Genomic DNA, 288,358 nt, shown 5'->3' on the forward strand with positions numbered 1-288,358 from the left:
ACTTTACTATTGGTCCTGAGGAACCGCGTTAGGGTACCTCCCTTTTCAGGGAGTCCCCGTAGCCGTCGCGGGCCGCGCCCACGTCGGGGTCGGAAGATCGTGGTCCTCCGCCCTGTAGCAGGCCCTCTGGACAGTCCGTAGTTGCTCTGAGAGGTCGCCGCTCTTAAGGGCTGCCTCCCAGTCGGTTAGAGTGGTCAGCGATGAGCCGTGTAACGCAGAGCATTGCCAGAGCATATGTGATAAGGAGCAGTACGCCTCCCCATAGTCTGGACAGTGGGGTTCTACATTAGGCGCGAAGTGACTGAATCGGCCCCTGGAGGGGAATGAAACCGTTTGGAGCATGCGAAAGGCCAACGATTGTGGTCTAGCCAGTTTAGGATGTGGTAGCAGAACGGCCCGCCGAGCAAGTTGATAATGTGCCAACTGAAGTCTTATAGGGCCGAGCCACGCTTAATGCGTGCGGCCTTCCGCACGCGCGTGGATGTGCGGAAAACTCAGCACATTTCGCACGTGCAGGTGCACAAATTTCTCTTCGCACTTGGGCAGCACGAGCAGTTTAAGCCGAAAGTTGTACACGTTAAACGCCGATATGTGCGAAATGCGGAGCATTCCGCACGCGTGCGGGAGGATCCGCAGGTTTGAGCGCAAGTCTGCCCGTCCTCGGGAGTTGGCGATCCTGCAATGGCACATACGGGGTGTCCCACGTAACTTGAGCCATTAATTTAAAAAGGAAAGACGCGTCGCAAGCGAATCGAACCGAACGCATACTATTCGCAATGGCCTATAGTAACTCAGATTTGTTTCCCCCGATAACTCACTAATTAAGTTTCGTTGCACCACTTTTTAATTGTTGGCGGAGGACTCCAAGTATGATACGCAGATTTGTAGAGCACCTTCAGAAACTACCGATCGTGTTGTTTCCTTTGCGATACGTCTCCCGTAGTCCTTTTTTCCGGGTTGCAAAGAAAACCCGCGAAATATGAAAAAAAAAAGAGCCACGTGACGGAGCGCTTCCGAAGTGGTATCGTGCTGCTCTCTAGCGTGCGTTCGGTGAAGAACGTCGGCTCCCGTCGGATGACGGCGAAAATGCGCGCTGCTGACCGAGCGCTGCCGATGAGATAAAGAACGCCCTGCCGCTTCCTCGTCGCCAGTCACAATACAGCCGACCTTGATCTAAATTAATCGGTGAGGCGGCCATTACTTCTACGAGAAATCAAGATGTTCAATTGAAAAATTAACCTAATTACGCTAATTATTTTTTAAGATAATTACCTTACGCTGCATATTCGAATCCAGGAATTATAAGCCGCTGAGTTCCCATAGCGTATCCACTTGGAAGGAATTTCGTGGACAGCACCAGTTCTGAGATATCAGTTTTCAAAGTGTCCGTCGAAATTCACTGGCTTTCCAGTTACTTTTGTGCTTCAGTGCATAAAACAGCTATTGCTTAAAGGGGTGGAGACATCAAAAGTTTCGTTCATGCGTTTGTTGATTTCAACGCTGCGTCATGCTTCAGGGAGCACGATACACACAGCGGGATTCATATATATCCGATAAATAATTTAATAATAGCATTATTATACCGAGCGATTTCGGTTTCGGTTTCTGGGCTCCGGGGGATGCTAAGACGTCACAGAGGAGGAAACGCAACATGGCTTAGTCACGTGGGCCACAAAAAATAGTGACGTAAGCTATGCTGCGTCGTCTGCTCGCGCATACGCGTGCTCTGCCAGCAGAGGTCAACAACTGGCGATTCGAAGTGCATGTCGCGATTTTTATAATGATTGCGAAGAGCAGCAACAACAGTAAGAAAATATTGCGGCTTGTGAGAGTCGGTGATTCATTCCGAAGCGCCGTAAGCTTTAGCTTTGAAGTGAACCGGAAAAGGCCTAGCGACGATATCGGCGGCGCCGAACGATCATAGGCGGTGAAGCTGCCGTCGGTGCCAGAGTGACCCCTCCTCGGTCGCTGATTGTCCGCTTCGCCGTACGGGTGCCGCACAAATGGGTCCCGGGCCCGTCCTCTCTACGGCAAGGAAATTTATTTATTTATTTTATTTATTTCATACATACTGCTAGCCTCCATTTTGAGGCTGTTGCAGGACATGGGAAAATACATTGCATCAAAATAAGAATGACAAACTTATACACTTGTTAGTATTGTAGTTTACAAGTAGACGTAGTGGAGTAATACAACAAAGGGTGTGACCTTCCTGAGTCAGGCCTTAAAGGTTAATGAACAGAAATACAGAAGCATAAGATAAACAACAAAAAAGTACATCAAAACCAATTAGAGACAAAATGCGGGATCTGCAGGCGATACTGGTAAATCAAGATGCGCATTCATAGACATATTTTTCCAGCATAGGAAGGAAATCGTCAGGTGAGCAAATTATGATATCACTAGGCAATGAATTCCAGTCTCTGATTGTCTGGGGAAAGAAAGAATACCTGAATGTGTCTGTGTGGAACCTGTATTCAATTAAATGTTTATGATGTTTAGTTCTAGTGTTTCGCTGTTCAGTGAAAGATACATATGCACCACTGTTTAATTTGTAGACCCCGTTAAGGAGGTGGAACAGAAACTTGAGGCGTAAGTATTTCGCACGCTTGTAAATAGTCGGGAGACAAGCTTTATCAAGGAGTTCTGTCGGAGAATCATTACGGTTGTACCTATTATAAATGAATCTGATGGCTTTTCTCTGTATTGTTTCTAGGCGTTTTATGCACTGTTTGGTATGTGGAGACCAGCAGGTAATACCATATTCTAGTATAGGACGAACGAATGAGGTGTAGGCTAGCATCTTAGTGTCTGGTGAGGCAGATTTTAAAGAGCGTTTAAGCGAACAAAGTGTTGTAAATGCCTTAGAAGATATGTGTGACACATGCTTGTCCCATTTCATATCAGATGATAGGACAATGCCCAAATATTTATAATCATCGACTATCTTTAATTTTTGCTGTTCGATCGTGTAGGTGAATTCTAGTGGGGTTCTTTTTCGGCTTACTCTCATAAAAACAGTCTTGTCTAAATTAATCTTCATTTGCCATGCCTGACACCAATTTGCTACTTGCGCAAGCTCGTGATTTAGTATTACTTGATCATTATGGTTCCTAATCTCCCTATATATAATGCAATCATCTGCAAACATGCGCATCTCGCCGTTCGCGAGCAAAACCGCCGTCGCAAGGGGGGCCCGCGAACGGCAAACGGCGTGCGGCGAGTTTCCGTGCCGAACGTGGACGGGCCCTCACATTGAGAAAGGCCAAGCGAACGAGAGACCGCTCCGAGCTGCCGAACTATGCGACTATGCGAGGAGAGAAGCGGACAACACGAACGCCGCATATCCTGGTCCCTTTCGGAGTCGGCCGGCTAAGGCCCGTCCGCACGGCAACTCGCCGCACGCAGTTTGCCATTCGCGGGGCCGCCGTGCGGCGTTCGTGTTGTCCACTTCTCTCCTCTTGTGTCCGTGTCCGCACGCCTTACCCTTCTTTGCATTAAGAAAGGATTTCTATATGCCTGTAGCTCGGTCATAGTGGAGGCTATGCTCGGTCGCTCGGCTCAGCATTTCACCGCTGCTCATCATACGTCACGTTTTTGTGCTAGTGTGCTATGACGTCGGTATTTTCGTTCCTCCTCTGTGACGTAGTAGCTGCCGCGCTAGCGATGGGTCTCGACTACGAGAAGGAGCTTTTAATTACCTTTTGGAACTGAATAAAATTATTTTGAAATGTTTGCAGCGCCCAATACCTCGTTCTGGTTGTCCTTGCATACGGAAGCAGCCTACAACATGCTTTTTATAGCCTCAAAATTTGGTGTCCCAACCCTTTAAAATAGACATCCACTTTTTCTTGCTCAATTTTTTCTTTGCAGTAATGGAACACTGTACAATGCAGCGAAATGAATTCGTATCTGGACCTTCGGGTGCCCTCAGGTTTTCTTTTCTTCATTTCTCCTTATAAGTGAAACCTCGTTTAACGAAGTTGAAGGCGGAGCCAAAATTACTTCGTGTACATCCATTACTTCCTTACATCTATCATTGCATGTGCAGCAATATCAGCTTCGTGGCGATTTTGCGAGGGGAATTTCACTTACTTCCTTGCATTCGTTATTTCGTCATATCTAGTTTCGTTATTTGCCAGCGAATCTCGCATGTATCCTTTGAGGTTGATAACGAGAGTTAGCCCCCTCTGCACTGCAATATCACCCCTACGGATAAGCAACAATGATTTCACTCCTTCGAGGAAGCTCGCGTAGAAGCACTCCCTCCAGACGCATTAGGTAAGCAAGTTGCATTGGTGAAGCGATCTTTCACAAATCTATTTTCATACATATGGTGAGAAAAGGTGAATTACTAGCAGAAAAGAAATTGAAGCAGAATTTTTCTTTTAAATTTCGCGCGGGAATTTCACGGCCGATATGTCATTTCGACGCCAATGTCTCGTATTTTGCAGTTTGCAGTCGTTTCTCGTATTTCGGTCGCTTTCTCCCACGAAAACTCGTCAAAGCTGTCTGTTTATTATAAATGGTTCTCTTACAATGCAATGAAGCGGATTTTTATGGATAGTCATCATCCTCCGCCTATGTTAATGCCCCGGCCCTGCGGGACATAAAAATCGAATAACAGATCGCCTCTTCCAGTGGTCTCCAATCACCCCCGTCTCGTGCCTGTGGAACCCGTCTTACGCCTGCAAATTTTGTAATTTCCTGCACTTTCCTTCTCCAGGTATACATTTTGTAACTCTAATAACTCACCGGTTATCTGCCTTGCGCCTTGTAAGGCCTGCTGAATTCCATTTCTTCCACCTAATGTCAACTCCGCTATCAGCTACGTACCCCCGCTTGCTCTTGAAACTTCTCGAAACTTGCCAAGCTTGATTTGTAGCCGATATTTACCGACAAAAAAAAATTAACTAGGCCCACGCACACATTGGCAATGACTCATGACGTCATGGAATCGTGACGGTGCGCAAGCTTCACAGCGGCGTCGCTACGCGCATTTAATTGTTGCCCGTCTTCTCGTGCACCGATTCCTCTCTCGCGATAACAACGGTTTGTTTCTTTTTCATTGCCGAAGGATAACTGACTAGTACGGCTAAGACAACCTATTTCAATGTCTCTTCTTAATGTCGCTAATCCACGCCGGAAGGCGTGCGCCAGTGTCAACGCGCCCTATGCGTCCTCCATTTGCATGCGTGACTCGTCCTGTGCGCTGCAGGATACGCGGACGCGCTCGCCGACCTGGTCGCCGAGGCGGCCCTGGAGCTGGGCAGCCCTCGCCGCCTGCTGGCCGACGAGCTGAGCGATGACGACTCGCTCGACGACGACGACATGAAGGTATGCCACACGCCGCGGTCGATGCACTTCCCGAGCAACTATTTTCGAGAAGTGCGATGAGACGAGCACGAGAAGGCAACCACGACAGGAATATAACGCTGACTGTCGACTGCATTGGAAGAAGCGCCGGGCATACAGTTTAGTTGGCAGTCGGCGCTATATGGTCCTGTTGTACTCGTTATATTTCGTCCCAGCGCGCTGCTTCAACAGACCTTCAAGCTGAACCAACTCGGAAAAAAAAGATCAAGTTGCTCCTGAACAGGGGCTTCACTTCGCGATTCGTGTCACTGGTGGTACCGCACCTGTCGGCACCGTTTGCAGCCGTTCCGTACAGAGCAGAAAAACGTAAGGAGCGTTTCACGGCGCTTGCGGGAGTACAGGAGAGCGAGTAATGGAGCTAACAGGGCAAAGGGTAGAATTCGTGTTTCTCGCTTCGCGCTAGTCGCAACCTTGTTGGTCTGTGACAGTATATATAACTGATATGCTGCGAGTTTACCTTGCCATACGGATCTCAGTCAAATCCTTGATGCAGTCAATACAAACAAGTAAGCACAGCGCTTACTGCCAGCTGACTCGATCTTTTTCGGTAACAAGGGATTCTTTTTCTTTTTTTTTCAGTATAACGTACAAGAACACGACACACAATATTACTGATAGTGTTTGTATTTGTTATCCTTTTTTAACTTATTGTTGTACTTTGCCCCCTTTGCAGGAAAGTGCATAATGCGTAATACTCATTTATACCCATCTTATGCCGTAAATTGGCTGGATATAATAAAATAGTGGTACCGCTCTATACCGATTTCATCCCTGCGATCATCTATACCACACTTTTAATAAGCTATATGGATTGCCTTTCTTTCTTTCCTTTTGCGCTTTTTTAACAGTTGTCACTAACAGCAATAATTCGTTTTTTTTTTCCTGATTGCTAGTGCTCTGTTGCAACGATGTCGTCTTCAGGCTAAATCTTCTTGGACAGAGCAGCAAACTTAAATGGCCGGAAATTCTAGTGCTTTCTCTTCTTTTGCTTAAGTCCCACATATATAACGTTAAATGTATTGTAGCAGCTTCTGTTTATGTAGGTTAATTATAAAATTGTAAAAAAGCGCAGATTTGCCAATTCCATGCAATTAGGGCTATCTGTGCCGCCAAGCCATGCAGTTTACATTGCATGAAGTAAATGAAGGAGGTCATTGCTCCACCTAGGGAGAAGCTGTGGCCCTTCTGCTCGAGCCACCTCACAACTCTCTCGAGAGCATTTATGATCGCAATAGTTCAAGTGAGGATGAAGTTCCAGCGGAGATGCTATAGCCGCGAGTGAACGTTTGTGAAGCTTCAAGCAGAACTAAAAAAAATAAGTAATGTCGGATGGTCGTTTTCTGAAGTTTGAACTCGTGTTTAGCGCGATTTTCATGAAAGCCTTTTACCTCGTTGTCGCCGTTTTGCTAGATTCGAGCTTCGGTTCCGGATTGCGCACACTCTTCGGATGCCTGAGGTTGTGATCAAACCACAGTCTATCACACACCTTGTAGGTGTGGCCACAATTGGGGTCGAGGAATTCTCTCTTGAACCGTCCATCGGAACCCTCCGTGGGAGGAATTGCTCTGCGTCGACGTCTCTGCTCGGCTTCCTACTCTCGGAGTGGGGGGTTAGCTTCCCTCCGCTGGCGCTTTGCTTGCACTTCTCGCTCTCGAAGCTCGGGATTTACGCGACGTCGGCGCTGCCGCTCGCGCCGAACGGAATCCGTGGGGAGAAAGGGCGCGCGCCGGTGAAACACCTGCTCCTATAGCCCTCTCCTCCCCTTCCCCCGGCGCACGCTGTGCCCCCCTGCGTGACACCAGACGCCGGACGGCGAAGGCTCGACTTAGGACAGCTCCGCTGTTAAAAGGCAAGTCATGTGAAAGAAAGCTCTCGTAGAGGAGCAGCCCAACTTTAAGAGATCATCCCAGCGAGGAGAGAAGATTATTCATCCGAGCATGGTGACGCACTTGCACGTACGCTTTATTGAATAATCGTAAATGAGGGGTTTACAATAATATGACAGATGCACAGCAGCCGCCGCAACGAAAGAAGGGAAAACTGCTAGGGGCCAGCAGTCGGTTGGAGTACCGACAGATGCGCTATTTGTTCGTAACGAGTACCATTCCCAGCACGAATATGCATGCAGCGTTTGTTGGTGACATGTTTTTTTGCATCCAGGGGCCCGCGGGAACAGGCGGAACAAACGGAGCGGGATGCGAACGGTTCGCTTTACTAACCTTTATAAGATCCCTCCCCCACCCCACTTTATTCTTGTCGCGTGCTTGACGCCAGTGTTCATTTCTGTGATTTTACGTGCCAAAATCACGATCTGTTTATGAGGCACATTAATTTTTACCGTCTGGGGTCCTTTAACATGCAATATAAATACATGAGCGTCTTTCAGCCAGTATAGTCATGCGCCTCGTCACAAACCGCAGCCTCTCCGCGGGCCATGCCGACAGATGGTGACGGAATCGACATAAGCGCTTGCTCTAAACGCAATTAAACGCACTAAACGATTGCAGTATATAGCAGGCGATGCAAGTGGGCGCACTATGCTTTCTCAGACTACAGCGGTCGCTAATAAGTGGAAGAAATGCTTGCTTTTATTTATTTATTTTTTGTCCGTTAGGTGAATGGTAGGAATTGGTACCTCATCTGACGTTCGATTGAGCAGACGGTGTATTGGCCTCGAGGACATACCGTGGTGTCATGTGCCGGAATCTCTCCGTGACGTAGAAAGTGACATCGCGTGATGCCGGCTGCGAAGTGTTCGGCATTTCCAGCGGCTCAGCCGCACTCAATTCTGAGTATTTACCAATTGCGTGTGTCTTGGCCGCAAAGCGACCCAGCGCGTACATCGCTGTCATGTAGGGCAGCAAATACCTTTAGCGAGCGAGCAGCCTGATGCTTTTATATTGCTCATTCAGTTCGCATGATCTTTCATAAAAGTAGTTTTTTTAAGTAAGTAAAAGTACGCACTTTTGTCGCAATAGCAATATTGTTCACAGCGTTCGTCTCGGGCATGCAGTGAGGCTTGCCACTTTTGTCAGAATTATTGCGGGACGAAGATTTATCGCCTGTCTATTATGGTGCGTTGAACTCCAAGCGCTTACACCTTTATCTCCATAAGCCGCACTTCTCCGGTGTGAGCGCGTGAAAGTCGTATGCGTCTCTGCGCAGGATACATTCACTGATGTTACATCATGGTATGCACGCTACAAGCACGTTGTGCGTCGCTTGCTCGACCCTTACGATCACGATATTTCGTTTTCAGTGGCTTTATCAGCCAAGAATCTCGCTGCCGCTACGTTTTGCAGCACGCGGGAAGACTCCCATCGGGCTCGATCGAATACACGAGTCACTGAGCGGTAAACCACGGATGCTAAAAGAGTGGGCAACTCAATTTCTGCCTCGGGGATGACACACATTGTCCACAGCCGCACAATCGAGGCTTAGCTCGCCCAGCCAGGGAGCTGCGTTGGCTGCGGTAAGGGCGCGAACGCGAGTCACGCGATGTCACTTCCTACGTCAGAGCGATAGCAGCGCCGGTCTCTCCAGTGGTGGACCTCGAGCGCAATACGCACTTGTGCAGCACTGTTTTCTTAGTGAACACGCAACAAAAAGCGCTGAAAGGTACACCAATCGGTTTCTTAAGGTATTTAATACGCGCTTTTAATAACGGCGAGTTCAATTATTATAATAAAAAATTGGCGCGGCATTCATCTCTTGGAGATGACTTGGAGACGTTGAGTGCCATTTCCAATGTATGATTTTATGTGTGTGCAAATGGGGATTACATGCATATGTTATGATGATTATTATGAAGAGCGGCACATACCGAGTGACCCAGTTGTCGTGAAATGTAAATGGTTATTGATCTGGACATATCCTAGGCATCCCAAGAAGGCTTATCAAATTGAAGAGGTTTATGTTAAGGACGCTTCTGTTCTGAAAATCAATGAGCCACGTGGAAATCAGCGCCGTGTTTTTCTTTCCCCCTTCTTTTTTGCAAGGTCTATGCCCGAGATGTGTAATCGTGTTTATCCAACATGTAGCCCAAATCTGCACCTTGCTTATGAAGGATATGCTGCACACTCGTTTAGCAATAGTAATGGTGGACTTTCACGAATATTTTAGTTCGTAGCATTTGCCAAAAGAAGGCCGGAGTGGTCATATGGGAACCGAAAACGAGCACGCTCGGTGTAAAATGCAGTGCTGGATCAGCATTGGATGCTACAGTGTACAGTACACCAAGTAGCTGTTCGACTGACTAAAATACGTAACACTGGTTACATGCTGGCAGCAATATTGGTCATGCGTTGTTCCAGCATTGGCTGCAACGATGGGCCACACTTTAGTCAAATACCCCCGTCGGGGCTCACGTCGATGCCAGCTTTTTCTTTTTAATATAGTTCTAAGCTTGACTCAAATAGTCTTACAGGAAAAGGAGGAGGAAAGAAATAGCGAAGGCAGTGATGTTAACCAGAAATGCGTCTGGTTGGCTACCCTACACTGGGGAACGGGAAAGAGGGAACAGAAAGGTGAGATAGAGAGAGGAGGGGGGAGGAAAGACGGCGGTGTCTTAGAGTTGGCAAAGTATTGAGGAGGCACGCAGAGAGCATTATTTTTTCAGCTTGCCGCTGCATACTGTGCCTGCGGGATGAGATAGTGTCTCGAGATTTATCATCAAATCGTCACGTTCGTTTTGCGCCGCAGCGCTCGGTGACCCTCAGTTCGCGTTACCTGCGCTAACTAAAACGGGACACGAAGAGGAACCAGGAACCACCGCGGTCACCAGGAACGCCGGTACGGCGTTCAGTGCGTATCGCGGTGTCTCCTCCCTGTGTCGTGTCCCGTTTCGTGCAGGTGGCACGGATCGAGCGATCGACCGACCAAGCCCGCTGCACGTATAACAGCACTTTAACTTCGTTGTCGTCCCGCATCTCTGCTCTCTGCGTGACGCGTCAACAACGCGCGCTTCCTGCAGATCGACGAGGAGCCGCCTCACGTCGACGCCGAGGGGGCCATCCGGCGCATCGAGGAGCTGGTGCAGGAGGGCGAGATGATGCTGGCGGACCTGCAGGCCACCATGATGGAGACGCTGGCTGTCGCTCGCCGGCCGCGGCTGTCGGCGCACCGTCGCTTCAGGTCCCGCCCGTCACAGTAGCGACGGCGGCTGCACCGGCGGCGTGGCGCTGCTGACTCGCAGGAAACGTCTCTGCTCGTCTCTTGTTTTCCCCAATAAAACAACCGTGTTGGTCTTCCGAAGGACTCTTTGCGAGCCTCGCCGGGTTTCGATTGACACCCGCTGCTGCGGCCTGGCTGTTCTCTTCCGGACAGGGAGGAGTATACGCGCGCCACGTACCCAGGATTTTCTTTTTTTCGGGGTGAATAATGCCTACCGTCTTCCATAAAGACGCGTAAACCCGCAAAAAACAAATGAAATAAGGTGCATGTCACAGGTACGCACGCCTGTGAGATGCGCCTCTACGCTACTTGACAACCGCATCAAATGGACTCGTGCAGGAAAGAAACGCAGGAAGAACACTGCCAACAACTAGCAAGCGAGCCTAAAAGATTTCTAGTGGTGTTTTTTTTTAATTAGATCTGAAAGCATTATAGAGAAATATATATTTCCGGCACAATCACACTTCTTTTGAATCCCTCGTTTACGGCTCTACCAAGTGCGAAAACCGACTCGTATTATTTGGGAAGGTGCCTAACGATGCGTGGCCGCCGGTTCCGTACAGCGACGTAGAGCGCCGGACGCTATACGGTTCTAGACGTGCTGCGCCCACCGCAGGATGTTAGAAAAAGAAGCACAGCACAGAAGTGGCTACGTCGGTTAGTTCGACTGATAACTGTAGAAGCGTCATTCAAAACACGGAGTCTTTCTCCACTTCCGACGGCGTATTCTATACTTCCTTTTCAAATAAAAAGATGTTGATTCATAAATATTTTCAGAAACAACGGTTAAATTTGTTAATTTTTGCCTTTCTTTCCTGATTGGCTGTTGCCTCGGCTCTCTCCCTTAGTATATTGCGTAATTTATGAATTCCTTGCGACTCTTGTTTCCGGTTGTCAATTTGCACGAAAAGTGCTGTACAATTATGGAAAAACCAGACAAGGTAACGGGTGACATTCATATTGCTTATGGGTTTAACGGTTATCGCGGGGTTTGACGACGGACGCTGTTTGGCATTATTTTCCACCTTTCTAACCCATATCATGGGTATATGGTTCCGAGGATCTGCCAGAGCCACGGCGAGCCGTCACTCGAAGAAATAATGAAGCGAAAAGAAAAGCTAAATGCAATTGGCGTTTTCTCCCGCTGCAACTTGTTCCACGAGCATACAGAGCAGGTGACTACGAACCGAATCTTTTTCCTGGTCCCTGGATGAGTCTACAGAAAGAGCGTTGAGCTAACGAAGGAACAGCGAGGCGCGTGACCGTTGAGTGAGTGAGTGAAGAAACTTTATTGCAGGTCCGGCGATGACGCGAACTCGTCGCGCTCCCGGCTAGTCCCACGTCGGGACCGGCAGCTCTAGCCCACTGGCCCGGTCGCGGGCACGCCGGACAGTCAGGAGTTGCTTTTCTAGAGCGCAGGAGCGAGTCCCACTTCTCTTTGGTGTACTTGGGGTATGTCGACCCGCACTCCCAGAGCATGTGCGCTAGAGTGGAAGTCTGCCCGCAGGAGGGCAGGCGTCATCGCGATACACGTCCGGATAAGCCTCGTGGAGAACGGACAGACACGGATACGTGCTGGTCAGCAGAAGCCTAAACGAAACGGCTTGCGCCCTATTCAACTTGGGGTGAGGGGGTGGAAAGACCCTTCTAGACATGTAGAAGAATTTAATAATCTCGTTGTGAGTAGCGGGAGCGTCCCTGTGGCCGTAGGGAGGAGGGGAGTCGGTGCTTCTTGCAGAGGAAGCGCGGTCGGTGAGGTCACGCGCAGCCTCGTGAGCAGACTCATTGAGGTTCGGGGGAGCACCCTCGACCGACCCTTCGTGAGCGAGAAACCAGTGGGTTGAATGATGCGTGAGAGCATATCAACTCGAAATGCTAAGAAGACGAGCAGCTTGCTTGGCGATGTAACCCTTCTGAAAAGCCCTAACTGCCGTTTTGCAATCGCTATATATCTCGGACCCACGACCGTCCTGCAGGGCGACGGCGGCTTGCTCGGCGACTCCGAGGTCTGAAGTGCGAATGGAGGCGCTATTGGAAATATTGCCTCTGGAGTCGACCACAACGATGGCAAAGGTCTTCCCATAACTGTACCCCGCGGCGTCGACGAAGCTTGCTCTAATGTCTCGTTGCTTGATCTGTTTGAGGATGGCTCCTGCTCTGGCCTTGCGTCTGCCCTCGTTATGGACGGGATGGACGTTTCGGGCACAGGGGCCACTTCGAACTTGTCTCAAATGCACCTAGGGATCGCGGTACTGACCATCGGGAATCCCACAGGGTGGTAACCCAGCTCTTCGAGGATGTGTTTACCTGCCGCTGTGGTGCTCAGGCGAGTGAGTTGCGCGCGTTCTTGGGCTTCGGCAATCTCCTCGGCAGTGTTATGCACCCCCAGCTTGAGGAGATCCTCGGTATGGGTCCTGATGGGTAGCCCGAGAGCCCTCTTGACCACTTTGCGGACGAGAGCGTTGAGCTTGTCTCGCTCCCTTCTGAGCCAGTTGTGCATAGAAATTGTGTACGTAAATTGACATAGTACGAAGGCATTGATAAGCCTGAGGAGATTGTTTTCCTTCATTCCTCGGTGCCGGTTTGCTATTCTGCGAACGAGGTGTAAAGCGTTGTCCGTCTTTGCGATGATCTTGTGGAGAGCCGTTCCGTTTCCGCCGTTGAATTCGACAAACATGCCCAGGACCCGAATAACGTCGACCCTGGATATCACCCCCGCGTCACAAGTGCGAAGACTGATGCTGCTTTCGGAGACTGGCTTCCAATCTTTGGGTCTGCCTCCCTTTTCTTTTGTGTAAAGCAGAAGCTCCGACTTGGCGGGGGAGCATCGAAGTCCGGTGCGGCGGAGATACTCCTCGATCACGTCGATCGCCTCCTGCATGGATTCTTCGACTCTGCCCTCGCAGCCGCCGGAGCGCGATAAGGTGATGTCGTCGGCGTATATGGTGTGCTTGACGCCCTCTATGCGTGCCAACCTCTCGGAAAGACCAATCATACAGATGTTAAACAGTGTGGGTGAGATGACGGCGCCCTGTGGAGTGCCCCGCCCTCCGAGGGGCACATCGTCGGAGCGGAAGTCCCCAATGAGAAGCTTGGCCTTCCTGTCCGTTAGGAAAGAGCTGACGTAGCTATGGAATCTGGAACTGAGACCCAGGTCTCAAATGGTCTTTACGATGAAGCTGTGGAGCACGTTGTCGAAAGCTTTCTCGAGTTCCCGACCGAGCAAAGCCTTGACGTCTCTGGAACGGTCACCCACAATCTGATGCTTCATTAGCTTCATTTCATCCTGCGTCGAGAGTCCGGCGCGGAAGCCGATCATGTTGTATGGGTAAACCTCGTTGTCTTCGAGGTACCCGTTCACCCCTATTGAGGACGACGCGCTCCATGACCTTACCGACGCAGGAGGTTAGAGAAATCGGCCTGAGATTCTCGATGTTCGGGGCATTGGCGGGCTTGGGAATGAGCACCGTGCAGGCCATGTTCCATTCTGCAAGAACAACGCCGCTATTCCAGGACTCGTTGCTTTTGTCGGCCAGAAAGACGATCGACGTGCCCTCGAGGTTTTTCATTCTGTTGGTGACTCCGTCTGGGCCTGGCGCAGACTTGCGGTTGAGCGCGAAGATGGCCTGTCTGACCTCGGCAACGGAGAATATCGGGGCGTGGAGGGCCTCGGTAGCCCGGGAGTTGGGTCGCCGGATCTCCGTCGCGACGGACGGGTAAGTACTTCTGTACGAGTTTTGAGACGAGCTCATTGACCGTGTGAGGTGTGAGACCTGGTGGCTTCGTGAAGGGCCCGGGCCAAAGTATGCCTCTGATTTGACTTCGAGCCGCTTTCGTCGAGAAGGTGCTTCGGTATACCCCAGGATTCGCCGTTGCGCATCTGTCCGACGATAGATTCGCGGAGCTCGTCCCACTGCTGCTGGCATAGTGTCTTGCAGTGGTCATCTATGACCTTGTTGAGCTCCGAGATCTTTTTTCGGAGTCTGCGATTGAGCCTTTGACCCTTCCATCGGCAGAGCAGGGCGTTTTTGGCCTCGATCCGGTGGGCAAGTCTGCAGTCCATCCGCTCGACGTCGAGATCGGTTTCCACTTCCTTGGTAGCCGCGGAAGCGTCGTTCCGGAAGCCTTCGCTTCATTCTTCGAGAGTGGCGGGTGCCGTGGCTCTGCCTCGTTCTTCGCCAATCTTGCGGAAGTGGTCCCAATCGATGAACCTGAATTCCTTGATCTTACTCCGAGACACCTTGAAGTTGGTCTCGAGAATGTAGTGGTCGCTGCCGAACTCCATGGCGGTGTTCTCCCAGACCACGTCCTCAACGTTCCTGATGAACGCGAAGTCGGGTGTCGAGTCCCGGGTGACGGAGTTGCCGATGCGCGTAGGAAATTCCTTGTCAGTGATCAGAGTGAGGTCCATCTCGTTGGCGTCTTGCCACAGGTTGCCCCCCTTGGTAGTGTCGTAGACGTAACCCCAGATGTTGTACGGTGCGTTGAAGTCACCGATGACGACCAAGGGTCGGGGGCCGACCAAGTCGGTCGCTTTCTTGAGGATGGTCTTGAACTGCTGGCGCGAGTCCCTGGGGTTGCTGTAGATATTCAGGACGAACACGCTGTTTCTGCGCTGATTCCGCTGTGGTAGGTCGAGCAGGATCTCAACCATGACATATTCAGTTCTACCACTCGCCAGCTTGAAGTCGTGGGTAAGATGAGTCAGCCTTTTATCAATCAAGGTGCAAATCCATAGCCCCCCGGGCAGGCCCGACACGGCCATTTAGCCCTGGAGCGAGCCGGCGGAGACTAATGTTTCCTGGAGAGCAATGACTTGAGGTTTGACAGCGAAAGACCTGAAAAACTGCTGCACAGGGGCTTTTTGTTAGAATACACCCTGCAGTTCCATTGCCAAATGCGAAAACTTTCTTTGGACCTATCCATTACGGCGGACCGGATGGACTACCACCTAACGGGGCGGTTAGGGCTGCGCAAAGACTGGGACCTCCTGTCGCCGCCCTGGTGGGATACTGAATCTAGCTTCCTTTAGTATGGCGGGAACGGTGAGCGGTTGTACGACGGAGGCGGATGAAGCCATTCGCGCCTCAATGGCGTCGATGCGATCAGCGAGAGCTCCGAGGCCCCTGTTGGGGTCTCCGAGTGCAACCTGAATTTGACGAACGTTATCGGTGAGATAACTGACGCTAGCGGTGACCTGTTTGAGGCCATCTGCCAGCCCAATGAGAGTTTGCTTATTCTCGCTGACTTCTGCGGACAACGCTCCCGATTCACCTGTTTGTTTTACTACTGCTCTGCGTTTGGAGGCGATGCTTGCCGGGCTTGATTCGCGCCTTCCATGGGCGGCGTTGAGGGCGCGGGAGCATTCCCCCCGTCTGCGCCTGACGAGATATGGCGTCTGAAATCGTCGCTTGAGCACCTTGGCGGCGGTAAGGTGGTCGCCTCCGCACAGCTTGCATTTGGGATCGCACCTATGCTGAGCGTCGGGGTTTGCTTCGCATCCTCTGCAGATGGCGTCGTTGGGCGAAGGGCAGACGTTGGAGCGGTGCCCGAGTCTGCCGCAGCTGTAACACACGTCCATTTGCTTGCGAAATAAAGTGCACCTGACGATAGTGCCGCCGTAGGAGACGAAATTTGGCACCCGGTACCCCTCGAACAGGACCACCACGGTGCCGGTGTTCTTGATTCTTTTTGCGCCCAGCGCCGTGGGATTTCTAGGGTTGACGAGTTTTTTGTCGATCGCCGCGGGCCCGTCGGTAAGGCAGACGCCTCGTATGACGCCCTTGCACGTGTAGTGGGGGGCGGCCTCGTAAGCGCTCACCTCAAAACGTTGACCGGCGACGGAGATGCCCTCGATGCCGACGTAGCGTGCAGCGCTGTCCCTGTTTGATGTGCTGATCAGCATTATGCTTTGTTGAAAGTTGGGACACATCGTGTCGGTGTCTCGCGACGCCGAATCGAGCCCGGCAGCCTGCCATATGGCGTCGGCGCCTGCGGTGGGTCCACACTTGCTGATACACAGGCCTCCCCTGGGCCGCACGACGATCTTTGCCTCTTCCTTGGGCATCGGAGGCATCCTGGCCCCTCGAATGATCTTGCTTTTAATGCCCGCGCGGTCGGCGCGACGCCGAGCGTTGGAACCGGCGTTATGCTGAACGTCGGACGCACTGGCATTGGCCGTGTTTCTCTTGCTCATTGAACAACGTCTGGCGGCAACGAGCTGCCATCCAGAGTCTTTAGTGAAGTCCTTGGGGGATAAAACCTCCCCTTCTACCTCACACTCCATCCCAAAGCCCGTGGAAAAGCCTCCGACGAGAAGAGGTGGGCGAGCGATGCCTCGCCTTGCGAACCCTAGGTTAGGCTCAGCACACAGTCACGTCGTAGTCGAAAGAAAAATGGCAAGAAATGTCACAAAAGTCCACCCACCCACAAAAGTCGGGTATCGGCGTGTTCCTCTTCACGGATCCGAAACTGTTGAACGTTCAGGGGTATACACTCGAAAAACATCCGAAAATGTTGGCAAAAAGCGGGAGCCAAGCGAACCATGTCAGATGTGGCTCAAACCCATTCGTAAACGTTGCAATAGATGGTGACAGCTGAATGCATCTCGAGTTAATTGTGCGGGCACCGACTGATGAGAAAACTGGCCTTCACCGCCCAGGAGATGCTGATAACTACCGCCATCCAAAAGGAGTGAAAGAGGCAGCAAAATGTTGACCGCCGAATAGCTCTCAAGTCTCAAGCTTGATTTGGAGGCGCTGTAGGGATGTGTGTGAGGAGTGGTGGAGTGGACGGGGGGGGAGAGGGGGGTGGAGGTATCCCACTTAATTTCGGGGAGGGGGGCGCCCCCCCCCTTGGGTACGTCCCTGACTACCACCAGATGGCGCTCGCCTTCGCGCAACCGCGGCTGCACAGTAATGAGGAAGTAAACGCTTCTTGCGGATAAAGCGGATTCGAATTGCGCTACGCGCGAAGGAGGGCCTTGGTGCGAAGGGACTTTTGACGCTTTGTCACACATTAATTTCCCTTTTCGTCAGTCACCCTGATAATCATGTATTCGTTGTATTAATAAACTTGCATTAAAACCACGATGCGTTCAGGGCGTCCATCGTGCTCGCTAGTAGTCTGCAACTGCGCTTAACAAAGCGCTCGGCATAATTTCTCGGCGCCCACGCTTGTGCGCATGCGTGCGTGTGCTAGTGTTTCGACACTCTGTGTACTTACGCAAAGCTTCGTTGTATTTAGATTCTGAATCGTTGAATTTGCTGGATTTTTTTTTGAAATGAAGAAATGAATTTATATGCCTGCGGCTTTATACACAAAATCAAATTGAAGCTGAAGACAATTCGGCCGTATGTGGCTTCACCACGAAGAATGCAGAAACTGAGCGGCAGAAAAGAAAGTATAACAAAATAAATTCAGCCAGCATTGCTGTGACATGTATACCAAGTAGAAATGTGAAATGCAACAATGAATATATTAATATAAGCGGAAGGAAATGTAACTGCACACCCACGTGTGGGTTACAAAACATTTTTCGCGATGCCTTTCCGCTAGATGCATCTGCGAAACGAAAGTAACGAAAGCCCGCTTTAAAGCCAAATAGAGCCAGAGCCTGTGCATTCACTTCATACATGATAGGATACATAATTTTACAAGAATCGCAGACGTATGGCGATAGACAAGCGATAATTTACAGCAACCTTCTATGAACCCAATCATAAAGAGATTATTGATGTGGTGTTTCAATTTCATTATTGAACGGCAAAAGTTCTTTCTTGTGGGTGTTTTCCCCACAAGCATGCCGTATATGGTTAGCGCTCCGTCCTTGTGGCAGGTGCCTGCATTCGTTGTCTGCGCAGTGGGTAATTATGCATACGTTGAAGTACCGATGAATTATGAAGCTTGTTTTTACAGCGAAGCTGTATATGCCTAGGCGAAACGCTCGCGGTCCGATCTCAGAAACCCCATTGAGCTCACATCCCTTCATCAATGGCTCATACCCTGGTAAATGAATAACGACGACAGGACTGACATTCTACGCTGGAATGATGAGCGGCAGCGGAGCCAGCTGGGGAAGACGGCGACGCACGAGCCATTGCTGATGATATTTTTTTGCGCAACCAAGGCAGCTGTGGAAGACGACGACGAACGTGCGCCATAGCGCGTCTGCGCGGTTGGCGCCGAGAATGTTTAAGCCCAGATCCAGAGATACGGAATAAAAGAAGAAGACACTCTCAAGCTAGTCAACAGCCTAATTGTCAGCCGAATCACGTACTCCCTGCCGTACCACGTGACGACCAAGGCAGAAAGAGAGCAAGCAGACACCATCCTCAGGAAGGCGTACAAGACGGCTCTGCGTCTACCCTTAAACACGTCGAACCAAAAGTTGCTCCAGCTGGGCATCAGCAACACCTTCAGCGAGCTCGCCGAGGCTCTGCTGGGTACGCAAACCGCGAGACTCAGAGGCACCCCTACGGGACGAGCGATCCTGAGGAGGTTGGGTCGGGATACGAGTGGACTGACAGACAGATACGCGGACGTAACGGACCACCTCAGGAAAACCATTAATGTGGGACCACTGCCAAAAAATTGGAGGACGCTTAAGCTTCGCCTTCAAGAGTGGAACGCGACAGCGTTCCCGTCGACCCGCCAAGGGGCGTAAGACAATGGGCTACGGCGCAGCGACTACGCGCCCCGCATCGGACGCGGTGAGCGTCGAGCAACGCAGCGTTCGGCGCGACAACGAAATGTGCGCCTGAGCAAGCGACGCACGCCTGAGTCTTAGAAACAGCTCGTTTCTAAGGCAACACCGCGTTCACTAGAGGCGCTTTTGTACCGCTTTGAAGCATCGAACTGCGCTGGAAAGCAAAGCGCCAGGTCTTTTTAAAGAAGACCTACTTAGGATAAAACAACAGCTGGAACAATTCGAGGAGAACCGCTATCGCGGGGCGCTCGTTCGAGCCAGAGCACAATCATGGGCCGTGGGTGAAACGCCCACGAAACGGGCGCTAGGTATCGAGAAGACGCATGCGCGGCGAAACGAAATAGAAGTGATTGAAGAGAATGGCCAACAACTGAATGACCGGGAGAGCATCGCAGGTGCTTTTCATCGGCATTACGAGCGGCTCTTTGCATACCAGCCAGTCGATATCGAGGCATACAGAGCAAACTATCTTTCCCGTATGCCTCAACTATCAGCGGAAACGAAGTCACTTCTAGAAGCACCCATTATGCATGCTGAAGTAGAAAGTGCTATAGATAACCTCAGCCCTAATAAGTCGCCAGGCCCGGATGGTCTAGGCGCGGCCTTTTATAAAGCGTTCAAGAACGAGTTGGTGCCTTTGTTGAAAGCGTTGTTTGACGAAGTTTTTACTACCAACAGATTACCACCGTCTTTCTCTGAAGCCCATACCGTCCTTATTCCTAAGACGAACCAAAAAGCAATGCTGAGGCTAGTCACAGCATACAGACCCATTTTATTGACCAACACGGATTACAAAGTTTTAATGAAAGTTATTGCAAGCCGATTACAGTCAATAATTAAGGATCTTGTAGGACCACACCAGACTTGTGGTATAAAGGGACGCACTATTGCGACAAATGTACACACGATGAGAGGCGTCTTGGAATGCTGTGACGATTTTCAATATGCCGTTGCCATCCTGCAGATAGATTTAGAAAAAGCCTTTGATTTTGTCCCACATGAAATTTTGTTATTAGTTCTTGAGTACGTGAATGTAGGATCAATCATCGCTGATGGGGTAGCTCTGGCGTACCGGAACTGCTCAACACGGCTGATTATTAACAAGACACTGGGGGCCCCCATTAAGATAGAGCGTTCCGTGCGCCAGGGGTGTCCTCTCAGCCCGCTTTTGTTTGCCATCTATCTAGAAAGCTTATGTTTGGCAATTATTCAAAACAGTAGCATAAAGGGCTTCAAACTCATGGAAGCCGAAGTGAAACTCCTGGCATATGCAGACGATGTAGCGGTGTGCTGTATAACTAAAGAAAGCATTACAGAGGTAACAACCATTGTTAAACATTTCGGAAACACAACAGGGAGCTTTGCAAATTGGAATAAGTGTCTCGGTTTTTGGCATGGTGAATGGCAGTCAACACCGGAAATGTTCGCCAACATTAGATGGATTAAAGCGCCAGCTAAATACTTGGGCGTTCCGCTCGAACATTACCGGCGGAATGAGGACTATTGGCTAGAAGAGGCCAAACGACTCAAGGAAAAAACAACAGATTGGAAAGGTGCTCATCTCTCGATGTTTGCGAGAGCTACTGTATGTAACTTGTTTTTAATAAGCAAAATATGGTACGTTATGCAAGTTTTCTGTTGCTCTCGTTTAAATGTGCAAAGGTTCCACAGAGTTTTTGCTGTGTTCATTTGGGCATCAGAATGGGAGAGGTGCAGCCGCACGAACTTGTTTAGGAGAGTCAAGGACGGGGGCTTAGGCCTGTCACATCTTTTTGCGAAGCAGCTAGTAAACCGGTTTTCTTTCTTTCGAGACGTGCATGACCCCTTTCTGCGCACAATGTGCCAGTTACGACTGAGCAAGCATCTGCCGATGTACGTGGTCTGCAATTTAAGTATGCCTGGTGCTCTTCGAGGGTACCTAAGGGAAGTCGTTGACAGTGTCCGTTTTCTGTCCGTACGTTTTTCTAATGATTATCTCTTTTCGGTGTCGCGGAAGAAATTGTACAGGGATGTAGTTGACATGATTATGCCGGTTCCGATGTACAGAGCCATAAACAATGGAGGACAGGGAAACGACGTGTTAAAGCGTGTTACGAAAATGCAGGTGCAGCCAAGCACTAAATCCTTTTTCTTTAAGTTGCATACCGGAACTTTGCCGGTACGGGCCTTTTTACAAGAGAAGGGTTTTTATTTACCATGGGGAGCAAACTGCCTTATATGTAAACAATTAGAAACAATTGACCATGTCTTTTTGCATTGTTGGGCAGGGGTTTTCTTTTGGGACGTTCTTCAAAGAACAGCACAGAAAGAATTGCCTTTCAGCCCATTAGGTATTAGATTTTTGACGGTAGAAAATGAGGATGGCATGCCATTGGACTTAATTATGCTAATGGGCCTCCACTGTTTATGGAGGGCTCGAATGGCCGGTTTCTTTTGTGAGCCTGACAGCCGGCCTGCGCGGCTGCTCTTCCGGGAAGCTATTTCCAAGTTCATTGATGTAATTAAAGAACAAGAATGTCCTCCGGATTGGCTGGCGAGGATTGAGCCCCTCGCCACATTAAAGGAATTTTAAACTTGACATGGCCAGCCACAATGTCACTGACCGCACAATATGCATGCGCACAAAGTTGAATGTGTGTGAGTGTATATTTATGTATCGCTTACCTTATTTCAAGAAATGATGCCCTTTTTGTTAGCTTGGTGAAACTTCCGGCAATAAAAAAAAAAACTCGTGGCTCAGTGGCAACGTCTCCGTCTCACACTCCGGAGACCCTGGTTCGATTCCCACCCAGCCCATCTTGGAAGTTGCTTTTTATTTATGAATTGCCTGCCGTGATTTATCGCTCACGGCCAACGCCGCGGACGCCGACACCGACGACACCGGCTTTTCTGCGACACGAGCTCCTTAACGCTATCGCGTTAAAAATATGGATCCCAACCTACACGAAAACAGGCGAAAAGCTAGGGCCGAATACGTTGAGAGAACGCTAGCCCAGCTGGACAATACAGTATACACGGACGCCGCCGTATATCCACACGGAAGAGAACGCGTGGCCGCGACGGTAGTGGCTAACAAGGAAGGAAACCCGATCACGTATGCCACGGCAAAGGTCGCTGGCACAGCGGAGGCCGAGGAGATTGCCGTAGCTGGTGGCAGCGGAAGGTTATAGAACAGGCCGATTTCTCAACATACTGACGGACTCAAAAGAGGCGTGCAGGAACTACACGAGGGGCAGAATCAGCAAAACTGCCCTCAGAATACTCAGCGGAGCCACCTCCGCCGAGAAGGAAAAGCCCAGGCACAAACTAATCTGGATCGCGGGTCACGTAGGCATAGGAGGGAACGAAAGGGCAGACAGCCTAGCTCGAGGCGAAGCGTTCCGAGCAGGACGGTCTAATGCCCCGGAGACCCACCTACAGGCTTGCGAGGGGGGATACGCAGAGACCCTGAACTTATATAGAGGAACTAGAATTAGATATCCGCCACCACACAAAGCCCTCAGAAAGGAGGAAGCGACCAGCTGGCGCAAACTACAAACAAACTCCTTCCCCGACTTACACGTGCTCAATAAGATGTTTCCGACACAATACAGGGCCACCTGCCCTTGGTGCGGTGCCACACCTACACTCTACCACATCACCTGGGAGTGCGAACGCAACAAAGCATTCCACAAACACGAACACACGAGTGCGGAGCAATGGGAGAGTCGGTTCACCAGCAGCGAGCTCACGGCCCAAAGGGCCCTAGTGCAGCACGCGAGCGATGCAGCACGACTCAGTGGAGCCTTGGAATAGGGGCCCACCCTTGCTGAAGAGAAGTCTCAAGTCGCCAGCGCCAAGAAGATGAAGACGACGGAGACCTCGTAACCGCGACACTCTTAAAAGACTCAATAAAAGTTTTCACTCACTCACTCACTTAAGCCCAGACCGCACGCACGGTTGCGAAGGCGCGCAACCTTGCGCCTGCAGCGTCTCGCGAGGAACGGTGGTTTGCATCCACACGTATACGCGCGACGGCGCGCGCTCACTGGTCTCATTCACAGACGCCTTGGAAGACACCGCTTCGTACTTTTGTTACTGACAGCGTTTCAAAAAGCTTCGATATCTACAAAAATAACTGTTATATTTTCAGAGCTGTTAGATTCGCACCGAAAGGAAAGGTTAAGCACTTTGTTGCATGATATAAATCTCCTTCGCTGAGAGTTGAATGTATCGCGCCGCAGCTGCGTAGCCAGGCGCGCTAATTTTATTATTTAATTTAATAAGTTAAGGTAATTAGCCACTGTTAACTGAGATAAAGTTACTTAAAGGCACTGAACGCTCGACCTTTGGTAGGAGACGAACCCATGATAGTTGCTGTTAATTACGATGAATAAGGATTAATTAATTAATCAAATATGGGACGTCACGGCGACGCTGACGGCAGAAATGCGCCAAGGTACGCCAACTTTTGCTCCAAAGTTATGCGGGGAAGACATGCCCCGTACGTGCAGGAGTCGCGCTTTATTTCTCGACAGTGCCAGCAGCACTTTCCTTCTGTCACTTTATTGTTATGCTTTAATTTATTGCGAGTAAATGTGGGCCGCTCAGTTTATGATTACAAGCCTGGATATTACGATTGCGTGCCTTATATTTAACGATTACCGAAAATGCAGCGTGCGACGAACACATACACCGGCGCATGGTGGCAACATCTGTGAGCCTTTGCAATTTTCATGCGAAGCGCCAACTATAATGCTCAGCTTTCATAAATCGGCCATAATTATCATTAGGCATGCATGTGATCCTGGCTCGCGGAGCGTAAAAGACGTGGATGTGCGTATCGAGAAACAGCGCTGTCGCGTCCAACATTCCTTTTCTGTAAAGTATGAAAGCTAAAACGATCGAGGTGAACGACGCGTAAATTGCATGCACTCATATACACTGTTTGCATTAACAACCCTTGTAGCATCGTGTCGATCCTAATTATTTCAGATCTTTTCACCGTTTTACAAGTCACGCGTACAAGTTTACCAGTGTTATGGGCGTCATATGTAGCAGACACAGGTGCTGACTAAAGATGCATGCGTACGGGTTTCTTGAACTAGTAAAGTCCTCGCAGGTATATTGATTCGTTTAACTTCAGCAGCACCCTGCTTATATATTAAACAAAATAAAGCACTTGTTTTTCACACCCCGTTCTACTGTAAGAGCTGTCATTGCGTCGTGTGACATTGATCACGCAATTTAAGCGAAAAACAACATGCGAACACACAATTTTCGGTCAGCAGCATTGACAAACAGGCACGAATAATAACAATGCCGCTGTCAGTTGTGTTTTTCGGCGAGTTCGTGAGGAGTGTTGGCTTCTCCGCAATGCACTGGAGTCAGTTTTGACCACGTGGTGGGGCTCGGCGAATAGCGCGCTGGAATCGCTGGAATGCGGTGCAGACGGCGCGCAAAAACCAGCTGCGCAACTCTGGCTCCGTATAGGGAGCTTGTACAGTAATCTCTAACGTTGAGGTGGTGGTGGTGGTAAACTTTATTGAAAGGAGGAAGGCGAAATGGGAGGTGGCTGTGGGATCGGGCTCAAGTAAGGCCCTGGGCCTGCTTGAACTTCTCCGCCCAGTCCACAAGTTCATGCTGTCGGTCGACGTCCCCGGACCTGAGCCAGGCTGTCCAGTCAGCCTCGCTGCTGACCGGGGGATGAGAAAACGGGAGCGCGGTGCATTCCCACATTATGTGTGTGAGTGTCCCCGCTTGTGAACAGGATTCAAACCCTATTCGCCGCGCTCGCGGTGCAGAGCAACCGGTGGTTGGTCCACGTCCACGGAGCCAGTGTTACGTTTCGCCTACGACGCGCGGTATAGCCGGCGCGGATGCAACGGACGCCGGGGCTTCGTTCAAAGCGGCGGACATTTTGGCCCGTTCAGCGCCGCCGATACGCCTCCCCGCCAAGCGCGTCCAGGCATGTTTCAATGCCACGTGTCTTCGTGTGCGTGTGTGTGTGTGTGTGTGCATGTTGGTGCCCACGCTTGTCAAAGCGCGGCAGCCGGGGAGAGGAGCTCCCCCAACTGTGAAGCGAGGAGGTCTGACCGGCGGCGCCGGCCCGGCGGATGCGTCACCTACTCGTCTCAACGTGCCCGAGCGGCGCATCACGTGCGCCTCTGACGAGGCGTTCCTTCTTGCCCTCAACTGCGAGAGTATAAAAGCAGCTGCCCCCGGACGCCAAGAGAGAGGCTCCGATTTCTTCTGTTGAGTAACTTGCTCTCCCGTCTCTCCACTTCGGTCGACCTGACCGGCCGCTCTTTTGCGATGCTAGAATAAACAAGTTGTTCTGTTAGCAGTCGACTCATCCTTTGTCAGGACCTTCGGATGCTTCCAGTTGTGCCCCAGGCCGCCAGGCCAACGGTACCCTTGGGGCTTGCGACCCAGGTGCAACAAAGGGTGTCAGCGCTGAGATTCCAACAACTGTCTGCCAGCGGTGAGATCGCGACAACGGAGACCAGCAGCGAAGATATGCGGTTGACTGTATGCTGAGCAGCAAAACGACCATCCGGGAGCAGTGCAACGAGCCCTGTGTGATGACTGGTTGCCTGCAGCGGAACGACTGCGCTGAATTCTTGGCTGCGAAGTTTGGTGAGTGCGGGACTTTCTTCTTCTGAGTTTTGCCAGGCTTTTGTTAGTGTCAGAAACAGAGCTGGTAATTGTGGTTGTCGTTGCTGCCAGGTTAGTTTGCGGCAAGACAATAGTAGGCAGTAGAGAAAGCAGCATTCAGAGTAGCCATGGATTGGAAGTTGTTGCGCAAACCGAAATTGCTGGAGCTTGCAAGAAAGTTGGGTCTGGATGTCTCAGACAAACTCAGAAAACCAGAACTGCTAAGGGCTATTCTTGAGTTAGAAGCTGAGGATGACGAGCTGTCGGAATGCCTTGAGACCATTGAGGAGAGGGAGACGGCAAAAAGACAGGAGCGCGAACTTAAAGAACAGAAAGAGCGAGAGCAACAAGAGAAAGAAAAAGAGCGCGACCGTCAACACGCTTTGGAAATGAAGCGTCTCGAAATAGAGATGGAACGCGCTCGTAATGGAAGTCAGGCACACGGTGCAGGAGAACGAGTATTGTTCAAAATGACTGACCTGATGCGGCCGTTTAAGCTTGGAGAGGACATTGGTTTGTTCCTGGTTAACTTCGAGCGAACGTGCGAGAAGCAGGGGTTCTCTCGGGAAACGTGGCCACAGCGCTTGCTCACTTTGTTACCCGGCGAGGCGGCCGACGTAGTCGCTCGCTTGAAGAGAGAGGAGGCAGAGGATTTCGACAAAGTGAAATCGAGTCTGCTAAAGAAGTACAGGCTGTCAGCGGAGGCGTTTCGTCGGAAGTTTCGGGAAAATGAGAAAGGCAAAAGTGAGTCATATACAGAGTTTGCCTACAAGCTTATGTCAAACATGCAGGAGTGGCTCAAAGAAGAGAAAGCGTTTGGTGACCACGAGAAAGTTCTGCAGTGTTTCGGGCTGGAACAGTTTTATAGTCGGTTACCTGAGAACGTGCGGTACTGGGTCTTGGATAGGCCAGACGTTTGTACGGTGGCTAAAGCCGCCGAGCTAGCCGAGGAGTTTCTGACGCGTCGGGCTCGCGGAGCTAAGGACGGTCAAAAGGGTGAATTTGGCTCCAAGTTTGAGAGGCCGAAGTTCACACCCATGAGAGCAAGGAGGGACACACGTAGTGCGGATGCGAGTGAAAGTCCGACCGAACGTAAGGAGACGGCGGCAGCCGAAGCCGAACGCAGAAAGCGGTTCGAGACGAGGCAAGCGCGCGTTTGTTATACGTGCCAGAAGCCGGGTCACTTTTCGGCGCAGTGTCCGGAAACAAAAACAAAAGTCGTGTTTTTGTCATTATGCAGCACTGACGAGAACATGAAGCTTCTCGAGCCTTACATGCGAGACCTCCTCGTGAACGGGAAAGAGTGCCGAGTGCTTCGCGATTCCGCAGCTACGATGGATGTAGTTCACCCCTCTTACGTAGAACCCGATATGTTCACGGGCGAGTGCGCATGGATCAAGCAAGCTGTAGAAGCTCATAGCGTGTGTCTGCCCGTAGCAAAAGTGCTTATTGAAGGACCTTTCGGAGCGCTTGAGACGGAGGCCGCAGTGTCATCTATGCTGCCCCCCCAGTACCCGTACCTATTTTCGAACAGGTCCTATCACCTCCTGCGCGAGAAGGGGCTTTTGTTTGGTGAGGCTAGCGTTCAGGCCTTAACCAGATCGAAGGTTCGGGAGCTCGCTGCAAAGGCGGTAGTTGCGGGGCCGACGATGTCGAACAATGAGAAAGGGTCAGAGGCGCAGCAAGCTGATATTCAGAGCACGTCCGAACTGAATAAAATTGAGCCTGTAGCGTTGAAGGCACCAGATACTGGAGAGGAAATGCCCGACACGGAAAAGTTAGAAGAGCTATCTGCAGATCTGCTCATCGCGCCTACGTCAGACGGACTTAATAGGTTGCTAAAAGTCAGCCGGTCGGCTTTGATAGCCGAGCAAAAAAAGGATGGCAGCCTAGAAAACATACGCTGCATTGTCAAGGAAGGTATCGCCAAGAAAAATGCTCGTTTTGTGGAAAGAGGTGGGGTCCTGTACCGGAAGTATCTAGACCGCAGGGGAGTGGAGTTCGATCAGCTGATCGTTCCTCAGTGCTACCGTCAGGATCTGTTGCGCTTGTCGCGCGGGGGTTCGTGGTCCGGACACCTAGGAGTTAAGAAAACTAAGGACCGTCTCTTGCAAGAGTACTATTGGCCAGGGTGTTTTCGGGACGCAGACCACTTCGTGAGGACATGTGACACCTGTCAGCGGGTGGGCAAACCAGGGGACAAATCGAGGGCGCCGTTGAAATTGGTACCTATCATTACGGAGCCTTTTAGACGGCTCGTTATTGATACAGTGGGACCTCTGCCGGTGACAACCACGGGGTACAGACACATTTTGACTGTGATCTGCCCAGCGACAAAGTTCCCTGAAGCAGTGCCGCTTAAAGAACTCAGCTCAGTTGAGATAGTCAATGCACTACTGTCCATATTTGCGCGGGTTGGTTTTCCTGCGGAAATCCAATCAGATCAGGGCACAGTGTTTACTAGCGCTTTGACGACGACTTTTCTCGAAAGGTGTGGGGTAAAGCTGTTACACAGCTCAGTGTACCACCCACAGTCGAATTCCGTTGAGAAGCTCCACTCCGTCATGAAGCGCGTGTTGAGAGCATTGTGTTTTGAACAACAAACGGACTGGGAGCTGTGTCTGCCTGGGGTGATGTTTGCATTGAGGACCGCGCCGCATGCGGCTACGGGGTTTTCGCCAGCTGAGCTAGTGTACGGTCGCTCGCTGCGATCTCCGCTTCGCATGCTTCGAGACGGATAACTGCCCTCTCCAATGGCTGCAGACCATCTCTTCCACAAATGGCCGCCTCCTGCGCTGGAGCCTCGCTTTGCAACAATATTCCTTTGAGGTGCGTTACAAAAAGGGGAGTCTCAACGGTAACGCCGATGGCTTAAGTCGAAGCCCCTAACGTAGGAATCAGCCTCAGAGTTGTTTGTTACTGATGTTTTTCTTCCTGAGGCAGGATTTTTAACATATTGCTTTTGTTTAGTGTTTCAAAGTGATGACGTGCTTTCTAGTGCAATTTTCCAATTTGTGGACGCGTTCTGAGTGCTGCTAGACTACTGTAAGGAACTAGGCAGTGGTATAAAAGGGGAAAGAGCCTGGCAGGACTTGGTGAGGGTTGTTTCGTGCTTGCTGACTGAGCGGTTGAGTTTCGGCGTAGTTCTAACGCTTGCCGGGAACGAGAACAAAAATGTCAACTCTCCCGAAGTCACTTTGCAGTGTCCTGCGTGAACCTGAACGAGAGAACGAGGCCTTCTCTGTGCGCTGCGCTCAAGAAACGCCGAAGGACGCCCGACTTCAGTTATGAGCATCATCGAGCGACATCCCTCCGGACAGCGGATGCAGTCCCCTGACCATCGGGATCTCCTTCCCCCGGCGGGGAGGTCTGTTACGTTTCGCCTACGACGCGCGGTATAGCCGGCGCGGATGCAACGGACGCCGGGGCTTCGTTCAAAGCGGCGGACATTTTGGCCCGTTCAGCGCCGCCGATACGCCTCCCCGCCAAGCGCGTCCAGGCATGTTTCAATGCCACGTGTCTTCGTGTGCGTGTGTGTGTGTGTGTGCATGTTGGTGCCCACGCTTGTCAAAGCGCGGCAGCCGGGGAGAGGAGCTCCCCCAACTGTGAAGCGAGGAGGTCTGACCGGCGGCGCCGGCCCGGCGGATGCGTCACCTACTCGTCTCAACGTGCCCGAGCGGCGCATCACGTGCGCCTCTGACGAGGCGTTCCTTCTTGCCCTCAACTGCGAGAGTATAAAAGCAGCTGCCCCCGGACGCCAAGAGAGAGGCTCCGATTTCTTCTGTTGAGTAACTTGCTCTCCCGTCTCTCCACTTCGGTCGACCTGACCGGCCGCTCTTTTGCGATGCTAGAATAAACAAGTTGTTCTGTTAGCAGTCGACTCATGCTTTGCTCGGACCTTCGGATGCTTCCAGTTGTGCCCCAGGCCGCCAGGCCAACGCTACCCTTGGGGCTTGCGACCCAGGTGCAACAAAGGATGTCAGCGCTGAGATTCCAACACCAGATAAGGAGCGCGCCGCCGAACGTCGTCCGCTCACCGAGTCAGTTGTTCGGGCGCAGCTGTGCATCGATACCACGTAGCTATTTTGTGCCTTGTTCGCGAGCGCTGCGCTTTGCACGTGCTTTTAACGTGCACGTGACTGACGAAACTGACGCGCGAGCGCGATACCCCGTGCCCACAAGATCGTGCCGACCCACCATGTAATCTCGGGGCCCTGACTGGAGTTGGCGATGTGTTTGACTGCCTGGTACAGATGTGCCCGTCAGGCACGCCAGTTCGCTGGGCGTGGCGTAATCGTGACATTATCTGACTGCGGGGGATGGGATAGTTTCCCCTCTTGAGTTATCGTGCTCCGGGATAGCGGCCAACTTGAAGAAACGGATCACTATGCAGCGCATACGCGTTGGTTGAGCCTACACATAAATGACTTGGATTGCATATGGCTAACTAACTGGCGCGTGTTGGCAATTACGATTTGGCTGTGCTGCACGACGCGGGGATTTTTCGTTACATTTTTTTTGCTCGTGGTAGGGATCTTTTTTGGGATATTTATGGCCGTGTCCCAACAATCGGGATGATTAGTTGGAATTCAACATTCTCCCGCGGACAAATTGGGAGAGCTGGCAGATATGAAAGGGCTTAAATATATTTTTAAGAAATGCTTTCTGCCCGCTGGTGGCCAGTAAAGTACCGCAACAATGACTTTCTTAATTTTGACTTTGGGCACTTTATGCTTGATGAAGTTATTGTATGATAACTAATTATTTCATGATTGATTTGACCTATGATGTTATGGTGATGCTATCACAGCGGCCAGAGGAGCCGTTATACGTGTAGCCCTCAAAGCTTATCAGGAGATTATTTGCCGTTAACTAGGTTTCGGAGAAACTTAGCACCTCAAACTTTAGCGCAAAGGAATCTAGAAACATGACAAGGTTGTATTCTTTTTTTCATATTGCTCTTGATATTCCGAACGTATAAGTGGAAGACATTAAGCAGTTTTAGATTTTGCGTACGCGAACGGTTTTGGATACCCACAGAGACCGTTCATGAGTACCCAAGCGCCAAGCCCAACTTGCCTTCTTTTGTACTCCTTTGGGGTTCGTTTGCATACTTTTCTGCGTTCTTTTGTAAGTCCGGCGCTTTGCGTCCGCTAACTTTGCGTGCGCAAAATCTAAAACTTCCGATTAAAAGTATGTACACTTTGCATAAGTATGCCTGCTGATGTTGTACTAGCAATTGGCATTCATTATCAGGTGAAATCAGTCCTAGTTTCCCAGACAACGTGACACGCACGCACGCACGAACGCACGCACGCACGAACGCACGCACGCACGCACGCACGCACGCACGCACGCAGTCATCGCTTTTCTTCGCCCAACTATGCAATTCACATTGTTGTGCCCGTTTCTGGTAGTGTGGCGCGGACTACGTGGTGTTCCAACACATCCCAACTTTTTCAGTTTTGAAATCGAACTTTGCAGTGCTTCACGGCAACGGAACCTGCAGGATTTTAAAGCAAGTAACTTCCTTTGCCTACCGGGACAGATTTTCCGTATCTAACCGAGTCCCGTAGCACCAAGAAGCGAGGGGCGCGCAGACAGACAGACAGACAGACAGACAGACAGACAGACAGACAGACAGACAGACAGACAACGAACTTTATTTAAGGGGCGCGCAGAGGTGACCAGGATTTTGAGGGAGGTGGAGCCGGCTGAGCAAATGTAGGTCACCAGTGGAGGAGGGCTGGGCTCCATTGAGATGAGCCTGCGGTGTGTCGTCGATGTACCCCGTCGAGCAATATGAAAGGGAACAAAGAATACGCTTTCAAAACGACGTAACGTAGTTCCTCAACACGCATTGCCAGCACGAAAGTGCTTAGTGACACTAAGCATTAGAGGGAGAGCTACCTGGTGCGTGTTAAATTATCAAATTTGAATTCACACATCACGAGTAATTGTTTCTTGAAAGGAAATTCGGCGTTGCCGCTCATATTGCTCCCGACTGCGATCGCGGCTACTTGCCATAGCTCGGACGCTAAAAATGCCGCCGAGAAGCATCCTCGGTGATCGTGCGTGCATACTACGTGCTCGGCAACGTCTGTGCCCCCACTAGAGGCGCGGATCGAACGGCAGCTGCGAGTAGACCCGATGAGACCTGATGTGCTCTCGGCGCCGTGAAGCCAAACGTGCAGGAACCATCTTCGAGTGCTGCGGCCGCCAACAAGTACTTCGAGAACTGTGGTCCTTACAGTCGGTCATCGTTGCGATAGCACTGAAAGATCCCTGACTGCTTCTTACGCTTCCCGGCAGCTGAAGCTTATGTAACCGTAATGTTTTCCTTTAAACGCTGGCGATGAACGCTATTTTCGAAGGCACGCTTTCTGATTCTTTCTTTTTGTTTCCCCCCACGGCGGGCGCCGCCGTTGCCGCGGATGCGCGGAGGCTAACGTCATCAGGATGGTGTTGCAGTGAAGCGAGCGGGGCGCGCCGCTCCTAGCAGCGGCTGGAAAAGGGGCTTGCGTTTGATTTTCCGCGTAACCGAATTTCCGACGCCATCATGTCTGGAGGTTGTGTCGTACATTACAAATTTTATGGCGCATATTACTTTAAGAAATTCAATTATTTCAGTAACGCCTATGCGCCACGCGGAGGGCCTGCGGGGAAGGGGATGAGCGGTTCGGGACGATCTTTCTCGCAGGGACAACGTCGCCACCGCCGGCGCCAGCACCGACGGCGGATCTTCTGCGACATGGGGCCCTTAGCGCTGTCGCATTAAATTACCAGGCGTCTGCAATCAGCGAGTCGCTCAGTGAAAACGTGGTTTCGTATACTGTTCTTGGGAATTACAGGAATCCTCTGGTCAAGAGAGAAGTGCCTAAATGCTCGCGGAGCAATTGTTTACCCTGCACTCCCGATGCATTTTCACGTGTGCTAACACCCCCTCCCCCTCTCCCCCATCCATACCTTGTAGCTGCAGGCGAGCAGTGCCGCACCACCCACTTGTCAAGTGACCATTGCACTCGCCATGCAATACGGTCGGGGAGACAGGGTGTATAGCGATTTGAAAGCGGCCGTCAGGGCATTCCAGACAGGTCGGGTACACCGGCAGGTAGTTCAAATTCTGAAAGGTGCCAAACCCGGAGACAGCTCCATACACTAGGTCCTTTGGTTCTCTGCCCACGTCGGGGCGATTTAGGGGTTCCTCTGAACCTCAACGAGTCTCATAACGAGTCTGCCCACCGACCGCGCTACCCTCGAATCGGGCGACTCTCTTCCCGCACACAGAGACGCTCCTATCATGCACAATGAAATTACTAAATTCTTGTACTTAGAGAGAAGGGTTTTCCTGCCGCCTCATTCCAAGCTAAGCAGGCCGCAGTCGGTCACGCTCAGACTCTTGCAAACTAACTCCTACCGAAATCCGGTGTCCCTTAACAGCATATCTCCTGAGATTTACCCGAATTGTTCTTACGTGGCCTGTGGGGAGGCTGCTACTTTGTCTCAGATGCTCTGGGCATGCGGGTCGTTGGGCCCGAAGTTCGCCAAGGAAGAGTGGGACGCGCTCCAGCGGAGTCCCGTCTTTGAAGAGCAAATCCTGGCCGTCCAGCGCGTCCGCGATCAGGCCGGCAGGCTAGATCTGTCGGTCCCATCGCGGAATTAGCCGTGTGCGCGTCTTATCGCGTTTCGCTGGACCAAACAAAAGTTTATTCACTCACTCACTCACTCACTCACTCACTCACTCACTCACTCACTCACTCACTCACTCACTCACTCACTCACTCACTCACTCACTCACTCACTCACTCACTCACTCACTCACTCACTCACTCACTCACTCACTCACTCACTTTTCAAGCGACGCCGTTGTTGTTGCCTCAAAACCTGGCTCGCACCCACCGGGGGGGATTGGCCACACTGGATTTTTTGAAAGATGCATCTCATAAAATATCCAAAGGGGCAAAAGCACACATTCAAAAGGAAGCATTAGGCAACTAAATGCTAATAGAAATTCATAGAAGGCCTATACATAAATTTAACATAAAGTGAAAATAAAGTAAAGCGTCCCACAGTCGTACTCCTACTCTCTCTTTCTTCCTCTGTGGGGAACGCAACATTTCGCAGGAAAGTTGCATTGTTTTGGGTCGAAAGAAAATTTTGGGTTCTTCAATTTAGTGGCACATAGACAAGAAATAATGAGAGAAACACGGAAGGCATAACAGGTTTGTTTCTTATCCCCGTTTCGTTTCTCACTTCTTTTCTTACCGTTCAGTATTTCTCTATTTACTTACTTAGTAATTTTACATTCTCTCATGCGCCTGGACATTAAGGAGAGTGAGGGAGATGCGTGCGTTTAAAATTAACAATATTACATATTATAAGCTTATAAAATACTAGCGATATTTGCACTCGACATATTTGCCAAAACAACAAAATTGACAAAGTAGAAAAGAGACGAGTGAAAAAGAAAAGAGACAAATTAATTTTACCCCGCAGTCAGTAAGGTTTCCAGCCTTGTGGTATATTGAATTCTGGGGCTTTACGTGCCAAAACCACGATTTCATCACGCGGCAAATTTTGACCACCGGGTATACTTAACGTGCCTCTAATGCACGGGACACGGGCGTATTTGCATTTCGCCCCCATCAAAATGCCGAAGCCAGGACTCGATTCCGCGGCCTCGTGCTCAGCAGCGCAACGCCATAGCCGGTAAGCCACCGCGGCAGGTTGTCTCGTGGTCTTAGAGCGCAGCCCTCCGTGCCGCTGCTACCGCGTTCGTCGTCGACTTCTTCCACAGCTTCTTCCACATCACGTACTGCCCCCTCCCTCCGCGAAGGCACTGACGGTACTGGCCCACTACCAGTCGGTGCGATATTATATATATATATATATATATACATATATATATATATATATATATATATATATATGTGTGTGTGTGTGTGTGTGTGTGTGTGTGTGTGTGTGTGTGTGTGATGCGAAGTGGAGTCCAGTGAGTGAGTGAGTGAGTGAATAAACTTTTATTCGGTCCAGCAAAGCGCGATAAAACGCGCACCCGGCTAATCCCACGACGGGACTGACAGATCTAGTCTGCCGGCCCGATCGCGGGCGCGCTGGACGGCCAGGATTTGATCCTCAAAGACAGGACTTCGCAGGAGCGCGTCCCACTCTTCCTTGGTGAACTTCGGGCCCAGCGACCCGCACTCCCAGAGCATATGAGGCACCGTAGCTACCTCACCACAGGCCACGCAAGAACAATTTGGATAAATCTCTGGATATATGCTATTAAGGGACGCCGGATTTGGGTACGAGTTCGTTTGCAGAAGTCTTAGTGTGACCGCCTGCGGCCTGCTTAGCTTGGAGTGAGGCGGGGGGAAAACCCTTCTCTCTAAGTAAAAGAATTTCGTGATTTCGTTGTGTGTGAGAGGAGCGTCTCTGTGTCCGGGGAGAGAGTCGCCCGATCCGAGGGCAGCGCGGTCGGTAAAGCCACGCGCAGCCTCGTGGGCAGACTCGTTGAGGTTCAGAGGAACCCCCTCAATCGCCCCGACGTGTGCAGGGAACCAAAGGATCGAGTGCATGGAGGTGTTGCCCTGTTTGGCGCCTTTCAGAATTTGAACTACCTGCCGAGCTACCCGGCCTTTCTGGAATGCCCTGATGGCGGCTTTCGAATCGCTATACACCCTGTCTCTCCGACCGTCTTGCATGGCGAGTGCAATGGCCACTTGCTCGGCCACCTCTGGGTTCGTCGTCCGGACGGAAGCACAGTTGATGACTTTGCCCAGCGTGTCAATGACGGAAACCGCAAAAGCCTTGCCGTCTCGGTATGCAGCTGCGTCCACGAAGCTTGCTGCGATATTGTCTTTGTTTATTTGCCTTAGTATATTAAATGCTCTTGCCTTGCGACGACCTGCGTTGTGAACGGGATGAACGTTGCGGGGCAAAGGGGCGACCACGATCTTCTCCCCTATTTCTCTGGGGATTTGGGTGTCTTCAGCCAAGTTCTTGGTTGGTGCGTGTCCGATCTCCTCGAGGATACGCCTGCCGGCTGGCGTGGTGGACAGCCGAGTTAGCTGGGCCCGTTCCTGAGCCTCGGCCATCTCCTCCATGGTGTTGTGTATGCCGAGCCGAAGGAGGTCCTCTGTATGCGTTCTGACAGGCAGCCCGAGGGCTCTCTTGAAGAATTTTCTAATGAGGGCATTAAGCTTTTCCCGCTCGGCTCTGAGCCAGTTGTGCATGGCCACCGTGTAGGTGAAGTGACACAGCACAAAGGCGTTGATGAGCCGAAGCAGGTTGTCCTCCTTGAGGCCACGATGTCTGTTCGTGACCCTTCGGACGAGGCGAAAAGCATTGTCGGTTTTCGCAATTATCTTGCGTAGCGCAGTGCCGTTGCCGCCGCGTGATTCTATGAACATACCCAGGACTCTGATGGTGTCGACCCTGGGTATCGGGCCACCGCTCCGAGTGAACAGGTGAATGTCACTTTCCGAGACCGGTTTCCAGCCCTTGGGTCTGCGGCCTTTTTCTTTTCTATAAAGGAGAAGCTCAGATTTGGTCGGGGAACATCTGAGTCCGGTGGGTAGCAGGTACTGCTCCGTGACGTCTACCGCCTCTTGCATGGCGCTTTCCACTCGCCCTTCGCTACCGCCGGTGCACCAGATGGTGATGTCGTCTGCGTAGATGGTGTGTTTGATTCCTTCAACTTGGGCCAGATTCCTCGAGAGACCGATCATGCAGATGTTGAAGAGAGCAGGCGAAATGACCGAGCCTTGCGGCGTGCCCCGTGCGCCCAGGAGCACCTCGTCGGAGACGAAGTCGCCGATCCGCAGCCTCGCTTTCCTCCCCGTCAGGAACGAACGGACGTAGTTATATAGTCTGGGGCCCAGCTTGAGGTCTGCCACGGAGGCCAGAATGTATTCGTGGAGAACGTTGTCAAACGCTTTCTCCAGGTCGAGTCCGAGCAGGGCCCTGGTGTCTCTGGTACTGCCATCGATGATGTGATGTTTGATCATCTTCATGGCGTCCTGCGACGAGAGGCCGGCACGAAAGCCAATCATGTTGTGAGTATAGATGTTGTTCTCTTCGAGATATCTGTTTAGTCTGTTGAGGACGACGTGCTCCGCCACTTTCCCAACGCAGGAGGTGAGAGAGATTGGTCGGAGGTTGTCCACGTTCGGAGCCTTGCCGGGTTTGGGGATCAGGACGACGTTGGCGCTCTTCCATTGCTCTGGGACGCTGCCGTTTTTCCACGTCTCATTGATCTTCTCGGTGAGGTATGCGATCGAACCGTCGTCAAGGTTCCGCAGCATCTTGTTGGTGATTCTGTCGGCACCTGGCGCACACTTCCCCTTGAGCGCGAAAATGGCTTGCCTAATTTCCCCCACGGTGAAGTCTTCGTCCAATTCCGGACGGGCTGGTCCGATGTAGTCGGGAAACCGGTCTTCCTCGTCGCCATGCTTTATGGGAAGGTATTTCTCCATGAGCTTGGCAACCAGCTCGTCCACGGAACAGGATATGGTAGCTTCGTGAAGGGCTCTGGCGAGCGTGTGTCTCTGACTGGATCTGGTGCTGCCCTCGTCGAGGAGATGTTTAAGCATTCCCCAGGACTTGCCGTTACGCATCTGCCCGTCGATCGAGTCACAGACCTCGTCCCATTGCTGCTTGCCGAGGGTCCGACAGTGATCTTCGATGGCCTTGTTAAGCTCGGAGATCTTTTTCCTCAATCTTCGGTTAAACCTTTGTCCTTTCCATCTCAGAAGCAGCGCCTGCTTGGCCTCGATCAGATGGGCCAGCCTACTGTCCATCTTTTCTACCTCCAGGTCGCTGACGATCTTCTTAGTGGATGACTCGGCGTCACTCTTGATTCGCTCGCACCAATCTTCCAGGTCTTTTGGGACGGGTGCGCTGTCGTTGCCGCGGAGCTTGCGAAAAAGGTCCCAGTCCGTGACAGTGAATTGTCTGGATTTACTTCGGGTGACTTCGAAGCGGGTCTCGAGCACATAATGGTCGCTACCAAAATTTATTGCGGTGTTGCTCCACTCGGCTCCCTCGACGTTCTTCACGAACGCCAGATCGGGGGTGGTGTCCCGGCTAACCGAGTTGCCGATTCGGGTGGGGAACGCCTTGTCCGTGATGAGCGTGAGGTCCATTTCGTTGGCGTTCTGCCACAGACCCCGACCCTTGCTCGTGTCGTAGACGTACCCCCACACGCCGTAGGTGTTGAAATCTCCGACGACGACCAAGGGATGGGTGCCGGCCAGGTCGACGGACTTCTTGAGTATCGTTTTGAACTGCTGTTGCGAGTCCCTAGGATTGCTGTAGATGTTGAGTATGAACACGCTGTTTCTCCGCTGGTTGCGTTGTCTCGTATTGAGCAGAACCTCCGCCACGACGTATTCGACCTTGCAACTCGCCAGCTTCAGGTCGTGAGACAAGTGTGTAAGCCTCCTGTCAACTAACGTGCACACTCCCCGACCTTCGGCCTGCACGGAGACGGCACGATAACCAGAGAGGGATGCGGCAGAGACGAGGGTTTCCTGTAATGCTATTACTTGTGGTTTGTTACGTAGCGACCTTAAATATTGCTGCAAAGGAGCCCTCTTATTGGAGTACCCCCTGCAGTTCCACTGCCAAATTTTGAACTCCTCTTTGGCACTATCCATGATTAGATAAATTGTCCGGGGTACCCGCTGTAAGCACAGGTGCACGCAAGAAGTTCCCCCCACTCTGACGTGCCGATGTGCTCGTAGCCCTGATTTGAGTCCCCGACGCGTTCGGAACAACGACCTGCATAGGAGTTACGGACGTATTATTCGGAATCACCAGACGCTCGAGGGCGTCCATGCGATCGGCCAGCGCGCCTAGGCCTCTCCTCGGGTCTCCTAGGGCGACTTGCACCTGTGCTAAGCCTTGTTGTAACTGCTGCACGCTCTTAGTGAGCGTGGCCAGCATGCCTTTGATCTCATAAGTTTGTGAATCTGAATCGTCCTTACTGGAAACTGCCCTACGCTTGGCGGCGCCGGCCGAGTCGCAGGCCGGAACTGGTGCTTCTGTGGCGGTCGGCGCCGACGCGTTGGATGTAACACTCTGACTGATTACTAATTTCTTAATCTCTATCATTTCGTTAGCCATCTTTCTGATCATTTCTTTTAAGTCCGCGTTTTCCTTCATAAGGCGCGCTACCTCTGCCTCCCTGGATTGCTCTGGAAGCGGGTCGCGTGGGCCCCGGGTGGATCTCGCATGGGCGCCGCCAGCAACCATATCTGCCCACGATAGCGTCGACTTTCTCTTCCTCTGCTGGCCGGCACTGGACCCATCCGGGCCCTTGAGACAGAGCGGCTCCTGGAGTGGCTTCCGGATCTGCCCCTGGACATAGATCTGCCCCTGGACCGGGATCTGCCCCTGGACCTGGAACGGCGTCCGGAAGGTGGAGAGGGGCTCCTGGATCTAGAGCACCCGCGAGCCGCGGAGCGACCGGCGGCGGCCGGGAGTCCAGTGAGTCATCTTCTAGTTCGGTGCCCGCGACCGGGCCGGTGGGCTAGACCTGCCGGTCCCGACGTGGGACTAGCCGGGTGCGCGACGAGTTCGCGTCCTCGCCGGACCTGCAATAAGGTTTATTCGCTCACTCACTCATCTTCTAGTTCAAACTTGAAAGGAAAGCATACTGGGGCGATGTCAGATATACTTCTTGTTTTCCAACAGTTTCGGAAGTGAAACTTCCTTCATCAGGGCCATTTTGGCGGATATTGTTGTTATGGCCGGAACAAAAAAAGTGGCCTGAAGAAGCACTGCGCAGAAAATGAGAGGAAGATGAAGTGGCAGAAGCTCGAAGATGACGACTAGCTTTGTATTGAAATGTATATTTAAGTCAGCATGGCGCTTCAGTTGCAGACATTTTCCTCGCTCTGCCCCAAGCGAATTTTTTTTTCTCTTTCATTTCCCTATGGAAGTGAAAGACGACCACGAGGGAGCCCGCCGCGTGAGATGAGAAGATCACGCGCATCGTTTCAGGACGTTCGTTGCTTGCTCCACCAGCCCGCTTGAGCTGAGGACAACCGCTGCACAAAGGCGCAGAACAAGGAAGGACAAATGGTGAGCGGGAATCTCGACGCACTTACACGGCTACATGGAGTCCTGATCACATCTAACATTGTTGCGCAGAGAGAATGCAGTGCGCGGATGTGTAGCTGCAAGCCCGGCCTTGCTCTTTGTAGTCTGCCTTTCCTCAGTTGATTTCTCTGGTTTCGTAACGAGCTCTTAAAGGACAAGCTCGCTGTAATTTTTTATTGGTAGGCTACTTTTTTATTAGTATATACTGCTTTATCTCACTTTGTCTGTTATGACATAGCTTTTAATGTAGTTTGTCGCGTTTTATGTCATCTCAACCTCTGCCACCGTGTTTAGCGGAGTTCTAGCGTGGTAGCGCTGAGGGCCCCGTGTCGCAGAAAATCCTACGTCAGCGTCCCACGTCGACCGTCGTCTCGGCAGGAATCATTCCCAGCCACGCATACCCAACCACGCAGGCCCTCTGTGTAGCGCAATGAAGTTGCTGAATAATTGAATTTCTCAAAGTAAAATATGTCAGAAAAATCGTAAACTTCAACTTAAACAAAACCTGCAGACCTGATAGCGTCAGATTGTAATTTGAATATACGATAAAACATCATTCTGTTACGCGGAAACTCAAACACAGATCCCTTTTGCAGTGTTTCTACCATTCATAGACCTGCCACGGCGCCCGAGACTTGCACGCACCAGCGCACGGAAATCTCGGAGGCCACGGTACGGCGCGCCCGGTTACTTGCAACACTTCCAGATGGCACTCGCCTCTGCCGCTTCGCGGCCCACGCAAGAGGCCGCGTTTCTACTAGAAAGCTCGCCTTCGTGCATAGCGTTCGCCGGCAGCGTTTCCCGGTAAACATTACGGTTACATAAGCTGCCGTTGCCGGGAAGCGTGAGTGGTAGTCAGGAATGTATGAATGCTATAGCGTTCCACTCTTAAAGGCGAAGCTTAACCGTCCTCCAAATTTTCTTTCTTTTCAACGGTGAACATGCAAGTTGATGTAGCCGCTGTGCCTCATTGGGCTCTCAGGCACTTTCAAGGGCTCTATGACCGCTTTTCGTCTGTGGGACCCTCAAGGTCTGTAGTTGGAACATAGACTTGACTCATATTTTTGCCGTGGCCGAAATATCTGTCTTACGTTCTTTAGTGGGGGAATGGGAACCCCATACGCGTGTGGTATATGCCAACTGCTGCAGCGCTGTTACTGACAGAAATGCAGGCCTTCATTTAATCAAGCGCAATGTCAGGCTCAAATTACTGAATATCGCATCTTCCACGTCATTGAGAGAGTTTGTATTTGTTATCAAAAGTGGTCGCGTATCGTAAAAGGCGCTGGTATAAACTTCTTGTTCACAATTTTAATTGTCTTTTTATTCTTTACTTTCTGAAACCACGTAGGTTAGCTTGTTATCGTAGTGCCTGAAAACATTTATGGTCAGGTATGAAACGCAGGTAGTCGGAACGTTTGCAATACTAATTGATATAAATGTCTGTTGGGCTGCAATCTCCAAATAAACCGTTTATCAATTGCATGCGAATATTTTCGCGAGTTACACGGGCACCGTTTGTCTTTTTTCCCTTTCTAGGTGACATATCCGCGGCAAGCAGTCACGCCAACTTGCGAGCAAAGTGGCGCTGTAGGGTTGGCTTCCCCCAACCATGGACGACCAGTCGAAGCAGTCCGACCGCCCGCGCCGAAGCTCCTCGGAAGCTGGAATATCAGGTGACAAAGGGGCCAAAACAGCTCCACTTCCTTCGGCACCGGCAAAGTCTCTCGCTCTTTCTGCAACAACCGAGAAGCACAGGGCGGGACCCCCATTGCTCCCGGACAGCAGCGGGCCTCCGCCTACAGCCAATGGAATCCCTGCTGCAAGTCAGGTTCCGATAGTAGAGCCTCCCGATCCAGCAGGCGTACGCCAGTCGGCGGCTGGTCCTAAAGATGGAGCCAAACAGCACGCAGACGCTGGTACCCAAGTTTCGGCCACGACAGCGCAAGGTCGAGCACGAGGACGCCGCCGAAAGAAGCGCTCTTCGCGTAAGTCGAGAAAGGTTACGGAAGCACAACCCGATCCAACTTCGCGCCGAGAGAAGAAGCGTCGCTCTAAAAGGCGCAAATCAAAGGCGGCCGCCGCCGAAGCTAGCGCTGTAGCCGCTAACGAAAAGCGACAGCCTGGCGCAGTTGCAACACTCACCGCCGCAGACGCTCAAGGCAATACGGGTGAGCAACCGGCAGCAGCGCAAACCGCCGAAGACTCACAAACTGCTCACGTTGGCGGTGACAACGAAGATCAGCAGAAGGAAGGAAGCGAAAGTTCCTATTCGAGGCTGAACGACCGGTCTCGCGAGTCAGCAAGCCACGCAGATAGCCCGTGCGATGCCGCCAAACCAGGCACTGTCGGGGCCGAACAAATGACTGTAGAAGCGTCCGAAGGCCAAATAGAAAGCGTAGCTTGCGGTAGAACGGGGGGCAACAAGACAAGCAAATCTCGCGGCACAGTGACGGTGTGTTCGCCTACCTTAACAGCACAGCCACCTTACGTCAAGTGGAGACATGGCAGTGGAGCAGCAAAAGCGTCTGGTGCCAACGAGGGAACTGCCTTCGAACGCCACGGCAAGAGAAAGTTGTCTACGCTCTCTTACACTACGCTCCAGGAGCTGGTAAGTGGAATGCCATCACAATATTACTGATTCAAGGGCACTGCGTTTTGCGGGGGAATGTAGGCAAGCCGTACACAGTGAAAATGAAAACACGTGCGTCCCGTGATTAGATTACATCCCAGCTGAGTATCAATCTGACCACACAAGGTCTAAATAACAGTTTTTTTTCTTTTGATTATTGTCATCACCATGACGGTCTAAATAACGTGTTTATTTTCGGGATTATTCCCATCACCATGACAAACCTTTGAAAACACACGCACAGAAGTTCACAGGAGTTCACAGAAAGACGGAGGCTTGTGATCAACAGTGGTTGAGCATGGAACGTCGCTTCAGTCTGCAGCTAACGCTTCAGCCAGGGGACTTGTATTAACCACGTGTTGTCGAAACGTTTTCTACAGCGACACTTTTTGTTCAACCATTGTTTTAACAGACGCGCGCACATAAACGTACGCACCAATGTGCGGCAGACCTGCTTCGAAGCAGAACCATTAGCACTATTCTCATAGTCGCTTCACGCCCACGACAAAAGCTGAAACTCGGCAAAAGCGCGATAGGGCGTACAGCTCTGTCGCTCGCTTTCTCGACCTCTCGCAGGCGACTTCGCTGAAGACCTACACGACGCCGGCGCGATTTGTCACGGTCAGCCAGCGGTCCAATTTGGACTTTCTCGATAACGAGCTAAAGTACCTGCCGTTCCTGCTCCTGTTCGCGGCCGTGTTCGTGTCCATCGTGGCGCTCCTCTTGTGGTTCATGGGCGGCACGTTCCAGCACGCCGCGCAGGGCGTCTGCGTGTCTTCCGCGTGCGCCGAACTGGCGGCGGCGTTCGACGGCGTGCTCAACTACAGCGTAGACCCATGCGACGACTTGGACGCGTTCGTCTGTTCCAAGGGTCTGCGCCGTGGATACGGAGCCAGAGGCGGAGGCCGCGGTGCGCAGAGCGTCGTCGAGCAGGTCATCCGGGACTACGAGCTGCAGATGGTCAAGCTGTTCGTTGACGGGGGCACCGCTTTCGCGGCGTCCAGGTAAGTTGGTCGGTCGCGACAAGAGTCTACGTCTAAAGGCCGTGTCATGTGCAGTGCCACGCGCGGAACGGACGAAATCATTGATTTTAAAGCGGAAGCTTTACTAACCGCGTCGAGCCGAGTTTCGCCGTCGCCAGCAATTTGACCTGCATTTGACCGCAGCTGTGGTAGCCTTGATACCGCATCACGTGACTCGCCGCGCCGAGCTCCGCCGCCGGCTTGGCGCATGCGCTTTCCGCAGCTGGGTCGCCGCCTGACCGCGTGACTCGCCGCGCGTCTGGCTAAGAGGAGCGCCGCGCTCGCCTAGTCAGTGCGAACCACGGAAGACATATAGGAGGTGAAACTCCCGTCAGCGCGAGCGAGCGCGGGCGACCAGATAGTCACAATTGTTGTATGCGCCGACGGGGTCATATACAGTGGCGGTGCCATGCGGCGCGTCGTAAGCCGGAGCGAAAAAAAAAATGCAGCGCCCGGGCAGGCGGCTCCGGCCACTCCGGCGCGCTCTCAACGGCGGTAATTTCTTTCCAGGCCGCCAGCACGATAACGGCTCCGCGGGCTTGTGACCTTTTCTGGTCGCCGTAAACAGCAGAGTTTCCACTCCTAAATATTTCTTGCTCCGTGGTGCGAGCTTGGCCATGAGTGAGAGCGAGGCCGGACCGTCTTCTCTGAGCGTTGCGGGGGAGCGGGGCTGGCTTTGAGCCGCCGTCGTCAAGTGGCGTCTGACCACCCCGCGGATATCTCCCAGCGAGCTGCTTCACTGGAGATGGTCCGGAATGCAACAAGGCGTCACACCGTAGAGATCAATGTAGCGACCGCGTTCGCACCCTGTCCATTCGTGCTTCGACGTTGCGCATGTTCACGGTGTCTCTTTGCATGTCAGCACTTGCGCTTTCCCTGTGGCACAACAGGCGTCGCACTGTCGAAAGATGCGTGTGTATACCCAAGTCTAATCACAGTCACGTCTAGCCAACGACCTAGGCATAGCCGTTATACCTGGCTTAACGATGATTGTATACCGAAGCATAATAATTACAGCTAAATCAAAGGTTAACCAAGTTAAACCAAGACTACAGGTTCAACCAAGCTTTCGCTTTGCATATCCAGGGTTAGCTGAGCTAAGCCGCAGCCAGTTTTTTCTTGCAAATGGGGGTCCTGAATGGAGATCCGGATATCAGCAAGCACCGGCTCACAATTGCATTCAGCCAGTGCTTGGCGATATTAGGATCCTTGCATTAGTCGCAATAAGTTGGCACGTGAGGTACTGGAGGCCTTTCTTATTGGTAAAAAAGGGGAAGCGTATTGCAGTGACTCGTCGGTTGCCCTACGAAGAAAGGAAATTGAATTCATGACATCTTTCTGTAACCGTAAGGACCTAATAGGAAACCGCTAGGTGTGACATGGTGTTCAGTTCTGCTTGGTGTGTTTGGTCATTTGGTTTTATTAGGCACTATCAGTGTTCCTGGGTGTTTTGCAGCTTTCTAGTACTATTGGTTTTGTTTAGTTGTTTTATTGGTTTTGACTCTGCTTTGCTATGAACATGTGACTCTGCTTTGCTACGATTATCTAACATCGGTATTGCTAACATTTTCGTCACTAGGCTTAGGCAAAGATAGGTGTAAGATCCCTTGGAATATAGAAGGTGCATGCGGCCTTTGGAATTTATTGCTGTTTTCTTGATGGTTGGTTGCGATAAGCCGATTGTGCGATGGTCATATGATAGAGTGCCCTTTATAAATTAGAGCCCCGTCCTGCCGAATAAACAGTTGGTAGTCCAGCCTCTTTCCTGTCTTGTTGATTCTTGTGTGCACCTTTTTTTGCTGTTTCTTTTTCTTAAAATCAGCTGATCGCGAGAGGAAGCGCGTCGGTTCACAGTTGCTGCCGCCGCGGCTGCCGCCGCAGACAAACCTCCGCTCATGCAGCGCTTTGTTTCTATATCTGTGGAGCGAGCTACTTGGCGCCATCTTGTAGCCATCGTCGCCGCAGAGCCCGTCTTGCGCGGCACTACGCTTTTCTTCCCACGCTTTCGCCATACCGTCCGCCTTCGCTTTCCGCCTCATTGTACCGATGCGCCCTCCTCCTCCGCTTTCCTTCTCGCGCTCTCTCGCTATCGCCGTCTTTCATCTCCCGCTGCACTCCGCGTTCGCTCTTTTATTCTTCGCTGTGCTCGTTCGCCCGGTTACGAGGGACGCCGAGGCACGCCGACGTTCAATGCAGGAAGTGGCGCCTAAGTGCTGCGCTCTAAAATTTCAGAATTGTGGGCCTTGTATATATGATGGTGAGCGCAGGTTTGAGTTTGATGATTTATACCTACTATGGCCGGTTTTATAAGAAAACAGGAACTATCAACATAATCGCTTCGGGTTCTGTGAAAAAAAAAAGAAAAAAACAGGAGACCAGGTCAAGGAAATTGAGTTGTATCAATCCGTGTTCGGTTAGTTGCATAGAACTAAAAACTGGAAGCGAAGAGCACGAATATATTTACCATCAAAATAGACGAAGCCCCGTTCACACTGCCACGCCATACATGCTGACTCTATTGGACATGCTGAGGTGTGAGTGAAGGCGTCTTCTAGTATATCAGTCTTCCTGCCCAGGTGCCGGAAGACAAAGCATTTGCAAAGAGTGCATTTCAATTTTTTTTTTTTTGCGCAAGAAATGCACGCCTCTTCCAATAGACCAGGTCACGGACTAGAATTACGCTAGCTGCCACAGTCAATTATTTTGTTAATTTTTTGAAAGTGTTCGCTGAAACACTCGGTATAGCGCATCTTATGCACGTGTTCGCGGGGCGATTATTTTTTAGGTTTTATGAAATTTAAAAAAAATCCCCTGCTGCAAATAACGTGATCCTGGTCCTTGAGGTAGACGGACATTACTCGCTCGAAACATCGAAATGCGCATTCAACTAATCGAGAAAAAAGATACTAATTAACTGTTTAATTAGGGTTTTTCCGGCGCATATAGCAATTTACGAATTGTAGACGGTGAGATTGTCAGGAATATCCGCTTAGAAAGAATTTCCTGAATGACACCAGTTTGGAGATATGCGCCATCCGACTGGTCGTAAAGAATGCGCTATTGTTCCACTTACTTTTCAACAAAACGCTCTTTTATGTGTTGAAGCCCCTCCCCCGCATAAAAAAAAAAAGGGGGGGGGGGTTTAAGGAATAAAACTGAACTGAACTGAAGGCCAAAAACAACTGGAGCGCTCATGTATTTCGTCGCACACTTTGGGAAATATCTTGAAACTGGTATCATCGCGGAAATTCATTTCAAGCGAATGCGTCTTGCAAGCTCACCGGCTACAATTCGTAAATTGCAATAAGCATGCCGTAAGGTAACTGATCAAGAAAGCAATTGGTAATTTTTTTGTTAGTTAATTGTACGTGTGTCTCGATTTCTCGTGCTTGAAATCTCCCGCCTGCTCGAATACTCCACCTAAACGTCAAGAATTATATGCCATAATGTTCTATAATGTGCTATATGTCGCCTGCTGAACAGGCGACATTTAAAAAAAAAATTCGTAAAACTTAAAACCGATCACCCCGTACATAGTTCGGGAAGGTGCCACCGTACAAGCGAGCAGCGGGCTTACGCGGCCCCTAAGATGTGCGATATAATAATTGCGCCACAAGGATGTCATTAGTTCTGTGTTAGAGCAGTATATGTCATTACCATCGCTAATGTTATTTCACGTTGCACATCTAATAAATGGCTGCTCTCTCTCCACGTAGAATGGTGGCAGAGTTCTTGCGGGAGTGCAGCAATGGCCGCTACGAGACTCCGCCGTCCATCGAAAGCTTCCGCGAGTTCTTCGAGTACGTGTCGGTGCCGTGGCCTTTCGACCCGCCAGGGGGCGGCGGCAGCAACAACGGCAGCGCGGAAGAGGTGCATCCCTTGGAGGCCGTCCTGGAACTCACCCTCAAGTGGGGCGTCGACACCTGGTTCCGCGCCTACGTCCACGTGGTGGGCCGCGCTCGACTGTCCTCCAACTTCAGCCACTTGCCGGCACTGTTCATCGAGGCGAGTGGATCGAGCTCGGAAACGCCTTTAATAGAATGCTAAAGTGCGGTTTGAGGTGACGATGTATCCCGTGGTGGAACCGATACGTTGTCATAATAATGCGCGCTTCGTTAAATCCATTTCAAAATTAAGTGTCAGAACGCAAAATACTCGTCGGAAAAAAAAATCGGGGAGGGCGCGCACGCGTAAGGGTATATGGAAGTGGTATCGTCGTATTCTCGTCGTCAGCCATCGCGAAAATTGACACCGAATTGATCTACACCGTTGCGTCGTCACAGACGACAAAACGCACTACTGAGGTGCGTTGCGTATACCGCGGATTGAAATTAAAAAAAGAAAGCACTACGCACCATCAAGCTGTCAATCAACACGCTGTGGTACACCTTCTTTAAGCCAAGAAGAAAGAAAAATTGGCTCAGGTCGAGCTCTTGTAAACCTAGTCATCACGAGCGAAAGATATGTTTGGCTTGGTTTTGCAAAGACTATGCACACAGTGTCTCTGTAAAGTTACGCCACAGTCTTTCACGCACGCTGCACATGCTGCCGAATGGGTTGTCCGTGAAGTCGCGGTAAAACCTGGCCGGCGCAGTCGAGCTTGCCGCCAGCCGAAGGGCGTGGTTCGTCAAACGTTCGTCTCCTCCTCCTTGTTGTTCGTGTTGCTGCACGACGGCGGTGGATGCAGTATGTTCGATCTTGGCGCGCTTCCGCGCTTGGAAAGCTTCTCTATAACGTGCTAATCTGGCCTCCCTTTACTCCGGTGTTTCAGCAGGCAACTTTGCCTTTGCTTGAGATTTCGCAGCCTGCCGTTAACGATATCTACTGGCTGATTGGATTCAGCCTATCGCTTGCGCTGAACCGCACGCACTGACGGCTAAAGCCCCTTAAAGGGCCCCTCACCAGGCCCCATAGCAAATTTTGGTTATACACTGGAAGTTGTTACGTATCCCCTCTAGGAGCGTTCTACCGCAAAGAATTTTCAAATCGGCTCCTTAATAGGCGAGATAGAAATATTTCAGTGCCGCGGGCCCATGATTTCAGCACTGCCAAGCAAGACGCTCTCTCCACTCGCCCCATCTAGCCTACGCAAGCGAAATTCCTTCCCTGCGTTCTCCCATACCGGACCTCGAGGATCGCGTGACGCATACGTCACAGGCACCGCCTTCATGTTTTTTTTTTTTTTTGCTCCGCTTTTTTTTTGGGGGGGGGGGGGGGAAGCGCTACGCACTACCGCCAACGGCGTCGCGCGCGAGCTGTTGTTTCGTTCGCGCAGCTCACGATTTTGCGCGCTGTGCACAAGGAAACATGATTAGCGGTATAATTCAGTGCTACACGAATACTGAGGCAGAACAAGTATATCGGAGAGCAGGATCACGCACTGGAACACGGTAGAAAATGGCATAGTTTCGGTACCTGCGCACGTGACCGCACGACCGCGGGAGCAAGCAGACGAAGTGGAAATACGCGTCTTGCTTCGCTGCGAAGTAAAACAAAAAACACGCAGACATTCCGTTCGTGTGTTTTATTATTTCTCTAAACTTCAATTCGTCAATTCAAGCAACAGATCGCACAGATAACAGATGTTGTCTTGAATAATTCTCGAAGTCACGTGTCACCACGAGCGACGTCACACTGCGTATGAGATTACGTAGCGCAGGGGCACGATTACGTCTCCGTTCGGCTTGGAGCGCGGCGGCCGCGAGAAGGAGAAACGGCGTTCGGTTTGAAATTTCGGATGTTTCCGCGGCGCATAGCGATGTAATACTTTGTAGACACGATCATTATCGCGCAATGTATGCTCTGCGCTTGTCAGCTCAAAAGGGCCAGACTTGGTGAGGGGCCCTTTTAACATCGTAAAAAAGTAGCGCCACGCTTTGAAGAATGCCGCCCCTCGTTGCGCGCTTTGGTCGAGGCCGACGCCGCGTTGCCATTGGCCTAATGGCAACACGTGGGCCCTCGCCCCGGCTTCGTTTATTTACAGTCGCGCTTCAGCGCAATTTTCGCTTGAGAAGCGTCTACGCAGCGGCGAGGAGCACATGTTGGCGCCGTTGGTCTTCTGTGTTGTTATGGTTTGCGAACGCCTTGAACTGTTGTGGCAAGTGCGACGTCGCTTCACGGCACTTTCTATCACCATAACCTGCTGCGCCTTCGTATGTCAAAATAGTTTCAGCAGAGAAGCTCTTCTCGATACCATCCAGTAAGCGCTAGGGGTTAGGAAGGAGGACCGATTCATCGAATTGGGAGGGACAACTTCAGACCAACATTCTCCACACGACTTTACAGGGTAGTTGCGAGGCTCTGATAGTATAGTCCTACGTGACGGGTACTTCGTTTATACAAAGAAGCAGTACGGTCGTATTTGGCGCGATTAATCATATTGTGCACCAACAGGCTTGAATTCGCCGGCACGCGAGGCTGCGCGCGAAAACGTCATCACGAAACCTTTAGGATTCAGCGCATTCCTTTGACAAAATATGACGCTCGAGCGTGAAAACTCATCTTAGGAAAGCAACTCTCTGCATTTTGTGGTTACCATCTAGCCTTCTTTGGAGCGAATAGCTTTGTTTGTCTCTTTTGTTCGTGTTCGTCATTGTCGGTCGCCCGGTGGATTTGCAATACAAAGGAAAAGTGTTCCTACTCTCCCGAAACCGCGTTCGTCGCCGAACGACAGCATAATTAGTCTTTGAGACGTACGTGCTGATTCGTGTGAGCTTTAAAGTGTGTGTAGGTTAACATGCGGCGGTGGAGCACTCGCGAAGAAAACGTGCGGTCGCCCGCTCGTTCACTGTCGTCGTTCGCTCGTTCGTTTAGTCATTCGCTTACTCGTTCGTTGAACTATTAGCTCGTTCGACCACTATGTCTCTGAGACACACGTAATGAGACAACAAGTGGGGCCTAAATATGAACGATTGCATCATTTCACTTACCGCAATTTCGGCCGCTTCATAGCGCGGCAATTCTTTGCGCGGTCAATACTTCACTAAAGTCATGTCTCGCGAATGTTATTTCGGAGTGAGCGCAACCGTCCTCAGTGCACGCACCTTTGTGCAACTCGGTTCGCGACGAGGAAGTCACTTCGTGAACGGACGAGCTAACGCGCGATGAAATGTTATTCGTGATGAATCTCTAAAAGGAAAAAAATAATGCACTTGTTCGATCCTGTTACCGCATTACCGATTCGCGAACGAATATAAAAAAAAACTGATTTCATTTTCTAAACTGTTACGGGAACGAAGGATTAAGAACGAGAGACTATTTACAAGGTATATTTACAAACGATAACTGCAGAGCTGGCCAGTTCAGCCGACAGCTCGAGAGCCAGCGAGCGTTTGTCGTCTTCGTCGGGGCGCCCGCGTGCATCGTGCGCAAGAAACACGCAATATAAGTATCATTACCCCCGGCGGCAGAAGCACCATCCCGGGGCGTCTAAATATCGGTGATAACAGGAGAGTAATGCGGTTTGAGGCGTGTGACATGCGCAGCGTCGGTGGAATTCGGGGCAAGTGAGGCACTGGTACCGACTGGGGGGATTTCGTATACGTCACTGGAGTCACGGCCCGCTGCACTCTATGTGGGCCTGCGTACCGAGTTTTTCTGACAGGCCAACGGGACGAGTCGGGGACCACAGGAGCACCAGAGATCCAGGCGAAATGTGGACGTCTCTGTGTTGGACATCGTACAGACCCCGTTGCTTCTCTTGGGAGGTCAGGAGTCGAGCACGGGCTATTTCGCGTGCTTGGGCTGCCCTGGTGATGGCATCAAGTGCATACTCGCTGGTCTCTGCTGCGGCGGATGGAAGAGATGCGTCCAGTGGCAACGTTGGTTCTCGGCCGAACAACAGAAAGAACGGGAAATAACCGGCAGTGTCGTGACGCGAAGAATAATAAGCAAAAATGACATGGGGTAGGGCAAGGTTCCAATCACTATGGTCGGACGAGACGTACTTTGCAAGAATGTCTCTTAGGGTACGATTCAGACGCTTTGTTAGACCACTAGTCTGTGGATGGTCAAGACATGTCTGCTTCTGCTTGGTTAAGCAGGACTGCAGGATGTCGTCGATGACTTGAGAAAAAAATGTCCGATCACGGTCTGTGAGCAGTTGGCGTGGAGCACCATGCTCCACGCCAACTGCGACAAAAAAGTCGGCGACATCTATGGCGCAGCTCTGGTGATGACGTAGCGAGTAGCGTAATCTGTCGCCACAGCGATCCATTTGTTGCCAGACGTGAATAGAGGGAAAGGGCCAAGTAAGCCCAAGCCAATGCGAAAGAACGGTTCCGAAGGAATGTCGAGCGGTTGAAGGCACCCGGCCGGCAGCGTCGATGGTGTTTTTCGGCGCTGGCATTTCTCACTCGCCGCAACATATTTCCAGACGAAGCGGGCAAAGCCTGGCCAAAAGAAGCGTCGGTGAATACGGTCGTAGGTGCGGGAGACGCCAAGACAATCTGCCGTTGGTAAATCGTGAAGTTCTTGGAGAACAGCTGACCGGAAGCGCTTAGGAATGACGACGAGTAGGGCAGGACCGTCGGGGCGTACATTGTGGCGGTATAATACACCATCCCGGAGAACAAACAGGTGAAGGGACGGATCAGAAGGCGAAGATTCCAAGCCATCAATGATGTCGCGCAAGGCGGCATCACGACGTTGCTCGTCGGCAACGGTCGGGCGTCAGGTCGGGAGATGGAGCAGGCAGCAGGAAAACCTAGGTTTGCAAATTCTTGCCGCACAACTACCTGAATGAGAGAGATTGCTGGTGCTGGTTGGTCAATGGTGGGGTCAAGTGGGCGTGGATGGAACGGCGCTGGACGTCACTCCCTGCTTCGTAAGCTACAACTGCCGCTTCCCGGCAACTGCAGCTTGTGCAACCGTAACCATTACCGGGAAACGCATGCGGCGAACGCTGTACGCGAAGGCGAAGTTCCTCGTTCTTTTTTTCTCTATCCCCCCGCACGGCCGGCGCCGCCGCGGCTGTTGGGCTTTATGGATGGATGGATGGATGTTATGAGCGTCCCCTTTGGAACGGGGCGGTGGGTTGCGCCACCAAGCTCTTGCTACTATGCTGCCTAATATCCACCTAGGTTAACCAATGAAAAAAGAAATAAAAAGCACTATGAACTACCAAGTCCAAATTTTCTGATCCCCTATTGCGAACTGTGCTTTTGTACTTCTCCGTCTTTTGTCGTTTCCCTACTACTTTTCTTCCACCAATCCTCCAATCACCTCTTACTAATGTATATTGCGGACCTGTTTGCTTTACCACTGCTCGCGCTGAACCCAAGGGCTTCAAAGAGGCCAGTGATGCCTAAATCGACCGTATGGGTAGACGTCTTCACATTCTAATAAAATATGCTCCGTCGTTTCTCTAGCTTTAATGCAGCAAGCACATGCTTCTTCTTCCTTCTTATATCTCGCTTTATAGGTGCGTGTTCTAAGGCATCCCGATCTCGCTTCGAAAAGTAATGAGCTTCCCTTTGAGTTATCATAAATGGTTTCATTCCTGATTTCGTTTTTTCCTCTTAAGTAGTTACTCATGACAGGTTTCTTTTCCATTGCCGCCACCCATGAGATTAATTCAGCCTCTCTGACTTTCCGCTTGACCTTCTTTGTTGCTGTGTTGCCCACCCCACAGGCCGCATACTTGCTGGTAAGCTTCCTAGTTTTTTTCCTCCACTGTGAATCAAGGTTTTGCCTGTACAGATACCTGAACACTCTCCCAGCCCATTTCCTTTCTTCCATATTCCTCAGCCATTCTTCATACTCAATTTTACTGCGAGCTTCCCTCACTTCAAAACTAGTCCAGCCCATATCCCCTTGCACAGCTTAATTTGTAGTCTTCCCGTGAGCGCCCAATGCGAGGCGACCCACTGACCTTTGGTTCCCGTCGAGTCCTGATTGTACCCCTGATTTAAAGCAAACAACCGCATTTCCAAAAGTAAGTCCTGGAACCATTACCCCTTTCCACATACCTCGGAGGACCTCGTACCTATTGTATCCCCATAGCGCTCTGTGCTTCATTATGGCTGCATTTCTCTTCCCCTTGACTGTTATGGTTTTTTCCTGTGTTTCCATATATCCATTGCCTTCGTTTATCCATATAGCAAGGTATTTATATTCTGTTACCCGAGGTATTCCTTCGCCCTGTATCTCCACTGTCTGTTCACTGTTTTCATTGAATACCATAACACCTGATTTTCTAACACTAAGTTTCAAACCTAAATTGTTGCCTTCCTGTCCACAGATATTAGCCAGACGTTGCAAATCACTTTGCTTGTTAGCGAGCAACACAATGTCGTCCTCATAAAATAAACCTGGGAGTTGCTGCTCTATTACTGTACCTGCCTGTTTGTATGAGAGATTAAACCCGATATTACTTCCTTCTAGCGCCCTCTCCATCCTCACCATGTACATCATAAACAGCAGCGGGGATAAAGGGCACCCCTGCCTCAGTCCCTTGTTGATACGAACTTTCTCCGCGCTCCTCATCCCTTCCCATTCAACGCAAACGGTATATTCTAGGTAAATCTCTCTCAAAAGCTGTAGACATCGTTACCTAAGCCTTCCCCTTCCAGAATATCCCACAAAATTTTGCGGTCTACGTTGTCGTATGCTCCTGTAATGTCCAAAAAGGCCACATACAACGGTCTGCTTTCTGCTTTTGATATTTCAATACACTGAGTAAGAACAAACAAGTTATCATCCAAACGCCTACCTATGCTAAAGCCATTTTGAAGCTCTCCCAAAATGCCATTATTCCCTTCCCATGCTTGAAGCTTTAATTTGATTGCCTGCATTGCTAGCCTGTATATTACCGATGTAATGGTCAACGGTCTATACGAGTGAATTCTGTCTTTCTCCACCTTACCTTTATAAATCAAATTCATTCTTTGTCGCCAACTGTCTGGTATTCGTCTATCTTTTAAAGTTTTTTCCACTGCTTTCACCAGAGCTTCCTTACTTTTTGGTCCCAGTTCATTTATCAGCCTAACGGGAACCTCGTCTAGCCCTGTGGCTGTGCGCTTAGGAATTTTCTCTTCCGCTTTCTTCCAGTCTAAATTTGTCAGTACCAGCTCCTTTTCCACTTCGGTCTCTTTCATGCTCTTTTTTTCTTCAAATACAACCTCGTCCTTGCCTCGGAAAGATTCGGCTGTTACTTTTTGGATGTAATTTATTACCGCTTCTCCTGCCAGTCTGTTTTCATCTTCGTCTAGGATATGTTGTTGTATTGTTGTTGACTTCCTGCCTAATAATTTTATGTGATTCCAAAATATTCTAGGTGCGGCCTTCTTTTTCTCACGTATTTCTGACAACCAACGCTCACTTTTACCTTTTGATTTTGCTTGCACCAGTATTTGAACCATAGACTTTTTCTCCCGGTATATTTCCCATTTACTGGTTACTTCATCCTGTGGCAACTGCGCCTCCTTTGCCTGCCTGTGCTCTCGAGATGATTTCTGTCGTTCGGCGATCGCTTCTCGTATCTCCTTGTTCCACCAGCTTTTCGGTTTCTTTTTTCCTTTCCAACGAACATGTTGTTTCTCTTTCCGTATTTCTGTCGTTATTACGCTTAGAAGCTCACCATATTCCCACTCCTTACTTGGCCACTTCCCAAGTTCTTCTTCAACTCTAGTGACTATATTTGCTATTTGTTCAGCGTTCAAATTTGGACTGGCCATTGTGCTTTCCTTGCTCTCTTTCCCAACTACATATCCCATTTTCAATATGATGCGTTTATGGTCACTCCCTATGCTGCTAAACCCTTCCTCATCGATGACCATTTCTCTCAACTTATCATGAATTCCTTCTGTCATCAGACAGTAATCAATGGTCGATTGCCGGTTTCCCACATCCCACGTGATCTGTCCTTCACACTTAGGCCCTGTATTCACGATCACGAGGTTATGTTGCTCGCAAAGGTCTAGCATTGACTTCCCGTTATTGTCGGTATAGCCATCTAAATCCTGTATGTGGGCATTCATCTCACCTAATAGGACAATCTCAGCATCATTCCCGAAACCCTTAATATCAGCGCTTATGCATTCCGCTAATTCTATTCTCTGTGCAATTTTTTCCGGTCCACAAATACGTAACTCCCAGCCAAGTTTCTTTCCCACTCATTGTACCTGATACCCAAAGATGCTCTTGACATTGTGAATTTACTCTTTTCCATTTGGCTCCCTGATGGATGAGCATTCCGACTCCCCCTCCCTTTCTTTCCGAGTTCTGTTGCACCCCTTACCATACATAATTCTCAATAACTGGCGGCTCTTCTGAGTCTCTAAGGTGCGTTTCTGTAACCGCATACACCCCTATTTGTTCTCTATGTAACTACTCCTCAATTTCTGCCCACTTTTCCTTTCTACTGCCGCCCTGCATGTTTATGTAGCCTATTGCATGGCGAGCTCTTGTTCTTGCTTTCCTCCTTTTTCTGTTATCGACGGCGATGCTCTTCTGATGTTCCCCTAGGGGACCTTCTTCATTACTATCACTCTGACCTCCTGAGCGCCCGCGGGCCCCCCAAAAAAGCAACAGCGCGACCCCCAAGTCCCCAGCCCACTTCTCGTGCTAGCCTGTAATTGAAGTGGATCCCATCTCGTTTAAAACCACCACAACTTCTCACTTCCCTGTTTACATCGACAACCTCGAACCCCTTCTCTCGGCTCATTTTCCATATTGCCTCATTGGCAGCCATTACTGCTCTTTGTACGTGACTGTCACGCACAGACACCTCCGGCACCGTGCACACCACGATCTGCACTTGAGGAGATAGCTCGCGCAAGTCGTCCACCCCCTTCGCCAAGCGCTGGGCTAGTCCTGGCCCTTTCCTGTTTAGAACGTCATTAGGCCACCTGCTACTACGACAAGGTTGCGCACGTGGGCATTTTCCGTGACCTTTTCTTTTGCTCGCTCCATGACAGAACTCAGTGCCCGCCCTGGAAATGTCCCTACCGCCACTCTTTTGTCACGTTTCACCCTCTCCACAATTGCTTTTGAGCACCCAGCCATGTTTGAGTCGCCAGCGATAATCACCCTTTCACTCTCTCCTACCTCTCCCTGCTTCCCTGTGTCCTTTCCCGCGTGATTCGGACTCGACAGAGGGCAATGTCCCCTGGGCTCCTGCTTTTTCCGCGTGGCGGACTCAAGGTAGGTGCCGCTCTTTCCAGCTTCCTGTGGCTGCAGCGTCGCCTCACTCGGGGCGTGTTGCGCTGCTTCACTATAGCGACGCCGCTTCACCGGCGGCGAGCTGGCGACCGCTTGCCTTGGCTCCCTGCCTCCCACTTCGCCTGTAGGGTCTACCCTTCTTTCTGAGTCTTTGCCAGCACTTTGTTGTCCTGACCCGACATTCTCCGCTGCCCGCGTCTCAAGCGCGTCGAGCCGCTTTTTCAGTTCGGCGCTCCTTTCTTTCTCTTCCTCAAGCTCGGCCACAGTCCTTACTAACTGCGCGGCCGGGGCCGCTTCCACCTTGACGAAATTTTCAACTTTCGCCTGCAGTGCTACCTGCTTCTCCTGCTCCTCCCTCAGGTTTGCCTTAAGCTCTTCGAACTTAGCCGCCCAATTCCCTTCCAGTTTTTGGACGACTTCCCTGCCCTCGCACGACCTGCACGTGAAGCTAGACCCCTCCGCGTCTGCTAAATTCTGGAATTTAGCCTCGTCGAGGAAGCACCATTGCAGGCACTCGTCGCACTGCACTTGCTCTCCGTCCCCCGCGGCCTTCACGTTCTTCGATTTCATCGCTAGGCCTGCGTCCCTAGGCCCAACGAGCAAGTTCGCCAAATCACTCACGCAAAGCCGACCTCGACCGCTATCCCAAACAAAAATAAACAATTATCACTCCCTACTCCATGTAAGAATCCGAAGAGCTAGCTGAAATAATTAAATAAGCCTATCAAATAGGTCCCTCCTACCACCTAGGCCTAACGGGGGAGCCGCCAGACCTAGACAAAGCCGGTACGTTTACTACTCGTACCAAGAATTCAAAATTTGCGCCCCTACTCCATGCAAAAGAAAACACTTCAAAACACCAGCTAATAAAGATAAAAGAGTACTTAGCTACGAACGAAGTCGCTGAAGCTTCGTGCACAGGAGCGTCCGCGAGCCACGACCAACCAAGACGGTGCTACGGATGCGGGCGCCATCTGCTAGTGCTGCAAGGAACCTAGCGGCGCGCGCCTCCCCTGTTTTGCCTACGGACACGACAGACCCATTGGGAGTTAGAGCTACGTAGCTTACGCTGTAAAAGTAATTCAAGGCGAGCGATGTTCACACCACCAAGTGCGACCCGCCAGTCGCCGCACCAGAATGTCTCGCGATCGACTGATCCCGTTTTCGTCTGCTCGCAATGTCGTCGCCACGTAAAATAATCGTCAGCGTGAACAGACATGTTGTTCCTGCGCATCTGGTTGGTTCAGAAACTTCGCGTCTGCGTTCGCATGACTGAGAAAATCGAGCAGAACCAAAATTGTCGCTTTTCGACCATATATCGACCATTCGCGACTATTTGCGCCCTGTGCGAGTCCCGGGTGGGGATGAGCTTGCGAGTGGTGCCTCTGACCCGCGTGTTTTATCTACACAGACGGGTGCGCAGGCTTCGTCGTGGCTCAACTTCGTGCGGACTCTCGATTCCAGCGACAGCCGCGAGAAGTACTACAGGTTGTTTTACTCACAGTACAATGCCACCACGCCGGAGCCCAAAAGCATTGCGAGAGAGCTGGCCGTCGAGAAAGACGTGCTCATCGCACTGGACGCCGCGCGATCGCCCGGAACCGCACCCAGGGCCGTCGTCGCCTCCATCGCCACTATCGCGGACGCCGTTGCCAACACCACCTTGGAGAACTGGCTCAAACCGGTCGTCGACGCGCCCGGGGGCCGTTCAGCGGACGCCAGTACGATGGCAGCCGTGCAAGACGTGCGCGTCCTGCGTGCCGTCCAGCACCTGACGAGCTCTTACACCGCGGCGGTTCTGATGAAGCACCTGTCCTGGTGGTTGGTGCAGATTCTCACCGTGATCGGCTGGCCCCAGGGGTACGTCGCGATTGCTGGAAGTCAAGAGGTGAGTTGGCTACTGGCTTCTACCCTTTAACAGCAAAGTTTGAGCACGGCTTTTATTGCGTTAGCATTCTGAGGGTATTTGATGCACTTTCCATGTGCTAGCTATTTTTGTATGTATGTATGTATGTATGTATGTATGTATGTATGTATGTATGTATGTATGTATGTATGTATGTATGTATGTATGTATGTATGTGTGTGTGTGTGTGTGTGTGTGTGTGTGTGTGTGTGTGTGTGTGTGTGTGTGTGTGTGTGTGTGTGTGTGTGTGTGTATGTATTTATGTATGTATGTATGTAACCGTTTTCTCGCCTAAGCTGGGTCACTCGGTAGTCCCTGGTTGAACGGGTAGTGCTAGGCTGCTGTGCTGACGAAACAGCGTTCGAGGCCAACTGTCGTACCAACTTGGGTCACTGAGTATGCGGGAATCTGTACGCACGTGCCAGCAGGTATATGCCGCTTTTCAATGAACGTCTTTGACGCCAACTTGGGTAGCTAGGCATGTGCTACTGGAAATGTGCCGCTCAACAATGACGAATAAGACCCCTTAAATTTCTCCGATGCTCAGCGGAACGTCACAAGGGTTCCTCAAGGAGAGCAACGCGACGAGGCTGCGCCACAAATGCGCCATGTGCCGCTTCTCAATGAACGCCTTTAGCGAGATGCGCCTTAAATGCACTGAGTGTGCGCCGCTCTCCAATTAACCGCTCGCGAACTTAGGTCGCTGAGTACGTGCCACCCGGTGTGCGGAAAGTGAGGAATCAATTTTCAGCGTTCGCAGGCACCGGCTCGCCATTCGTTTCGGAGGCCGCGTGCAGGCTTCGCGGCGGCGGCGCTAGATGGCGCCGAGTATTCTTAGGGAAGCGCAATAGAGGAGTCCCGCTGTAGTACACCCCTCGTACATAACTCGCCTCGACATTGGCAATACATTAGACAGTTTTAGTATAGCGTAAAGCAGCAAACGCAAGGCGTTACGTTAGCGTTGCGTGCACCACACTGTGCATGCGCTGTACGCAAACGCTGCTGGAGCTGTTATGCACGTACGCTATTTTCGGGATTTAGCGGTGAACGCTAACGCACGCAAGGGGAGCCTTACGTACGGCAAAATGGCGGCGCCATTCGAAGTGGAGTTGCCCGCTTCAGATCTATCGAGTCGTCGGCACGCTCTGTTCGGCTCATTCGTTCCCCACTAACAGTGGCGTAGCAACAGGGGGGGCCGGGGGGCCGTGGGCCCCGGGTGCACGGGGCCAGTAGGGGGGGGGGGGTGTCATATACGTCTGAAAACACCCGAAAATTGTCGATATCCTCGCCTTCCTCGACTACACCCGGGGGGGAGGGGGTGACAGAAGAGCTAAGGGCCCCGGGTGCCAGACGACCTAGCTACGCCACTGCCCACTAATGCTCGTATTCGCTTTAGTTTTCTTCGGCAGTGGCGTACAGGTGACAAATGGACGTTATTTGCGATATACGTTCTCCATTAGCGGGACAGTAGGCTTAACGAGACGGTTTGCTCATGTTTGCTGTATCCGCCTCGAGTTGGCGCCCAAGTGTATTTCGCTTGTTCGCTTGGTGTAAAGCCGCATGTCCAGACGATGCATGCCACGTTTTCCGTGGCAAAACAAGGTAATGTGGTCGGTGCTGTAGTCACGATGCTTGTGCGCTTTACCAACGACGACATGAACCTCCTGAAGGAGGTTCTATGTCATCCAACGTCTATGTCATCCCAACTTAAAAAGGACAGGTAATATGGGTCCCACAGAACACTCGATCGCGGCATGCTAAGAATAATCGGTGTGTTTCGCGACTCTTGATAAAACAACACTGAAACCAAATACCTACATGCGTAAATAACGCAGTGACTGTGGCTTTGGATAAGCTCTACTTAGGGACACACTTGCGGATTCGGCATTAGATCAGCTCGACATTTTGAGTGGATTTGGCTTTCCAGTACTTTGTGTTTTTACATCATAGATGGCGCCGTATATGTTTGCGTTAGCGTTAGCGTTTTGCTCTGTTTCGCTATTCTAAAACACTACCTTGTGCCGTGCAGTGCAGCCTTTCTTTGCGTTAGCGTTGCGTCGCACGCTAACGCTAACGCAAGCGTTTCACGCTATACTAAAACTGTCTATTGTGTCGCTATTGGGGGCAAGGACTTACGGAGTCGCCATTTGTCGGAAGCGCCTCCCTTGCGTAGTATAAGGGACAACGCGACGCGCTCCTCGTAGGTTTGATTTACGGCGCTCAATAAGAACACCACGCGGCAGCCCTCCTGGAGATATCTCTAAGTACTCTCAAAACAAGGGAAGATTTTGATTGTCAAAATAATAAATTTGGGAACTCGAGGCATAGAATCGTTTACAGACACTATCTGTTTGCCGAATATGTATACAATTAATGCAACAGCGCGCGGTCGCCGCGATGGACTCTTCCGAACCGACTTCTTGCGTGAAAGGTATAGGCAAACGCTGAGAGCCAACTATGTATGCGAAATATGTTCCTCTAGTGGGTTCTCTATATAACCGAATGGAGCATAACAGAATGAAGCCTCAAATGAGCGGTCGGGCGGATTCGCAGCGACCTACTGCGCGTCTGCATGCATGTCCGCGCACGATGTTTAGCTTTCGCTGCGAGCGCGTTTTCGCACCGAACCGTGAGCTTTAGGGCGCAGAATATGAGCATTTGACGGTACACTAGCAACCATTGTTGCGTGGGCGCTATCAGAACTATTCAAAAATAATTTCGTTATAGAGACTTCGACGCCTACCGCTATACTGTGATGTGCCGTCGCGACAATTCTTTTTTTCTAAATTCTTGGACGTTTCAATATTATTCCTCAAGTTGCGTCGCCCTGTGTGTTTATCGGTCTTCCCAGCGTGTATTTTCCCGCTGCTTCTTTTTCGTAATCCAGTACATTAATTTATAACACAAACATGACCATGTGCCACGCCTTTTGTGTTATGTGCTTCTTACCGCTCCCTTTCCATTCCAGTGAACTTGCCATAACCTTGCATCAACAAGTTCATAGACAAAAAGCGTCATGACATTAGCCGGGCCGCGGGCGCGGGCGAGCGTCTCAGTGGGCGTTCTCTGCTACTCGCCGAACATCGCGCAGTCCCGGCGCCACAGCAGAAATCTTTCTCGCGTCTGTACTTGCTGCATGCCCGAGCTGTAGCCGATGCCTGTTTGCCGGTACTAAGTTTCGCCAGCCAAGCTTCACGCACCTCCTTGCCCTGCGGCCGCGTGTGAATAAGGCGGACACAGGGCTCCATTGCGTACGTCCGGCACTGCGGCACCGAGCAGTAGCCTACCATGCTGCACGCCTCCGAAAGCTGCCACCACCTATTATAGTACTTTCAAATGCTGTCAAGAAGATACCCAAGGCGCGAAAACCTCACCACTCAATTAGAACCGCAGCACAGGTGGGACTTTAAACTTTCGTTTTCAGTTCGCTTCGTCGCTTCCGAAGCAGCCGACGCGGCCACTGTGTCCACGTGATCCCTCATGCCACGTCACGCCGATGGTGGCGCCAGCTTTTCCAGTGGTGGAGCTCGCCCCCCCCCCCCCCCCCAATATTGATCTAATGATAAACACATTATCGTCGGCAGTCACCGTGAGATGGGTTCTGCCGAATTTTTTTTTTTAGAAGCATGTTATTCGTATACCCGTTATGTCTCAATGCGAGTTTTACTGATATTAGCATTCTTTGGGAACTTAGCCGGTTTATGGTGTGTGTCTGTGTATCTATGCCCCCGCCTGTCCGCTTAGGTAGTCTATACGGTAAAATGGGTGGAGCACAGGGCTGCTGTGCTGCTGAACCGGGACAAAACCAACCGCGCAGTATAGACAAGGTCCCTAAATACTTTTTATCTGGTCATTAAACTTCCCCGGAAGTTTCTTAAAGGGACAGAAGGTGACACCACAGGCGCTGGCGTGAGTAGAAGGTGAACAACCTGCCGAGCCAGTTGGCCGGGCTACACGATCATGCAAATTTTCCACGAATAAAAGCGCCTTTCCCACACTTATTTTAACATGTTCGTAGAGTGAACATGCAACGGGAATCTTGGCAACATTATTTATTGTGCGATGCGTTTGTGTTTAAATACTACACGGCACCGCTTTATGATTGACGTCGCCCCCCTCCTCCTATACTAGCCTTCCCTGCACAAACAGTTTCGTTCGGCTGTCTCTATTTGCACTTTGTCTAGATAGTTGGATAAGTTAGTTATATTTGGTTAGCTAATTCAGTGTGTTAGCTATTAGTGTATTAGTTAACAACTTATTAGCGAATAAATTTGTTATTTCGGTTAGATAACTTAATTGGTAGGTTAGCTTTGTTAGTTTGATTAGTTAAGTAGTTTTGGTAACTACCCTATCTATTTAGTTAGTTGGTGTATTATTTATTATATAATTATATTATTGGTTCAGTTGGTTTTGTTACTGTAGTTTGTTACGTTAGTTATTATGGAGTTCAGTTATTTAATGTGGTTCTTAAATTTGCCAGCAAGTTAGGTTAGTTATTAGTTTGATAATTAGTTTACCAATTATTCGTTCGGTTAGTTAATCAGTTGGTTAGCTTCGTTAGCTAAGTAATTAGTTCAGTAATTAGTAATACGCTTAGTAACTTGACAGTTTAGTAACCAGTCGGTTAGCGTTGTTAGTTTGAAACGCGGGTTTGTTTACGCTCGAGACATAAAAATTCAACGTGAACTTGCTCTGTAGTCGGTTTTTGACGACGTATTAGTCCAAGAGTACAATTAGGATTATGAATTAAGCCGCTCTTGCGAACGCTGTTGAACCTGGAAATGAAACAAGGCGTCGTAGTTGTTTCCGAATTGTTCGAGCTGAAGCTTCTGAACACTGTACAGAAAGAGGGCGGCGATGTGCACGCTGTGTCGACAATGTTCGCGGGCCGTTACAGGCGGTCGATCCCTCGCGCAAATGCGAGCGTACGCACAGAATGCCGTCTGTTCGGCGTCTGCTCCAGCCCAACCTTCTGCTTGCGCCAGCGCCGCGGTGCGCCCGCTGCGGGCGCTGTATACGAAGTTCTCCCATAGCGTTACGCGGACATTTCGTGACCAGGTGGAAAGGACCCACGTATAAACTTGGGTCACTGGGTAGGTGCCATTGAGTGTGAGCCGCTCTGCTATGGACCTCTTTCACGCCGGCTTGGACCTCTGGGTGTGCGTAATAACTCTGGATGCGCGCTGCTCTCCAGAAACACTCTTGCACGCAGACTTGGAGCACTGGCTATGCGCCAATGGGCATGTTGCGCTCTTTGATGAACCGTGGCTAGTTGTGACGTCAACTTTGGTAACATTGTATTTGCCACTTGACATGCATGTGCCATTCTTCAGTCAGCGTCTTTGATGCCGCTCGGTGCGTGCCGTCTTTCATTAGTAAAACGTGCGTCACGAACAATTACCCACGAACCATCAGATAGATTAGTAATAGCATTAAAGTCGCTAGTCATCTCTAAAAGATGTATGCGCCGCCAATTGTTTAAGCTTGAGATTTGCTTGCGTCTTCCCCTGCTGCTTTGCGAGTGCTGTCTTGCCGAGTAGACAAATACTTAGGTCATTGGGCTATGTGCCTCTGGGTACGTTGTGGCGTCGACAACATGCGTGGCCACCCGCCGTGGTTGCTTAGTGGCTATGGTGCTGGGCTGCTAGGCGCGAGGGTGCGGGATCGAATCCCAGCAACGCCGGCCGCATTTCGATGGGGGCGAAGGGCGAAAACAGCCGTGTACTTAGATTTAGGTGCACCTTAGAGAACCCCAGGTCGTCAAAATTCCCGGACTCCCCCACTACGGCGTGACTCATAATCGGATCGTGGTTTTGGCACGTAAAACCGCATAATTTACCATGGGTAGCCGGGTATATGCAAATGGGCATGTGTCGCTGTAAGACGAAGTGTGTAGGATTTCTTAAACGTATTTGCATATGCTTCGCAATTCTCTGTGCATACAACTTTAAATCACCATTCTTAGTCATCGTGACGCAGAGATCCAACATGGACGAGGCCGTGCTCGTGCCATCCGTTACTGATGCTGCTACCTAGATAAATTCGCGTCATTTAAATACCAACATTGTCTTACATAATCGGAGGTCAATGCGATTACCATATTCTTAGCGTATACTTAAGAGGAAGCTTTAGCTCGGGCCCAACTCCAACACGGCCTATTCAAATACATCTAAAACGCAAGAACGTTTTTGTGAGCCAGCCCCTGGACCGATATTGATGAAATTTGTTGCATTTGAGAGAAACGTTTAAATTCTAGTGACTGTTGGAAGTGGAATTTCGGTTTAGGGCCTGAAATCTTTTGAAAAGGTTTTCAAAAATATAAAAGTTTGAAAAAATAGAAGCATGAAGTTTACAGCTTAATAAGTCTGCATCAAGAACAGATATCGCGGTTGTGTAAACGGCATTCATTAGATCATCCAAAGCGGACAAATTCGATATGCCAGTTTGTGTCTTACGTGAATTTGTTAAGTTGGTTACAAGGGTTCCGCAAAAGCTGTATTTCCATATTACTGAATTTTGTTACATTCACGTGTAAAAAGCAATTTTGTCCGCTTTTGATGTACTATCATATGCAATTCACAGAATTGTGATATCATTTTTACTTGCTGAGTTAGTGTTGTAAAGTTGATAGTATCGTTTTCTGAAAATTTCGCCAATTTTTAATAAAATATTGACGGCCCAGATCAAAAATTCGAAACCAAAAGTCACTAGATTTTAAGTTTTTCTTTTAAATGCAACAAACCTCGCCAAATTCGGTGCAGTGGTTGCTGAGAAAAACGAATTCTCCTTTTACGTGTATTTAGATAGGAGCACCCGAGCTAAAGCTTCCTGTTATCGCACTTTCCCGTCCGTCCGTCCGTCCGTCCGTCTGTCTGTCTGTCTGTCTGTGTGTATCTCTGTCTGTCTATCTGTCTGTGTGTCTGCCTGTCTGTCTGTGTGTCTCTCTGTGTGTCTGTGTGTATGTGTGTCCGTCCGTCCGTCTGTCTGTCTGCCTGTCTGTCTGTGTGTCTCTCTGTGTGTCCGTGTGTCTGTCTGTCTGTCTGTCTGTCTGTCTGTCTGTCTGTCTGTCTGTCTGTCTGTCTGTCTGTGTGTCTGTGTGTATGTGTGTCCGTCTGTCTGTCTGTCTGTCTGTCTGTCTGTCTGTCTGTCTGTCTGTCTGTCTGTCTGTCTGTCTGTCTCTCTGTGTGTCCGTGTGTCTGTCTGTCTGTCTGTCTGTCTGTCTGTCTGTCCGTCTGTGTCTGTCTGTGTGTCTCTCTGTGTGTCTGTGTGTATGTGTGTCTGTCTGTCTGTCTGTGTGTCTGTGTGTATGTGTGTCTGTCTGTCTGCCTGTGTCTGTCTGTGTGTATCTCTGTCTGTCTATCTGTCTGTGTGTCTGCGTGTCTGTCTGTGTGTCTCTCTGTGTGTATGTGTGTCCGTCCGTCTGTCTGTCTGTCTGTGTGTCTCTCTGTGTGTGCGTGTGTCTGTCTGTCTGTCTGTCTGTGTGTCTGTGTGTATGTGTGTCCGTCCGTCTGTCTGTCTGTCTGTCTGTCTGTCTGTCTGTCTGTCTGTGTGTCCGTGTGTCTGTCTGTCTGTCTGTCTCTCTGTGTGTCCGTGTGTCTGTATGTCTGTCTGTCTGCCTGTCTGTCTGTCTGTCCGTCTGTGTCTGTCTGTGTGTATCTCTGTCTGTCTATCTGTCTGTGTGTCTGCCTGTCTGTCTGTGTGTCTCTCTGTGTGTCTGTGTGTATGTGTGTCTGTCTGTCTGTCTGTCTGTCTGTCTGTCTGTCTGTCTGTCTGTGTCTCTCTGTGTGTCTGCCTGTCTGTCTGTGTGTCTCTCTGTGTGTCTGTGTGTATGTGTGTCTGTCTGTCTGTCTGTCTGTGTCTCTCTGTGTGTCCGTGTGTCTGTCTGTCTGTCTGTCTGTCTGTCTGTCTGTCTGTCTGTCTGTCCGTCTGTCTGTCTGTCTGCCTGTGTCTGTCTGTGTGTATCTCTGTCTGTCTATCTGTCTGTGTGTCTGCCTGTCTGTCTGTGTGTCTCTCTGTGTGTCTGTGTGTATGTGTGTCCGTCCGTCCGTCCGTCCGTCTGTCTGTCTGTCTGTCTGTGTGTCTCTCTGTGTGTCCGTGTGTCTGTCTGTCTGTCTGTCTGTCTGTCTGTCTGTCTGTCTGTCCGTGTGTGTGTGTGTGTGTGTGTGTGTGTGTGTGTCTGTCTGTCTGTCTGTCTGTAAAATCATTTAAAAATCATCCGGCGCCGGATAATTGCCAGAACGTCTGAATGTACGTTTGCACAAGCGCCACCCACGCCCTTGCTTTTATCAGCGCCGCTGAATGATGCAGCGTGCCCGGAGGGAAGGGCGAGAGAGCAGCCCCCGCTGCATACACACACGCCTCATACATGAGGCGTCTCTACGGTGGCAATACAGCGTGCCGCTGCATTACTTCTCTGCTAATCGCATTTCCATCGACATTCATCGTGAGATGGACTCAGCCGCAACTGTTTTGCTTGTGCATACTCTATGTACCTTATCCGCGGACAGTAATTCGTTAATGAAGCCAGTAACCCAACAGAACGGGCAGACAGTTTGTAAACCCGCGGCACAGTAAGTATCATGAGTCACCCTATAGACCCTGTGGGCAGTCTATATATGTCGTGCATATGTCGGGTCGACAGGAGCATAGCTGTAAATCCATATAAAACAAAAGCAATTAGAAATGAGCACCCGCCGTCTGATGAGTGTTCTTGGTTCGAACATTATCGCGAGTACATTATCAAAGAAATGTCGAGCTAGATAGTTTTTGTTTCTTCCTTTCTTTCTTTCTTTCTTTCTTTCTTTCTTTCTTTCTTTCTTTCTTTCTTTCTTTCTTTCTTTGTTGTGGTAGAGACGTCGCATAATGAACTAGGCAAAGTTCGAGTCGCTAACTGTAGCTACAACATACTTGCATTCGGTTTTATACGTGGCAGTTAATTTTTTCTACGGATTCGAGCTGTGCCACCGATTCTATTCCGAGGGATCTGCGCAGATGCGAGAAATAGGTTTGCGAGTTAGGTTTTCGTGTTCAGGCTATTTATTCCAGAAATTTGTCAGCTATCAGTGCCACTTCTGCGTCAATTTAAGGATTCACACGGACTGGCTTTCTCTATGGTGCACGTAAATTCGACCTCCTCTACTGATATAAATAAAACAGATATGATGCATGTCTATTTTTTTTTTACCTGAATGTTTTCAGCACTCCGCCGTTTCCGGAGGGGCTGCCGTAGAGCCCTTCCATTGTTATGCTGGAGACAATTTTCGACCCATTACAAACAGCTTCGCGCTTGGTCCAAAGCGAGCGCGGCGCAAGGTGGCTCTCGCGAGGTCCAGCCTCTGCTGGCGTAAGAACATTTCGAGATGCGAATTTCAAAAAAAAACAAAAAAAAACACGCACGCACACGCCCACGGCCCAAACACGAACGCGCACATGCGCGAACTTATTTCGAGATATTCAAAACAATATTTCATTTAAATGTCTTATCAGACAAAGTGATCGGTTTTTCTACTCGTACCATTTGCAGGCCGCTCGGAGCGAGGTGAAGCTGGAGTGCTATCGAATAATGGCCGACCGGTTTGGCCTGCTGATGGCCGCGGAGAGTGCCGTCAAGCTCTTCGACCGCAATTCGCGGCAAGAGGTGACGCACTTCTTCACGGACATCATCAGCCTCCTCGCAAGCGCTGCCGCTAAGGCGCCATGGATGAGCGAGGAAGCCAAATACGGAGCCTCGAGGCTTCTGCAGGACCTCGAGGTACGCACAGCCAAGCGGATAGTGATTAGCGAATGATGATAAGGGAGCAAAAGACAGTCCGCACGTTATAAAGTTCCGTAGGTAAAGATGCTTCACCTCGTGCCAAGTATCGCGGCGTTGTCACAGCTTGGCTAAGCTGACGCTTTCTTATACATGATACGTGCGCTCGCCAGCCGGTATGAACGTGCATTTCGGGGTAGGACTTCTGGACCTGTTAAAGTCGAACGCCTTTATCACGAAGCGCTTGGGACCACCGAAATTATTCGGTATAAAAGGGCACTAAAACGTAAAGCTATTCCTAACTTTCCTATTCCAATTCTGCAATCAGCCCTCCCTCCGCGATTGGTCAAAAACTTTTTTGGACCACCCCCACATCACCTGACTGTCATGCGGCATCACAAAAACCGCGATAGCTCCCAATCTGACATGAGGTGTGGACACTGATTATGCATGATTAGACCGAACGAAAGAAAAAGTTTTTTTTCTGATTCGACGCCTTTCCGCCATTAACCCTCTGCTATTGGTCAAAAGGTTTCAGGCAGCACCCACTTCACCTGCCTTTTACTCGATGTCACAAAACCGGGAACACTCATGGCGTCAAAATGACATGTACGCGTTAAAGATGCATTATTATGCCGGACGAAATCGGATTTTTTTTTTCTGAATAGCCGGAGACTGCCCCGTTTCGAAATTAGTACAAGATGGCTACCGCCGATCGCTCGGGCACTAGTTATTCGCGCGTGCCGGAGAACGTGGGTTTATTTGTGTATAACTTAACTTCTTGCGTTGCCGAATAACGTCATCGAGCCCTTTGAGCACACATACGAACTCGCTCTGCCAACGCTTCCTTGCCGAGGATCCCTTTTAGCAGCACCTTTAACTGTCCGTTGGACGCCGCCGCAATTTTAGACAAGCCACCGTAAGACAAGTAAGGGAAAGCGGACCAATTGCAGAAGCCGCCACCTCCCTCTTCATCCGGTTATCTATTTTCAGTACGCTGGCTCGGCCCCATCGAAATCCTCTCCACCTGAGCGTGCTCCTCGCCTCTTGTCAGCCAATTAGATAAGAAAACCCGCCATATGTAGGCAATGTTATTCGTTTTGAAAGCAAACAAGTGACCTATAAACGAGGAGAACATTTGGTTGGCCTGTTCAGACAACGCTGCTGGTCACTGTCCGATGCTTGCGCTGGCGGTTACGTAAATTTGACGTAAGGAGATTGGAATAAAAACAGTGGAATACTTTTACGTTGCAGGGCCCCAGGTCACATTGTCGCAAAGATTGCGCATCGTACCGCCCGCAGTACAATAGAATAACCACCTTCAGCAAAGAAATCGTTTACGTAACGTGAATGCAATTGACACTTAGTGAAACAAGCCACGTGACGACCGGCAGAGGCGGCGTTTCCGAGCCACGTGCTCGTTGTCTGACAATTTTGCCGGGTCGGCTATTCGTGAAACTCATTTCTTGGGGCTCCGCCTAACGTGTATATTTGCCGCATCGGTCTCCTGCGGCCAAGCTCTGTTACTCAGGATCGCCTGAACGACGGCAGTTCGCTCTGTACGGGAATTAACATAATCACTTCCAACAGCCGCAAAGGGGCCATTCGATCGGGGGCTTGGTCATTAGAACATGAAGCGGCGGGTGTGACGAAGCGGATTCGCGGTGCGATCCATTTTATTGCAATTACGTTTGTGTCGATTGGGTATTGTTTCACTGCGCCCGCACGTGAATGTTTTTTTTTCCTTGATTGCTGCGCCGCAGATTATCACGTGGCCACCTGAAGTGTACGAATCGAATGCTACGCTTTCGGCCTTGTACGCGGGCTTCTGCAGCATGTGCGGCGAAAGTGCCGACTCCAAAGGCAGCACTGCAGCGGAGGCGCCGCCGACCAACTCGACCGTGCGTCCCCAGCTTATGGACTACTGGTGGCAGGTTAGCAGGAAGTTCTGGGACCTGTCCCTCGAACAGCGCGAACGCATGCAGTGGATGTGGCAGGAGCACCAGTTCGAGGTCCTCCGCTACGAGCCGTGGAACAACCGCATGCGCGTGTCCCACGCTGCCCTGAGCAGCCTGCTCTACCACCCGGAGAGCACCGCCCGACGCCCGGCCAACTACGGCGGCCTCGGAGCGGCCTTCGTGCTAAACGCGCTGCGGATGTTCGAGCTACCGGTTAGTGCTGGCACGAGCGCCTTTCTTTACTCCACGAGTGTGCGACATTCGCCCAGGACTGATCTACGATGGCTACCCAAGTATACGCGAACAGCCGAACCGCGTGATGTATGTACGGGGCTGGATGGATGGATGTATGTTAGGAGCGTCCCCCTTGGAACGGGGTGGTGGGTTGCGCCACCAAGCTCTTGTTGTATTGCCTGATGCCTGAAAGAAGAAAAGAAAAAAAAAGCCCACGATCAATTACCATAACCAAACTTCCCGAAACCCTGTTGTTGTTCTTGTACGCCCGCGTTGTTTGTCGTTTCCCTACTTAATTGTCTTACCAAATCTTCCGATCTCATCTTATTAATCTCTATTGGGGACATGTTTACTTTCCCACTGCTCTCGCTGAACCCAAGGGCTTCGAGGAGGCCAGTGATTCCTAAATCGACCACTGGGTAGATATCTTCGCGTTCTAATAAAATATGCTCCGTCGTTTCCCTAGCTTTACCGCAGCAAGCACATGCTGCTTCTTCCTTCTTATATCTCGCTTTATACGTGCGTGTTATAAGGCATCCTGATCTCGCTTCGGAAAGTAGTGAGCTTCCCTTTGAGTTATCATAAATTGTTTCTTTCCTGATTTTGCCTTTTCCTTTTAAGTAGTTACTCATAGCAGGTTTCTTTTCCGTTCCCTCCACCCATGAGAATATATCAGCCTCTCTGACCTTCCGCTTGACGTTCCTTTTTTGACATGTTGCTCAGCATACAGGTCGCATACTTGCTGGTAAGCTTCCTAGTTCTTTTCCTCCACTGTGAATCGATGTTATTCTTGTACAAATACCTGAGCACTCTCCCAGCTCATTTACTTTCTTCCATATTCCTCAGTCGTTCTTCATAATCAATTGTTCTCTGAGCTCCTTTCACTTCAAAGCTTGTCCAGTTCGTATCACCCTATACACAGTTTCATTTCTAATCTCCCTGTGAGCGCCCAATGCGAGACGTCCCAGTGACCTTTGGTTGCCCTCGAGTCCTGATTGTACACCTGATTTCATGCAAACAACCGCATTTCCAAATGTAAGTCCTGGAACCATCACACCTTTCCACATACCCCGGAGAACCTTGTATCTATTGTATCCCCATAGCGCTCTGTGTTCCATTATGGCTGCATCTCTCTTCCCTTTACTGTTATTATTTCTTCCTGTGTTTCCATATGTCTATTGCCTTCGTTTATCCATGCACCAAGGTATTTACATTCTTTCACACGAGGTATTTCCTGGCCCTGTATTGCCAGTGTCTGTACACTGCTTTCACTGAATTCCATAGCACCTGATTTTTTAACGCTAAAATTCGGACCTTAATACCTTCCTGTGCATAGATATTAATTACGAAGACGTTGCATATCACTTTGCTTGCTAGCTAGCAATGCAATGTCGTCTGCATAAAACAAACCTGGAAGCTTCTGCTCTACTACTGTACACGCCTATTTGTCTGAGAGATTAAACCCGGTATTACTTGATTCTGGCGCCCTCGCCATCCTCACCATGTACATCACGAGCAGCAGTGGGGATAAAGGGCACCCCTGCCTCAGTCCCTTGTTGATATAAACTTTTTCCTCGCTCCTCATCCCTTCCCCTTCAACGCAAACGGTATTTTCTAGGTAAATCTCTCTCAAACGCTGTAGACAATCGTCGCCTAAGCCTTCCCCTTCCAGAATATTGCACAAAATTTTGCGGTCTAGGTTGTCATACGCTGCTGTAATGTCTAAAAAGGCCGCATATAGTGGTCTCATTCCTACTCTGGAATATCATCCAGACGCCTACCTATTCTGAAGCCATTCTGAAGTTTTCCCAAAATTCCAATAGTCTCGGCCCGTGCTTGCAGCTTTAATTTAATTGCCTGCATTGCTAACCTGTAAATTACCTATGTAATGGTCAATGGTCTATATGGGTAAATTCTTTCTCCCCCTTACCCTTCATAAATTAAATTCATTCTACTTTGTCGTCGACTGTCTGGTATTCGACTATGTTGAAGTTTTTTCTACTGTTTTCAACAGAGCTTCCTTACTTTTTGGTCCTAGTTCATTAACCAGTCTAACGGGAACCTCGTCTAACCCTCTGGCTGTGCGCCTAGGAATTTTCTCTGTTTTTCTTCCAGTTGAAATTTGTCAGCAAGAACTCCTTTACCGTCTGGTTCTCTTTCATGCTCTTTTTTTTCCTCAAATGCAACCTCCTCATTACCTTGGAAAGATTCGCTTGTTATTTTTCGGATGTAATTTACTGCCGCTTCTCCATCAAGTTTGTTTTCATCATGTCTTCATCTTCGTCTAGAATATGTTGTTGTATTGTGCGAGACTTCCTGCCTAATAAGTGTATATGGTTACAAAATATTCTAGGTGCGGCCTTCTTTCTCTCACATATTTCTCACAAACAACGTTCACTTTCATCTTTTATGTTTGCTTGCACCAGTTTTCGAACCAAACACTTTTTCTCCCGGTATATTTCCCATTTTCTGGCTACTTCATCCAGCGGTAACTGGTCATTTTTTTGCCAGTCTGTGCTCTCGGGATGCTTTCTGTCGTTCGGCGATCGCTTCTGGTATGTCCCTGTTCCACCAGCCTTTCGGTTTCTTTTTTTTTCCTTTCTAAAGAGCATGTTGCTTCTCTTTCCGTATTTCTGACGTTATTACATTCAGAAACTCACTATATTCCCACTCTTTGATTGGCCATTTGCCAAGTTCTTCCTCCACTCTTGTGACTATATTTGGTCTTTGTTCAGTGTTCAAATTTCTACTGGCCGTTTTGCGTTCCTTTCTCTCTTTCCCAGCTTCATATCCCAATTTTAAAATGATGCATTTATGGTCACTCCCCATGCTGCTATACCCTTCCTCGTCAATGATCATTTCTTTCAGATTATCATGAATTTCTTCTGTCATCAGACAGTAATCAATGGTCGATTGCCGGTTTCACACTTCCCAAGTGGTCTACACACTTAGGCCCTGTATTCACGATAACGAGGTTATGTTGCTCACAAAGGTGTAGCATTGACTTCCCGTTGTCGATGTAGCCATCTAGATCCTGTATGTGGGCGTTCATGTCACCTAATGGGAACATTTCGGCGTCATTCCAGAAACTCATTATATCAGCACTTAGGCATTTCACTGACTCTCTATTCTTCCCTCTGCAATTATTTGCAATCCACAAACACCTTACGCCCAGCCAAGTTTTTCCCCCGCTAATTGTACCTGATAACCAAAGATGCTCTTGACAATGGATGAGCGTTCCGACTCCCCCTCCCTTTCTTTCCGACTTAGTTCTGTTGCACCCTTTCCAAACATAATTCTCAATCACTCGCGGCTCTTCCGAGTATCTATGGTGGGTTTCTGTAACCGCATACACCCCCATTTGTTCTCTATTTACCTGCTCCTCAGTCTCTGCCCCCTTTTGCTTTCTTCGGCCGCTCTGCATGTTTATGTAGCCTTTCGCACGGCGAGCGCATACGCAGTGACACAGAATCACGCGAACGGCCCACATATATTTAGGCTGAGGTGCCCTCATTCGGAATCGGCCCACATTGTAATGCGAATAACATTCTTGGCATTGTCAGATCAGTTTTCTCTCCGGCAATCTAGATAGCTAGATAGCTGGTAAGAAAACTGGTCTTGCAATACCAACAATACTGTTGGCATATTTAAATAACGAGTCTTTCGCCCTCTACACAGAGTGTCGGAACGCGTGCCTGAATAAGCACATTCACTTTAAAGAACTTCGTCTGCGGTTTGACCTGTAGAAAACGCTTGTATATTGAGAACAACGCGATCGGAAACCTATAGTTTAGGAATTCGCGTTTTCTGGACAGTCTCGCGCAGTTACGCGCGGCCTCCCCTTTCCCTTCTTTTACACCCTTGCAATCTACTCCAATAACGGTGTATGCCATACAGCTTCCTTTTTATGTCACGTCGGAAGGTATCACACATCTGTACTACTGCACACACGTGAACGTATTATTGAACGCCATTAACATGACGATTATAGCGCGCTTGTTTGTCCCTTCCTTTGATTATATAGCGTCGACATGTCGAGGTGGTCCTGCTTGATAGCAGCTGCCCATCACTTATCTCGGCGTGGACAACTGAGGGTTAGGAGTGCAAGACCAGAAGCCGATATTCGCCATGCCTGTCGTCACAGGCATAATTCTCTTCAGTTGCTATATTTGTTTAGTATTATCAAAATTTTCATAATCTACTCAAAAAGGGTCAAAAAGTTACCATTGGCTACACCCAGTAGTTGCTATGAGCCTTTGTTGCGGCGCTTGGGCTTAAACTCAAGATGAACAGAACACTACTTTTCTGTGCACCGTGAGAGTCGATGTAGCGAGAGTACCATAAAAAGGGACCAATGAGTGGCCCGGTAACAGCCCCCGGTTACGTAGGTGCTCTCAGAGTTTGCACATAATGTCTTGCCTAGCGAGTTACTACCACTTTTCCCTATCTGATACGAGTGCTTCTCGCCTCTTTCGTGCAGGCCTACCACGGAGATTGCGCAGTCTTAAAATGTGGGCTGGTCCCGAAAGTAGGGCAGTAAAAAAAAAAAATCACTCCGACGCTCCTCCTGCTCCTCTCACGTGAGGGGTGACGCAATAGATGAGGGGCAGGGACTCCGCCCATTTCACATCCGCAACCACATCAGGAAGACATAGCCTTTGAACTACGTTAACTATAGAGGTTGAACCACTTTCCAACATTTTTTAAAGGAATTGTACGCAAAAGAGAACATGATGATCAAGATTTGTATACTACAGCCATGCCTTCCCAATTAGGCTTCGCCTGACTGATTAGAGCGAGCAGCTTAGAGTGACTGATCAGAATGAGCACATGACACAAATGAAAGCGGACAACAGCCAGCCGTCGGTTTGTAATGCTGAACATTGTTTGCCTGTTACAGCGACTTTGCTTATTCGGTCTCGTGTGGGGCAAGTGCTTAGTAAAAACGTGCTTAATTCTTGTGTTATGCACATCGACCCATAGAACACTATCCATTAGACGACGGGCGTTTTTTGTAATATTATCGTATTAGGCCAATTAGGCCACCAGAGACATGCGTACTTAATTCCGTCATGCCAGGTGCCGCTTTGAGACAATAGGGCCTACCTGCGTATGTACTAGGATTCCCAACTGTACTGAATTTAGTAAGACAGTTCAGACTTTTGAGTTAACGACCCATGTTCGGATGTCACCCAGTCGGGACGGCTAAATGTCCAGCCTTGCAGTAATCTTAATGCATGTCGAAAATTTAGCGTTAGAAAGAACGAAGACAGAGGAAGGACGCACCACGAGCGCTTACTGACAATAGAAGGTTTATTAAAAAAACATAGAAATGTGTAGTAGGAGTTGCACGTGCGTGCGGAGAAAAAGTGATTACAGCGATAACACAACCAGAAGAAGCATGAACGTCAAGGCAAGGCTATATCACACACTCAACCAAGATACAAAAATGTGGCTGTCATCCCGCTCCAAAATATAAGAGAGCGCTTCCTGATGTAGCGTTCTAGAGGGTTTATTTATTTATTTATTTATTTATTTATTTATTTATTTATTTATTTATTTATTTGTTTATTTATTTAGCTGTACTGTAGGCCTTGACAGGCCCATACAGGGGTGGGTTACAGTGGTATTCACAGTTTCGATCACTATATACAGGACATTTGCACATCAATGTACTGTTCCGCAACACATCATTCTGGCCAAGTTTCAAAAGAGCACATACGACTTCCGCGTTATGGCACAGGATGAAAAAAAAAGATTCTAATTTGGTTACAAAGCTGGACACACAATCGCTGTCAATATCTCGTGGCGAAGAATTCCATAACTCGACGGACGACGTAAAAAAAGACAATTTAAATGTATTGCAACGAGTGACGTATGGTCTGATGTGCTTATCGTGATTTACTCGTTTAGTGTGGCGATGTGATGGCTGCAGGTACTGATCTTTGTTGATATTCACAGGTTCGCTGACACATACAGGTTATCTTTTTTTTTTTTAGCTGCACGAAATACTTAAAAATATGCCTGTATAGCAGGTAGCACAATACTAACCCATAATCTACATTACTCGACGAGGCGGCCATAACTTCTATGATAAATCAAAATACCTAACTGAATAATAAATGCAATTACGCTAATTAACTACCTAATTAATAATTTTACGGCACATTTTAATCAAGCAATGGGAGCTAGTGAGTTCGCAAGGCATATACACTTGCAGCGAATTCTCACGACTGCCCCAGTTTCGAGATATTAATGTTCAAATTGTCCGACCAGTTACTTTTCAGCTTCAATACATAAAGCAGCTTTTTCTTAAAAGAAGTAACTGAAATGCCAATGCATTTCGTCGGACACATCGAAAATTAATATCTCCAGAAATGGGGCAGTCCTGAGAATTCGTTCCAAGTGGATATGCCTCATGAACTCACCAGCTATAATTTGTGGATTAAAAGATGTGCCGTAAGATGATTAATTCCAGCGACAATTAGCGTAATTATGTTAATTATTAGATTGATTTCTAGCAGAAGTAATGGCCTACTTATCGGTTAATTTAGATCGAGGGCTAGAATCGTGCCATCTGCCACAGGCATGTTTTAACTATTTGGTGCAGCTAAAAGAAACACCCTCTTATTCTCGTTCTTCTTTATATTGGAAGCCTCGCTGATTTCCCTCGTCATCTGGTCCAGCTTGTCATCTATATTCGTCTTTTCTAGAGCAAAATTTTTGACACGACTTAAAACCAACTTGTTCAGTTCCCTCTTCTTATTAATCTTTCAATGCGTTAGCACTCTTGGGATACTTCACGCACTTTCAGGGGGCTACGTATGTATGTATGTATGTATGTATGTATGTATGTATGTATGTATGTATGTATGTATGTATGTATGTATGTATGTATGTATGTATGTATGTATGTATGTATGTATGTATGTATGTATGTATGTATGTAACCGTTTTCCCGCCTACCTGTGTATTTCTGAGGACACGCGCATGCATTTCGGAGGACACGCGCAGGCTTCGCGGCCGCGCCGCTAGATGGCGCCGAGTGTTTTGAGGGAAGCCCGAAAGATGACCCCCGCTGCAATACACGCCTCATATATCACTCAATTCGACAGTGGCAATACATTGTGTCGCTATATTGACTGGATGCTAACGCGTTACCGTCGACCTCCATCGTGAGATGGGTTCTGCCGCTTTTTACATCGAAGCTGTATAGGTCTACCTCCCAGTGGGTCTGACGTGCCCGCAGCCAAAAGTTCGGGAGGCGCACGCCGCGTGCGCCGCTGGGTTCCTTGCAGCACCAGCAGATGGCGCTCGCATCCCTGCATCTGCGATGCCGGCCTTGTGGGGGACAGAGCGCGCATAGCGTTCGCCGCAAGCGTTTCCCAGAAAAGATTGCGGTTGCATGAGCTGCACTTGCCGCGAGGCGGCAACTGTAGCGTACGAAGCAGGGAGTAACGTAACGACACTTTCGTGTGTAAAAGAGAAACCCGCCTAGCAAGTGATTTGTGTTGTGACAATGCTATGGGAAGGCCACGTATAGTGAGGATGCTATAGGGCAGCCTGCATACGAGGCGCGGCGAAAATGTGGTTAAGTGAATTTCTCTTTTCACTGATCCACTCTTCGCTGCTGCCAAATAATAACACCTTAGCCTAATAATAAGTAAAGTGCATGTAAATCTCGCCATGTCACGCGAGTCTAGCAGTGTCATTGGAGGAATTAGAGGGTAGTAAATGGGATATAATAGGGCTCAATGAGCTTAGGAGGAAAAAAGAAGCATATACAAGGCTAAAAAGCGGGCACGTACTGTGCTACCGGGGCTTAGCGGAGAGACGAGAACTACGAGTCGGATTCCTGATTAATAAGGAAATAGCTGGTAACATACAGGAATTCTATAGCATTAACGAGAGGGTGGCACGTCTTGTTGTGAAACTTACTAAGAGGTACAAATTGAAGGTAGTACAGGTAATACAGTACGCCCCTACATCCAGTCATGATGACTAGGAAGCTCTTACGAAGACGTGGAATCGGCGATGGGTAAAGTCAAAACAAAATACACTATACTGATGGGCGACTTCAATGCCAGGGTAGGCAAGAAGCAGGCTGGAGGGAAGTCAGTGGGGGAATACGGCATAGGCTCTAGGAATAGCAGGGGAGAGTTATTAGTAGAGTTTGCAGAACAGAATCATATGCGGGTAATGAATACCTTTTTCCGCAAGCGGGATAGCCGAAAGTGGACGTGGAAGAGCCCGAATGGTGAGACTAGAAATGAAATCGACTTCATACTCTGCGCTAACCCTGGCATCATACAAGATGTAGACGTGCTCGGCAAGGTGTGCTGCAGTGACCATAGGATGGTAAGAACTCGAATTAGCCTAGACTTGAGGAGAGAACGGAAGAAACTGGTACATAAGAAGCCAATCAATGAGTTAGCGGTAAGAGGGAAACTAGAGGAATTCGGGGTCAAGCTACAGAACAGGTATTCGGCTTTAACTCAGGAAGAGGACCTTAGTGTTGAAGCAATGAACGACTATCTCATGGGCATCATTAAGGAGTGCGCAATAGAAGTCGGTGGTAACGCCGTTAGACAGGAAACCAGTAAGCTATCACAGGAGACGAAAGATCTGATCAAGAAAAGCCAATGTATGAAAGCATCTAACCCTACAGCTAGAATAGAACTGGCAGAACTTTCGAAGTTAATCAACAAGCGTAAGACAGCTGACATGAGGAACTGTAAAATGTATAGAATTGAAAAGGCTCTCAGGAACGGAAGAAGCACAAAAGCAGTGAAGAAGAAACTAGGAATTGGCAAGAATCAGATGTATGCGTTAAAAGACAAAGCCGGCAATATCATTACTAATATGGAAGAGATAGTTCAAGTGGAGTTCTATAGAGATTTATACAGTACCAGTGGCACCCACGACGATAATGTGAGAGAGAATAGTCTAGAGGAACTTGATATCCCACAAGTAACGCCGGAAGAAGTAAAGAGCGCCTTCGGAGCTATGCAAAGGGGGAAGGCAGCTGGGGAGGATCAGGTAACAGCAGATTTGTTGAAGGATGGTGGGAACATCGTCCTAGAAAGACTGGCCACCCTATATACACTATGCCTCATGACCTTGAACGTACCGGAATCTTGGAAGAACGCTAACATAATCCTAATCCATAAGAAAGGGGACGCCAAAGACTCGAAAAATTATAGACCGATCAGCTTACTCTCCGTTGCCTACAAAGTATTTACTTATCGCAAATAGAATCAGGAACACCTTAGACTTCCGTCAACCAAAGGAGCAGGCAGGATTCCGTAAAGGCTACTCAACAATAGACCATATTCACACTATCAATCAGGTGATAGAGTAATGTGCGGAATATAACCAACCCTTATATATAGCTTTGATTGATTACGAAAAAGCGTTTCATTCAGTCGAAACCTCAGCAGTCCTGGAGGCATTACGGAATCATGGTGTACATGGGCCATATGTAAAAATACTGGAAGATATCGATAGCGGCTCCACAGCCACCGTAGTCCTCCATAAAGAAAGCAACAAAATCCCAATAAAGAAAGGCGTCAGACAGGGAGATACGATCTCTCCAATGCGATATACAGCATGCTTACAGGAGGTATTCAGAGGCCTGGAGTGGGAAGAATTGGGGATAAATGTTGATGGAGAATACCTTAGCAACTTGCCATTCGCTGATGATATTGCCTTGCTTAGTAACTCAGGAGACCAATTGCAATGCATGCTCACTGACCTGGAGAGGGAAAGCAGAAGGGTGGGTCTGAAAATTAATCTGCAGAAAACTAAAGTAATGTTTAACAGTCTCGGAAGAGAACAGCAGTTTACGATAGGTTTACGAGGCACTGGAAGTGATAAGGGAATACATCTACTTAGAGCAGGTGGTGACCACGGATCCGGATCATGAGACTGAAATAACCAGAACAATAAGAATGGGCTGGGGTGCGCTTGGCAGGCATTCTCAAATCATGAACAGCAGGTTGCCACTATCCCTCAAGAGAAAAGTGCATAACAGCTGTGTCTTACCAGTACTCACGTATGGGGCAGATACGTGGAGGCTTACGAAAAGGGTTCTGCTGACATTGAGGACGACGCAACGAGCTATGGAAAGAAGAATGATAGGTGTAACGTTAAGGGATAAGAAAAGAGCAGATTGGGTGAGGGAACAAACGCGCGTAAATGACATCTTAGTTGAAATCACGAAAAAGAAATGGGCATGGGCCGGACATGTAATGAGGAGGGAAGATAACCGATGGTCATTAAGGGTTACGGACTGGATTCCAAGGGAAGGGTAGCGTAGCAGGGGGCGGCAGAAAGTTAGGTGGGCGGATGAGATTAAGAAGTTTGCAGGCATGGTATGGCCACAATTATAGTACATGACCGGGGTAGTTGGAGAAGTATGGGAGAGGCATTTGCCCTGCAGTGGGCGTAACCAGGCTGATGATGATGTCACAATGGGTAATATTCAGTTGCTCTTTACAGCTTCGCTGTTCAACCACCTTCACAGCATGGAGTGTGGACCGATTTATTTTCCTGCTGCATAACAATTAGTAGACCGGATTTCTTCACATATATATATACACACACACACACACACACACACACATATATATATATATATATATATATATATATATATATATATATATATATATATATATATATATATATATATATATATATATATATATATATATATATATAATGCCTGACAGCTCAGTTGGACATTATTCTTCTTGAGGTTTTGTGGAATTATCATAAACATAAAAGCGGTTTCGTTTTGGTCGTGGTTCGAATTATGTTGTAGGGCGTAACCCATCACAGTACCACTATCCGTATTAGTACCGTGTAATTCAGGCAGCTGTACTCCATCTGTCTCGTTATAAATCCCGATACGGTAGGCCTAAAAATGGGCTGAACCCATCTCACGATCCGTGTCGATGGTAATGCCTTTAGCGTTAAATCAGTATAGCAGTATAGGCCTGCGCTCGCCGCCAGCCGCTCCCCCTCCCCCTTGCCGCTCTCTTCCCCAATCCCTTCGTCCCGACTTCGTCCAAACCCACCGCGGTGACTTAGCGGTTTTGGTGTTGCGCTGCTAAACACAAGGTCTCGGGATAAAATCCCGGCTGCGGAGGCCGCATTTTGATGGGAGCGAAATGCATAAAAACGCCAGCGTCCCGCACATTGGGGGCACGTTAAAGATCCCCTGGTGGCCAGAATTAATCGATAGTCCCCCACTACGGCGTGCCTCATAATCAAATCCTGGTTCTGGCACATAACACACCCCAGAATTCAATTCGACTTTGTCCACTCCAGAGTTGGCAACCTTTATACGTGCGAGTTTCACCCATGACTTCAACTTGTTGCTGGTGAGCAGGAGATGCCCTTGCCGTCAAGCCATCGTCGTATAGTAGTCGTCGTCATGCCGTCGTGTTTATACCTTCCTCTTCTCGTTGTCGTATAGCCTACTTTAGCGGCACATAATCTCTATCCTCACATGGACAGGTTGTCCTATGTGGTAAAATTCTGCGTAGCCCAAAACGAGGTTATATAGCCAGATGCATGTCACATACCTCGCAAATCGTGAGCCCATCATTAGGGGATACACACATGCGCGCGCACACACACGTGCAGACATGCACGCATGCACTACCGCGATAAGAAGCGTTGCACAAAGATTGTGTGCAAGCACTGCAATATGCCTCCGGCGTGTACCCGTCAACGCAGGCGGCGGACTTCAACACCGACGCCGTTGCGCAGCACTTCACCGATATTAGCGGCATTTATCAACGGGCCGAATACCTCAACTGCAGCGACGAATTCATGGCGAACACCCGCGACGTCTTCGCCATGGGACTCGCCTGGCAGGCGCTCAAGGCGGAGAAGCGGGCCGACAAGGAGCGCCGCGGGCGAGGTCCGAGACATCGGTCGATGATCGCCATCAAGGACGAGAACCGCGCGGCGCACCTGTACGGCGAAGACCAGCTGTTCTTCTTGACCTACTGTCGGAGCAGGTGCGTGCGCATGCGCCGTTCGCGTCGCATTTGCTGCTCGCAGTTGAGAGAGAGAGAACACGACACTAATTTCTATAGAGACGGCTGTGAACGAAGCGCAGTAGCAAAATATGAATCACGGCAAGGATAAATGTACGAATTTATCCCGTACGAGCCGGTGCTTGGTCAATTCTTGCAAGTCTACCTGTTGCGGACGCGGCTGTTCCGGTGACTGAAATACAATTTGAGCAGATGGAGTGATATTGGCTAAGTTAAGATCAACGATGCTGGTGGGAGATGGGAGAAATGTCGAGGTGGGAGGAATCGCACTTGTTTGGCCGCACGTGGTTCGATCCCGACGACACCATGCAGTATGAGCTAAATCGTCAACGCCGATAAGCGAGGCGTACAGGTTATTTGCGCATTTCACAGCAGGTGCTTGGAAGCAGCAAATGCCCTCTGCGGTGCTTCGAGCCGCCAGCGCCCGCTGAAGACGCCCCCAATGCGGACATGATGGCGCCGTTATCGCATTCCTACACAAATGTTACCAAGGTCGTTGGCCCATGCATTCCACTTGCTGCGTCCACAAAAAAACGGTGTTTCATACAATCAGCATCAAGCCATCGGCTTGTTATTGCTGTTAGAGGTTGATAAACTGTGCTCGTTGCGCATAGCCAGGAGTAGTGGTAGAAAGCGGTAGGCGTGAGTCAACGCCCCTACAGATATAGCAGGCCTCTGCAATCTACTCTAGGATATCATGCTACTCGGACCAAAATTTCCATTGCCAAGGCTGGCGTGACGAAAGCGGTGACGTAAAAATCACCGCGGCTTACTCTGGAGCATACGCACTAGATTCTATGGCAGTGGGGCCAGTAGCATGACGTCAGGGATGGGAGTGAGCAGGCCTTGTGCTATGTAGGAAGTGTTGCTTATACTCGGGAGCATCCCCATTAGATTCTGTGGCGGTCGGGCAAAGTTGCCCGACGTCATGAATCGAAGTGCGCCGGCCTTGTGCTATCTGTAGGCGGCGTTGCCTGAGCGAAGTGTCTCTGGCGTGCTACGCCACGCCGGGAAAAGGGCTCGGGAGAGAAGCACAGGTAGTGTGTGAAGACGAAGGAGGTTGGTACGATGAAGTTGATGATGACAGCTGCGCAGTATCGCGTTTTGTGTGCCACGCGTAGTTTTGCAACGGTAACCGAAACTGTTCACGGAAGGAAAATAAACGCAGTTTTGGGTGCGCTGAAACACCTAGATAGCGCGCTTGCGAAGAATGGCGTTTTTTTTAAATTCAACTTTCAGTAAGAAGCCACAGATATATGAAAACTTTTTTTTTTATGTCCGGCGTAGCGGTACTTTGTAAGCGTCCACATTCTGAATTTCTCTCTTCTTTTTCTCTGCTAAATGCCTATACGGGATGTGGGCGACTCTTGAAGTCGTAATTCACTGCGTTTGCCTAAACATGTTGTTTAAGATCACGCGTCTCAAGAACGTTCCTCCACTCAACGCTCCACCTCGACTCAAGAAAGCGCTTGACAACGCCGCCCTTCGAGAGAAGTGGTCGCTGCGGTTAATTGACCCTCCGCTGCAATTGTGGGAGAGTGTAACGTCTTCATTGGTGCGGCGCTGTGCTCAACTCGGTGGAAGAGCTTTGAGCGAAGGATCGCATTAACAAGCGACGGTGAACAGTGTCTCTTTGGCTTTACTTTCGGAACAGGTGCGTGGCACATCGACACATGGAGCGCGGTCCGGACTGCAACGCTGCGGTTCGAGCCACTCCGGACTTTGGTCGCGCGTTCAAATGCGACGTCGGAACGCCCATGGTTCCCCGCAACGCGTGCCAAGTGTCCGACTTCTTCTGACGTCAAATCCATATGTCAAGGGACAGTTTTCATTCCCTTCGCTTGATATATTGTTACGTTCCTATAGGGTCGTGATTTCTACAATGACGACTTTATTTCTGCGTTATAAGGTTTGGAAACTGCGAAGCTGTTTTTTCCCCGAAGTGTGCTTCCGTACGTTTTCTTTTAAGAGTTCTTTTTTTCTGTTTACCGACTTGTACGTCTAACGGTTGACACCGTGTCACCTGCATCGAAACTCGTATTTCATCGTATTTTCAGGGAGGGCAGGCACGCCTGCTGTAACTGTGCGCTATGCCCGTTACGCGCTGTGCGCTTTTCAAAGCGGTGTCTTCACGACTTGCGTGTTGTTGGGCAGCACGAGGGCGGTCTGTGCAGTGTCGAAGGCCAGTCGTCCCCTGCGTTGTTACCGTCTGATTTAAGGAGGACGCCTTCGGCCGTGTGACGAGTGGCTTGCCCGCCAGAACACACGAATCGCTCGAGTGTTGCAGATGTTTTTTTTTATTGGAATGAAAATAAACGATAGAGATATAGTCGCCCTACAATGGTTACGGCTACTCCTTTTTATAGCATAAATGACTCTATATATATATATATATATATATATATATATATGTAAAGTAGGAAAAAAAATTACCGACGATTACGTTACTTCCTAAAGCGAAATTTGAGCGCAGCAAATAAGCTGTTTCACCTTTTCGATAGATTGAGGCAAAGAAATCGAGCAACACATGTATGCGCTATCACAGAATTTTTTTTTATTTTTCACACGTATTCCTTTAACAAAGACTCCACTAACAGTTCTTGACAGTCATGAAGGAAGCTTTGTGGTCGGAGAAATAGACTGATATATGTTCGACTTGGTACACGAATGCTTGATTCTCAAAGACGAGATCTATACAAGTGCCTCGCGAGGTTGTCACAGCCGTGGGACGCGTTACGAGCGAGAGGAACGGGATGTTCTCCCGCATAAGTGTTAGGAAATTGCTGTTTGTCTTTATGTCAAGCCGCCACCGATCTGGCTCTCTGACTGCCACCGCACAGGGCGAACGGCAGCGGCAATTTCGGCTCGGGCGGTGCACATATACAGATCCGCCGCCACCGATCTGGCTCTCTGATTGCCACCGCACAGGGGTTGCATTGGAGGAGGAGCGAAGAAAGGAATTAAGTTCGAGCCGGAGCTTTGACAACCGGAGACTCGCAGGAAGAGGGGGGAGGGGGGCGGCGTGTACACCCAGCGGCAAACGATGGGGGCAGAAGCGCGCGCAGCAAGCGGACAACACGATAAAGGGAGGAGGGAAGAGATAGCAGCGACTGACTGATGCCGCTGACGCCGATAGTGAGTCAACCCCAGCTGCGGAGTTGGTTTCAGGGACAACGAATAACCGGCGCGTCGGCAACTGAAGAGCACCCTATCCGCCACACAAGAACAGGGGGGGGGGACCCTTTCCTCCTCTTTCTGCATGGCGGCGACGGTGTTTTATGCAGTCACGTTATCTTGACTCTCTAGCGGCGTCAGCGGCATCCAGCGGTATCAGTCGGTCGCTGCTAGCGCTGGGGGGATGAAAGGGGGGCGGAGCTGGTTACGAGGCCGACGACGACGCGAAACCCAGGAACGGAGGCCAAAGAGCTGCGCTCTAAAATGAAAAACAACGGCACGGGGTCAGAAATCCACAGCGCACGGTCCTATACATCCACGAACATATTATAAACGTCAAGGGCAAGTCGCAGCACAATGAGCTTGTCAACAGTCACACAAACGGCCGCGACGTTGACCGGACATGTGAACAGATGAGGAGTTGCAGAGTTAAAATAATACACGCACAGAATATGACAGCCAATAGCGAGTTTCAACACAGAATACAACAGAGTATAACACGTAATATACAAGCGCTAATAATTACAAATAATGAAAGCAAGTTGTAGTTACTGTGTGTGCCTATTCAGCGCGATATCTAGTACTTGTTAAGGATGCCTGTATCTTCGTTAATATGTTCTAGTGTATTCAATGCCGTAGATGTTGTTTCTTAGGCCCGACGAAGAATCGGACCCAGCACTAACAGTGTACGGAGAAATAACAGTTTGTCATCTCTCATTCACGGTGCAGCAATGATAATGATGCTGCTGCTGATGATGATGATCATGGTGATCCGCATTTATGACGCGTACCCATTAACTGGAATAGGCCATGATTCGGGCGGCAGAAGGTAGAAACTGAAAGAAGAGCAAAATAAACAAAGAAAATAGAATAGCGCGCGAGTAAGCAGTCAGACCTGCTGAAACAATATTATGAAAAAGAAATCACAGCGATACTTGACAAATCGCTGCTGCACTACGCCGGACTCGATCTTCGCCATTAGCTTGAAAATCCCTGCTTGTTGTATGTATCCCTGTACCGTATAATTGCAAGTTACTTTCGTACATAAACACTGCTGTGGCGCCGTAGTGTACGCCGGCACGCTGCATCTTGCATGCGCAGACATAAGGTCGGCCTATAACGGTGCTATGGTGTCGTCTGTGAAGTCGCTGCAATTGTACTAGGGGTTGCTTGGTAGTCTTACGTAGTCTTACGTCATAAAGCACGCAAACATGGACGCTGCCTCATAGTACCTTTTTTTGCATCACTAGAAGCTCTTGTTTGAATATTTGGGGTTTTACGTGCCAAAACCACTTTCTGATTATAGAAGCTCTTGTTTGCAGGTGCCTGTATTCTGCTCCTAATTCTGCAGGAATAAAGAACTGTCTACATTTAAGCGTACGTTTGGTGAAAGAATGAATTCCTAACTTATCTACCAGAAACTTCTCTGGGAGTTTTCCAACTATGCTTAAGCATTGTGCCATTTGATCGTCTCCACGTTGCCCGCTGTAATTATCAATGTTATGAAACTTTATCCGACCACTATAAACCCTTATCAACCCTTATCGATCGTTATCAACCTTATCGGTGCTCATGAACCTTGTCAGAATCGCTCCGACCATTATAAGCCCTTGCCGCTCTTTAGCACTTTATCCATCCGCGTCGAACTATTATCAACCGTGGTGAGGCCCGTATAACTCCTGATCACCCCTTATCATACGTGTCAAGTCACTGACTGCTTATCTGTTTGTGTTGCGACGTGAAGAGCATGAGACCTCAGTGCCATTTCGGTCGGTGAAGGAACGCCCCAACGAAAGGCGCGTCCCGCGACCACCGAAACGCATCGTGGATGTGGCGTGTTTGGCTCGAAATTTTCGCGAAATCGGAACTTTCCTGATGTCTAGAATGCTCCACGTCGGATCTACATGTGATCCTAGAGATGGCTTTTATTACACCATCACAAGATCTTCATAATCAACACAGCATTCATAGAAACTGTTATCCTTTGACATTTGTTTTGTGCCGCCGGTAAAACACATTCATATAGTTCCGAAATATTTACCTACTGCTTGTGTGGGTGTTTAGTCCAGTGGGTAAGACACACGGGCTTGAGCTCGAAGCTCGCCATCTCCAATGCTTTCTCTGTCCAATTTAATTTGTTTTATACGATAATTTAAAGCAATACGTTTTACGCAAGAGGCGGACAGGCAAACGGGTTTCCTCGTTGGGTAGCCATAGAAATCTTTGCGCATTTAAAAAGCGAAATCACTAATATTTAAAGCGGCAACCCCACAAAGCTGTAAACGTGGTAGTGAGAGGTACGTGAACGCGTGAGAATAGCTTATTGTACTTCGTACATTTCCGCCAAATTCGTCGTCAAAATTAGGGCATTGCTTTGGAGCACTCATTGATTTTACGTGGAACGAATAACGCACTGTGTGGAAAAACACACTTTTTCGTTTCTCTATATACGGGTGAAGAGATACTGCGCAAATTTGAAGCCACAAAATTAATGCAATAATATTCGTTTCCACAGCCGAAATCCTTGAACGTAGGTGATGTTAGGAGTTGTAAACACCATCAGGACACTGCAAGTCAATTCGAGTGTACCAAGCACATACGGTTTTGGGTGAACATTATCAAGAAGAGCTAAAAACCTTTTATAACGTGGATACTATGGACCTCGTAAGTATTTCTAAAATCTTCCATTTCACGTGCACTAGCCTTTCTTAAAGATTGTGAGGTTTCAAATTTCCCTGTTGTAGCAGAACTAGAGAGAACTAAACTTTTATTTTCCGAAACGGTAAACCGAGTCAGAACCGGTTCACCCTAGGTGGGAGGATTCCTTATTCCAAGAACCCTCTGGCTTGGGCTGCCTCCTTGGCCAAGGCGACGAGACTGCGTTGGTCGTCCAGGTCATCAGAGGAAAGCTTGGCCTCCCACGTTTCAGTTGTATATATATCTGCGGTGAGTGGGGCGCTTTTCTTGTGCTTCTACGGGCCGCTTTCTTTGGAGTCGTCTTGTGGAGCTTGTGAGGTAGGGCCTGCGGACGTGTGACGCAGTGGGCAATCCTGGACCATGTGTTGCAGGGTGTCCGGAACGTCGCAATGGGGGCATGTGTACGAGTACTGCGTAGGTTACAGTCTGTGCATGATTAATCCGTGTACGTAGGTGTTCGTCTGCAGGCGGCGCAGGATGACTTCTTCCTCTTTGCTAAGATTCTTGTGTGGTGAAGCGTACTTTCTTCTGCTGAGTCGGTGGTGTTGCAGAAGCTCCGAGTACTTTAGGGCGATGTCATCAACGTTGGTGGCCGGCCTAGTGTGGGATTGCAGGAAAGCCCGGCTGGTATGCTCGCGGGCAGCGGCGTGTGCCGCCTCATTTCCTGTCATGCCCTGATGGCCTGGAACCCAGTTGATGTGGGTGTCGGGGAGCGTGGCGCGTGCGATGGGATTTCTAAGTATCTTGAGTGCGGTTTCTGATATGCGTCCTTTTTGATAGTTGCGAGCTGCTGCTTGGGAGTCTGTTAATATTACTGCTACTTAAGACAAGTTGTTATTGCCAGAGCGATTGCCGTTTCCTCTACAGTCTCAGGGGCTCTTGCTCGAACGGTGACAGCTGCAAGTTCTTTGCCTTGGTGATCCGTGACGCTTAGGGCAAAGGTGTTTCGTTTAATATACCAGGCAGCATCGGTGTACCTCGTATCAGGGTCTCTCCCGTATTTCTTGCTGAGTGCGCGGATTCTGCTTTTCCGACGCTCCTTATGGTAAGTTGGATGCATATTGCGCGGTATACTTGCAACGCTGATACAGTCCCGGACTCCAGGTGGGATTCTTGCTTTCTGGTCTGTGCCTGCAATGAAGCTTTCACTGTAGTTGAGGTAGCGCAAAACTGCACGTCCGGTGGGTGTGAGCTTGAGGCGCTCTAGTTGGCTGACCTTATGAGCCTCGCCAAGCTCTTCCCACGTATTGTGGACGCCGAGCTTGAGGAGTTTCTCCGTTGATGCCATGGGTGGGAGCGTCAAGGCTACTTTGATTGCCTTTCGAATGACAACATTGAGTTTCTTGATTTCTGCTGGCTTGAGCGTCAAGTAGGGAGTTCCGTAGGTGATACGGATAGTTTGCAGAGCTTGAATTATGCTTAGTGTGTCGTACTCCTTGAGTCCGCTTCTTCGGTTTGTGATCCTCTTGACGAGGTGCGTAACTTGTGACAGTGTGCGTTGGAGACGCGGGAGAGTGGCCGCCCCTGATCCGTCCTTGTGGATATGAAGTCCGAGTACGCGAAGAGAGTCGACTGTGGGGATCTTGGTTCCGTTGAGCGACACGCTAGGATCGGGTTCGATATAGTTAGGTGGTCTTCCTCGTGTCCGTGCTCTCAGGACGAGAAGCTCCGACTTTTCGGATGCGCATTGGAGACCGCAGTCTCGGAGGTACCTTTCGATAGTATCGACGGCTTCTTGCAGATTGCTTTATTGTTGTCCAGTAGTAGATGCTTTGTGTCAGAGCGTGACGTCGTCGGCGTAAAGGGCATGGCATAGGTTTGGCATGGCGTTCAGTTGTTTCGGTAGCTTGATCATTGCCATATTGAAAAGGAGGGGTGAAATAACTGATACTTGTGGAGTTCCTTTGTTGGGTAGGCGAAATTCATCGCTGCGGAGGTTGCAGGCGCCTACTGTTGGTGTTCGGTGTGTCAAAAAGCTGCTGATGTAGTTATAGATCCGGGCTCCGCAGCCTGTATCTTCTACGTTGCGGAGCATGGCTTCGTGGCTCACGTTGTCGAATGCGCCCTTTACGTCGATTGCCAAGATTGATGATTTGCGTCTGTGATCGAGGTAGTCGAGCAAGTCTTCTTTGAGGAGCAGGAGTACGTCCTGCGTAGACAGATGCTGTCGGAATCCGAACATGATGTGCGGCAAGTGTCCGTTGTCCTCGAGGTATCTTGTTAACCGGTCGTGCACCATGTGCTCGAGGAGTTCTCCCACGCAAGATTTGGGGGAAATGGGACGGAGGTTTTCGATGCGAAGGGGTTTGTTGGGTTTGGGGATCATGGTGACCTTCGAATGCTTCCAGGCTACTGGTAGGTCCCCCTTTTCCCAGCAATCGTTGTAGTACTGTAGCAGTGCTGTAGTGGCAGATTGCGGGAGGTTGCGTAGGAGCTTATTAGTTATTCTGTCCTTGCCGGGACTGGTGTTTCTAGTGATTTTGGCTAAGGCTGCGTGGAGCTCTGCCTGGGTGAATAGTCGATCGAGATCTGGGTTTCGTGCACCTCCGTACGTCTTTCTGCTCGCTGATGAAGTGGGCTTGTCGCTGCAAAGTTTTTGCTTAAGCTTACGAAGGAGATCATCCTCCGATCAAGCGTGATTGTGGATCAGTCTGCGCAGATCTTGCCTCTGTTGTGCTTTGGTGCAATCGGTAGCTAAGAGAGCGCGCAGGAGATGCCAGGTTTTCTTGGTGCTGAATGTCCCTTGTATGCTGTCACAAAAGGTGCGCCAATTTTGCCTAAGTTGCTCCGCGTAATCTTGGGCCTGTATGGTGAGAAGGGCGATTCGTTGCTTAAGTTTTCTATTGAGCTTTTGTCTCTTCCACCTTTTCAGGAGGCTTCTTTTGGCCTCTCAGTGATTAAGGAGATGCGGGTCGACTGCGGGGGTGTTGGTGCTTAGCTGGATGCTCTTGGTGTGGTTTTCCGCGGTGATGAGAACGCCCTTGAGCCAATGGTCGATGTCATCGATTCTTGTGTTGCTGCTGAGGTTATCTCTGAAGGACTTCCAGTCTGTTAGTCGAGCAACTCCAGTCTTGGTTGGTTTCCGGTTATGCGCGGTGTCAAGTTGGATAATGTGGTGATCGCTTCCGAGCGTCTCCGAGAGTCGACTCCACTCGGCTCAGTGAACGTTCGCTGTGAACGTAAGGTCCGGGTTTGTGTCCCTAGAGACACTGTTCCCGACTCTCGTGGCCTGCAATGGGTCGTTCAAGAGGGTCAGCCTGCGTTGTTGAGCAGTGTCGTGCACTCGCGCTCCCTTCCTGGTGGTGTTTAGATAAGCCCATGCTGTATGTGGGGCGTTAAAATCTCCCATTACGACAACTTGATGGCCTTTCGTGCGTTTCCTGAGTTCACGGACAAAGCGGTCGAATTCCGGGGGTTGATCACGAGGAGGGCTGTGTATGCTGGCGATAAAAAGGCTTTGCTGGGTTTTTCTGTCTGGTATGATCTCCACTAGGGTGTGCTCGATGGGGATGTCTTCTATTTCGTGTTCCTGCGTTGTGAGAGTTATCTTGGTAAGGATGGCTGTGCGTTGAGTTTGTGTATGAGCGGTGTATCCTTGAAGTCGGACGTAGTGGGTATTGGTTTCCTGTAGGGCAATTACATCAGGGTGGTCCAGTTTGACGAGTTCTTGTAGGTTTGCATAACGGGGACGGAAGGATCGACAGTTCCATTGCCAGATGCGCAGAGTATTTTGCGAGCTCTTTGTTGTGCTTTTAGGTGTCGCCATCATGAGGCTCTTCAGCTTCACAGGCAGCTTCATGGTTGGGTGAGATCGAGCGGGAGGCACTGCGACTGTTCGTGCGAGCCTTCTTTCTACCCTGCTCGGTCGTGTTGAGAAGGCTGTCGAGGTAGGACTTGGTAGGTAGGTAGGACTCTCACAAGCCAGGTTACCGGCCTAACAGCCCAGGTCAACAATTTCATAGCACATGCAAATAACAATTATGTCACCTGTTGTAGCAGAAGATTTTAAAAATGGCACTCACTATGGTGAGGGGGCACGTCGTCATAGCCAATACACTATTATGACGTGCCCGCTCACCATAATGCTGCTAAAGCAAGGGGCCCCCTTTTTATTTCATCGCATGCATGTTATGTGCGCAGAGAGGACTCTGTCGCGTGGAGGCAGCTACAAACGGGCTCGTACCCGAACCTAAACGTACTCAGCAAAATTTATCCCACACAATACAATGACAAATGCCGCTTGTGCCACGAAACACCCACGCTGTATCGCATAACGTGGGCATGCCAGAAGATAGACGTGGTACCCGTTATACCAAACCCGAGTGCGGAGCAATGGGAGGGAGTGCTCTCCAGCGATCGCCAGGTCGAACAAGAAGATCTGATTCGGCGAGCACAACTGGCAGCAGCATCCAGCGGAGCCCTGGACTAAGGGCAACCGACCGTTGTGCTAGAAGATGGACGAAGCCATGTGAAGACCGCAGAAGACCAGCGAACCTAGAGCTGATAAAGTTTTCCACTCACTCACTCTAGTCAGTGGTTGGCCTGCCTCACTACGAAGGCGCTATCATAATGTTAGTCCAAAGAACAATGGCTACTGTATGTATGTATGTATGTATGTATGTATGTATGTATGTATGTATGTATGTATGTATGTATGTATGTATGTATGTATGTATGTATGTATGTATGTATGTATGTACGACACATATCTACGTACATTTTATGCCCCCCCCCTTTCACAGTGGCACGTACCGATTCTGGGGGCGCCCATACGGCCATTATGTATGTGCGTACGTTACGTGGGCGATCGCATCGGTAACACGATGACCGCAAACACAAATAGGTGGTGCGCAACCTCCTGGCAAAAGTGGGCAATAATATGGGGCGACAAAGTGGACGGCTTCAGATGATTCAGATGATTCGGAGACTCCTGCTTGCCTTCAGAAGATTTTGACTAGATATTTCCAATAGTACCATGTTGTCAATTGTGCAGTATGTGCACCTTCGACTGCGTAGTCTAATCATCGGCCTATACATTAGGCTGCAGTGCGATGTTCCACTATGTGCTATGGACAACGTGTAACTTGCTTTTTCAACAAGACAAAAAAAAAATAGGCCACATGTACTGTGCGCGCTTCCCTTAGCGCTACTAGTAATTTGCCTATGCTTGAACTATTTCACTTTGCTAGTTCCTGCCCATCTACAATGTATTCATTTGATTTGGGTACCCGGTCGTAAAGGTTTGGTTTTTAATGACACTGTCGATTCACTGGCAAAGGCATCACTTTGCGGCCGAGTCCTTCTTGTTCTACAGCACACAAAACGGCGGCTAGATTTCAGATGCCATCAATTATGAAAGCCTTATCAAACCCATTGCCGACTGCTTCTGCAGATTAAGAGCGCCTGACACTTGCCTGGCGTGGCGCATCCTGTAACACAAAGATGCTTGAGGTCTCTCTCACAAAAATACGTTGCCGCATTCCCTCCCTGAATTTCTACTTACATATGTAGGGTTTGGCTCACTCCCGTCTCATCTCGTTTAGTAATGTGGAAGAGACAATCCATCACTTCCTCCTATCTTCTCACCGCTTTACAGCGGCAAGAACAAGAATATTGGTAATACATTTTCGAAGCTTTGGCCTGGACTTAACAGAGCCTGTTATTCTTTCATTTCGGGTTTTGGGATTCAGCCTCAGGGATGCCTGCTCCGCTGTCCAAAAATTTTATATAATACAACCGTATGTCCTGCTAAATACTTTCTTTTTCATTTTTGTGTACTTTTAAATTAAGTGTTTTTCATTTTATCTCACTTTACTGATTTTAATTCTACCTTATAAAACGCTAAGTTCATAGATATTAGGAAATTTATGCATGATAAATTGGAATAATCCATACATATTTTGGCCACTGTCCCCACAGTGGGTACGAGCCACATACGTGACGGGAGAGAACCGCTGCATACGATATTATAAGTTTATTTTTCTCGAGTAGCAAATAAATTAAAGCTCAATGTCCAGGTCACACTCGAAGTGCGCGCCTCACGTAAGACGGCGCGCTCACCCTTGGTCGGCAACGCCGACAGCGTCGGTTCCAGTCGTTGCAGCATTGCCGCTGTCTGAGCCCTTGACCATGTTCTGAAGCCGCGAATGCGAGACAGCTGTCTCTATGGCGAATATTTCTTGGCTGGCTACTAGCACGAACGTATCGTTGGCTGTGCGGCCTTCGGAAACGCCGCTTGACGTACGTAGTCCCGTGTCCACCACGTGGTCTCTCTCTGCTGCGGCCAGCACGTTGGCCCCGGCGGTGGCCGAACGCTCGTCGGCCGAGGTGACGCCGTCAGCAGCCGCCTGCTTGCCAGCGCCGAGCTGGTCGCCGGCCGCCTTGGCCCTGGAGGCGATGTAGGCGCGCACTTCGCCGGCGTTCCTCTTCAGCTTGGTGTAGTTGCTGAACGAGTACGTCAGCACGCCCGCGCAGCCCAGTATCGAGACGCCCAGCACGGCGATGATGACGTAGAGGCCCTCGCGGTTGACCAGCACCACGGGAAGGTTGACCCTCGTCTGCAGTTCGGCGTCCATGGTCGACTCAGTCGCGTCGCCGGAGAACCAAGTGCAGCAGTGACACGATGGCACAGAACGAAATTTTAAGCGGGCCTTGCTGTTTGTACGGATTCAACACATAGGTCCACGTATGCATCTATCGTCTTCTTCCTCCCCAGTTCTCGTGGCACGTACCGAGTGCCGGGCATAGCCAGTAGCCATGCATAGGGCACTTCGAACGAAGAAAAAAAGTATTACAAAAATTGCAGCTTTCTTTATTCAGTCCCCTCATTTGAGATTTCGACCTGTTGTGAAAGAAGTTCGGTGGAACCCATCTAGCGATGTCAGTCAACGTTAAAGGGACTCTAAAGGTTACCAGAAAGTCAAGTTAAAGTGATAAAGCAATGCTCTAGAACGTCTAAGGAGTCAATATAATCGCCAACAGAGCTTTAGTAACCGAGAAACTGAGGTAAATGCATGACACCATTTGAGACCCCACAGCGACATTCCGGTACTAGCCTGATGACGAAAGCACTCCTCATCATAATTTATGTCACTAGTACTCAACTACTCGTATTAAAAAGATCATTTCATTAGATTATAAGACGGAAGAAAATGCTACTTGTCTACTTCTATTCGATTCTAAGAAAAAAAATAACATTTTGACGTTACCTTTGAGTAGTATGGGTGATCGAAAGGTTTCGTTTTCGCTCGACTCTGCGCGCTCGACTTTGTGCCGCGAGCGCTTTGAAGTTTCATTTGTTTCTTTATCGCGTCGTGCTGAGGTGGTCCTGCTGGCTCGCGAAACTTGCATTTGGAAAAAGCAGCGAGAATGCCACGTCCATCTGTTGTCGTGGGATGCGCGAACGGTCCGTGGAACTTGGCCAAGGGCACTTGCAGCGGCAAATCCAACCTTACTTATCTCTGGGTGCCAACGAGTGAACCTCTCCGTTCGAAGTGGTTAAGTGCCGTACCTCTGCCACAGCGCGCTGGCAAAGAGCCGAAAAATCACGTAGTGTGCTCGCTGCACTTTCGTCCAGAGAATTACGAGTTCAACACCGACTTACTGAAGTCGCGTGAAGTGCCTTTCAAAGCACGCCGTCGTCGTCGTAGTACGCAACGACGCCGGCAGCGCGAGCCCTCAACAGCAGGTCACGTTCATCGGTGCTTAAACCGCTGAACTCGAGCCCAGCATCGCGAGCTAATGTGTCGGTGTCAGGGTCATCCAGCATCGAAGTTGGCGTCATAAAATAAAGAACCAGCTTATCGTCGTGCGCTTTCCCTTCCGCTATCCACCATAGTTCCGCTTTCGTGCTGTTGTCGGCTCTGTCTTGGCTCTGCTTCTGGCCGCGCGTTTGCGTTTTGTGCAGAAAAGCCGTAGCGCCGTCTGCGGGAGCCGTTTTACTCACCAACGGTGCAACGTCACCATGAGACCATGACGTCAATACTCCTCGATCGGAGGGCGGGCGATTCGAACTGCGCTAGAGGTATGCGGACGCTTCAGAACTCATTTTCTCTTAAAATAAGTCTCTCCTTCGCACGAAACAAGCGTTTCGAGGTTTCTGGGATGGTATTTCAACATTCCACGTTGACTTAATATTAACCTTTAGTGTCCCTTTAATGCGTTTACAATTGAAGCAATCTAGTGACACAACATGTTGCCACCGTCGAAATACATTATGTATGAAGCGTGTGCTGCCCAGCGCGGGACTCGTCTGTCGCACTTCGGTGGTGGCGATGTTTATTGTCATCCCCTTTCACACGGGGCGACGACAAATCATCACCTAGCCTGCTTCATCTAATCAGGTTCTTGCTACATCTATCGCCGTCTAGGACTTTGCCTGTCTGACCTCGATCTTTACTCTTTGTCATCAAAACTTCTATATTTATAGTGTGCCATTACGTTCACTTGCAACGACTCTGATTCTATCTTGCCTCTTCCGTTGCTTCAAAATCTCTTCATTGACTTCAAGCGAAGCCATGTCCTATTAGAGTTACTGCCTTCTTAAGGAGGTGTACCCAAAGGAAACCCATACAGTAACTCTGCACCCTATAAACACTGCGCGCCATCTAGAGACGCCGCCGAGAAGCCCGCCTTCGAAATACCTGGCGCGCCGGTGCGTTCGGTCATGCGGCAGCCGGGCTCCTCTTCCATATGGGAATCAATGTGCACTCTGAGGTTTTTAACGCCAATGATTTGGCCCATGACTATGCGCGAGGTCTTACACACTGCGGCGGTTCCGGTGGACTCACGGGCGGCGACTTGGCACTGTACAGGGATTCGCTTATCACCTTCCACGAAATCTTGGCCCATTATGAACTTGCTCGGCGGGCCTTTCCGCTACCACATCCTAAACTCACTAAACCACAATCATCGGCTTTTCGCATGCTCCAAACGGGGTCGTTCCCCTCCAGGGGACGATTCAGTCACTTCGCGACTAATAAATAACCCCACTGTCCAGACTATGGGGAGGCGTACTGCTCTTTATCGCATATGCTCTGGCAATGCCCTGCGTGACGCAGCTCATCGCTTACCACTCTAACGGACTGGGAGGCAGCCCTTAAGAGTGGCGACCTCTCAGAGCAACTACGGGCTGTCCAGAGGGCCTGCGACAGGGCGGAGGACCACGATATTCGGCGACCCCAACGTTGGTGCGGCCCGCGACGGCTACGGGGACTCCCTGAAAAAAAAAAGGGGGGGGGGTACCCTAACGCGGTTCCTCAGGACCATCAATAAAGTTCTTTTTATGTCTGTCTGTCTCCTCTCCCGCTCATACGTGACTGCGGCTGGCCTCGCGAAAATTTTTCAGCTCCAATTTTAATAACGTTCTCCCCAGAATATACAGTATATAAAGTCAAGTGAACATTAGTTAGGTTTCAATAACGAGGAAGCCCATTACCATCAAATTGAGTGCTAATTTGAATGTAGGGGTGTCGATGACGGCATCTTCGTTTCTTTTCTCAGCTAATCTTGGCCGTAGTGCACATCTCATTACTGTATCGCAGGTTGTCTCTCAAACGCTATGCTAGGTCTAGGGCCATATTTGTGAGGAGTATTTGGCATGGGCTGTTTACAGCGAAGAAGGGAGACACTTTGGGGCAAAAACAAAAATAAAACAAAAAACGGAAAACACAGAGGGCGATTAAGAGGGATTCATGCAACCATGACATGAATTCATGAGAAAGACGATTGGACAATGATGTGCCGGCCGCAATGACGTGGACCTCCCTAGATTTTTTTCTTTCTTGCAAACTGGAGACAATGTACTAAGAACTTGTCTTAATTGGGTGACCTTTATTTCCAAAATTTCACCAGTTATTCTTTCTCTCGAGAGCTTATAGCGTTGTGCTTCAACAAATGAAATGTTTGCGTGACCACCCATGACTCTTTTAGAAACAAAAGGAGATTGCATGGCTAAATACCTAAAATAAGTGCATTGAGTGATTGTTGGTTTTTGTTAATCAACATAATTTTAATAGCGGGAACTTATAAGTACTTACTAAAATTGCATAAGGTTATTTTCTCATTACCACGTTCCCACTATTCATTATGTTACTTGCATGTACTGAAAGTTTCTTTCTTAACTTTTATCTTCTTGTTCTCACTTTGGACTTATATAAAAAGCAACTTCAGTACGCCGTACAGCCGTCATAGACAGAATTTAAACATTCCTGTTCTTTTGAGCTTGAGTGCCTTGACTCTTGGGTTAAATAACGAGAGTTTTCAATCAGCCATTCAATTTTTTCATTCTTTCTTGTTCTTTCCTATTTCTCTATCTTGTTTTTTATATCAATTCCTTTTTTTCACATCACTGGCCTGCCAATGGCTAACCGTTGTGCTTCATTTTTTAAACTTTAATAATCTTTAAATTGTTATATTTACGTTGCCTGATTTCAGAGTGGGCCTGTGCCATTGCTCACAAAAGTGTTCGCTCTAATAAACGTTAACCTACGATCAATTCAAAGTGTCAGTTGTATTGAAGATTGTAATAACTAAGTTTGATTATGTTTTATGCCAAGCACTCCTAAGATATAAATAGCCCACCAGATGCTAGTTGGACTCTTCAATTACTGTCTGGAAGATATCCCTTCGAACCGGCAGTGTCCACGGATGCCTCACAGAAAAAAAAATTAATGATTAAAGAACGAAACATGAAAGAATCACTGTCATCGGAGCTTTGCTATCCACCTTCCTGATTACACAGCCATTTTTAGGCCGGATTCGTGGCCATTTGCATGCCCTTATACAAACTTTCGAACAAAGTGTCGCATATAATCTTGCTCGGCGACTGTCTCGCAGTCCTTAGGTTGCCTACAAGCACGAAATAACTCATTGCTGCGCCAGTCACTACGCCTTTTCATTCCAATTCATGTGAAAGAAATTCGGTTCCTCTGGATTTCTGGACACTGTGCACTTGCGCATAACGAGATTCGGGAGCCCGTAGGTTTTCTCACAGCGAAACTTACCCTGCTGGCAGTGACAAAATTCTGAAGGCAACAACAATTTTTCGTTCGCAGAAATGAGTTCCTCCTAGCTGCTGCAGCCTTCAGACGTTCAGCGTTCCCCCGGAATGCCCGGTCGTGTCCCTCACGGCAATGCAAAGTGTCGTTTACCGCCCTACAGTGTCTAATATCGAAATCAAACCTTTTCATGTAGGTGCGGGATTGCTCCCTCGAACCTTTGTGCGTCATGCGGTGATGCAGAATCGTTTGACCATTTCCTCCTCTTTTGCAAAAGATATAATATCCAAAGAAAGACACAATTACAGCAACCCCTACGGCATACTTACATTAGTCCCTCAGTACTTGATATTTCATATTTTGGTATGGGCACCCTTAGTCGTGCCCGAAAGGAAGTATGTCATATTCTACCTGAACACATTATTGCTACATGGTGGCTGATATGTTAAACAGCTTTTTTTCTTCATCACTAACGTTTGATTTGGATTTCTTTTCGTTCTCAAGCCATATGGCCAAAAATGGTTATGGTAACTTTTCAACATCTCTCTGCATTCATTATTATTGTCTAAATAGAAGTAATACAGAGCATTACAATAGCGGAAAGGAAAGCATAATAATATGCTTGCATTGCGAACCTTGGACAACCCCCCCTCGTGGGCATATGCCATACCGTGAAGGCAACAGCAACATCGCCCTAGGCCCATTTCAAGATCGGTTCTGCGCCATCTTGTCACGATCGATCTCGGCCATCCGGCGACGCGACTGAGTCGACCATGGACGCCGAACTGCAGATAACGGTCAACCTTCCCGTGGTGCTGGTCAACCGCGAGGGCCTCTACGTCATCATCGCCGTGCTGGGCGTCTCGATACTGGGCTGCGCGGCCGTGCTGACGTACTCGTTCAGCAACTACACCAAGCTGAAGAGGAACGCCGACGAAGTGCGCGCCTACATCGCCTCCAGGGCCAAGGCGGCCGGCGACCAGCTCCGCGCTGGCAAGGAGGCGGCTGCTGACGGCGTAAATGGGGGCGCCACCGTCAAGGCCGTGGTGCCAGCGGCAGCAGGGAGTGACCGCGCGGTGGAGACTGTGTTGTCCACGACCGCTGGCGCCTCTGAAAGGAGCCATGTCGACGCCACGTTCGCTGCAGTGGCTAGCGGAGAAATATCAGTCACGGATGTAGAGACTCCGGATTCGCGACCGCTGAACGCAGTTCTCAGCAGTGGGGGCGAAAGCACCGCAGCCGCAACTTCTGGGACCGACGCCAAGGGCGTTGCCAGCCAAGCGTGAGCGCGCCTGCTGTTGCATGCGGCGCGCACGTTGGGTGTGACTTGGACATTGAGCTTTAATTTATTTGCTACTCGAGAAAACTAAATGTATCATAACGTAGTATGGCCTGCGTGCATATTTAGCAGGGAATAGGTTTGGGCATGTTGGTTATTCATGGTAATGCAAGTAACATAGCGCAGTAAGGACGAGGTGCAAGTCGAGACAGGTCAAACGCTAACTTTCAACTAAGATTTTTTTTTTTTGCGAATCCTGAGCATATATATACACCCATCCGAATCTGCAGAGAAGACGAAGGTAGACTGCCGCGTGTAGATTATGTAAAGAATTGAAGCTCTTTCTTTGATAAAGCCACTGATGGCCATGTGACGCAATCAACTCCTGCCCGTGCAATCTCTGTAGCTTCTACAATTTGCTTAGTCAAACTATTGCGATCGCGATACACCAAAACAGGCTGACCAAAGAGAGGACGGCAAGGCGAGGGGCCCCTCACCAGGTCACACAGCAAATTTTGGTTATACTCTGGAAGTTGTTATATGCCCTCTTGGGAACGTTCTAGCGCAAGAATTTTTCAAATCGGTTCGTTAATAGCCGAGACAGCAATATTTAAGTGCCGCGAACCCATGATTTCAGGAGGTGAGCATCGGCGCCAACAAGGACACTCCCTCCACTTGCCCCGTCTAGCCTCTGCTAGCGAAATTCTTACCCTGCGTTCTTCCTCCATGGTTCTCCCATACCGGAGTTGGTGGATCGCGTAACGCATACGTCACGGGCCCCGCCCGTTCTCTCTCTATCTCTGTCTCTTCCATTTTCTTTTTCTTTTTTTCTCGCGCTCGCGAGCTGTTGCGTTCGTCTTGTTTCGTGCAGCGCACAATTTTGTGTGCTGTGCATAAGAGCACTTGACTAACGGTATAAGTCAGTGCTACGAGTACACTGATGCAGACACAAGCGGATCACAGAGCATGATCGCGAGCTGCAACATGGTAGAAAATGACATAATTTCGCTCTCAGCGCGCGCGACTGCACGACGTGGGAGCAAGCAGGCGAAACGGCAGCACATCTCTCTTGCTGTGGTGCGAAGTAAAACAAAAAACATGCAGGCATTCGGTATGTGTATTTTATTATTTTTCTAAACTTTATTTCTTCTATTCACGCAACATATTACACAAATAACAGATGTTGCCTTGAATAATCCTTGGAGTGTCACAGATCACTATAAGCTACATCACTTGCTGACGTACATCATCGTCTTGGAGCATGGCGCCCGTGAGGAGAAGGGCAAACGGCGCTTGGTTTGAAATTTCAGCCCTTTCCGCGGTGTGTAGCGATGTAATACTTTGCAGATACAATCGTTATTGTGCATTCTGTGCTCTGCGCTTGCCAGCTCAAAATGGCCAGGTCTGGTGAGAGGCTCTTTAAGACTTGTGTGCATTGGAACTGGATGAGGAGGACTTGGTCTCACTAAGTGTAAGCTGTGGAGGCCCACACATTTTGCTAAGGAACTGTAGTATAAAACCTTCAGTTGCCAAAAATGATGGATGCCTGCTGTGCTGCAGTGTACAATTTGAATTTTAGAACAAAGTTTGGGTGTTTAGTTTTCTTCCTCTAACACTCCCCATGTAGCCTTAAGACGCGTAAATATGTGTGTGATGCGAGCTTGTGCTTTAAAAGGCCCTACACAGCCTCAGACTGCATGCTGTTGACAGGCGAATGACCCAGCGGGGACCCTGCGAGCCTTCGACCTCGAGCTCCGCAGTGTTTCGAGCCTGCGACCTCGAGCTCCGCAGTGTTCCGAGCCTTGGACCTCGAGCTCCGTAGTGTTTCGAGCCTTCGACCTCGAGCTCCGCACTGTTTCGAGCCTTTGACCTCGAGCTCCGTAGTGTTTCGAGCCTTCGACCTCGAGCTCCGTAGTGTTTCCAGCCTTCGACCTCGAGCTCCGCTGTTTCGAGCCTTCGACCTCGAGCTCCGCGGTGTTTCGAGCCTTCGACCTCGAGCTACGCAGTGTTCGGAGCCTTCGACCTCGAGCTCCGCGGTGTTTCGAGCCTTCGACCTCGAGCTGCGCAGAGTTTGGAGCCTTCGACCTCGAGCTCCGCGGTGTTTCGAGCCTTCGACCTCGAGGTCCGTGGTGTTTCGAGCCTCCGACCTCGAGCTCCGCTGTGTTTCGAGCCTTCGACCTCGAGGTCCGCTGTGTTTCGAGCCTTCGACCTCGAGCTCCGCGGTGTTTCGAGCCTTCGACCTCGAGCTACGCAGTGTTTGGAGCCTTCGACCTCGAGGTCCGCGGTGTTTCGAGCCTTCGACCTCGAGGTCCGCTGTGTTTCGAGCCTTCGACCTCGAGCTCCGCTGTGTTTCGAGCCTTCGACCTCGAGGTCCGCTGTGTTTGGAGCCTTCGACCTCGAGCTCCGCGGTGTTTCGAGCCTTCGACCTCGAGCTACGCTGTGTTTCGAGCCTCCGACCTCGAGCTCCGCAGTGTTTCGAGCCTTCGACCTCGAGGTCCGCTGTGTTTCGAGACTTCGACCTCGAGCTCCGCTGTGTTTCGAACCTTCGACCTCGAGCTCCGCAGTGTTTCGAGCCTTCGACCTCGAGCTCCGCGGTGTTTCGAGCCTTCGACCTCGAGCTCCGCAGTGTTTCGAGCCTCCGACCTCGAGCTCCGCAGTGTTTCGAGCCTTCGACCTCGAGGTCCGCTGTGTTTCGAGCCTTCGACCTCGACGTCCGCGGTGTTTCGAGCCTTCGACCTCGAGCTACGCAGTGTTTGGAGCCTTCGACCTCGAGCTCCGCTGTGTTTCGAGCCTTCGACCTCGAGCTCCGCAGTGTTTCGAGCCTTCGACCTCGAGCTCCGCGGTGTTTCGAGCCTTCGACCTCGAGCTACGCAGTGTTTGGAGCCTTCGACCTCGAGCTCCGCGGTGTTTCGAGCCTTCGACCTCGAGCTACGCAGTGTTTGGAGCCTTGGACCTCGAGCTCCGCGGTGTTTCGAGTCTTCGACCTCGAGCTCCGCTGTGTTTCGAGCCATCGACCTCGAGCTCCGCGGTGTTTCGAGCCTTCGACCTCGAGCTCCGCTGTGTTTCGAGCCTTTGACCTCGAGCTCCGTAGTGTTTCGAGCCTTCGACCTCGAGCTCCGTAGTGTTTCCAGCCTTCGACCTCGAGCTCCGCAGTGTTTCGAGCCTTCGACCTCGAGCTCCGCAGTGTTTCGAGCCGTCGACCTCGAGGTCCGCTGTGTTTCGAACCTTCGACCTCGAGGTCCGCTGTGTTTCGAGCCTTCGACCTCGAGCTCCGCAGTGTTTCGAGCCTCCGACCTCGAGCTCCGCTGTGTTTCGAGCCTTCGACCTCGAGGTCTGCTGTGTTTCGAGCCTTCGACCTCGAGCTCCGCAGTGTTTCGAGCCTTCGACCTCGAGCTACGCAGTGTTTGCAGCCTTGGACCTCGAGATCCGCGGTGTTTCGAGCCTTCGACCTCGATGTCCGCTGTGTTTCGAGCCTTCGACCTCGAGCTCCGCAGTGTTTCGAGCCTTCGACCTCGAGCTCCGCAGTGTTTCGAGCCTTCGACCTCGAGCTCCGCAGTGTTTCGAGCCTTCGACCTCGAGGTCCGCAGTGTTTCGAGCCTTCGGCCTCGAGCTCCGCGGTGTTTCGAGCCTTCGACCTCGAGGTCCGCTGTTTCTAGCCTTCGACCTCGAGCTCCGCGGTGTTTCGAGCCTTCGACCTCGAGCTACGCAGTGTTTGGAGCCTTCGACCTCGAGCTCCGCGGTGTTTCGAGCCTTCGACCTCGAGCTACGCAGAGTTTGGAGCCTTGGACCTCGAGCTCCGCGGTGTTTCGAGTCTTCGACCTCGAGCTCCGTAGTGTTTCCAGCCTTCGACCTCGAGCTCCGCAGTGTATCGAGCCTTCGACCTCGAGCTCCGCTGTGTTTCGAGCCTTCGACCTCGAGGTCTGCTGTGTTTCGAGCCTTCGACCTCGAGCTCCGCAGTGTTTCGAGCCTTCGACCTCGAGCTACGCAGTGTTTGCAGCCTTGGACCTCGAGATCCGCGGTGTTTCGAGCCTTCGACCTCGAGCTCCGCAGTGTTTCGAGCCTTCGACCTCGAGCTACGCAGTGTTTGCAGCCTTGGACCTCGAGATCCGCGGTGTTTCGAGCCTTCGACCTCGATGTCCGCTGTGTTTCGAGCCTTCGACCTCGAGCTCCGCAGTGTTTCGAGCCTTCGACCTCGAGCTCCGCAGTGTTTCGAGCCTTCGACCTCGAGCTCCGCAGTGTTTCGAGCCTTCGACCTCGAGGTCCGCAGTGTTTCGAGCCTTCGGCCTCGAGCTCCGCGGTGTTTCGAGCCTTCGACCTCGAGGTCCGCTGTTTCTAGCCTTCGACCTCGAGCTCCGCGGTGTTTCGAGCCTTCGACCTCGAGCTCCGCGGTGTCTCGAGTCTTCGACCTCGAGCTCCGTAGTGTTTCCAGCCTTCGACCTCGAGCTCCGCAGTGTATCGAGCCTTCGACCTCGAGCTCCGCGGTGTTTCGAGCCTTCGACCTCGAGCTACGCAGTGTTTGGAGCCTTCGACCTCGAGCTCCGCAGTGTTTCGAGCCTTCGACCTCGAGCTACGCAGAGTTTGGAGCCTTGGACCTCGAGCTCCGCGGTGTTTCGAGTCTTCGACCTCGAGCTCCGTAGTGTTTCCAGCCTTCGACCTCGAGCTCCGCAGTGTTTCGAGCCTTCGACCTCGAGGTCCGCTGTGTTTCGAGTCTTCGACCTCGAGGTCCGCTGTGTTTCGAGCCTTCGACCTCGAGCTCCGCAGTGTTTCGAGCCTCCGACCTCGAGCTCCGCTGTGTTTCGAGCCTTCGACCTCGAGGTCCGCTGTGTTTCGAGCCTTCGACCTCGAGCTCCGCGGTGTTTCGAGCCTTCGACCTCGAGCTACGCAGTGTTTGGAGCCTTCGACCTCGAGCTCCGCGGTGTTTCGAGCCTTCTACCTCGAGGTCCGCTGTGTTTCGAGCCTTCGACCTCGAGCTCCGCGGTGTTTCGAGCCTTCGACCTCGAGCTACGCAGTGTTTGGAGCCTTCGACCTCGAGCTCCGCGGTGTTTCGAGCCTTCGACCTCGAGCTACGCTGTGTTTCGAGCCTCCGACCTCGAGCTCCGCAGTGTTTCGAGCCTTCGACCTCGAGCTCCGCAGTGTTTCGAGCCTTCGACCTCGAGCTCCGCTGTGTTTCGAACCTTCGACCTCGAGCTCCGCAGTGTTTCGAGCCTTCGACCTCGAGCTCCGCTGTGTTTCGAGCCTTCGACCTCGAGCTCCGCAGTGTTTCGAGCCTCCGACCTCGAGCTCCGCTGTGTTTCGAGCCTCCGACCTCGAGGCCCGCTGTGTTTCGAGCCTTCGACCTCGACGTCCGCGGTGTTTCGAGCCTTCGACCTCGAGCTACGCAGTGTTTGGAGCCTTGGACCTCGAGCTCCGCGGTGTTTCGAGCCTTCGACCTCGAGGTCCGCTGTGTTTCGAGCCTTCGACCTCGAGCTCCGCGGTGTTTCGAGCCTTCAACCTCGAGCTACGCAGTGTTCGGAGCCTTCGACCTCGAGCTCCGCGGTGTTTCGAGCCTTCGACCTCGAGCTACGCAGTGTTTGGAGCCTTGGACCTCGAGCTCCGCGGTGTTTCGAGTCTTCGACCTCGAGCTCCGCTGTGTTTCGAGCCTTCGACCTCGAGCTCCGCGGTGTTTCGAGCCTTCGACCTCGAGCTCCGCTGTGTTTCGAGCCTTTGACCTCGAGCTCCGTAGTGTTTCGAGCCTTTCACCTCGAGCTCCGTAGTGTTTCGAGCCTTCGACCTCGAGCTCCGTAGTGTTTCCAGCCTTCGACCTCGAGCTCCGCAGTGTATCGAGCCTTCGACCTCGAGCTCCGCAGTGTTTCGAGCCGTCGACCTCGAGGTCCGCTGTGTTTCGAACCTTCGACCTCGAGGTCCGCTGTGTTTCGAGCCTTCGACCTCGAGGTCCGTGGTGTTTCGAGCCTTCGACCTCGAGGTCCGCTGTGTTTCGAGCCTTCGACCTCGAGCTCCGCAGTGTTTCGAGCCGTCGACCTCGAGGTCCGCTGTGTTTCGAACCTTCGACCTCGAGGTCCGCTGTGTTTCGAGCCTTCGACCTCGAGCTCCGCAGTGTTTCGAGCCTTCGACCTCGAGGTCCGCTGTGTTTCGAACCTTCGGCCTCGAGGTCCGCTGTGTTTTGAGCCTTCGACCTCGAGCTCCGCAGTGTTTCGAGCCTTCGACCTCGAGCTCCGCAGTGTTTCGAGCCTTCGACCTCGAGCTCCGCGGTGTTTCGAGCCTTCGACCTCGAGCTCCGCTGTGTTTCGAGCCTTCGACCTCGAGCTCCGCTGTGTTCGAGCCTTCGACCTCGAGCTCCGCAGTGTTTCGAGCTATCGACCTCGAGAGAGAGAGAGAGAGACAACTTTATTTATCCCATCTTAAAGGGAAAGGGGCCGCGGGAAGAAGGCGAGGGAGGTTATGCTACTCGCGGTAGGCCTTCTCTACCTCCTCAGCCCACCTCCGGATAGCTTCCTGAAGTTCGGGGTTTTAGCTGCGCATGGCAGCCTCCCACAGCTCCCTACTACTTAAAACTCTACAAAGGTTAGGGGAAGAGGAGTGGTTCTTGCATTGTCACAGAATATGGTTAATAAAGCCCCTCCATACATGTTCCCGCGGCGGTGGCGCGTGGATTCAGGGGCTTTAATGGTTAAGGTCCGCTCTGCTAGCAGGACAAAACTTGCAGGCTGAAGTAGGGTATATTCCCGGGTGAATTTTGTGACGTAAGGCAGGAGATAGAAAAGTGCGAGTCTGTAGTTTACGCCATAGTACCTCGTGTATGCGTGACGACCGAATCATTAAAGGAGCGAGGGTTAGGCGACCTAGGTGGTAATGCCCGCAATTGTCGTGGTATGTAAGTGATCTGTCTTTGGAGGTGAATGCTGGAGGGAGATTATTGGCGTCTGAACCGTCCCCTAGTCTAGCCTGTGCTCGGTTCGTGAAAGCTCGAGCACTTAGGTGGGCCGCTTCATTGCCGATTAGGCCTGCGTGAGCAGGTGTCCAGATTAAACTCAGAAGTTGGGCTGGCGGATTGTGAGATAGAACGGCTAGGGCTGTCCTGCAAACCCTACCCGCTCCAAAGTTGTGTATGGCAGTTTTGGAGTCACTTACTATGACGGAGTGATTGGGTATTGTTGCGGCGAGTGCCACCGCCGCCTCCTCTGCCTCCTCCGAAGAAGAGGCAATAATGGATGCTCCCATCGCAATACTGCCAGTGGAGTCAACGACTGATATGGCGAAATTGTGTCCACATGAATACTCTATGGCATCGACATAGAGCACGTCTTTGTAGTTAAATAACTTTTTCTGCAGGTCTTTAACTCGTTGTTGCCTTCCATGCTCGTGATGAACAGGGGCATATTCTTAGGGAGAGGAGGGATATGAAAGTTCTCATGTATTGGGTGGGGAATATTGAATTTCTCATTTGCCATGGGTGCTGGGCAATACTTAGGGAGTTTAGGATGTGCCTGCCAGTGTGTGTGTTCGATAAGCGCTGGTATTGAGCGGTCAGGTGGGCTTCTGCGAGCTCAATAAAAGTATTCGAGGTACCTGTAGCCAAAGGTCTTTCAGTACAAGCTCTACTTGGCACTTTAAGGGCAAATTTGTAGCGTCTGCGTATCAGTGAATTAACTTTATCTTTCTCGGCCCTAGTTAGGTGGAGATAGGGAAGGGACAATGTGATTTTACTGACAGAAAACGCCTGTACCAGTCAGCAATTCTGCCTCGTGGAGACCTCCGTGCTTATTGTACACCCTGCCTATTAGCCATGTGGTGTGACCTACGCTGGCAGTAACCGTTTGAAGTGTATACGTATTGAGTCGGTTAGATTGAATGTGCATGCAAAGTACACGGATTTTGTCTACTACGGGAACTTACTTCCCGTTAATGTTAATCTGAATGTTCGGCGTAACGCGTTTATTTGCGGATAGAAGTAACAGCTCAGATTTGGTTGGCGAGCGCTCGAGGTTCATGGACCCGGATCTCGTAGCCACTGCATCTGCAGCCTCTTTTAAGGTATCTTGAATGTAGCCATCCGAGTCACCTTCAATCCATAGGGTAATGTCGTCTGCATATCAAGAATATTGTAGATCCGGTATGTGTGCTAGCTTCCCAGCAGTAGACCTCATAGCTAGGTTAAATAGAAACGGCGAGAGCACAGATCCCTCAGGAGTGCCAAAGCTACCTAGGGTGATTGGGGGAGAAGTTTGATCATTGAGACTTATGGCAGCTGTGCGATTGGTAAGAAATTCGCGGATGTAGTCATGCATTTTTCTACCACATTCAATTCAATTCACGTAAGATAGATCCATGATCTATGTCGTTGAATGCACCGCGAAGGTCGAGTACTAAGACGGCTTGGGTGTCTTTACTAAACGTAGGAGTGAGAAGGTCATGCTTGAGCCTTAGCATGGCACCCTGGCAAGAAAGCGACTGGCGAAAGCCAATCATCTCTGGCGGGAATAACTGATTGTCTTCCGCGTATATATTGAAGCGATCAAGCATGACATGTTCGAGCGTTTTGCACAAGCATGACGTGAGGGAAATAGGTCTAAGATTAGCTATGTCAGAGGGTTTATTGGGTTTGGGAATAAAGATTACTTCAGCAGTTTTCCATGCGCTCGGAAGAGAGCTGTTATCGAAGCAATGATTATAGTATTCTGTGAGGGCAGAGGTAGATTTGTCGTCCAGATTTCGGAGTAATTTATTATTTGCATTATCTATACCCGGAGCAGATGTAGTTTTAAGGGAAGCTAAGGCATGTCGAACTTCTGTCTCCGTTATTGGGGCGTCGAGAAGTTCATTAACCTCGCCTGTACAATCTGAATTCTCATTAGTTGTGGTAGGAAGGAGGTGTAATCTTGCAAGCTTCTGAAGAAGATGGGGAATATTATCCTTGTGTTTGTGCAATAATTGAGTGATGCAGTGACTGTGTTGCGCGCGCGAGGTCGAGGGATCAAGCAGATGTCTCAGCAGTTGCCAAGTCTTTTTACTACTGATATTGCCATGCATGCTCTCACATACTTGGCCCCATTGTTGATTAACTAGTTGGGTCACATACGCTTGTATGTCATCGTCAAGTCTAGCTACACGGAGCCTGCGCTTATGGCGGCGTCTTTTCCAACGCTTTAATAGTAATTCTTTCGCTTGCCACATGTGTAATAGTTTGGCATCAGCTGTTTGAAAAGGAGCATCAGGCGGCATAGTTGTAGCATGATTGTCAACGTCCGTTTGGAGTTGACTAATCCATTGCTGTAGATCCAGTATGGAATTGGGAGCATTATTTGCGCGAGTCTTCCGAAATTGTTTCGAGCCTTCGACCTAGAGCTCCGCAGTGTTTCGAGTCTTCCACCTCGAGCTCTACTGGAGTGCTTCGAGCTCCGCATTTCGATGAGGGCGGAATGCAACGGAGCTCGTGCGCCGTGCACAAAGAAACCCCAAGTGGTCGAAATCAATCAGAACGCATGGCGTGTACGTCTCATAATCAGATCGTGGTTATGGCACGGTAAAGCTCCATAATTTCATAAAGTAATTACGCTTTTTTTTTCTTTTAAATAGGCGAGGACAGAATGTGTAAGCGCTAGAACCTAATTCAGGTTATCCCAAATAGTTAATTTATGCTGGCTTTAAATTAGTAATGTATTATTTCTGTAGATGTTTGCCTTTCTTGGGAAAATAAAAATTTTTGAGTGTCCTTGTGCTATAAGCGCTAACAGTGTGTTAATCAAACAAAGTGTGAATAGGGTGATTATCGATCGCTAAAATTATGCGAAACGTCCCGAGGTAGATAATCGATAAAGAAAAGAAAATAAATGAATAGGGCGGCAAGTTGTTTTTTCATCCACTTTCATTGCCATTAATTTATCATTTCTTTATTTCAATGAGTAAGCACAAGTAATTTCCCCTATGTTTTCCTTGGTGTCTTTGTTTGTTGGCTTCACATGATATATGATCTAAAAAGAAGCGCTTTTAGTGAAAAACACCTCCACTTCGATTTAAAGTAGGCGAACTGTGCTCGCATTGACGGAAATCGTATTTGCTTATCAGACTTAATAAGCATGCAGAAATATTTTCAAGGAATGTCACCCTATTTTATTTTTATCTGCTCCCCATACATTGGCGGACTTACAGCTACTGATGTCCTTACATTTCCATCTATTCAAAATATTACGTCAGAGAAGCGCATTTTTTTTTTAGCCTAAGTCCCAATAATGCACTACATTGCTGCAAACTTAGGAGAAGAGAACGATGTAGGGCTCTTGGTGAGCATGATGCAATCGCGTAGATAGTTGACTGCAGCAACATTATGAAGGTGCGGTTATAGGCATTGAGCTAAATACTCCTTGCTGTATTATAGCACTGCTATAGTTAAACAACCCGCCGTGGTTGCTCAGTGGCTATGGTGTTGGGCTGCTGAGCACGAGGTCGCGGGATCGAATCCCGGCCACGGCGGCCGCATTTCGATGGGGGCGAATGCGAAAACACCCGTGTGCTTAGATTTAGGTGCACGTTAAAGAACCCCAGGTGGTCAAAATTTCCGAATTCCTCCACTACGGCGTGCCTCATAATCAGAAAGTGGTTTTGGCACGTAAAACCCCAAATATTATTATTATAGTTAAACAAAATATAAGTGTCGTAACGCGGAGGAAGATGCGCTGATGATCCGCGAGCAGGGCTGGATTTATAGTGCCGAAGGCCCGGTTAAAAAAAAGAAGGGGGGGCCCCTCCCGCCTTACCCTCTCGTCATTGTTGAGACTTGACGCTTTTTAGAATTCGCTACAAAGAATACATGCGGTATTGTAGGTTTTGCCCTCAGTACTGGCTGGAAAACTTGCCCCAGAGGACACGACGTACATGGCTCGCAGACGCTTGCAATTGGGCTTGTCACATTCGCACAACACGTCGTCCAGGGGAACGCACGACCTGGAGAGCTTCGCGACCTCCCTCAGCTGGCGTTGTCGAGGTGGTGAAACAAGTTATATAAACAACGCAGTCACGGTAAATAAAAAGAAATCGAAGATGCTTAAGCTTCGCCTTTAAGAGTGGAACCCGATGGCATTCAAAAATCCCCGACTGCTTCTCACGCCTCCCAGCAACTGCAGCTTACGTGACCGTAATGTTTACCGGGAAACGCTGGCGGTGAACGCTATGCACGAAGCCGAGCTTCTTGGTTGAAACACGGCCTCGTTCGTGGACCGATCCCGGAGGTAATGGGCAGCCGCGCAAAAAAAATATATATATATATTTTCAGGTTTCTGGTTTCTGGTATTGTTTCGCATTTTTAATATTTAGGTATGAGAAGATTTAACAGGAAAGGCATGCACTGTCGGTGTTTTGTTTCATAATATTTGTTTGTGGGCTGTCATTATTAAAATTCCGAAGAATAACTTTGTCAACAAAGTGAGACAAAGAATGAGCAACTTTGGTGATAGAATGGTGCGCCGATATATAACCCGCATATAACCGCATGTCATATAGCAAGGCGAGGCATATGCATCTACCTAAATATATATGAGACATGTAATGAGGAGGGAAGATAACCGATGGTCATTAAGGGTTACGGACTGGATTCCAAGGGAAGGGAAGCGTAGCAGGGGGCGGCAGAAAGTTAGGTGGGCGGATGAGATTAAGAAGTTTGCAGGGACGACATAGCCACAATTAGTACGTGACCGGGGTTGTTGGAGAAGTATGCGAGAAGCCTTTGCCCTGCAGTGGGCGTAACCAGGCTGATGATGATGATGGAATATATACGGCAGCTTTCGCTCACGGACAACTCCGCCGCCACTGGATTTTCTGTAACACGGGGCCCTTAACGCTGTCGCGCTAAAATGCAATATCCGTCTCCCTCAGGCACTGCAAACGGATCGAAGCGGCAAATACGCCTAAGAAGACGAGTTTAATATCTGCATACTGCGCAAATGATGTCGTAATTAGAGCCAGATTCATATATTTTCACTGCTTATAGTAATAACTACAAGATTACTACATATTACGAGACCAAGGCCCGTAGTCCGAGAGTAGTACGATTGGGGCCTCTTGTGCGCAATAAAAACCAGTGAATACAGTCGCTGACGGGATTTGCATGAACTGTGTTACTTTCTGTCATAGGTCTGCATTAGTTATTGTTTTTTTTTCAGAGCGAAGCTGTATATGAAGGGGCTAGCCGATTAATCCGTCCGTCTGTCGCCTGTACGCCGAAAACTCATCCGGTGCAACGCCATGCGCATGCGCGAAAAAAAAAACAAGAAGAAAGGCGCGTGATTGGCTGCGCCAGTGGTGACGTCGTTGCTCTCCGTCGCAGCCGAGCGCGCACGCAGCAGTTTCTCTCCGGCTCCGAAATAGGCACACTCTTAAAACAGTTTCACCCTGTGGGGTGCATATTTGCCTTGCAACAATAATCGTCATTTCCTCTTAAAGATAGGAAATGCGGGCAAGACAGATGACGACGATTTTTGTGTGGCAAATATACACTCAAGATGGCGCAAACTTTTTTAGGATGTACACTCTTAAACAAATGTGCACCCTTTGGGTCGTATCTTACCACACAACGATAATCGTCATCCGTCTTGTTTGCGTTTCCTTTCTTGAAAACGCTGCGCTGATGGAGCAAACAGCTTTCCATCAGCAACGCCGCGAGCAGGGCTGGATTTATAGTTCCGAGGGCCCGGTAAAAACAAACAAGGGGGGCCCCTCCCGCCTTAACCTCTCGTCATTGTTGAGACTTGACGCTTTTTAGAAGTCGCTACAAAGAATTCGCTGCAAAGAATTCGCTACATGCGGTATTTACTCGAAGAATCTCCAGAGTGTTTATGAACATCGCCTGGGCGTCTACTTTCTCGCAGAGCACGGGGAGAGGTTGCCATCGGAATTGAGCTATACCAGGAGACAAAGAGACATATTTGTCGCGCTAGTTGGTTCATACTGAAAGAAGGCAAGTGTTTTTAATAACCCATAACAATCATACAATCATACATAGTTTGATTTATGCACAGATCGCTCACTTTTAAACAGGCAATAAACTTACATTTTTGCAGGCAATATCCACTTTTATAAAAGAAGGATACACATTCACATTGCAGACGCCTTTTCTGCCATTAAACTGCGGAATAAATTTACCTTTTTACAAAAGTTTTCTACTTCAGCAGTGTAGAAAATAAGTTATACGTTTCGCAGAAATTCAACCTTGAAATGGGGCGCGTATACGTATTAACAGGTTTTCTCTTTTTATTCATCTTTTAAGAAAAGAAAGAAAGGCATGTACGTTTATACAAGTTTTCTTGTATCCTTTGTTGGGACAGTTTGTTGATGAGATCTTCAACGTTGACCCTTCTAAGAATCTCCGTCTCCACGCTAAGCAGCGACAGATCACTGAGGCGGCTGTCAGTAATCGTTGATCGAAGCCTGTTCTTGATCAATTTCAGCTTTCTGAATGATCATTCGCCAGTGCAGTTTGTGACCATCAACCACAAAAAAAAAAATTCTAACAGCAACATGAACATCTGGGAATAAACCTTCAAGCTTTTCACGAATTAGAAGTTTCAGCATGTTTGTCACAGAAGAACAACCTTCGTTGCTCGCAAATGAAATAAACTGTGCAAGCTCTCAGTAATCGGCTGTCAGTAATCGTTGATCGAAGCCTGTTCTTGATCAATTTCGGCTTTCTGAATGATGATTCGCCAGTGCAATTTGTGACCATCAACCACAAAAAAAATCCTAACAGCAACATGAACATCTGGGAATAAACCTTCAAGCTTTTCATGAATTAGAAGTTTCAGCATGTTTGTCACAGAAGAACAACCTTCGTTGCTCGCAAATGAAATAAACTGTGCAAGCTCATCGGGAAATGTGCCAGCCAGATCAGAAGGATACTTCTTCGCGAAGTCCATTGCCTGCAGGCGCCTCTGCGCTGGGGAAAAGTAGTTCTAATCTCTAATAACAGCAAACTGCGAGAAGACTTAGGTGTAGGCGCTGAAGCGAGCTGTGAGAGCGTGCAGGAGAGGGTCAATGGTGACGAAGAAGGTTTCACAGCGGAACTTAGGTGAAGGATATTGTGGCTCTGGTGTCCTCGTGCCGTCAGTGCTGTCGTGTCGTGTCTATTGTTTTCGCTTTCTCTGGGTGCTTGCTTTGTGCGAAGCATTGTCCGACGCTTCCTGCGCAAGCTTTCCAAGTTCATGAAACTCCTCTCTTGAGCCGGATACATAATCACATAACGATTTCACATCAGGCTTACGGCAGCATTCAATGACAGTGTTGGACTCTGAAATACCTTGCTGGTGGCGTTGAAGCGCTGAAGAACCCTATCCCAAAACTCGGCCATCAGTGCGGTTTCCAACGTTGTCATTGCCTTCAGCAAAGAAGTTGCCTCGTGCTTTGTTTCTGCTCGTTCATCATGATCTTCGGATAGTTCCATCAAGGCGGCTTTGATTTCTTTAGAACCTACCACAAGAGCCCTCGCTGCATCCGCTCGCGCTGGCCACTGCATGTCTGAGACTTGCTTTGGGATTACAGCTGTCGCGTTTTGTTTCAAGTGAGCCAGGAGTACAGCCCAGCGATGAGTAGACGCCGCAGAGAAAACGTATATACGCTGTACAAGCCCGAAAAAATCTAACGGCTTTCCCACAAGAATCTATAGCCTGCGCCCCGACCAGGTTAAGAGAGTGAGCAGCGCAATTGATAAAATTTGCTTGCGAATTGATATTTTTTTTTTTCAAATGACCCTGCATGCCGGAGTATTTGCCAGCCATATATTTGCTCGCGCTGTCGTATGACTGGCCATGACAGTCTTGTAAGTTAACTCCCAAGATTTTTCAAGAAGTCGAGCGTTGACATCGCGAGATCTTTCTTTTTGTGACTGATTATGGGTAAAAACCCGGAAAAAATTTCTTCAGGCTCATCGTTAGCGATGTAGCGAATGACCACTTTAAGTTGATCCCTATGACTCGAATTAGGTGTAGAATCAACCGAAAGAGTGAAGTGCTTGGCATTTGCAATCTCGCAAGCGATTTTTTTTCGGACTTTAGTTCCAAGAGCTTTTACAACCTCTTCGACAATGGTTGAGCAGAGGCAGGAAGTGTTTCCACGTCCAGCGTTCCCAAAGCTCTTTATATAAAAGATAGATAAATAGATAAAGATAGATAAAAGACGGACTGCTCGGATCTATCAGCAATCGGCGGCAGCGGCAGCACGAAAGACCATCGCTTGAACACCGCTCTGCGTTTTCGCAGACCCGCCGTGGTTGCTCAGTGGCTATGGTGTTGGGCTGCTGAGCACAAGGTCGCTGGATCGAATCGCGGCTGCGGCGGCCGATGGAGGCGAAAACACCTGTGTACTTAGGTTCAGGTGCACGTTAAAGAACCTCAGGTGGTCAAAATTTCCGGAGTCCTCCACTACGGCGTGCCTCATAGTCAGAAAGTGGTTTTGGCACATAAAACCCCATAATTTTTTTTTCACAAGTTGGTGTCGTTCCTTGTGATTGCTTTTAAGAATATGTGCTGCTTGCTGCCACTGCCGCCGCCTTAGTATTCTGCTATCGTCCTTTATTTGTTGGTGTTGTTTTGCTTGAAACTGCTGTCTGTAACGCACGATGTCGACAGACTTTTGTTCCTTATGCAATAACAAGTTTACAAAAGTAAATCGGAGTCAGCCAAGCAGAAATGGCCATGCCCCACATGCAAAAATGGAAACAGTAAAGGAGACAATCAAGGTGAAAAGCTGGCTGATGACGAGATAGCCGACATTAAAACCCTACTCGTTACTATAAATGGAAAATTAGACGAACTAATGCCGCTTAAAGAAACTGTAGCTAGCATTAATTGAAACAGCTGTAGAGCTAATGTCAGAAAAGTATGACGAAGTGCTGGAAAGGCTAACTACCCAGGAAAAGAGAGACAAAGGATATTCAAAAGAGATTGGAAATTTTGGAGAGAAAGGTCGAAAAAAAAGAAGAAATAGAAGTGTTGCGAAGTGACGTCAATGATCTTGAACGGAGGAGCAGAAAGCTGAACCTTGAATTCCATGGAATTCAGTCCACCGAACCTGAAAATCTGCTAGATAAGGTAAACGCTGTGGCTGACACGATAGGAGTTTTAAGGCTTTCGAGCGCAGACGTCGATGCAATTCACCGGCTACTTGCAAAGCACGATAAGATCCCAGGAATAATAGTTAGATACACCAGGCAAGCTCTCAGAGATAAGTGGCTCGGGAAAAGGAATAAACTGAGGGAAGAAAAAAAGCAACATTGCAATTATGGAAAATATGACTAGTCATAACCGACATCTGTTGCGACTGACGAAGGACTGGGCGAAACGAAATGCATATCAGTATGTCTGGCACAGGAATGGAAAGATCTTCATGCGCGAAACAGATGGTCAGTCGGCAATCGTAGTGCGCAATATGCGTGACCTTCCGTCATAGCATATTCCAATGTGCCCAACAAATGGGTGTAAAATGTGTTGTCGGAGTTTGAAATGGCTAATGACAATTACCTTCTTCCGAAGGATGTAAACGCAGTTGCGACGAACCAGCACAAAAATTCACTAAAATGCCTTCATTTAAACGTTCGCTCACTTTACAACAACGAAGCAGAAATGGATTGTTTTATGTCTAGTTTTTCTTTTTTTGTTCGACGCTGTCATGTTAACTGAAACTTGGTGTAAAGACGACCAGGATAACTTTCGGTTTTCGTGTTATCAATCCTTCTGCTTAAACCGGAGAAATCGTCGTGGTGGTTGAGTCATGCTATTGATGAAGCCAAACGTAATGTGTGAACTGCTTTCTTCTTTTTCTGTGCTGTCTGATGATTTTGAAATATTGTCAGTTCGTGTAAATAAGCATGTGTTTTCTGTTTGTTACCGGCCCCCACATGGACATGTGTCAAGCTTATTTTTATTTTACGAGCAGTTTCTCGATTTTGTTTCTGCAAATGGTTTCTCTGTCACGTGAGCCGGCGACTTTAATATAGATCTGTTAGCAAACACTAACGAACAAAGAAACATGAAAATGCTTATTACATCAAATGGTTGCGATAATGCAATCACATTACCGACCCGAATTACGGAAGACAATAAAGCACTGCTAGACATTTTTGTGACAAATTTTGATAATACAGAAATCACAGCAGGAGCCATATCATGTGGTCTTAGCGGCCATCTTCCGATATTTGTTATGATAAAGAAGCAGAATTTGGAATTTAGAAGGATGCAAAAGCCCACCACCCATTTTTTTCAATCTATTACTCTGTCAAATTTAGACAGCTTCAGGACTGAACTACTGAAGTCAGATTTTACATGAGTAATGGAAATAAAAAATGCCGATGAATAAGGGTACGAAAAATTTACGAACCAGTTCCTGCAGATCTACAAGCGACGTTTTCCAATAAAAACTTTTAAGCTAGGTAAAAAAATCCGCAAAGCTTGGATAACTCCAGAACTGCGCCGAAAAATCAACGAGAAAAATATGTTTTACCATCAATTTATTAAAACAAAAGATCCTGATACTTTAAAGCAATTTAAGGCGTGCCGAAATAAATTAAACAAGGAGATTAAAAAAAGCAGATCTAGTTACATTTACTCTGAATTCCAGAATTGTCTAAAGAAAAGTGACCTGGTATGGAAAAAGTTGAACACTCTTTTTAAACGCACGAAACTTTCACCTTGAATCGAGAGGTTATCAATAAATTACTGTGAAGTGTCTGGCTGCGCCCTTGCAGATTCCTTTAATGAGTATTTGCTTCATTATTCTGATCATGGTATACTTGAAGATTTTTACAATTTTATGCCCGTTAGAAATAATTCATCAGCTTTTCTAAGCCCTGTAACAGAGGATCAAGTTACATCAGTTCTTTCTTCTTTAAATAATGGTTCAAGTTGCGACGCTGAAGGAGTTCAGACACGTCCGGTGAAATATGTGTTGGATGTCTTATGTCCATATTTAACCCATATTTTTAACATTTGCCTAACGAGTGCATGCTTTCCAAAGCGAATGCAAATCGCTAAAGTAACTATGCTCTTCAAAAAGGGTGATCCTAATGATATGAATAATTACCAACCCATCTCTGTCTTACCCATACTTTCAAAAGGCTTGGAGAAGCTTATCCATTATCAGCTTTGCTCGTTCTTTGATTTACACAAACTTATTTCAGATGCTCAACATGGATTTAGGAAGAACAAACCGATCGAATTAGCTTTACTGGAACAGAAAGAATTTATTTTGTCCGAATTTGGAAAAGGGAACTTTGTACTAGGTATTTATGTCGACTTTTCTAAAGCACTTGATTTTATTCATCACTTCACTTTGCTGAAGAAACTTGAAATTTATGGAATCCGAGGGCATTTTCTTGAACTTATGAAATCATATCTCAGTTTTCGACAGCAGTTCGTTCAAATCGAAACGTATCGTTCTGATTTAAAATCCATAGTTAAAGGTGTTCCTCAGGGCAGCATTCTTGGTCCACTTCTTTTTAACATTTACATCAATGATCTCACTAACCTTTCTATTAAACCTAAATATGTTTTGTATGCCGACGACGCTAGTATGTTTCTATCTGTTCCAGATTGCCATATCTTACACAATGACGCCAATTCTCCTTGCCAAGCTTAAAACGTGGTCAATAGTAAACTATCTGAACATAAATGTTAATAAGACGAAAGCTGTAATATTTAGACCTAAATCAAGGCAGCTAAATTCCCATGTAAGCTTAAGTTATGGTGGCGCCACCAATAGAAATCACAAATAATATTAAAATTCTAGGTGTTACATTTTCTCAGAGCATGCTATGGGATGGTCACATTGATGCTGTTCTAAGTTAGCTCGAGCAGTCGGCATTATTTCGCATTACAGATCATATCTCCCATATCGAGTAATGATCCTGCTTTATAATTCCCTGTTTTACTCTCATCTTAATTACTGTTTCTTGGTCTGTGGCACAACCACGTATACAAATTTGCAAAAGACCTTTATACTTCAAAAAAAAAAAAGCTTATCAGAGTACTTTTTAATCTACCATACAACAGTCACTCGCAAGGTCTTTTCTCCAAAGCATACATAATACTAGTATTCAATCCTTACAATTATAAGCTAGCACTTGCATTCCAGCGCTAACTAAAATATCATCTTGAATCTCTGCATGAGTTGTCATTACTGAAAAAGAGCACTGCATTTTACCCTACCCGTCATAAAGAAAAGTGGATTGTACCAATTCCTAGAATCAATTACACAATGCAAACATCCTTCACACTTCCAACTCTATTAAACAACTGTAAAAAATCCGGGACTGACCTACTTAAAATATCCAAACGTGAATTACGACAGCTTCACTGCACACATTCTTAGTAACTCCACCTGTATTCCTATAATGTGTATACTTAATCCTGTGTTTATTGTACAGCTTTATACCCTCTGTACTTATTGGATTGATTGTTGTTCTATTTTCTTTGTTTCTATTTTGATTTCATTTATGAAATGACCCTGTTATTTCTGGCTATGCTAAATTGCGAAGAGATTATATGTATACTTGTGTGTGTCTTTCCCTGCTTTGCTGTTATTGACCTGTAGAAGGAGGCTGTGGGCCTTTGTCAAGCTGCCGTTTACGAGCAGCTTTTACCCACAACCGCCTCCATCATCCCTATGTAGATTATTATTATTATTATTATTATTATTATTATTATTATTATTATTATTATTATTATTATTATTATTATTATTATTATTATTATTATTATTATTATATTCGTAGCAAGGAAAAGATAAAACTTGGCAATCAGTTCAAGACACCCAAGGAAGTTGCCATATTGGGGAGACCCGGCGATTAAATCGTTGGATCCTCTGAGAGAGAGCCCTCGTTCCGACAGCGACTACGCACTGAAGGACACTTCTCCACTAAGTTGCCCGTTCCGAGCGGTGTTCAGGGACCGAATGACTGAGGTTCTAAGAGAACGTCGCTCAGGATAGAACGCCAAATGGAGGCCCTTCAAATAGGGATTACGGAGCAAGTGAAATCATGTATAGAGTGCACTTTCGCACGCACGCAAGTTCCTGTGCTTAGCGGTAACAACGAATGCTTTCCGGCCAAGGCTCTCGGCCGCAACCTTCAAATGTGGGCACCCGGCGCCCGCATCCCTATGAACGACCGCCTGCTTCCTCTCGCGATGATGATGGCGCCGCGTAACGCGGAGCAACTAGTGGTGTGGCAGTGGAATTGTAGGGGATTCCGCCGAAAACTAGGTTCCCTACAGCAGTATATCGCCACATCCACGAACCCTCCCGATGTCATCCTCTTACAGGAAGTCAATTGCACCCCTCCTTTATCCGGCTACAGCACGCTCTCGGGTGTCTCTCCTCTAGTGGGAGCCTTAGTTTCGAAACATGTTACATGTCGCGTGCATACCACTAACATTGACATTCCTCACCAAATATTGGAAATAATTACGCAAGGTAAACGCAGTGAGAGTCTGTTTATACTCAATGCATACAGTTCCCCCCGTTCGCGAACGCACTATTTTCAGCACCTACTAACAGAATTCGGTAGGTTTGGACGGGTTTGTGTGGTTGTCGGCGACTTTAACGCTCCGCATACTGCATGGGGTTACGTTAAATCGCAGGCTAAAGGGACCCGCTTATGGAATGCCATCTGTAACATGAGATACACACTGCTTACCGACCCAGAGCACCCCACTCGGATGGGCAACAGCGTTTCTCGTGACACCTGCCCTGACCTTACCTTCGTGCGCAATACTGGCCCAGTCGTTGCGCACGGGCCTTTAGAGGAGCACCTTGGTAGTGACCACTAAATTGTGGCGACCACGTCATTACGGGGTGCGCGCAGGCCCGAGCGAAATGTGCGTATAACGGATTGGGCGAAATTCAGGGAACGTCGCCAGGACCCACCTGAGCGCCAAGGGTACGAACGCTGGCTTGACTCTCTCGCACAAGATCTAGAGGCCACCACGAGCACAATGCGCACCACAACCGAGACACCAGACATAGACCCGCATTTACTTCACCTTTGGAACGCCCGCAGAGGGTTGACACGACGATGGAAACGACAACGCCTTAACCGCAAACTTAGGAAACGTATAGATCAAATTACACAGGAATCCCAGGAGTATGCAGAGATCCTTACGAGGAATACCTGGCGAGGATATTGCGATCGCCTCTAAGGCACATTGAGCACAGCAAAAACGGGGTCGATTCTTCGCTCACTCACAGATCCCACCACAACAAAGGGAAAAACATTTCAACAGCTGCCCATCCTAATGCACGAGTACAGGGACGATGTCTCTAAGGCACATTGAGCACAGCAAAAACGGGGTCGATTCTTCGCTCACTCACAGATCCCACCACAACAAAGGGAAAAACATTTCAACAGCTGCACATCCTAATGCACGAGTACAGGGACGATGTCTCGACACTCCTCAAAGAGCTATAGAAGCATTTCATACCCACAGGCCTGCCGCCGCAGTACCCTGACTATCCTTATGTAGGCGAGGCGAACGAATTGCTCGATGCAGACATCACATCTGACGAGGTGCGGGTGGTCCTACAAGACCTACGCCGCAACACGGCACCGGAAGCCGACCACATCCGATTCGCTACCCTTCGTAACCTCAGTGACGCGGATATTAACCACCTCACCCATATCTTCAATGATTGTTGGCGCAGGGGCATGATTCCCCAAGCATGGCGACACGCCGACATCACACTGATCCCCAAACCGGGCAAGCCTGTTAAGGTTGAAAACTTACGACCCATCTCCCTAACATCCTGCATTGGTAAGCTCATGGAGCATGTACTCTTGCGGCGTCTGCAGCCCTTCCTCGAAGAAAAATCATTCTTTTCTAACTCTCAATTCGGATATCGGGCTCATTTGTCTGCCAAAGATGTGCTTTTACAATTGCGGGAGGAAGTCATAGGACCTCCGTCGTCCGCCCAAGCGAGAGCACTCATCGCCTTAGACCTAAAAGGGACATTCGATAATGTTGAACATGGCCTCATCCTTCGCAATGTTGCACATTCACACTGTGGAATTCGTATGTACAACTATATCCGCGCATTTCTTCGAGATCGCACAGCCATCGCACAGAATGGGACCGCATCGATCCGGTACGATTCGCCTTGTAGGACGTGGGACACCCCAGGGCTCAGTTCTTTCCCCTACTCTATTCAATATCGCGCTCGCAGGGCTCCCCCGGCTACTCGACCAGATCCCTAATGTCGCCCACGCTATTTATGCGGACGACATTACTATCTGGTCGACAGGGGGTCCCGACGGAGCCATCCAGGACCGACTGCAGCAAGCAGTCGATACAGTTTCCGAGTACGCGAGAAAATGCGGCTTAAGATGTGCTCCGGAAAAGTCGGAGCTCATAATCATTCGCCCCCAGAGCCGTTCCTCTACTCCCCCTATCACTGTGCACGTGGATGGCACACCGATACCACAGGTTAATCGTGCTCGTATCCTCGGCCTACACATCCAAGCGGATGGCAGGTCAAACTACACTGTTTCCCTTCTATCCAGACAGATTGAGCAAATTCTGACCATGATCCGGAGGGTCTTCAACAGGCGCTCGGGCCTTCGAGAAGAGGACCTGCTGCGCTTGGTGGAGGCATGCGTGATCAGCCGCCTTACATACCATCTCCCATTTCAGCCGTTGACCCAAGCGCAACAACTTCGCATAGACGCAATGATTCGCAAAGCGACGAAACTGGCCTATGGCCTCTCGAACTATACTTCCACACGCCGTCTCCTTAGGGACACATAACACACTAGGCGAGCTGCTAGAGGCACATTGGGTCAGCCATCGCCAGCGCCTCCTACTCACTCCTACTGGCCGTCATCTTCTCACACGGCTAGGATACTCTGTCCCACCCCTTGAGTCTGAAACCCGTCTCACGATATTGTCGTCAGCGATACGCCAAGCACTAAGTATTCATCCATTGCCACGTAATATGCACCCCGAGCATGACAAAGGGCGGTGCAAAGCCCGTGTACGATACATCGGCCGCATGCTTGCAAACATCCCGGAAACACATACTTTATACACGTACACATCACGCACTCAAGAGGGCTATACCTCGGTAGTTTTGGATGGCACCGAATCCCTGAGAGACTCTGCTGCAATGCGCGGAACAAATGCCGCTTACGGAGAAATTCTCGGTGTTGCTCTTGCAATTCGATACGCCATCCGTGTTCCTGAGGAAGTGTATATATTGACGGACTCGCAACAGGCATGCCGGGCGTTCCTATCAGGACATGGCATCCCGAGAGCGGCGCACCAAATTCTCAAACAGATCCCGCAAAATACACCAGCCACACCTCCCCGCATCCACTTACTCTGGACCCCTGGTCATACCTCGCTGCCGGGTAACGAACGCGCACATGCGGTTGCCCGAGAAATTTCCCTCCGGGCGACTCGGCGTGGTGAGGCGACTAGTTCAGAGTGGGGGGATCCCTTGCTCCGTTACAAAGACATACTCCGTCATTATACACGCATTCGTCGTACCCACGCCGCACCACCGCTGTCCTTCTCACGGGAGGAAGCAGTGGCATTACGCCAGTTACAAACCGCAACTTTTCCAAATCTTGTCTCTCTCAATAAATTCTACCCACACTATTATGCAGATCGTTGCTCTGGCTGTGGCAGCTCGCCCACAATCTTCCACGTCACGATTGAGTGCACTGCAAACCTCTTTCCTCCCTTGCCAACTCTCCTTTACCCCCTACGCAACAAAGAGCTGTGGCACGATACCCTCCGCGACGGACCTACCGAGGTCCTCCGAGCTGTGATACAACGGGCTCGAAGCATCGCCGGAATCATCTTAGGGACCCTGGACTGAGGGTTCCTCCCACACTGATCTCCCCATTCAAATATTATTTATAAAGATGTTTTGCTGTCTTGCGCAGGTCAAGCACGCATGGTCTATGACACTCACTTTCCTCGTGTGTCTTTAACTTCGCATATGCCTTGTTCCATGAACTGAACCCATCTGGCTCCGAAAATTGGTTCTTTCTTGCCGACATCAGAGTGCAAGAGAGCATCATGTTCACCTATAGGCGGTCAAGCCCTCGGGCCGGCACGTACCCAAAGGGGGGCCCTGGGGGGCTTGGCGCCCCCCCCCCAAATTAAGACGCATACCTCCCTCCCCTCCATTCCCCACCCACGCCATCACTTCTCACACACACTCCTAAAGCGCCGCCGTATCAATGTTGAGACTTGACAGCTATTCGGCGGTCAATATTTTGTTGCCTTTTTCACTCCTTTTGGATGGCGGTAGTGATCGGCGTCTCCTGGGATGTGAAGGCCAGTTTCCTCATCGATTCGGTGCCCGCGCGATTAACTCGAGATGCATTCAGTTGTCACCGTCTATTCAACGGTCACGCGCATCGTTGTTGCATCGTTAGTTCAACCTTCTTCGTCTAGACTTATCCAGGGACCGGGAAAGGGATTCAGTTCGTGGTCAGCTGGTCTGCATGTACGTGGAACGAGTTGCGGCCAGAGAAAATGCCAGTTGCGTTTAACTTTTCCTTTTGTTTCATTATTTCCTCGAGTGACGGCTCGCCGCGACGCTGACAGATCTCCGGAACCATATACCAGCGGTATGGGTTAGATAAGGGGGAAAATAAAATAATGCGAGACAGCGTCCATCATCAAACCCTGCAGTAACCCTTAAACTCATAGGCAATATGTCTGTCACCCGTTAACTCGTCTGGTTTTTCCCTAATTGTACAGGACTGTTCGCGCAAAATTGGCAACTGGAAACAAGTCTTAAAGGGACACTAAAGGTTACTATTAAGTCAACGTGGACTGTTGAAATACCATCACAGAAACCTCGAAACGCTTGTTTCGTGCCAAGGAGAGACTTAATTTAAGAGAAAATGCGTTCTGAAGCGTCCGCGTACCTCTAGCGCAGTTCAAATCGCCCGCCCTCCGATCGAGGAGTACTGACATCATGGTCTCATAGTGACGTTGCGCCATCGGTGAGTAGAACGGCGTCCGCAGACGGCGCTACGGCTTTTGTGCGCAAAACGCGAACGCGCGGCCAGAAACAGAGCCAAGACAGAGCCGACAGCAGAGCGAAAGCGGGAGTATGGTGGCTAGCAGAAGGAGAAACGAATTACGTCCCACATTACGTCCTACGGCACACGGAGAGTCCGTTTTCATTAAATATAGGCTGCGGCGAGCTCGCAGCGTGGTCGGCGTGGTCTATGAGAAGCGACGAGCCTTTTCGCACTCGCAACAGGGTTAAAATTTGCGAATCGACGCAAAACTCGGCCTAGAAACGTGCTTCGCCACAGCCAGGGCTCAATACGACCCAAGCTGGCACGACCCAGATGTCGTTTCCCGCACCGCCACCAGGTGCCGCTACTATACCTCAAACTCCAGCGCAAGACGCCCATAAGCTGGTACTTCATTCTATGACGCTAACTTCGACGCTCGTCGCAATGGACCCTGACACCGACAGATTGGCTCGCGATGGTGGGCTCAACTTCAGCGATTTGAGCACCGACGAGCGCGACCTGCTGCTGAGGGCTCGCACTGCCGGCGTCGTTGCGTACTACGACGGCGGCCTCGACACCGGCTCTCCGGAGCGGGAAAGCAACGAGGGCTTCCCACGACATCACATGGACGTGGCATTCTCGCTGCTTGTTCCAAATGAAAGTTTCGCGAGCCAGCAGAACCCTCACAGCATGACGCGATAACGAAACTACTGAAACTCCAAAGCGCGCGCGGCGCAGAGTCGAGCGAAAACGAAACCTTTCGAACACCCATATTACTGAAGGGTAACGTCAAAATGTTATTTTTTCTTAGAATCGAATAGACGTAGACAAGTAGCATTTTTTCCCGTCTTATAATCGAATGAAATTATATTTTTAATACGAGTAGTTGAGTATTAGTAACACAAATTATGAGGAGTCCTTTCGTCATCGGGCTAGTACCGGAATGTCGCTGGGGGGTCTCAAATCGTGTCATGCATTTACCTCAATTTCTCGGTTACTAAAGCTCTGTTCGCGATTATATTGACGCCTTAGACGTTCTAGAACATTGCTCTACCACTTTAACTTGAGTTTCTGGTAACCTTTAGTGTCCCTTTAAGGAGTTGAGAAATTAAGCGATCTACTAAGGGATATGGCCGAGACAACAGCCAAACAGGAAGTAAAAGCGAAAATTAACGAATTTAGCCATTCTTTACGAAAATATTCATGGATCATTATCTCTTCATTTCAGAAGGAAACAGAGAAAACGCCGCCGGAAGTGGAGGACAATTCCGTGTGTTCTGAATAACGCTTCTACAGTTATCATTAGAGCCGCCTAACGTAGCCACGTCTCTGCTGTGCTTGTGTTTTTCCAACCTTCCGCGGTGGGCGCAGTACGTCTAGAATCGCATATTCTTGAGGCATACGCGGTTGTACGCGACTGGCGGCCACGCATCGTTACGCAACTTCCCAAGTAACAATAGGAGTTGGTTGTGGCACTCGTTAGAGCATGTAAACGAGAGATCCAAAAGAACTGTGATATTTCCGCAAATGTATATTTCTGTATGATTCTTCCAGAGCTAATTCAAAAAACGCTAATATAGTCGGGTATAACTTAAGTCTCCAATGAAGCCCCACCTACGCCCTCATAACCGCCAGCCACTTTTCCTCCGCGAAGCTGCAAATAATTCGTACTTCAAACTTTTTTCTGTTACCCAAATAAGGCGGTAACTACAAAAATAAAATTATTAGCGCGTAATTTTAGAGCTTTTCTCTTGCCTAATATAGTAGAATGGCGAATGTCTAATTCTTTATTGAACTGAAATAACATGCTTGCTTCGCTACAACTATTTGTTGTGGAGTTTCACTTCAGTTGGCAGTGAAGTTTCATGAGTAAAATGGGTGCAGCAGTGAAATGAACCGCAGTGCAGACTTTTGAAGACTCCATACATTTTGTCCATGTCTGTTGCACACATCATTGCTTCTGGCGATGAAAAGATTCTTCAAGAACAGCAGACGCTCCCGAGCATGGAGGAAGGAAACTGAGAGGTCCTACCCCCTCCGCGCGCTAGGAGAAAAGTGTGGAGGAAATGTCGTAGTAGGTTCTCCTCTTTTTTGCTGCTTTTTTTATTTATTTCATTGCTGTAGCGGCCTCGCCTTTCGCGCCGCAATGGCGGCTTTGTTATGGTTCTGTGCGCTCACACATGTTGCTCCGTAGGTTTCGTACCGTGGCAAAGGCTCCGTGCGGGCAGGTTTCCATTGGTCTCCGTGTTTTGTTGCGCTGGGTTATCTGCACCGTGCTCTACCGGATGTCGCTGTGGCCAGGTAGGACAGGAGGAACTAAAGTTCGTGAAATGAACGCGCATGCAACGCTGTACGCAATGTACCGCGCAACGGCAGTGACAACGGACGAAGGAATTATATCCGCGGGAAATTTTGCCCTCTTTGGGGGAATCATGCTAACGTGCCATCGCAGGCCGAAACCCATGCGTTTCAGAATCTGTACAATAAACGCCTTGCAGGTCAGTGATTCCTGCTTTTGACAGCGCATATGGTGCACTTGCGGCACGTAAAACGTACATTATAAATGCATAGTTCTTGTTCAGTAATAACTAGCTTGCTTTTGTGCATATTGAAACACATGCTGATTAACTGTTGCTTGTTCCTCGCAGTACTCGCGACAGCACGAAGTCTTTTAGGCAGAGCGCGTTCGAGGTTCATGCACACCTGCACAGGTGTACCACAACACACGCTGATAGAGTTACGCAGAATATGCACATTTTGCTGCCCTCGGCACCGTTCGCCTGCCAGCCGACGCTTCATCCTCGAAGATGGTAAAGAAGCAATCCTCCCTACCGCAGGCGTATCCTATTAGTGCGTGCGAGAAGTGCAGGGAAGCGAAGGTGAGCGAATGCGCTGCAAGAGTCGGCAAGGCTCCACAGAACGTACGCCTGCGAACACATCGAACGGCTGTTCCACATGGTCGTATGTAGGCCGTTTCTACGCGCGTACTGTTCTGCACCGTTCGCCGGCTATCGCAAAACTTTAATGTAAAGAGGAGAGGAGGGGCTTTAATGTAAACAAGAGAGGGGAGCTGGCCCGATAGGCGGAGGAACGCCATGAGTGACGCCAACTTCCGGCTTCACTTTAGCTTCAAAAGAGTGACGTCAGAGCCTCTCCTGAGTTTCCTTCCTCCATGCTCCGGAGGCACGTTATCCGGAGGAATCAAGCATAGAGTTTCCTACAAGAAAATTTTTGTAGGAAACTCTATGGTATCAAGTATGACGCCATTTTGAAAAGGCCGCATGACCACAATTTTGTTTGCTTCTGTGATTGGCTGGCGGAGTAACCTAACTCTACGCGGTCCGTGTGCCTTTGTTGCCAATTGCTGTTTTTTTTTGAAGTGCTATTCTACTAAAGTAATCTTTATTTTACACTTTCACTTCTTTACTTGTTCTTGGCAGTGTTCTTCCTGTGCTTCTTTCCTGCGCGAGTCCATTAGACGTGGTTCTTTGTTTGCCAAGGAGAGGTGTATCGCAGAGGCGCACCTGTAAAATACACCTTATTTCATTTCTCTTTTGTGGATTTGCGCGTTTTTATGGCGAATGGTGGGAGTTATTCACATTTGTACTAAAAAGGTACCCCCTCATTTGCATCGAATCGTTGCCTTCGGTTGCCCCCCCCCCCCCCCGCGCGAAAAAAAAAAAAAAAATTGGGCGCGTGCCTGGCCCTAACGTGCGTCCACCGTCACGTGTATGTAATAGGATTAATAGCAGCGTCGGTGTGCAATACATATTGCTCGAAGGAAACATCAATTTGCAGTGCTGCGGTACCTTAGATTGACATAAATACCGATAACAAATCGCTCGGCGGCAAGAACAACGCAACATGTGTGAAAGTTTCTTTGCGTGGCCTCCGAGATTCGTAATGCCTAAATCCACGCCACACTGGATTAAAATGGGTATATCAAAGGCGATCCTTTTGCTGGTTGTATGCGGCGGAAGCGATTTCGAGAGTCAGAAAATAGCATAGACAGTGGACTTCGCGCACCACCCTTTTTATACCGGACGTTGCGATGTAAGCGCAGAGGCCTTGCTTTCGGCGCGTTGCGATGTCTCCGTTTCTTCAAGCGCAATGAACTGTGAGTCTTCAATAAAAATTTAGCATAGGAGCGCCAAAAAGAAACAGTGTTTTTTTTTAATGATCAGTAAGCAAAGTCATAAGCAAATTCACCGTAATCTGTAGCCGCCAGTAGCAGCAAAGAAGCTTCCCGCCCTAGCAACAGTGGGCATTTATTTACATTATGGCTGACAGGCTAACGCAGCTTCAGGACGCTGTGAATGCGGTTAGTTATTTTGAAGTGATTCTTTCGCTTTCACTGCTGTGTTCTTGCTTTTGCTATGCGTATTACATGCCATTCAAAATGCGAGTGCAAATAAGCATTTTCCAGCTCTTACACATTGTTGGAACGCGAGCATGAAACCGGTCGTGCGTGCCACGTTTTTTGTCGACTGCTTCATGCCCATTTCGCGCGGTGATTTCTCTTTCGATCGCAGCAAGCGGACAATTTCTGCAACAGCATCGGTATCCTGCAACAGTATGCGGCACCCAGCAGCTTCCCAGAGTTCGAGAAGTCTGTTTCCAAGCCTGGACAGCAACCTCAAGAAGGTAAGGCTGTGGCCTGCTGTTATACGGTTTGTAATTCATTGTTTCACGCTCGGAGGCTTTTGTATCCAACGAGTGCGACTAACGCAGACGTTCTGTGTACGGAAATTTATGTGGCACAGCTCGAGCCCGAGAAATCGGCCAGTGCCTCGTGAAGATGTTTTGTCATCGTGAACCGGAGTATGGCAATCACGTTGGCATACGCAGGGAACGGCCGTGCCTAGACTTATTGCTTGTGCATAATAGACTTCAATCAGATCCAAACAACTTTCACCATTTGCGCAGCGCTAGGGAAAAAAAATGCATGAGTCATTCCACTGCGAAGGCGGATGAGCAGCGAAGCTGATCCGGTCGGCGTTGAGCTTCGGAAGATGCGCCGGCACATGCGGGTACACGTGACCGTTCGCCGTCGAGAAACGTGAAAGCGCACCCCTGCGCAGAGCCTCTGTACACGCGTTGTGCTGGACAGAGGCACGTCACTCTTTATCAGCGCCTCCTTACACGTGCAGCAGACGCGAAATCCCAACGTTCTCGCCGGGAAAACACCACTTGACCACATCCACCGCCTTGTGCTGTCGCTCTTCCGACCGTATATGCCGTTGATTTTCCAGTGGTCGTTATCGAACCGTAGGCGATCACGTACTCGGCAGCTTGATCCGAAGTTGCGATCGAGAAAATCTATTTGGAACCTGGCATAGGCGTCGTCGAATCCCGGCACCGCGCCCTCGTGGGATCGCCGGCCGGCTCTTGCTCGTCGCTTTTACGTACTACATCGCGGACACGCTCTTCGTCTCGGGTCGCCGAGTTGGCACGACGTCGACGGTCTCCCTCCCATCCGCCGCTCTCGCGGTCGCTCCTCGTAGATGCGCTGCCCTTCAGGCGTACGGATCACGCGTGGCCTTCCCATAGCAACGGTGAAGCGAAATAGTACCAAAATTTCCCCTCGGTCGTCTTATCAGGCGCACACTAAGTCACGCACTACGTCATACATTCACAGAGACAAAGCTGCGACGGAGCGCCGTTTTGGACACAGGCGGCCGTTACACCGAGCACAGAGGCGAGCGGCGGTCTACGTTCGATTTTGTTGTTCACTCTTTCATTCTCACTTTTTAGGGGAGAGTGTTTCCGCGCGCACACTATAAAATCCCGGATCCTGGCCATAGACAGCTTCGCTGTAATAAACAATAGATATGAGCATATATCATCTGTCTGGACGGTGATGGGCACATGTTTCAACGGCAAAAGAAATGTAGATGAAGCGGTGCCAAAATAACTGCAACGACTAGTAACGAGATTGTTAAGAAATGCTGGAGGTGACTTACAATGAATGACTGATGACCTGAACTGGCAACATTTAAGAGTAAGTTTGAAGCTCGGTATGAGCAAAACTAAAATTTTCTAGCTTGGCAAAGAAACAAGCTCATGATTGACAGTCAGCCTCTGAAAACTGTGAGAGAGTATGTCTATGAGGAACTTGTTGGCCCAATTGGTACTTGCTGTGAGACCTAATTGCCGCTAAAAGAACGCACACAAGCTGTCATATCATCGTGATTATTTTTCTTTGTGTGCATTCTTTTGGCTGTAGTTATGTCTCATTTGTGTTCATCTCGCCAATATAGTTGCAAGGGACTCAGATAATGACAAGACAGTCGGTAGACTTGTAAATATAGATTGCAGTGTATTCGGCAGGTGTTCTCAGGTCACGAACAGTGTGTTACTGATATTTTAAAAACAAATGTGCATATGTGCATAATCAATATACTCTGCCGGGCTGAAACTTGGTGGTTAACAAAGGAACTTTACAAGAAGCTAACACCTGTGCAACAAGCAATGATACTGAAAATTATAGGCGTAACATTAAGAGACGGGAAGACAGCACTGTGGATTAGAAAGCAAGTGCACGTAGCCGATATTTCGCTTGAGGTGTGGAATTGGGCAGGTCATAAGATGCACAGTTAGTGCATAGGATAGCACAGTGGGTGCCAAAGGATGTGAAACACTATTGGGATTGCGGGATAAGGTTAGGAAATTTTGCATGCATAGGATGGAGGCAGCTGATGCAACACACGGGTAACTGGAGACCACTGGGAGAGGCCTTCGTCCTGCAGTGGGCGTAGATAGGCTAGTAATGGTGAAGCAACAATGTTGGACTACAGAAACTGTTTTGTGTAATGATCTGTTTGGGGGACATGATCATTTTCATGTGAATGCTGTTGTCTACAGCTGACAACATTCATTGCACGGTGGCAAGCACGCTGTCTTGACAGAGTGCCGTAGGCACTGTCGTGCATAGCTACCGGCACATTCACTGCCAAGTCACGTAAAATCGTGCGAAGGTGATCATTCCAAACTGATTAAACTAACCACGCAAACGTGGAACTTTCGACACAAGAGAAGGGATGACCCGCGGCGCAGTTGATTCGCACCGTTAATTTAATCATGACCATCTAACTGGCCCAAACTTGCACCCTGTGTTCCAGAACACCACCTCTGAGAGAGAGGCTGGTGTTCTCAGAGGAGGACCCAATACAGTCAGTGACTGCGAGACCTCCATCTGTATCTCTATATCACATGATGAAATTCTGAAGCAATAAAATTCTGTTTCTAATTGCATTATGGTGTATTGAGGCAGTTGCAGTGTCAAAAACAATCATTTGAAGTGCCATGTTTTGCAGAGATTGTGACCTGTTTCCGCCCTTTTGCTTTTGGTTGTTCCTGTTCGCACCCTGTTGCTGCAGTTGCACATTCAAGAGGCTAAAATGTGTTGCTCTTCACCGTCTCGTGTTTCAGATTACCCGCAGCTGTTCGCATCACTCATAGCGAGGACTGCAAAGGATATTGATGTCCTGATCGACTCCCTGCCAAGTGAAGAAGCTTCTCCTGAGCTGCAGGTACTGCACTGGCTTCTCGTAACCACCACAAGTGTTCTCACCATCTGTGCTTTGGGAGTTACTTTCGAATTCAAGCTAAGCACTGTTAAATAGACACTAAAGAGAAAAATATATGTAAATATATATATATTGATATGCAGATCCAATGCTATGTGAAGCGAAGCTTTATGAATGTTAAATAAAAGCTTCACAACTAATGGCAATGCATGCAGTTTTGTTTACTTTCATCCTGAGAAAATTTTCGCACCAGCTCACTTTGACATCATGGATTTTGACGGCGCCTGCTTGGCTAATTGTGTATGGGTGAAGACGGACTGCATTGTAATACAAAGGTGTTAAAGGCTGAACTTAGAAATATTGAATAACTGAGATTAAATTATGGAGTTTTATGTGCCAAAACCACTTTCTGATTATGAGACACACCGTAGTGGAGGACTCCGGAAATTTGGACCACCTGGGGTTCTTTAATGTGAACCTAAATCTAAGTACACAGGTGTTTCCGCATTTCACCCCCATTTGAATAACTCTTACTGAGCCACAATCAATCAATGCCGTTACATTGACGTATGGGCCCTTGGGTATTGGCGCGACTGAAAAAGTGGAAGCTTGTTTTGTTTTTCCTTTTCTATAATCACCCTCTTTCCAGCAAAATAAAGAAAATATAGTTTTGAAAGAATATGCTTTGTCAGTCCGCTCTGATCTTGTGTTTCTCGTGAGGGTACTTTAAAGGGCACTTTCACTAGGCCACATAGCAAATTTTGGTTACACCCTGGAAGTTATGTTCCCTCTAGGGAGCGTTTTGCTGCAAGAATTTTTCAGACTGGTTCATTAATAGCCGAGATAGAGATATGTCAGCGCCACAAACACGTGATTTCAAAGGTGAGCATCACCGCCAACAAGGACACTCTCTCCACTTGCCCTGTCTAGACTCCGCACACAAAATTCGTTCCCTGCATTCTTCCATACCAGAGTTGGAGGATTGCATGATGCATAAGTTAGGAGTCCTGCCCTTTCTCTCTCTCTCTCTCTTACTTTTTTAATTTTTCCATTTTTCTTGCGTGCTTTTATGCTGCATGGCGCACTTCTGCTGACGGCGCCGCGCGCGAGCTGTTGCGTTTGTCTCGTTTTGCAAAGTGCACTATTTTGCACGCTGTGCACTAAGGACACCTGACTAGCGGTGTAAGTCAGTGCTACACGAAAACTGAGGCAGACACAGGTGGATCACAGAGTGTGATCACGCGCTGGAGCACAGTAGAAAATTACATGGTGACATTGACAAATGACAAGCAAGTATTAACAAATGGCAAACAAGCAGACGAAACGAACGTACGTACATCTTTCTTGCTACAGCACGAAGTACAACAAAAACACGCAGACGTTCGGTTTATTTCGCCTATTGAAACAACAGGTTACACAAATAACAGATGTTGCCTTGAATAACTCTTTAAGTGTCACGGGTGACTGTGAGCAACGTCACAGCATATACAAGTATGTAGGCGCACTTGCTGATGTAAATCATCTTAGAGCACAGTGCCCATGCGTCTTGCAGCATGGTGCCCACGAGGAGAAGGGCAAACAGCATTTGGTTTGAAATTTCAGCCCTTTCCGCGGTGTGTAGTGATGTAATACTTTGCAGACGCGACCGTTAGCACGCATTGCATGCACGGTACTTGTCAGCTCAAAATGGCCAGATCTGGTGAGGGGCCCTTTAAGACTTGTGTGCATTGGAACTAGTTGGGGGGGACTTGGTCTCACTAAGTGTAAGCTGTGGAGGCACACATATTTTGCTAAGCAACTGTAGTATAGAACCTTCAGTTGCCAAAAATTATGGATGCCTGCTGTGCTGCAGTGTACAATTTGAATTTGGGTGTTTAGTTTTCTTCCCCTAACACACCCCATGTAGCCTTTAGACGTGCAAATATGTGTGTGATGCGAGCTCGTGCTTTAGAAGGGCCCTACACAGCGTTGTACTGCATGCTGTTGACAGGCGAATGTCCCAGCGGTGTTAATTATGCACTGATTCGGACCTGCTTGAAAAGACAAGCGTGACAGGCCAAGGCATAACGGTATTGCAACAGGAACTGCGCATGCAATCATATTCTACTGGTCAAGCTGAGATGGCATACCAAGTAGATGGCACAGTAAGCATGTGTAAATATCAGGAAGGTCGCCTTGTGACCAATTTGTAGCTTGTTCTGTTGCTTGGATGCACAGTGACTCTAATAGCAGGCATTGACATGCGCTCACTGTGGCATCTTGTGCATGCATAAGCCACTGCCATGCTCTGGCATTGTGAACAAGTGACTTGTACGGGCCCCAAAACGTCAGAATCTACATCATATGTTATTTTATTTGGCGAATGTTTGGTTCAGTTCGAATATATATATATATATATATATATATTCGGTATGTATAGCTCAGTTCTTTCTTTTTTTTATTATTATTATTAACATAATTCTGGGGATGGGGGGCATCATTGTGAGACCACGGCGTTTTGTGCATGTCTCTTCCCCAGTCGCTTTGCAATGTGCAACAGTTTCTGCAAGTGCGTACAGCAAATATTATTACAGCTTTGAAGCTCAACTCAACATAGACCAAAGGAACGACTTGACACTCACTTGACTACCATATCTGTGAGAAAAAGAAAAGAAAGAAAGAATTGGTGTTTTTATCATCTAGTTCCTTTGTTCTGCCTCGATGCAAGCTGCTTTGTGCATTACTTTTGATCAGCTGTCAATTAGCCAAGTTCATCATTTTAATTGGAGTTATATGCGGGATCTATGTAGTCTATAAACTTGCATGGTTTAAGTTTTTGATAAAATGCTGCAGTGCAAGTACTGGACAAAATGTTACGTGCCCTTGACCCTTTTCACCTGCATATGTGGCGTATTTGTCGCCACATGTGCAAAAGGAATATGCGTATTTACTTCCTAAAACTGTTCCAATCGGCTTGTGTTCCAACTCCGCCATTACCCTCGGTGATAGGTCTAAATGGCTTGGGCTTCACCCACATGTACGTTGTGCGTGCCCGTATGGGCTGAGCCCAAGCCATTTTGATCCATCATGGAAGGCTAATGGTAGATTTGGAAAAAAAAATGATTGGAGTAGTGTTATGTGATTGTGCCCCATATTTGTTTACATCTGAACGAAAGCATTTTTTCCACGATTCGAAAGCAGATTTTGCCTCGTCTAGGCATTGATTGTCAAGTCAAGAAGAAATTGTTTCTGCCTAGTGATTTTGCTAATCGTGCCTTCCAATGATTGTATTGATTGTGCAGTATATTTTTTGTTAACAGTTTTAATGGCAAAAAGGCAGTCTTCTATGTGAAAACAAGCTGTAAATCCCTGAATTGGCAGTCATTACTGAGGCACAATTGTGTCCACAAATTGAGGAATTCACAGTCATGAGTTGGAAGAATGGAGAATTGAGGGGCTCACTGTTTAATAAGAACAATATGGAGCTAACAGGCAATGAAGACAAAAAAGCATAGATGAATCGACTGTTTCTTATGCAAGTACAAATTAATAATGGGTGCTGATTAAATTTTCAATAAGCTTCATCTGAAAGGAACTGAAAGTGGAAGAGAAAACAACTTGTTATCAGTGGTTGCTGAACCTGTGGGTTCACCTTAGAATGAAGACGACAAAGTCCTCAACTGCAATATTGTCACATGGCGAATCCCGAAAGGCTGTTGCCACTTCGTCGTCTTTACCATCGACGACCTTGTCCTCTTTTCCACCGTAACAATATTGGATGTGCACTTCTTAAAAGTGCGATGTCTTACAGCATCTTTTCACATTATTTGGATGTGTAGCTTTCGGTCTGCACCAGAACTACTGCTTCACGTTACTGCTCCAAAGCAGTTTTTCTCGCTCCAAGCTGCTATTTTTCTCTGCTCCCGAACTGTGGTTTTTATCGCTCGAAAAGCTACTCTAAAGAACTTAAGTGCCGCTTTCATCACGCTTTCATCACCCACATGCGCACCAAGCCTGTGCTTCTGCACGCACACTTCCCTGACCATCTTTTCTTATCTACTTGTCCTTCTTTGCAGACGTTACGTAAATTACCGAAAAGAATATAAAGAATATAATTCGAAAAGCCCTTTCGAATTAAAAGTAAAATGAATCGGTTATGTGTCAAAGTAAATTTTTAGATAAAGAAACTAATTAAATATGTAATGAATAAAATTTTCATCTACCCTAGTGTCACCAAAGCTAAGCGAAAGATACAGGTTGGTTGTGGGCCTTACTGATTGAAGTATAATAAAATAAAACCATAATACAAAATAGTCCTCTCGACTAACATTGTTCTTCGAACTATGAAGACATTTCTTGAGGTCTTCAGCTGAATGATTGACAGCGGGGTTCTTTCTTGATGGGAACATCCGAGTCTCCATCCAAGATCCACATAGCTTGCATTTGTGTTGCTTGTGTTAGAAAAATTGTTCTTGTTGAGTCTAGGATTCTTTCTTTTTTTCATTGTAATTCAGTTCAACTATCGTAGTGTGCTCGGTCAGTGCCTGCCCTCATAGGCCCAGCATGGAGGCCATTTTTGTAGCCTTGCCTTCAGGGGCCATAACCACTGATGTGCAGAAGTGTTTCCAATTGCAAATTGGCCACTGTGTTGCATGCGCATGTACAACAGGCATTATGTGGATTCCTGCATGGTTCGGGCAATTTTCATGCCAAGTTGCAGGTATCACTATGCTTATCATCATTATGATCATCACCAAGAGCTCCATTTGTCCCAAAAATTTAATTAATCAAATACTGTGGTTTTATGTGCCAAACCAAGATATGATTATGAAGTACACCATAGGGAAGGGATCGGGGTTAATTTTGACCACCTGGGGTGCCTTAACATGCACCCAGGGCACGGTACACAGGCGATTTTGCATTTTGCCCCCGTCGAAATGCAGTTGCCATTTCAGCGATTATGTCGCTAGGTTTAGCAACTTTCTTGTCTGTTTAGCGACAAAACTGTATTGACTGATCGGCGACTTTTCTTTAACAATATGACACAGTAGTGGGCGACATTTTTGCAATTTCGAAGTTAGGAAAGTTGCTTTGAACATACTTTTGTAAGATGCACTTTGTTACTAAAAAACTACAAGTTAGTGGCCCACACTGCTTGTACAGTGCATGATCTCTGTGACCATTATGAAGCAACGGCTGTCTCATTATCAGTGGTGTTCACATCGTGCTTGCGCTTCACAGCATGGCGGTCTTAATATGCTTCACGCTGCAAGTTCAGCAGTTTCACTAAATATGCTTCATTAGTGAACGTTCACAACCATATTAATAAAGTATTCTACCAAAACTGAGAGAGAGAGAGAGAGAGAGAGAGAGGCAGGGAGTTCAACCAGACAATCTGCTAGTTTGCTGCCCTACACTGGGAGTGAGGGAAAATGTGAATATAAAGAAGGAAGAGGGAGTAAGTGAACACTGCATGCACGTGGGAGGATACACAGGACAATGTTAAGATTGTGAATTATAACTAGCATGGATCCCAACTAGCCTTGAGCTAGGGATTCAGATGTCCTGTACAACATTTCCTGTGTACTTTCCTATTTTGAATAAACTTCAATTTCAATGTACTTCAATATAAGCGATCCCTTAGGCCGGTGCACTGCAAGGACTGCACCAGTGTTGTGACAGCCGTTTGTGCCAGCGACAGATGTGGCCACTGCCTGAGTACTTTTGACTAAAAAAATGGTATATAGCCTATCCGGTGTAACTAATTGCTATGAAGTTTATGGTAAGAATTATAGCGCAGCAGGTGCATAGTTGGTCTGATTGACTTTAGGAAGGCTTACGTATCAGAGCACCAGCGCTCATTCATGCAAATCTAAACTAACCGCTTTTGTTTCCCATGGCTTTCGGACCAATCAGTAGTGCACGAAGCTTGCAGGTAGAGGAAGGAGTGGAAATGCAGTACTTGATCTAGATAAATATCCCGCACTTGTCATTGCCATGTTAACAACATTTGACTGACCGTGTGTCTAAGTTTTTTTTTTCTACTTTTATAGCTGGCGAGAACAACAAAATTTACGACGATGATGTGGTCCAAGGGCCTTAATTTTTGTGCTAAGAAAATCGGGTAATGTTGTGTTTTGAATTGTCCTATATTTTAGGACTGTACAACCTGAAAGTTGAGCCAGAATTTCAGCTTGCCTCCTCCATTTTCATGTTTATATACTAGTAAATTGAAAGCCCTGCAATTTACACCCTGCCAGTAAACAAACTGTTTATTCCTCATAAGCATGGACCTACACAAAAGTGAAATGCTTCGGTAGATGATTTATGCCACGTTTGAATAGGATATAGTGTTCGAAAGTGCCTAGGTTATTTAAAATGTAGTCGGCAATTTTAGCGACATTCAAGTAAAATTTAGTGGAAATTTAGTGACCTCTTTGTCTTGGTTTAGTGACAGACGCCACAAAAATATTGCAACTCGGCTCTTCAATGAACCTCATTCATGCCAATTTGGGTCACTGGGTATATGCCAGAGTATGTACAATTCTTCAATGAAGAAAAAAAAAAATTTCTCTGGAGCTGGGTGGAATTGAACTTGTGGCATATATGTTCAGACAAGATTGTCTGAATATATTTTCACTCGGGCACCATGTAAGCACTTCCTGGTAACGTTGCCAGATGGCACGAGGTATGAGCTTGCCTGCCGTACACGTCTCGTACACGATGCATCTCTGTGGCGTCAATACATTGTGTCACTGGTACATTGCTTCACTGCTGCTAATCGCATTAGTGTAGACAGTCATCCTGAGATGGGTTCTGCTGAAATTCTTTTTCTCTCCCTCTATCTCTTGGGACGTTAAATGCCACCGTTCAATTTTTAACAGCAGCAAGGCTGAAGGCTTAGAAGCACTGCTTCTCATTTCCAGAAGAGCCAACTATGGTTGGCAGAGACACATCTTTTCTCCTTTCTCTTTCTTTCTTTTAGGCGATACTGTTTTGGCCAACTAATACATGTATATTACCAAAATTTCCCACCTTTCTTTTCTTACGAGCTGAATGTACTTCTCCGATTTCTTCTTCATTACCCGCCACGTGTTATGTTTTGTACTCTTTCATCTGGCGACACCGGCATTCTCTTTCTGCAGAGGGACATTTCACTTACTCTGCCACTACCTGCATTACGTGTGCAGGGACCATCGCCACATGAGATTTCAAGCTTAGCAGACCCGCGTTGCCAGTCAAGTAGTGTTGTCGAAATGCAGGCCATGTGTTTCCATTAACTTGTGGTAAAGCCCTTGAAATGGATGGGCACCATTTTGGTGGTCTTGTGCTGATGGCGCCATCTGCAGGGTTGCAGCCTGGTTAACTGTATGGTTTGCACTGCTTAAACGATTTATCGCAGTCTGTGTCACCAAATTCGTGTCCGACACAGTATGCACCTGGCATGAACACATTTTTTTTTTTTTTTTAAAGAAAGGTGGATTGGTAGTATCTCAGAAAAATTTGGGCATCCATCAATCACAACTGATTCGTACATATATCTGTTGCGTTGCTCGGCACAAAGCTGCTGTAGCATAGTGCTCACGTGCTTGGCTGTTATAACTAGAGGCCCAGTGACCAAGCCTTGGAGGCTCGAATGTCTGGTATTTCCTTGATTACGGCATTTGGCAACTGTGGCAACAGAGGGCAACACCATTTTCAAGCAGCAGAAGAGCCACTAACAACTGTATCGCTTAAAAAATAGAGCCACACAGTCACCATACTCTGTCTCAGTAGTTCCTTGCAGCACTGTGAAAGCTGCAGGACTTCTTAGCCAATAGGAAGGCCAAATGCCCCTCAAGATGTGTTCATCAACACCACGTCATCTGCCAAGCATCTGCTTGCCATCCTGTCAATACATGCTCCACGATTGGGGAATTGATGTGACAAATGTTCTCCCATTGTTACCCTGAGCTCTGTTTACATGAACGTGACAGTGGACCTTCGCTTCAATTACACGCTTTCCCAGCAGTTCCTTGCAGCCACCTTAACCAGTAACAAGGACAAGTGCCCTTATAAATGTTCACCTATGCCGCATCATCTGCTCGCTGTCTATGTGGCGTTTGGTCGCCACCATCATCACGTGCCATACCAGAGCGGAGTAGATTAATGATGCAGCAAACAATTAGGCCTTCGTAGCATTCTGCATCTTCAACGCATCACCAGTGCTTATGCTATGGCGCCATCTGCTAATTGGAAATCAAACCTCTTTTATGGCTTGCCGCCGCTTTTCTAGTTCTAGCAGTGTCAGAACAAACTGCTGATGTCAGTAATAACGACAGAACACACCTAATGGTTTGCCCTCAGCGTGAGATGAGACAAAGCGATGACGTACTTTAACTTTTTTTTTTCTTGGCATCAGGGCGGAGGGCCACTAACAAGTCCGAATTTGGATCAATGTGGGTGGTCTGGGTTTCATGGGCACTGCCATGTTGCTACATAATCACGGTTAGGGTGGCTATTATGGTTACCGGCGGTAATTGCCACAGTAATTTGCTGTATACGACATGCATGCTCAAAGGACCTAAAATGTCTGGTATCGCGGTAATTTATCGTGTACCAGGCAAAAATAAAACTCTCTAATGCTGGCAATACTTAGACAGTTACACCCAGAACTACATTCTGCAATGCAAGGATATTGCCTCTGTGCACCTCGTATCTGCAGCATTGCTTCAAGTTACTTGTGAGATAGAGTATAGGTTGCAAAGTCTGTGGTTCATGTGCAGTCTTAAAGATGAACACATGGTATGGTTCACATAAATTTTGATATCCAGATTTGCAATTCGCAATGAAGCACTTACTGTGGTAGGTCTGTGGCATGATATGGAGTGGCATGGTACATATGCGGGAGGCGGCGCGAATAGATAGCTGCCGTAGCCACAGTCTATTAGGCCGGCCAGCCACGGTGCCGTGGGATCTCTGGAGCGGCCGATACTGCAGTCGCTCAGGTCGAGCATGCCAGTGTGTTCTTTTCTCGCGCTACGTGCGCTCCAGCCATCTTCTTTTTCATCAGCTCTGGAGGCAATAGTCACGCTGCTACACATACTTATGTCGTTGTGGTTCACAGAAAATAATTAAGACAGCGTGTTATGCAGATGCACCAACAGCCATATAACAAAATATCTTACAGAAGTGTCTCATTGAATGTCTGCTGCCAACGACATATCTAGTTGGCAAATGTTTTCTAGATAAGCACGCTTGTCTTGCCAGATGCATGCTACACCTGCACTTGAGTTTAGCACTTGAGTTTTTGTGCTTCAGCACTGTCCGCATTGCAGCGCTGCCTCCGGTTCAAAGCTATTCTGTGAGCACAGTGTGTCTGCGCTGTTGTCCTGTGGACAGTGGCAAGCATTGTATCCTCGTGACTTGGTGGCTACAGAGCTTCTGCCGCAAACATCATGTTGCGGGTTTGATTCCCAGCCATGGCAGCTGTATCAATAGGTGATGAAGGCAAGAACTCATGTAACATACTTTGGGTGGGCATTAAAAAACCTTCGGGTGGTAAAATTAATGTGGAACCTTCCACTACAGCTGTTCTCTTAACCCCATGTGTTGCTTCAGGGACATTAAGCTCTTTTGATCATTATGATCAGTTATATCCAAATTTTTCTCGATATCCTCATTATCGTACACCGTGCTGGCACGAGATTATTGCTATGGTCTGTTACTGGCAATAAATACAAGAAACCAGCATAAATATGATGAGGGCATAGGCGAAGATGGGCAACGGGACAAATGCCAAGTTCTACCAAAGCCTATCGTCGATGTCAGGAAGTCGCTGATGATGGCCTTTGAACCTGGCCTCTTTTATGTCCATCAGAAAAGCACCCTCTCGTACCAATTACACAATGTGACAAGTGAAACTGCTCTCTGTTTCACAGGCGGCCAACCTCAGGCGGCTGGAAGTAGAGAACCAGGAGGCAGCCCGGCGCCTGGAGGAAGTGGTCCAGCAGGGGGAGGCGCTTCTGGAGCAGATCCAGAAGGCACTGCACGACATCGCCGAGTCGCAGCTCAGCATGCAGCACCTGGATGAGGCTCCGCCCAACTGACCGATCGTCCAGTGGTGCATCGGCTGCGCCATTCTTATCGGCACGTACATGCCTTTGGAACTGTGACCTCCAGAGAGCGTCATACGAGCTGCCCACAATCTCAGACTCTGTAATATGGGACTCAGAATGCACTTCCTTCTCCCGGGCTCAGCCTGGTGAAGTGGTTGTGCAACATTTCTCACTGCTATGACGCATGTATATATGCCCTTCTTTATTTTTTCCCCCTCTTCCTTGTTCATCACTGACATAAAGACATTTTCTTTTTCATCAGAGGTGCCCTTTTGTTTCTCACTCTTTTGTTGTTCAGAAGCTAAAGATGGCGGAATGCTAATGTCGTCACAGCTGTGCAGAATTTTCTGAAGCCTGGAAATATTACGAAGAAGCACCTTAGTTGTCTTGTCATGTAGTTCACTGATCAGTCCAGTGCATGTTCTTTTTCCTCCTTCTCTCACTGCTTGAGAAGGTTGTCTGTCTGGTCGATTTTGTGCTAGGTAAGGAGTTTCACCATTGTGGTTAATGGAAGTTGTTTCCCAATGCGAGAGCAGAATTCCCACACTGAACCAAATATCAAGTGGAAACTTCTCACCAACAGCCACTCCTAACTGACCAGCAGAACTGACTGTGATCCAATTCCACCAATGCAGCTGTATAGCTGCTGTATAGCAGTAACCATAAAATGTGGACATAAAATAGCTGCAAAATTTATATTTTTCTCATTTTATTCACAGCTGATTCAATATTGAACCTAGTCGATCAACATGCTAACACAGCTGGTTTGAACAGCTTTCAACTGGTTTGAGTTGTGCTTTGTGGCAGAAACTAGTTGAATGCAGATAATACATTCTCTGTGGGAATGTGCACTGTGTACGGCGTATCTTTTTCTTGCACATTTTAATGTTTAGGAAATGCCATTCTATAGAATTCAATGTTAGCAGTACTGATTTTATTAGTTACTTTTGTGGTAAACCTTTACAGCGTCTTGCATAAGTAGAGGAAACAGCATACCAATACAGATACGCAGCACAATTATGCACAGCAGAAAATACAAAAGTGCACAATGCAAGAGTGAACGGGGCTGAACATGTCTGTTTTACTTCTGCCGAATCCTAGACTGAGACAAAATATGTGGTGTCCAAACTGGCTTCTTATAGTGCTATCATAATGAGCATTGCAGACGACAGGACATGAGAGATAGATAGCACACATGCCACTGAATTCCATTTTTATTTCCTGTTCAGTCATCTGTGCTGTTCATCATGTTATTCATAAACCAATACCCTATTTACCTGCATATAGGTCGACGAGCAATGCATGCTCACTGACCTGGAGAGGCAAAGCCGAAGGGTGGGTTTAAAAATTAATCTGCAGAAAACTAAAGTAATGTTTAACAGCCTCGGAAGAGAATAGCAGTTTACGATAGGTAGTGAGGCACTGGAAGTGGTAAGGGAATACATCTACTTAGGACAGGTAGTGACTGCGGATCCGTATCATGAGACTGAAATAATCAGAAGAATAAGATTGGGCTGGGGTGCGTTTGGCAGACATTCTCAGATCATGAACAGCAGGTTGCCATTATCCCTCAAGAGAAAAGTGTATAACAGCTGTGTCTTACCAGTACTCACGTACGGGGCAGAAACCTGGAGGCTTACGAAAAGGGTTCTACTTAAATTGAGGACGACGCAACAAGCTATGGAAAGAAGAATGATAGGTGTAACGTTAAGGGATAAGCAAAGAGCTGATTGGGTGAGGGAACAAACGCGAGTTAATGATATCTTGGTTGAAATCAAGAAAAAGAAATGGGCATGGGCAGGACACGTAATGAGGAGGGAACATAACTGATGGTCATTAAGTGTTACGGAATGGATTCCAAGGGAAGGGAAGCGTAGCAGAAGGCGGCAGAAAGTTAGGTGGGCGGATGAGATTAAGAAGTTTGCAGGCATGGCATGGCCACAATTAGTACATGACCGGGGTTGGAGAAGTATGGGAGAGGCCTTTGCCCTGTAGTGGGCGTAACCAGACTGATGATGAGGTCAAAGTTTTTTTCTTTTTGCGGGAATATTACCTAAAATGAGCTATCAACCTATATTCACAACCAAAGAATCTCAACCTATAGACCTTTTCATCAGGTGAGGAGAAAGGAGCCACAGTGAGCCTTTCCTTCTCTCTGACTTGTGCAAGCCAGCATGGTGCTGCTTGAATGTGTTGCCGTCGCGTGCTGCAGGACAACTTGGAGATGTTGCATCTCGTTCTTTGTTAAATTTATGTGATGTCGGTTCATAGAAGGTTGTCAAAGAGCCACTGTGTAGCCTTTCGACGCAGCGATAGCTACAATGTGCAGAAGTTTCACTTGGCTGTGCAATCGTGCTACTACTTCCATCATCAGCTGTGGTGTGTGTGTGTGTGTGTGCGTGTTGTGAACTATTTTGGCTGTGTCGGCTTTCACTCGAGGAAGAGAACCAGTGTCTGTGCATTGCCTGCATTAATTGGAAAATATTCTCACTATCTGATCACTTGATGGAGAATGAGACTTTATCATTGTTTCAAGTGTAAGTATAAAGAAACCCATGAATATTTTAGTGCGTTAGGAGGTCCCCGAGTTAAAATTGTCAGAGGTAGCTCCTCTTATCAGTGGGTACGTAATTATTATTATAGGCAGCCGGTTTATACCGGTACAAGGAAAATCACAACTTGTCACAAAGAAAGACATGAAATACATGAAGCATGTGATATTATAAGAAGCCAACAAACACTGACACCAAGGACAACATAGGGTAAATTACTTGTGCTTAATAAATGAAATAAAGGAACGATAAATTCATGGAAATTAAAGTGTATGAAAAAACAACTTGCCGCAGGTGGGAACTGAACCCACAACCTTCACATTTCGCGTGCGATGCTCTACCAATTGAGCTATCGCGGCATCGTTTTCCCATCCACGTTTCTTGGGTATTTATCTGTCTTTCTAGTAGAACCCTGGAAGTGTTAGCCAGCGCCACCGCTCACAGACCTTGGTGACGGACGTGGAACGTCCTTTCTGCAGCAGGCATGAAGAGAACGTGATCTTTTTGGGTGAAGGCAACTGGTCAATAAACCCGCACATGCTACCTGAAGGCATCAATGTTGCCGGATTCGAGACCCTCATTATGTAATAAACAAGAAGAAAAGGGGTAACCGAGGGGCCCGATTTGTATTAGTCATATCATATGAAGCCAACAAACACTGACACCAAGGGCAACATAGGGGAAATTACTTGTGCTTAATAAATGAAATAAAGATGGTCGCCTTCTTATGATATGACTAATAAAAACCGGGCCCCTCGGTTAACCCCCTTTCTTCTCGTTTATGAAGCATGTGAGATATATGAAGTACATATAAAAAACGTGAACTAAGTTAGCAGTAATAATTGAAAAACACTAAAAAAGTAGTGATTACCAAGATACAAAAGTAATCATGTTTCTAATTTAACAATAACTAGGAAAACATGTATAAACAAACTAAGAAAAAAAGATTACACAAGTGAATTTACACTGAAGGCAGTGCTTCTAATTAATTATTTTTAAATTGTTTTTGATGGACTGAAAATAACTGGACGAGAATGTTTGTTAGTGTAGAATTATAAAGTGCAATGCCGTGAAAACTGACTGTAAATTTACCATAATTATATTTACATTTGGTAAGAGAAGGTTATTGTTTTCAGAAAATCTAGTGTTATCTGTATTAACCAGACGGTTAATGGGCACACTGTCAATAAATATGTCGCAATGAATTAGACAGAACATAGTGATTGATAGCTTACGCTGTAATAACCGGGTAGGAGATAGAATACAGAGTGAAAGCGGAAGGAGTCGTAAGCTTCAAGAGGATTTAGATGTATGGTGCAATTGTTGCCCCACAAGGATAAACAGTGTGATGAATGCCAACGAATGTAAAAATGATACAATGAGCGAAGAATATGAGGTTGAAGATACCTGCGTGTTTTGATAACATGAGTACCAAATGGTATTTTTTTCGCTAGTGAGCATGACAGTTTTATTTTAGATGTTTGACTAAAATGACACCTAAAAATTTAACGCTATCAGATGTTGGTATGATCTTGAGAACTAAAGCAGAAAAGTGCTCGTGTACAGCCAACCCAGTGCAATCCCGGAACATCTAAGTACGGGGAGAAAACCACGCAAACAACAGGTTGAAGAGAAGGACACAGACCGCAGCACTGACTAACAACAAAGTGTTTTTATTCTTTCAGTCGGCATATATATAAGTCAGCACTGTGGTCTGTGTCCTTCTCTTCAACCTGTTGTTTACGCCATTTTCTGCTCATAATCATGAACCAACCAGTCCAAGTGCCTACCCATTTAAGTACCAATCGTTATAGCACGTTTGTGCCATTGTTCTCGCGCATTTCAAGTCTTGTAGACTTTGAATCACTATGCTGTGCCCATGTTAGCCTCCTGTACGAGGCCGATGCTGTTGCTCAGCACAGCAGTCACTGCGGTTCGTAAAGAAGCATAGTACATTTAATCTTTGTGCTTTGGCATTGCCTCTTTGCCCTGTAAAGCAGTAATATCCAAAGGTCATATCATAAGAAGCCAGCAAACACTGACACCAAGGACAACATAGAGGAAAGTACTTGTGCTTGATAAATGAAGTAAAGAAACGATAAATTAATGGAAGTGAAAGTGGATGAAAAAACAACTTGCCGCAGGTGGGGAATGATCCCACAATTTTCACATGGTTGTGGGATCGTTCTCCACCTGCGGCAAGTTGTTTTTTCCTTCACTTTCACTTCCATTAATTTATCGTTTCTTTACTTCATTTGTGTGCACTTTCAGCAGGAGCTGTTTGTAAAGCAGTGGAAAGAGTCCTACTTGCCAGACTTCGCTCTGTTGTTGTAGCTGCTGCAACCAGAGTACCAGGCTCGGAAAAAGTCATACAGGCTTCTGAGTGGGCTCACTTTATTCAGCACATACCACCGAAAACTGTAAAGCAGAACCATTCGATGCTGTGCTTAGTTTTCAAGAGCCAAGTTCAAAAGCCCAAGAGGCGTTCTGATTGCAAAAAAAAAAAAAAAATCACTCTGCATTCCTGCTTGTTGTAAACTTTTATTGTGTTCACTTTCTAGTTTTGTACCGCATCTGACACAGAAGCCTATTGGGAACAAGATAAATTGGACATTTTGTAGATGCAATGTCTGTAGCAGATTTTAGAGCAATTTTGTTGCAACGTGGAACACCAGGTGTGGTGGAGCGTGGAACGGGTCAGAGCGAAAGGGTCAACACGCACGCACACATCGTGCCGGCTGCTCCTTCCGCCTCAATGCCAGCAGAAACTCTGACCATACCGACTTAAGCCAGTTCAGTACGTCTCGCAGAACCGTTGCCCACTTAGAAGGTGCCGCGGTATGCTAAATAGACCGTGTGAGCATCAAGATAACCACCAGAGACTGCCGCCAAACTTATACCTGGCCTACAACACCGAGCGCTCAATCGAGCCAGCATGCTGACTGCCTATAGATGGTGCCACTGCCTATGCTACATGGTGGTGCCCTGGAAACAAGGTCTGTAGTCTTGAATAAAGCTAGCAAAACTACTGAGCTAATGGGAGTTGCGCCGTAGAGCCAGTCAGGAGATTATCCCGACTGACTTTAGGAAATGCTGCATATCCAATGCAATCGACGGCACCAACAACGATGTCGTTTGAGGTGCTGAGGACCACTTCTTTGGCAGTTCTGATGAGGATGCAGGTTGGGGCATCAACTTGTGAGATTTACTAGCTGGGCTTATGGTAAATAAAGATGCTTCGTGTACGTGTTTTTTTTTTTTTTTAAAGGTATGGGTTGGCCTATAGTCAAATTACAATTTATTTCTTGGCCAATTCAATATATAGGGGTTGACATGTATTTGTGTTTGACCTACTTTTTGAGTAAATATTGTAGTGCAATGTTGTACTCTTCTATTCGTGCTGGTAACACGTCAGCTGTGTAGGCAACAGTGTCTGGTACAAATTTGCAGGAAAGGGCACAATACAAGAAAGAGAGAGAGAGAGATAGGGGAGAAAGCAATCGGTTAAGCACACCATACATAAAATGAGTATACTGAAATAACAATACTGCTTTTTCGTTTTATTCCGCGAGTCAAAAGGCAACACAGGCGAGAAAATTTAGTATCTGTTGAACATACACACTTGCACATCTTTCCATACACAAGCTATGGAAAGAAGAGTGATGGGTGTAACGTTAAGGGATAATAAAAGAGCAGACTGGGTGAGGGAACAAACGCGAGTTAATGACATCTCAGTTGAAATCAAGAAAAAGAAATGGGCATGGGCAGGACATGTAATGAGGAGGGAAGATAACCGATGGTCATTAAGGGTTACGGACTGGATTCCAAGCCAAGGGAAGCGAAGCAGGGGGCGGCAGAAAGTTAGGTGGGCGGATGAGATTAAGAAGTTCGCAGGGACGACACTGCCACAATTTGTACATGACCGGGGTAGTTGGAGAAGTGTGGGAGAGGCCTTTGCCCTGCAGTGGGCTTAACCAGGCTGATGATGATGAACATACACAGTTGCACATGCATTTATTTTAGCACTGTGAGTGAAGTTCTGGCTTTCCTTAAGTGCATTGGTGTTTTCCTACAATGCAGTGCTGTCTGTCCTTTTTCTTGAAAGCAGTTTCATAAATCCAGTACTTGGTAGCGTAACTCTGTGGGCTGATGTGTTCTTTACCAAGGCGCAGGGTTGAAATGAGTGAACGCACATGCAACGCTATTGCGAAGAAGAAGAAATGCGGTTGTGTTAGGTTTTTAATTGTGAAACACATATACGAGGCATGCATGACTAAACAGTGCAAGTAGGACAAGAACAAGACGAGAGGACAACCAGGCAATCACTGAAGTTGGCACTTATCTGGTCATCCTCTCATCTCTGTTTTTGCCTTATTTGTGTTAGGTCAAACCATGCATTCGTTCAAGCTCGCGTAACTTTCAGTGCTTATAGGCTTACAATGTTCAGGGCTAGACATTGACAAAATATGCTAGGCAACTTCTACGATGATATTCTTAAGGAACAAAGGCAGCATATGTTTTCCTTATGATACAAACGAGTTGAGCCATGTGATAATTTTTGATACTTTCCTAAAACATGAAGCAGCAACACAGTCTACTTGATGTGGCTGCCACAGTCTACCCAGCATAACTACTGTATTTGACAAATGCCTCTCTCTCACCTATTGCATCTCCTTGCCCCTGCCTCAGTACAGTGTAGCCAACCAGAGATAATCTCGGGTTAACCTCCCTGTCTTTCCTTTGCCTTTCTCTCTCTTCCTCTCCTCTGCCTGCATAAATGGGCAACATGCTCTGCATAGCAAATGTTTTCTTGGAAGTGAACTCCTCAGAAATTAAAATGAGCTATCTACTAATTAATGGGATTGTATCTAAATATTAATTGAAAGTGTGCACAAATTGTTCTTTCTTAAGATAATACGAGGACGAAGCAGAAGGTTTTTGCCACTATTTTGTTTTAGCCAAACTACAGCTGTAAATGCGAAGTTAACGTATCTATTCCCATTAGTGTACCTTCCTTGAACAAGCCCCGCCTTATCTGCCGATAGCACCGCGACACGGTGCTGCTGTCAGTTAAAGATGGCGGTTGTGCTTCATGTGTGCACAGCATATGAGCAACGAAGTGCGGTTAGTTTTCTATGGAGCAAGAGACGAACGCCCATCGAAGTCCACAGGGAAATGCAGCCCACATATAGGGAAAGGCATCTCGCTTCGAGAAGTGTGAGGTGGTGGTGTTGCGAGTTCGCACAAGAACGTGAAGACTTGCAGGACATTGAGCGTTCGGGGAGGGCGCAGGCATTGCTGACTGACCACAGGGGCGCCTCAAATTTAGTGCTGCAATGGGACAAACGTCTGAACCGGTGTGGTCACTATGTGTAAAAAGCGGTGTTTTGCGGTACATAGAATAGTACATATGTTTGTAATTACCTGTATGTACCTTATTTTGGCTAATAAATAATAGGGGCAAAGATTTTGATTCACCCTCATACATTTAGTGCTGTGGAACCAAGGCTGAGGCATAATAAGGTGCAGAAACAAAGGAAGAAAAAAAAAAGCTTACAACAAACATCATTTCTTGTCCTCTGTCTTTTCATGCATCTAATTACGTCTCAGCCTTAGAACATTCACCAACTAGCCCAACTGTCTTCGTGAACTATTCCAGGATGTTCAAGGTGAGTTTTCTATAGCTTTATCAAAAAAGACAGTTTATATCTCAAACCAGTTTTTTCTTCTGATCAATGATGCTATTGAAGTTAACAAATTCAAGAGGAGAACTGGAATTGTTGGTTGAGAATTAGACACTGAACGTTCGGTGTGCTTTACTGTGAAAGTGTTCGCACTCTGCTGGGTGTCGGTTTGTGCAACAGAGTGCAAAAAGAAAAGAGCACTATGGGTGCATGCCATAAACTACAGAAGCCGGCAGCCCTTGCATTACAAGTTCTTTTGACGTCCATGCCAAAGAGATTACACCAGGAATTTGTCCCATAGGAATATACAACGTCAGCCCATTTATTTCTCCTGCATGACAAAGGCCCATCCCAGCTATCTCCAATTAACGCAACCTTGCACCAGCTGACGCCACCTTATGCCAGCAAGTGTTCTAATTTTGTTGTGCCACCTGGTTCTCTGTCATCGCTGACTGCGCTTCCCTTCTCTTGGCACCCTTTCTATAACTCCGAGAGCCCACCAGTTATCTACTCCAAGCATTACATGGACCGCCCAACTCAATTTCATGGCACCGTATTGGCCACCCCTTGCTCTCTAATCCACACCACTCTCATCACACTTTCATTCCATTGCTTGTTTCATGGTCTTGAACCCCTTCTTATGCTTCTTAACCTTCAAGTTTCTGCCCCATATGTTAGTACCGGAATAACACAGCGATATTACAATTTTCAACGACAGTGGTAAGCTGCCGCTATCCTTCGTTTGCATAATAAAGAAAATTAGCTTTGCTGATGTGGTTAACTGTGTGTATGCACCCACAACCACTGCAAGGTTAAAATTACACATATGGTGGTTTAACATTCTGATAAATGTGGAATGTTATGGAGACAGTGGGGAGGCTGGATAAGTATTCTCATGTCAAATAATTATACCACGTGTAGCATCCTTCTACACTTACAGCGTAAGCTGACCAATAAAATTCACCTCATTATGATGGGTATGTTCCGCTTGGGGCTGTAGCAAGTATGTTGTGGCACTCGGGCCACAATGTAGTGATGCATAGAAAAAGCTGTAGCAATGAAACCGATTTCGAATGTTGACCTGCTTTCTTGCCAATGCAGTTTATATCCCTCATTAAAGATGGTTCTTACAACCCTTCCCGATTATAGACAAACTTTAGAAATTAAATGTCATTGGGTACTAGTTGGGACAAATGTTGTAAAAATAAGGGATATCACACAAGACATATGTTGCCTAAAACTCAAAGCTATGCACATTACGCATTTGTGATTGGCCCTATACAGCGAAACAAAAAGCTCAAATAGCGAGTCAATGAATTAGCGAAACGACAGCTGTGTCGTCACGGCGCACGTGACAATGCGGAGGGCGAGGAGGTATTTGTAAATAACAGCAGCGGCCTAGCAACACACTCTTCTTTTTAAAATGAAGAGTGTGTTTGCGTATGTTTGCGTTAACATATTCAACGAGGTTACACCCGGTAACTTGTAAAAAATTATCGCGTGGCGGCCTGTCAACATATGGCATACATCGGACGTTTTTACATAAGAGATTAAAGGTCACTTAGGGAGCATAAAAAACGGAAATGACAGCGAGAAAAAACAAATGCACACAGTAGCGAAGACCTGAGCCGCCGCTATTTGGTGCCGACTGGGGAATTCCATTCGCGTAAACCGCCGACCACCAGTGCGAGTCATGCAATGTGGCAGTGCACGTAGCTCAGGATAAACTGTGTTCCTACGCCAGTGGTTTTTCACTGACATGTGGAAAAATAATCTATTTCGAACTGCAAAAAAATTTACTCGTAGATGAAAAAAATTATATGTAATAAAGAAGTTGAAATACGTCATTTTTTCCGGTGCACTTGGGCGAAATTAATTACTGTTGATGCGGACTATATTACATCGGCTGATACATGGCCGGCGTGCGCCATATTGGGTGGAAGTTGGTGCGTACGGGACTGTGACTGGAGCGACTGGAGGTGTTCCTCATTCAAACGTTTTTCGTGGGGAGCGTGTGGCCAAACTCCATCGCGAAGGAACAGGATTCCGAGCCACGATGACGCAGATACTACCGATACGGTTTCAAGAGCATTTACAGGTGAGCCGGCTACCGGCGGTGGTATTTCGCCCACATTATAAGCCTCGTCTCGGGAAGAGTCATCAACCGGTATTAGGCCTAATGTGTGGATAGTCGCGTGGAGTCTCGCTGGGACCTTTAAAAATTGTGCTCACTAGCTGTGCTCAGCTGGCGGTCCGACTCCGTCAGCTGCCGGCGATGGTGCGAGACGCGGGCGTTGTGCATTTTCCCTCGGGTTCAAGCCGCCGGCGAGCTGAAACCAGCGGCTACGATACGCCCCCCCTCCCCATCGGTCGTGTGAAAGTACCGCGATGCCCACAGCTACAGCGATGACAGCGGTGTTTTGACCAGATTGTGACTAGCGCGGAGCACGCAGTTCTTTCTATATTTTCCAGTGTTAACATTATCTGATGTTTTCCTTTCGTACGCCGCAGCCGGCGATGTGTCCTTCAGTGATGAGTCGCGACAAAGCGCGTTCTCCAAACTGGGGGAGCAAAAAGAAAACGGGTTCTTGGGAGAGCCGGAGATTCCTTGCCCCGTCGTCGATCGGAAGGGCTCGTCGCGGCCGACGCTGGCCACGCACTGTGTGCAGCGGGTACGGCAGTTTTGCGGACTTTTGTTGAGCTCGCCGCGCGTGTCAGATGTGTGTTCAGTCTTTCAGGAACCTCCCCTCGGGGTTCCGCAGCCAGAGGAGAACCCGAAACTGGGCCGGGGTCGCGTCTTTGGGGTATCGATCTCGAGCGTACGCACCCCCCACCCCCCCTTTCGCTGCCGCGTCGTCCGCCCGATCCTGTCTTCAGCGAAGTATGTAAACATTGCAACTCGACCGGGTTTCTTTCTCCCGCAGAGGCCGGAAGTGGCACCGCGATTTTTTCGCCGCCGGCCGCGCGACGTCTTCGGAGCACGCTGCTGCTGGCTGGGCTCACGCGTTGTTTTTCGTAAACAGCGCACGTTCGTGTACCGTGTTTTTTTTTTTGGGGGGCTCCTCGCCGATGCCGGCACAAATATAGAAACGTTGCGTAGTGTCCACGACCCCTCGATGCGCGTCTTTGTCCGCTCACGTGAGCAATCGGCCTGACGCGCGCAAGCTAGGGTGGTAAGCTCCGGAAGAGAGTCCCGAGGCATTTCCCGTTAAGCTCCACCCAATGCGTAACGACGACGAGGCCGTGCAGCGAAAGCAGCAGTTCAGCCACCTTGTCGCTCCCCTGGCGTCGTTTGAGAGTAAAATTCTCCGGTGGTCCGTCTTCCTTTCGTCAAAAGCTTAGCCGAGGCGCGCCCACCTCGCTTCGCGGCTCATCTCGTTGTGGCCGCCTTTGGAACGGCTTTCTGCTGGCGGTACATTGTTGGAGGTTATTGTGCTGTCAGCCCGCCGCCGGTTGTTGCATCCCCGAGTTACACGGCCTCCGTGCGATGCAAAGAAAAGGAAAAAGAACAACCGCGCTGTCACCCCCCTCCCCCGCTCCCTTTCCACCCCTTACAACATCCTCCCAATCTTAACGATGCTCGCTTTGGCTCGCTCAGTACCGTTTCTTCTGGTGGCATTTTTCTCGCGGTTTGTGTGCGGGCCGGAGAGAATTCACCCTCCTTCCGTACTTCCGCGCCGGTTTCCTTAATGCTCCACCCTTGGCCGAATGTGGGCCACCGTGGCACTGCGCTTGTTTTGGTTTCGCACAGCGCGTGGCGGCGGCGGCCTGCCGTCGTCTGCACTCCTGTCTGCCGGCCGAAAGCGTCCCGCGATAATCGGCCACTTGCTTGTCGCGATCTAGCTCTCTCCTCGCGGAGGAGCCAGTTTCGCGGAAATCGAGTTTCTACCCTTGCGAGCCATTCGCAGTGCTCTGCCGAGTCTTTGGCACGACTGTGGCGTGCGATTGCGCACGGGCAGTGGTTTTTTTGACGCTCATTTCGGGTTCCTTTCGCGGACGCTGGCGGTCGGCTAGCCGTTGCTTCCCGCTGGTCGCATCTCCACCACACTCACCCGACGGCAATTATCGTTAGTCTGCCTCTGCGAACGGGTTTTGGGCCGTTCCTCTGCTGGCCCCGCCGCTTTCCCGCAATGCGCGGCCGTCGTTTAATGACCGGGAAGCCTGAATGCACTCTTGATCAAGTCCTCCTCTCATCATGGCATTCATGGTGCTCGCGGTCGATCGCTTTCGTACACATCAGGAAGCAGTACAAAAATCCTAACCGTCGCTAACCTTATGATCACTGCACTTTACCCTACCTAACACTTCGACATCCTGCACTATGCTGGGATCGGCAGAAAGTATGAAATCAATTTCATTTCTTGTTTCACCATTAGGGCTTTTCGAAGTCCACTTTCTGTTGCTACGCTTCCCGAAGAAAGTGTCCATTATTCGCAGCTTATTCCTTTCTGCGAATTCTACCAACATCTCTCCTCTAGCATTCCTAGAATCTATGCTGTAGTTGCCATTTGCTTGTTCACCAGCCTGCTTTTCCCCCACTTTTGAAGTCGCCCATTACTACAGCATATTGGTTTGCACTTTTCTCATCGCTAATTCAACATCTTCATAAAGCTGACCTACTTCGTCATCATCATCGTGACTGGATGTTGGAGCATGGGCTTGTACTACCTTTAATCTATATCTCATATTAAGTTTGATTGACTACTGCTACTCTCTCACTAATGCTGTGGAATTTGTCAATGTTGCCCACTATGTCCTTATAGATTCGAAATCCTACCCCGTATTGCTTCTTATCTTGGAGACCTCTGTAGCAGAGGACATGGTTGTTAGTCAGCACTGTATAAGCCTCTCCAGTTCTAATCTCACTAAGGCCGATGATATCCCAAACAATGTCTGATAGTTGCTCAGTCCTGCTAAGCTAGCCTCACACGACAGAGTTCTGCTGTTAAAGGTTGACATTGTCAGTTTCCATTGGTGGCCTGTCCGGATCCAAAGATTGTTAGCGCCCTCTGCTATGTTACAGGTCTGACCGCCGCCTTGGTCAGGTGCTCCACAGCTGCTGGGGACTGAAGGGCATGGGTTAATTGTAGGAATCGGGAGGGTGGTAGTGGCCGAATAGTGCACCAGGGAGGCCACTTCCTGTTCTTGTGAGAGAGACTTTGTTGAAGCTTAGTGGGCCTTCCTATCTCAGTTGTACCTAGATTAGTATAGGCCCACCCGCTATTGGCATCTTTTGCTGGTGTCAGGTGCCACTCCAAGCCTGGAGATGTAGTCCACTGGAGGAAGTGAAAGTTGAGCTCACCATCCTCAGATTATTAAAAAAAAAATTTCCATAGGAGGATTTGAACTTCCGACATAGCTCAGTCAGATAGATAATCCTCTAAGCGGCGAGGCTACCTTATCGTGGAGAAGTCCAGACCTAAGGGATTCCTTGATTTTTCTGCCATCTGTGGGTTTTGCAGATTGCCATACGTTGCACAATATAGTGTAAATTCTCAGTTGTCCTAACATCGTGGTTCCGGAATCTTATGCGGTCATGAAGGTTCCTAGGTACACAATATATCTTTGGCGAATTTGAACAGCACTTAAAACGTGTGTGAAAAAAGGAAGAAAAAAGGGAAAAAGGCTTCAGCGCGTACCGAGAAGCCCCTAGTCGCACATAAGTGGAGATGCACCCATCTGCTTATTGTCGGGTCTGCCTGCTGCTGGCCATCGTTTGCATATGTACCGAAACTTTTCCTCGCGAGTAAATACTAAGAGTGGCAAGACTAGTGGCAAATTCTAAGAGCCAGAACAATATGGTTCTGAGCTGCGTGTAAAGCAGACCTTGACAGCGCCAGAGTCCTTCCATGTTTTTTCTGGTCACGAAACTGCCGCCTCAGTTTCATATAGCGCCAGCGTCCGCCGCTAGAGGCGCAACCGTGCATGAGAGGGCATGCGAACGCCGCTACCGCTGTGGTTGTGTGTGGGGCAGCCTCGGTATTCTAGCTTTCTCAACTTCCTCAACGATCGCTTTAGTTTCACGTAACTATTTTTAACAATGAATATAATTAAATTACTGCCTGAGCGTGTCTTCTGAGATGATATGAGCGCACGGGACGAAAAAAAAAGCCGCTCATAACATGGAGCTTGCGGCGGTCTCAGACCAAAAAGAAGAAAGATCTGGAATTTTAAGAGCCAGAACCGCGATACGATTATGAGGCACGCCGTAGTGGGGGACTCGGGATTAGTTTTGACCACCTGGGATCCTTTAAAATGCACCTAAATTTAAATAAACGGGTGTTTTGCATTTCGCCCCCGTCGAAGTGCGTCGCTGTACACGGCCGGGCGGTCCCGGTCCGGATTTCTTCGTCATCGCCGTTCGCCTCAACGCTTCGGTGGGCTCCGCTTTTTAATATTTGCCTTAAATTAAACACCGCGCATTCGCAACAAAACGCCAGTGGTCCCACTTATCACCAGAGGAGTAAGCGCCAGTTCTCCGTTGCGCATAGCGCCAGATTGTTCGCCGAGCACAGCTGTTCAGTTTCTGTTAAACTGTGGCATAGAAGGACTCTGTGGGCAGTATCTTATAACGAGATCAAAAGAATGAAATTGCTATTGCAAAGGGCTGCTACCGTAGAATACTTAATGACAAAGAAAAGGGAACTGAGCTGCTCCATGCGCTTAAGATTTCTTGCAAAGCGATGTCATTTCTGAATAAGATTTAGGTAGAATTAATGCAAGACGAACTTCGCTACTAAATGTCTTCCTAGACAATCACATGTAAGAAGACAGGACAGACAGACAGACCTGTCCTGTCTTCTTACATGTGATTGTCTAGAAAGCGCAACCAATGTTTCCTATTACAATGAACCAACTTGCCCAACAACGCATCCTGCTAAATGCCTTCGGTGCGGCTTTTAACAACGGATTAAGGCGAACCTGAAGTGTTAGGACCTGCACAGTTGAAACTAGCTGTAATTAGGCAATTGCCTTAGCAAGCAGTCGTTTAGAAGCGTCAGTAAGACCAGCACTTCACTGCTCGTGGTTTCGACGCAGAAACGACGAGACTAGGTATTTTGGTTCTTAATTCGCAACTATTTACAATATGTTAAAATGTTGCAATCACCGGTCCTGATATTCTTATCATGGTCGAAAAATGAAAAAAAAAAACTTTATAATTCGATTAAGAAAATAAATAAAACGTGTTGGTGCAAAAACAAAATACAAGCACGATCATTTATTTATCATGTAAAATAAGCGGAGCGAAATACAGATAGCACGGAGGCGTCCGGTCACAAATGGTCCACCATTCACAATGCAAGAAGTTTGTTAAAAGCATGACACTGATATAATACGCATAAAGAAATAAGATCAAACGTGAGAGGTATGCATTGGGAGGCAGGAAACAAACACCAGCAAACGAATGGCAATAAGTACAGAATGCATAGTCGATTGTTTCTATAAACAAGAAAGTGTAAAGCATAAGCATTTCATAACACACGGCTAAAGAACTCTCAAACGAACACAAGTAGCCTCATCACAAATACAGCAATTTTTTTTAAATGGCTTGTTAGAGATACCACCTTTCTACTTCTTCAGCTGTTACTTAAACATGCAGACAAAACTTGCTCAGCAAATCACAATACAAATGTAGCTAACAGTGTGCTAATAACCTTCTTACTCATAGCAGCTTATAGACTTAAAAGTACGTGCAATTGAAGAATTGTAGCCCATCATTAGCCAAGACTCAAGGACAATGGAAAATAAAACAATGCATATTATTCTGTTTTAACACTTGCATTTATAGGAATTCTAATGCTATACCTTTCATAGATGGTCGGGGTAAGGGCGCTATTGCTGTGAACTACTCTATCCTGGTATAACACAAATTGACGTTGCAACAAAGCATAAAGCAAATGTGTTCAGCGTCGGCTTCTCACGCTCCAGGGACACGTCGTCGCCGTTGATGTTGAAATTGTACGCAGTGACGATGTCCGAGGCGTCAAAGTGTTTCGCGCACACACGTGTATACTTCGATTCGAAATTAAAACCGCCACTTTCCTGCCGCGGTATGGCCCGCTTCCATTTCTCGCGCTGCTCCTTGTTATTAGGTAAACAGAACAACGACACCTTTTCGGTCATGCCCTTGTAGCCGGAACGGCACCCAGGCGCGCAACACGTGTTCGGCATCGTTGTCCCACCCCACCACTTCAACCAAACAGACCAACACTCGAAAAATAGCACAGCACATGCACAGAACGTACCCGAAAAGTCAGCTCGCCTCGCACTGCGCACGCATTTCGGTACGCGAACGATGCCCTCTGTGGCACAGTGGCGCCGCGTCGCGGCACCTTTGGGCAGCATATGAACCTCTCCCATAGCGTGACGGCGGAGTTTCGTGACCAGAAAAACATGGAAGGACTCTGACAGCGCCTAGGTGTCTTTGACCTTTCTACATGTTTGGACATTGCTTATACCAGAGCTAATGAGAATAAATGGGGGGGAACAGGACCCTTAGCTTACTGGGAGCGCTTCAGACCCATACGCTAGGAAGTTGGGAAGCTTCACTTAAGCTACAGCAGTGTTATCTGCGATCAGTCAGACATGGTTTGTAGAGTTCGCACACAGAAGCGCTTTACGATGCTGTTTCCGCCGTGCTTGCAATACAATTCCTGTAAACACAAACGGAAATGTGCAAGAATGAATAAGTGCAAATGTAGACGAAAGGAAGGGATGCAATTCCGACCGTCCTGACGTGATGAAAATCTGTGTTAACTCTACAAGTGTGCTTTTACCTTATTCTTTGCGTGAATACCATAGTCTTCGCATCACTTTTCTCTGTTCCTTTGTGTGGAAATTTTGCATCGTCAAAGGAAGCCAGTTTCTGCAACGTGCTTCGTAAGTTGCTGTGGATAAATTCTTGAATATTTGTAGTGTTATGGAGTGTACAGTGCTAACATCTGTTCGCACAATAGATTCCCTGAATACGTTTGTGAGATCTGTATAAGCAAATTTCTGTGTATGTAGACTTGCAAAAAGAAAATCTCATTCAATTTTTTTTTTACATCATGGCATGTACAGATATTAGGAATTTGTGTGCATTATATTTTCTAGTGTTGTCACTAGAAATTATGCGCAAGGTATGTCAGTAGTGTATGTCTGAGCCTTCGTAAATCCTTTATGCCTAAGAGATCACCCTTCCGCAATACTAGGAACACCACTCTTGCTGTGAGAAGACTCGAACGATGGGTAGTGACGTTGCCTTAGAAGTTCTTGCCTGCCGTGATGTCGTGGATTTCGATGGTGTCTGCTAGGGCCTAGGTAACTATTTAGTGGGAAAGATAGACCACATTGTGTTCTAAAGAAGCCATATACTGGACTTCGCAAGTTTTGGAAATACTTACGGCTCTAATGCCTCCAAAATGCAAAAAAAAAAATATATATATTTTGAAATCCATGACTTCGCATGGATGTACCAGTATTCGGGTTGTGGTGTGACGATGAAACTTTAACCTTCATTGTTTTTTTAATAGTCAACCTATAATTGCTAAATGGAGTTGTTTTCAAAGGCTACTTGATCAGTCTGAACTGGTTCATTGTTTCGCTTTAGTGTCCCTTTAAATTGAAGTCCGTGTTTGACTTGGTCAAGATAATGCCCGACATATGTGCTCAAGAAAAGGCAATGAGCATCTTGGGCACATACATGCCAGGTGTGGTCTTGACAAAGACAAGCTGGGGCTTCAAGTTATCAATGTTTCTATATGGGAGCTAGAAGTCAATATGGCTAAATGTGCATGTTTCAGCACAAACGGCCATTGCTAGGGGGTAAATTGAGATGTTGGTTAGGGGGCCGGGTTCCCCAAGTGATGGCATAATTGAATGCTATAATCCGCTGTGGCTCTGTGAGCTACAACTTTCTCTGATGGCTCTGCAAACAAATTGGATTTGTGCTAGTGCTTAGTGAGGAAAGGATGTCATTGTCATTCGAAAAAATGGATACAATATTGTAAAACTGGAGCAAATAACAGCATCACTTGTTTCATCTCCTTAAGAGGAACACTAAAGAGAAGCACTAGATCATTTTACAATGACGAAGTATGCTTTCAAAACTTGATTTTGTTAATTTTTGTGGAAACGGATTGATTACTAGAGCAGTGGCCAAGCTTCCATTGAAAGAAAACTGGTTTAAATCGAGTGCCCCTGTGGCTTTGCACATTTAGAGGTATTTTGCCGTGTTTGGGATTTTGTGCCCACTAAATGTTCTCAAAACTTGCAATTTTCAATCTTTTGCTCCTTTCACATACAATGCTACATATCTCGGCTGATTACCCAGACTCAAACAGAATTTCAGAAATACTATAGTGCTGTGAATTTGTGTGGGACCATTGAGGCTGTTCTGCTTATCAAGTCTGCTCAACCTGTAAGAGTGGCTTTCTAGTATTGAAGCTTTTTCCAGTATAGTGAGCTATAATGGAAAAAGCCTAATTTTCTTTTTAATGTTGCTTCAGGAAATCAATGGTTCGACGATAATTTGTCTGGTCGGTAGGAGGCATAATGAAAAAGTAAAGCAGAGATGCTGACCAAAAACAAAGTAAAAAAAAAAAAACCCAAGATGTTTCAGCTTCCGCACAGAAGCCTTGCTCACAAAGAGGTGGCTCGACAAGGCAAGCTTATGTTCATTTTAGTGCATGACCAAGGCACCTAGTGTGAATACGTGAAAGATTGCACGCATTCCTGTGTAGTGTTTTTTTTTCTTTTTCATTTTCAGAATTGTCGATTCTAGATACTGACAGGAACGCCAGTTTCCTCCTTTTGCAATTATGCTTGTTGTGTTCCGCAAGTGCTTTGGAGACATTGTTCTTTCTGACGTCATTCATAAAGTCCTTCAGCCGTTTTTCGAAATTTCCGCTCTTGCCGATATAAACATAGTCGCAGTCTGTGCAGGGAAGTCCGTAAACAGTGCCTGGAAACTTTTTTTGTGAGCCGGTCTTTCAAGTGCATCAGTTCATGCTTCAACTTATGGGCGGGAACATGCGCCGTGTCTACATCAAATGTCCGCAGAACCTGTGTCAACGCCTCACTGGGCCCTGGCACATAGGAGATGGCTGCATGGGCCTGGGGCCGAACTATGCACAACGAAGCGCCATTGCGTGTGCGCCATTCTACGGAAGGAATAAAACTAACGGTACCGGCAACCGGAAAGTTTGTTGCATATTTTGAACAGGTCAGAGGCACGGCCATCTTCGCTGCAGCAAATCCTACGTGCTATTTCTATCACGAAAGAAGCAACTGAGTTGTTGTATTAGACCGGGCAAATAGACTCATAATGCAAGTAGCGACTGATGTGCGTCTCCTTCCTGAAAACACCGAAAGAAAGGCGGCCGTTTTTTCCTTTCTACCAGCACGTCTCGAAAAAGGAAGACGAGCAGAAATCTGTTTCAGTTGTAAACTGAATTGATGTCCCTATGCTGTTCAGATGCGCCAAGAATGCCTCTAAGGCTTCCTTGATGATGCAAAAACAATCAATATAGCGCAGAAAAATCTTTAGGGGGCAATCGAAAGAAGTCAATCAATATAGTGCAGAAAAATATCTTTAGGGGGCAGTCGAAAGAAGTCAAAGCCCATATCTCCGCTGACTTTATGGCAAGGTTTGCCACCGTAAGTGAAATTGAAGCATGCATCATGGTTCCATGCACATGTTTGTAGACCACATCCCGAAACGCAAAGTATCTGTTTTCAAGGCAGAACTTCAGTAGCTTCACAAAAATAGGGTGCGTCTATCGGTGATCTGTCGCTTAACTTTTCGTCGGGAGAGCAAGGCAGCAGAGTAAGCAAACCTTTTCATTTTTTGGATGGCGTCTGTTTTTTCATAGTGTCGCTTCAGTGATGCCGCTTTGCAACCTCTCCCCCCCTTACCCACTGAGCCTTCCTGGTAGTGGCAGTCATTTTATAAAGGTTTCTTTAATAGCAGTCCATTTATCTCCAGCTTCCTTTCTCCTTGATTGAGGATGCAGTGTACAATTGTCCAGTACAGTGGCTTAAACATCATTGTTTGTGAGGTATTCAAAGTTATTCAAGCATTAGGAAAGGATCATGTGTTGTGGTAAAAGGTTTGGCATAACTGAAGCATCATTCCAACCTTATGTTTAACCTTGTACTGCTGATTTGACTGCATGCGCAAAAGTGGTTAGACGAGTTGCCCGCATGGTTCAGCTAGTGTGGACCCAGATGGTGCTTGTAGCAGCTGTAACGTGCTGTAACTTCGTCCTGGGGTGGGCAGCTGCTCAGCTGTTAGTTATGAGACTCGGAAGATGGTAAGCAGTTTTGCAGCTTTGCATGGCTGAGAACTGAGGGGCAAAGACTTGACAAGGCGAGCACCAACAGCAACTTGTCTGCCTTTGCAGATGTGAATGCTTGGAAGCGTGTTGCATCATCACTGCCTCCTACATGCAGTCACAGTGCGTTGGAAGGGGACAGTGTTCCGCCTCCTTGGTGGACGGTTCGGGTTGCAGGCTCTCCTTGCACACTGGGGGCGGGAGGGCACTACCGTATCGGCTGCACGGGCTGTCTGTGCCCCCTCTAGCCCAATCTGACACCCATGTTCATGTAACAAATGTTGCAGCTAGATTACCCATTGCGCTCAAGGATGTGTGCACTCAGCTATTTGGGAGGGGGGTGGGTGTTCATGAATAATGAGGCCGCACAACAAATGACGCATGTGTTTTTGAAAACGTTGCCGAGGGAACAGTCGCAAAGTGGTTTGACAAAATGAATGCATCTCTTTTTGCTGGCGTCTGTCATTTTTGTTGTATGTGGCCTGCAGCCTTTTATGCTTGTGTTGTGGCTAGCTTTTCTGGTGAATCATGCAACAGCAAGCACTGGTCATAACTGGGTTATGTCTAGTGTTCTGCGTACTTGGCATTTTTTTGTTCGCGGCAAAAAACACTTCTTTGCTTTCTTTATTTGCCAAATCTCTTATTCACTTCAGTTTTAGTTCTCCTGAAATTTGTTTCACTACATGCTGAGACTGGCTGCTGATGGAAGCATTGTTTCCATGTTATTGTGTTACTGCCAAGAATCTAAGGTTTACATGGTTGCGCACCATAGTTGTGCCATGGCAACTTGCACATCTGTTTGTTGACAATTCATCATTCTCTTTGGCACAGTAGTGGGCATGGTATTCCACTGTTTCGCATGAGGTTGGTGAATGTCTGCGGGAATCTACTGAGTCGACGAAGTTTCATGAGAGAGCAAAAGAAGTTAGACTTGACAGTAGCATGGAGTTGTACTGTTTCATACATGGCATACGATGCTGTGGAAGCTACGCAGGAAGCTTGGGCATCAAAATTGTTGACCAGTCTGCTCTAGCCAGATAAGCTGGTAAGGCTGCTGCGACAGGCTGCAAAAGTAAAAACCGGGAAAGGAAAATAATGATAGACTGAATGATGTAAACATATTAGCACTCATTACATTTGTGCACTTTGAAGGATGAAAACTTTTATTTTTCATTTGTTACAGAGCATAATCAACAGTATAATTGCTAGTACAAGACAGAATGCCAGCCACATCAAGAAAGTCTTCCTTACCTACACGGTGTTGCATGTGCTGTGTGAAATAGAGCATATTGCCAAGTACAGTGCTAGTAGCATTGGGTGCTGCTTTCGGGTGAACGGCAATTTTTCCCGTTTCGCAAAACTCTCGATATTGCAGGTCTCCGTACTACTGACTTACCACATTCATACTCCCAGCGCTTCTAGTTGTCAATTCTGCCTCGCCATGTGATATTATAACCTCCTGGTGTAGCTCAAATAGTAGAGCAACTGTTTCTGGCCAAGTCAGCCGCATTGCAGTAGGTTTCCTATGCTAAAGTGCTCATGCGCTGAACTGTAGGTGTGCATTAAAGAATCCTAGGTGGTCGTAATTGACCTGATGGTCGTAATTGATCTTTCTTTTCTATATGGTTGGAGAGTGATGCCTTTCAGTACTCATAAAATGCTTCACATTCTCACCTGTAATGTACAGAACTACCATAGCATACATTGCACGCTTCGCCCTCTTTCACAAGATGCAAATAATGTAGCAAACAACTTGCCCACAATTACGATACTCCTTAATGCAAAGTTTGTGCACAGCTCTATATGTGTCTTCATTTCGCAGTATATTGGTGGCGCCATGGAGGAAAAAAACAAAACAGGAGAGGCCCTGACATTGCGCTTTTTAAGTTGAAAGTGCAGCCATACTGGTGTGCCTTTTCCCTTCGCGCCTCCAATCAGCTCGTCGGTGTAGATAGGCGCGAGCTTTGAACTTCCATTACTACAAACCGCTGGAAATGTGCTTCTGACGTGTGTCAGAATGTTTACGACACTTCTGTAACAGCTTTAGTGAAGATGCGCCCCTGTGCTTCTCTGTGGCACGTTGACGACTGACCTGCGCCATGATTACTCGAGTGTCTGTTGCTGACTGACACTTGCACTCACACACTCACACTCAAAAGACAATTTTCAAGCTTGCACACCACGCTCCAAAGTCAGCTTGTCTCGTGAACAGAATGTGCTGCGAGAAAACTTCTCACTTTTCAGAGGCCCAGAGCAGCAGCGAGAGGTTCAGGAGTGCGGTTACTATGGCAACATTCACGTTTGGGGTATCATTCCCAGTGCTCCTTTGCAAAAAAACAGCATGTGACTTCCGCCACACTTCTCCAACACGTCCATGTTGGCTGAGGCCTCTCCTACGCTTTCCTTCCTCCGTGGCTGGTACAGACAATCGGTCTCCTTCATGTTTCAAATGGAGCAAAATGTTGCGCGACTGCCTCGCTAATCTGGAGATTGCAAGAACCAGTTCGTGAGCGCAATTCACAGCAGCCACCGCTGACAGAACTCCCAGATGATGCACGCTACTCTGGTGCCATCTAATAGCCATTGGCGCCCCACTATGCTTTTCTTGCACTTTTGCCATACCCCTCATGGTTCAGCTGCACCCTGTTCCTCCACTTTTATCCTTGTGTCTTTCGTCCCCCTCTGTGCTCTGCCTTAACTTTAGTCTTCCGCCGTGCTTGTTTGCTTGGTAAAACTGCCAATCGCCGCATGAATGGATGCCGAAAAGCTGTGCTCTAAAAGCTCTGAGCATCCATCCCTGCAAAATGTTGCAGTCCTTGTGATCTGTTAAGAGTGTAGTAGAGCGTGGGTTTTCTGCAGTACCTTTGATTACGAGGGCTCAGGATGTGTCCAGAGCTCAATGAGGACGCCTCTCCAAAGCTGCATTCACCCAATGAAAATGTTTATTCTCTCTCTTGTCCGCTAAGTTGGAACAGTGCTCCTAGAGAGGGATGCACATTAACACACTCATTCAGTCTATACTTCATCTTTGTGTGTGTGTGTGTGTGTGTGTGTGTGTGTGTGTGTGTGTGTGTGTGTGTGTGTGTGTGTGTGTGTGTGTGTGTGTGTGTGTGTGTGTGTGTGTGTGTGTTAATTTGCACCTTCCTTCTAATAGCTGTATTTCTGGGCCTGTTTATAGGTCACATTTATAAGGATGCGAAACGAGCATAAAAAAAAATGAGGACAAAGGCAAAAAAATACGGCTGGACCAATAGTGTTCGTTAGTTCACACATTTCATAGAGTACTGCAACCATCTGGTTGCAGTCATTGAGAGTGCCACAGCTAACTCTGACCAGTATGGGCAGCTTGTATCGTGTTATGACTGTAAGCACTGTGAGGAATTTGCTTCGCTGCTGGCAAAGCAACTAAAATTCTTGCAGCCAGTCTCTATGTGGGCATGTTTTCAACGTCCTTGTGCCGCTGACTACTACATTTCTTCAGTGTTCAGAGTTCGTGAGGACTTGGCTCGAAGGTTACCATGACAATTTTGATCTAGCAATAATAGTTTGGCGTATGCCGAATGGTTAACGGTTTTGGGAAATCTTGACTTTTCCTCTAGCTGGTATGTGTACTGGACTTTGTAGATATGCTGCAGCACCTTATCGGCGGTAGTGAACTTAACCTGAATTTCCACTTCAGCATGATAGGACAGTGTTGCCTTATTGCATGCACACCTGATAACCGACTGCCCTCCTGCTTATCTTTATTGCTTTCCTCTGGGGGCTCTTATCACATGGTCCTGAGCTGTGTGCATTGTACATTGTTGCTTTGTGCCTGATGACTGCAGCAGTGTTCGAGTTTCCCAGCTGCCTCTTGTCAATTATAGCTGACCAAATGCTGACCTTTGCCTATTTCTAATCGGCAACCCTGATTGAGTTTCATCATCGCACCTGCCAACCTCTAGATTTTATCATGACATGCTCGATTGTCAGTGTTGAATCTTTATGGCCGTTGTGTCGGCACTAAAACATAAATGGCCAAACTAACATTACGCTTCACGGTAAGCGAAAGCTTGTGCCTGCGTGCCTACGAATGTGCAGATAATGTGGGACAGTTTGTAGGCGTTGAAGCAAGGCACGAGCACAGACATAATCTCCAGACAAATATTGGTGCTCTGGCTGTCACACAAACATATGAAACAAAATAATACAAAAATGCAAGGTGGAAATAGCGAGTCAAGTGTGCACAAGTCTTGTAGGTTCCAGCTGCCATACCTCGTGAGGTGTGAGCACTTGGATGCGAGCTTTCATGCGCCGGAAATCGTGCATGAAGTTTGGTTTTAAACTTGCGATGGTGGTGTGCTGCTGAGCTTGAGGTTGCAGGTTAAATCCCAGCTGCAGCGGCTACATTGTACTGGGGGCGAAAAAGAACGGTTGTGTGCCATGCATTGGGTTCATGTTAAAGAACCCCAGGTGGTCAAAATTAATCCAGAGCACCCTACTACAATGCGCCTCGTAATCATGTTGAGGGTTTGGCATGTAAAATCCCAGAATTAAATTTTAGTTACTTCACCCTTTGTTCATGAGGTATGCTGTATATGTTCATGTTACTGGCTACATTTTAATTGGTACCCTGTTTAAAAAATACCGTGGCATCTTCTGCCATTGACCTGGACTTTGTAGGCAAGGCCATGTTTATTCCCTCTTTACAACTTGTGTTTTGCTGGATTGAGTATAGAAAGGGCAAAAGTGGTATACACACCAGAACAGCTTGAAAGAGCTCTCCTGCAGCTTCTTGGTGTCTAATCAGCCGCACTTATAACAGTGCTTAAAATTACTTTGCAAGCAGTGCCATTCACCTTGCAGTGACAGTTGGCCATTGTGCTTTTGTTCTTTGCAGCTCACCAACATAGGGATCAATGCAGCCAACGTGGGTTTCAACACGCTCACCATGGAGTCGGACAAATTCATCTGCGTCCGGGAGAAAGTTGGGGACGCCGCGCAGGTGGTCATTGTGGATATGGCCAACCCGACTAATCCCATCCGGCGGCCCATCTCCGCCGACTCGGCCATCATGAACCCCGCCTCACGAGTCATTGCCCTCAAGGCATCGCGCACCCTGCAGATCTTCAACATTGAGATGAAGAGCAAAGTGAAAGCACACACCATGACAGAGGACGTGGTCTTCTGGAAGTGGATCAACGTCAACACCATCGCTCTGGTCACAGAGGGGGCCGTCTACCATTGGAGCATGGAGGGGGACTCTCAACCGCAGAAGATGTTTGACCGCCACTCAAGCCTCAGCGGGTGCCAGATCATCAACTACCGGACGGATGCGAAGATCCAGTGGCTACTCCTGATTGGCATCTCAGCCCAGCAGAACAGAGTGGCTGGGGCCATGCAGCTCTACTCAATGGAGCGCAAGGTGAGCCAGCCGATCGAGGGCCATGCCGCCGCCTTTGCCCAGTTCAAGCAGGAGGGCAACACTGAGGTCTCGACCCTCTTCTGCTTTGCCGTGCGGACCCCGCACGGCGGCAAGCTGCACATAATTGAGGTTGGCCAGCCTGCGGCCGGCAATCAGGCATACCCAAAGAAGGCAGTGGACGTGTTCTTCCCGCCCGAGGCGCAGAACGACTTTCCAGTGGCAATGCAAATGAGCCCCAAGCACGATGTGGTGTTCCTAATCACGAAGTACGGCTACGTGCACCTGTACGACCTGGAGACTGGCACCTGCATCTACATGAACCGCATCTCGGCCGACACTATTTTTGTTACCGCGCCCCACGAGGCCACTTCGGGCATCATCGGTGTCAACCGCAAGGGACAGGTGGGCTGGTTGCACATTTGTGCTTTCTTCACACTTTTATAGGGTGCCTTTTTCTTTGTTTCGCAGTCGTGTAGTGACTAGCTGCATGCTACACATGCTATACATCACACTGAAAACATTGCGTATGCATGGGTGTGCAGAGACAATGCAATGGACATCTGTGCGCATGTTCAAAAAGAAAGTTTATGTAATTGGTAGGCTTGTGAATATTCAATACTTTGGAAAATTCTATAGAATATTGTGCTGTTCAATATTCACTTGGGCTTGCATTTCAGTGTTAAATGTTTCCAGTGTAGTCAATACGTACGAATGTGAATTAAATAACATGTATAAAATGTGTATTATCGACAATCTTGTTTTCGGTGCGCAAGTTACAACGCAGGGCTCATAGCCATGACAAGCCAAAGACGAGTTCACTTAGTCATTGACCCGATTTCTACACCTGCCCAATTATTCTAACTTCAGTCCCACGACACTGCCACCTTCTCTAGTGAACCAATGTAAGCCTACTGAAGGCTCTGATGCCGTAAGGTGTCACTCAATTTTGCAGACATGATCCACATTCACGATGTCGTTACAAATGGTGGCCGTACAGAAGGCACCATTCAGCCTGGCTCCTGTACTCCTGATTTCGCTGGCGAGATAGTTTCTCGGCTTCTTGAGAGAGCCATATGGCAGCAGTGAATACATTTCCATCGAGTACTGTAACTTCCTTCACCGGGACCAGGTGAAGCAGCTCCTAACAGCCAAAAGCATGGCGTTGTGGGTGGCAAACTGTTGCCGGAAGTTGACTGCTCATTGGTGATCAAGCCTGAGACAATGCTCACGACTGAGAGTTACAGAAGTGGCAAGCGGGCCTACAAGTTTGTTTGTGCATTTACTGTGCAGAACAGCTTAAGGAGCTTAACTGCTGGCATTGCAGTCAAGATTACACTTTGCAACATCGTGATAACTCTCGAAACGCTCCCGCGGTCTTGACCGGGATGAAATTGCAAGCACAGTACTGAACTGCAACAGTGAGGAAAGCCTGTAAATAAATATTGTGCCACTGGCATTGCAAAAAAAAAAAAAATGGAACTTGTATTTCTGCATGAACATATCTGGAAAACAGCACATTGAAGATAGATTTCCGAGGTGGGTCTGCTCAACATCTGGTGCATATGTCAATGCTTTTGCGAATCCCATTTTTTGAACTACAGTCACCTCCATATAACAAACCTCAATTTAACGAAATTTGCGTTGTAACAAACTATTTTCCTTTAGCGATCTTAGTTGCGTTGAAAACCGTGTATTCGCAATTTAACGAAGTAGTTTCGTGACAGTTCGATTTAACGAAGTTTTCGGCCATTTCAATCATGTACTTGGAGCCTGTATGGCCAGTAAATCTAGCAAAAAAATTTTCAAGCATCCTCATGCATGAACAGCGAGAGTGGCAAAACTGCTCTCAAAGTGGGCGCCCCCCGACAGTGTGGGCAGGAGACAGGGCTCCGCTATTTGTGGTGTTGGTAAACACCTCCGAGAAACAGGACGGCCGAGGATTCCTTCTGTGCGAGAAGGATGGGGAGGGAGTGAACCTGCGGTCACGTGATCAAGCATGCACTGGGGTGGGGGGGAATGCGGGCAGGGACGTGCATCTGTCTGCCTTCTCTTCCTCGTGCCAGTCCATGCGTGGCTCATCTCGGAGGCGAACTCTCCACGGCGAACCGAAATGGATGGTGCCCTCACGCACATTTTGTTGTTCCTGCATGTCTACGAACCTTACTTCGTGTAGTGTCCTTGCTATCCCTATGAATGCCCCATCGTTCTGGTGAAACTGACCTTTTTTTTTTTTTTTTGCCTTGGGAGTAATATACGTATGTTTTTACACTTCTGTTTCTAATTTGTGGATACTGGCTACAGCCACTAAGCGTGGTCAGCCATGGCATCCGAGATTTATGGCACTGTGTGACGCAACACACACAAATCTCGGGTACTGCGAGCCATGTCAATGCATTGCTCTCGGTGCGACCTACACTGCACGCACTGGCGCTCATAGCGGGGCCATTATGGCCCAATCTTCTTGCGATTTATTTATAAGTGCTTAGAAACAAGATATCTACCCGGAATGCTCTGGAAATTTGTGAGGTTGTCTTTAATGCTGGAACTTTGAAACGTGGAATAAATGAAATGCACGATTTAACGAAGTTTTTTTGCTGCAATTACAACTTTGTTATATCGAGGTTCGACTGCATTCGCGTAGAAATCGTATGCCACCAATTACCATTCACTTTAACTTGGCGTCGAACCAAAATATTTATATGCACAGAAGCCTAATGATTGGCATGAACACCTGTAGCGCTGATAGCGCTGATATGTGCATATTGGAGGCCAATATTTTGGCTTGGCTGTGTTATGCTTCAAGCTAAATAAGTGTTGCAATGTCAGATTAAGTTATCTTAACAACTACTTTTTGACGTGAATTTTAAAGATTTGGTATTTGAGCCTTAGCCCATGAAAGTATGGTCAGCTGATTGTACTGGCAATTGAGGTACCTGCACTCTGGTATGACAGGTACCCTCATTCTTGCGCTGTGCTAATCGGACACACCTTGAGTGTGCATCATAGGATCGTATTAGGTACTGATAATTCTTGCAGAATGACTTGACTTTTATGTGATATAGCATCTCATTGGTGTAACATTGCCAATGATCGTTCATTCGAGTGCATGGCGGGGTGTCTGCTGGGTTATCCATTGAACGAGCACACTGGCAAGTGACATCCTCGAAAGTGACAGACCGAGAATGCAGCTCTTGGTTGCTTTCATGCACTTGTGGCCTGTTGCTCTTGGTTTTTTCAACTGACAGGAGGCTCATGTTTGGTGTGTGTGTCTGCAGGTCCTTTCAGTGAGCGTGGAAGAAGAAAACATCATCCCCTACATCACAAACGTTCTCCAGAACCCGGATCTGGCACTGCGCATGGCAGTGCGCAACAACCTGTCGGGCGCGGAGGACCTCTTTGTGGTGCGCTTCAATGCCCTGTTCAGCAGCGGCCAGTACTCTGAGGCCGCCAAGGTGGCGGCCAACGCCCCGCGCGGGGTGCTGCGGACACCCCAGACCATCCAGCGCTTCCAGCAGGTGCCCAACCAGCCAGGCCAGACCTCGCCACTGCTGCAGTACTTTGGCATCCTGCTGGACCAGGGCCAGCTGAACAAGTACGAGTCCCTAGAGCTGTGCCGGCCCGTGCTGCAGCAGGGCCGCAAGCAGCTGCTTGAGAAGTGGCTCAAGGACGACAAGCTCGAGTGCAGCGAAGAGCTCGGTGACCTCGTGAAGCAGGTGGACCCGACGCTGGCACTGTCCGTCTACCTGCGTGCCAATGTGCCAGCCAAGGTGATCCAGTGCTTTGCCGAGACAGGCCAGTTCCAGAAGATTGTGCTGTATGCCAAGAAGGTGGGCTACACACCAGACTACGTGCTGCTGCTACGCCAGGTGATGCGCCTCAGCCCCGACCAGGGCACTGCCTTTGCCCAGATGCTGGTGCAAGACGAGGAACCCCTGGCCGACATCAACCAGGTGCTGTGCTGGGGATTGATTATCGCAGTTGTATCCGACAGTTTTATATTAAAGGGACGCTGTGTATTGGAATCTGAACCTGGCAACGTTTAACGTTAGAACGCTATCTAGCGAGGCGAGTCTAGCAGTGTTATTGGAGGAATTAGAGGGTAGTAAATGGGATATAATAGGGCTCAGTGAGGTTAGGAGGACAAAAGAAGCATATACAGTGCTAAAAAGCGGGCATGTACTGTGTTACCAGGGCTTAGCAGAGAGACGAGAACTAGGAGTCGGATTCCTGATTAATAAGGAAATAGCTGGTAACATACAGGAATTCTATAGCATTAACGAGAGGGTGGCAGGTCTTGTTGTGAAGCTTAATAAGAGGTACAAATTGAAGGTGGTACAAGTCTATGCCCCTACATGCAGTCATGATGACCAGGAAGTCGAAAGCTTTTATGAAGACGTGGAATCGGCGATGGGTAACGTCAAAACAAAATACACTATACTGATGGGCGACTTCAATGCCAGGGTAGGCAAGAAGCAGGCTGGAGACAAGTCAGTGGGGGAATATAGCATAGGCTCTAGGAATAGCAGAGGAGAATTATTAGTAGAGTTTGCAGAACAGAATAATATGCGGATAATGAACACCTTTTTCCGCAAGCGGGTTAGTCGAAAGTGGACTTGGAGGAGCCCGAATGGTGAGACTAGAAATGAAATCGACTTCATACTCTGCGCGAACCCTGGCATCATACAAGATGTAGACGTGCTTGGCAAGGTACGCTGCAGTGACCATAGAATGGTAAGAACTCTAATTAGCCTAGACTTGAGGAGGGAACGGAAGAAATTGGTACACAAGAAGCCAATCAATGAGTTAGCGGTACGAGGGAAACTAGAGGAATTCCGGATCAAGCTACAGAACAGGTACTCGGCTTAAACTCAGGAAGAGGACCTTAGTGTTGCAGCAATGAACGACAATCTCATGGGCATCATTAAGGAGTGCGCAATAGAAGTCGGTGGTAACGCCGTTATACAGGAAACCAGTAAGCTATCGCAGGAGACGAAAGATCTGATCAAGAAACGCCAATGTATGAAAGCCTCTAACCCTACAGCTAGAATAGAACTGGCAGAACTTTCTAAGTTAATCAACAAGCGTAAGACAGCGGACATCAGAAACTATAATATGGATAGAATTGAACAGGCTCTCAGGAACGGAGGAAGCCTAAAAACAGTGAAGAAGAAACTAGGAATAGGCAAGAATCAGACGTGTGCGTGAAGAGACAAAGCCGGCAATATCGTTACTAATATGGATGAGATAGTTCAAGTGGCTGAGGAGTTCTATAGAGATTTATACAGTACCAGTGGTACCCACGACGATAGTGGAAGAGAGAATAGCCTAGAGGAATTCGAAATCCCACAGGTAACGCCAGAAGAAGTAAAGAAAGCCTTAGGAGCTATGCAAAGGGGGAAGGCAGCTGGGGATGATCAGGTAACAGCAGATTTGTTGAAGGATGGTGGTCAGATTGTTCTAGAGAAACTGGCCACCCTGTATACGCAATGGCTCATAACCTCGAGCGTACCGGAATCTTGGAAGAACGCTAACATAATCCTAATCCATAAGAAAGGGGACGCCAAAGACTTGAAAAATTATAGACCGATCAGCTTACTGTCCGTTGCCTACAAAGTATTTACTAAGGTAATCGCAAATAGAATCAGGAACACCTTAGACTTCTGTCAACCAAAGGACCAGGCAGGATTCCGTAAAGGCTACTCAACAATAGACCATATTCACACTATCAATCAAGTGATAGAGAAATGTGCAGAATATAACCAACCCTTATATATAGCTTTCATTGATTACGAGAAAGCGTTTGATTCAGTCGAAACCTCAGCAGTCATGGAGGCATTACGGAATCAGGGTGTAGATGAGCCATATGTAAAAATACTGGAAGATATCTATAGCGGCTCCACAGCCACCGTAGTCCTCCACAAAGAAAGTAACAAAATCCCTATAAAGAAAGGCGTCAGACAGGGAGATACGATATCTCCAATGCTATTCACAGCATGTTTACAGGAGGTATTCAGAGGCCTGGAGTGGGAAGAATTGGGGATAAAAGTTGATGGAGTATACCTTAGCAACTTGCGATTCGCTGATGATATTGCCTTGCTTAGTAACTCAGGAGACCAATTGCAATGCATGCTCACTGACCTGGAGAGGCAAAGCAGAAGGGTGGGTCTGAAAATTAATTTGCAGAAAACTAAAGTATTGTTTAACAGTCTCGGAAGAGAACAGCAGTTTACGATAGGTAGCGAAGCACTGGAAGTGGTAAGGGAATACATCTACTTAGGGCAGGTAGTGACCACGGATCCGGATCATGAGACTGAAATAACCAGAAGAATAAGAATGGGCTGGGGTGCGTTTGGCAGGCACTCTCAAATCGTGAACAGCAGGTTGCCACTATGCCTCAAAAGGAAAGTGTAACAGCTGTGTGTTACCAGTACTCACATATGGGGCAGAAACCTGGAGGCTTACGAAAAGGGTTCTGCTGAAATTGAGGACGACGCAGCGAGCTATGGAAAGAAGAATGATGGGTGTAACGTTAAGGGATAAGAAAAGAGCAGATTGGGTGAGGCAACAAACGCGGGTAAACGACATCTTAGTTGAAATCAAGAAAAAGAAATGGGCATGGGCAGGACATGTAATGAGGAGGGAAGATAACCGATGGTCATTAAGGGTTACGGACTGGATTCCAAGGGAAGGGAAGCGTAGCAGGGGGCGGCAGGAAGTTAGGTGGGCGGATGAAATTAAGACGTTTGCAGGGACAACATGGCCACAATTAGTACATGACCGGGGTAGTTGGAGAAGTATGGGAGAGGCCTTTGCCCTGCAGTGAGCGTAACTAGGCTGATGATGATGATGATGTGTAAACGTCGAGCATTTTTTTTTATTTACAGCAAGCGCTTCAGACGTATATTACAGGAGCATGGGGGCATAGGATCTTGATATGTGCCATGGAGTAGTACAGTCCGGACAACGCACTTCAAGCAGTGTAGAAGGAAAGCATGTCAGTCTGTAAGGCTGCAGAAACACCCAGGAAGCTCAACGCAGTTTTTTGGTAGGTGTTGCACTATAGAGGGGCAGTGTTTGCACGCATTTTTTGCAACTGGAGTGTTCTGCGTTCTGAAGTGCAGTTCGGTGCTCGCGCTACATGCAGTTGAGTGTGGAATTCTGGAACCAGTCAACTACAAATCATTAACAGCCCACAAATTCGGTTGAGAGTGTCGGAAGATGATTATTTTATTATTCAGTTGCATCTTGTATGAGTGATATGAACCCTATGCTGGCACATCGTTTTTGATAAGCCACTGTTAGCTGAGCTGAAATATTGTCATTGTAATTAAGGCTCACATAGTGCAAGTGTAACTTCCTGAAAATAATTTTCATCTGAATAGTACAATCAATAACCGTAGTGGCTTTGTGATCAGGCTTAGCTCCAAATGTCACTGGGAAGTCCAGCAAATCGCTCTGCCACGAGAAATGCAGCCAGACTTGTAATTCGAGACAGCAATATTTGTGATCGTGTAGTATATGGGAAAAATAGGACGAAGTATGGAATGGCACCTCAAGTCTGGAAAACTGGTCAGCTGCTTCTGTATCGGATGTTTTTCTTTCACTGCGTTCCGTTTTGCTTTGGGAGTGGATGTAAGCACAAATTTCTGAAGTGTGGCTTTGCTGCATTGCAGTTGTTGAAGCTTTGTCTGAACTTGGGGTAGCACATATTTTAGACTCTACCGCATAGGAAAGATTACCCTTTAGTCTTGCTGTTGGAAGCAGCAACAGTGACTTGTTGGCTGTGACCCACTAGTAAAATGGTCTGGCAGGAAGGTGTGTTCAAGTTGAGCACGAGCTGTTCTTAGTTTTTTTTTTAGCTTGCTCTCACCCCGCTCCTCCACGTGCAGATTGTGGACGTGTTCATGGAGTCCAACCTAGTCCAGCAGTGCACAGCGTTCCTGCTGGATGCCCTGAAGAACAACAGGCCCTCGGAGAGCCACCTCCAGACGCGGCTCCTGGAGATGAACCTCATGACGGCGCCGCAGGTGGCCGATGCCATCCTGGGCAACCAGATGTTCACCCACTACGACCGTGCCCACGTGGCACAACTCTGCGAGAAGGCGGGCCTCCTCCAGCGGGCCCTGGAGCACTACACTGACCTGTACGACATCAAGCGCGCCATTGTGCACACCCACCTGTTGAATGCCGAGGTGAGGCGGCACTGGCAAGGGGTTGTCCATGCGCTTTCTTGCAGATTGGCCATCGGTTATGTCGTCCTTAAAGACTCTGGGGTATTGTACGCAGAATGTCTGGAAACAACATAGTATAGTGTTTGTTGCTGAAATAAAGCAGAAATGATAGTGCAAGATTGTACTGGGATGGTAATTTGGGAATCAAGGAAAGAGAAAGTGCAGTGGTTTGCAAGTTTAGTCGGTATGGTTTGTTGACTTTTCCCGGAACTGGAATGGTTAGCAGTTAGTGTAGGAAACCTTTCTGGAATGCTGTTTCAGTGTATTATTGCAGCCAGGAAGAGTGAGGTGTTCGTTGCAGACGTCCGGTTGATAATGCATGCTATCAGGTGACCATGGCTTGAACTGGAAGATCTCCTAGGCGGTGCTAGTATTAACAGCTGCACACTTGAAAATCTTGCTCCCTCCTCTCTCCTAGGTTTTTTTTTTGAGCTTGATAAAAACTGGAATGAAGGGTGGGCATCATCATTTAGATGTCTCCGTACCACAACTTTATGTAGTGTGGATGCAATTTAGGGTACCTTGCAGTGTGCAGCTTTTTGTTGCTTTACCTGCAGTGTGTGAATCGCTGTGTTGGTGTGTTGCCGTCTTGTGTATGCAGTGGCTGGTGAACTACTTTGGCTCGCTGTCGGTGGAGGACTCCCTGGAGTGCCTGCGGGCCATGCTGACGCACAACCTGCGGCAGAACCTGCAGATCTGTGTGCAGGTGGCCACCAAGTACCACGAGCAGCTGACCACCACGGCGCTCATCGACCTGTTCGAGTCGTTCAAGAGCTACGAGGGCCTCTTCTACTTCCTGGGCTCCATAGTCAACTTCAGCCAGGACCCGGAGGTCCACTTCAAGTACATCCAGGCTGCCTGCAAGACGGGCCAGATCAAGGAGGTGGAGCGCATCTGCCGCGAGAGCAACTGCTACAACGCCGAGCGGGTCAAGAACTTTCTCAAGGAGGCCAAGCTCACCGACCAGCTGCCGCTGATCATAGTGTGCGACCGCTTCGACTTCGTCCACGACCTCGTCCTCTACCTGTACCGAAACTCCCTGCAGAAGTACATCGAGATCTACGTCCAAAAGGTGCCTTACCCTTTCGGACTCCTAGTTGCAGTCGCAGTTGCGCAAGGGGATTGGACGACGCAAGCTTGTCTAGCACGTCTCTATTCTGCAATGTAACTGATAATAGGCCAAGTTGATACTTGTTCTTGGTTAAACTGCAGCACATGCAGATGACACTTGCAACTACGTCTATTGGTCTGAGGATTTTAGCCCTTTATGGTTGAGTACAGGCAACGCACCAGAAAAATACTCTTTTCTTCCAGGGGTTTTGTTTTGATTATGGAGTGTCTGGCTAAATTTCTGCGGCCATGACAGGCAGCACGAGTCATTTGTTGTGTTAGAGCAGGAACAGAGGACGGGTAAGAAGTTCGGCATGTGACTCGGTTTTAGTGCTTTGTAGTGCACGATCGGAGGAGAAAGATGCAAGGTTTCAGGCTGCAGTAATATCGCACAGTTGATGTAGGTGAAAGGCACAGCACATGTCTTACAACATTGAAGAGGACTGTCTGTACAACTGCCTCGTAATGTCAAAGTTGGCTTGGCTTCGGGTAACGCTTGCTTTTGTTGTTCTACCTGATGCTGCCCCCAGACAACAAACCTATTGCTGAAAGTTTCCACAAAATAGAACTGTTTTCGTTTAATATCTTTCTTCTCGGTGTGTCCTGCACATTTCAGTGAAAAATACTTCCTTTTGATATTGTTCTTTAAAGGAATAAATGATCATTAAAAAAAATACTAATACCCAAATTCAAGTGTACACACCTTAAAGGGCCCCTCACCAGGCCCCATTGCAAATTTTGGTGATAAGCTGGAAGTTCTAAGTGCCTTCTAAGGAGCATTCTGCTGCAAAAATTTTTTAAATTCGCTCTTTATTAGCTGAGATAGAAACGTGACTCTCCACTCACCCAGTCTAACCTCCGCAAGCGAAATTCCTTTCCTGCGTTTTCCCATACGAGACCTTGAGGATTGCGTGATGCATACGTGCCAAAGAAAGCTATCCTTTAAAAAAAGGGGGGGGGGGGGGGGGAGAGGCATGCTGTCATAGTCCAACATTGGGAAGAAACTCCTCCCACGAGCCAGTAAACCTTTGTGGTGGTACAATGCCGTCTTTTTTCTTTTCTCGCAGCTTCAGAACACTTGTACTTACTTTGCAAGTAAATAATTTTTAAAATATTTAGTACTTTAATGAAAATATATTTTCACATTGCAATAGTCTACTTTTGTTACAACGGACCCTGATAATCCGACAAGACGTCTCACTTCCGATAGTTTCGTTGCGATGTCTAACGACTTTATTGCAAAGAGTGAGTGACAAATGTCCAAAGTAAAAAAACAAACATAAATGTTGCAGTCCGTTTTATGTGGCCAGTTTTGACAAAAATTGGCACTAATTTCGTCCGCTGTAGCTGATAGTCTGTTGTAGCGTGGTCCGATAAAAGCAAACTTGGTTGCATTAATAAAATAGGTAGAACAAACTGAGGCTAAAATATAGTCTGTTATATACGAAGGTCTGTGGTACGTGGGTCCGTTGTAACGAGCGAAGAATGTATGGTACATTTTTTTAGTATGTTGTACCAAACTGCGCAGTGGTGTGTTCTCATCCTCTGCTCTAGTTTGTTTTACCGCTGCTAGCCAGTAATGTTTGCATGTAAAATAGAACATGGAAACAACTTTACTCGTAATGTTTTAATGCATTCGAATTAAATGTCTGCCTGTGTATGGCAAAAGAGGGGAGAATAGAGGAAGCCAATGCAGGTGAAAGGTTAGAGGGGAGCACAGATACTGCTGCGTGGCTAGAGCGAACAGCAGGAAGTGCGCGTGGCATGTTGTCCTCTGCCCTGGACCAACGGGAGCGCCTCGGCACCTTGGGTGGAGGCAGTGAAAGAGCAGAGAAGGTGGTGCACAGCATGCTGGAATGCGTGCTGTGCGTACGGTGGCCTACGGTTTGCGCTCGGCCATCAGTGGATGGATTTCACTCTCGGGCAAGTCTGGACACGTGTAGTATGCTCAGATTGTTGCATTAGTGCGTGCATGCGTTCTGTGTGCTGCACACTTGAAGGAAACAATGGATGGCCGGGCCTTCTTCGAGCGGTACAAGTGGTGCTGTACAAAAGCGTAAACAGAACAGTGCAGAGGCTTTGTGATGAGAGCCTAAAACATGCTCAGATTGTTGCATTAGTGCGTGCATGCGTTCTGTGTGCTGCACACTTGAAGGAAACAATGGATGGCCGGGCCTTCTTCGAGCTGTACAAGTGGTGCTGTACAAAAGCGTAAACAGAACAGTGCAGAGGCTTTGTGATGAGAGCCTAAAACATCTCGTGTTGTATATTTGTACAGTTAAACCTCGATAGAACAAAGTAGGTGAAATTGGCAATTTGCTTTGTTGGATCGCAATTTCGTTGTATTGAAATTCGACCTTTTATGCAAATAAGTACAGTCGCCGATAGATTTTTCTTACAGGCCAAGGGGCCCGAGAATTTTCCCAGTTATTGGGTAATTAAAAAAAAGCAAGTTCGACTGAGAAAACATGCCACGTCAACAATATCTTCACATACAACGGTACGAATTAAGCGGAGCCAGCCGCGCTTTCGCACGTACTCCGCTCTGGCTGATAGCGTCGCCCGCACTGGGACGACTCTATAATGAAAAGTGCCTGCAGCGGGAAGTGAATGCTTCGTCTGCCTCTCGCTCCGAGTCACCGAAACTCGAGATATGCAGCCTCCAACACTAAACGCACAGGAAGGTGGCTTGCATGCTGCCATGCCGTCTTGGCACCATCGCTCTGCACACACGGCAGATGACCTCTAAAACAGCGTGTATGGCTGCATATGGGCTCAGCCGCACATCCATGGCCGAAAGGTGCGCCAGAAATCTTGAGCACACCAACTTACCCCTCCCCCCCCCCACCCCTCACGCATGCTCTCTCGTGTTACCACGATAAAGCTCCCCTCCCCCTCTTTCCCTCTGCTCGTGCGCGAAGGTGGCACTCGTGAAGCGACCATCTTTCTTGTCTCACCCTTGCACACTTTCACTCGCACCTAAAGCACAAAGTGTGTGGGGGATAGGATCTCTTATTGCACTTGGAATTTATACGGAACATGATGCAGCTACACTTCGGTGGTCGCTTTTGTCCTGCTGCGCACGATTTGAGAGAAGTTTTCCAGTAGACACTTGTAATTCAATCATGCGACCGTCTGCGTCCGCGGCAGTTTCCATTTTCTGTCTCAGCATTCCTTTGCTGCGGAAGACAAATTTTGTTATATTGAAATCTCATACAAAGATACTTCGTTATATTGAGGTTCTAATTACATGGTGTTCTATGAACAAGAGGTTATGAAGTTTAATGCTTCGTTATATCAAGAATTTAGTTACATTGAATTTTGTTATATCGAAATTTAACTGTACATAGTTCTGTGGGAAGATAAAGGAGAGTCGGAAAAGACCTCAATATATCCAGTCCTGCCAAGCCACGGCGGCCACATTTCGATGGGGGTGAAATGAAAAACTCCAGGGTCCCCACTGGGGCCATGTTAAGAGATCCCCTGGTGGTCAAAACTAATCTATGAGGCACACCGTAGTGGGGACTACAATCAGATTGTGGTTTTAGATAGTGAAAGCCCATAATTTAATTTTAAATTAATTGCTGACATCTGGTAGGGTGTACCGTGTTCGCCTTTGGCCGTGACGGTTCAGCACCTGCTGCGCTTTGGACGTGCAGGTGAACCCTTCGCGCCTGCCCGTGGTGGTGGGCGGTCTGCTGGACGTGGACTGTGCCGAGGAGGTGATCAAGAACCTGATCCTGGTGGTGCGCGGCCAGTTCTCGACCGACGAGCTGGTTGCCGAGGTGGAGAAGCGCAACCGGCTCAAGCTGCTGCTGCCCTGGCTCGAGGGGCGGCTCCACGAGGGCTGCCAGGAACCGGCCACCCACAATGCTCTGGCCAAGATCTACATAGACTCCAACAACAACCCCGAGCGGTTCCTGCGCGAGAACCCTTTCTACGACAGCACTGTTGTGGGCCGATACTGCGAGAAGCGCGACCCCCATCTGGCCTGCATCGCCTACGAGCGGGGACAGTGTGACCGAGAGCTTGTCCAGGTACGTCTGGCCATGGCGTTGCCGGTGCACGAGTGCGAGGTCGTGGGTTCGATTGAGGGGCGGAATGCAAGAATGCTCGCGTTCTTATGTTTAAATGCACATTAAAGAAGATAGATGATCAAAAGTGTGCAATGTAACCCTAATGTTACTTTGTCTAAAAGTCCACAATCAATGTAAAGAAGTTTGTGTGTATTTTGAATAAATCAGCACCAGCAACAGTTCCCTCAAGTTGAACTTGGCGTAGTTGCACATTCAGATTTCTCTTTCTGTGCACAGGTGTGCAATGAGAACTCGCTGTTCAAGAGCGAGGCTCGCTACCTGGTTCGACGGCGAGATCCGGACCTCTGGGCGGAAGTTCTGGCGGAGAGCAATCCGTTCCGGCGCCCACTCATCGACCAGGTGGTCCAGACGGCCCTCTCGGAGACACAGGACCCCGAGGACATCTCGGTGACAGTGAAGGCCTTCATGACGGCCGACCTCCCCAATGAGCTGATTGAGCTGCTCGAGAAGATTGTGTTGGAGAACTCAGTCTTCTCGGATCACCGCAACCTGCAGAACCTGCTTATCCTGACTGCCATCAAGGCAGACCGCTCGCGAGTCATGGAGTACATCAACAGACTGGACAACTACGATGCCCCCGACATTGCCAACATTGCCATTGGCAGCGAACTGTACGAGGAGGCCTTTGCCATCTTCCGGAAGTTCGACGTCAACACATCGGCCATTCAGGTGCGCTTGCATCACCTTGGTTACCATATCTATGCAAGTAGCAGTGGGGGTCTTGTTGCAAAATTACCGGCTTGACAAAAGCTCCTTCGATTCGGCATCTGCCAATTCAGAATAGTACAGTAAAACCTCGTTAAACAGTAGTCGGCCGGAGCTCAGAAGAGGTACATACTAAACGGTAGTACTGTTCAACCGAGATAGCATGAGATCGTACAGTTACCTGCTGAAAACGGAACTCTGAGAGAGTGCGATGAAGGGGGGAAAAAACATGCAGTATTTATTCACTTCATGCGACAAAAATGTTATTTTTATTTGATGCCGCGGCAGCCTAGCACGATGACAGCGGCCTCAAACTTACTGAAGCTTCGTGCCAGCTTTTCAGCCAGCCCCCTTCTCAGCAAACACTCGCATGGCAGATTCCTTGTTTGCGTTACGCATTCTCCGTGCACGCGCACAGTAGTACTGCAGACGTCCCGGGCGCCTTTTTCATTGCCTGGTGTTGGAATTGGCAATAATTTTCGTTTGGAATAGTTACGAAAGCTTAGGCCATCATTGAACTCTAACGAAACCGCCTACGTGGCATATTTCCCAAGCCGATTGGGAATCGTATGTGCGCAACACACCAGCAGTGGAGAAAACGTGACAACATATGCGATACAGCTGGTTACCGTATTTACTCGAATCTAGTCCGGCTTCGATTCTAAGCCGACCCTCAAATGTCCAAAGCCCCCCCCCCCCCCCCCCAAAAAAACTTATCTCAAATATAAGCCGAACAAAAAAGTAAGGACAGCGTTCTCAAAATGAAGAAAGCATTTATTTAATATGAACATGCTGAGCTCACTCTATGTCATCATCGCTGCTAGCCTCAAATTCATGTTCATATGCTTGCGGATGCGTGCAAGCTCGCGTCCACGCGCCCACGCATGCGCACAGTGCAGCACAGCTTGTACACGTTAAGATGCGGCGCGATCTTGGTGAGTAGCTCCTCTCTGTAATCAAGCGCTTATCTTCCTTATTGCTGTCATCTCCTCGTTGTGGCACACGCAAAAAGCATCACCCGTTCCTAGCTTGGCTTGAACGTTTGATGATGCCTCTGTGGCTCGCACATCTTTTCATTTGAAAGCAACATTATAGTGACATTGCCTGTCTAGTGCCATTGCGATAACAACACGCCGCATGCCGATACGACACAACTCAAAATGGCAACGTTGCTCGTGTACTTCAGTTGGCTACTGGTGTGGCTAGTAGTGGCTGCGATACTGACTTTTCTAGATGGCGCTAGCTATGTGCCATATTTAATATTTTCAATTACAAACTGGCGCGTTTATTAAAATCCTCGACTATAAGCCGAACCTAGAGTTTGGCATATGATTATTTGAAAAGAACTGTTGGCCTAGATTCAAATAATTACGGTATTTACACACAAAAAATCCAGAAATGAAAAAGCAAGACTGCCACGTTTATTGATCGTGGTAGTCTTCTAGCCAGGTCGAAGTAAAAACAAATTTAATGTGTACTGCTGTATAACGTTGGCACTTTGCACAGCTCCTAGAGCTGTGCAAAGCGTTCACTCAATAGGTGGTGTCAGAATCGCAGCCCCATAGTCTGGTGTTGAAGACCATGCATTTATGCTCTGCAAGCACCAGAAACTATTGTCAGAGATCGAAACATGTCATGGCTACCATATTTTTGACGTCTCATCTGACATACGTGATGCCAGAAGCACGTCGCAGCATGGGGATCTTTCGAGGCCACAACCAGAAACTATGGACTGCCTGGGTGGATGCACGTGGGCTTTTCAAGTTATCCCATGCAATTTGCATAGCATATTATGGGACTGCAGAAATTGTAAGGATTAACAGAGTGTAAACCGAGATGGAATTATTGTTATTGAGGTTTTATGGCTGTGTCCTTTGCGCTGCATGTGTGGTAGCAACTGTGTGAAGTTGATAAGTGCGTAGTTGTGGTAACTGGAAGTTGATGGTTTCATCTAAGAAAATAGTGCCAGCATGGCATTGCCTCTTACAGATGTGTATTGCAAGGAGAAGGGAGCACTCGCAGGGAGGATGGCAAAGGCAAGAGAAGCTGCTTGCTCACCCATAAGCTTAGAGGGATTGAGAGGCCCTGCAATAATGTGAAAGCCTTTTCATGCAGCAATAACGAGCTTCATTCCCAGAGTTGCTCCAAGCACCTTGCTGTAATGCTCACAGCAGTGCTTGTAATGCTCACAGCAGATTTGCACTCAATAATAATTTTCTTCTACCTAAAGTACGAACTAACTATGGTAAACAGACTGCGGAATTTTCCGCAATTTCGCTTTGGAATACTCTACCACCTATCATCAAAAATGCAAAAAATTTATACCAATTTAAGAGAGAACTAAAATCATTCATAATAAATACTTACTGAAACTCTCCTTGTTTTTTTTTTCGTCTTGTTTTTGTTTTTTTTTAATTTTTTAATTTTATTCCGTTTTTTTTTTATACTGTCTTGCTGTTAACAAGTGTTCTTATTACTCATATGATATAAACATGTTTTGATATTACTCTTCGCTCTCATCTGTACTACTGTTGCTTTATACATTGTATAACATCATGAGTGTCTTTAGCAGGAGCTCCCGATACAGTCTTTGACTATGGGACCTCCTTATTTATACTACGCACATGCAATTATCTGTATTTTTACTAATAAATAAATAAAATAAAAAAATAAAAATAAATAAAATAAACCCTGCCAACCACTTCTGTGTGGTGCAGGTTAAGCCCTCGGAGACAGTTCCACAGCACGTGTCATCCCAGTGCAGCAGCTTTAAGTTCTCTTGCCCCCCTCTTCCCCCACCTGCATAAGTGAAGGTGCGACCTACTTCATTTGCTGCACTCTCTCTCTCTCTCCCCCCCCCCCCCCCCTGCAGGTGCTGATAGAGCACATCCAGAACCTCGATCGGGCGTACGAGTTTGCCGAGCGGTGCAATGAGCCGGGCGTCTGGAGCCAGCTGGCCCGGGCCCAGCTGAGCCAGGGCATGGTCAAAGAGGCCATTGACTCGTTCATCAAGGCAGGAGACCACACTGCTTACCTGGACGTGGTGCAGACTGCCCACAAGACAGGTGTGTGTGTGGGCTCTGGCAAATGCAGCGTGCACCATTCTCTCGCCAACGATGGTGCAGTTTGTGCTACTTCTGTAATCAACATGGCGACACTGTGCTTGCAAAAAAGGCATTGGAAAAAGGCCTACATTGCTTGTTTCCCTATTTTAAAACTTGAATCTCAAATATTTTGGTTTTGTTTGAGAGGGCAGCAGCTCTTCGTACCTCTCCCACAGAACCAGAATTTGCCATGCAACTTTGAAGTGAACATATAGTTTATGATACCAGAATTTGCCATGCAACTTTGAAGTGAACATATAGTTTATGATTGTTCATTTTTTTTTCGATGATGTGACAACGTAGAAGCTTGCCATTGGCCTGCACTGTGATTTTACTGGCTGCCGCCTTAAGAAGACAGCCTATACAGCCGTAAGACATGTTGTTGGGCTAATCGGTTCAGATTCGGAAAAACTTCAAACTGTACGTGGAACAGAGGACATTAACAGAAACATCTTTCTGTTCGTGTCCTCTGTTCCTCACGCAATTTAAAGTTTTTCTGAACCTGTGCAGCATGCCTAGCCCATGTGTGGTGTTCTGTGGTGCTTTGACATTTGTGGGAAATGTATAGAACATGTGCAAAAAGCTTCAGCAATGTCTCGGGCAGTGCTAGCATCGAGACCCCTTAAGTAGACGGTGGCACTTTGTGCAATTCCTCATGCGATTAAACGCATGACCTGTCTGTCATACGAGCCATAACATGCGGCAAGTTTCTGACGGGTCCCATTAGGCTCCAACAGTTTGCGCACGCCTTGTCGGATGCCACCGCGTTCTACCATGGGGCCTGCTTGATTAATGGGTGTCCGTGTGCAGCTCTTGTGGTCAGCTCCCCAGCAGAACCTACAACTGCAAACTTTAGGTAGGAGTAGAAACTCGATAATTCAAACTTGAAGGGGCCCAAAAATTTTTTGGATTACACCAAGTTCATTAGATGGAGGAGCCACACCTAATGCGCATTGCTGCATCAGACGGCGCATGTGCATTCCGGAAGTGTGGCTTTGTGGCAGCGTGGCACGTGCTGCTGTGAAGTCGCACCTCAAGTCAAAGTTCACCCGTAACCTGTAATCCCATTTTACTGTTAAACTTAAAAAAATATATACTTGCAACGGGAGACAGCAGCAGCAGATGGGCATGCTAAGCAGCTATCTCAGAGGTGCTGCTGTGCGAGTTCTGCGCTGCTGAGAGCATGGTCAGCAGCGCGACATATGATTTAACTGTCACAAATGCTTAAGCATTTGAGTTGTGAGCATTTTTTTGTTCTGAATTAAAGATGGGGAAAGTAGCAGCATCAGCTTTAAATGTTGCATTAGGATCAATTGTTCTTACTCGGTGCCACGCACGCCGTCTTGGCACAGTGCCAGCTGTGATGAGGTTCTTTCAATTAATCCTGGCTGAGGCACTGCCTCAGCCATTAATTGACGTAGTCGTTCATTATCATACTGCAACCCATTCATTAAAGAACACCCAGAAAAAAGAGGAACAGAAACTCTACAAACTAATCAAACACACACACACAAAAAAGAATTAGGTCCCTAAAGAAAGTGTCAGTCAGAATGGGCCTACAGTTTCATGGTCTGCAGTGGAGTTGCGAGATGCACTCGTGGTGGTGGCGGAGGCAGCCCTCGGAGCATAGAAGCAGTGCTGAAGACAGGCACTGTTGAAGAAAAATCCTGGTCACTCTCAGGCAAACAGCCAGGCTCCAGTGATGCAGCATAAGTCCGGTTGCAACGTTGAGAACAAGGGCTGGTAGCCTTGGCACGGTAGACGTCTCGACACCGGACACGCAAGTCAAATGGCTTTGTGTTCTTCTTCACTCCTGGTCTATTGCGCCTTGCTCTTTACTCATTCAAGCACGAACCAACTACGTAGCCCAAGCAACAGTTTTACTTCAAATGGCTTCGCTTCTGCTCCCGGTGCATGAACTTTATTTTCCTGACGTTGCTCGGCATCTTCCTGCGTGTGATCATGAGAACGCGGTGACACCCTCTGGAAGGTCGCCCTGGTCCAGTAGAAAGCACGAAGCATGGGCCTGACACCCGACGCCCGGCGCCTGGAGCATTGTCGAACTCTTTCCTACACGCAGGCTTGATGTTAAAACGTCTCCCTGACTTCTTCCTCTTTCCTCTCTGCTCACTTGTTGTTGGTGTTCGAATTCGGTGCGCTTGTGCCACCGCTGCAGCGTGTCGTCGCCTTCGCAAGGCTGACCCACTCCGATCACGGCACTCGCGCACTTGACACATCGCAGTCGGCACCTCTCAAGGTCTTTAGTCGTTGCCGCCTTCATCGTCCGCTCCATTTGTGGCTATCCTAGCGATTTCGGCAACAGTAAATTCACACGGTACATCATGCCTGCATAGCACATACTGGTGAGTGCTCGCATTGCTTTCTGTGGCACCGTTCGAGGTAAATACATACCGCATGCGTTGCATACTACCGTAAAAACCGCACTATAGGTCGGACCGGAATATGGGTCGATCCCCCAACTAACCAATTCTAAAAATGACAAAATCTTTTTTAATGGCAAAAGTACCGAAAGACACCCTTACCTTGAAACAAATGCGACTCATGCACAATAGTAACAGTATTTATTTAAATGCTGCTCGCACGTGCAGCCGGCCAATTTTTAGCATTACCGCGTGACCATCGACCCGTGTGCTTGTCAGCACCTTATTAACGGCGCTGAGCGGCGAAACAAACGAGATACGCGCATGTTTACATGTGCGCTTATTTTCGCTATTTCGCCGCTCTGTGCAGTGATAAGGTGCTGACAAAACACGCGGGTCGATGGTCGCGCGGTAATGTTAAAAATTGGCCGGGTGTACAGTACACAGAAGGGCACGAAGTGCACAAGCGCTACTCCGAATCAGAGCAACGCCTTTGATTAGAGTCGTCCGAACTAGAGTCGGATGACGAATTCTTCTCGCTGCCCAGTCCAGAGGTGTGCGCGATCTCTACAGCTTTCAAACGTATGCATTCGGCAGTCACAGGCAGCAATCTTACACGCAACTCTCGGACGAACTCCGCAACCTTGTCTTCTAGTTCTGCGGTCCGCCCACGGATTGACGTTTGCTGTTGGTTTGCTGCTTCTGCTCCGCCAGTACCGAATGCTCTTTTCGGATACTCCAAATTCGTGCTGTGCCACGAGGTTGCCGTAGGCTTCCGCACACTCGATCACCTTTGTCTTGAAGGCGACGGTGAATTGCTGTCGGCTTCCGCTGATTTTGAAACAAAATGTGAAAAAGCAGCCTTTAACCAATATAACTTTGTGACAATGTAAACGCAAATTGGCAATGCCACAATGTCGCCACGCCGCGCTACTGCTGATGGCGAAGGTGGCTCTTTACTGCATCCGCCCATTGTAGTTCCGTAGCTTTCCTGCCAATGTCCGGTATATAAGACGAGGGTCAACTTTTCGCAATGGTTTATTTTAAAAAAAGTTACTTATATTCCGGTTTTTACGGTACTATTACCAGGAATAGTGCGGCAGAAAGCGACGTGAGCATTCGGGATTACGTGCCATGCAAGCAGGATGTGCCGGAATGCATGTGGCACGTGCCACATTGTGTAGAATAAAATTCAAATGGAAATCGCACCTATGACAAACTGCATCAAGTGGGCTATTTTGCAGGGCCTGCCTTTGTGCACGTCTCTCCCGTCACATGACGTGCCACATGGTTGCTTGACAAAGTTATGCCCCAAGGTTCAGATTCGGGGAAAATCTCCTCTTTGTGGTAGGCACAGCAGCCTCTTGTGAAGCTTGTTAAATGTTCCAGCGGCAGTTTGTTCCACTCTCTGACAAGATATCGAGATATCTGCAATGTGGCCAAAACATACTTCGGGATAAACTGTAATACAGTTGACTCCTTACAACAGACCTTGATAATCAGACTCTAATCCGAATTCATATCTGATTGTAGTGCATAACCTATTTCTGGACCTTCTTTTTTTTTGGAAACAAACTGTTCAAGATGTGGATGTTTTAGATAAGCTTCAGATAGGTATATTTTGCATTAAAATTGTTGGTATATCCAACTAGTATTTCGCGTTCCCTTTGGAGTTTGATTAATCCTTTCACCTTACTCTTGCGACGCGTTTAGTCACACGATTCGTAAGCTTCAATGTACACGTACATTAACCCTTTCACAGCTGCAAGTAACTAATATCCCATACTAAGTGCCTTTGTGTCACCCTAGAGGAGCCCTGGAACACTTATTGAATACCATAAGAAAGCATTGTTAATCTGTAAAGAGGCTCCTGTGAACATGCGAATCAAATATTGTTGCACTGCATGCAACAGGAAATTTAGCCTCGTCTCAGTCAAAAACCACTTGCTCTCTCCTTCGCAATGTTGTCATGCAGCTAAGCAGCGCAAGCAGCTAAGCCCATCACCAGTTTGGCTTAAGTTCATGATCGTGGGAACATTCTTAATGCCGCAATTCTTAATATTGAGGGTAAATAAATGAGAAATACAGAAGCCTGCAATCTCAAAAAGTCTGAAAAAGGTAATTTATTTTTGCACTTCCAGTCTACACACTGTTGTGTGTACCTGTGTCTGCTGAGCTGGGCCTCCTAGATCGCACAGACATGTTGCCTAGCATAAAGGTGTTGCGGCCACCACGGGATGCCACGACAAACCCTCTTGCTGGCGAAACACTCCACTATTGGGCAGGGCCTTGTCCGCATGCCATCCCACCGTGTAACGTCTGGCATGTCAGTGGAGACAACAGAGAAAGCCGCACATTGGTGCAATAACTGCGTCGAACAGGCTATAATTTGAGCGTTACAAAGAATTTTGGGTCAGGAGATATGCAATGTGACGTCCTTTATTAGTGCAGCCATTCTACGATTGGTTAAAGCTTTTCGGGGCCCGTTCAAGGATTGCATGTTCCTATTGAAAGTAAAATAGAACCATCCATCCTAAGACTGCGTACATTGCAACATCTAGTTCTTGTGGAACATAATTTGAGTCTGTTCTTTTGTGTAGTCCAGTTCTTCTGCCTTGTCAATTGAATTGACTTACAAAAGAAAGGCATAAATACTACATACATATTCAGAAAAGCAAGCATTAGTCATTAGAAACCTTATTGCTAATGTAACATTCTCAAAATTGCTTTTAGATTTAGAACTGTTGGAGCCTTTAAGGCCCGAAACAAAGTATTTCCACCACATTGTATTGCATGTGAGAGGGCATCGCCACACATTTCTACATTCTTCAACCTTTTCTAACTTGCATGTGGCAGTCTTCAAGTTGTGCCTAGAAACCTTATCCGAGTGTTCTGCGCAATTGGATGACCCAAACTGTACTTGAGCATGTCATTGAGGTTTGTCAATTGACGTAATCTGGAACCCCACCCAAATGGCTCCCGTGGCACTTTGCTTAAACAGCGTGTGCTGGTGAGCGAAGTGTGTCTCCCTGCGACTCAACTGAGGGGGCCCACGTGGCGACTGTGCAGGGTCGTGGGAGGACTTGGTGCGGTACCTGCAGATGGCGCGCAAAAAGGGGCGGGAGTCGTATGTAGAGTCGGAGCTGATCTACGCGTATGCCAAGACGAACCGTCTGGCGGACCTGGAGGAGTTTGTGTCGGGCCCCAACCACGCGGACGTGCAGCGCATCGGTGACCGTTGCTTCGAGGACGGCCTGTACGAGCCGGCCAAGCTCCTGTACAACAACGTGTCCAACTTTGCCCGCCTGGCCATCACCTTGGTGCACCTCAAGGAGTTCCAGGGTGCCGTGGACTCGGCGCGCAAGGCCAACTCGACGCGCACCTGGAAAGAGGTGTGCTTTGCCTGCGTGGACAGCGAGGAGTTTCGGCTGGCTCAGATGTGCGGCCTGCACATTGTGGTGCACGCCGACGAGCTCGAGGACCTCATCAACTACTACCAGGACCGGGGGTACTTTGAGGAGCTCATCTCGCTGCTGGAGGCGGCGCTGGGCCTGGAGCGGGCCCACATGGGCATGTTCACCGAGCTGGCCATTCTCTACTCCAAGTACAAGCCCGGCAAGATGCGCGAGCACCTCGAGCTCTTCTGGTCGCGCGTCAACATCCCCAAGGTGCTGCGGGCCGCCGAGCAGGCGCACCTGTGGGCCGAGCTGGTGTTCCTCTACGACAAGTACGAGGAGTTCGACAATGCCGTCGTCACCATGATGCAGCACCCGACGGAGGCCTGGCGCGAGGCACACTTCAAGGAGATCATCACCAAGGCGAGTTCCCCCTCTGGGTCCCGGCTGTCTTTTTCCTGTGGGGTCCCATTTTTACGGCGAAGTTGCTGTTGCAACTGGAAGAGCTCGAAAATGTGCGCTGCAAAAAGTACAACATTTGCAGCTATCCACACTCTATTTGAACATTGTAGACTTGCTGCTGTGTCATGTGATGACGGCAATGTGCGGGGCTTGGCTAGGTATGTTGCGGTACATTATCAGTTTTTCATTAATTGCTCGCGTGAACTGTTTCTTGGTTTCAAAGATTCGTTGCGAGAGCTTTTCGAGAGCTAGGGTGTACGTATACAGAAATAGTCTACTTCAGTTATTTCAACACTGACGCGATTGAAAAAATTGTTTGAATTATCTGCCGGCTCAAATTAAACAAGATGCAAAAGCTCACTGCCGATTCATTCAGCAGTATTTGCCCTATTCCGACTCTGAATCACACACACACACTTTCTTTGTGTCCAAAGTAGTAAAATAATGTACAAATGACATTAAAGCTCCTAAATGAAGCAGAACTGTAGCATGCACCTGAATTTTTGCAAGAAAATAAGGAAGGGTTTTAAGCGTTCCACAATGGTGGCAAATTTTCTAAAGGCAGCTTCACCACAATACATCACTGTTACGCAGTAAAGCATACAAACGCCTTCAAAGGTGGTTTTCGTTTCGTCTGATTACACTGCACAGGCAATTTTCCCTCCAATTTTCTCAGAAAGAAGGAAAAGCCCCATTGGAATTGAATACCGTAATCGGACGTTGTGAGCTTTGGTTATTGCATGAAAATTCTCCTAGGGCAGGGTGCCAACGAGTGTTATTGACGGGAGGTCGTGTGTGTACAACTCATTTCCCTAAGCTGCTGAGACCCTCTTCCAATAAGGGGGTCGCTATTGGCATTAGACACGTGCATGCTTATTGATCAAGTTCTAATCATTTGGTGAAGGCCTATTTTAGGATCGAAAAAATGAGTTTGGGCCCATAAAGATGCATGGGTGCCGGCTGGTACCTTCGGTCGGTATCGAATTGACCAGAGTCGAATTAACAGAAGTTCACTGTATGTTAAATGAATGGCAAATATTCAAATAATTTAATTCGATGAACGGAATATCTACTATTTGCTTTCTTGAAGTATTCAAGTATTTTGTGCAAGATACATAATGCCTGGCTACACGTAGCCTTTTGATGGCCCAAGGGTCCTTTCACTGCAAGGTTTGTCCAGCTGGCAGGCACTAATTGCAGCAGCCCACATGTGGCACAGGCTGTGTTAACAGTGGCAGCTGCAGCACGTGTGGAGACTGCGAGAGTTTGATTCAGAGTGTATGAAGCCCGAAAGTGCACAATGAACTGGACCTTTTGCTTCCTGAACCAATGCCTATTGTACAAGATATGCGGTTGCGTGGGCATTTTCTTGGGATAGTGACTCGCAAAGTGCTAGCCACCAAAGTGAAAAAAGATGCAGACAGTTCAGCTCAAACGTGCCAGGTAATGTTTTTCTACTTTATAGAAAGAACGATTGAGAGTGCCATCTTTGCTCAGAAACTTTAGTGAAGTACAGCTCCTGGAGGTGGATTCTGAGAATCTTAACGAGAGTATCCTTCAGGTGACCATTTGAAAGACCACTTGACGGAATGAAGCAGATGTTGTTAAGACTTCCTTCTGTGTGCCATTGCCCCTGTCATTTGTCCGTTAATTAGTGCATCTCTTTGTTCCTCATTGCCGTTTTACATGGTGCTCTTACTCCTTCCAAGACATTCCAGTGCTAGGCAGAATGCATCTGACTTTTACTAGTAGTACCAACAGCCACGTACAAGTTTCCAAGTTTCAGCAGAAGTGTTGCACATAGTATCAGATGCTACACCCAATCAATCTGCACCACATCTCAAGCTGGTTGCTCTGTTGGTTGCATCCTTTTGAAACTTCATGGATCTGTTGCAAAAACATTTTGAACAAAGTTGGTGGTACAAGTCCCATGCTGGTTCATGTACGAAGTTGTCCCTCGTGTCTTCACCCAAGATGAAACGGCTAATTTATATCCCAGCCAACATAACTTCCAAGATTTCCTATACCTTAGAAAAAGCGTGTGAAACTTTAGGTAGGCATTATAAAGCACCATTAAAGATCATTTTTGACACCCTCCAGTAAAAGTAGAGCTGCAATCCATGCTGAAGCACCAATGTGGTGGTGTCTTTCATAAAAGTTGACCATGCTGTACGTTTCAATTTTTTATACTAAATTGTGAATGGCTGGCAACATTCTCGTGGCACAATGAGGGCAGACTCTTGAGTATGTGCAGCAACCAGTTTCCTGTGAGAAATTTGTTTTGAATTGTATTTAGCTTTTTTTCCCTTGATTTGATAATCCATGTGAGAGCTATTTAGCATTTGCACTTCCTTGGTGTTTTGAGTCAGTTGCTCACAGCTTAACTTTTCAAGTCCGGCCAGCTTCATTTGCAAATCTGCTGAACCAGCCTGGAGCCACATTGCATCTTGCTTAAATTTTCGAGGCAGTTGTGACAACATTGTCATCAAAACCCACAGATAGGTGTGAAACTTGCTTGGTGCACAGTGGCAAGTGTAAACTGCCATGCCAATCGTCAGTCTGGATGGTGCAAATTTCTACCTATTTATGGCAACCGCAACACAAGCAGAAGCATTTCAGTTGGTATCCTGTTTCTTTGTCCTGCTTAATTGCAAACATGCAAACATTTCTTTCTGTGAAAGCTGGTGCAAGTGAGGGAATGGTACCAAGTGCTTCCTTGGTTACTGGTCGCATTAACCTGCACGACCTCCGTCGGCAGACCGTGCAAATGTGCTGTTGGTTGCACACGGAAGTGTACCTGACTGCCCTTTGGCCTCGACCTTGCAGGTTGCGAACATCGAACTGTACTATCGGGCAGTGCAATTCTACCTGGACCACAAGCCGATGCTGCTTAACGACCTGCTGCTGGTACTGGCACCGCGCATGGACCACACGCGTGCCGTCGGCCACTTCACCCGAGTGGGGCACTTGCCCCTGGTCAAGCCGTACCTGCGCTCGGTGCAGAGCCTCAACAACAAGGCCGTCAACGAGGCCCTCAACGGCCTGCTGATCGAGGAGGAGGACTTTCAGGGCCTGCGCACCTCCATCGACGCCTTCGACAACTTCGACAACATTGCCCTGGCACAGCGGCTGGAGCGGCACGACCTGGTCGAATTTAGACGCCTGGCCGCTTACCTGTACAAGGTACGCCTCTCCTTTGACAGCTGGACGTTGACTCGGTGGCTGCTTTGCTCTGGAACCGTTCTACTTTAGAGCCTGCTACGAGATACAATGCGACGCTTTTTCTAGGGCCACAGCTTTGTGCTGACGCATGGGTGTGCCCGCGTGCACGAGCTATTTCTGGCCATGCTTTTCTCTTGCTGTCCAGAACTGCGCTAATTTTCAGCCTAGCCTGCATTCTTTCGTGGCGCAGTATTAACTGTGAATGGTAAATGATATAAGTAGGGTTGTGCGACTATTCGAAGTTTCGAATAAAATATTAAGAATTAATTATTGTTTAAAAAGGAACTACAACACAGGCCGCTTGTTGCGCAAGTTGCCAGAATCTCAAATTTCCGCACTAATAAGCAGTACTGCACTATAACCAAAACATTTCTCAAAGGCTGCGCATGTGCGAAACTTGCACTTGCTGCATGTGTGTCTGGGAATCGGAAGCACATGATGGGGATGTGCCCTCACTCTCGGCTGCGAGGTGGTTCCTCTGCTTTCCAAACTGCCGTACAGCCACTGCGGAGCATTTCGTCAACTCTGCACCAAACCGCAACTTTGACCAGACTCCCTAGGAGAGGGTGCTGGTTAGGTCTAGCCGACGGGGTTGTTGAGTGGCATGCCGTCGCGGGAAGTTCGCCCTCGATATTTGTTTGACCCACAGAGGAATACAAGGAGATCTGTCGCGATATCACACGCAGAGGCTCTACTGACGGCAGTGTGCAGGAAGCCGGGTTCGCAGGCGATCGGCCAGAGACTATCGCAAAGGCATATAGCAAAAGTTTTAATGTGCACGTGCTGGTAGGGATGGCAAAAGCTCGCGTGTGGGCATTCTGAACTTAAGAACTAGTGGAACAGTTTAAACTGACAGTGTCGCACAGTCAAGGTTGCACGCACAATATCTGTACTTCGCAACGACGTGCATCATGATGGGCACTTCAAAACTCACTTGCAGCTTCAACTGATTCTTCTGCGGTGCTGGAGTTGTAAAAAAAGAAAGCTAAGTTAATTTTACCTTCGAAATTAGTTTTTCCAGAGTGCCAGCTTCTTTACATTTTTGAGACCCCGTCCATGTCCGAAAATAACTGTCGGCAATTGTATTCACTTCCTGTACACACTGAAGAGTCAAGCAGCAACAATGCGCATGCGCTCGGTGCGGACCATGTGCTGCTGACAAACGGCTCGGGCAAAATGCTTCTCTGTATCCTAGCCAACCCCTGTATGCCTGCTTAACCATTACGCTGCCGCCGTGCCTTTTTTTTTTCTGCAGTTCTTAATAAAGGGAAAATGAGACATCTACCCAAATGCAGCCAAGTGCTACAAAGGAAACCTATATGGGTCCCTCGAAAGAAAAGCTTCGCAGTTAAGGAAAAATGTCCTGGTGCGGAACTCGAACTCGGGACCCACCGCCTTTCCGGTACAGCTGCTCTACCACCTGAGCTAAACAGGTGGCTAGCAGATGGCAGGTGAAGTCGAATTTATCAACAACTCAGAAGCAAAGGCCAGAGTTTCACGTAATAGTTCTGCGGAAACCCGCAAGTTGAAGAGTTCTGCAGTGCATTCGCTCACTCAGTGTCGCCTCCGCATTACCCCTGTCACTCTCTCCCTTTGACCAGCACACCTCATTGAGAAAGGCACTCACTGCCTTGATTGTCTGCAGGATTTTCCAGAAACCGCATCGTAACCGGTATTCCGTCTCGCGCTGATCCACTATAAGCTGTAAGCACATACATAGCTCTGTGGGAAGATAAAGGAGAGTCGAAAACGACCACGTTATATCCAGTCCTGCCCGGCCACGGCGGCTACATTTCGATTGGGGTGAAATGCGAATACGCCAGGGTCCCGCGGGCTGGGGGCATGTTAAAGATCCCCAGGTGGTCAAAGTTAATCTGAAGTCCCCACTACGGCATGCCTCATAATCAAATGGTTGTTTTGGCACTTAAAACCCCAGAATTAAATATCCAGTCCTGCCCTGTAAGCGGTTATGTCATACATAAGTGGCCGGAGGTTTACTGTGTTCGGTATTTTTGAATAACGCAACTAACAAAATACTGCGCAACATCTGACTGGTAATGTCTTGTTGCTGTCTTCCGTCTGTCAAATGAAATATCTCAACCAGTCAGATGAAGAGACAGACGTGTTCGGAGGAATGCAGAAACAAAATGAATAATGCAAGTTTTGTTAATGGTTTTGCAGCTGAAGCCTACATGTAACCTGTGATCTGTGCTTGTTTGTAATTAGGTGTATCTTGCTGTCTAGCCGTGTACCATTTTCTTTTACGCTGTGACCAGCGACGTTTGCCTTGCAACAGGCCTTTTTACGTGGGATTACGGCAGGCAAGTTCTTTAGTAGCTTTTTCCTTTTTCCCAACTTTCTCTTCCTTGTTTTTTTTTTTTTTTTTTTTTCAGCAGTTACTTAGTGTATTTGGAAAGCTAGTTGCACAGCAGCCACTCATTTTTGCAAAGCTGACTTACAACCAGTCTCTGAAGTTCTTCTGCTGCAGTTTTTGTTGCCAGTTTTTGTTTTGCGGTTTTGGTTTCTGTTTTGGTTTTGCGGTTTCGATCAGTCCTGTCGACCCGGACGAACCTCGTACATACAGAGGCAGACCCTTCCAATTCTGCACCATTTCGCGAAATGGGTAGCTCGGGCGCTGTGCGCATGAACCTGCATCAAGAGCGCTCGCAGAGAGTCCACTGCTACTACCTCGGCCGAGGCAACCCGTCTGTGAGGTGCTACGAAAACAAAGGGAAGCACCCGCTCGGCCAGCATTGAGCATGACAGGTTCCGTGGCACACATGACATGTGGCTCCGCGCCACATATGTGGCCATATCCAGATTGCACATATTTAATTCACGAATCCTATTATCGAAACGTTCGCTATTCTATTCAGTGATATTTGAGTATACACACAGACCTCTAAAAATGTGATCTTCTGCATAAAGCATTTTTGTCCCTGAAAGTTAGCAGTCTTTTATGGACTAATCAATACAGGCTTTGTACCGGTTATAAATATTCCAGTCATAAATATGCATGTCTCCAATTTACTGTTCGATATTCCATCCGATATTCAATGCTTACTATTTGTATTCGAACAATTTCGTATTCGCCCACCATGGATGAGTAACGGCACAGCCCACTTTTCAGTTAGCCAACATGCTTTTTGTGCAGGTAGATACTGTCCATAACATTTGCTGCCTCCGTTCAAAATGTTGAAATAGTCTGCTGTTGGTTATATAATTGCAAGTGGTGACCAGACAGCAGGTCGTCATTACAACGCAATTTAGATGGTGATTCGTGACCAAGCCAAACCTTTAGGCGACCTCCAGTACAGCCTCCCATGCCAATCACCGAAAGAGCCCAGCGGCAACAACTTGAATTGTGCCGGCAGACATACAAGCCTGAATGGTCAGAAGGCTGCCATAAAAAAAAAAATAATAGTGAAGCCATCTGTGACTTGCATGCTTGGGAAGGTTGTGTACACGTGTTTAAAGAGAGAGTGGGGCATCCAACACTTAATTACAGAGAGTGTCTTGACGAGGGAATGCTGTGCCCTCATCCTGTGCCTGCATTATCCCACCAGGGCAATAACCGCTGGAAGCAGTCGGTGGAACTGTGCAAGAAGGATCGCCTGTTCCGGGATGCGATGGAGTATGCGGCAGAGTCCAAGAATGCCGAGACGGCCGAGGAGCTGCTGAGTTGGTTCCTGGACGAGAAGAACTACGAGTGCTTTGGTGCCTGCCTGTTCCAGTGCTACGACCTGCTGCACCCTGACGTCATCCTCGAGCTGGCCTGGAAGCACAATATCATGGACTTTGCCATGCCCTACTTTGTGCAAGTCATGCGGGAGTACATCACCAAGGTGCGTATTGCCTCCTTGCTTATTGCTGCATGTGCCGGTTCTAACGCATACCCAATTATTGCGGGGTGAAGGTAAGAAAATGGAAGTGTAGCTGAATGTAACATGCCCCCCATTTATAAAAGAAAAATGTAGCATTACCTGCATTCGCGATTAGAAAAAAACATTTGCAGAATTGACATTTACAGAAGGGAATTTTTTTAACAAGCTTTCGTAGTCAAAGCTGAGCATTGTCGTCGTCATTTGCACTTCTTGGCCACATAAACCAAGTGCCCAGGAACAGTATTCGCAAGTGATCACTTTTAGATATGCAGTGAAACCTTGTTAATTCAGATTTTAAGGGACCGAAAAACATATCTGAATTAACTGAAGGTTGATTTATCGAGGGTATCAAGAAAACAAGCAAATGCGTAGTATGTCAACACTCTTTTATTTACTGAATGAATCGACAAATCCTGTTAATGCTCACAGCAGGGAAACCCTTGTGGCTTCCTTCACAGCACGGTCGCGGCGCTCATCTTCATCAGAGACTCATTTCACTACCGCGCGCACATCCGAATTTTTTCGCCAGTGCTGCTAGGTCACCGGTCATTGCGATGTGGACGGTGCTCTTCGTACTCGGAAGCTCCGCACTGAGTAAAAACGAAACTACTGTTTGCCATAACTGCCACGGACAAAACTGTGCCCACTATTGGTGCGTGTGGTATGGTAACTACAGTCATGAAGGCAAGAAAGGCTTTAAAGGCACAAATAGGCACAATGCATTCTGGCATTGCTGTCGTTCACGTACGATTTCCACTGATGCCTATGGCGATGTGAACTCCACCGCTTCGTTTTATTGGGCTCTAAGGCCTTTTGCTCTTTTGCATCGCACATTTGCAGTGCTCCATGGTTGCCGCGCTCTGAGAGTTGTCCGAATTAAGTGATGTGGGGCTAAATATGTTTGAATCAATGAAGTTTCATGGCATTAAATAATGCATGCGCCTGCCGGGACCAGTGGATGAGTCCGAATGATCCGATTTCCCAAATTAACAAGGTTCAAATTAACAAAATTTCGCTGTAGTGCTATCACGTGCGCGACACACTGTGTGGGGCTCGTTGAAGTATGCGGCCTTCGACAGCATTCGTGGCACTGTGCACAGATGGCAAGCTTGGCACGGTGCCAGAAACTCTGGCAGCCACCTATGCTGATGCTTCCGATGCAGAGTTCCGCAACATCTCGTGAAAGTGATGTCTCCAAAAGTGATTGACTGAGTATTGCTCCAGATCGTATTCGAGCACAAACTGAACGCGCAGCAGCCTTCACGAAAACATGCTTTGTTGCCGCCTTGTGATGGCTCTGACGGTAGGCTCTTGCCACCACTGCGAACACTGTTTCAGTTTTGTGTCCAATTGTAATCTGCAGGTAATTTTTGGACCCATTTTGTCAGAAAAAAGGCACGCGATATATTTGGCCAGATGCAGTACTAAGCCTGCAAATGCTCATGTTTTGATCAACCACCAATTAAAGGAGTGAGTGCATATTAATACTAGAATGGTAATTCTGTTTGCAATTAATTGCTGGCTCGGAACTTCATCTCGAAGTAAGGTAAATTGCAGTTTTCCCACGAGAAATTTAGCAAGTTTATCATACCACGCAGCTGAACAGAAAGTTGGCCATGTTATTATTGCCAAAAGGCTGTGCAGATAATGGTCTGTCGTTGTTTGTGCTTTCCTTTTGGTTTGTCAGAAGTGAAATATGAAACAAGATACAGGAGAACTTCGTTGGTACGCTTCCACTTTTTACGCTTCCCAGTGACAATGCCGATGATAGAGAACGAGAAAAAAAGACCCATTGCAGGTATACTTTTTTTGCCAGTTGCTTTTCCCAGAAAACATGATCTTTTGTCATTCAGTACATCAGCACACTGCGATCGAAAGATGCGTTTTCCGGCCGCTAGATCCCGTGTGAATAAAAGGCACGACGCAGGCGTGATCAAGAGTAGTAAGCCCTCGCCCACCTCTCGTGAAAGTGGCGTGCCGGACTGTTTTCTCCTCGCAGATTATTGCAGTCACGGCCATCGCTGCTAACCCTATCACAATAAGCATCGCCTGTTTTCACATCATGTGGTTCAGTGCTATTGGAAGTGTACTGCACTTCTTAATGTACAGTATAATACAAATGTGCTGCTGTTCCGTGCTGCGGGTGGCACAGAGCGAGCGTTGCGTTTTGCTTTGGCAGCACCATATTTAGGTGTCGCCCACCAGCTTGATCATTTAGGTTACCTGTCTCAGTTTTCACAGTACGCCATAGGAAAACGACAAAGTGCGTACGGTATAGGCCCCACCAACTTGGCATGCTTTGTCGTCTTGTGCAGCATCTATTGTCACCAAGTGCGCACATCAGAACTTTCTGCCAAAACAGCTGACCTGAGGAAGTTCCTCACCGATGCTGAATTCAAGCACAAACCTAAGCTTGCCAAAGCCACATGAATGGCAGAAGCCACTCGGGCTTCGCCAGCTCTGCGCGAGTCGGTATCTGGTGCTGCAGCGATTCGCCCAACACGTTACATTACGTAGATGTCAACTACAGTTCAGTCTGCCAAATTTTCTATAGACTTTCAATTGCTTTCCCAGTTAGCACATCCCTTTTTCTTCTTTTTTTTTTTTTCAAAGCATATGACTGTACTTCTGCTGTATTTTTGCAAGTGAATAGGGCAGTATAATGGAAGGGGGAAATCAGCACACATAGTATAACTGAAGTTCGCAATAATTTCTATGCGCTTCTGAAGGAGTCATATTTCACTCGAAAAATATGTCAACTCATTTTGCTGAATGTTTCTTCCAGCCTTTTATCAAGGTTTGTGAAGCGTGGTGTAATGTTTCATTTTGTGAAAGTAATCAAATAACATAAGTGGCATCGTTTGTGGCAAATGTCGCACCTGATTTTGGTTCTGAATAAAATGATATACAATCCACTCTCACCCCCCACTGTTGCTTAGTGGCTATGGTGTTGGGCTGCTAAGCACGAGGTCGCAGGATTTAATTCCGGCCATGGCGGCCACATTTCGATGGGGGCAAAATGCAAAAATACCCGTGTATTTAGATTTAGGTGCACGTTAAAGAACCCCAGGTGGTTCATATTTTAGTCCCCTGCTACAGTGTGCCTCATAATCGGATCATGGTTTTGGCATGTAAAACTCTCCAATTTAATTTTACAATGGACTCTCGTTACAACAGACCCTGATAATCCAACAAGATATGTCCGTTTTATCCAAAGTCTGTAATATCTGAAATGTCTTGTTTTGCAAAACATTGGTTGTGATGTCGAGCAGCATTATTGCATAGTAAGTGACTCACATCCAAAGCAAAAAAAAACAAGTTGCAGTTTTGCCCAAAACGCGAAGCATCGATTGCGATAGCAAATTAGTAGACAGCTATGCAAAGTACGGATAGTAGTTTCATTGGCCGTATAAACTTGTAAACATTTGCTTGCTAACTAAGTTAACAAGCATGGTGTCGAGCACGGACAGGTAAACATGAACTCGTCTCGCTTGATAACCGCGGAAAGTCGTCATCAAAATGTTAGTGAGGAAGCGCGGTGGCAGCAGCAAGCGAATTGACCTTCGTGCTGTCTCTCGCTTCAGTGCGAACTAAATGTCAAAAGCACAGCGCATACAAAACTACCAGCTCTGGGCGCACTTTGTTCACACCGCAGATAGCTTTCAAGGTGCGGCACCCGTGTGGGTGTTGTCAGTTGTCAGCCCATGTCGGCAAGGCAAAAGTATGTTTTATATGGCCGATTCTGACAAAAATTGCAGCTAATTTCGTCCGCTGTAGCAGGTAGTTCGGTGTAGCACCGTCTGTTAAAAGCAAACTTCGTTTCATTAATAGGCAGACCAAACTAAAGTTGAAATATAATCTGTTGCATCTGAAAGTCTGTTGTACAAAGGTTGATCCAGAAATAGTTCCCAAAAAGCTCCCTCCATATGGAAACGTGTGAGGCGAAATCTGGCAACACTGCTACGTGTGGCTGTTCCCCCACTCTCGATTCCCCCTGGCCACGCTTCGCTGCGCCATTCATTCTTGGCTCAGCAGCCGTCCGATATGGAGGTTCCCATTGTTGATCCCGCCAAGTGCGAGATTCGTTCCGTAATTTGTTTCTTGCATGCCAAAAGGACTCCACCTATGGACATTCATCGTTAGTTGACAGAGGTGTATGGCGACAAGTGTATAGCCGTTCAACACGTCCGAAGTGGTGCATTGAGTTTAGTGCCAGTCGGAAAAAAGTCCACAATGAAGAACGGAGTGGAAGACTGTCAGTTTCGGAGGCAGTCATCTAGATGGTCCAACGCGAAGTGCTTCAAAAGAGGAGGCTCACCATCCGTGAACTTGTTGCTCAGATTGCTGGGAGTTCTTACAGTACAGTGGAAAGAGCTTTGACTGAAAAATTGGGGTATCACAAGTGTTGTGCTCGATAGGTACCGCAGCTATTGACATCAGACCACAAGGAGAAACACCTTGACTGTGCTCGCCAGTTTCTTCAAAAATGTCAAGAAGATAGGAAGGAAATTTGGACACAAGATGAAACGTGGGTGTTTCATTTCACTCCCAAAATGAAACATCCAAACAGTGGCGTCACCCAGTCGCCAGTTGCAAAGAAGTTCAAGCAAACTCTTTCTGCTGGCAGAGTCATGGCCAGTGTTCTTTGTGATCGTAAGGTGATACTGCTGATTGAGTTTATGGAATGTGGCACAACAATCAACTCGCAGTTATTGTGCAACACTAAGAAAACTCGGGCAAACTATCCAGAACCGCTGGCGAGGAAGACTGGCAGCCGGTGTAACGCTGCTTCACAACAACACCCAAACTCACATCTCCTGTCAAACGCAGGAACTTTCGACATAATTTGGGTGGACTGTCATGCCCCATCCACCCTACAGTCCAGACCTCGCACCTAGTGATTATCACTTGTTCCACAAGTTAAAAGAACATTTGAGTGGCCAATGCTTCTGGTGCGACAAAGTCAAAGAGGTGAAACGCTTTCTTAGTGGGTTGGCAACGGAGTTCTATAACATTGGGATACAGAAATTGAAGCACCGCCTACAAATATGCTTAGACTAGAGAAAATAGGCAATTACATATATAGGAAAATAGAGCAGTTTCATACCTTTCCAATGATGTAAATTTCTATGAGAATAAACTGTCTATTTCTAAATGTGATCGGAACCTTATTTCTGGATCAACCCTCGTACGCAGGTCCATTGTAACGAGCGTAGACTACCTTATTCACTTGAATTTAGGCCAGCCTCGAAGTGCTGCCATTGTGGCAGCTGATGAAAAGAAGAGTCGGTTGCAGCGTTACTTGAGATTAATTGCAGTGTGTGTGGTGGCATGATTTCAAGCTGTGAAAGTGTGTGTGTGTGCACTTTGTCAACTATTGTTGTCCCTGTTCGTCGCAGGTTGACAAGTTAGAAGAGAATGAGAACCAGAGGCTGGAAGAATCGGCACAGAATGAACAGAAGCCCCTTGTCTACGGTGAGCCTTCCAAAGTGGTTTCCTCAACTTGTGGGCCTGGTGGAGTGTACGCGAAGCAAAATAGTTGGTGTCCCGAAACTGTGCTCAGTACTGCCTTTACAATATCGAAATGAGACTGAAGTACAGGCCAAAGTATGTTCACACTTTGTTAGGTACTCTCAAATGTCTGTTGTCAAGGGTGTTCTAATATCTTAATGTAAAAGCGAAAACTGCCTATTTAGCCAGGATGTTCATAGTGCACGACTGTATTGTGCTCAATATCTGCATAAACTTTTTTTGTATGCAATGGATGCCAAGACAATGTTAAAAGAGCCCTGCTTTTGTTGAAGCCTTGCTTTTGTTGAGACTTCTTTCAGAAAGGGGCAAATCGATCTTACGTGAATTAATCTATCTCGAAGGGGGCCTGAGCTCTTTCATTGTCAAGCTGCAAATGGGGCGCCTCAAGTTTTACGCTCGGTATGACGTTTTAATGCGACTCCACTTGACGTTCTGGTTTCTTGCTTGCAGCCCCCGAACCCCAGCTGATGTTGACGGCACCGCCAGGCATGCTAAGTGCGCCTGGCTACGCACCTGCCTACGGGGCACCCATGCCGGGCTACCAAGGCTACAGCATGTAGACGAGACCCCCCCCTCCCCCGACGATGGGCGGTTGAACAGACTGCTACTCGACGCATCCTGCCCCTTCGCGTTTGGCCCGACCTCTTCTGTCCCACGGCCCCCATGTATTTTTCTTCTCCCCCTTAAAACCCCATTGTCGCAGAAGAGCCTCCACGGTGGGCCTCGCTCCCTGCGCTAAAGTTTTTTTTTTTTTTTTCTTCGCCTTTCATAGCTGCGTCTTTCACTCTGAAGTGCAGTAGAGCAACATTCCCCCCCACTGCTGTTTCACTGTTCCCCAGCCTGCTGGTTCAGGGCGCGCTGTGTGTGTCTTGTGCGTGAGACTTGTGTAACATGTACCGAGTACATAACGTGTGCGTGTTAGTGTCTTGTTGCAAGGGGCATCCGTCTGCCTTCCTCTCTTCCGCTGCTCCGGGTGTCGGTAGCCGAGTGGTCGGAGGTGTGTATTGTCTTCTCGCAGCTGAGCACTTGGCCACCTCTCCTTATCTGTGTCTGTGTGTGCGCTCGTCATTGTCGCGTGCCTGAGGTGGAGTTGCGTTTGCGAGTGGGGCTGGTTGTACAGTACTTTTTTTGGGAGTGCTACCTTGTGTATTTTATTTCTTTTTAGTCCCGAGCCCACTTTGGTTTCTTCAAAGAGCGTCGAGTGGCTGGGAGACAGGACCAGTGTCAACTACATTAGTGCTGATCAAAACGGGGCAGACCATTCACTTCCCTTTGATGCTCGGGAGGGTGATCAAGCGGCGGTGGACTACCGGGGACGAACGGCGGGCAAGGCCGAGGACTTGCAACAGGGGCAGCCACAGTTCCGTGTGGGGCTGGTTACGTGACAAGCTTTTTTTTAAAATATTTGTCTAACAAAATTGAGTGCTCTATTTATGTAAACAGTGACCTTGCACCACGCCCTCCCCTATGAACTCCTAGCTTGCAGCGAGTCGAGACGGTCGCAGTTGTTTGCTGCAGTCGGACTGCCAGCAACTCCGGGCCGAGCCTCGAGAGATGTTGCGGTCGGTTCCTTGTGAGACGCACTAGTGGGATTCCCCACATGTCTGTGTGCTGCTAGAGGGGAGAGGAGCGCGGGATCGCTGTTGTCAAGGGAGATGGCGGTGCACGCTTGGTGTCCCCTTTATTGCTGGGATACGGCGATAAAAAAAAGTGCACGTGCATCAAGTTTTTGTGTGAATTTTTCTTTTTTCATCTGGAAGTGAGAAAAGAATGCGATGCTGTTTGTCCCTCCCTTTGTTCTTGTTTTTCTTTATTTTTTTTTGCCTCACCCTGGAATGAGAGACTTGTTATATATACATTATACATATTATATATATATAGGAGAAGTTTAAAAAGAAGTGTATGTAGTTTCTGAAGGAGAAATAAATTGCGTCCTCACATGCTCCACGATTCTGGATCTCGTGGTTGCCTTCCTTGCTTGCGAGCGCCTGCTGTTACCATACGAGCTGCACGGTGCCAAGAGTCGCCGGTGGTCAGTCTTGCATGTGGCTTACGATGGCTCAGTTTGACAGACGGCAACGAAAGTTTCTTCTTTTACATTTGGGTAACAAATATGTTAAGGGGGGATAGTAGGCACGTATATGGGTCATCAGATTTCCGCGATTTTCTCATGTGTCTCAATCCAAAAATCTCGAAAAATTTGTGGGCCTTTATAAACTCATTCCTGATTTGTGCACACGAAGATTTCTTAGAAATTATTGAGAATCTAGTAATTACAGCACCTTTTCTATCTATCCATTTGAAACTTTTGTTCAGGAACATACAAAAATAACCATCAATTAGTGCATTGAAACATCTGTCGAATATTGGTCTGTTTGCTTTTGACTGAACATTACATTTTGTTCTGCAATAGATGTTTCAACCTTGGCAACTCCATATAAGGGCAGCATGGGAAGGAACATATTTCATACATACTTAAGGTAATGAGATTGTTTCAGTTCACGAGATGCACAAGAAATACGAGAACAATTGGGTGAAATCTCGCTCTGGAAGTTTTGTCAGATGTGCAGATTTTTTTGTCAGCAGTGTTTCCTAGAAATTGCGTTGAAGTGTTCTATTGTGAAAAAGTGAAGCGTCAAGCCCAAAATTCATCAGGGTCATTATTTCTTGTATCATTTACCGTCGCTCCTATGCAAAATCATAATTCAGCTTTATTTGTTGAATTGCTTTTGAGTAATTGAGCTAGACACCAGTGATATTCATGCAGCTCTGATGAGTGTGGCTTGAACACGTTAACGCAGGGTAACGCAGTGGTGTCCGCAAAATCTGCACTTCTCAGGTTTGAGGAGAAATTGGGCATTCCAGTCTTGAATTATGCATGCGAACACAGCTGTTTTTGTATTTATATTTTTTGTTCAAATTGTGAAGTAAGAACAAAAATCAATGGTCAGTAATGTCATTTCCAGGGACTGTGCCAAACTCTTGAAAAGTTACCATCAGTTGTAAAGCCACAAATATCGATTGTAACATCAGAGAGACTCTTTTTCACATGAAGTATTCTATATTTTTTAATTGTCAAATTGCTGTGTAGCAAAGCTGAATTTTATAGGGTAGAGGTAACATTGGTGCTATGTCCTCCCGTATTTGAAGCACCTCTAATGTGCATTTCTGAATAGAATTTGGAGCTTGTATTCATTAAAGGTAGGAAAAATGAAAAAAAAAAAACGCTTATTCTTTTCCATTCTACCTGGAGGGTCACTGTGTAGCAGAGAAAATGTCCTTTTGTGGCAGACGGAAGTCGAACTCTTGTATCATTTTACAAATCTATGGAGATATAAAAATAGCCCATACTCGCATTTGGGAAAAATCTGAAACCAAAGTTCAATCGGGCCACCATGTGACGAATTGCAAAGTTGTGAAATGCACCATGTGGCAAGCTGCAAACTTCTTAATCTCATCCGCCCACCTAACCTTCTGCCGCCCCCTGCTACGCTTCTCTTGGAATCCAGTCCGTAACTCTTAATGACCATCGATTATCTGCTCTCATTAAATGTCCTGCCCATGCCCATTTCTTTTTTTAATTTCGACTAAGATGTCATTAACTCGCGTTTGTTCCCTCACCCAATCTGCTCTTTTCTTATCCCTTGACGTTACACCCATCATTTCCATAGCTCGTTGCATTGTCCTCAGTTTAAGTAGAACCCTTTTCGTAAGCTTCCAGGTTTCTGCCCGGTACGTGAGTACTAGTAAGACACAGCTGTTATACACTTTTCTCTTGAGGGATAATGGCAACCTGCTGTTCATTATCTGAGAATGCCTGCCAAACGCACCCCAGCCCATTCTTATTTCAGTCTCGTGATCCGGATCAAGAAAAATGGGCATGGGCAGGACATGTAATGAGGAGAGAAGATAACTGATGGTCATTAAGGGTTACGGACGGGATTCGAAGAGAAGGGAAGCGTAAATGACTGGTGGTGACGACGACGATGATGATGATGATATGAGGAGGAGATGCGTATATACAAGTTCACAACGTTGTAACATTTCTAAATCCGTGCGTCTTGCCTCCTTGCATTAGGCCAAGGACCCAAAAGAAACCCGTCTGATAGCGGCCTCTTATCGACGTTTGCAATGGAAGAGACCAGTTGCTGTCACTCTTGCGCGTTCGCGGGACAAACACAAGATATGCGATCAAGTGTTTCTGGCACCTGACAGTATTCAGTATTCGCAATTTGGGCTAGTGTCCCTGCGACCTATATAAGGCGTGTGTGATGCTTGGTGAATGCGATACCAAGGCGAATCCGGTGCACCATGCTTTCTTGGCTTCTTTTGAGCTTCTGAGGCTTACAGCATTTCGTTTCTGGGTACCATTTATGTGTCGTCGATCTGGCTGGGTCCAGTGCTCAAACGTAGAGTTGCGTATTACGCAAAAAAGTAGGGCATTTGTGTCTGTTCGTGAGAACCCAATGCGTAATTCAGAAGCATTACTTAAAGGGACACTAAAGGTTACTATTAAGTCAACGTGGACTGTTGAAATACCATCACAGAAACCTCGAAACGCTTGTTTCGTGCCAAGGAGAGACTTATTTTAAGAGAAAATGCGTTCTGAAGCGTCCGCGTACCTCTAGCGCAGTTCAAATCTCCCGCCCTCCGATCGAGGAGTACTGACATCATGGTCTCATAGTGACGTTGCGCCATCGGTGAGTAGAACGGCGTCCGCAGACGGCGCTACGGCTTTTCTGCGCAAAACGCGAACGCGCGGCCAGAAACAGAGCCAAGACAGAGCCGACAGCAGAGCGAAAGCGGGAGTATGGTGGCTAGCGGAAGGAGAAACGAATTACGTCCCACATTACGTCCCACGGCACACGGAGAGTCCGTTTTCGTTAAACTATAGGCTGCGGCGAGCTCGCAGCGTGGTCAGCGTGGTCTATGAGAAGCGACGAGCCTTTTCGCACTCGCAACAGGGCATAAAAATGTGCGAATCGACGCAAAACTCGGCCTAGAAACGTGCTTCGCCACAGCCAGGGCTCAATACGACCCAAGCTGGCACGACCCAAATGTCGTTTCCCGCACCGCCACCAGGCGCCGCTACTATACCTCAAACTCCAGCGCAAGACGCCCATAAGCTGGTACTTCATTCTGTAACGCTAACTTCGACGCTCGTCGCAATGGACCCTGACACCGACAGATTGGCTCGCGATGGTGGGCTCAACTTCAGCGATTTGAGCACCGACGAGCGCGACCTGCTGCTGAGGGCTCGCACTGCCGACATCGTTGCGTACTACGACGGCGGCCTCGACACCGGCTCTCCGGAGCGGGAAAGCAACGAGGGCTTCCCACGACATCACATGGACGTGGCATTCTCGCTGCTTGTTCCAAATGAAAGTTTCGCGAGCCAGCAGAACCCTCACAGCACGACGCGATAACGAAACTACTGAAACTCCAAAGCGTGCGCGGCGCAGAGTCGAGCGAAAACGAAACCTTTCGAACACCCATATTACTGAAGGGTAACGTCAAAATGTTATCTTTTCTTAGAATCGAATAGACGTAGACAAGCAACATTTTTTCCGTCTTATAATCGAATGAAATGATATTTTTAATACGAGTAGTTGAGTATTAGTAACACAAATTATGAGGAGTCCTTTCGTCATCGGGCTAGTACCGGAATGTCGCTGGGGGGTCTCAAATCGTGTCATGCATTTACCTCAATTTCTCGGTTACTAAAGCTATGTTCGCGATTATATTGACGCCTTAGACGTTCTAGAACATTGCTCTACCACTTTAACTTGAGTTTCTGGTAACCTTTAGTGTCCCTTTAAAGCTGTTTTCACTTCAACCACTCGCTGTTCATTGCCTATTACGCCACATTGCGCAGGTATCCACTGAAAAGTGATATTGTGGCCATTTCTATTTGCATGGTCGAGATGCTCTGTAATTTCTAGGGCTATTGAATAATAAGGGTCCCATCTGAGGACACAGTCAATCGTTTGAAGAGCTGGCTTTGAGCTAGCCTGCGAGGCTTTTCTTTCGAGGAACCCGGATCGGTTTCCTTTTTAGCAATTGCTACGATTGGGTGGATGTCCCATTTCCTTTTGTTAATTACTTCCCTCCACCTTGCGGGCTTCCGCAGAACTATTACGTCGAACCTTTGTAGTGTCTACTCTACACCCCTATACGAAGCTAGAAGGAGGCAATGGAGTACACTCCATTGCCTGGTAGACTGGTACACTGGTAGCCATCGAGGCGGTTCTCATCTGTGCTGTCGCCCTCCATTGGTTCCAGTGGGCGTGTATTAACGCGGTAGCGTTAAGGGCCTCGTGTCGCAGAAAATCCGGCATTGGCGTCCCGCCGCATCCAGCGTCGACCGTAGTCTCGGCAAAAATCATTTCCAACCACGCATACCCAACAATGCAGGCTCTCCATGCAGCGCAGAGAAGTTACTGAACTAATCGAATTTCTCGAGGTAAAATACACCAGAAAAATCGTAGTAAAGTACGACTTATGCACAACCTACAGACATGATAGCCTAAGATTTTAATTTTACTATATGAGAAAACATATTTCTGTTGCGCGGAAACTCTAAACACAAACCCCTTTTCCAGCGTTTCTACCATTCATAGATCGGCCGTGGCCTGCGAGACTGGCGAGCGCCAGCGTGCGAAAATATCAAAGGCCATCAAGCTGTGCGCCCACGTTCTCTGCGACACCTCCAGATGGCGCTTGCCGCCGCCGCATCGCGGTTGTTTGAAAGTTATGTTGGAAATGCGGCTGCTTGCTTCAAGTGAGGCGTACAATCATGACTCGTTGGCAACCAAAGGTCAGTGGGACGCCTCGCATTGGGCGCTCACGGAAAGACTACGAATGAAGCTGTGCAGGGAGATATGGGCTGGACAAGCTTTGAAGTGAGGAAAGCTCGCAGTAAAATTGATCATGAAGAGCAACTGAGGAATATGGAAGAATGTAAATGGGCTGGGAGTGTTTTCAGGCATTTGTGCTGAGAAAACATTGATTCACAGTGGAGGAAAATAACAAGGAAGCTCACCAGCAAGGGTGCGACCTGTATGGTGAGCAACATGGCAACAAAGAACATCAAGTGGAAAGTCAGGGACGCTGAGATAATCTCATGGGTGGCGGCAATGAAAAGAAACCTCCTATGAGTAACTACTTAAAATTTATAAATCAAAGGGAAGCTCATTACTTTTAGAAGCGAAATCAGGATGCCTTAGAACACGGACTTATAAAGCGAGATAGATATAAGGAGGAAGAAGAAGCATGTGCTTGCTGCAGTAAAGCTAGGGAAACGATCGAGCATGTTTTATTAAAATGTGAATATATCTGCTCAGCGGTCGATTTAGGTATTTCTGGCTTCCTTGAAGCCCTTGGGTTCAGCGAGAGCAGGGGAAAGTAAACATGTACGCAGTAGAGATTAGTAAGCGGCGATTGGAAGATTGGTGGAAGAAAAGCATGGAAACGACAAACTGAGGCGTTCAAAAACAAAGTTCACAATAGGCGTTCAGAAACTTTGTTTATGGGAATTCATCATGGTTTTTTTTTCCTTTTTTTCTCTTTTTCAACACGGGTAGGACATTAGGCAATATAATAACATGAGCTTGGTGGCGTAACCCAACTCCCCGTTCCAAAGGGGACGCTCATAGCATCCATCCATCCATCCATCCATCGCGGCCCATTCATAAGGCCGCGTTTCTACATGAAAGCTCGCCTTCGTGCATAGCGTTTGCCGCCAGCGTTTCACAGCAGACATGGCTACATAAGCTGTAGTTGCCGGGAAGCGTCAGAATCAGTCGGGGATCATTCAATGCTATCGTGTTCCACTCTTAAAGGCGACGCCTTTAAAGGGCCCCTCACCAGGTCTGGTCATTTTGAGCTGACAAGCGCAGGGCATACATTGCGCGATAACGATCGTGTCTGCAAAGTATTACATCGCTACGCGCCGCCGAACGATGTGAAATTTCAAACCGAACGCTGTTTTTCCTTCTCGCGACCGCCGCGCTCCAAGCCGGACGGTGACGTTGTCGTGCCCCTGCGCTACGTAATCTCATACGCAGTGTGACGTCGCTTTAAAGAGTTTATTTTGGTTTAGATCAGGGACACGTACCTGTACCTCGGCGTCAGCCAACACTTTCTTTTTAGCTCAAGTTCTTTCAAAGAAGCGGCGGTACGCTTCCTTCCGCCTTCATTCCTCAATGCGTCAGTCCTTCCTGTTCTCAACTTCCTTCCGCCGCGCGTTCGCCCCACGGACCATTTGAAGCATGCTCTTGGTCAGTTGTACAGTCAACGTGCGATTTTTCGGGCTTCCTAGGGGCCGCAAAAGCGTCAGAAAAATCGGGTAGTTCAAAAAGAAAAAAATGAATGCATGTCTTTTACTGCCTTAAGGGCTCAAATTGCCACAGACACAACTGAAAAAGCTCTGAATGCCTACCAGTAGACTTATTAGGCATATAGGTGCTCGTACTGTGACAGGAGATGGCGTGTGCACGTGTGTATAATTAAGGAATACGTACTGCGTCCCTTAACAATTGGCCCCTTCCCACGCTTGTTATGCTTCACCGCAACACTTTTGCGTACGCTTCACCGTGTAATATTTCTGTATTAAGGCAAAGTGAACTTTCGGGAACCGGCATTATGCAACACATTGTGCTTTTCGAGCTTCTAAGCTAATCGCGAGGACCACAAATGCGGAGTCGGTGCCATTGCTGATTCCCCCCCCCCCCTCCTTTCCTCGGTAGCACCCTAGGGTTTTACGAATTTAATTTTTCAAGGTAGGCAAGTGTGGAAATGTGCCTTAATTCGCCATATTTAGCTTTGACGTACAGGCATCTTGACAAGAGCACAGCTGCGGACCCTAACTATCATACCAAAAATGAGGCAGCAGGAAATATTTAGGAATAGTTCTCACTGACGGTTACGTTAAGAACTGTGCGTCTCCTGTGGCCGATGTCCTTTCTGGCGTTCCTCAAGGTAGTGTTCTTGGCCCTCTATTGGATTTAATTTTTATCAATGACTTACCTAACATTATATCGTCTAAAATTATCGGGTCTTCGCAGGCGATGTATCGTCTACCGCAAAATGGATTCTTTTGGTGATCACATTGTTCTGCGAAATGATCTTTCTCTTTAAGTAATTGGTGCGCAGCAAATGGCAAATCACCCTCCATTACGAGAAATCTAAACTGGGCATTCTTTTTCAGTCAGAAACACACTAACTCATACTTTTCCTATTCCATTAATAAATAACACACTAATATTGACACGCGAACTCGTTTATCTTTTACGTGTGAGCGCTTTTACCGTTACGAAATGTTATCGCTCAACGCAGGACGCGTCTAAATGTATCGGAATTCTCTAGAATGTTATCGATGCTTCTATCCGCTGTCTGTTGTCGCCGAACCTTGTGTAATCTGATTGCATGTATGCGCGACGCGAATAACGTAGAACTTTGTGGAAGGCATCCGAGTCCCAGCGATTACTATGGAACATTCGACGACTGATCTATAAAGCCGACGCGCTTGACCCGCTGATCAGATTTTCGACGATCGCTGACTGTGTTCGCCGCTCTCGTTGTGCTTTAAGTGTAGCCTGTTTTGTGGGCACAAGTTCGCCCAATAAAAGCTAGTTTTGTCTATCACGGTATTGCTACTGTGTTCTTTAACGTCACTATATACCACGTGACATCTGGTGGAGGTGCTTTGCGTTCGTGTACCGGACGCCCCCACAAAGCCGTGACCCAAGCCCGCACGCGGAAGACAACACCAACGTCGCCAAGATCCAGCGAGGTAAGCCGCAGGCTGCAAGAACAGCCCCCGGAGCACGGACTTTTGCCTGAGACGACCAGGAAGATCGCCACCAAGTCCACCCCAATGGCAGCCCCAGCGTCCCCCGTCGTGCTGCAGCAGCCCAGGGAGCTTCGGACGTCCCGCGGTTTAACGTTCGAGGACCCGGAAAGCTGGCTTGAGACGTATGAGAGAGTCGCTACATTTAACAACTGGAACAGCGACGACAAACTGCGACATGTCTTCTTCGCATTGGAAGACGCGGCCAGGACGTGGTTCGAGAACCGAGAAGCCACCTTAAAGGGACACTAAAGGTTACCAGAAACTCAAGTTAAAGTAGTAGAGCAATGTTCTAGAACGTCTAAGGCGTCAATATAATCGCGAACAGAGCTTAGTAACCGAGAAATTGAGGTAAATGCATGACACGATTGAGACCCCCCAGCGACATTCCGGTACTAGCCCGATGACGAAAGGACTCCTCATAATTTGTGTTACTAATACTCAACTACTCGTATTAAAAATATCGTTTCATTCGATTATAAGACGAAAAAAAATGCTACTTGTCTACGTCTATTCGATTCTAAGAAAAAATAACATTTTGACGTTACCCTTCAGTAATATGGGTAGGGTGGCTAGCCACCCTAATATGGGTGTTCGAAAGGTTTCGTTTTCGCTCGACTCTGCGCGCTCGACTCTGCGCCGCGCACGCTTTGGAGTTTCAGTAGTTTCGTTATCGCGTCGTGCTGTGAGGGTTCTGCTGGCTCGCGAAACTTTCATTTGGAACAAGCAGCGAGAATGCCACGTCCATGTGATGTCGTGGGAAGCCCTCGTTGCTTTCCCGCTCCGGAGAGCCGGTGTCGAGGCCGCCGTCGTAGTACGCAACGATGTCGGCAGTGCGAGCCCTCAGCAGCAGGTCGCGCTCGTCGGTGCTCAAATCGCTGAAGTTGAGCCCACCATCGCGAGCCAATCTGTCGGTGTCAGGGTCCATTGCGACGAGCGTCGAAGTTAGCGTTACAGAATGAAGTACCAGCTTATGGGCGTCTTGCGCTGGAGTTTGAGGTATAGTAGCGGCGCCTGGTGGCGGTGCGGGAAACGACATTTGGGTCGTGCCAGCTTGGGTCGTATTGAGCCCTGGCTGTGGCGAAGCACGTTTCTAGGCCGAGTTTTGCGTCGATTCGCACATTTTTATGCCCTGTTGCGAGTGCGAAAAGGCTCGTCGCTTCTCATCGAACACGCCGACCACGCTGCGAGCTCGCCGCAGCCTATAGTTTAACGAAAACGGACTCTCCGTGTGCCGTGGGACGTAATGTGGGACGTAATTCGTTTCTCCTTCCGCTAGCCACCATACTACCGCTTTCGCTCTGCTGTCGGCTCTGTCTTGGCTCTGTTTCTGGCCGCGCGTTCGCGTTTTGCGCAGAAAAGCCGTAGCGCCGTCTGCGGACGCCGTTCTACTCACCGATGGCGCAACGTCACTATGAGACCATGATGTCAGTACTCCTCGATCGGAGGGCGGGCGATTTGAACTGCGCTAGAGGTACGCGGACGCTTCAGAACGCATTTTCTCTTAAAATAAGTCTCTCCTTGGCACGAAACAAGCGTTTCGAGGTTTCTGTGATGGCATTTCAACAGTCCACGTTGACTTAATAGTAACCTTTAGTGTCCCTTTAAGCTGGTGGTGATGGGCTCGAAGTCAAAATGCGCAGCGCATACAACGTCCTCGTTGCTTCTGCTGCTCAAAAGATTCGGCGCTTGCACCTTCACGCGAAGTCGGCGGTGTCGAAGACGTGGCACGCAACATCTGGAGGTACAAACGGCAGCTATGCTCCGACCTCACGTGGTACGGTGGCTGATTTTGTAGCAGACAATGGCTCGGTTCCACGCAGCACATGACGTCACACATGGCGTGGCAATATGGCGGTCGGCGCTCAAGGGTGGGGCCTACATACAGGCTGCGAGTAATAGCTCATATCTTTGGACAGAAATGTGCTTTTACTGCCCAGTTTTTTTTATACACGTATAGCCATGTGATAGACCCCCTACTACAATTTCTCGCGGAAAACCGCAAATTGTTGGGTGACTCATAGCCCCTTTTAAAAACAAGTTCACAAACTCCCCGTGCATTCGCGGTGGATAGTAATTTGTTAGTAAGCGCTTATAAAGAAATTGCAGAAAATGTCGGGTCATAATAGCACGGTTATGAGCGCCACGCATGCGGTGCAGATTGCGGCGGTCGCAGCGCATCGACCGGATTCACGGCGTTTACGAGACTTGCGTCTGTTGCGTTGCCGTCAATCGTCGACGCCATGGCTGACCGCGATTAGTTGCCGCAGCCGGCGCCCACAAATTAAAAACGAAAGTGTAACAATACACGGGTATTCGTCTTGAGCAAAAAAAAAGAGATATAAAGAAGAAAGAAAAGGAAAGTCGGAGTTTCGCCAGAAAGGCGGAGCATTGATGACGACAGCAAAGAGGAAACTACACCAGGTAAGGGTCGCAAGTCACAACGCGAGCGAGCGCTTCGTACCGTGTCTCGGAAACGAGATTAGGCGACCGCCAACACTAGACGCGTGGAAACATTAAAATGCGTGCGAAGGCACCAATCATTTCGACTCCACTTTTGCACTTGCCGCGTAGAGTGTGTACGCGTGAAAGGAAGAGACGCCCGCATTCTTAAGAAAATACAGGCTTTTCAATGCAATTCAGATCGGGAAATGAAAATAGTTCGTTACCTCGCGAATTTTGTTACATCGAGGTTTGACTGTAACTATAGAGTACAACATTTTCGGCGCGTATTCTTTACAGAATTCAGCGGAAGGTTTTACTTATTCTTTTACTTACAAAAATTAGTTGTTTACTGGCTGTTATTTACAATTGTGCGATATTTGGAATTTATTTTTCGTGTCATGAATGGTCGCGCATTTTATACCAAGGCACCCTCGACTTCATCCGTCCATTTTCTTTAACACTTCATTTTTATGGGGGCGGGGGGGTGGCGGGTGGGGCTGCTTTCTGATACAGAAAACACGGAACCCTATATATAACCCACATCTACGGGTTCGGGGCCGGAGTTTTGAACAAGGTAGACGATTCGGTCGCCCACAATACACTGATGAAAGGCCACGTATATCTCTTTACGTGTCTTACGACATAATAGACGGCTGGGGTGATAATTAGTACTGAATTCTGGTGTTCACTACAAGATTTATTGCGCATTGTTTTGTTGCTTGCGCGTCAAATTCCGACGGCTGTTGATGAGCCGTTGCATTGTTATCTAGAAGCCGTGTTTCACTGCAGTAAGCTGTAATTTTATTTTGTTAGAATAGCGCCTTTATAACACTGAAATTGTGTTGATATGCGACTTCCACATGTTCGGTTGTTTTGCGTGCTGCTTACGTGCCGACAACTTTGGTAATTCGCAATTGTCTGCTTTTGTGTATACGCACATTGTTGGCAAGAGTGCTCACAGCTCTTTTCTGTTCCCAATTCGGGCTTTCTGGCCCGAATTTTCTTTATTTAGAACCGTGTCGAACGTGCATGCTTCACAATGACGACCAGCCAGGACAACACGGCGGAGGAGCTGTTGCACAGAATGTGCGACACTGCCAGCGTGTCTCCGTTGCCGTGCGAGGACAGCTTCGACCAGGAAGAATAAGCAGGCCAAGCGGGGCAGTGCTGCGTTGAGCAGGCTCCCCTACAGGTTGACGGACGCACTTCTGTTGCTCCGAAAAAAAAAGAAACGCGAAAAAATGAAGATTTTGATTAGCAGCTTCTGAGCCACTTCAAGAAAGAGAAATGTCAGAAAATGAGGCATTTGACCTTTCTATTGGTTTGACATTGGACAGGCTCGCCATGCAAGTATCAGCTAAGTGCAAAGCACGGTTGATGGAGGTAGTTGCCGAGTTTGACATCTAAGCACTTGACAAAAATAAGCAGCAGCTGCCTTCGTCTATCCTGTTCACTCCTGTCAGAAAAGATGACAGCAGTATGCTGTTTCTATGCTGTTATATAATGAGTCTGCAGAAGCACTTTACCCAAACGGTACCACTGTGCCAATGTTTTTATCAAGCAGCGCAAGAGGGCTGTTGTTTACCAAGAGCTTAGTTGCAGTTTGTACCGAAAATTCAGCAACTGCATTTTCATTTGCCTTGGCATTTCATTCCAACATCTCAATTTTTTAGAGTGGCATAATTGATCACTTTCACATTTTTTTTTTTTATGAAGCGTGACCCTGGTGCCTTCATTCCACTTATCTATATATGCATATGTTTTCTTTGAGGGCAGCCTGAATGAGATTGCATTTACTTTCTGGTCCTTTGAGACTTAGGTGAAACTGCGCTTGCAGTCTCTGTGCATGTACTGTGCATGTTGAGTTAAAGAGAGAGAGTTCCTTTGTAAACTCTCATGTGGCAGTGGCCAAGTCCAATCCACACTGCTCTTACATTTGGTTGCAACATTATGTTGCATTTCAATGGAATACATTTGTCTGGCTTGGAAGTGTGATAGCCATCGTAGGCAGGTCATTTTATACATTTCGTTTGTAAATTTTTGTTCTGAATTAACGTGAGTGAGATTACACTGCTTTTGTGTGCGCAGACAGCTTGTATATACTCTTATACGAAAGGCTGCAGCATCGTGTTGCATTTAAAAGAGGGTAATATGTGCCTTTAAATGCCATATCTGTGATAGCAATTTTTTGTACACTTGTACTGATGTGTACCTGCTAGGGTAATTCACGTTACATTTGCATATTTGTATGTGCAGGTGTAGTTCCTTTTTTGTTTGCATTTGGCTGCAACCTCATGCTGTATTTGAAAGAGTGCCATGCAATGCATTTATCATTGTGCCTTGAAGTGACGAAGATATTCTAGTAAGGTCTTTTTATACATATTATTTACACATGCTTCGAACTGAACGCGATTCAGATTACTTTTACATATTCGTAAGCTTACTTGCATTTTTCTACATGAGGCTGCATGCAGCCTCATGTTGTGTTTTAAAGAGTGCAGTAGGTAAATGGCTCTTTGTGTCTTGAAGTGACAAAGTTATTCTAGTCATGGTCTTAGTAGATGTTATTTTTACATGTGTTCTACAGAACAAACATGGTAGATATTATTTTACCTAGTTTGCTTTTATTTTTCCATATAAGGGTGCAGTGTCACGCTGTATTTGAGAGATCGCAATATGTTTAGAATGACAGGGGGCTGAGTTGTTGCTACGCAGTCTTTGAGTCAGTAAGCAGGACCACATTCTGTTGAGGCAATCTCTTTAGCTTGGGCAAAGCAGCAGCTATTGCCACGCCTTCCACGAGAGTTCGCGAAGCTACCGTCCATCAAGTTCCCGCGCAAATCACTAGCCCTCTTGAAAGAACTCGGCAACAAAGGCTTCACAGTAATGTTTCAATGAATTCCCTCCCACAATAGCTTTGCTCGCAGCGAAAAAGCTGATGCTCTTGGGTACGCGGCGCTCCATTGTCCTCCCAAAGTCAAGGACGCAAAGAGTAATCAAGTTATAAATCCGACATTCTAAATCGCTTTGGGTCACTTTGGGTTCCACCGCATATGCTATCCGTAACCAAGAGATTTCGTAGAGAGGGAGACTCGCTTCTATATTGAATAAGGACGGGACTTGCTAGTACACCAGCATGGTTACTTAAGGCGGGGCGCATCAATTCTCCGAACTGTACGACATGCGACGAGACAGGAGACATTGAACACTTTCTGTGATCGTGCCCGAAATTTCGAGATGAAAGGGGCGCTCTCCTGGAAAATTTGCAACAAACTGACCTTCCGCATACGTGCCTGCAACGCCATTTGTTCCCCGAAGGACCAATTATAGCCCGCAAAGAAACTTCACGCCTCCTTATCGCATTGTTATGAGAGACTGGTCTGATGGACACGTGGTGAAACACCACAGATAAGAGACGCTCGGGGGGAGCGATTGCCGGCCTTGATCGGGAGGCTAAATCCGTCTGTTGCTACATCTCACCACCACCAACACCACCACAGAAAGTTGAGCCAGTTGACTCAACTTTCTGTGGTGGGCTACGTGATACACCGAGTACGACCATTCGTTCCGAGGCCTATTCAGTGCCGGAAATGTCACAAGATAAAACACGTGACTGCTGTTTGTAGAGGTTAAGCCACCTGCTGGCGTTGCGGCGAAAAGCATGGTACCACCGACTGTGAGGCGTCCTCATTTGAATGTCCCAGCTGTACTGGCTCTCACGAAGCGACTTCGAAGGAATGCCCGAAGATGAAACAAGAGGTTCGTATTCGAAAAATGGCAAGAGACCAATCTTCACGTAAAGAGGCTACTCAATCTGTTCGCCCAAGTGACCAACGCTCGCGACAGAAGCATCACAAAACCATTTCAGGAGAACTACCTAGCGTGGCACAGGTACCACGACCACCTCTGCCTGTGCGTGCATCGAAGACGGTAACGGCGTCTACAGATAATTCATGGTCCACGAGAGCACGCGGCAAACATTTACCTCCACCGGCTGATACAGACACGGAATGGCCTTTGCTGCCCTCTAGGCCCACGGCCATGCCAGCGGGCCCTAGTGGTCCTCTGCGCTATGAAGCCAAGAATTATAGGGCCAATGAAACCGGGAACACTACGGGCAAGCAAGGAGATGAACACAATGAGAAGGAGAGTGTACAAAAAATGCTGAAGCACCTGGTAGAGTCAATGCGCTTGGTTCTCGGTAGTCTCGAGAACCCGGCCGCTAAAAGTGCCCTACAAGGGCTCGCCGTGCTGGAGCCGCTTATCGCAGCTCTAAAGCTTTTGTTTGGCGCTTGTGCTGTTCACGCAGGGGAGGCCCACAAACCAGCTTCGTCCTAGCGCCTTTATTTTTAAGTTCACTTGACTTGGTGACCACAGATTTGATACGAAACCTGATGGTGGCTTCATGGATGACATTTGTGAATGTTTTTTATCAGAGTGTTGAACTTGCTTTCACATTTGCGCATCCCTCTTGCTGTGTCATCATCATCCCTCATCACGTCTAATATTGTTACTGCTGATAGCCCAGTGCGAGATTTATACCAAAAAGGGCAAAAAAAATAAGTACAGGTGCAGAAATAAATTTCATGAAGATAATTAAAATTCGCGAGACGCACTTAATATGTAAAAGCGCCATACAAGATCTTGAAATTTCACGGGGTTACTCAGCTTCGCCTAATTACCTTAACCTGCCATGGCACAGAGCCAGCTGCAGACAAGAAGTAATTGGAAAATTTCGTCTCTGAGGGCCATGGCTGCAGGAGCAGGTCGATTACTGCTAGACACTGCAATTGCTCCAACCGGCGGTGTGATCACATGCATCCAATACTCATCCTGTATTTCCCCGCCACACACAGCGTCACCATAGCGCCCAATCGACCATTAAGAAGTTGTGCAGGCACACTGCTGCCGTGTCAGTGAGCAGCTCAGGCTGTGCCGTGACAGCGCCTAGAAAAGCCCGCCACCGCGAAACGAGAATTCCAAATGCGTTCACCACGCATCTTATAGCCCTTGATAGACGATAATTAAAGATTCATTTGCTGTCGTCCAACTGCCTTCCTGTGTACGAACGCATTAAATATGTGCGCAAAGGAAGGGCTGCGCATTAAAGAAAGCGCCATATGAAATCGATAAGGTGGAAGCTTGGGCGAGTTGGTGGTTCAATATCGACATGTGTGCACAAAAAAAGACGAGAACTGAAGGACGAGGTCCTGTTGTGTTCTTCCTGTGCACACATGTCGACATCTGAAAATGTTCCTTAGGCCCAGAACTCGACAAGAGAAAACCGGTAGTCGGCATCAGCCACGGCAAGCAGAACGATAGAGTAGCAACCTTTATAATTGTAATAACCTAACCCGCTCTTATCAGTGCACTCAATTGCAAAATGCGTGCCGTCTATGCTTCTGACTACATTTAGAAAATTCCAATCTGAGCGATATTCGTGGCGAATTTTATCCCGATCTGCAGCTGCTGGGGGCTTGAGGACGAGTAGCGATGGGCAGACTCAAATTGCCGGGAGCCTTTGTTTTAAAATACCAGCAGCCGTTCTTGCGTGCACACAGTAACACATTGAGATGTCTTGCATTGAGGCACCTTTTGCTAGAAACCAGCAAAATTACCAATTGTAAAATAAGCTCGCATGATACGTGATGCAAAATTTATCGAATGTTAACTTTTACAATACCCACTTCAATGCATTAGCATCAAAATTTATAAAACTGCAATAAAAGGCAACAGTGCGCAGTAAAACAAAAATGACAGATTGGAATAGCTATGCTCATGGGGCGTCAGAACAATGCAGTCACCTCAACGACAGTGCCAGCCTTCGGACAGGGCGTATCGGACTACTGTGGTTATGTGCATGCAGTATTCTGTCTTACAAGAGGCTCAACAGGAGATCGAACTTCGCCTTGGTCATTCTGCGAAAACAAGTGTGTTGTGTGTGAGATGATATTTGATAACATTTATCGTCCCCAATCTTATACTGCAGGATATAAAGGTAGAGGTAGTGGAGGGCTCCAGATTTATTTTAACCACATACATTACAACACAAACACATGGGTGTTTTTCCATTTCGCCTCCACCAAAATGTGGCCACCATGACCGGGAGCAGAACGCAATTGAGCCATCTGCAAACCTGCTGACATGACTCTTTTTAGCATTTCCCTTAGTTTAATAATAGCACTTTTCAACATAAACGCAGGTGACGAAGAAAGGCCCATTGCGAATAATGCAGAGTCATGTGCAAAAGAAACAGCATTATCCCTTACCTGAAAATGCTTAAAGTGGTATTCAGGTTCCGCTTGGCGCAGCTCCTGTACTAGAGCGGTAGTCACCGAGTTGAGGCCGCTTGTGGAATAGCTCTCATATGTACCGCGTGGGCCAAAAATGTTTGCGGACCATGGTATCTTTGAAAACGCTGAATTTCTGAGTAGCGTGTATCATTGGTTAGTAAAACTGCTTATCAGAATAGTGTTCGCGTATAGTAGTAGAGGCTGGAAATGCGAATACCAAGCTGCGCTGAGAGGCTGCAGATATTTTAAGTTATTTCGCGGATCACATGGTCCGTACACTTATATGATCGACAGTACATGGTGCGCCTCCGTTGTCGACGTAGCCGATGCACTAGCAATACGAGTCTGATCTACTGGCTGTCAGGACGAGTCTACGCCATGCCTCAAAAGCTTTTGTTTTAGACGCACAGTCAAACAACGCATGGAGTGACAAAAGGCGCGCGCGCTGGGCGAACGGCAGGCGTGCGTCTAAGTGTCGTACAAAAATCCCTCACGTGACCTGATCCTAGGTCCCACGGACGAGATCATTTAGGGATTTTTGAGAAGGTGCGGTGGTGGCTCCGAGCGACGTCGTGGCGTGTTCGTCCTCGGCGTGATCGTTCTCTGGCCAGCGCGGACCGCCCATATTTCAACGTTGCTTATGTGATTGTCCTTGCGTTGCTTTTGTGTTGGTTGTAGGTCTTCTGTTACTTGGCGGAAAGCCGTGAGTAGTGGTGGTGCGGCAGTGCGGCTTTAGTCTCGGTGAGCTCTGGCAGTACAGAATCTGCGTTGTGTGACCCGTACTTCCTTGAGAAATCGGTGGTGGTGACAATAGAAATGTCGAAGTGGCGTCGCCGTGTCCTACTTTGCTTAACGGACATCGAGGGATATGCTGCTCGCTACAAGTCATGTAAATGCGACTGCGCCGACCGCCCACTGTTCAGCGCTGAATGCATGTTTGGTGTGCTGTGTTTGAAACGAGTGGTGCAGCGGGGTGGTGGAGGAGCAGAGTGGCTGAGGGGCTCCATTTGTTCACAGACATGTGCTCTCGTTTTGGTCTCATTATAGCGGCTGTCGCGGGATTTTGGTGTGCTCCTTGCCTAGTATGAAGTTGGCGATGCTAAGACACAGCCCGTTCACGTTTTTCCGTGCTATATGTCATTTGCGTGACGACTGAGTTGAAAACGAGGCATATGTCTGTGTTGTTTGCGTTTGTGTGTTGTAAATTACTTTCTTTTGTGGAAGTTCTGACATTCTTATTACGCAAGGAGTACGAACGTAAACATATTTCTGTGTGTCTGAAATTTTGAATTACTCATAATACCATTTACGACTGGTAAGTGGGATACACGGCCTGTGTGAATCAGCTACCTTTTGTTGGGACGCTCTTCCGTGTGGTAGACTCATGCATGGTGCGCGTTTATTTCTGTACTGTTGTAAAAACCATTTGTTTATTCACTTAATACACATGTACTGCTTCTTCGCCGTAGTACATTTTAGTTACGCGGTGAAGCATACTAAAAGTGGGAGAGAGCCGTTATCGTTCAGCATAGTGTGTCCACTTAGGCGACCTGAGGGGCGGCGGGTGCACGAGTGTATAATTAAGGAACTTTTATTATGTCCAGTGACAGTGGTCCCTTTCCACTTTTAGTATGCTTCACCGCAGTACATTGATTAGGCTTCACCGCGAAACATTAGTGTATTGCGAGAAAGGTAATCTTAAAAAGCCCAATTATGCAACGTTTCTTTCGTAGCCTGCTACACCGCAATACAGGGGTGGAAATAAACATCGTGCAGCAAAGCATACTAAGAGTGGAAATGGCACATAGCTTTACACTGTGCAGCCCACCCCTTCTTTTAATTTGTCTTTTTGTGCTACATTTTTTTACTATAGATAGACATGAACTTCTCCCGTGCACAGCCCCTTCAATTGCGGTATAATTTGCAAGGGCACCTGTGCTCTTGGTAAGCTTCATTGACAATTCTTTGTACATTACAACTTCATATTGCAGGAAAGCTTACTAAAGCACATTCACCATTATGGAACGCGTTATTCACATTCAATGCAAGCGCGCAATGAAGATTCATGCCCATGCTTTCGGCTGGACTGCACATGCTCTTTGACAATTGATTCGTTGTTCATAAGTGCACTGCTAAACTGGAGGGATGAAGTTGATATGGAAGCACAATTTTATTAAGGGCACAAGATGTTGCCAAGATGGTTGCAGCACAGTTTCTTCTTTTTTTTCAAGGCACCTTTTCTACTAGAAGCTTCCGTTGCAGTGTTTCGAGCCTCTTTGAGCCAACACATAGTGTATATAAAAATCGGACACTGATTGGGAACATCACCTATGCTCTCTGCAGTAAGCTGTGCACGGGAGAAGTTCATGCCTACCTATAGTAAAAAAATGTAGCACAAAAAGACAAATTAAAAGAAGGCGTGGGCTGCAGCAATACTAAGTGTTCATTGGCGCTTCATCCTTTCCTTTAAGTTTTCTGTTTTTGTGTTTTTTATTATGAATCCTCCACAGTAACCACGCGAGTGTCGAACTCGAGCTTATTGGTTTCAGGTCTCATGGTTGTTACTAACAGAACAGTGTGATAAACGAACAAGGGCTTGGAGGCGTCCACTCACGTTGGTCTCATGGTGTCGCTTCATGAGCACCGTGAGCCTCCAGACCAACTAGGAACGAAGTTTTGTTGCAATCGCTTCTGAACTGTATTAGCACCAAACCAACAGTGCTCTCAATGACAACTTTTGGAGAGTAGAATGCTTGCACCCAGCAAAGTCTAAGAAGGAAGCATTCAGGATGTGCAAAGTGGGCATTTTGAAGCTTGCAGCATTGCTGAAGGGGCTTTGCCTGTCTGCCCTCTTTATGGATACACAAAGATGACTTTCTCTGTGAGAGGGATTGTTCCAGAGGTAGTTACATGGCAACAGTGCTGGATGTTTAGTAGCAGAGAAGCTTGTCTTTGCCCACTGTCAATAATCTGTTCCTTCTCCAGTGTTCCTGTGAAGTGTCTACTTTTTGGACGCAATGTACTCTCCATGCATGCATTTTTAGCTTGTGACGACGTCTATTACCCCTTGCCTCAAGCTTGTCCTTGCTGATGCCAACGAAGAAGGCATTGGGGAACATGGCGATGCACACTTACAAAACACTGTTGATATCAGTGAAACCAGATTAATGCAGCTGCTTTGTTGTACACTACATTCTCGTTAGTTACAATGAGCAGTTCTTTGTCCGAACAGAAGGCATATGTAGTTGGTCGTGCATAGCCTGCGCACTAAGACTTGTTGGCATATTATGGCAGAGACCTGCATGAGAACCTTCGCACAGTGTCTATATGTAAAAACCTTCTGATGTGTTGATGACTTCCTTGTCTTTATCACACTTTGCCTGATGAAGCCAGCAAGTGGGTCAACCAGGTGTTCAACAGGCTTCCCACTAGTTTTCCAAGCGGCTTCTTTACCAGGGTGCTGGTCATAGAAATGTTTTCTGACCTTGTGCTGCACTTCAACCATGGCCACACCTGCTGAACCTATAGCATGCGATCAAAAAAGTGCTATACATCACGATGCTCCAAACTCATGACACGTGCTTCAAGTCCTTGAGGAACACCCTCATTTAATTACGCCCTCATCATACTGTATGAAGTTTCGCATGATAAGTTTGACAATTACCACCTGCTGGTTTTTCAGTGTTATTCCTGTCAAGCTTCCTGAAAGCTATCCTGAGTGTTTCAAAAGCAAAAGACTGCTGCCAGACAAGTGCATAAAGCAAGGGTCACTATAACCACATATGTCACACAAAATGTAGAATGCCACTGAGTGTACAGGCCGTTTACTTCAATTTCAATAAGCTTGGTTCTCCCTTTGGAACTGAGTAAACTCAAGTTGCCCCGAAGACATGGCCTGTGACAAACTGTGTGCCAGATGCTGTGTCTCCTGCAAAGCTGAAATGTGTACGAGATCCTGACACCCCGCAGCGGCTTCTACACTGGGCAAACAGGCTACTACAAAAACGACTACCTTTACTAATACAGTGAACTCTCACTTGATTGAACTTCAAGGGACCGAAGAAAATAGTTCATTTAACTGAAAGTTCGTTAAACAGAATATTCACTAGAATATGGAACAGCATAGGTCACAGCAGACATCGAGTCAAGAGGTGTGAAATGAAATTTATCTAGTTATCTGCATCAATATATACGAAGTGCGCAACAGTTACGTTGCTGCATATCTCATTTCGAAAGAAAAATCTAATATTCATTTGCACTGGTGCTCTTAAAGTGCAAGAGGTAACAAAACTGTCCAGAGAGTCGATGTATTTGTGCACTTCCTCTGGCACAGTCTGTTGCTGAGACACGAAGTCTCGCAACTTTCCAAGGTAGCCTATACAGTCTTGGCTAGAATTACAGGATTTGAATCTGCCTCTGCCAGTGCATCCTCCTCGTCACACTCTTCTTCTTCGGGACTATAACACTGGAATCAATTTACAGATTTGATAGCTCAGCACAGGTAACCAGCTCACTGTCACTCTGCACATAGCCGCCGCTGGAGGGGTGATTTGGAGGTGTCGGGCGTCGGCTACGCCAGCGCTGCAGAGCGCAAAGCTTCGTTGAGCTGATTTAAAAAAATGAGCCCGGGTCCGCTGATCAGGTTCGTTCAACTGAAATGTTCGCTTTTCAGAAATTCGTTTAACTGAAAGATTTTTGCACTGAATGCATAGGAAAACTGCCGGGGATATTCTAGAAGTTCGTTATTCTGAAATATTCGTTAAACCGACGTTCGCGCAACTGAGAGTTTACTGTATGCTAATAGCATGAAAACGGGCAGAAATTTGGCTATTTATTGGGCCCAACTGCAGGTGCAAGCCACTTTTCCACCAGATGTGTGTTGCTTACAGGATCTGGAGCTATACAAATGCAGATAAAAACAATGATGTTTGAAAGTAGTAGAGCTGAACTATATTCTGCACAAGCAGTGCTACCTGCAGCGCTGGTAGATTATACGACAATTCATGGCTGCACCAACATGCAAAGGCACTATTCTTGAATTATAAACTTCTATTTATTATATTTATGGTGGCCATATATTGCAAGTACATATCCACATTGGGTGCAATATGGTTAAATGATATCAGCTATGATAGCCATTCCTAATCTGAAACACAATAAAAGAGAAAATATAGGCGATAAAGACAACCAGTGCACAGGATAAGTAACAGACTACCTTTTATTGAAAAAAAAAGATCTCACATGTGTCATCCACCAGCAGTGGGTAGCAATCTTGCAAGCTTGGGTGACAGAGGCAAAACTTAGCAAAATGCTACAATCACACTCAAATGTAAATCATACTCAAAAACCGACATATTGTACAGAATGAAATGGCAAGACTGCATCCAAGAACACTGTGGCACCATATACTTGACATGGTGTAAAAAATGTTAACATGCCCTACCCATTAATAAAAGAGCAAAAAACACGGAAAACGCCTTAAAATGCAATGTGCATAGTCTGAAACCAAGAAAAAACAACCCAAACATGCTTTCGCTAAGTCTTTCAATTATTAAAATTGTCAAGCTGTCTCGTCGCTTCTTGACCTGCACAGCTGAAAAGGAAGAAAGCCCAATAGCAGGGCCGTAGAAAATGTCACCAAATAAATATGCTTTGCTTACCAAGGATACCTCTGGTTTATTTGTGGTCTGACTTTGCACAATAATTGTGTATAAGCCTTTCTTGTTTAGAATGGTTTAGTAGATAGGGAAAAATGACCATAAGAGCACTAGGTGTATGAATACTCTACGCACAAAAAGCCACTGCTTTCTTACTTTTATTCATTTTCTCTGCTACTATTCACGAGTATTTAGGTGCCTTAATAGCACTGCTAACATCCTACTGCAAAGCACAAAATTGTGCAAGTTGTGGCATAGAAAAAATTGCTTTACTCGTAAAGCGAAACAATGATGCAGTAGCTGGTGAAATATGCACAGGAAGCTTGCTTCATGCTGTGTTTGTTGAAGTGAACACTTGCCAATACAAGTCAGTAATCTCCTTTAAAGAAGTAAAATGAGTACGAGTCGTATTTATTTGTGGGAGTTGTGCCTCCCAGTGTTGAAGTGGAAAGACTCGACTTTTGTTCTTCCTCTGTCATATCTGGACTTTGCCATCAGTCTCCACCAAAACAACCCTTTAGCTTCTTACAGCTGAATTTGTTTTGGTTTTCTCAAACCTATATTTGGGCTACCCATTACTAGGTCTCACGCTGTGCTTGAGGAAAACAAGGCACCAATAGCCCCATCCAGTAAATTTGAGAAGCCAAGCACTAGAAGAAGATTAATGAAGCAGATGTACCCAATCACTGTCATTACATGTAAGAAGAAAATTTAACATAGGACTACCTTCACAAGTGGGAAGGTGATGTGTCAGAACTCGAAGGCGTGGACGCCAGCTCTATATACAGTACGCAGACATTGAGCAGGTGTTAGCGAATCATGGCACCTGTTGGCTAGATCGCGCTCTCCAGGATCAGTATTCACCACGACCTTACCTTCAGCAGAGTGACTGAAATGTAGAAATGTGGACTGCCAATCTTTTGATTGTATATTTGAATCCTCGCAGCAGAATGGGAACTTTATTTGCAACATTCCAGCAAGAAATTTGGGAATTCCAGTGACAACACCACTAGACATCAGAACAAGCAGGGGAGTTAGCCCATAGCAGCTATTGCTGTAAAAAAAAAGACTGGCAAAAGCGCAAGAACTGAGATGGGCACACTACATGCCTTTGTTCTGGTAGTGGTCCACTACTTTGGTGCTACAGGTAATGTTCTCAAATGAGTTCAAGGAGCAAGAATTTAGCCCAGAAAATACATTACGCTTAACAGCTGTATCTAGTTGTACCATTTTGCCTATGCAGCTTTATATAACCCTGTCCACACTTACCAAAGCACAAGTGGCATCTTGAAAAAAAAAGCTTTTGATATTGCTTTGGAGAAAATTCATCTGTTTCGACCTAACAGTACATATACATACTGCACATACCTGCGTTCGGTATACCTTATCACCAACTGTTAAGTCACCTTCTTACCTCATGAGCGAATCACTCTTGCAACCAAGCATGCTGCTCTGGGTTTTATCTGCATTTCTACCTGTGCAGTTGGTAAAAGTCTTTGGCTGTTTACTGTAACTTCATATTTCAAACGTTCGGTTACATAAGAGGCTTTAGCAACACTGGCAACCCTAATGCCTGGGCACCAGTACCTCCTCGTTTCAGACTGTGCTCAACATCCTTGGCTCGACCGTGACTAAGAACCCATATATCTTTCCTCCGAAGCGGCTGGTATTGGCGATGCCTTGATGCAGAAAGAGGCTATTGTGGCACATGTCAACCTTAGGCCAGAAACCAATCTGGCACAGGTGGCAATAGTCTTGTCTTTCCCAGATGGTGGTTCAGCCTCGCGAGGCACATTCCTTCAGTAAACTTGCACACTGTCAATGTGAATGAGACTGATCAAAGGTTGGCTATGGTGTCAAATATTTCAGATTTCATTGATTAAAAGCACTAGTGCTTGCTTCCTCGTTTCGGCAAGACTCCTTAACATCTGCAAGATGACTCCATCTTTGCCACGTGCATTTAGGTGTTGACATGCTCGAGTGCAACAACAGGTTCTGCCAACGCAAAGAGGCTTTCCATTCCTTTCTTGGCAAGTGGTCATTAAGGTGTATACAACTCTGGTGACGGTCAGTCACTGTGAGGTCGTCAGGGAAAGCATCTGCAGCTCGTTCCTCAAGTTTCTCAGATGTGCACTGAAGATCGAGCCGCGTGTTTTCAATAGTATTACAGTATTTTGTTCATCCTGTTATAGCCGAGAATGTGTCACAGCTTACTGAGACCTATATGTTCAAATGACGCGCAGTGGTCCATCCACTAGTTTCTGGCAAGTTACTTAGCATGACACCTTGCCTGCTCAGTCTTGTGCAGAACACTGATCGGGGTTTGTTGCGTGCATCCACAATTTAAGTACGCAGCATGCAGCTTGACTTGCTCACCCCAAAGTTGCAGCAGGTGCTTGTCAGGGCTGGATGTTGCCCCAGTAAGCTCTAGTTCTCATGTCGCTCTTTGCAGTGTGTAAAGGATGCGTGTTGCTAGCGATTCTTCAACACCTTCATATTTTGCAGACTCAAGTGCATCACGGGAATGGTCCCAGCCTGAAACCCTGATTTTGTGAATATGGCACATTTTCACCCCAACATCAAGTGTTGTATCGGATAATGGTCGTTGCCTCTTGGGGAACAATCGCACTGGCACTATGGATGAAGGCCCCAGTTGCCCATGCTAGGTAAGTGTACTGCCCTTCTGGTTTTAATGGAGGGTGTGACAGTTGGGATAGTTGGTGTCATTTGTTAATTTGAGGTCTGTGGTGTGTGCTTCGTCAAGGTGGCATACTTTTGGCCGTACGTATTTGCATCCCCAATGTAGGTGACGTGCACTAAGCTCAAGTTGACTGAGTATTCTGTGCTCGGGAAAGCGAATTTGAAGATGTCAAAGCCAAGGTAAGTCGCCTCGGCTGCGGTGCCTGGTTTTAGGGAAAGATGTAGACCAATGCGAAAACGGCTTCCTTTCTCTGCCTTAGTCTGCAGCACACCACCACAACTTTCTGATGAGACCTATGTTTATTCAAGCTGTTCCTTCCTTGCCCTAATTCAACAATAGCCAATTTTAGGAGCTGCAAATTAAGCTGACTTCAGAAGGCTGCCAATTTTTACATACTTCTAGTAGCTTACTGCTTGGTTAATTTTCTAGTTGGGCATGACATGCTTCGTGCTTAAGAAATGAACTGTTTAAAGAATTCTTGGAGTAATGTTAGGACAGGCAACTCAAACTGAGTGAGCACTGCTTTTGTCGCAAAATGTGGCAATGAGCTAGGCAGATGCTGTCACGACAGCATAATTTTTAGGTTGTATGAGTATAGAACAAACAAAATTGGAGTTGTGAAGTTCAAAGCCCTATTTTTACACGCTTTATTTATACTGCTGACTTTTGAGAGCTTTAGATTAGTGGATGCAAGCAGCATGCGTAAACAAGAACCCTGTTTGGGTATTTCTGGGACCCATGTGGTTTGCATAACCAAGCAGCACACGAGTCGCTTGCATCCTCTTATCCAATAGTATTATTTTAGTAAAACAGCCAATATCGCAGTAAGTCTGATCGACCTGTATCAATATGCCAGAAATTTTTAAGCACTTAAGGTGTGTCGGTTGAGTGTTTAAAGCACTTCATCACACCCTTGGCCAGTAGACTTGTGCTTTTCAGTATTCGTTGCTAATCAACCCTTGAAGTGTTTACATTGTTTTCCTGTGCTGTAGGATTAGTTTAACAGTCCTAATAAACTTGTTAAAGTGATGGTCTGGGCTGTTGTATTGGCCATGTCATTCTAAAACTGTTAGGTCTGACACTGTCAAAGCATTTGGCGACTTTAATAAGCTTCACCTCACTACATATATGTATTACGGTGGGGTCATTCAGCATGTGAAAATAAAAATACTGGAAAATAGAGAGTTCTAGAGCACCTGAGATTATAGCAAAACGGGCGGGGCAGTATCTTCAGGGTAACGGGGACATCAAAGCTAGAACTATGGTTGCCGCACTACCCGTCATCGCAATTCACTATTTGCTTCATCGCATCACACAAGTGTGTCGCGGTGAAGTTATTGCGGACGCATATTCATTCGTACACATTCATTCGTCCGAACTTTGCACAGAACACTGCGTCCCACTGCTAAAGGTATGAGCGTGAAAAACGGACAGAGATGCAGCTGAACATCACAGGGCACGGTATCAAGCTCCATCTCACTGTGTTTATCGTGCCCTTAGTACCAATAATCTTAAACATCTACTCTGCATATTAGTTCATGGAATTCTGACAGACCATGTGATATCACTAAAGGTCCGTTAGGTTCACAGAACTACGCAATAATTGTCGTAAAGTCCACGATAAAAGCAAATCGCATGAAGTCACGGATAGCGCACTAGCGCTGAACATGATTGAAAACATGCGTTGCCCCATTTCAAGGACGCGTGAACAGTTGTGAGCAAACGCTACCTCAAGCTTTATATGACTTACGTAACGTAAGTCGTGGCGAGGAACACGAACAATACCTCCGCCTACGACGTCCGTCAAGTAAAGGTGCATGTGCGGTGTGATGACGCTGCCGAAAAGGGGCGAACACGGCGACGCTGCTGCACAGCGCCAGTTCGCAAATTGCATTGCCGAGGCGCTACGCCACTTGAATATTTCGATCGTCAGCAGCACTGAATTCTTCAGAAATACGGGTCTCACGCCACCAGAGTTCACCGAGACCAAAAGCCGACATGCCACACCACTACTACCGCACGACGTTTCGCCAACAAATACTGAACCCACTGCGGTGACTCCTTACGGATCATACAACGCGCCACATGGCGCCACAGCATCACTTGGCGCCACCATCGCGCCTTCTCAAAAGTCCCTAAACGATCCTGTCCCTAGGCACCTAGGATAAGGTCACGTGAGTGGTTTTTGTACGACATTTAGACGCACGCGAACGGCGCGGGCACATGCCGGACCGTGGCAACACGCCGCGGCCGTGAAGTTGCGCTTCCGGGTACAGGATGGCGCTTGCCCCGCGCGGCGCTCACGACGAACTGTAGAGGAAGCAAATGTGTTGCACCGGCCGGCCTCGCTGGCGTAGTGTATAAAACTTCGCCTGCCGCGGCCTGGCGCGCCCAGAACGCCGCCCAGAACGCCGGCACCGGGCGCGAGATGAGTTTGGATGGGTGGCGAAATCATGCAGTGGTACCACGAATGTAATGGCATGTGACGCAGGTGCTGTCGCCAGCTACGTTGATTTAACATGTTCCGTCATTTTAAAGCGAAGCAGTCTTTGACTCTTTCTTCGACTTTACCGCGCCTGCTACTGTGGCTGCTGCTGTCAAGCACACAAAGTGCTTCGGGGGTGGTTCCGAGCGTGCCTATACGTGACAGGAGCGAGGCAGAGAGAAAGGTGACGCGAGAAACTCGCTCGGATCTCACCGCGTCGAATGTGCACAATGCCCTGTGGAGCTCCCTGGAGGTCGCCACGTTAGCTCCTTGACAGCTGTAATTATCCGTGAGCCCAATCAAAAGCACTGCAGAAACTGCTGCGCTTTCCTTTCTACTAAGAGTTTTTCTGGATACCTACCAACTAGCGCCCCAAGTGGCCCCAGCACGAAGCTAGCTCGTTGTCAATGGAACGAGCGGGTATTTCGCGAATAACAAAAGCTGCAGGTCGATTATTGAAAAAGGCAGGTGACAGACATATTCGGCAAGACAATCCACGCGAGGCAAATGCTGTGATCACTCTCTGGCAAGCAATAATTTTTTTCCCAGAGTGTTTAAAGATTCAGCAATGGAAGCCTAAGGCAACGACGAAAATTTGTACTCGATTTTCGAGACAGAAACGGTAGCTGTGATAAAACTACAGCGTTAATCCTAAAATTCGCTGCAGCGTATGTATTCAGGAGACTCAGCTTTTGATTGACGCCTATTTCGACTCTACACATGGTGTAACACTGTTCCCAAAAGTGATTTCTGACGCACAGTTGTGCAAGTTCACGTGGTATTTATAAAAACCCGAGCGTATCACTTGCGGAAACGTTGGAAACCGTGGCCGATCGTTTGATCGCTCGCACCTATCGTTCCACGTCATGCTGCGTGATTTTTTTTAAAGCCACGTAGGACTGAATTCGACAATCTTCCACCAGATGGCCGAAACACAAAACTCATGATTTCGTTTCAGTTTTGATGTTTTCAGGAGGGCTCTTCAAATATTATATTTTCTATCCTTACTTCCTAAAACATACGAATGGGTTGGTTATTTGTTAAGTCATCGCTTTTAATATCAGATTTTATTCCTTGGACAGCACAACAACAAGCATGTGCATATCTTTGTGTTGCGTTAAAAAAATTCTGCCGTGCCTTGGAGCATGAACATACTCAGGAATTCTGGGCATTGCACCTTCACCATCATATTGAACTTCACGGCATTGCACATGTATAACTGAAGGGGCAAAATTTAAAATAATTTTATTTCTATACACTAGCCGAGTATCAGGAAGCTTCTACTGTCTGCGCCGAGAGCGTAGCCTTTTGTGACAACATATGCATTTATGGCACTTAGTCGAAACATTGGTGGTGCGTTAAGGCAGTGTTTTGGTCGGGGATGGGCAATTATGTCACATGACAGGAGGAAATCGTCTTGCACCCTCTCAGCAGAGGGCACATTGACTTGAAGATGTGCGAAATGCAAACCGTAAGTCGGTTTATTACAGCTGGAGTTTTGAACGGTAATTTCATAGCAGGAGTCATTCAATTAGTTTGCATGCGCATGTTTTTGTGAGGCAACAGTGGAGGAGAGGGAGTGTATAAGTGTGTCCACACCTTGAGCGTGGGTGCGTGTGTACTTCTACTTGCGTGTGGGCGCGTGAGTCTGTCTCGGTCTTTGAATATGCGTGCGCACGCGTGTATGCGTGTGCGAGCATACGCGTGTTTGTGTGCGTGCAGTTCCGTGTGCGTGCCTGCGTACATTTTTGTGCGTGTGCCCATGCGTGGGCGCGTGTAAATGTGAATGCGGGCGAGCATGTTGAATTGGAGAGGTATATTCATCGCTTTTATTTTTATTTTATGACTACTGCAATCATCATGCGGTGATTTTAGCAGGGTGATAAATGCTTTATTAATACAATGTTATGCACAGAAAAGGCACAGGTTAATAATCTATTATATGAATAAATACAAAGCTTACAGGTTGGGCACACACAAGGTTACACCAAAGAAGTAACACTGTCACTGTAAACATGATACAAACAAAATAACGTCACTGTAAACATGTTAAGAAGGAAATTAATGTTGGCGCAGAGATGGCGTTATATTTTAGCTGGTTCCAGTCCACTATTGTACGCGGCAAGAATGAATACCTGAACGAGTTGCTACGTGAGGAGAATAAAGGTTATTCAGAGTAACCTACAGACGCAACACTAACCTTAAGGATATTCTCGTACATGTCAAACTAAGGACAAAGTCGAAGTTGGGAACCGGTCCCTGTGGCCGCTCCAGGTGCTCTGCATGCAAACATATTCAATCTACTACTGCAGTAAAAAGTACAGCGTCGAATTAATCACACAAGGTAACCTAATAGTTTCACCTGCACATCAAGCAACGTAGTCTACTGTCTGAAATGTGCCGCTTGTAGCAAATAATACATAGGTGAGACTGTACAACAAATTCATACAAGACTCAATGGTCACCGTGCAGATACAAAACACAATTTACCTAAAGCAGTTGCCAGCCACTTCAAGAAACATGGTCATATATTCGATAAAGCAAGGCTCTATATACTACAAACAAATTTCCATTTACTTTCAGAGAGTAAATATGCGGAATCATACCTCATACACAAGTTTATTTGCCTGCACCCGACGGGAATTAATTTGACGCGTGGCAACTTGAATCTTCAAATGCGGTAACTTAAACCTGAAATTCTCATATCATCAATCAAGGCGCATGAAGCATTGTGCCACCAGCTAACCTTCATTCTTAACCTCATCCATTCCTCCATTTCCATTTTTTTGTGCCGGCTGCTCAATTTAATAGACTCTTTCATGTTTATAACGTTTATATTACCTGTACGACCCCTTTTCTCAAGTACACCTGGCCCCGCCCGCTTATACTCATGTCACTCATATTTGTTATTCCGGTTTAGGTTCCTCCCCTTTTTTGTCTGTTATTTATTATATGTATATATTTTTAAACACCCTCACAAACACATTCCACAGACCCAGACGCCGGGATACCTTTTTCGGCGCCTCAGCCACACAGGGTATCTCAATTTCTGTATACCGACCGCCGTACCGACATCTACGTTGAGCTACTGGGGCTAACGTACCTCGAAAGACCATGACGCTGCCTTCCAGTTACCTCATGCATTGCATCCCAGACTGCTTGTCGCCATCTTAACTCCTACAAAATTACCTGACGCATTGATGCTACGCTACTAACGTCATTCTTTCAACAGATGTCTTTTTGAGTCTTTGTTGTTACTCTCGCACTTACCGCCTGACCGGCTCTTCTAAAGCCACAAAAACATGCCGCCAACGACACATATTCAGTATCTTCAAAGAGGGGCACGCAGCCCTCTTTGAAAATACTGAAGCTTTAGCGAGACACAGCTCACAGCTCACTCGGAAAATTGTGGAAGCTGATTTCATCAGAAAACTTGGTAGTATTTGCGTTAGTGCCCCCTCTATCGCGCTGACCCCTGGTGAAGTCACGTATCTAAACAGATAGAAATCGTAATGTTATTTTTTATTTTTTTATTTTTCTGGTGACCACGCTCTTAGTTAAGTGACTTGCTGTTAGAACACCCCATGTGATTGCCTTTCATTTTCTGCGCATGCCCTTTCTTGTATATATACACGCGATGTGTCAATCGCAATTAAATGTTGTTGGGAGTCAGCGCTGTGTATGTCGTCTTCGCAGTCCTTGTCTTTCGCGCTGTACGTTATTTTCGATCATGAATTACCAACTAGCTCAAGCAACCACCCTAGTCCTTTTTGTCTTTTCCCCTTTTCTTTCTTTTCTCCCGCTTTCCCACTCTCCCGCTCTTGTCCCTTCGTCTTAGGAACCACGCTCACAGATGTTAGGCGAAAGCGCTCATTCTCTTTGAAGTCTCTCCCTTTACAACCAGCCACCACCGACAACAACAGCACGTGACGCCACTGTGCTAACCCTTTTAGAACTAACATGCCGAGGATGACGAGGCCGCCTTTGACGAAGATTGGTCCTCCTATCGAAACGTTGGCCAGCCTTTCTGAGGCACCTTATTCCTGTTTATAACCTTTATACCGCAGTGTGCTATTGCATCTGTCAGCCCCTTCCTTGATGATGGGTTTACGTGAGAGGAAGGGAGCTATAGTGAAATTATGTCTTTGCCGACTGGCGTATCCGGACGAGATGAATACGATTTCCGTTATGTATATATTGCAATGGTCCTTTATTAGTGGAGATAAGAATTTCAGTCGCGAACTACGATTTTTTTTTGTGCCAGAGAAGAAAGATTAGCCCTGTTAAGAAGCTCTGTAACTGAAGTTCTCGTAAATTTGTTTTAAATAAAACGTATGGCTCTTCTTTGTACCTGTTCTAGTTTGGCGGTGTTAGTTTTTGTAAAAGGGTCCCATATCATTGCAGCATAATCTAAAATGGGCAGCACAACGCATTTGTAAGCCAACTGGGGAACAGAAAAGGATTAAAGCTTAAGTGCTCGCCTGAGGAAAAAGAGTTCAGGTTCGCATTTGCATTGACAGAATTAATATGAGTATTCCAGTTGGGGTCCTTCGAAATCCAAAGCCCTAAATATTTACATTTACTAACTTCAGAGAGGAAAGTGTTATTAATACTGTAATCAAAGTGTAAATGTTTCTTTTTATGTGTTTTGCTTGTGAAAACGGTTTTTTCAACGTTTACCACCATCTGCGATTTTCGATACCAAGAAGGAATTTCCCGAAGTGCACTGCTCAGCAATAATTGATCCGATTTGGTATTAATTTCGGAGTACAAAACATAATCGTCGGCAAAAAGTTTATGATGAACTGCAATATCTCGTACAATATGCTTGATATATAGGAGGAACAAAAGTGGCCCTAACACCGTGCCGTGGGGTGCTCCAAGGGAAACCAATGTTACCAATGGAAACAAACTGTTTTCTGTGGGTTGGGCACGCAGCGGTCCATTCAGTGAGCTGATTATTTTTGAAAACATTATGCAATTTAGCGAGTATATTATTGTGAGTGATTTTGTCAGATGCTTTTGAAAACTCCATGAACATAGCGTCAATTTGTGTGGCATTGTTGACTGACATTTCAAAATGGTGGATTGTTTCAGTCAGCTGAGTACACGTCGAAAATCCTTTTGTTAAACCTCGTTGATATTTGGTTAAAAATTATGACTATAAAGAAAATATATTTGATTATGTATAATGTGTTCGAGTAATTGGCAAGTTGTGGATGTTAATGAAATCGGATGATAGTTGGTAATGCTGTTTGTGCTTCCACTTTTATGTTACGGTTTGATTCTGGCTGTCAGCCAGTCATTCGGTAGTTCACCGTTGCGTAATGATTTATTAAATAAAACGTGGAAATACATAGACACCCACTCGGCATATTCTTGAAGAAACGAATTTGGGTTGTTGTCTGGCCCCGGTAACTTCTTTAATACAGTTTTAACAGCATGTTGAAGATACCTTGTTCTGAGATTATGAGGTCTGGCATACGTGGCAAGGAGACATAAAAAAAGGAGGGCACTATAACGTTTAGGAAAAACAGATTTGAAGTGTCGGTAAATGAGCTGGATATTAATTCAAGATCGCCTACCTATTCCCCGTTAATTTTGAAAGTGATGCTGTAATAAAAGTAGGTAGTGATTCCCCGTATTTTGTCGATGGCCACTTCATTCCTAATTTCAGAGGACAAATCTGAAATGATATTTCCACAACACGAGGCGGTGGTGCAAGATGTTTATTTTCTTAAGCCTGGTTAGCCACCTCTCTAATTTCAGCGTCAATGGAAAACCACGGATTTTTACTTTTGGTTGCTTAACACTGTTTCGCACAAGCGCATACAGCTGTTCAACGCTTAAATGAGTTCGAACGGCTGAAATCAGAAGCTGCACCCAGACGCACGTACTCTCCCTGTCCGATATTAAAATCACGGAAACGGACGATTGCTCGGAGCGCTTTGCGGCCAGCAATCACGAGCGCTGAATTCGAAGCGCATTGAGTTGCCAGACTTTATGACGCCACGGGAGAGCACGAAAGTTTGTGCTGAAAGCAAGGAGGGCAAAACATAAAATAAACTAAGGCTCTGCGGGCGGGTAATATGAGATAGGACTCAGTGCCTAAATTAACAGCGTGGTATATATACACACAAGTTGCACATACCCGTCGACCGAAAGTCACATCCAAGAGGCTCATGGAAGTGTGGCAGATGCCTAGTTTCACGCGCCCAGCAATCCAAGTTGGTATGAACGAGGTTCATTGAACGGCGGCACTTAAGTTGTAGCACACGCTCCGTAACATAAGGATGCAATGTCAGATTCCCGTGATCCAAGTCGGCCCGACGATCGCCTTCGAATCCGGTTCCCTGATATCACACAGCAGCGGGATGCTGTGAACCACTTGACCACGCACTACCCAGTGATCCAAGTTGATGGGAAAACGGTAGATACACGTACAGACAGAAAAACAGGCCGTCATATATACAAACAGCATGCGGATATTGATTGAAATGCCCTAATGATGCTAATCCCTATAAAATGATAATCGCATTGAACCAGGAGCACGTTGTGTCCGGCCCTCCCGCGTCTACAATCACTGTACAGGCGCAAGTGTACAGGTTGTCCTGCAAACCTCACAGATCATTCCTACTACTGCATTCCCCTTACAAAAATGACTTTAGACTGTCTATAGAAAGTCTATAGACTTTTCATAGACGACCTTTCCTTTCTATAGATTTGGACTTTTGTTGATATAAAGTCTATAGAATGTCTATAGACGAAAGTCGATAAAGTTTCTATTTCTTTTTGTCTATTTGCAGTCTATAGACGGTCTATAGAAAAAAGTCGATAAGGTGTTTGTTTCCTTTTTGACTGCTTCCCTTCTATAGAATACCTACAGACGAAAGTCGACACAGTCTCTATCTATTTTTGTCCATACTTTGTCTTTAGACTTTCTATAGACGAAAGTCGATAGGGTTTCTATTTCTTTTTGTCTATTCGCAGTCTATAGACGGTCTATAGAAAAAAGTCGATAAGGTGTTTGTTTCCTTTTTATCTGCTTACCCTCTATAGAATACCTACAGACGAAAGTGGATACAGTCTCTGTCTATTTTTGTCCATACTTTGTCTATAGACTTTCTATAGACGAAAGTCGATAGGGTTTCTATTTATTTTTGTCTACTCGCAGTCTATAGACGGTCTATAGAAAAAAGTCGATAAGGTGTTTGTTTCTTTTTTGTCTGCTTCCTCTCTATAGAATACCTACAGACGAAAGTCGACACAGTCTCTATCTATTTTTGTCCATACTTTGTCTATAGACTTTCTATAGACGAAAGTCGATAGGGTTTCTATTTCTTTTTGTCTACTCTCAGTCTATAGAAGGTCTATAGAAAAAATTCGATAAGGTGTTTGTGTCTTTTTTGCCTACTTCCCCTCTATGGACTACCTATAGACGAAAGTGGATACAGTCTCTATCTATTTTTGTCCATACTTTGTCTATAGACTTTCTATAGACGAAAGTCGATAAGGTTTCTATTTCTTTTTGTCTACTCGCTGTCTATAGACGGTCTATAGAAAAAGTCGATAAGGTGTTTGTTTCTTTTTGTCTATTTCCCCTCTATGGACTACTTTTAGACGAACGTCGATACAGTGTCTATTTATTTTTGTCCATATACTTTGTATATCGACTTTCTGTAGACGAAAGTCGATAAGATTTCTATTTCTTTTTGTCTACTCGCTGTCTATAGACGGTCTATAGAAAAAATTCGATAAGGAGTTTGTTTCTTCTTTGTCTACTTCCCCTCTATATGGACTACTTGTAGACGAAAGCCGATTCAGTTTCTATTTATTTTTGTCCATACTTTGTCTGTTGACTCTCTATATTATGGACAATAGTCGACAAGGTTTCTATTTTTATCTCTACTCCTGGTGTATTGAATGTCTATAGAAGAAAGTCGATAATATGTAATTCCGAGTTCCCATACCCCCCGCCCTCTGCGAACGCGATGATATGGCACTGGTTCATGCACGACGGCACCGCAACCCTGGCGCAGCGGGCAAACCGTGCAGTCTGCGTTCGGTGCAGCTGCACCGAACGAGGATCGCGGCGGAGCAGGCACCGTCCGAGTCACCAAGGTCTTCCAGGCACCCGAAGGCCCTAAACCTGGCTGCTTCCCGGACGTACACTTCGCGAAGACCAGGTGGTGAAGGTCAGATGGTGAAGATGTGGCAAAGGGGGTAAATAAGTGGCGAAAGCCCGCAGACCAGGTGGTGAATTTCGTGGTCTTGCATGTCTATAGATTAACAATAGACAAACATCGTTAATCTGGGCCCAACCCGTGTACGCTGTAACCAAGCGCAGGTACCGGTGGATAATACATAGCTGCATTTTATATAAGCCACTAAAGTTGTATACTGCTCAGATTGCTGTAGAGCCTATTTGTAGACTTTAGTATACACATAGTGTATACCTCCGCATTTGTTGACCACATATGATCTACGTAGTCGCTCTCGGCAATCCCAAGACAGTCTTCACAGTTGTCGCATCACTTTTGCGGCAGTAGAATAACGGAAGCAAAACGCCGATCCAATTGTTAACATAATTGTTATGAACGCCAGCTTCAGATACAAGTGGATTCGAAACAGGCATCAAGCTAACAGCAAAGACGCTCGTAATGTTTGTAGCTGACAACACGGACTTTGTGAATGTGCCATGAACCGATGTTGCGCATGTGGTGTTCGCGTTGTGTGTCGTCCGATTCTCGGATACGTTTCACATTGTCTTCATATCTCGGCTGCGTCACTAACATCGGGGGACTTTTGTTGCCTAATATCCTGCACTATAAACTCATCAACGTTTCTCATTCACTTAAAATAGGTGCCGAATTCTCTGAGCCCACCCAGTATTTCGCCGGCGGTATGCCTGCGCAGCCACGCATATGAGTACCTCAATGCTGTACTGATTGCTTTGACCTATCATCGGAACAGAAAATTAGCACTAACATACGTGCGGGCATCACATTTGGCGGTACGCTGGAAGATATGCTACAAATACGCTGTATTACTCATCGACGCTGGCAATAATGCGTCTAAAACGTCTGAAGGGCCCGTAACGGCTTTTACAAACAGCGCATTCATGTTAGCGTTCCAGTCTGATACGATAGCCCACAGCGTTTGTCATACAACCTGCCAGCGCATATCCTTCGTCCACGAAAAAAATGCATAACGGAAAAGAAAAGTCACCCGTTCCGGGACGCCTGGCGCGCAGAGACAGAGAAAGAGAAAAAGAAAACAATGAAGGAGGAAAAGGCGCTCACACTCCTCCGAGCGCGCACGCCCTCCCGCGCGGAGCTCCTGCGCATGCTCGGAGCTCTTGCGCATGCGCGGCGGTGCGCCGTCTCAACGAGTGCGCCAGGCACGTAAACGGTTGTGCCGGTGTGCGGTGTCTCCCTGAACGTTGGTGTCTGTGTATGCGTGTCTTCTTTGTGGCATCACACGTCAACTACACTGAATGGTAAGCTTTATCAAAGACGTTTCGCGTCAATACCTCATGATTATGTGAGCGCATTTCGTAGCGCGAACCGGCTGCATGTAGCGCAGGCGACTCGGGTATAGTGTCGGTTTGTCGTTGACATGGTTTGATAACGCGCTCTTGTTCTCGCTTCTACTATACGGAATGTTATACGGCGAGCGATCGCTCGTGCTTGTTGATTTTATCATTATAGCTTAGGTGCGTAAAAAAGGAAGTACACCATGTTTTAACTTGATACTGAGCTACCACTAAGCGGATTGTGTGTGTTGGGCAGCCAGTGTGGTAGATCTCATTTAGTGGCGCTTGATCCGGCCGCGATGAATGCTGCACCGCATGTGTAGTGAAATTCTCGTGACACGCTTTACGTATATATCTCGAAATTGTGTTAGCATCAAGAATTTTCAAACAGGCAGGCATAGTTGAATAACTGCTAGCGTAGTCGGATGAAAGGCCGTGTTTGCGGGGCATGCATCAGCAGTGTGTGCGCTGCCGTTTTCGCATAGTTTAAAAGTAGCAGTATTTTTAAGGTTCCTGGCAACCAATCTAAATAATTTTGGGAAGTTACAGCAAGCAAAACACGAGACTTGAAGAAATATCTAGTAGAAATCTCTAGATTCACCCAATCTATTTATATACAACCACAAACGCTTTTGGAGCATGAAACCTGCGATAAGCTGAGTCACTAGCAGCTTCGCAACTTAGCCGAAAAAATTAGAGAACAATAAATTAGTCGCTCCGGGAACACCTTTACACGTTTCAAACGGAAGGCATTGCGTTTGACGGTAGTTGGAACATTTGTTTTTTGTCTCTTTTTTAAACAATTTAGCAGCAGAAGTTATCTTTCGAGCTATATGAAAAGCGTTAAGCGGCTTCCGATGCTTCGGCGTTCTGCAGTTTACGTGCTCTTAATCACAAGGCAGCTGCTGGCGCAGATTCGCATTGTGCTAATCGTGCATGGCATGAAGCCATTGTCGTGCGTAATAAGTGTTCCGGTTTTCATTACTGTTGCATGTAGTGCCGTCGTCTTGGACAGACTGCATACAATATGCGCTGTACAAAAGAAAAAAGAGGCAGATTATCAATTTGGTGGTCTTTTCTAAGTAGATAACGCACAGATTATTCAAATAATTCAGTGGGCATTGCATTTGTTCTACCCTTATCAACACACCTAAGAGATCGTAACATGTTTTAGTTGATAAGTAACCTGATCAGTACGCCCCCATTCATGTGCATTCTACTGAAAGTGTGGCAAATGTATTCATCTCGAAGTATGAGAAAAGAGACATTGCAGACTGTTCTAAGCGGAAATAAATTGCAAATCTTAACGTGATTGTTCAAAACTGCAGTCAGTATGCTGAGCATGTTCGTTCGGCACTGGCATATTGCATTAACACTTGAAAAATGTGCACAGTCCAGCCGGGTATCTTTGTTTCAACAAGTATTATTATAGGAATCGTTTGGGATTCTCGCATTTCTTTTATTTTTATAAGTACACTGTGTGTCACATGAGCCTGTCTTAAAACGAAACGTACCGTTGCTGGCACCGGCGACCATTACGGTTGTCGAACTGCTTATCATACTGTAGTATAACGAAACATCATAATGGTACTGATTAATATTGCCATGTAGTCTTTAGTCAGAGGTAAACAAAGTTAACTAGAGGCATAAGTGATGAGAGCAAATTATATTGAAAACTACTATTGAACCGTAAAAATAACTAATTGTATAACTCATTGTATAGTTTTTCCTCACATTGTTGCATTTGCTTTACGTGTGTCTCTGTCTCTTCCGTGCTGTACTCGTGTAGCCATCAATTACGAACTTGCCGAAGCCCTTGTCAGCTTTATTAATCAAGGGATTCAAGTCAGTTGAATCTAATACTGCATGTCAAGTGACTGACGTGTTATTCGTTTTATCTAAATATTATGGATTGGCAGTACTTGGCAAGCATTAAACCACAATATTTTTTTTTATTACACTTAAGCTGCAGGCGTCATAGATTGCCAGAAAATTTTCATGAGAACAGCCAGGGAAGGCTTGGAAAAAGATCGAGAAATTTTAAAATGGCCACATAGGTATGCTGTCTTGTTATATGTCATACAAAGTTTCCAGAGAATCTCCGAGTTAAATATATTTTTAAAACGTTTCACCTGATAAAAATTGAAGGAAATTGGTTCCATTTATTGAAAAATAAAAGAAAGTCAAGCTTACTGACAAGGCATTTCTTACTCAATATGTGTTTTTTTTTTTGCGTTAACTAAACGTCCTGAACCTCGATAGCCAAAAAAAAATTTCATCTTTCAAAGCACCTTAATTAATTTACTGTAATAGGATTCATTCGAACTATACTATCAGTTCTGTTTCCTAGGAGGTGCATATCTGTCGTGCCATGACACAAAGTGCTCGTGTGGTATTTCGGGTGCTCATGTGGTATACCTAACTTGGAAACCTGTTAGCACGCCCAAGAGGCCTCATTACCTGTAACAAATTAAGTGACCATATCGATACAATCAGCCCATCTGCCTTCCGTTGAAGTTATGGCCAATCACCCATTCATTTAAAAGTATGAGAAAGACATTTAAATGTGTATTAAGCAAAATAAATTACAATCTTAGGCATGATACTGTGAATATTCCAGTCACGTCTTCTGAAAATATCCCTCTGCACGGGCATACTTAACTACGAGCGAAAAAAAATGTACAGACAGCCCAACTGGGTAACGTTTCAGCAATAAATATAGAGACCATTTGGGATAAGTACAATAATACATCATATATGAACTTGTCATAAAAGGGAACATACTGTTGCTGGCACGAGCAGCAGTTGTGACTGTTTAATTGTTCTCCATACCATGCAATAAAACATTGTATAAAGGTGCTGATTTGTATTGACAAGCAGCCATTAGTCATAGTTAAACCGCATTAAGTATTGACTTAGATGGTTTGAGCAAATATATTAAGCTGCTTAATGAACACACAAAGAATATACACTTGTTATTTTTGCCTCATATTGCTGCATCTACTTATTTGCAGCATACACCTGCAGCACCTCTGGGACTAATGACACAAAGGTCAAGGCCAGCCTGGCGACCATGCTTGCCAAGGAGTAGTGTAAATATTTAATTTGTTTCCATAATAGCATACGACATGAATTTAAGGAATTCATCTATTATATTGAGCAATAAAAACGGTGAATGCATTGCTGGTGCATTTGTTTTATTTTTCGCACTGCATGATTCAGCACTATATAAATTCTTTCTGTTTGTGCAACATATATGAAAGTACAGCTGGTTCAGAAGCATTATTAATCTACTAACGGTAATGCATAAGTGCAGATGAAAAGGAACAGGTGCACATGCATAAATACATTCAAAACTTTTTGCTACCGTATGTAAACAAAAATGTAAACTAACTTGTAGATAGCCGCTATGGAGTTATGGCATTATACACTCTTTGTAGACTTGTCTATAAGATGTTTGTGTATATAGAGTGCCTATAGATTAAAAAAATTCATATTTGTTAACAAATGTCTGCAGAATGTCACAGAAAAAAAGTGTATCGGACTATAAAGTTCTGTTTTTGTAGACTGAAGTCTATAGAATGTCTATAGACTATCTATATACATTTGTATATAGACATTCCATAGACTTCAGTCTACAAAAGTAGAACTGTATATATAGTTCTACTTTTGTAGACTGAAGTGTATAAAATGTCTACGGACAAATCTCATCTGTAGACATTCTGTAGACTTCAGTCTACAAAAGTAGAACTGTAAGCCTATACACATGTCCATAGACAGTCTATAGACTCAGACTTCTTATAGACTAGTCTATAAAAAGTGTATGGCCATAAGTCTCTAGACTGTCTATAGGCAGTGTATAGACAGTCTATAGACTCAGACTTTTTATAGACTAGTCTATAAAAAGTGTATGGCCATAAGTCTATAGACCGTCTATAGACAGTCTATAGACTCAGACTTCTTATAGACTAGTCTATAAAAAGTATGGCCATAGGTCTATAGACTGTGTATAGACAGTCTATAGACTCAGACTTTTTATAGACTAGTCTATAAAAAGTGTATGGCCATAAGTCTATAGCCTGTCTATAGACTAGTCTAAAGAAATGTCTATAGACAGTCTATAGACTCAGACTTTTTATAGACTAGTCTATAAAAAGTGTATGGCCATAAGTCTATAGACTCTCTATAAACTAGTCTAAAGAAATCTCTATAGACAGTCTATAGACTTCATCGACAAATGTCTATAGACTGTCTATGGACTTTCTATAAAAATTTTTGTAAGGGTCGCGTTGTCGCTGTTTACGACGCAGTGACGCCACCGACACGCACATATACCTCCACGGACCATGATGTGATAACCAGCTTCGTGACAAGATGCGATGTACGCTTCTTCCTTCGAATATGGGAGGTGGCGGGTTCAAACACCTTGCGGTGTACCTTGTGAACCCACTACCGGTGAAACCATGATTACGTGCAGCTGTAGTTGGCGTGTCCGCGTGGAGCGCGTAATTAGCCGCACGGCTGACTAGCCCTGGAGGTAGTTGAAATAGTGGAGGCTGTTGTACACGGTGTCACTTTGATTCCGGCTGCGGAGTCGAATCTCGGCAGAACAACGTGCGTGGCATTAATATGGGCAGGAGAGACTTGGGGTGGGAAAAGGTGTTAAGGGTTTGGTGCCGCGCAAACGACAAATGTCTCTGTCGAGAAAAAAAAAACACGCAACAACAAAATAATTTGGCTCGCTGGTTCTCCCAAGCCCCGCCAGCGACACACAGGCCAAGTTTGTACGCTAACGTATCAAACGCAGCCTGTTGTGGTGGTTCAGCAAATGAAGAACTGCACCGGTTTGTTTTGATGCCCCGTTAGCATTCTTAGGGTGCTTCGCGCACTTTACAGGTGGTATATAATGCATGTGTATGCGCCCTGTTACTTTGTTTGTTTTGTTCACTTCGGCGGCCACGCGCCGGTTTGGCGGCGGCAGCCTTCGTGCTAGACGCCAACAACTGTTGCAGGGAAACGCGATAGAGTAGTCGCGCTGCACCATGCGCCTCGTGCATAACTTGTTCCGACGATGGTAATGCGTTTATTTCGAATTGCATTAGCGACATCCTGCGACCGTCATCGCAGGATGGGTTCTGCCGCATTTTTTAATGCGAGATCATTACGTGGCTCAGGAGGCGGATGATCCGGCGTTGGCGTGACTACGCCATGCTCCAAAAAGAGCTAGCGAGCTTACGCGCCTACTCTTGCGCATGAAATGGATGTGGAGTTTATTTAAACCCATATTTAAATCAACGAGACAAGTACGAATTACATTGCATTTCTTTAGCATTATCTCTTTCTAAATGCGAAATCAATGCGAAAAGAAGAAAACGCAGTTCCCTTCTACTCTGTGAAGAACTATGACCAGTTAAGCGGTGTATGTGTGTCCCTTAATGGCGAACTGCACCTCTACCTCGGGTAGGCCTGGCATTCCACTGTCTCCGGGATTTTGTTCTACACGCGGACACGATAGTGGGGAAAGTAGCCCTTAAGAGGAAGCTTTAGACTTGGACTCACGTCCCTTTTCGGAAGAAAAGATTTTAGGCGCGTGGAGAAGAGTTGACCATGCCCAACGTGCCATAAGATCACCCTTGAACTTTCAACAAGAAACTGGTTTAAATGACCTTCTCTAGAACCTATGAGACGTGCAGGCAGTGCGAAGTGTGTTTGCGCGATAACGTTTTGTGTGGGCAAGATTACTCTGGCGTGTATTGTGCTTACAGCGGGCATCCGCGTATTGGACAACGTGTATATATTAACCCATTGTACTGTAACATAATCACCTGTCACCTACATTTCCTTGTATCTCCCCCTTGCCTTTACCCTAGTGATGAGTAGTAGGCTGGAGGCACGCTCTCCAGGCTGACCTCTCCTTCTTTCTGTTCAATAAAATCTCCTCCTCCTTCCTCCTCCCGGTTGAGCACATTCCGAATATAGCTATGCGTATTGTAACCTCACCTTTAGCGGTTATATGTCTAATGCATCCTGGTTAAGTTTATACGCATGGCATGTTATCTGTTAGCTTAACGGATATTTTCGCGGTATTTTGACGTTTAGGTACGTGCAATAGGAATTTCCATTTCCCTTCCAACGTCCTCGTGATCTTCCTCGCGTTTCGTCGGCACGCTTTGCTACATTAAACTACCTGTTACCTGAGTCCATATAACTAATTAAGGCACGTTCACAGCAAATTTTTTCATCTGTTTCATTATACAAATAATTGTGTGCAGGCATAACGGAAGGTTCCACCGAATATCTTAAAACGAATTTGCGTTTTTACTTGTTGAATAGACAGCTCCCCTATTTAAAATGTTGTTCGTTTCTCATGCTGTATCTTTTCTTTCCTTGTTTGTTTCCATTGCAAACAGTTGCAGAGGAGACCAATATAAATGCTGCTACTGAGGCAGCTTGAAGTGCCCTTAGTCTCCGCGTTACGTGGTAGCGGTGAGTCGCCCTATTATCGCGGATTAGAAATCACTTTTTCATAAAGAAGAAAATTGAAGAAAATTTACTTTACAGTGCAAGGGAATTTTCAACGGAACAACAGATAAATGCAACAATGACAAGCGAAAATGGTGGAAACATTACACACTTATACAGTACAAACTCTTAGCATTACATACATACAGGCGAGAAAAAAGAAGAAAAAGCAAAAATGCAAACAAACTATCCAAGTGCTTGGTTCATATCGATGTATTAGGAGGGAGATCGCATAAGGGAAAAGAGCTGAGACCGTGTTATGTTAAAGGTATCAATGCCGAAGTCATGAAATAAGTGAAGCAGTCTGGATCGTTATATTTTTAATTACAAGACGTAACTGGTTCTTGAATGTGGTACAGAGTCGAAAGTTTCCGATGGCGGGTAGTATCGCTAAGTACGTTGTTCCTGCAGATCGACGATTTGATTAAATTCGCTGTTTTCAGAGTTTAGGTTCGAGTGCCATAACCCGCCGCGGTGGCTCAGCGGCTTCGGTGTTACACTGTTAAACACGAGGCCGCCGGGTCCACATTTCGATGGGGGCGAAATGCAAAGGCGCCGGTGTCCCGTGCATTGCGCATACGCTAAAGAACCTCAGGTGGTCAAAATTAATCCAGAGTGACCAACTATGGCATGCCTCATCATCAAGTCATGGCTCCGGCACGTAAATCTTCGGAATTTCATTATTTGAGTGTCATATAGGAAGTAGGGAGCGGTTATATAGGGAGTATATTGACACGTGTACTTGTTTATCGGGTGACCACGTTTCACCGCCTAACAAATGTTATCACAGTGCGGAGGACGCGCCTGCATGTATAGGAAATTTCTGTAATGTTATCGATGGTTCCATCCGCTGTCTGTCACCGAACCTCGTGTAATCAGATTGCATGTATGCGCGACGTGAATGGTGTAGAACTTTGTGGAAGACACGCGGGTCCCAGCGATTACTCTGGGACATTCGACGACTGATGTGTAAAAGCCGACGCGCTTGACCCGTTGATCAGATTTTGATGATCGCCGACTGTGTTCGCCGCTGTCGCCGTTCTTTAAGCGTAGCCTGTTTTTGTGGGCACAGGTTCGCGCAATAAAAGGTATTTTAGTCTGCCACGGTATTGCTATTGTCTTCTTTATACGTCACTACCACGTGCCATCTGGTGGAAGTGCTTTTCGTTCAAGTACCGGACGCCCCCTACAAGCCGTGAGCCAAGCCCGGGCCGCAAAGAGAACACCAACGCAGTCCCGGACCATCGAGCAAGCCGCCGTCTACAAGAGCTGCCCCCGGAGCACGGACTTCTACTTGAGAAGACCAAGAAAATTGTGGCCAAGACAACCACAATGGCAGCCCCAGTGTCACCCATCGTACTTCAAAATTGAGAGAGCGCCCTACCTTCCGTGAAGCTACGTCGGAGGATCCGGAAACCTGGCTCCAAACCTTTGAAAGGATCTCGACCTTCAACAACTTGACCTCCGAGGATAAGCTACGACATGTGTACTTCTCCTTGGAAGATGCCGCGAGGACTTGGTTCGAGAACCAGGAGTCCACCCTTACAGTATGGGACCTGTTCCACGGTAACTTCCTGAGGACGTTCGCGAGCGTTGTCCGAAAAGAAAGGGCCGAAGTTCTGCTGGAAGGATCATCATCAGCCTGGTTACGCCCACTGCAGGGCAAAGGCCTCTGCCATACTTCTCCAACTGCCCCGGTCATGTACTTTGATTGTTGTGTTCATATGGGAGGTTGTGGCCAAGTACTGCACCAGGGTGGCCAATCCTGCTCAGGTGAGGGAGTGCGTTACCGGTTCTCACCGGGATCAGGCCGCACTCCAGGTCTGTTTGTGCAATTTTATCAACACGGGGATTTTTTTTAATCCGGTGGAAAATTCCGCGGCACCGGGATTCGAGCCACGGTCCTCTTCCACGCGAGGCGGACGCTCTACCTCTACGTCACCGCTGGACGTCCTGCTGGAAACCCGAGGGCAACTACCCTATGAGACCATCGCCATCTTCAAGGAAGAGATGACCCGTGTTTTCCGGCACGCTGACCCGGAAATGTCCGAAGGGAAAAAAGTGCGTTTCTTGATGCGGGGAGTAAAGCAAGAACTGTTCGCTGGACTGATCCGAAACCCACCGAAGACCATAGCTGAGTTCCTGACAGAGGCAACGACGATTGAGAAAACTTTGAAAATGTGCTCTAGGCACTAGAACCGGCAAATGCTCACGTCGCAGTGTGCCATCCAAGCACTGGGCTCCGGTGATCTCCAAGAGACCATCAGTGTCATTGCGCGCGAAAAACTGCCCAAGATGTTTCCGTCTTCGCAACCTCAGGTGTCCTCAGTCACTGACATCGCCAAGGACGAACTTCGACGGTCATTCGGCGTTACCGGAGTGCAGCCCGAATCGTCGCTTCCCGTGCCGAAAACGACGACATACGCCGCCGTCGCCCGTCGTCAACATCCCCCTCGACGACGCCTCATTTCCGTCGTCCACCGCCGCCAGCACGCCCACCCGTCGCCCAGCGCAGCTGCGCGAGGAAGACGGACGTTTGGCGCGCCCCCGATCATCGCCCGCTGTGCTATCACTGCGGGGAAGCCGGACATATCTACCGCCGATGCCCACACCGCGAAATGGGATACGAGGGTTCGCCGCCAACGCTCCGCACCCGCAGCAGGATGAACGCCCTCGCGATATCGCCCACTACCCCGCCGCTAGTCAGTGGAGCTCTCGACGATCGTCCCGTTCGCCATCACCACGCCGCTACCTGTCGCCACAGCGCCGTCCATACACTGGCCCAGCCCGGGGCCACTCTGCGAGCCCATATCCGGAAAACTAAAAGCAGCAACCGATGGAGGATGGTTGCTATTCGTCGAACTGACGAACATCCTCCGCCGCCGACGAGGACGCCGAAGAGACTATCCCGACGACATAACAACTACACGCCGTCGTCCCGACGAAGTCTCCAAGCAAAGAATACGCCCACGAAAGACGACCTGACGACGCCACGTACTAGCCACAGGTCAATCCGACGCCAAGACCTAATTGTAAGGCAAGACAAAAAAACCACCCACCTCGACGTGCTTCTCGACGGCCACGCAGTCGCCGCCTTAGTGGACCACAGGGCCGATTACTCCGTCATAAGTAGACACATCGGCGCCCAGTTGAAGAAAGTTAAGACGGCATGGGAAGGCCCTCAAATTCGGACCGCTGGAGGACACCTGATTACGCCGACTGGAATCTGCACAGCAAGAATTACCGTTCATGACCGGACTTACCCTGCCACATTCGTTATACTCCAATACTGTTCACGAGACGTCATTCTCGGCATGGACTTCCTGAAGCACCACGGCGCCGTCATCTACCTGAAGCCGAAATCAATAATGCTGTCGGAAGATATAGCGGTACCGCCGGAGAGCTCTCGTAGTCACCACGCCTTGAGTGTACTCGAACATCAAGTGAGCATCCCTCCGCGATCCAGCATTATTATATCCGTTGGCACCGAAACACCCGCTGACGTAGAAGGCGTCATCGAGGGTGACCAACGTCTACTACTCGACCGTGAAATTTGTGTCGCAAGAGGGATCGCTCGACTGCATGGAGGAAAAACGAAGGTGTTGCTGACAAACTTCAGCCAGGAGATCAAGCACGTCAAAAAAGGCACGACAATCGCGTACATCGAGGAAATTGTGGAAACGAGCAATGCATTTGTCCTCTCGGATTCTGTAGCATCTACCATGACGACCATAGTTCCCGACCCAGACTTCTACATAAATCCAAGTCTCCTCATGAGTAAGCAGGAACAGCTCAGAAGTCTTCTCCCAAGTCTCCCCATGAGTAAGCAGCAACAGCTCAGAAGTCTTCTCCGACGATACAAAGTGTTTTTCGAGGTCATCGAGGATTGGACAAACACCAGTCGCAAAGCATCGCATAATAACTGAAGAGTGCGCTCGATCACTCCGCCAGAGCCCTTACCGAGTTTCAACGCGAGAACTTGACGCCGTTAGGCAACAAGTCGACGAAATGCTGCGCGACGACATCATCCAGCCGTGTAAAAACCCGTGGGCATCTCCTGTAGTCTTGGTGAAGAAAAAGGACGGAACCCTACGTTTCTGCGTCGATTATCGTCCACTTAACAAGATCACGAAGGACGTATACCCCCTTCCACGGACAGACGACGCATTGTATCGGCTCTGCAACGCTAAATACTTCTCATCGATGGACCTCAAGCCTGGCCACTGGCAAATGGAAGTCGACGAAAGAGATCGGGAAGAGACCGCCTTCATCGCGCCAGAGGGCCTCTACGAGTTCAAGGTCATGCCATACGCACTGTACTCGGCGCCTGCAACGTTTCAGCGCGTCATGGACACGCTGGTAGCACGATTGAAGTGGCAGAGGTGTCTTATTTGCTTGGATGACGTCGTTGTCTTCGGCAGAAATTTCGACGATCACCTTAGGTGGCTTGCGACAGTATTAAAGGGCATCAAGTCATGAAGGCTCACTCTGAAGCCAGAAAAGTGCAGCTTCGCTTACGACGAACTTCTGTTCCTAGGCCACGTCATCAGAAAATCTGGAGTCCGCCCCGGCCCGCAGAAGACAGCTGCCATCGCAAAGTTCCCGCAGCCCATCGGCAAGAAGGCAGTGCGTAGATTCTTTGGCATGTGTGCCTACCATACACTCTAAGAACAGTTTACACCCTTTAGCTTGCCCCTTCTGCCACACAAAAATAATCGTCATCTGCCTTGATGCGTTTCCTTTCTTTATCGCTGCGAGCCCACAACTTTCCAGTAACGAATGGCACGCGCGTTATCAGCATAGAACAGTTTACACCCTTTGGAGTGCCCCTTCTGATAACGCGCCTGCCGTTCGTCACTGGAAAGTTCCGGGTTTGCAGCGATAAAGAAAGGAAACGCATCAAGGCAGATGACGATTATTTTTGTGAGGAAGAAGGGGCAAGCCAAAGGGTGTAAACTGTTCTTAGAGTGTAGGGGCTTCGTCAAAGACTTTTCACACATCGCGGAGCCACTAACACATCTAATCAAATGCGATGTCGAGTTCAAGTGGGAAACGCCGCAGGCCGATGCATTTCAAGAACGCAAACGACGCATGCGGTCGCCGCCCGTACTTGCACACTTCAACGTATACATATAGACGCCGATACCAAAATCCACACTGACGCCAGTAACCTAGGCCTCGATGCCGTCCTAGTCCAGAGGAAAGACGGACTTGAACGGCTGATATTTTATGCTAGCCGGTCGCTGTCAAAAGCGGAAGGCAATTATTCTACGACTGAAAAGGAATGCCTCGACATCATTCAGGCTACAGCAAAATTCCACCCATACCTATATGGCAGACCATTAAAAGTCGTCAGCGACAATCACGCGTTGTGTCGGCTAGCTAACTTAAAGGACCCTTCAGGACGGCTGGCGCGATGGAACCTCAGATTGCAAGAATATGACGTGACGGTAATCTACAAGTCCGGATGAAAACACTCTGACGCCGACTGCCTATCACGCGCCCCCATCTATACCACGCCGCAAGACGACGACGACGACGACGCCTTCCTTGGAATAATAAGCGCGGAAGACTTCACTAAACAGCAACGAGCAGACCCGGAGCTAAAATGCCTCGTCGAGTATTTGGAAGGGAATACCGCCGTTGTCGCTAGGGCATTCAAGCGCGCATTGTCTTCGTTCACGCTACAAAACAACCTGCTCGTGAAGAACTTCTCACCGGTCTGCGCCAACTACCTTCGTGTTGTTCGTCAGTGCTGCGTCCAGAAGTACTGCACACCCTACATGACGATCCAACCGCTGGGCACCTCGGATTCGCCCGGACGCTGTCGAGTATACAGGAAAGGTATTACTGGCCGCGTCTGACCGCCGACGTCGCCCGTTACGTCAAGACATGCGGAGACTGTCAGTGACGCAATACACCACAAACAATGCCAGCACGATTACTACAGCCGATCGAAACTCCTTGACGGCCATTTCATCAGATCGGGATGGATTTGTTGGGACCGTTTCTGACACTCGGAAATAAATGGATCGTCGTGGCGACGGACTATTTCACCCGCTTCGCGGAAACTAAAGCTCTACCGAAAGGTAGCGCAACCGAAATGGCGAAATTTTTAGTCGAGAACATCCTGCGGCGACATGGTGCCCCAGAAGTCCTCATCACCGACAGAGGAACGGCTTTTACAGCAGAGCTCACCCAAGCCATTCTGCAATACAGCCAGACAAGCCACAGGATGACAACTGCCTACCTCCCGCATACGAATGGTCTCGCGGAGCGCCTGAACAAGACCCTCGCCGACATGCTAGCAATGTACGTCGACGTCGAGCACAATACGTGGGACGCGGTCCTGCCGTACGTAACCTTTGCTTACAACACGGCGGTGCAAGAAACAACACAGATCCCGCCGTTCAAGCTGGTTTACGGCAGGAACTCGACGACGACTCTCGACATCATGCTGTACCACGTCACCGATGAAGAGATTCTTGACGTCGCTACCTATGTCCAGCGCGCCGAAGAAGCCGGACAGCTCGCCCGCCTACGGATCAAGAACCAGCAGCGTACCGACAGCCGACACTACAACCTCCGACGACGCTATGTCCAGTACCAGCCTGGCGGCCGTGTTTGGGTTTGGACCCCAATACGTCGACGAGGACTCAGTGTGAAATTATTGCGACGCTATTTCGGACCCTACAAGATCATCCGACGTATTGGCGAACTGGACTATGAGGTCCTGCCAGACGGCATTCCGCATTCACAGCAGCGCCGCGCACGATCTGAAGTGGTCCACGTGGTGCGTCTCAAGTCCTTTTACTACGCACGCTGACGAACTTCCTTAGTTTGTTGTTCCTTTGCTACGGGCGTTTTTGTTTATTACTTTCATTTGCAGCATCGGGTCGATGCTTTTTAAGAGGGGGTGGGTATTGACACATGTACTTGTTCATCCTTATCGGGTGACCAGGTTTTACCGCCTAAGAAAGGTTATCGCACTGCGCAGGACGCGCCTGCATGTACAGGAAGTTTCTGGAATGTTATCGATGGTTCCATCCGCTGCTGTCACCGAACCTTGTGTAATCTAATTGCATATATGCGCTACGCGAATGGTGTAGAACTTTTTGGAAGACACGCAGGTCTTAGCGATTACTCTGGAACATTGGACCACTGATGTATAAAAGCCGACGCGCTTGACCCGCTGATCAGATTTTGACGGTCGCCGATGTTGTGACTTCGGGGTGGACGACGAAAGACGGAGTCGTTCCGTAGACGAAGAACAAACGCAAAACTTTATACAATATTTACAGATAGTGGATGATAGCGTACAGGTAGCAGTCGGAGCGCATCAGACTGACTGGGCGGCTGCAAGCGACTCTCTTTTCACAATCGGCCACTTCTCCCTTAAATCCCTTCGGCGACACCTCGTCGACAGTAACCGGTTTGGGCGAGTTCTCGCCCAAACCAGGCGGGGCAGGGTGTTTACCTCGCACGCGTCGAATTCTTGATTCGTCGAGGAGATGCCTGAGCGCCGTGGAGATGGCTGGGCGCTTCTTGAAGTCAGTTCCCGTGTCGAATTCTCGATTCGTCGCGGAGAAGTGGGAGCTCTCGTCGCCTCGTGGTAGCCACGTGGTGCATGTAGTATGGCAGCTCCCGTTACCTCGTGGTCGCCACGTAATACTCGTAGTACGGCACGACACCGACTCTGTTCGCCACTGTCGCCGTTCTTTAAGCGCAGCCTGTTTTTGTCGGTACAGGTTCGCCCAACAAAAGTTAGTTTCGTCTTCCAGAATGTTGTTACTGTGTACTTTATACGTCACTACCACGTGACAATATTGGAATGCCTGAAGAGATGTTTAGTGTGATGGAAGTACGGCACGTTTCCTACGATACGTATCATTGATTACTCTGTAAGGCATTCTGGAATGAGGACGCCTCTCCAAAGCTGCATTTACCTAATAAAAATGTTTATTCTCTCTCTACTCTGCAGTAGGTATGTTTTCTTCTATTGATTCTATTTATTGTGGTTTGTTTTGAGTTGTGTGGTAGCTCTTTCTGAATACTTTGACGCTGTTCAATGTATAATTATATTTGACGCGAAACGTCTCTCAAAATTTGGAGGACGCTTCTAGAGTGGAACGCGATACCATTCAAAGATGCCTGACTGCTTCTCACGCTTCCCGGCAACTGAAGCCTATGTAACCGTGATGTTTACTGCCATCTGCCATCTTCTGCAAACGCTGGCGGCGAACGCTATGCAAGAAGGTGAGCTTTCTGGTAGAAAGACGTTCTCTTTCGTGGGCCGATCCCGGAGGTAGTGCATAGCCTCGCCAAGAAAATTGTATCATTTTCAGGTTTGTGTCATTGTTTCGCAGATTTAATATTTAAGACTGATAAGATTTAACATAGGATGCATGCGCTGGTGATTTTTTGTTTCATGGCATTTGTTTGCGGGCTGTTATTCTCAAAAATTCGAGGAACAGCTTTGTCAGTAATGTAAGGCAAGGTACGAGAAACTGTAGTGATGCAATGGTGTGGCATTTGAAGCGCATATAACCGCATGTCATATAGCAAGGCGTGGCATATTCACATGCCTAAACATATACGCAAATTTTCGTTCATCGACAACTCCGCCGAAGCCGACACCGGATCTTTCGCGACACGGAGCGCTTAGAGTGCAACTCCGGCGATTTTTTGACCATGTCAAGGTAATGGAATATTTAGGTTCCCGAGACCCTCCCTGTCACGCGTCTGATAGTAAAATTGCTACGCAAATTCGAAAATAATTTTAAATAAGCAAAACAACGGCAAAAACGAAACCGAAACTTGAGCAAACAGCCGAGCGAACCTCTTCGTGGGACGTCACGAGTGTCTCCACCGGGAAATCCAGGGAAAACAGGGGGAAGTCAGGAGATGGAAATTCAAGGCGATAAGCAAAACGAGAACAAGATGAAAGCAGGAGCCAACGTTTCGATAAGAGAACGTTTCGACAACATGTCGAGAAGACAAGTCCACTTGTCGAAACGTCGGCTCCTGCTTTCACCTTGTTCTCGTTTTACTCATCCACCGGGAAAGGCGCGCAATTGGCTTGCCGGTCTCGCCCGCTCGCAGCGAAGAGCAGACGCTCGGCTGAATCGTGACCGTGCGGATCTTCGGGTGCCAATATGTCAACTACTCCACCTCTTCGGTTCTGTAAAATATTGACAGTTATGATTCTGACGAATTCAAAAGTCACGAATCGCCGTTCGCATTCGACCCGCCACCACGGGAGCCAGCGCACATGCGCTACATATCGTGCTTCCACATGAAGACTAAGGGTACCCCTAACCACTGATTTTATGCGTGCTGCTTGCAATTTTAGGTGCTTTAACCCTTCTCTGGGAAGCGCTTCGCATGCTCACTGTAAGATGTGGAGCACGACTTTCCGCATTTGTATCCCCCAAGAATGCAGCTGACAGTCCAAAGCACCGAAGGGTGCATTTGTTTACGTCGGCAGGTACGGCGACCGGTCCTCGTTTGTTCTGGATATAATGCTATAGCCGCTCATCGGTGACATCAGTTAATGTCAGAATATATCAAAACAGGCATATTTTGTGCATGTAAGCACCGTTTCATCACTGTAGATCGCATTGATATGAGCAACTATACATCTTCGAAAACACCGTAGTACGGGAGCGTTGTTATGCTGCCTACTTATCATTCTTCGTATTATCTTCATGCACAGAATATGTTCTGTGATGTGGACAAAGATGAGGACTTTGGGAGAACACGTAGTTTTCTCGCGTAAACGCCTGTGCCAGTATAGACACCGTTGGCAGCTGAACTACGCTATTGTTTGCGCTACTGTATCGAGGCGCCTACGCTTGCTGCTAATTTCGGATGCGAGGCAAGCAGTGCACTTCAAATGCTGAGTAATGAGTCTGCATGACAATACGTAAAACTACACCCATGTTCGTAGTCGCACTTAGTTTAGGGAAGTGCCGGTGAGTGCGGCGGGCAGCTTTCCCTCGAAAACGGCAACGTAACGATGTCGTACCGATGTCGTACGTACAGACGTACCGACGGTGTCTTTTTCCACGTGATCGTAGTTAGACACGTAAGCGCCGAAGTTCGTCTGCGGTGCAGCATGCGGTTTAAAGGCATTTCGCTAAAGTTCGGGATGCCGTTGTCCGCTTATATTGTTTTCCACTTCTTTACCGCGTTGGGCTAGCCAGGCAGCATGACTGCACGAGCGCATTGTGTTGTATGTTAAAGCTGCACAAATTTGCAAGAACTGAAATTGTTAGTTTTATGTGGCCCGGTAAATCCTCGCACCAGTTGTCGCGCACTTAATGTTTCTACATCTATTTTATGCGTGGCCTCGCACATGTTTAACTGTTGTTGGGTGCTTCATGCATAACTGTTGTTGATTCTTTTGAGTGCGATGTTTTCACCCTGTCTCGTTTCTAAAGGGTATAAATCACGCTGTGTCTTATCGGAATGATACCAAGCAAGCGTTTCTTTAACAGTTCTATTCTTTTCGCCAGAGGGAATCTTAGATATTGTGGTTTTTTGGGAAATGTGTTTAGAAAATAAGTAGTTCAGAGCGATAATTGCTAATAGTTGCTGCATATGGTATTTTTGTTCAATTTTTCGTTGAAAAGTTCCCGTCAAGTTTGGGAAGTCATACCACCTCGATGCTGTCTGAGCAGACTTAACACGCCGAGTGATTTGTTTGTTTCACAACGTAGTCGATTCTTGCATGTGAATTCTGTACTCAACTGAATTATTTCTTATTATGCTTACGCCGCAGAGGAGTAAACCCAGCCTTGCTGCCAGTGCTCATCTACTCTACCTTTAAATGTATCATGTGGCACCTTTCTCTAGTAACATTAAAAAGAAGTACTGAAAAGTTTGTCAGACATTAGAGAGAGAGATAGCAAAAAGAGGAAAGGCAGGGAGGTCAACCAGACGAGCGTCCAGTTTGCTACCCTACACTGGGGGAAGGAAAGGGGGAACAGAAGGAGGAAAGCGGGATAGAGGGAACACTGTTTGTGCGCGCAGCAAAGTGCTTGGAAATCAGTCAAGTCAAAGCAAGTACTCTGTCGATACGTTAGGCTGCCGTCAATCTTGGTGGTTCATAGCTGGTGATGCACGTTGAAGTCACCAGTGAAGACCAAGGAGCCGGCGGGCGTCAGCAGTACGTTGCAGTGCGTTGCAGTATATGTTTAAGCTAAACCCCAGCCGTTCTGACTTCAGTCCGAATATAATGATGCGGGTGAGCCATAATGCTTACTCAAGAGTTGCAAGTACTGAATTGGGAGCATCCCCAGCACTTACATTGCACTTCGCGCTGACGGAGTGTGGAGGTTATTGAAGAGCATTCGAAAGGTATTCATCCGATACCGGAGCATCATAACGACTTGCCGGTCTTCTTCGGGCAATTCTTCAAGAACCTGCGCTATTCGCTCTACAGCCGTGCGCAGCTGTATCACGTGATGTGGCTCCGGCTGTGGCATCAGCTGCGGCATCGCCTCCGGTCGTGGCATCGGCGGCGGCATCGCCTCCGGCTGTGGCATCAGCTGTGGCTTTGGTTGTGACTTCCGCTGTTGTTCTGGCTTTGGCTGTTGCTTTAGTAGTGAGAACCAAGCTGTATTGTTCTCCGCCATGGCCTTGTCAGATTTAGATTGAATTGCCCCAGGCCTAGGGGGCAGAGGAGGAGGTGTTGTCGCATGGGGCGTACTCTTCACAGAGGCGTCAGCGTTCTTTGAAGTCCGGTGGCGTCGGGAGCGTCGCTCCCGACGCCACCGCCACAGCTTCCCGACGAGACGAATGGTCTCTCGCCATCTGCTTCAAGATCGCCTTTTCCTTCTTCATTTTGGGGCAGTCCTTCGAGGAAGCATTATGGGACCCAAGGCGATTGGTGCATTTGAAAACCGTGGCTGCACAAGAGTCTGCAGCGTGGGGCTTGCTGCAGAGTGAGCAAACTCTCGTGTCCTCGCACACGGCACTCACGTGTCCCAGCCTCATACAATTGCGGCATTGCAGTGGCCTTGAGATCAATGGTCGCACAGGGTTCTAAAGTGGCCCACCTTGACGTGCGAAGGGAGAGCCTCGCGCTTGTATATAATTTTCACCCAGCGGGATGTGCCGAGGCGATACACATGTGTTATGGCGACGCCATCAACGGCAGGCTTCACTAGAATCGGCAAGTCGGCGCTGGAGATGGAGACATCCACGTCGTAGATGACACCAGTAGTTGAACCACTGTTCTGGGGGATGTACAAGCGGAGCTTAACGCCACCTAGTTCTGTAACTTTAGTCAAATTTTTCAGTGCAGTCTCATGTCTGACGTCGATAGCCAACATTTTTTTTCGTGTGTTGACTCTAACGTCTGCTATCTGATTTGGCGCCACCGCTTCAAGTTGCACCTATACGGACTGTCTGTTGAGTCGCCTCAGGTTGTCGGTAGCGAGTTCTGGTACAAATAGAATCGTACTGACTGCGGTATTTTGAGTTGGTCTTACCGTTTGCGTGCTCGAAGACATGGATGCCCTGGTGGTGTGTCTTCGTTTCGCCTTGCGGCTCCGCACAAGCTCGAAGGCGTCATCGGAGAAGTCCTCACTGCTGAGCGAGTAGACGCTGGTGCCATCGCCGTCGGTGTCTCTGGAGGCCGGTCCGCTTCCTAGACGCAGCCGCTGCTGAAGTCGCCATTCCGGGCTGAGGCACGGGGACGTCAACTTGCATCCGCGCCACGAACCATGCCGGCTCTCCAAAGATTTACGCAGAAATAAGGAAAAAAACAGCTGAGCTAGAGAAATATCGTTCTGGCACGCAGACACTTCGTCTTCGTCTTCTTGTCAGACATTAACTTCGTATGTTTCCAAGCTGCTCCCCTGAGGAATTTAGAATTGCAAAAACTGCAGCGGGAACAGCAGTTCGTCGGCTGTACAGGGCTATGCGCACGTACGTTAGTGCGAGCTCATATGCATTGAATCAGTTATTTATCAGTTGCTAAAGGGACAGATGGCCGCTACTACAGCGCAGGCATAACTACTTGTCTAGTGGCAGGCAGTCAACAAAAATTGCAGGAGGCCCGCCGTTTCGCGGCATGCTGAAAGACAGCTGCCGTCGCGGCGTGTGCCGTCGTGCGCTCGAGCAGTTCCGTACACATGATGTCTGCTTATCGCTGCTGTGAATTCATTTATAACAAGCATTTCCTCGCCTTTGTGTGCCTGAATCTAGCAGCGTGCAAACGTTACCTGAAGTTCAACTTCGTACGCGACTCGCTTCCACTTTGCGATAGACACCGCGCTAAAACTTCGCCGCTTATTTCTTGAACGGCGTACACGTATTCGGCGTTGCATAATTTCTTGCCTTTACGCAGCGTGCCGTCCCTGAAAAAAGTCTTCGGTGCTCGATATTCGCTGCAAGCCGTGGTACAACAAAACCGAAAGTGGTGGGTCCATATTGCAAACGTGCTTTTCGAAGCAGACGACCGAGCTTGGTACTACCCAGTTCAGTAGAGAGGGTGCTTTTTAGCACAATTTTCGCAGCGCCCCCTGGGCAATGCAAGAGCCCCATAGGCGGTGCACTAGGCGTGTAGGCTTAACCTAGGCTGAATGCGATCGGCATCGGCTAAAACTGTGTGTGCGGATGGCGAGGGCTGAAGTTTGTGCAGCTTACGCGTCTACAGGGAATACAACCACCAGCTCACGATCGTAGATTCCTGGACGCTCACGTTACTGTCGTCTGTATAATCATGGCATGCCCTGCATGCAACACTCCTGACGTCATACACAATGTGGCTTGTAACTGAGCAGGAGGCAAGGTAGTCTGTTCGAGGCAATTAAATTCATTTGTAAAATGTCTGTGCAACTCTCAACCCTGCTTTTCTGAGGACATGACGGAAGTGTTCAGAGGAACGCACCCAGCGAATTTCATCCACATGCGTTGACATCGAAAAATCGCCGGAGTTGCCCTTTAACGCTGTTGCCTTAAAATCGGCCAGAGGAGGTCGCTTGCTTGAACCGAATGCAATGAAAACATCTTGTAGCATTATCGATTATATATTTGCCACTCTAGTGCTCATGAGCAGAGGAAAGAAGCCATTACTCGATCATGCGTGTGTCGTGCGCATAAATCGCAGCGTTGTTGCGCCACGGCTGACGCCATTGGACCTGAATTTCACTCGGCGTTCAGAGACGCATGACTCGGCGGCATGTTTTAACGCGAAAGCCCCGTGTCGCGGAAAATCCGGCGTCGACATCCGGCATCCAGCGTCGACTGTCGCATCGGGAATAACCATTCCGCAGCTCGCATCCCAACCACGCATACCCAACCACTCAAGCCTTCCGTGTTGCGCAAGGAGGTTACTGAACTGATTAAATCTCTCAAAGTAAAATGCGTCAGTAAAATGGTAAAGTACGACTTGCACACGACCTACAGACCCCTTTTAACTCCATAGCGTTTTCCAGCTGCTGTTTGAGGTCTGTCTTAGCAGGAGCGGCACGGCACCCTCGGTTCCGTGCGCAACATCGAAAAACGAAGCACAAAGCTCGCCTCCATGCGTGGCGTTAGCCGCCAGCGTTTCCCGGTGAACAGTACGGTTACATAAGCTGCAGTTGCCGGAGAAGCGTGAGAATTAGCACTTAGGAATCTTTGAATGCTATCGTGTTCCATTCTTAAAGGCGGAGCTTAAGTGTCCTAATTTTTTCGGTCTGAGCGCGAGCGGTCGCGTTTCAGGGAGCTCACTCATAGTAAGTATAACAGATGAAACCCAATCTAGGGAGACCATGCCGTAAAATGCCTACAAGTGTGCATTTATTTTGTAGGGATTTCATACTTATTCGGTTATCCCCCCCCTCCCTTTTTTCACTGAACACGCAGGGTTCAAAAATAGTGTAGAGACTGGGGCATCAAGACGGAGAGGTGCCACTTCGCGCCCTCCACCTTGGTTCATCCTGGGCTCGCTGCGAATAGGGAGCGAGCACACTTACAAAATTACCCTGTAGGTCCCCCCATTAGCTGATTTCAAACGCGTATGTAGATATCATATGTGCCTTATTTCGGTGTCGTTGTGTAGGTCAAAGAAGCCATCACACGATTATGCAATTGTAGCGTGTGCAGATGACACGCATAGTGTTGAGCGTTCGTCCTGCTGCCCGTCGCATTTTAGCTCTTCCCATGTCAGTGCAACACCGGCGTAGCGGTGCTTCGCGGATGCGATACAGAAACTCGCTCGGTCAGAGCCTGGGAATGCCGCGGCGCCGCAGCAGCATAGCATGATACGCGCCGGTTCTGCTGCAAACCCGAACGCGCCGCCAAGGACGCTCGTCTCGGCCCCCTGGAAGTCGTCGTACGGCGAGTGGCCGACCGCGTGTCTGTCTGCCCCCGAGTGCAATAATGAGGGGCGCCACCCGCTACAAACGTCGTCCCAGCTGCGCCTCCAAGACAATGGGTTATCGCTCGCACCCGCAAAACTGCAGGGCGCGGATGTGGGAACAACCGGCGTAGGGACGCGTGGAAGCCGCGCATTACCGGGGGCTGTATTACACGGAAAAAAAAAAGAGGTGGCACTCGCGTACGCCGCATTCCTGCTGCCTTCAACCGCGAGGAGAGCAGCGCCTCGCGCTGTTACGGGCACTCGAGTTTTTCGACAACGTCGTCGCGCGTTGTTCGCGAATGCAGCCGAGTGCGATGTGGCGGTCCCCTCCCTTTTGTTCTCTCGAGTCATGCCCGCCGGTCAGAGAGCGGCGCGCCGCCGTTCGCGCCCGCCGCGCCTCGCTCCTTTGTTCCCGCGCGTGCGATCCTGTTCCTGCGCGCGACGGCGGGGCGCCGGACAGCAGCTGAACAACGCTCGCACATGCGTCCCGCTCCGCCCAGGACCCGCGAACGCGTCGAGGCGCGATCTTTTACGAGCTCCTGGAGCGACGTACTGCGTATGCGCAGTGGCGTAGCAACAGGGCGGGCCGGGGGGCCGTGGGCCCCGGGTGCAAGGGGCCAGTGAGGGGGGGGGGGTGTCATACATCTGAAGACACCTCTCTTTCCGCCGGCTACACCCGGGCAGTGGGGTGACAGAAGGCCTATGGGCCCCGGGTGCCAGACGACCTAGCTACGCCACTGCGTATGCGTGCTCGACAATTCACGCGCGCGGACCGTTGCGTCCGTCTGCGTACGCGCTGCTTCGCGCACGCGCGGAAGCTGTGGCGCGCATTCGACTTACGCGCGGAGGCGGTTCCCGCCACGTGTACTGTGACCGAGATAGTGCCGGCGGACACAATGCAGGTGTTACTGCGAACAGGCTGCACCGCGGTTTTTTTGTTTTGTTTTTGCCGAGCTGTAGATTTGGTCGAGCGGCTGGTGTCTGCCCGTTGCATGACCAGCACGAGCTTTTGTTGCTGGAATTCTCGACCACCGTGCCGAGCATCCCCCTATATGCTCTAACCCCCACGACGAAATTCGGGAATGTGGTTGTGAAATGCCAACGACTGCTTAGTTATGCCGTCTTAGCGTATACTACCGATCACGTCGGGCTGAGAACTGCACATGCCCGTTGCTGCAACAAATGCCACAAAGTGAACGTATCATTGCGTCGCGTTCTCGGGTTTCATTCGAGAGAAGTTTGATAAACAGCACAAAACATACCTTGGCGTTCAAGGTGCGCACTTTTGGGTGCGTATGTTTGGGTGTGCTGGATGGTGCGTCACTGTGAACCGGACGGGAGTGCGATAACGCAGGGTGGGTGAAAGTGACGCGGACGAAGCAATGCGACGACGATTTCAATGTGGCCTTGTTTGTCTTGCATCGTAAGGCGTCTTATATAGTTGTGCCAAGCATTAGCACTGGTGTCACGGACACGACACGGAAATACACAGAAGTGTAGCACCAACGTTCACCAGTAGTTGTTCAAATATTGTTGGCAATCAGTCCTATCTGTGCATGTATCCTGTGTCCATGTGTCTGCTTGGCGAGGACACCTTACGAAGAACATAGACGTACGAACGCGCGCGCGCACCTACACACACACCGTGATGACGCCGCCAAAGTCCTTTTGCGAAATCTGTTTGCGCATCTGGTGGCTTCATGTGATTGCAGAAAAATCGAGCTCCTCGGTTCTATTCTTCTCCTAGCTATATTGATCTTTCCTCTCTCTTCGGGCAACTTTACACCGACTGGACTCGAGACTGTTCATCGAGTCAAAGATACTCGGACCATGGCCACACCCCTCACTGGCTCGAAAAGCGATTCGTGCACTAGTGCAGTACTTGAAGTGCACCGGTTTAAGAGACCGTTTATAGTGTCCTTGTGTATGGTGTCCCTCCTACACGTACTCGGCGCTTACTCTCTCCCTTTCTTCCTCTTTCTATCCCCCTTTCCCCCACCCCCAGTGTAAGGTAGCAAACCGGATGCTGTTCTGGTTGAACTCCCTGGTCGTCCAGACCAGGGCCGTGGAGTGGGCCACCCAGGTCGCCGTCAGCCATGAGCTGATGGCCATCTAGCACGGAATCGTCCACACATGCGTTCTGACGAAAATAAAGTTTTTCCATCCAACCATCCTATCCTTGTTTTCTCTCTCTCTCTCCGAAATACAACCACGAAACGTTCATATATGTGAAATAGCTTGCGTATAACAGACTAATCTAGAAAACTGCTTAACTGCAGCCGTAGCTGGGTGTAATAGTGCGCAGACAAACACGCATACTATGCTTGTTTCTTTGCCCTCGTCCTTTTGCTTTGACGTACGCGCCACAAGCGCTTTTTTTTTTCGCTTTGGTACATCTTTCTTTTTCCACTCCTTGCTCTGCGACTTCAGCTTGATATCGTATTCGTAAATCCAAGTTTCGTCGTCGGTGACGACCCTCTGGAAAAATTTCATTGCTGTCTTCTGAAGTTTTCCAATCAATGCGATATTCTTTTCATCACAACTTTTGCTCAGGAGTCAGCACATTCGGCGCCATCTTGGCGCAAACCTTCTTAATGTCCAAATTTTCAGTCAAAATACGGTGAAGGGACGACGTTTCCAAAGCCAAGTGCTTCTCATATCACTTTGACAATCATTAAGGAGTTACTCAGCGCAAGAGAACGCATTTAATCTTCGCACAAGGTGGAGTGGTCTCCTCAACTTGCATCGCCTTGGGGGTCGTCATAGCTTTTACGAAAGCGCAGGACCTAGTGGAACACAGCATTTGTTTCATTTGGGGCATGTATCCTACATGGGTTTTGCAACATTTGATAAATTTATGCGCTGTTCTTGGTCAATTTGACAAAACATTTGAGCTTGATCTTTAGTCCCATCTTTTCGTAGTTCTTTATTTCTACAAGCACTAAATGTGGGTTGCACAAAAAGTGCACGGCATCAAATTTTACCTTGTGGTACAGCAGTCTGGCACGTTCTGGAGGTCAACACGGTGTGCTATTCTGCACATTGACAAGTTTCTCCATATTGTAAAAGTGGCCATTTGGTCAGCTCTGATTGGCTTTGAGAGCTGCTACGACGTCTGTGATTGGCTAAAAATCCCGCGCCGTTACAGAATTTGACAATATGGGGGATTTCAACGATGTTCAGAATTGTACTCCCATTCCTTAAACATTAAAACTGATTTATGTGGTTTTACATGCCAAAAGCACGATCCACGTGGTTTTTACGTCCCAAAACCACGAAGTGAGGCCCGCCGTAGGGGGGGACTTGAGAACAATCTGGACCACCTGTGGTTCTTTAACGTGCTCCTAAATCTAAGTACACCCGCCGTGGTTGTTTAGTGGCTGTGGTGTTGGGTTGCTAAGCGCGAGGTCGTGGGATCGAATCACAGCCACGGCGGCCGCATTTCGGTGGGGGTGAAATGCGAAAACACCCGTGTACTTAGATTTAGGTGCACGTTAAAGAACCCCAGGTGGTCGAAATTTCTGGAGTACTGCACTACGGCGTGCCTCATAATCAGGAAGTGGTTTGGTCACATTAAACCCCACAATTTATTTTTTTAAAAATCTAAGTACACGTACGTTTTTGCATTTAGCCCCCATTGAGATGCGGCCGCCATGGGCGGGATTTGACCGCGCGACCTCGTGCTTACCGGCGCAACTCCAAAGCCACTAAGCAACCACGGCGGGTACCCCGGGTCCTTTCGCGGTTGTCAGTGAGAGAGCGGCGCCGCTATGCCCACACCCACTTTTTGGCTGACTCACTGCAAGAACTTTTGGGACTGCAGCCTCGTATGTGCTAGAAACTACACTTACAACGAAACGAGCGGTCATAACCTCGACGCATTTGAGTGGAGGCGAAAAACTGAAACATTCTGCGCCTGCTTCCATAACCCCCCTCCCCTCCCCCCCCCCCCCCGCAAAAAAAAAAAAAAATTGGGGGCAGTGCTTTCGCTGTGCCGCTGTGGCCACGGAGTTTGCGAGGCGGCGAACACTTGAGGGTCGCCGCGCCGCGCCACTTTGTTTGCCCCGATGCGTCCTCGTGACGCCTTCTTTTTACGCCGCCGAGGTTTCACCGGGAAGAGTGGCGCTGTCACCTTCCAGGCGTCGCGGATTCGGGCATCGGGGCTGCTTGTATCGCGTGCCACGGTCTCTCCCCGCCGGCGTTCATGACCTCGGGGAAGCCCGGCTGGCGCGCGTTCTCGTTCAGCGCGGCTGCAAGCAGCGAGCGGACTTTCCTAAAGCGCGCCCTTTCGCCGCGAGAGAAACGCAAGCGAGAACGCTTGCAAAAACGGTCGTGTTCCATCCGGAGGCCTGGGTGCTCGCTCCAACAAAATGGCAAATCTTTTTAAGCGTGACCTCTTTAAAGGGCAAGTCGGGCTTTTTTTTAAAAACCATATTAGGATATTGTCATTTTCAAATGGAAATGAGAGTCCTGTCACCGGTAGGGTGGTTCAATTTGTTTAGAAATTCATCTCTAATGTTAAGTAACAAATAACCGAGATACCGAAATGGGTAGCTGCTTCGTGTGACATCAAGATGAGCCGATGGCGTCAGATCATACACTACCATGATGTAAACACGCAGAACGCGTGCAAAACACGCAGTACACGTGGCGCTAACGCCAAAGAAGCGAAGCTGATGATGTCTCCTGACGACACAGAGAGCTTTTGCTCGTCTCCCCAAGTGGACAGCGGCGATTTCCGCGATAGCGGCGGTGTAGTCTGTGATAGAGCTGTGCACGGGCCGCAATTCTGAGCCCGCGCCTGGCCCGGGCCCTGCACTACCACAGGCGGCCCGGTCCGGCCTGACGCTAAAGAAGCCTGAGTTGGCCCGGTCCGGGCCCGGTCCGACCTGCAATAAGGCGACGCCGACACAAAAAGAAACAATATCAGGACAATCAGTTTTTTTAAATGACCTCATAATGTTGAACTCTTGCATTCCATATGACAAAATCGTGAATGTATACAGATGCAGCGCGCGCACATAATTGTTATTCTAAGCTATTGTGCAAAAACAACAAGTTGACCATTAGGCAAGTGCGGCGCTCTTGCATTGTGAATCCGGCAGCGCTGGAGTTTCGTTCACTGCTTGAACTGGTGGCCGCAATGGCTAATAGCCTCTTAGCAAGAAGAGCAAGTTTTGGGTACGTGGCTTCCTTGGCCCGGGCCCGGCCCAAGCCCGAGTAAGGGAATCTCCAAATGGCCCGAGCCCGGCTCGCGGGCCGGGCCGGGCCAGGGCTTTCGGGCTGGCCCGAGCCCGTGCACAGCTCTAGTGTGACATCACATACACAGGGTGGCCAGCAAAATGTCATAAGTCGGGAACATGCATGCAATATTTAAAGGTCATTTTCAGGAAAACTAAATCACTTGCAGCCATATTGTTTGGCACAACGTATATTCAAAGTTTATTAGGATCAGTGGACATCGAAAAATCATTGGAGGGGCCCTTTAAGGAGCCTTAAGTCATATTTACTCTCTCTCTCTCTCTCTCTCTTTCTCAGCGTTAGCATTTTCAAACCGAAGATTTCTTTTCCCTTCCCAGCACGTTGCCGGTGCTGCTGACATTCCAAGTAAGCAGCAACTTGGGTCACTGGGTATGATGGAGAACAGAGAAGGCCCGTGCCCTCGTGCACCCCGAATTAACGTTCTTCCCTTAACGAGGATCATACATCGTTTTCGTACTTGTGACGGAGACAGCTTGTGACGTACGTGTGACGAAGACAGGCGAGAAGGCTGTGCTCGCTTCATTCACTTACTGCTGCTACTTTGGTAGCTAAAACAAGCTTAACGTCATTCGGATTCCATCACTGCGACAAATTTGTCCGTTTTTTTTCCCTCTGAAAAATATGATGCATTTGCAAGCTGTGGTTGCTGCCGTCTGCTATTCGCCTCGAAAAATAAATACTGTCTTCCGATCTCTGGAAGGAAAAGCCGAGTGGTGGTGAATGTCGTCATATATGCTGTTCTTTTTCTTCGTTCTGCATGGCCCGATTGTCGCCGGAATGGAAACACGAGCACAACAGTAGCCGCAAATAACCTAGCTACGTCCTGCAGTGTAGCCTTCAGGGACATGCTATCACCCTCCCAGAAGACGCGTACAAGCCTGCTGCTTGCACTCTGGAGGAATGAGTGATGACGTCGACTGCTGAGGGCTATTTGATTTCTTTACCAAACTAGGTCGACGCAGAAGCGGAGGCTGCTGAGCTCTGCTGTCAAACTTTGGGTGCAACGTAGTAGGCGACAGTCCCGCATTGCGCGACTAGCCTGGTCACAGCGTTTGTAGTTCGTTTCGATGACACTAAATGCATCGCTTAAAGCGCAGTCGGTGCTACCTGACGCGATTCGCGGAGCTCTTTGCTGTTGCAGTTCGTTTCATTGATTTCTCTAATTTATTTCTCATTGTTGTGAAACATCTCTATACCAGGTGCCTTTGTGCGGCCTAAAAATCGAACCTGAAAACGCTAAGGTTTAACTAGCAAGCGCATGATCAGGTCCGATCGCCAAATGTTGCGTTTAGGCTTGTCCTGACGTATTTGTCCATTGGTCAAGGGGAATGAACATTTCAATCTTCTCGAGACGCGAGCGTCCTCCAGCCACGCCCCCGCTAACACTCCAGAAATGAGAAGTCGAAAGGGACTGCGTTGTTCGAGGGCTTCATATTCTTGTCTTTAAGCGTTTTGCAATATAGCTGAAGCTTTTACTTTACACCCTTGCGTCTGTAACAATAAAGCGCTTTGACGCGTTCGTTCGCCAATGCTAGCCAGTCAGAAATCGGGCTGGCTGAGCTCGACAAGGCCGGACGTTACCGCGTTCACATAACTCACTTCTAACTGGTCTGGACAACTGCGACGCACAGTGTCCAGACGAGACACCGAATAGGGCTTCCGGTACTCGCACTCGTCTGCAACATCTCTGTTTCACGGCTCTTGCCGCCATTTTTCGCCGATTTCGCTCACAAGGCAATTCATAAATAAAAACAACTTTCAAGATGGGCTGGGCGGGAATCGAACCAGGTTCTCCGGAGTGTGAGACGGAGACGCTGCCACTCGGCTATGAGTTCGATGCTTCAAAGCGGGACAAAAGCGCCTATAGTGAGTGCGGTGCTGCCTTAGAAACGTGCCGTAGAAATTTATACTGCGGTGTATATCGGTAATTATGAGCATGTAAATACAGAAGTCGCAGTTAAACGCATAGTGAAGTACGTTTCCGCTATATTTCTTCTGCGCTTGGCGCACACACAGAGCCATCTTGCGGCACACACAGAAGACCCCCTCTTCGCAATGTACGGTGCTGCCCCGGCAGCTGGCGCGCAACTCGCCCGCTTCTCCCCTTCGTCTCGTTTGAACACATTGGGGCCGTGCGGGGACCGGTGCGAGGATTCCCCAATGCCCTTGCGTTAAATAAGTTTTCTCGCTCTCTCCCCTTCCAGCGTGCGTCACTCGAACCCTCGTGTTTAGGCGACGTGGCTCCTCTTTCCGCTCACAGCGCGATTCCTAGGTGCGGCGTCCGATGCGGGAAGCCTCTGACGTGATCGCTGCGCCGTAGCGCGTCTGGTGGGAAAGCTTCCCCTGCGATGTGTGCCGTGCTGCTGGCGAGGACTCATGCGTCTGCGTGGTGCTCCCAAGCGTGATAGAGGACGATCCCATCCAGGCATCAGCCCCATGAACGCGTCCGCCTTCATGGCGCGTCGCGGCCCGGCTGTCCGTGCCGATCACGACGTTTGGCTGGCGCAGGTCGTTTCTCCCTCCGAGACACCGAGTTCTTTGGTTCGTTCCACTTGCTCAGGCGCACGTTTCGTCTTTGTGCGACTCAAGAACATGCTGAGCGAATGAGTGGGCGGTGCGAACAGGGTGCGATAAGGCTATCGCGTTCCACTCTTGAAGGCGAAGCTAAAGCGTCCTCCAAGTGTTTTTATTGCATTCTGTCCTTTCTTCCATGTTGAATTCAAGCGTCGGCAAGATTGCTTGTAATTTGTCTTTCTATCAGTGTACTTGCATCTTCCCACCCTGTTAAGATATTGTAAAGGATCGCAGTGTGAGTAAGTAAATAAGTAAATAAATAAATAAATCCTGGGCTAAAAGTGGGCTCTTTTTTAACATATAAGAAAACGTTGCCGATCTGTTAACGAAGGTCATATGATATGCGAGCTAAATATTATTGCACACAATGCAGCAGGGAACTTACAATCTTATGTCAAAAGCGGTGAAAAATCCCTTGCTCTCGCTTCTTTAAAGTCGTCATGCAGTGTCTTCGAAAGAAGCTGGACCCACAACAGCTATTGGCCGATTTTGTGATCGCGAGAACATTCTCACTATTACAGTTATTCCTCATTCGAGTTAAATAAATGAAGGCTATATAAAGGGTATTTCTTTTAGATGCACCAAGTTGTCAAATATTGCCTGTGGCAGATGGAACAATTCTAATCCTTGATCTAAATAACTCGATAAGGCGGTCATTCCTTCCGCGAGAAATCAAAATACTCAATTAGGTAATCTGCATAATTACATTAATTACCGTCTTAATTTTTTATTTTACGGTGAGTATTTCAATCTACAAATTATAGCCCGTGAGTTCGCAAAGCGCCTTCACTTGGAACGAATTCTCGCGACTGCACAAGTTTCGAGATGTCAATTTTCAAAGCGTTGATCCGACGAAATGCATTGGCGTTCCACTTACTTCTTTTAAGAAAACCCTGCTTTATTCATTGAAGCACAAGCAGTAACTGGAACACGAATGCATTTCGTCAGACACTTTGAAACTTAATATTTCGAAGCTGGTGCAGTCCCGAGAATTCGTTCTGAGTGAATTCACCGACCATAATTCGTAGAGTGAAATAGCGACCGTAATGTCGATTAAAATGTGAATTAACGTATTCACGTTAATTATTTAATTAAGTGCTTTGATTTCTCGTAGAAGTAATGGCCGCCTGATCGAGTAATTTAGATCAAGGATTAGAATTGTGCTACGTGCCACAGTCAACTTTTAAGAACTTGGTGCATATAAAATGATAATAAAAAATTGGAGGACGCTTAAGCTTCGCCTTCAAGAGTGGAACGCGACAGCGTTGCCGTCGACCCGCCAAGGGGTGTAAGACAATGCGCTCAGACAGTGATCACTTAGGAGGCGCCCCGCATCGGACTCTGCGCCCACCTATCACGCGGTGAGCGTCGAGCAACGCAGCGTTCGGCGCGGCAACGAAACGCGCGCCTGAACAAACGGAACGAAGCAAAGAACTCGGTGTCTCGGAGGGGGAAACGATCTACGCCAGCCAAACGTCGTGATCGGCACGGGCAGAGAGATAGATAGATAGTAATCTAAAGAAAGGAACGGCGCTTGATTCTGCAACCCGTGTGGGAGCACGGCGAAGCGTCGTCAGGGGATAGGCAGTCGGGGACGCGAGGCATCTGGCACCGGTCCGCGCACAGCCCCAATGCGCGCGCGGCGCGCCACCTGTCGGGGCAGCGCCGTACATTGAGAGGAGGGGGTCTATTGTTTGCCGCAAGATGGCTCTGCGTGTGTGGTAAGCGCAGAAGAAATGTAGCGGAAACGTACTTCGCTATTCGTGTAAATGCGACTTCTGTAAGTTACATGCTCATAATTACCGATATACACCGCAGTATAACTTTCTACGGCTAGTTTCTAAGGCAACACCGCATTCACTAGACGCGCTTTTGTACCGCTTTCAAGCATCGAACTCGTGGCTGAGTGGTAGCGTCTCCGTCTCACACTCCGGAGACCCTGGTTCGATTCCCACCCAGCCCATCTTGGAAGTTGCTTTTTATTTATGAAGTGCCTGCCATGATTTATCACTCACGGCCAACGCCGCCGACGCCGACGACACCGGCTTTTCTGCGACACGAGCTCCTTAACGCTATCGCGTTAAAATTGGAGGATGCTTAAGCTTCGCCTTCAAGAGTGGAACGCGACAGCGTTCCCGTCGACCCGCCAAGGGGTGTAAGACAATGGGCTACGGCGCAGCGACTACGCGCCCCGCATCGGACGCGGTGAGCGTCGAGCAACGCAGCGTTCGGCGCGACAACGAAATGTGCGCCTGAGCAAGCGACGCACGCCTGAGCCTTAGAAACAGCTCGTTTCTAAGGCAACACCGCGTTCACTAGAGGCGCTTTTGTACCGCTTTGAAGCATCGAACTCGTGGCTCAGTGGTAACGTCTCCGTCTCACACTCCGGAGACCCTGGTTCGATTCCCACCCAGCCCATCTTGGAAGTTGCTTTTTATTTATGAAGTGCCTGCCGTGATTTATCGCTCACGGCCAACGCCGCGGCCGCCGACACCGACGCCGACGACACCGGCTTTTCTGCGACACGAGCTCCTTAACGCTATCGCGTTAATAATGCAAGGCACCCTGTATGACTGCGATCTCAAAGAGGCAGAAAAGCAATTTCATCTTTGCACTGCCGGTCAAAACACGACAGTTGCACATTGCCGCGTCAGCTGAGCGTGGCCTCCGAGATAAAAAGCACGGCGTAAATACTGCGGCCGCCACGGGGTGTCGCCACGAGCCGTCTCGCGTTCAACGTGTAGGCGCGGCCTGCGGGGCATGGCGCAAGGTTGAAATCAACGGACGGAAAAGGGCACACAGAGAGAGCGCCAAGCTCGCAGCTAGTTTTATTTCTGGAAGCACACAATATATAGGCACAGAAGATACGTGCTCCCGACCATTAGACTCGCCGCAGGTGCAGCAATGCTGGTAACATAGTTGAAATCACAAGACAGCTATGACAACGAAGAGAAACTGTGAGCAAAGCGAATTTGAAATTCGCTTTTGTGAAGTGAAACCGCCGGGACGCTGATGCGGGAGTTGACTCGAAAATGGCTAGAAGCCCTTCACATATAAAGAGAGAGAAAGAGAGAGAAAAAAAATTGTGAAAACTTTTTCCCTACCGTTCTGCGGGAGGGAAGGGCGACTGCCCTCCCACCGCCTGCCGCTACCATCTTTAAATGTGTCATTTGCTGTCATCCCGTGAGAGAAATATCCATCAAGTAGGAGCCCATATTCCATTTACGTGTAGGCGTGAAACGAGAGACCTTGCAGAGTATAGAACGACAGAAAGCTGTTGGTAAGGATTCATGGTAAGTGTTCATAATTCATTACTCGCAGAGTAGTGGTGCTGCATGGGAATACATGTTGTATGACAAGGCGGCAGTGTTCGCACATACTCACGCTGTGCAAACCTGCTGCCTGGTCCAACAATCGAGTGCAATGACTCAGCGGTATTGGGCCGGCACGTTCGTCGCGAAAGAAACTAACGCCTGCACGAGTAAAGCACGCAAACACGCGCACAAACACGTAGCGACGCACGCAAGGAATGCTCGCCGCCTCGCTCGGGACCCGACGCGAGATAGGCCGACCGGGGACGTGCTGTGCGTCCGGACGCGCGCGATTGTTTGCGCGTCGACGAGCGCGGCGAGAATCCCACGCCTCGACGTGCGCTGCCCGGCTTCGGCGCTTCGCAGGCGCGCTCGTCACTCGATGGGACTCGAGTACTCGACGTGGACCAGAAGAGGAGGCGGCCGACGTGCGTGCCGGCACGCGATGTGTCTACCGCAGCCTCGCCGCGTCCTCCTGTTCATTGACATTCACGGACGGCCTGAGAGGGGCTCGAGACGATTTAGAATAAGCGCGCTGTTGCCGGCTCGGCTACCTTAGCCAAGGTTGACTCGCAAATCAACCGCCGCGTGCACGGGCGCAAGTATGCTGTGCGTATATAAAACTTACGTGTCTGCATGCGACAGGCTGGCTGGCCGATCGGCCGACCAGCCTTCCTGCAGAACGGACCTTGCTGGGCGCAGCGATCCGCCATCGTTCGCGCAGCACTTGCGACCGGCTCTTCCCTTTTCCCACAGCCCGAGAGCCAATCGCGCTCGGAAGCTTGATTCATTGGTTGGTTGTTTGAGGTGTTTCGGCAGTCACGTCGCCGACCCTGTGGTTCATCAGTGTAGCTTACAGTCTAAATATTTTAGACAGAACGCAAAGGAGGCAGCGCAACAAAGTCATGTGTCCTGTTATGCTTTTCTTTTTTGCAGCGAAATCTCTTATAGGCTCACTACTGTGGTCGTTTTGATGTCTGCTGCTGCCGTCACGGGAATCCCGAATTCTCTTGCGAGAAAACTACCGAGAAGGAAAAATTACAATTGCTCCCCAAGGATTCCAACTCAAAACCAACAGATCCAGAATTCAGCCTCTCAGCCACTATGCCGATGCTACAGCAGTGGATAATACTCATACTGGAGCGTGCGATTACGCGAGCAGCCGCCATGATTGGCTAACGCACACATCTGTGTACCGGGTACAGCCGGCACCCGCGCCTTCTTCGTGTTGCAGAACGTCACTTTCCCAATAGCGGAAATAGTCCTAGATTAAGCTTTCTTCTTCTATGCATATAGTGACAATGAATGAGTGCAACTGCTTGGTTAGTCTTGTAGCGCTCGACATGTTTACAGGTTTACTGAATGGTGGTGACGGCGTCTTGTTTTCTTCAAGGACAGCGTGAGGTCTAATATTCTGGTAGGCCTATTCTGGTGACAAAACCACGATTTCAGTATGAGGCACGCCATAGTTAGTTAGGGAGCCAAGATTAATTTTGACCACCAGGGCACCTTTAACGTGTCCCAAATGCATATTGCTGGGAGGGCACGGAAAGTGGTTCAGAGACACGCACCATCGTTATAGCTTCGGCGTAATCCGGGAAGACAAAAGCATCGCTGACTGCTGTAGCTTCTTCTATATATGCGATCTTGGTGCCCCTGTTCAGGTGCTTATATTCCTGGCAGAAGTTCGTCGCCATTACTAGGCTTAACTGGACGGTACTCCTTGCAACGCGGATTTCACGATCGAGCAGCAGCTGTTGGTCGGACGGGATACTGACTTGATGTTGAAGTACATAGGACACGATGATTGAGAGTCCTTGATCTGTGGACAGAGTTATCGCCTTGCACTTTAAGTTGACGACTGCGGCGTGTTGGCTCGGGAAGTACATGCCGAGAATTACGTCCCGTGAGCAATGCTGCATGGGGCGCCTGCATGGTGCGTGAACGCAAAAGCACCTCTACCAGGTGTCACGCTGTAGTGGCGGTCAAGAACACCGTAGCAAAACTGTGAATGACGAAACTAACTCTTTACCAGGGGAACTTGTGCCCCTAAATGCGAATGACGTTCGAAGCACAACGACAGCGGAGACCGCAGTCGGCGATCATCAAAAATTCTGATTCCGCGGTCAAGCGCGCCGGCTTTTTTAATACATGACTCGTCGAAGGTTCCAGCGCGATTGCTGCTGGCCGCATGCCTTCCAGAAAGTACTGCACAATTCGTGTCGCGCATGCAATCTGATTATAGGCAAGGTTCAACGAGAACATAGACAACAACCAACGATTACATTCGAATAAGGCCAAAATAAGGCCGGCACGTCTTGTTCTGAGCGATAACATTGGTGTGTTAGCGGGTGAAATGCAGTCCTCAGAAAAAGGAGAAGTTTACATGTGTCGATATATATATATATATATATATATATATATATATATATATATATATATATATATATATATATATATATATATATATATGCAAGAATGTTCGTCGGCCAGATTCAATCACGCTACCTCCAGTATAGAAGTTGGGTACTGTAACCATTAGGCCACAGATACAGACAAAGAAACCCGCCGTGGTTGCTCAGTGGCTATGGTGTTGGGCTGCTGAGCGCGAGGTCGCGGGTTCGAATCTCGGCCCCGGTGGTCGCATTTCGATGGAGGCGAAAGCACCCGTGTCCTTAGATTTAGGTGCACGTTAAAGAAGCCCAGGTGGTCAAAATTTCCGGAGTGCCTCATAATCACAAAGTAGTTTTAGCACTAAACCCCATAATTTTTAGACAGACAAATAATTTTATTGAGGTTCTGAGGGACTATCCGGCAGAGACCCGTTGGTATCCCCGGCTCGCCGCTGGCTGCTCCAATGTCGGAATCGGGAGGCCAAGCCTCTCCGCTCTTTCACGGGCCCTCTGGACGGCCGTGGACTGGATGCTGAGTTCGGTACTTGAGATGGCCTCGTCCCTGTCCTGTTCGCTGGTGAGTGTCGTATCCCGTAATGCAGGACACTGCGTGAGTTTACGAGCTAGAGTGCTAAACTCCCCCCCACAATCCGGGCACTGCGGGTCAGTTTCGGTGTTAATCCTGCTTAGGAAACCTCGCGAGGGATATGACATCGCCTGAAGCATCCTATATATACATATATAAGCCTGATGGCTTGAGATCTACACAGGTGTGGGTGCGGAGGTGAGAAGCGCTTACGTTTCTTTTTATAGTGGGCTGGAGACGATCTCATGGATGGTTAGTAATGGGTCGTTGTGGCCGATCTCCCCCGGATCCAATGAAGCCCCATCGCCGTCGCGGCGCGTGAGTTCTCGCCCACGGCGCTGAGCAATTTCATGGGGATTCAGGCAACCCGGCAGCACGTCGTCGCCCATGTGAGCGGGGAAGCATGTAAAGTAATGCACGAGCTCATAACTAGTTTTGGACTTACTTTCCAGAATCGCCGCAGCCTGTCTCTCAACCATTCCTGAGGCAAAAGTCCTGACGACCGCGCGGGAGTCAGTGTAGATATACAGCCTTTTAGAATCCTGCATCCCCAGCGCAACCACCACCTGCTGTGTTATGTCGGCTGCGACAGCGCCTACCGAGGCCGCAGATAGGAGCTCGCCTTTCTCGCTGACCGCTGTGACCGCGAATTTACCGGAGCGCTCACATTACCGGAGCGCTCATCCACGGTGGATGCTATGCCGACCGTTTTCTTTAAGATCGCCCTGGCACGGGCCGCTCGCCTGCCCGCATTGTGCTGTGGGTGAACGTTTCTGGAGAAGGGACCGACCGACGTAGATCCCTCTTAAGTTCTCATCCAGCTGAACCGCCTCACTCTGACTGTATCGTGGCCGCAAGCTTGCTGCGTCGTGGACGCCTGCCCGAGGGCCTCGTGATCTGCGCTGACCGTTGCGCCTCTATTAGCTCGAGGGTGGTGTTGTGAACGCCGAACTGCAATAGCATGTCCGTGCTCGCCGTGACCGGAATACCCAGTACATTTTTTTTTATTCAGATACCCTAAAGGCCCTTTTGGGCATTACATAGGGGGGGGGGTAACAACAGGATATTTCAAACGCAATTAGTGGGGGGAAGGCAATATAGAACAACGTGGTAAAGATCACCGTCGGTGTGGGTGTGGTCCCTGTTGGCCGTGCAGGTGGCAGTTAGGCAACCGAAGGATGATCCTGTTGAAGTTTCCGGCGGTATGCGGTTTTCAGCGGTCACGCCTGTTGCTGGAGTGTCACTCGACGAGGTTACGAGCTTGAAGCTGTGGTCAGATTCCTCGTTGGCGTTCCGTAATTCTCTTCGCACGGACGCGGTATGTTGCAAAAGCCGCTTTCGCGATCTATCGTCGCGATGATAGATCGGGTTTTTTTATTATTATAAGTACTGATCCAGCTGGTAGGGCGCGTGTAACCGACAAACGGAAGTCTCAGGAGAGCACCTGAGATTATAATAAAGCAGGCGGCGCAGGAACTCCAGGGCACCGAAGGGACAGTAGGGGGATCAAAGCTCGAAGCAGAACGGTACGTAGGTTGGGGCCGCCGAGGCAGGTGTGTGCCAGGGAGTGTTCGCACGGACAGCTCCCCTGGCACGCGCAGCAGTGCCTCGTAAGGTCGACATACTTTAAAGGCACCTGCGCCCAAGATCTTTCTTTTGCCTCGGTGCAGTGAACACGATTAACGAGAATAATATGGAAGGCATCCGGTGCAGTCGCGAATGCGTCATGGCAAATGTAGCTCGCGTCGCCTGGCGTGTGTAGTAGTATCAGAGTTGGTTGTATGAACTTTATGCATAATACGCTTTGTTACGGTATCTTAACGGAATGGGTCTAGAGGACGGTGTTGGCACATTTTTTCGTACCGCCGTAATCCTATACCCCCCACTACAAACACACACACATATCCCCCTTTTTTATGTATACATACAATTCCTTGCCATGACGGATCATAGCCTCCTTTATTTTTGAAAAATAGAGGAGGCTATGGACAGATTGACCAGTTCAAGTTGTCAACTTGTCAGTAACTGTCATAGGAATCACTGTAATAAACACAATTCCACAATCGGATTGCTTACTTTCATTTTTTGTTGTAACACTGAGGATTACATAGAACTTTGTATATGTGAGAGAAGTATGTGGATATCACGAGCTTAAGCCAGTGTACGATACACAGAGAAAGCAGCTGCTACAACATGAACTGCATTGAGGGCCACACAACACATACGTAATTAAAGGTGCAAAATATAGGGGGAAGCTTCAAAATACGCTCTGTAGCACTGAAAGGTATAACATATATTGTATGTGTACAATAAATGTTAAAAAAACAATGCATCAATGTCCCATTTGCCTTCAAGTTTATTATCAAGTTGAAGTTTACTGAAGTTTATTATGAGCATATGTACAACAGGAATCTACTGACACACCCGCAGTCAAGGTGGCTGTTCGAGGTGAGCTGGCTGCCTCGGTGTAAGAAAAAGAAATTGGGTGAATGTCGACACCAGTGCCACTGCTTCTTGCCTCTGACCTGCACGTGCGTCCACGGCATCTTTGTGCACAAGTCTGCTGGCGTGGCGAGGCGTAGGAGTCATCCGAGAGAAAGGGCATCGTTTACATGGAGAAGTGGCTGTTCACATTGCCTGTCGCTTTCCCTCAAATGTTTCCTTGGTGACTAGGGTGACACACCCGCAGTCAAGGTGGCTATTCGAGGTGTGCTGGCTGCCTAAACGAAAGAAAAAGAAAGAAATTGGATTAATGTCGATACCAGTGCTATTGCTTTTTGCCTCTTACCTGCATTTGCCTCCCCGGGCTCTTGGCTCGCGGAGTCTGTATGAGGGAGCTGCTGTGGCTAGGCGTAGGCATTGTCTAAGCAAAAAGAAAAGGCCATTCCAAATGGGGAATTATGGAAATAAATGCAGTTTTTATGTCCGCTTCTTGCCTAAAAGTTTTCAAACATAGTGTCCAGTACACACCAGCACTTTGACTGCTTTTTGCTTTTTACCTGTAGGTGTTGCTGCTAGATCCTTAGTATGGCTGCGTGCAGCATTGTAACACTTAGTGGAGGCATTTGAAGTGGTAGCCAAAAATATAAAGAATCATCCATGTCTGCATGAATGCTTTCAATTTCTAAATGCAGTGGTAACTATCACTATTAGTGCAAGGCGCCCCACATCTATGCGGCAAGTGCCATAGCTTGAAACTGAATTTTTCCTTTAGTGTTTCACAAGGCGTCTGATATGTCCACATTAGATGTGATGTGTTTGTTTTTATTTATCCCAGTGTGGAGAGAGCATCATTAAATTTTATTTTTATTTTTGCGTGTCTTGTTTTTAGTTTATTTCTGAATTTATCAAGCAGCAGTCTCATGATGCTAAAGTGACTTATGTAATGGCAATCAGCTTTTGTATTGCAGAAAAACAACGCATTTCCTGACCCATTGTTTGAAATCCCCTCACTTGCATAATTTTGCAGAGTATTCTACCTATATTGACTTGCTTGACCTCCACTAAAGCGTCTTGCATTTTCAAATACGACTCTTTCCTTAAAATCATTCGACACTTCTCATAATTTCTGTACCTTAGGCTTCTGATACTCTGCATTCACCATTTTTGCTTGTTTCTGACTAGAAATGTCTTCTTTAATTTAGAGCTTAAATTTTGCCTTTGGAACACACGGAAGGGCTTGCCATTGCATATCTACATAAAAGGGAAACATGTTTCATTAAGCATTTGCAAAATTCAATTGAGGATTGATGAATGCAGCTTGCAGTGTGATATGACTGAATGAGCCATAAAAATAACTCATCTCACTTGGTAAATTAAAGCACATATTAGTGTGATGTACAAGATACGTTACACTAACGTGGGGGGTTCTCTTGCTTATACAGCAAAATAATCGGTGCGCGATAAAAAATTATTTTTGCATACCCTTTGTACACACTGATTTAAGGAAAATGAGCTGGAGCTGTCCACATGATCTACTTATTTTACCTGCGAATATGATCAACAAGAATGTGTCCCAGCTGCTTAGTGGTATTTGAGATTATCTCAGTATTGTATATGTGCCTGTTGTCTAAAATAGTTGAATTTTGAAAATGCTCGCAGGGATCTGATATGCATATCTGCAGTTTATAGATACATGTAAAGGACTCAGCATCAAGTGCAAGTGAACGGTCCCACAGGCCCACAGGCATAGATTCGCTGCCCAAATTTGTGACCAGAAAAGATATTCCACATGAAATGGCATGCAAGGAAGTTTTGAAGGTATTGCGCAGTTAATAAAACGCCTACGCTATTAATATGTGGCTTGATGCACTCGTTATGCAAAACGGAGGTGAGGCGTGCAGACAGGACACAAGAGTAGAGTACTTACAAGCAAACAAGACGAGCCCGCCCACTTCTCTACTCTTGTGTCCTGTCTGCACGCCTCACCTCTGTTTTGCATAATGAGTCCTTACCAACTAGCTCAGCTTTCTGTCGTTCTAAGTCTCGATGCAGTCGATTTCGTCCGCATTAGGCACTCGCCTCTTGATTACTTCGTGGCACAAAAATACTCGGCATCAGGCTGTTTTTCTGCTGTGGCCTTTGTAGAAGCATGATTGTTCAAAGTGCAACAATTAAACAAATTGTTTGAGTTGCTTGTGGCTTTGCCAGCACAATTCCGGTGCGCTGGTCCGCCTGTCCAGCAATTTCCTACTGAAGGGAAACCTGCAAATAAAAACACCGCTCCGCACGTAGAAAAAATGCTCTACTGTGACGCTTCTCAAACGATTGTGATGCACCACAAGATCTGCCTACTCGCGTGATATTCTCAACAAGGAGATACATTCGTTTACTTACATGTGAAGGTATATGCCAGAGCACTTCGGGGCTTCGGTGACACATAGGGCACGACTGTGCCATAGCGTCCGATGTCGACGCGCGATTGCATGTCAAACCTAAACTGTACGAAACTACTACGAATCCTAAAAACAGATTCGAAACCGAAATTCGCGTCATCCTTTATTGCATGAATGCGTACATCGTGATTTACATAAGTCACGGACTTAGCGATCGCTTTCTGTAAACTTAATATTAACGCACCACCTTCATAAAGCCATCAGGTATGCGTTTTTAGATGACAAAGCATAAGGTGACCTGTACTTATTTTCAGCTCTTTCAGTAGTAATTGCGCTGGCCACATTGACCAGTAGCAACAGGGCGGCGCCCTAGAGGTTCCCACTTTTCCGGCCTAGCTTTTCCTCTAGAGTTGTTCTACTAACTCTATATATGGCGAGGAGCGCATGTTGGCGTCGTTCTTACGCTCCAGCAGTGTAGGCGGCGCCACGGTCGAGGAGGGAGCGCGAAAGAGAGGAGAAACGAGGAGTGAAGGCGGAGGAGGAGAGTGTCACTACTTTACGGAGGAGAGTGTCACTACTTTACGGAGGAGAGTGTCACTACTTTACGAAATTTAAGGGGTTTTAGCGCCGCGAAGTCTCCGCCGCCTGCCATGCTGAGATCACGTGATCCTGTTGCCTCCTGCGCCTTCAGGGCGGGCCGCCTCACACGCACGATGTACGGCACCTGGAAGCGCTGACTACACCTACGGTCCGCCGTCGGGTGCACGCCTCCGCAAATAGCGCACTTTGGGTCGCAATGATGATCTTCTGGTGGTGAAACCATGCCACAACCGCGGCATTTTCTTTTGTCCTCGCCGTTAGGCAAACGTCTCCTCTATGGCCGAGCTCTCCACAAGTGTAGTAGACGTCAACTTGCCTGCGATATAGGGCACAAGGAAACAGGACTGCCCCACAGAACACGTCATTCGCCACCGTTTCTCCTTCAAAGAGTACCACGATCGTGGGGGTCTTCTCGATTCATCATACTTCCAATGTCTCGGGGTTTCGGTGGTTGACGATGAGCGTCTTTAGATCGGCGTCGCCGATCTCGGGGTGCACCCCTCGTACGTCCCTTTTGCACATGTCATCCGATGCCGCCACGTATGCCGCCACGTCGAAGTAGTAGTAGTGATTTTAAGATGAAAGGAAGAGAAAAGTGCAGTGCCGTAACTGTCTCTCAAGGGAGGGCACCTCAACAGCACTGCACGGGGTAAGGGGAGTGGGGAGAAAAAGATTAGGGAGAGAATGAAAGAGAGCGAAAAAAAAACAAACAAGAAGGTTAAAGAAGAAGCAAAGCGGGGCTTACAGCCGCGCTCTCAGCTGAGTCTCGTCACAAAACCCACGGAGGGCAGCAAGCGCTCTCTTGGCGATGGAGGCGGGGGCTGCGGGAAATAGGAGATCACCCTCCGTGCTGCACGGTAGTCCGACTCGGCAATATGAAGCACAGAGCGCGGTGCGCTCAACGTCGAAGGATGGGCAACGCAGGAGAAGGTGTTCCAGTGTCTCATCCTCGCCGCATCCCGCACACGCGGGGCCGCCTGTTCCGTGCAGTCTGTGCAATCGGGCGGCCGTGCTGTAGCAGCCGACGCACAGCCGCAGGAGAAAGGAGCGATCCCAGCGGGAGAGGCCAACGCGGGGGAAACCGCCACGTCGAAGGGGCTTTCCTTCGTGTTGATCCTCTGTATCTTGACGTAGGTGCTCGCATGCGCCTCATGCGGTGTGGAAATAACTGAAATGTTCTGGATGACATTGGGGCACACCGTGTCATCCTGCACTTGCTCCGGCGCCAGGGCTGCCGCCTTGGCCAGCGCCTGTGCGAGTTGTATCAAATCCGACTTTTCCACGGCCTACACCGGGGGGGGGGGGAGAATAATCCCCCCCCCCGGAGGTCGGACGACAATCTTGAACTGCTCCCTCGGTAGTCTGCGGAGCCTTGCGGCGTCCACGATACGCTTCAAAGCGCTCCGTGGGGCGACCGTGCGGCGGTCGCGTTTCCCGCCTTTTTGCTTCGCTTCGGACGCTGGCATCGTCGGCTCGTCCAGCCCGCTCTTTTTCTTCTTTTTGACCTGCGCTGTTACCCGGCCTGAGCACTCCGCGCCCTCCAGGTTAATATCCATGCCTTGAACAATCACCACTGCTGGATTGGAGGCCGCGTCTCGCCGAGCGTCTCGCCGAGCAGCCGCTGCTCTGCCGTTAGTCTGTGTGCGTTCGGCTTAGCGGCGCGCCAACGTGGTCCGCCAGAAAACTGCTCAGAGAAAAGTCACAAAAGCACCCACCGGTGAAAGTTCGGTCTTTTCCGGTTCCTTGCGACGGACCGCGTCGAATGATGGGAATTTTGTAACGCAGCATCCAAAAGAACCCGCTGGAAACGTTTAACAAAGCTGGAGTCGATGTTCAGCCATCCGCACTAGTCGTCGCCACCTGGCGTCCTCTTAGGCCACAGATTTCTTTTTTTCTTTATTTCCGTTCGACCTCGGACGCATGCCTCAAGAGGGGGAATGCAACATCCTTAAAGCCGCCGTGGTGGGGTAGCGGTTTTCGCGTTATACTAGCTGCGCAAGAGGAGATGCGCAAGCATAAGGGCGCGGTTTGATTGGGGCGAAACGCAAGAACGGCCGTGCACCGTGCATTGGGTGCCCATTAGAAACGCCAGGTGGCGAAGATTAACCCGGAGTCCCCACTACCAGCGCACCTCGCAATCGTATCTTCGTTTTGACACGTAAAGGGTCAGAATTTAATTTTTAACATTGTTAATAATTTCCCACACGCAAGCCAGCGCGTCGAGGCGCTTGGCGCGTTGTCCGAGCGCCGACGGTTTCGCGGCGGACTCGCCTCGTGCACTGTCGATGTACGATGCGTGCAACAACACCGGCGGCGCTCTTTATCGCGCTAACGTTATGAGATGCCTGGTAGCTGACGGGGGCCGTGTTCCTTCTGCCCAT

General features: G+C 47.9%; 3 protein-coding genes across 3 annotated transcripts in view; all 3 read left to right on the plus strand.

Annotated features, from left to right (window-relative positions):
• The window catches only part of LOC142574329 (uncharacterized), a 16,331-nt gene extending 5,706 nt beyond the window's left edge, over positions 1 to 10,625 (plus strand). The window contains exons 3-4 of the mRNA XM_075683441.1: positions 5,219 to 5,337; positions 10,349 to 10,625. Of these exons, the coding sequence (XP_075539556.1) occupies positions 5,219 to 5,337; positions 10,349 to 10,528 (299 nt within the window). The 3' untranslated portion in view covers positions 10,529 to 10,625. The remainder of the gene's footprint in view (positions 1 to 5,218; positions 5,338 to 10,348) is intronic.
• Positions 10,626 to 41,541: 30,916 nt separating this feature from the next.
• Positions 41,542 to 143,756, plus strand: MED21 (mediator complex subunit 21). Its single transcript, XM_075683907.1, has 9 exons — positions 41,542 to 42,608; positions 43,206 to 43,633; positions 47,368 to 47,656; positions 58,224 to 58,700; positions 68,242 to 68,469; positions 70,233 to 70,640; positions 130,421 to 130,532; positions 133,320 to 133,420; positions 143,317 to 143,756. The coding sequence occupies exons 1-9, from the start codon at positions 41,610 to 41,612 to the stop codon at positions 143,482 to 143,484; spliced, it is 3,210 nt and encodes a 1,069-aa protein (XP_075540022.1). The 5' UTR covers positions 41,542 to 41,609; the 3' UTR covers positions 143,485 to 143,756.
• A 9,893-nt stretch (positions 143,757 to 153,649) lies between these two features.
• On the plus strand, positions 153,650 to 207,523 carry Chc (clathrin heavy chain). The gene is made up of 13 exons (XM_075686688.1): positions 153,650 to 153,827; positions 168,926 to 169,852; positions 172,726 to 173,400; positions 177,340 to 177,642; positions 178,283 to 178,753; positions 182,451 to 182,828; positions 183,105 to 183,557; positions 186,466 to 186,658; positions 192,148 to 192,896; positions 195,762 to 196,118; positions 199,724 to 200,002; positions 205,441 to 205,516; positions 206,024 to 207,523. The coding sequence occupies exons 1-13, from the start codon at positions 153,786 to 153,788 to the stop codon at positions 206,131 to 206,133; spliced, it is 5,013 nt and encodes a 1,670-aa protein (XP_075542803.1). The 5' UTR covers positions 153,650 to 153,785; the 3' UTR covers positions 206,134 to 207,523.
• The last annotated feature ends 80,835 nt before the right edge of the window (positions 207,524 to 288,358 follow it).

Source organism: Dermacentor variabilis, chromosome 3 (genome assembly GCF_050947875.1).
Source record: "Dermacentor variabilis isolate Ectoservices chromosome 3, ASM5094787v1, whole genome shotgun sequence".
NCBI classification, from domain to species: Eukaryota; Metazoa; Arthropoda; class Arachnida; order Ixodida; family Ixodidae; genus Dermacentor; species Dermacentor variabilis.

Bases quoted from the DNA above. Each gene is read 5' to 3' on its own strand.
- MED21 (XM_075683907.1), top strand. From the start codon at position 41,610: ATGGACGACCAGTCGAAGCAGTCCGACCGCCCGCGCCGAAGCTCCTCG. The intron at 130,533-133,319 runs GTAAGGCTGTGG...CTCGTGTTTCAG, and splicing joins TGGACAGCAACCTCAAGAAG to ATTACCCGCAGCTGTTCGCA. The intron at 133,421-143,316 runs GTACTGCACTGG...TCTGTTTCACAG, and splicing joins AAGCTTCTCCTGAGCTGCAG to GCGGCCAACCTCAGGCGGCT.
- Chc (XM_075686688.1), top strand. From the start codon at position 153,786: ATGACGCAGATACTACCGATACGGTTTCAAGAGCATTTACAG. The intron at 169,853-172,725 runs GTGGGCTGGTTG...GTGTGTCTGCAG, and splicing joins GTGTCAACCGCAAGGGACAG to GTCCTTTCAGTGAGCGTGGA. The intron at 182,829-183,104 runs GTACGTCTGGCC...TTCTGTGCACAG, and splicing joins GTGACCGAGAGCTTGTCCAG to GTGTGCAATGAGAACTCGCT.